Genomic DNA, 229,916 nt, shown 5'->3' with positions numbered 1-229,916 from the left:
ATGTTACATCACTTTTTAATTTGTTTTTTTTTTTATCTGTATTTAATTTTCTACTGTTAGTGTTATCTGTATGCACCAAGGGTCTGAGAGTAACACAATTCTCTGTATGTATGTACTGTACATGTGGAAGAATTGACAATAAAGCAGACTTGACTTGACTTGATAATGCTTTGTTCACAATTTAATCAAAGGAAAAACATAATTTTTGAGGTTCCAGCTTCTTATTATAGTGTATATACACATCAGGGACTGGACAGAGAACATAAACTTCCAAATAAAAGCCAACAATGCTGCTAGAGGGCGCGTATTCAAAACAAACAAATAAACAAAGGCATAATTTGATGACGCAGTGACTTAGTGTGGAATCATGGGAGTTGTGTTCTTCATCCCTACTGCCGATGCAATCCGAAGGGACTCAGGCAGAAATCATGTTCATGGATGAGCTAATGATTAATTAACGTAGTAGAATGAAGCAGGGTGAGGCTGAAAGCCGTCGAAGCGTAACAAAGCCGCTGAACAAATGTGACACAGAGCTCGAAAGAGTTGGAGCAGCTTTTATTATATAACAGTCGACCGCTTTTGCTCCTTCCGGTCATGCGAATTTGGGCAGCGCTGTTTTACCATACTAGATACATTTGAAAGTTCTGTTATAATGCTACGCACAACATATTAAAGTGTCTTTGGTCTTTAAATGTCTAGGGGTTATGACGTCATTGGCAGGGGACACAATGACATATGGACACAGTCCATACCACTAGTTAAAATTGCTTATTTCTCTGGATTTAAACATTCTTCAAAACATTTGGGATAATGTAAGTACACAAATCAGCAAAATATATAACACTGTTCTAGTAGTTTTTGTATATTTTAATTAAAAAAAAGCTTACATATTGTGCCTTTAAGCTATGGAAAGTTCTGAAAGTGACAAAAAAAGCTCACCTCTGTACTGTGTCATACTGTGCCACCCATGTGGCCTTTCTAAAAACATTATCAACACTGATTCCCAGAACGAGATAATGCACGCTTTGATAAAGCAGCAACACAAACCCTTCAGATTCACCAGGGACGCTTCATGGTATAGTCATGGATGTGAATGTGTTTGTGTTATACTCTGCTTTACGTCACAACCAGGCCAGTCAATCAGCCCTAAGGGAGGAAGGTTGATAAAGGAGACCAGTAAGATTGTGACCAGTTCCTGGAAATCCCTCCTCTTAGGGCCTGTTTCCTCTCCATACTGCCATAATTTACCACTCCCATTTTACTCACACTGTACCACTAGGTGTGTTGATTTCTTACATCAGTTAGTATCAGACATGATAATAACTGCTGAAAAGACTCCAAGATACTTTGAATTACATTAAAACACTTGAAAATGTGATAAAAGAATTTCACCACACAACAGATTTTTATATACAAAATTATTATAAAATGAATTCTATAATAATTATATATTTCCCGTGTTTATATCTTTTTTTATTTGTCAATGCAATATCATTTTCAAAATGTGTTAATGTGTGATATCATTTGCATCAGGACATTTCTAGCTTAACTAAACTTTAAAATATACTAAGTATAAAATAATTATGACTAAAATAAATTTGTGATCTTTTAATTAACAATTTTATTTAATTGTTAATTTTGTGGTCTAGTTAAGTTCTAAATTTATACTTTATTTTTTATCTTGTTTAATTACATTTTTAAATACATTAAGTATACAAAACAAGACTAAAATACACTTGTAGTCATGAAATGAAAAGTGAAATGAAATTGGATGAAATTATTTTGTAGTCAAGAAAATCTTTGTTGTTTTTGTAAAGGTACAGTTGTCCAGTTATGTTAACCTTACTTAAATAATTCAATTTACATTTAGTCCTGTTTAATTAACTGCATTTTAAAATATATTAAGTATAAAAAAATGCATGGTCTTTGAATTACATTAAATTTACAGTTAATCTTAGAGTCAAGAAAAGATTTATTACAGATAACTACTCTGGCCACAATGATAGGCCTCAGATGGACATTAGGTCTAATAAATGTTTGTGTCCTTTTTCTATTTATTTTATTTTATTTTATTTTATTTTTTTATTTTATTTTATTTTATTTTATTTTATTTTATTTTATTTTATTTTATTTTATTTTTTTATTTTATTTTATTTTATTTTATTTTATTTTATTTTATTTTATTTTATTTTATTTTATTTTAATGGCAGCAAACACCGGCTGACATAGATTGTGTGTGTGCACAACTAGTGGCTACTTCAGGTATTTGGAGTGAAAAGCCCCCTCATGTGGACAAATGAATATTTCAGTTCTTTACATAAGACAATCCCTCCAAGGGCATTAGATGTCCCCATTTCAGAGACCTGTGTCCTTTGCTCTGGAAGACGGAAGAGTCAGGACGTGTTCCTCTGTGTGACAGTTATACTGCTTGGGTACAACGTGGTGGGAACATTCAGAGCCCAACTCCCTCAGGTCACCCTGCAGTGCAGGTGACAGGTTATCCTTCCATAAAGAGTGCATCCCTGTGACGTATAGTGCCAGCTCCAGCATTGAGCATAGCACAGATTCTGACTGAAAAAATCAAGCCAGCACCTGAAGAAAAACTGAGCTAAGTATCTTTTAGAAAAAGAAATACAAAGGAAATGTTTTATACCATTTAGACTAAGAAAAATACACACATTAATATTCAAAGGTATGGGGTCAGTAAGATTGTTTAATGTCTCTTTTGCTCACAAAGGGATTTATTTGATCAAAAAAAAAAAAAAGTGAAATAATAATACGATTTAAAATAAATGATCACTATTTGAATAAATTTTAAAATATCATTTATTCATGTGATGACAAAGCTGAATTTTCAGCAGTCATTACTCCAGTCTTAAGTGTCACATGATCTTTAAGATGTCATTTATTTATGTTGTTGAATTAATGATTTTTAAGCATATTATATGATATAGTTTGGCAAAATCTGGGTTGAGAACTATACTGACGTAGAATGTGCTATAGCAGAACTAATTCAACATACAACATTTACTATGAAGTTTCATCCACATAAATAGCCTGCATTCCTGTACTTGACATAATTCATACATAATTGTTAGTTCCAGATTTGTCCTGGTTTTGATCTATGATGTAGAGGAGCACAGGTGTGCATATATGCTTGATTCACAGGTTTATGTATCTTCCACGCAACTAGTACTCTGGGGAACTGTCTTCACAAGCCATGAAACGACAAAAAATGCTCTTCATTGTTTTCATATGGCTATGAACATTTTACTCTTAGCCACATAATGGTTATGACTGATCCCTTTAAAGTTATTATTACGATGCATTAGCCTGTCAAAGAGGCTGATGTCTGGCCATCACGGGCAGCAGTCAATACCTCTCATTCATCAATCACAAAGTCTTTTCATCTCCCTCCTGGACTGACAGAACATCAGAGAATGATAAAACAATGTAGACAAAAAAGAAGCTCCTTGAGAAAAGAACTGGGTCAAGGACAAGGAAATGCTTCCCAGTGGTCACATGGCGTATAGTTGCATATAGTTGTGCAGGGCTGGGAAGTGAGAATGGGTAAAAAAAAAAAAAAGGGGGGGGGGGGGGGCTAATGATACAAATGATATGACATTTGATTACGTCAACAATTTAAAAACATGCATTCTTCCATGAATGCAAAGAGAGCACTGAACTAAAATAATAACGTTTCCTGCATTACTCAGCACAGCTACATTATTGGTCAAAAATGTGGAATAATTACGATTTTTTAAACATTTTTGAAAGAAATCTCTTATGGGCACCACGGCTGCATTTATTTGATCAGTAATAAAGTAAAAACAGTAATGTAAAATATTAATTTAAAAATAACTGTATTCTATTTGAATGTCATTTATTCCTGTGATGATAAATCTGAATTTTTAGCTTTATTACTCCAGTCTTCAGTGTCACATGATCCTTCAGAAATCAATATGATGATTTGGTGCTAAAATTTATTCTTATTATTTTTATCTTAGTATTAAAAAAAAAGTACTTGGCTATAATGAGTAGAAACAACTAAATTATTTATTTATTTATTTTTACTTAACTTATTTCCATTATGTTCAGTCCACTTAAATTTGTAAAACTGATTTGAACTTAATCATTTTATGTTGGGACTATGTGAATAATTTTTGTTGATAAAACGAACTAAACAGTGAATGTGTAGTTCCCAGCATGCTTTGCATGAGATCGCATTAAGAAGGAAACATGTTGAAAAAGAAAAAAAAACTAATTTTAAGTGTTTTTAATTAAAGAAAATTACATGTCAGGGTTGTTAATCTAATGGTGAGTTATTTTGGAGATTTAAAAGAGGTTTGGAAGTTAGAAAAAGAAAAAGAGTGGTGCTCATACTTAGGGTGCTGGTGGGTTCATTGACTTAATGATTCACTCAGTGAGCAATAACTGTGCTAATGCCAGTTCTAAGATCAACACTTATGGTATATATTACTATTATAAATGAAATTGTCTTTAACATGCCAAAGAGTTTTTTTTTTCTTCTTCTTCTTAATACTACACCCAAAAAAAAAAAAAAAAAAAAAAAAAATTAAGGAAAACTTTTCTTCAGTTTAATTAAGTCCACCAAACAAGCTATTTATTTGAGTGAATGTTGAAAACAGTTGTGCTGTTTAATTGTTTTATGGAAACAGTGATCGACTAAAATAAAGCAGAAATACTTATATTTAGCAAGGAACCATTAAAATGATAAAATGACAGTATAGACATTTATAATGTTACAAAAGATTTATATTTCAAATAAATGCTGTTTTGAAAATGAATCACAGTTTCCACAAAAAAACCTGTATATAACATTGATAATAAGAACCATTATTAATAACACCAATAATAAATGATAATAATTCATCACCAATAACAATTGAGAATTTATAATTAATATTTCACAATATTACAATATTATGTCATATTTCACAATATTACAACAGTAATATTTCACAATATTACAGTTCCCTTTCAAGGGAACTTCGAACTGCGTCCTCTAGGGGTCGCTATGGGGGACACCTCGTCGTGACCCGTGTCTGAAGCATACATTGAAAAAACACCAACGAGTTGGCCAGCGACAGCCTCTGACGTCACTACCGGCGCAACTATAAACAGGCACCGGGATAACACGTCATTGTCTTCTTCAAAACTGACTGTTTTGTTTGAAGCGTGCATCTGAAAGAACCGGTAAGATCGCTCTTTCTCTGTCTATCATGGCGACTACTAGCAAGCGTTTGGACAATGTGTGCATCCGTGTCGGCATTATTTGACACCCGATGACACACACGATCTCTGCGTCATTTGTTTGGGTAAAGAGCATGCACGCGATGTCTTTGAGGAGGCAATCTGCGTGCATTGCGAGCGTTTTTTCAAGGAAAAAGCTCCGCTCTCATTCGTCTCTCTTTCCGAGAAAAAAAAAAAAAGGCAGCCATCTGCTTCCCGCAGTTCAGCACCCGCCGCTGCTGAGGCACGGAGGAGAATGAGCTCATGAGAATTTCAGGTGGATCTGTCTGAATGGTTTAAACAGGGACTTCATAAAAAATCATAATGGCGGCGGACGAGAGAGAGCCTTGGGAGGATGATGTTATATCTTTAACACTTTCTGATACTGAGGTTAGTGCTCTGCTGGGTTTTTACCCAGGAAAAGCAGGAGATATTTGAGGATGGTGAAGAAGCTGAGGCTGAGCCTTCTCAATTCTCCTGCCCTGCGTATGTAGAGCTGTTGGAGTTTATGGATCGTGCCTCGATGAGCGTTATCTTTCCGACCATAGCCCTCCAGCTCAGGTGAGCCTTCCATTTCTGCCTGATCTCCATACAGAGATCGAAAGGAAACGAATGAGGCCGTTTTCTTCTCGCATCCAACGGTTTCGGCATAAGAGTTTTGCCGACATCGAGGCAATGCGCGAAAACGGCTATGAGAGGATGCCCCCTGTTAGAAAGAGCTTTCATTCTGCGGGGGAGACATCCTCTCTTAAACTCCCTCCTTGCCATCTAAGCCCCTTCAAGAAATACATCTTGCTTAAATGGCAAGGCATACACAGCAGCAGGTCAGGCTGTGGCTTTATTACACACGATGGTGGTGCTTCAAGCATATCAGACTGATCTGCTAAGAGACCTGGATAGAGGCGAAGGCCTTTTTTTCCTGATCAGGTAGCCGAGCTACGCCGCACCACAGGCCTCCTCTGCCAAGCGCAGGACTTTGGCGGCCATGGTGGTGGCGGAGAGACTTCTGTGGATGAACCTGGCAGACATCGGGAAGAAAGAAAAGGCTTTCTTCTCGATGCTCAGGTTTCGCCTTCTGAACTTTTCGGTATTTCCGTTGAGACGGTCATCGAGAAGTTCGGGGAGACGAAGGAGCACTCAGCTGCTTTCAGATCCTTCGTTCCACGAAGGTCCAGGTCTGAGCCCGAACAACATAGGGGTCCTGGCCTGTCTCGATCTGAGGATCAAAGACGGGCACAGAAGGCTAGTGTTGCGACTCGTGCTCCTCCCCCACCTGCGGGCAGAGGTAAGAGGAATTGTGGGTCACAAGGACCTAAGGGATGTGATCCAGACGAGGCAGCGTTCTCGTCTGAGTCAGAGTGATACTGAGGTATCTGCTAGTTCCCTTTAGGGATTTTTAACTTCTGCTTTTATCCTCCCCTTCCTAATTCCCCTGTAACCACCAGATCTCCACCTGATCGGGGTTAGGTGGAAACCTCTAACGCATAACAGTCTCCTATGCTAGACCTATAATGTTTTTGGATGGTTCTATGCTCATAGCAACCACCTTACTGATGGTCCGGACTAAAAGGAGGCGCCCCTTGAGCGGGGCTCCAGCGCAGGAGGGTGGGAGTATAAAAATAACTCTTTCTGTATATACTTATGTGTAAATTGCTGGTGGTTATGTGTCTACTAATAAACTCTGTGAGTTTCCTTTGCAGTGCTCAGTTACAGTGTTTACTAAACACTCGTCAGCACCAGCCATCCGGCTTCATGTTCCGGTATTAGGCGGCTGAGATCACAGGTTTCTGCGGGAGCCTCCTTGATCATCAGGCCTGGCACAGCACTGCAGGGAATTTCATGGATGTCCAGCCAGGTCACCCTGAGGGGTCTCCTGGCCGCTTAGGTGCTGTCGCATTCAGCGGGAAGTGAAGGTCGCAGTTACAGAAGTCTTCTTGTATATGCTGCCTCAGGTGATGCTCCCCTCGCTAGAGGTTTGTAAAATTTGAGCTTGCCTCTCCCGTGTGGTTCAGCGCCTCTGCGATGCTTAGGAACCTTTAGGTACACATGCTAAGCTCTGTGTACTTTCTGAAAACCACATGGTGGTCAGTGTGCACGTGAACACTTTGCGCACTTTCTAAAAATCCACGTATTGGTTAGTGTGTACGCAAGACTCTGCGCACTTTCTGAAATCCTGTATGGTAAGGGTTACGCGCGCCGCCTCGTTCCCTTTCTTGAGATGATTAGACCTTGGTTCCTTGGGCTCCATTCAGCCAGTGTGTATTCCTTTATACACTTCAAGCATCGCTTCCCTCAACATGAGGGGTTATTCGGGCGATTCTCGTGGTAGTTTAGCAGCGCTCCCCTTTTCCAAGAAGGGTCGTCTATGAACGCGCTACTCTGGATTCAGGAGTTCTTCTCTCATATGAGACTGAGTTCACTGTTTTTCCCAGTGTGCTCCAGCATTATTTTCACAGATCGAGTTGATGACTCTCAAACATACTGTTTTGAGATGCACCATTCCATCTATGAGCAGCTCTATCAGAGTGCCACGAGAGCCCTTCCTTAGAACAGTATTTGAAAATCCATGCTATGGTAAGTGTGCACGTGAAGTCTTTGCACACTTTCTGAAATCCACACTGTGGTAAGTTCGCACACTAGTATTCTGCGTTCTTTCTAAAATCCTATATGGTGAGGGCTTCGTGCGGTTGCTTCGTGCCCTTTCTTGAGTTGGTAAAAGGCCTGTTCATCTTGGGCCACCAATCCACCTATGTATCCTCGGATACCTATCTAAACAGGGTGTTGCTACTGGAGATCTGTTGAGACAGCTCCTTCAGCAAGCTTTTGCGGAAGCAAGCGGTATCCCCTGTGTGACAGGCAGGACTTAGTATAAAATGCTAGGTTCCTAGCCGTATCCCTTTAAAGGAATCTTTCCTGATTCCAAGCCTTCAGCTCTACACCGGGCCGAGGCCCTAACAATTAAGTTGGGTATGTAGCTTAGGCCTTTGGCTGTAAGGGGTACTGTCACAGACAGCCGTCTAAACGTCCCAGGGGCAACTCCCATGGAAATAGTAGAGTTGGTACTTAGTGTTCACCATGATTCTGGCCTGCACTCCCCTCAGCATGGTGGCGTGGGTATACTTTTCCCCATAGCGACCCCTAGAGGACGCAGTTCGAAGTTCCCTTGAAAGGGAACGTCTCAGCTTACGAATGTAACCATGGTTCCCTGAGTAGGGAACGAGACACTGCGTCCTCTAGCTCCCTGCCATGCTTCGGATGCAAGCTTCAGATGAAGAAGTGAATGACGTGTTATCCCGGTGCCTGTTTATAGTCGCGCTGGTAGTGAAGTCAGAGGCTGTTGCCGGCCAACTCGTTGGTGTTTTTTCAATGTATGCTTCAGACACGGGTCACGACGAGGTGTCCCCCATAGCGACCCCTAGAGGACGCAGTGTCTCGTTCCCTACTCAGAGAACCATGGTTACATTCGTAACCTGAGACGTTTTGCATTATTGTGATAAAATGATAAAATGACAGTATAGACATTTATAATGTTACAAAAGATTTATATTTCAAATAAATGCTGTTTTGAAAATGAATCACAGTTTCCACAAAAAAACCTGTATATAACATTGATAATAAGAACCATTATAAATAACACCAATTATAAATGATAATAATTCTTCAACAATAACAATTGAGAATTTAAAATTAATATTTCACAATATTACAATATTATGTAATATTTCACAATATTAAAATAGTAATATTTCACAATATTACAGTTTTACATTAGTGTTTATTATATCAAAGAAATGCCGTCTAGGTAAGCATAAGAGACTTCTTTCAAAAACACAAAAAAAAAAAAAAAAAAAAAAAAAAAAGATTTATCAGTTGAAGAATTGAATCATTTGGAATTAATTAATCTGAATCACTGAATTAATCTGAACTACTAATTAAGAAATCGTAATCATTAAGAGAAACTGAATCTTAAACAGAATCATTATAATTGTGATGTTTTCCATATAGGCAAATTTTTAAGCCTGCCAATATAAAACCCAATTGTACATCTAATCCACTCAAGAAGCGATTTGGCATGAAAATTGAGTTTAGCAATGTTGGTCTGCATTTACTGAATCATACTGTTCTGTTTAACTTAGAACAGCAGACTGAGCATGAAGTAATGAGACGCATCACATAACCAAGAGTGAACCAATAAAATGCAGTTACACAAACAAACATTACACACTGATAAAGAGGAGTATAGTTGAAGGGAAAGTGTTATATATATATATATATATATATATATATATATATATATATATATATATATATATATATATATATATATATATATATATATAGGAAAGTGTTTTATATATATATATATATTTCACTTAACTGCTAGGTTCGAATGATTATTTTTTGGAAGCCTGGACCAGCACTTTCTACCAGATCTGAAGCCTTTTCTCTCAGACAATGAACCAAGAGGTGGAGACTGGAGCTGTACAGTAGGAAAACTAGTATCTCTCCCTAACATTGGTGCTTTAGTTATGTATTTATTTGCAGAATGGAAAGTTGACTTTTAAAATCTGAAACCATGTTGTTTTAAAGTTGGGGTCCAGGTAGCTCACACAGAATCCATGAGAACTTAAGTGGGCAGTATTAATGAGGGTCATACTCAAAAGTAACAAACAAGTGGTCCTTTTAGAGAGCAGCACAGACTTTGTCTGTTTCTCCAACCCTAAGAAGAAGGCATGATGGATCTCAGCCAGTTTACACAAAGTCAGTTCCCCCCTGTGGTCTGGAAAGTGTACCTATCGGAAACTGTAAAGACCTTAACCTAAGCCTCCAGCCTGAGTGCAGTGCAGGACAGCTCCTGATTTCTCAAATCAAACAGACCACATAAAAATGAAGGATATACCAGTTCCATATGGAACCCCAGAAATGACATTTAATTCAAATAAACAGTTTCCACTTCGCAGACAGGCAGATCTCAGCTCTGCAGCCTAAACAGTGCAATGTGAGGAAACATTTGTGCCTGCTGAGGGAAGAGATACTGTTACACTCTCACCCCTGCTACTACCTTCACCTTTGAACCCCCTATGTTCCTCCTCCCCTGTTCCTTTTACGTAGTCCTCACAGCTTCAGTCTCTTTTTGTTATGTTTATGACCAGTGATGGGGGTAACGCATTACAAGTAATGCGAGTTACTTAATCAGATTACTTTTTTCAAGTAACTAAAGTAACGCATTACTTTTTAATTTACAAGAAAATATCTGAGTTTCTTTTTTTCAAAAAAGTAATGCCAGTTACTTTTTTCCCATTTATTAACTGACAGTTCTCCTGTCCCAATGTTCAGAGAAATCTGAAGTACAGAGGCATTGTGTGCGCTGAGTGTACATGATGTTACTGTAGTTCTAGACTAAATGTGAATATGCATTAATTCATCCCACTTGCAAAAAAAAAAACAGATTTAGTATTCATCAAAATGAATTAAAACTCAAAATATGATGTAAAACTGCAATAATTAAAAAATGTTAAACAACACAAGTGTACAGTATCTAATCCCATTTTAACTAATGTCTTTGCTGCTGACCTTTGATGATCCAGTTCAACCATACGAATAAGCAAAAATGACTTTAGATAAACTAACAATTGTGCTTCATTATTTTTTTATTGCTGAAGAGTGTTGAACCTTCTTTTCCTGCGTTTTACTGTACAGACGTGATTTAAAAAAAAAAAAAAATAGCACTGTATAAACAAAAGTGAGAGATTCCAGAGATACAAAGGGCACATAAAAGAGACAACAATGACACTAACAGCTGAAGCCATTGCAAAAGACACTGTTGATGGAGACATAAAAAAATATATAACAAAAGTACAAAATGTAACATGTAAGTCCATTAGGCTCCTTCAGCCTGAGGTTTGTTCATTACACTTTTTGGTGTGAAAGGGCTTTTACATTAACTATAAATAAAACTTATTATATTAAAAACAATCAAGCACTGCTCGTATTTAAAAAGTAACTCAAAAGTAATGTAACGCATTACTTTCCATAAAAACCAATTAAGTAATGTAATTAGTTACTTTTTTAGGGAGTAACGCAATATTGTAATGCATTACTTTTAAAAGTAACTTTCCCCAACACTGTTTATTATTGTTTTTAATTTTTTTTTTTAGTATATTTGATTTTACATTTTTTTTAGTGTATTTTTGAGTAAAGGCTTTTATTTCTAGACAGCTCATGTTTTATTTTTATTTATTCACTGATTCTCTAAAGTGACATTGCAAAGGCACCAAATGAATAAAATTTTTAATAAAACTATTATTAGTATTATTAATATTAGTAGTAGTACATTAAAAATAATTTTTATTAATAAAGAGAATATGTTAACATACTTAAAGGGGTCATATGATGCGATTTCAATTTTTCCTTTCTCTTTGGAGTGTTACAAGCTCTTGGTTCATACAGAAGATCTGTGAAGTTGCAAAGACTAAAGTCTTAAATCCAAAGAGATATTCTTTATAAAAGTTAAGAGTCAACCACACCCCCCTAAAACGGCTCATTCTAACACACCCCCACATGTCTACGTCACGATGTGGGAAGATTTGCATAACGCCACCCAAATGTTCACGCAAAGAAGAAGGCGTAACTTTTATTCTCTCTGTTGCCGCCGCCACCATGTTGTGGAGTCGCTGTGTGTTTTGTTGTGAAAGCGAAACTACTTTGTTTGGCCTTCCAAAAGAGGACACGACTAGAAATCAGTGGTTAAGTTGTATTTACAACACTGCTGCAGAACAGTTCAAGCCAAATATTCAGATGTGTGCTGCGCAATTTATGGAGGATGAGGACTGTTTCCTGAACCAGTAGCCTACAATGCGTCTGTGGCACAATGGCTGTTTCTATAAAGTTGGGCAGTTCAAACTTTGCAAGGACAGTCTGGTGCTTCTGACTCACAACCTGTAAGTAAATTTTTTTATATTTAAATAATTTGCCAATGATGATTCAAAAGTGAGTTTTGAGTAGTAGAGTAGGCTTGTTGTTTCTCAGATCACAAATGCAGACATGATTTTATGTTTATGCAGTGCTATACGCAACGCAACGCGTAAAAAGACAGTATGAGTCATTATAATCAGCAATTATTTCCCCACTGGATACAACAAATGCCTCATTTGTAATGGGTTTTATTGGTTTTGTCTCATTTAGTGATGTCCGGATCGCAAACAAATATTTCTATTTAACCGGATCTTCTTAGTGAACCGGTCGAACCAGTTCACCAATTCGAACTGAATCGTTTGAAACAGTTTGCATCTCCAGTACGCACTAATCCACATATTACTTACATTAAGTTATTCGGTTTATATATGTGCCTTACACTTCCTCTGACGCGAAATAAACCAATATCCCGAGTTATTCAGTTACTCCTAACAGTACATTGACTGAACTGCTAAAAGAGAACCGATGATGGGATGTGCACGAGCAATCACAATGCACTGGATAGCTGGCCAATCAGAGCACACCTCGCTTTTTCAGTGACTGAACTGCTAAAAGAGAACCGATGAAATCGACTTGCGTCTTATTTTTCAGAAGGCGGGGCATAGAGGAGAAACAATACTTTACATTATATGGCAAAAATAATGTGGTTTTTGAACCTTCAAACCAAAAAAAAACCGCGTTTTTTAATAAACACATTTCATTACACCGTTAAAATACACGGTGTGAACAAATAATGTTCTTTTTAGCACAAAACACATTTCATTACACCAAATACACAAAATAATGTTCTTTTTAGCAACATCGTATGACCCCTTTATTTATTATTATTATTATGCATTTCACAAACCCTTTACATGACACGTAAGAAGTATATATTCAATTGAGTTTTGAAAGTGGGAAGAGATGAAATTTCACAGAGATACTGCTGGAGAGAATTCCCGTGTCTAGGGGCCACTGAAAGACCTACCACCCATGGAGGACAATCTTGAACCGTTAATAAATTGGCTCTGGAGGAATTAAGTGTCTGAGCAGGAGAGCAGGATGAATAAGATCTGCTAGATACTGCGGTGCAGGACCATGAGGGCTTTAAAAACTGTAGTTAGAATTTTGTACTATACGCGATAAGCCAGAGGAATTGGCAGAGCATCTCTGTTAAAAAGGCCAGCTTGTTTTGGATCTTGGACTCCAGAATAAGACACTGGTTTGGATAAAAAAAAAATAAAAAAAAAACACTGATTAAAAAGCTTGACCAGCAAGTCAGCCATCATCATACTGGTTGAAGACTTTGTTGGTAAACAGCATGGCTATGCTGGTCCACCAGCCAGAACAGAACATAGGCAGCCAGGACTGGGAGTGATTTCCTGACTTTTTTAGTGACTCAGCTTTGTATGTATTGTATTATTTGAAGCAATTTAGTTCAAAAGCCAGTTAGAAGTGAGTCACAGTAATTTATGCATCATATATTGAGTAGAGCTAAGAAGGACAGAATGAACACAATATTGGTTTTCCCATCTAATTGTTCTGATGTAAAGGACGGTTTTAATAAACAGATGTTCTTTGTCTTAAATTTGTGCATTGCATTTCAAGGCAGTGGGGGAGTGAATAGAGATATAAGGAGGATTCATATAGCTGTCTTTCAAACTGATGAAAGAGCTCAATCTGCCAACTGATCAATTGATGAATGAGCTCTAGGGACAGGGTGCTCTTTTACAGCAGCACACAACTAGTGGGCTTGGCCAAATCCAGAGTGAGAGAACAAGCTGCTCTCACTAGTGGGAGGCAACTCATTTGAAAGGCCGAGGGAAAGGTCTCATCGAGAGGAATAAAACAAGTATAATTGTTTGGGTCTTTGACTTAACTTGAGTGAGGCAATTTAAATTCAAAACAACAATTTCAAAACTGTAAAGTGCTAAGAGAAAGGCTACTTTGGTTCTAAATGCTGTAACTTTTGATTACTTCATAATATCACCACAAAATGTATTTCACATACAGCACATACAGTATGTTGGGGAACATCACCAAAATGTTTTCCCTACCCTATTTGTTTCATGAGATATTGAACGTCAAATAAAAATGATATGAAAAATTTACCTTGACCACACAAATTATTCTTACATTTTATCACCTATTTCTCAACATGAGAATATTTAAATGCAAATAGCCCCCCCCCCCCCCCCCAAAAAAAAAAATATAGAATGTTTTATGTTTTATGTTAAATTTTGACTCTCATTTCTACGGTCTTGGAGTTATGAGTCATTATTTTTGTGTATGGCACTCAGAAAACAAAAATGCCTTCAAGAGCTAAACAAAAAGGCCTATTTTGTTGCAAAACTGTAACTTTTGTATACTTTATGCTATCACCACACAATTCGAAACAAATAGCTAACACGCCAGGGAACATCATCAAAAAAGAATTTTCCTTACCATACCTTCCTACCTTATTTTTCTCCTGAGATATTGAATGTCAAATAAGACAGATATGAAAAATTTCTCTTGAACACTCAAATTTTTTAGCAGGAGAATGTCCAAATGAAACATATTTATTTCCCCTAAAAGTATAGAAAGTTTTCTATCAAACGGTACCAACCTTTTGACTCTCCTTTCTACAGTCTTTGAGTTATGAGTCATTATTTTTGTGTATGTCACTCAGAAAAAACATCCACTTCAGTGAGGCAAAAATGCCCTCAGGGCTTAAAGGGTTAACCTATTTCAATGGACAATGATCTGATCAGAGTAATCCTTTGGTGCTCTAGTTGCCTCATCATGTCTGCATCAACAACAAGCTCTGTAAACATGCTCCACATACTGTATGATCTCACAAACAAATATCATAGAAATGACTCAAATCCATTTCAGTTAAAATCACAAGATTATTCTAGGGGAAAATTAAATCTGCTACAATATAAACAGTGGGAGACAATGTCTGACAGATGTGAGTGAGAGGATATAGAGATAATAGCTTATCCACCCTGACAGAGGTCAATCAATGATCTCCCTCGCTCTTCCTGAAGGTATTGTGCATGAGGCTGACAAAGCCAATGGGAAGAGGTTTACATCAGTAAATGAATTCATTTCACCACAAATTACATTTCCCTTATACTCCTCCTGAGTGCTTGTGTATCCCTGCATTATGTTGTGTGTAAGCCAAAGTGTGATACGTCATGCTTGTTTGAATGTCACTGACATTTTCTTGCTAATATTGGTATATTTTGATTGATTATGGGATTATCGGCAGAGTAAGGTCAGATGGCCGCCATTTTCTGTATTTTCCATTTGTTCAGCTTCTTCAGTGTTCTTCACATTTGATGTTCAGGGTATTTAAGGACAGTTGTTAAAGGGACAGTTCACTCAAAAATAAAATTTCTGTCATCTACTCACCCTCATGTTGTTCCAGAAATATATGAATTGTCTCATTGTTTTGGACCCCATTGAAACAGGCATTCTTCAAAATATCTCCTTTTTAGTGTTCTGCAAAAGTTACACTTGTAAAAGATTAGTAAATAATGACAGACTTTTCAGTTATGAGTGAACTATCCCTTTAAAATGGGACATGAATGTCTGGAAAGTTACTCAGTCTTGTGGTGACAGCCCCAAGCCTCCATCTCAACCTCTCTCTAACCTCCCAAGATGCACCAAATCCCCTCCTCCACTCTTCCAGTGACCTCATACATCATAAGTTGACCTTTTCATTTGTCTTTTTGTGCAGCAACTGTTTTCAAATATGGCTTTTCATGAGCAACAGCAACGATTCTCAAACTTTTTTGAGTACTTGACCCACGTCATACATGCTACACGCTTTGGCATAATGTCTTTGTAGTGAACAAATGGAATCAAATATGATTCACTACTAATGTTATTCATCTTCAATGAATAAAATCCTTAATAATATTGTCTATAAATGGTCATTAAAATGGTCATTTTGCTTTATAAAAAAATCATATGTCAAAATAACAGATTTAAAAAGATTCTACAGGATGCCTGCAACAATCACACTGGATGCATCATGTAAACCTTTATCTTTAGGCCCGTTTTTTTTTTAATTTTTTTTATAGTAAATCTTTTATAGTATAGATGGTCATGAATTATAGCAGTCATTATCCTATACGCTTCCTCACATTCAGCTACTGAATTTTGTTGAGTATGGGATGTGACTGAGTAAACATTTTAATGACCATTTATCTCCCCTTAAAGCTTTAGTTTATCAATACCAGCCACTGGAGTGAAGAATGTGTGTTGTTGTCAATGTGGCTCCAGTGCGTATTCCAGCCATTTGTTGTTGTATCCATAGTTACTCCTAGATTGCATCCTAATTTGCAAGGCATTCTTATGAGACCACCCACTTCAAACACTCTCCCCCACCCCATGTGTTTCTTCAGAGTACTGACCCCTGTGCCCCACTCCTCCGTGTTGGCCCCTGTTCTTTCCACACCCCCGTAACCTTCAGCTCAGACATAAGGCTTGACATGGGACGTCTCATTTTCAAATCAATGCTTTTGGCCCTGCCCACCTTGAACATTCAAAACAAACCCATCAAAACAGGGGGTCCCCTCTCCCACACCCTGAAGCCACTGACCAAAATAAACACTTATACACTATAAAGTATTATAGTGCTGACACAGTGCAAATATCAGCAAATTACTTTAGTAAACATTCAACTCTTGGCTTCAAAGCAAAGCTCTGCATGTTATAAGTGTAAATTGTAAAAATTATCATTTGTGAAAACTATTAGCGTAGCAATAATTTTCACTCAGAAATTGCAAGTTAATTTCACATTTACAAAGAAACAGCGAGAAACGCACTGAATGAAACATGGAATTTTGACAAATTTAGAAACACTGATAATATCTTTCCTTTAAAACACAGTCCAATAATCTGTTTTATTTACAATTTCGAAAAATCATTTTTACAGTATGTGTTTGTTTATCAGTTGTAAATTGTTTCCAATGTGATATCTGCAAATAGTTTGTTTTTCCAGTCTTCTTATCTTTCTAATCCCATCAACATCCTTCCAGTTTGGACGTTGTTACCACACCTACTATGTTATTGGTTTCCTGTTCATCAAAAGGGAAAAAAATCTGACAGATGCTGAAATATGAAACTAAATAAACAACAAGACAGGTTTCTTAGAAGCTATATTTCCATGTCCCTGTTAGAACTTGAGAAAATTGCATGTAATGATTAATAGAAAGGACAAAGAACAGATATTAGATCTTAGGATAGAATAACAACTTATAAGACAGAACATAAAAAATATAAAATTACAAAACTAACACATCTGATAGGATGATTGACATCTATATTAATTAGGGTCCTAAAAGCTCTTAGCGTACTAAACTTTCTGGTGAGCTGTCAGCTAAAAAATATGGCTCATCTTTCTGGAATGAGCACTACCTAACTTAGTTAAGCTCACCCATAAATGAAAATTCTATCATCATTTACTCACACTCATGGCATTACAAACCCATAAAACTTTCGTTTATCTTTGAAACACAAATAAAGATATTTTTAATAATACCTGAGAGTTTTCTTTTTCTGTGCCTCCACTGAAAGTCTGTTCCACCAAAACTCTGATGCTTCAAAAGTTCATAAAGAGATCATTAATGTAATCCATATGAATCAGGCAGGGCGATGGCGAGAGCACAGACGAACCACCCCAGTCTGCACAGTACAAGGAGTTTGTGGAGGTAATAATTCACGTGGTGGCCAAGTTAAATCTCAAATGCCCCACCGAGAAGGTGGCTGAACCCTCAAAGAGCAAGTTAGATGAGCATTTTTTGAGGTCTAAGCTGCCACCTCCATGCTGGGGCTTGCCATTTTTCCATGATCTCCACACTGAGGTGTCGAGATCGTCGTCAAGACCATATTCGGCCTGCCTCTTTAATCCCTTTCTGATTGATTACAGTAATGTCACGGGACTAAATGAGTGTGGTTTTAGAGAAATGCCCCGGCTTGAACAGCCACTCCTGGGTTATCTGTCTCCCGGTGTAGCATCGTTTCTTAAAGCCCCGGCACTGCCCACCAAGCCGCTTCACACTATATCAGCATTGGTGGGCAAAGGGTACATGGCAGCAGGTCAGGCTGGTTCTTGCCTTCATACAATGGCAGTTTTGCAAGCTTACCAGGACCTGCTGAAAGAGCTGGATGAGGGCGAGGAAGTAAAATCAGAATCTACTCGCAAACTTCGCAAAACCACTGATTTGTCTCTCTGTGCCACAAAGGAGACCGCCAAAGCAATTGGGCGGTCTATGGCAGCCCTATTGGCCATGGAGAGGCATCTTTGGTTGACCCTTCTGGCCTGTTCGGTGACGCTGTCAATTCTGTCATCAACAGGTTTCAGGAGGCTCGTAAACAAGCAACGGCATTTCAGTGGTTCTTGCCTCACCTCTCTCTAGCTCACGGGGCTGCTGGATGGGAGCAGCCCCAGCCATGTGCCCGCTTCTCGTACAGGGAGGTGCAGAAAGTGAGCGTAGCCACTCGTACTTCCCCACAACAACAGGGATCGCGAAGGGAGCGATGCTCAAGGTCGAAGTCTTTGAAGCCAAAGGCCGATCTGAGGACGTCCTTCTGGCTAAGAAGTCTTCGGCCAAGAAGCCCTGACATTTCTGTCCCAGGGCTTCTAAGGGCAGCCCCCACTGGGGTAGAGCGGTGTACACCTCATTAAAGGGGCCCGTCTCTCCTCAGTGTCCTCAGGAGGCAGAGCTGTTAACCCTGCCACTGGCGGTGCATCAGGGCACAGCAGCCTCCAGCGAGCGCACGTCTCAGTATCCGCCAGAAAACATTGTGGATCTAGGAAGCTTGCTACCTCTGAGGATGTGTCCTTTTACACCGGAGGTCAGTCTTGAGAGACTGATTCCCTTAGTAGATTTTCTGGCAGCGTGGAAGCTTCTGTCAAATATCATAAAATGGGTTCTACAGACTGTAGAGAGAGGTTACGGAATTCACTTTGGTTCTCCTCCACCTCGTTTCAATGGGATCATTTCCACTGTATTGGGTCCCGAGCAGGATCTGATGTTAGAACATGAAGTAAATACTCTGTTGAGGAGGCCATCGAGGTGGTCCCTCCTCTCGAAAGACAATCCAGGTTCTACAGCTGGTACTTCATAGTTCCGAAGAAGGACGGGGGGTTGCATCCATCATGGGACCTGGCCGTGATCCTGGGGGCTCTCTGTAAACCTCCGTTTGAACCAATAGAGGAGGTTTCAGATCGAGTTCTGACACTTAAGACGGTCTTCTTATTAGTCATCTCTTCTCTAAAAAGAGTCTGAGATTTCCAGGCCTTGTCAGTGGCCCCCTCCTTCCTAGATTTTGCGCCAGGCTTGGCCAAAGCTTTTCTGTACCCTAGGCCGGGATACATCCCTAAAGTGCCCTCCTCAGTACCACGGTCCGTCATACTTCAGGCGTTCTGTCCTCCTCCCTTTCGGGAGCCTGACCAGCAGAAGCTAAATTGCATGTGTTGAGCACTGGACACATATGTCCACAGAGCTGCCATGTGGAGGAAATCTGACCAGTTGTTTGTCTATTATGGTCCTTCCAAGAGGGGTCTGCCCGCCACTAAGCAGACCCTCAGTCGGTGGATTGTTGATGCCATTACTATGTCATATAGTAACATCCTCTGGCCTCCGGCCTTCCCTCACCCTTAAGGGTTAAAACGCTGAGTCTCCTGCCATATTTCTGCCATCCCTGTGAATGCCTCCCTCATTCTCCAGAAGCTGCCGCTGTCTCCACCTCATGTACTTTTATAGCTTCTTGATCACACGTCAACCCGGCCGTGACGTCGCGCCCATCGGTCTGATTACACATACGATTCAGAGCATAGTCACGCTGAAAGGCGTTCCCATAAAGCGTTCGATGCAACGTCTCGTTCCCTCTAGGAGCTAGGGTTTCATACATAACCTTGAAACATTTTTCACCAACCATTCTGTTAACTGCTTTTACAACATCACAGTAAGTTAACAATCTAGCACTGCTTGTGTGGGATGTTATGTCATAGAGGATACAACACCCACTAAACTGGAAGTCAACATATGGTTTGTCTTAGGGGGTAAAATAAATACTAAGATCTGTTCTTGATCTCCTGTGAAAATTGATTCACTAAACTATATCCAAATAACCATATTCAGCTGGCATTTGCAGTTGGTGGGATCCCTGATCTAATAAAAAGTGATGAATTACTCCACAAAAAACACTAAAATTCCTGAGTCTACATTGGAGGTGCATAAAACTGCCATATAATCCACGCAAAAAATAAATAAATAATAATAATATAAAAAATAACATACTTTATCATAAAACAAAGCTTGTTTATCCATCATTCCCTGTTCCCTCAAGTGCAGGAGCTCAAGGAAGCAGCTGCACCATCATATCTCGTTTCAGAATGGACTTTGACCACCACCCAAACCTGCTGGAATGGCACAGCAGGCTAGAGCAACCTGTTCCATCCTGGATGGTAACCTAACATATCAATTGTTCTATGAGCAGAGTGCATTGGTGGTGAGCTGGAGGACCGTGTGTACAGAAGCAGAGGAGACACCTGACTGGGGAAGATTTTAATGGACTCTGGCAGGTTCCTGTGGCCATGTCATTGTGCATAAAATCAGGCTGAAGAACTGCTCATCTCCCCACAGGAGCAACACTAGCCTCTGAATCTGACTGACTTCCACCAGCACTCTGTGCTGTCTTCATACACTTGATTCATTATGCTCAATGTGGCTTTTATCAATTGGCTGGTCATAATTCTTTCAGGGTTTGAATATAGCTTCTCAATCATCATTTAATGAGTCTTAGCAATTTCCATATATATGACAGCAGATATATGTGGGTCATGACCAGATTGGTCTGGAAGGAAACTGTAAATCTTAATGGAAAGGCAATGAAAACGTGGTAGTCCAGCCTGACTAAAAATCTTGGTTCAATAATTTTAAATCTGGTGACAAGATGCCTGAACTAATGCAGAAATCATGTGAATATATGATTAGAGACACGTATATACAGAATGGATATTGTCTGCACAATCACAGATGTTATGTAGAGGCAGTGATAGAAATACAGTATTTTGATATTGATGCCCCCTAGTGATATTCTAACAAGTAAGTGTCTGGTATTGACATCTTAGCATCTTTTGAAGATCAACCTTATGTTGTACTTTCCTAGCTATGAGTTCAGCCTGTTATCATACATTCTGTATTCTGCTGTATGTATATATAGTAAGTGTTGGCCCTCTAGTGAGGTCACATGGCATCATCAATTTTAACACCAAATATGTGCATTTTCAAAGTGGTGTTTGCTCTCGTTTGTATCTTGATACTAATTGTCGAATGTGGCTGCAAGTCAGTCCTCACATGGTCATCAGAGAGACTTCGTCCTTCTTACAAGACAGCAAAATCTCTGCAACACACAAGCACAGCACAAACTCCAGCCGATGATGTCATCTCTAACTGACCCATCCCCCATCAGAGAGGAAGATTCAGTGCAGATTTGAGGGCTTGTGCACTGAGATACCTCAATGGTCTTGATTAAGTTATGCTGGGAACATCCTCTCCTCATTTTCTCAGTCAAAGGGACCCAAAAGGCATTTATTTTAAAGACACTAAGGAGGTATTTATGACGTTTATAAACATAGAGGTCTTATAAATGACTTTTGACATTATATTTTGATTATGTCAAATATGCTATATATCATAAATATGCATTTCACATATACTGTATATAAATTTATGATATAATGTCGAAAGACACTTATAAGAGCTACATATTTTAAGGAGAGAAGAAGGTTTTGATTTCTTCCAAGCTTCCTCTCTTATCCTATCTAACCAGCTTTGGAGCAATATGAATTGTATATATAATGTACAAAAGTTTTATTAACATTTATGTTATCTTATGCTCACCATGTCTGTGTTTACTATTACATAATCAAATATATATTATTACAATTTAAAATAACTGTGGAATTTATTCCTGTGATGGCAAAGCTGAATTTTCAGCAGCCATTAGTCCAGTTTTCAGTGTCACATTTTTGACAATCCTTTAGAAATCATTGTAATTCGCTGATTTAGTCCTCAAGAAACATTTCTTTATCAATGTTGAAAACAGTTGTGCTACTTAAAATTTTTGTGAAAACTGTCCACAAAATCTTCATTATTAACTACTGAAACTATAAAACATGTTTTGCTACTTACGGTATTTGCCAATTCTCATTTTCATTTAGTTTAACTATAACTACTAGTTTGTACTATAATAACTAAATAAATTAAAACTAGTAAATAAAAATGTATAAAAACTATATTTAAAAAAACCTAATAAAAATTACAAAAATACAACAAAATTACTTTCGAAATTTAAAAAAATGTTCAAATTAATGTGCAAGCAGAAAACATTAAACTAAAATCCAATTTAAAAATATTAACATAACTGTATGTAGCCTGTAAAGAGAGAAAGAGAGAGAAAGAGACTCGTGCCTCATTCATTTTAGCTATATAATGAGCATGTAATGTATGAGTGAAATAAAATAAAGACTGATGACTAGGAAAGGAGACTCCTTATATTGAAATGCCTTATACCTTATATCTTTTGATGTCTCTTTCCCACTGTAAGCTTCAGAGATCAGTCTTCCTTGGCACTCTTGTTTCTTTGACATTTAGGATGATATTTGCACCATGCTGAATGTAAGCCTATCACCTCATGTCTCTCTGAGGAGAAAGTCTCGCCTTTGAGAGGTCTCAACTAAAGGATCCTTTTGTTATTTCTCGGTGCACCCGTGCACTCCAGACTTAAAGAAAAAAATATACGTCTGGACATCAATGAATAATAAGCTGTTGTTTGAGATAATAAAGATGCTCAAGCTCAGTTTTTAAGGCCAAGCTTCCTTGATCATGTGCCAAAAGTTCTCTCGTGATCAGCTACCCCCAGAATCGACTACAGTTTCACATCCATAGGTTTCTTGTGAACTTAAACTCTACTATCATACGTACTGTACGTCCCAATGTGAAAATATATTTACATGCATGCACAAAAAGAGTCATTAGCTGGGCAGACATTGTCTTTGGATCCAAACTCAACAAAAAGTGTCATCTCTGTCAGTGGTCTTTATGTCCTGAAAGAATGCATAAAAACAACCATGCACGTCTTTAAAATAAAACATACATTTGTCTTTTAAGGATAAAAAGAGACAAAGCTGGTGTGTGACAGATTCACTTTTGGGCCTATATCAAATTCTGATGTTCAAAACCATAACGCAAAGAAAATATATTTCCGAATATATGAACTATCAATATATTAAATGATATAACAGTATATTATAAAATATACAGAATAATATATTGAGAAACAAGATACAATTCTAATTTCAACATTATTTATTCTTCAGACATTGTTCTTTAAATACAGTAAGTATTGGCTGTATAAAATTGACCCACATTTGGTTTTTGACCACTGAAAATGTGTAAGATTTAACAATTTACTCGTGGAGCCATATTGAAATTCTATTATCTCTGGAACTGAATTATATAGGGCCTAAAAAATGAAGATGCCAAAAGGGAGGTTTGTTAAGAACCAACATCTCAGAGGGCATTAAGATATCTTTAATACTTTTTGAGTTATACAGACCTGCAAACTTTGGAGGAAAAACTTGAAAAGTGCTCTTTCCCCATTTTTGAATGGTCACCATTGGCACGTAATTCAACAAAGATTGCTAAAGACAACAGATTTTATAGACAGACCTACAAATCTCTGTGTAAAAATAACAGCATGATGCTGCCATCTTTAAAAAGTCATTTTAACCCCCTCTAATTTGGCACTGAATCTCTGGTGAAAATTGCCATTTTGACCCCCCTCTACAAAATAGTAGATTACTCAGTAAATATTTAACCATGACATTTAATATTTTGGCTTTCATCACTATACGTTTATCTTTCTTCAGAAAAAAATATTAGCACAATCAAGCACTATTTTCCCATATATGGAAATGTATTATGTAATAATAATATTATATTTTGCAGTATATTCCCATATATTTTTGTTATATAAGGGAAATTACATTTTCATCCAAACTATTCAACATATAAGAATCAAACTCTGAGGTTTCGTCTCACACTCAGCAAAATACAATAAATGACTCACAGGATATTTAACATGAGAGATGTGGCATATGAAAATGGAAAAGGACACATGCCTGATAGACGTAATGTGTGTGGTGACAGGAATGAGTATCTGATTGATGTGTGGCACTTTTCCTAGGTTTGTTTGGGATGTAGCAGAGGGGGAAGTACAGATGTGGTGTCAACCAGACTTGCCAGGGCATTACCTGTCACCATAAACAAACTCTCCTCTCATAAACAATGAAATAAAATCCTTCCTTGGACTTACCTGTGGTCCTGTTTTTGTTCTTCTGATTGAGCATAGATGGGGAAAATCCAGTGAGCTTCAAGCTGCCAAAGCTGCAAGCAAAAGAGTGTTGGTAAGCTGCCATCATAACTGCAAACAGATATAAATCGCACGAAAAGCGAATCCCATGGACTCACAAACATTTAAATCTTGGCGAAACTTCTAAGCACCTAAATTGCTCATTTACTGCAGTTATAGATCACAAAGAATGTTGTTATGCAGAGAACAGCGAAAAAATGTCAGATATGGGAAAACCGTGGAGGAGTCCCGCCAAACATAATGTTATGATATGAACGACTTTTGTTTATTTTCACAGCATCGATAATGAGGAAAAGGTGGATTTACAAGAACAAGATGCGTGACAACCACAAAGCAAAAGGGCTCTTTTCTGTGGTTCAAAGCTTTATCGCTTGCTTGATTATGAAAAGGAGAATAATCAATAGCAGAAATAGCCAATATTTTACCGATACTACCTATTCAAAGTTCACAAGTTTGATCTTTTTTAACTTCAAAGAAACTGGTACACTCAAACTTTTGCCTTGCACAAAAGGTTATTTGTAGTGTAAAATTGTTTTGTCAATTAAAATGTTCTTCACACTCTGTAATATCATAAAGTTAAGCAATATCACACAAGCAACAGCAGTTTTTTTTATTTATTTATTTTTTTTTTTGAAACAAAAACATTTACTATGTGATAATTAGTTAGGCTATATAGCCTCCTAAGAACCAGGAATTTTTTTTTTTTTTTTTAAACCAACCAATGTAATGGGAAAAAAAAAAATCACAAAACTTTTTTTTTCTGGTAAATATATATATATATATATATATATATATATATATATATATATATAATCAGTTTTTAGGTTTCAGGCTATTTTAAACTTTGTAAAAATATGATTCTCAACTATGTTATGAAAGATATTATAGAATGATTTGATATACTATTTTACTTTATGCAGTATGTGCTTAAAATTTCCTATAATCTATAACCTATAATGTTGCATCTAATTTGCATATTAATGTGTTCTTGGGGCAAACCATAATGAAAAAGAAGTGTTATAATGAAAAAATTACTTGGCAACATTGTTAAAAGAATATCTCATATCTATAATTTCTTTCCCAATTGACTTGTTGTGTTTCCCCAAAACGCCTAATTAACATGATGTTTGTCCTGGTGTCCTCTAAAGAAGACATGTATGAAAATTATGCTCTGTTTCTTTTCAAAAAGCCATTCCGATTTGAAACCCCATAACATTTTTCTGAAAGGTTTATTTATGACAACCAGATGATTAAATGATAATTACAAAACATAATCATATTTTCCCAAGAGTGCTAAATTCGATCATTCTGTCAATATCAGTCATATTTAAAGACCAAGGAGAGGGAGTGTTTATGATCAATCCTCCAAACATTTGATAAATCTAAAAAGCCCTGAATGTGTTCTGTACAGGACATCCACACTTAAAGCTGTGGCATGCAGGGTCAGAGAGAAATTCACTAAAATATAATGTACTCAGAAGACCAAAGTCTATTCCTGGGTCCAGGAGGATAATACTTACCAACAGAATTAAAGTGATCTTGTTTTTAAACAACACTTAAAAAGATGATATTACCTAACTTGAACAAACATTACCTTTGTCTGTTTTCGGTGCACCGATGAAGACATTTTCAAACAACCCACAGCTGAACCATTGCGCAGCTTCGAGAAACAAACAGCATCAACTTCCCTGAATGAATCAGTGTTTTCGAAGGAATCGGTTGATTGATTCAATGACTCATTCATAAAGGAAGTACCTTGTTGAATGAATCGATGTATGGCTCTTTCATAAAAAAGTTGTCATGATTTAATGATGTAACAGCACTGGGACTGTTCAGTTTTTGTATCACTCCACTTCCCATATTTCTACTGTATGCGCTATATGGAGCCTTGCACATGACATGCGGGGACAAAAATATATAACTATCTTATGATATGAATCGGGGAATTCAGATTAATCAATCACGGGCCACAAATTTTAAGCGCAGTGATACAAAGAGTGAAAAGTAACTTAGTGCTGTTGGACATGATGGTTGCGTCCGAACGAATAACTACTAAATGTACTAAAATGTACTTTCTATATAGTATGAATGTGTGTAGAATGAATGTTATCCAGACAGCACAGGTACATCTCCAGTATGTCTTTTAAAGAGCGCTTTGTCTGGAAAGCATCTGCTGTGTACAAACATCAGATAACGTCTTTAAAGTAAGTTTTAAATAGATTATTAATCATTAACATCCTAAAGACTTTGTCTAAAAGTCTATTTAACATCTGACAAACACATTGCGGATAAGCAAAGCCTCTTAAAAATGCTCTCATGGGATAGTAGTGTCCATGAAATGCAGACTTCAGGAACTAACTGTTTATGGCACTAAAAAAAAACTTAAAGGACATTACTGCCAAAACTCATTTTTTTGTCTTTGCTGGCACCTTTATAAGAGTACATACTGTAGATCATGTTTTCCAATAGCTAAACCAGTACCTTCCTTTTTCTACACACATCTGAGTTTGACATCTCAACAACAAGATTAACAGGGCAAAAAAAAAAAAAAATCAGACGAAACAAAATTTGGATGGATTTTATTTGATGCTTTCCAAAAAATACAGACAAGACATATTTTCTTTCCAGTGTTTTGACAGTTGCCATTTAGAGTTCCAATTTCATTCAGCAATCTTTGCAGCTCCGGCTCACCCAGAGAGGATGTGCTTGATGAAGGACGTGTAGTTAATGCAGCCGTTGGCGTCTTCTTGTCCAGCCATCAGACGATCCACCTCATCTTCTGTCATTTTCTCCCCGAGTGTTGCCAAGACATGACGGAGCTCAGCACCCATCACTGTTCCATTTCCTTCTTTGTCAAAGACTCTCAGACCCTCAACAAAGTCCTCAAATGTCCCCTGGTCCTTGGCTCTTGAGATATGCTGTAGCATAGGCAGGAATGTCTCAAAGTCCAGGTATTTGGTGTTCATATCTTCAGCTTTGGGCTTCCCCAGCACAGTCAGGACATCGCCATTGGTCGGGTTGTAACCCAGGGCCCTCAACACGTCTCCACACTGGGTGTACCTTATCTTCATCTCGCCCGTTGGTGTCTCGTCAAAGAGAGTGAAGGCATCCTTGAACTCTTCGATCTGGTCAGCTGTAAATTCCAGCGCGATACTTTTCAGGTCCAGCTCGGGCTCTTTGGGGGTCTCTGTAACTGGGGCAGGAGCTGGGGCTTCTTCTTTCTTCGGCTCATGTTTTTTAGGCTCTGGTTTCTTGGGTTCAATTTTTTTCGGTGCCATAATGCCGATGCTGAGAGTGCAGCTGGGAAAAGCTGGAAAATGTGTTGTAAGAGCCCCTGTTGGGCTTTTATATTAACTGTGATAAGCCTTATCAGAACTGGAATAGTGGCAGACTATATAAGGAAATGAACTGGAACAGACTTGAGTGCTGCTCATACCATGTTGAAATGCTTCTGTCCAGTAGATAAAACCAGACAGACAACCCTGTTACCTTATTGAAATGAACAAATTCAATACATTTTCTTAAGTAGCCCTTTGTCAGCTTTAAATGAAACCCTGTTACAAAATAGGTTATTCTTTGGCTTTTTATCAACAGGAAAATTATGTTAGCATACAAGCTTAAAATGGAAAATTTGTTTATTTACATATCATATTTATGTTAGAAACAGACCAAGATGTAAGTCATTATTCACTAAATATGTAAATTTCCAGATGATTGATCGATTTGAGTGATTTGAACTTGAGAACCAGATCAGTTTGATTCATTGACAAATCATTCTGTTCAGTTTTGTTGACTACATCAACCTAAAAGATCTAGATTTGTTGAATCAGACAATGATATTTCTCTCATAACCGTGCCAAGGTCAGCAACTGTATATACGTTTCAGGGATTACTAATTTAGAAGCTATCCAACCTTTTTTGAATGACATGAAATTGAGTACATTATAACACAATTTTCATCTGTTGGTGAACTATCCCTTTAAGTCATATAGACCAGTTTATCCAAAAATGAAATAGTCATAATTTTCTCACCCTCATGTCATTCCAAAACCTGTATGGCTTTCTTTCTAACATGGAACACAAAAGAAAATGTTTTGGTTACCATTGACTTCCTTTGTACGTACAAAAATACATTTCTCAAAATATCTTCTATGTTCATCAGAAGAAAGAAAATAATTATTAAGAGGGGAAAAGTTCAAGAACATACAGCAGATTAGAAGAGTAAAAAATTGCACAAAGGTGATATTATTCGGTTTAAGCTCTATAACCATCCAAAAGCAAACTGATTATGTTAGTCCAGAACACGAAAGAGGAGATTTTTCTGAACAACATACGGATTACTGTGCATTTGTCACATGTAGATGCAGTAATTCAATTTATACTTTAAGAAAACCTGAAGCTGTATTTTGTGCAAGTATAGAGGAGTCTCCTATCGTGCCACTAAAAGCTGCTAGTAATTTGCCAGACAGGTGATAAGGGTGGATCTATTCTGAGAGGCAGCACATACCAGAACTCCATCACAGTGTTGCTGTTTATAACACAGTATTTTAAACACACTTAGCACCAAACAAAGATACCGTGGTCTTTTTAGGGTTAATGTTATCTAGTGTAGTTAAAAGCATACTCGGAGCTCACGTTTTTCCAAGCAATTTTTTTAAAGATTTTATTTTTATTAATCTGTTTACATACTCAAAAGTCAAGAATTAAAGAGGCAGAACAGGGTATAATTGTGGACATCTGTGAGTTAACGCTTTCAAATCAGTGAGGGTATTGAACAAATTATTGTTAAGGAATAAAAGCCTGCCATCTAGTGGCCCAATTGTGAATTTTTGTCCAGAAAATGCACAAGCAATGTGAGGGTAGAAAAACATGAAATAGATACTGATGTTTAATAAACTTTTACTACTTGTTTTTCCACTAATTTCTGTGTATCATCTTTCAGTAGGTGTGTTTACATTTCAGGACTCCTCAGTATTTAAAGAAGCAATATTTTGGCACTTGAGTGAACGGTCAAGGACAAGGTCTGTCAGCAAGGGCAGAGAGTCTGTGTTCACTGATGTCTCACTGTGAAAAATTGGCACAGCTGGAATGAATATTTATTAATGAGAACACAGCCCGAGGACACTTTTGTAGCACCTCTCTCTCTCCCCCTTTATTTATTTATTTTATTATTATTTTAGTCTCTCTCCAGTGTGCTTATATTGTGGAGTAAGATAAAACCAGAAATGTTGTGTTTATAAGTAAATGAGTTATTTATCAGTAATCATTTAATCCTTTTAATGTTTTTGCAGGAATAGGTGAGTCAATTTGTTTGAAAACATTTGATTTTGTTATTGTGTTATTGCATTATAATTTTTATGCGTTTTTAGCAACTCACATTATTTCTGGCTTGAGCTCCAAATATACATTAATAATATCAAGTCAAAACAACATTAAAATTAAGAAACAAAATGTTGGGAAAAAAAATAGGTTCTGCTCTAAAAAGTCATTCTTATTCAATTACTGCAAAAAAGAAGATTCACAGTGAAGTACAAATAGAGGCAACAACAAGTGTAAATTCTACAGTATATTATATTACTTCCTTGACCCTTTTCCCTGATCCTCGACTCTGACCCATAAGTTTATTGGTGGAAAATGATGGTCAAATAAAATGTTTGGCAGGCTGCTTTTGACATTTTGGATTTAATGGCAGCAGCTGTTTGGATGTTTAGACGTCCCTCTAAAGATCTTCAGCACTGCTCTGCAGGGAGAAAAATAATGTTTATGAAGTATGCATATGCATTTAAAACACAAATTGTGGCTTATAGTGTAACTTTTATACAAAACCTACTGCATTTGTGTCACTAGGGAACAATCTCTCCTTTACAATGGTACAAATGTCTGTGAAAATGTCATCTTCTTCTCGATCAGCATCGACCTGACCAAGCACAGTGAGACAGAATTGTGTTTCACAGCATAAAACTAGACAATTTTTTAAACAAAGGCTGTAACTGTAATCATCAACAGAACAGCCCATTCTGTTAAAACCAGCTGAATTCAACAGTTAATATAAAAATAAGCAAGGAACAGCTTACCCTTACAATAAGTCCTCTCTCCTGGTAGTACTTGGCTATGAGTGTGATATTGTGTTTGAAAGTATCTAGTCTCTTCTCAATAGCGTGAGTGTTGTCGTCGGGACGGCCCTGCTGGGAAGCTCTTTTCTCTAGACGCTGCCGGAGTTGCTGATTGGAGCAGGCAAGCAAAATCACCAAGTCTGGGGAGCCAATCTGTAGGAATATGAGTGTCATTCACATTGATAGACGCTGCCATAATGTACAAAAACATATTTTCCTGTCAATAATATACTGTATAGACCATCAGAAAGCTGAATATCTGACCTGCTCCTCAAAGGTGAAAGTCTGGGAGATCTCTCTGGGGAATCCATCCACAATGAATCCTTTAGCATCCTGCTTTTTGATAAACTGATGTTTCAGCTCTTCAATAGTCGTCTCCTAAAGAGACAAGTCTAGGGTGACTAAACTTACTAAGGACTACAGTACACTACTCAGATGTTTGGAGCATTTATTTGTTAAAAAAATACAGTAAAAACAGTAATATTCTGAAATATTCTTTTCTATTATATTTTAAAATGTAATTTTTTCCTGTGATGGCAAAGCTGGATTTTCAGCAGCCATTACTCCAGTCTTCATTGATCTTTCAGAAATCATTCTAATATGTTGATTTCATGTTCAAGAAACATTTAGTATCATCAATGTTGAAAACAGTTGTGCTACGTGAAGAAATGGTTCTCATGAAAATGAACATTTACTGAAAATGTACTTGCTTTCATGCAATCCACGATGTAGATAAGTTTGTTTCTTTATCGGAACAGATTTGGAGAGCTATAGCATTACGTTACTTGCTCATCAATGGATCCTCTGCAGTGAATGGGTGCCGTCAGAATGAAAGCCACAAGTAAACCACACGACTCCAGTCCATTAATTAATGCCGTTAATGCCAAAAATAAAAATTACCCCATGATTTACTTACCCTCAAGCCATTCAATGTGTATATGACTTTCTTCTTTCAGACAAATACAATCGGGGTTATATTTATATACTGTATGTCCTGGCTCTTCCAAGCTTTATAATGGCAGTGAATGGGTGATATTCAATAGTCCAATACAAGTCCAGTAAACTGCATCCATTCATCATAAAAGTGTCCCACATGGCTCTGGTGGGTGAAGAAAGGCCTCCTGAAGAGAATCGATGCAATTTTATAAGAAAAATATTAATATTTAAAACTTTATTAACTGTAATCTCTAGCTTCTGCAAACTGGTACGCATGTACACGAGAGAGTGCGTTCCAGCAGATGACGTAGGATGTAAATGTAGCGTAAGCTCCAGTGAGAATATGCTAGTCTCACAAGAACCAAGGTTTCTTTACAAGAGCAAAGGAAGCAAAGTTTCCTTTGTTTAGCAAAGGAAAACCATTCTCCTCTTGGCTTACTATATATCAAAATCCTCCAACATTTTTCTTTACAAATCCTCATTTTGTACTTCCAATTCATGTCTTTTGCTCTCTCCACTGTGCTTCGGCGTTCGTCACTTCTCACCGGAGCTTGAAAGTGCGTGGAACCACTAATCTATAATAGAGAACTGGATTGCTCATTACATCATAAAAGTTATCATATAAGTGATTATATAGATCAGTGGCTGGATCGCACTCTTTCATGTACGCGTGTACAACAGTTAGTGGAAGCTAGAGATTACGTTTTATAAAGTTTTAAATAAGGATATTTTTCTTACACAAACGCATCGATTTGCTGTGTGCGTGTGGGGCACTTTTTATGATGGATGGACGCAGTTTATTGGACTTCTATTGGACTACTGAATATTACCACCCACTCATTGCTTTTATAAGGCTTGGAAAGAGCCGAGACAATTTTTAATATAACTCTGACTGTATTCATCTGAAAGAAGAAAGTCATATACACTCACTGTAGGATGCTTTGAAGGTGAGTAAATCATGGGGTAATTTTCATGTTTAGGTGAACTATCCCTTTAACTTCAATCCATTGCTTCTGGCTAAACTACGAGTCCTCTATCCATAATATTGCTATATTCACTGCAGAGGATCCATTGGTCAGCAAGTGATGTAATGCTAAATTTCTCAAAATCTGCTACAATGAATGTTTCCGATAATGTTTCCGATAAGGAAACAAACTCATATTAGTTTTTGGTTTGATATGCTTTTATGTGTGTGTGTGTGTGTGTGTGTGTGTGTGTGTGTGTGTATCCGAAACCATGATCATTTTTTTAATTAATTTCTTACAACAAAAAAACTTTTAAATGGTAGTTTATGTTAGTTTGGTAATTAAGCAGTTGTAAATACACCATATCTGAGAAATCCACACAGTTGGTGGTCAAACTGCCAAACCTGAGGTGCCAGTTCTCCGTTGGCTATGATCTGAGCAATCAACTCCCATTTCCTGTCACTGGGGGCATGATGCAACAGCTGGTTCCTTAAAATTTCCCCCACAGACACATGCTCGTAATCATAGTGATGTGCAAGTTTAGCTGTCTGAGTGCCCTTCCCACTGCCCGGTCCACCTGGAAAATATTTTAGCAAATGCCATTTTACATCACAGAAACAGCACAATGGAAATGCTAATTTCAAATTAATTAAGGCCTACTGAATTTAATTTCATCCAGCTCAAAGAGTTGGAATTTAGAGCAAGATGAATTCAGAAAAAGATCAAATGACTGAAACAGACTGAAAATGACCAGCTGACAGTGATGACCACTCACCTATAATGAATATAATGTGTGGTCGTGGTTTTGATGGGTCAAAGACATCATATTCCTGTATGAGCCCTGAGGACTCTGTCATGTCTGAGTCACTGTCTATGGAGAACTGGGCCTGGATTGGTGGCAACCTGTCATATCGACGGTAAGGTCCAGGGCCTGGACCAGGACCACTGTCTGTGAAAAGGAAACAGATTACATTTATTGCTTCTATATGACCTCAGATGCACTCTTAATTCACACATTTAATTGAAACCCACAAAAATCTATGTATGTGGTTAGATGTTCATTTATTGAGATATCCGGGTCATTTTCAAACACTTGAACCATGTTTAACCTTTCTAAATTTCTTTTCAATGCTCTTTAGTTTTCATTTCACAGCTGTCCTTCAGATTCACACTCTAATGGTTCCTTCGCTGCTGGCTTTTTATTTAGAAAATGTGGTTTTAGTGATTTAAAGAAAGAGAGGTCAATATAAAAACACTCGAATAATTCATTTTGAGTTTTAATGCTTTCATTAAGCATAAAAATTTAAATTATCACACACACAAAATATATATATATATATATATTGTTTAATGTATGATTCAGTACAATCCTTTCCCAGTGGATCCAGAGGTCTACATGTTGGGTACCTTTCCAATCCAACCTTAAGAGTAGCCGTGCCATAAAGCTCATGGAAGAACTATTGCTGATTGTGTATTCTTTTAAAGTGAAAAATCAGAGCTTACCATCTCAATTCAGATGAGGTTTATGGAAATTAATAATTGCATTCCCCTAGAGAACTTAACATTGGTAAATTAAAACATTTAATACAATTTGGAATGATATGAAACGATTAAAAACCTCTCACTTGTTGACTTTTTCTTGTTTTTCTTGTTAATTGTTTCTTTACTTTTTCATTCATATTGTTCATTTTCAGTCCTTTTTTTCCTTTGTCATGCGAATTGTGTATCTTTTTCAATTTTTTTTTTGTTTTTGTTTTCTGTGCTGTTTGACGTTACGTCATTAAAATATTAAATAAAATGAAAATGAAATAAAAAGTCAATGCAACTAAACTGTAAAGTAGAATTTTAATGTATTTCCATCATGTACAACTAGCTATTTTTTTCCCCAGACATTTTATTGCTTGCTTATATAATGTGCCTCTAAATTACCGAGTTTGCAGGGGGTTTTCTTTCCCTGTGCTGGGGTGATTGGTGGTAGAGGTTTTCGATCAGGTGTAATGAAAGTGTCCCAGGCCACACATTCAGGACCCCCGAGGTCTCGTGTTTTCTGCAGGCAACTCTCCAAGAATGCCAAAGGGTCCTCGGGCCTGTGGTACATCAGCCCTGTTAACATGCTCTGTGAGATACACACAGAGTTTGAACAATTTTGTTATGTATATGATGCTTTTATCCAAGGCGACTTACAAATGAGGACAACAGAAGCAATCAAAATCAACAAAAGTGCAATATAATGTAAATGCTGTGACAAGTCTCAGTTAGCCTAACGCAGTAGGCCTACATATTGAAAGGTTTATATATATATAATAAATAAAAAGAATACAAGAAGATAGAACAGAAAAAGAATAGAGAATGCTAGTGTTGACCTTGACCTTAATGCTAGGCTCGTTTCTTTTTTTTAAAGAAAACAAGTTGTAAGAATAGAAATAGAATAGAAAGTGCAAGTGTTAGATGGTTGAGTGTTGTATTTTTTATTTTTTTTTAGAATTAGAATAGAGTACTAGAGTTAGAGGGTCAAATGAAGATGGAAGAGATGTGTTTTAGTAATTTCTTGAAGATGGCTAAGGATTGAGTTGGGCAGGTCATTCCACCAGGAGCGAACAGTTAATGTAAAAGTCTGTGAAAGTGATTTTTTGCCTCTTTGGGATGACGCTGTAATGCACCGTTCACTTGCAGAACATAATGCTTCTAGAGGGCACATAATGAAATGCTTAGTTGAGTGTTTCAGAAATGCAACTCTGTATTTCTGAGTGTAGAATTCCAGTGCATCGATTTGTGTAAACAACGTCTTTCACCATATCTTCATCATAATTTTGTACATCACTGACATGTGGCAAAAGTACTTTCTTGCTTATTTACCTCAAAGCAAGGAGCATTAGAACATGTTTTGTTTTTTACCCATACGGAGCTAAATGATTTCTGAATGATAAGACAAAGAGAGAACAAAAATGAATAACATCCAGGGAGAGAAAATAATACTTGCAAATTGTTTTTCTATTCATCCCACACGTGTTAGCAGTTCATACTCCGGGCCATTCAGAGAAACATGGAATGGAAAATCTGAGCTCTAAATAATCAGCTGTTTGCTTCTTTTGATGCAAATAAAACTGGTTGAGAATTTACATCTCAATCCTCACGGGTATCAAACAGCTAAAGACACATTCACCCACTGAATAAAGGAACAGTGTCCAAACAGAAACAAAAGCCTGAATTTGCTAGAGGTATCAGTTTAATAACAGACCACAGCATTTTTAAGGACTAATGCAGTATCAGTATGGAGAAAAATAAAAAAACAAACTAAGCTTGAACTGGAAAAATTAGTAACCTGCTATTGTTACCTTAGGGTGCTATTTATATTTGATGAAAAAAAAGGTTGTGGTACATGTCTTTTGCTGTGAAATCTTTTCTGATTTTTATAATTTTTAGTACATGAAAATAACTTTTACAGTATATTGTTAGTAATATTTCAAGATGAAACTGAAGCAGCTTTCAGTCATCATAGTATTGCATTGCATTATGTTTTGCACCCAAAATAAAAACTACAGAGCTTTACTAAATGTACATTTTATTGGTGTATACAGTGATAAATGATATCTATATACATTTTAAGTGGTCTACTATGCTATTATAAAGATTTTATTGATTTACATTATAAATTAACAGAATTTCATCTGATTTCCTGGCCATATAAACATCAGCAACTGCGCCAAAATAGCATATTTCTTCTCAGTTTGGACCTCTGAATGAAACAGAGGTGTTTTTTCCTCCATTTTCTCCTATATTATGATTTATGAGATAACTGAGATACTTACTATGATATCAGTTTAAATAATATTTTTGAACTGAAATGATACACTTTCTTAATCTTCCTTATATACTGTATCTTTACATGCTGTCTCAGACAGAGGAGTTTCAGAGATGTATATCTAGAGGTATGCACATGAACCGGCTTGTTTGCATTCCTCAGCGAATTACGTGTTTGGGCACATGCAAGAATTTGACTGTTTGACTCCTTCTCTCCCCCTCGCTCTCTATTGCCCACATTTCCTAAGATGAGTCACGTAAAGTAAATATAAAGTGCATAACATGTTGCCTTGGAGACTTTTAAAGTGTTGATGTGCTGCAACTCGTGTTTAAAACCTTCACCAATTGTGTCCTGCCTGAACAGATGTCATACACGTGGTGATGACCTACAATATTGAGCTTCCTTATATACAGGATCAATTTGGAGATGGAAAGCCTGTCAGAAGTGTGTTCTATGATCCTCCATGGACATAGTATTTTGTATGCAACTACATATCTCCCACAAAAGCACAAGCACTTGTTGACACTGCCGGAGGAGAATCTTCCCTCTTGCTGACAGGCTTGAGACCCTCCACTTTGCCATTACAGCACCCTACTTGAGAATCACCATAGAGACACCTTGAAGTATCTAATTTACCATGTAATTGTGCATGCTAAATAGAAACAGACTTTTGATTAATTCATGCTATCAGCTCACATCAGCGCTAGTAAGCTTTCCCCCCTATAGATTTTTCATATGACAGGTTGACAGTAGAAATAGCTATCATTACCAATCTATAATTTATCATTAACTCTGAAGAACTCTGAGAAGAAGAACTAGAAGGTGAATAATATGAAGGCATATATATATATTTATATATATATATGCTCACCTTGAAAACAGACTACATAAGTGGCAGTTGTGTTTTGATGCATTGTTCTCTAATTGACGTTAATATTAATATACTTGAAAGAGCTTCTCCTGGAGGTGATTCTTACCTCAAAAAGGTGTGGGATCTGTCGTTTGGAGAGGTATTCCTTCGCGTCGTTTGTGTTCATTCTTTTCAGTTATCCAGAGCTGCGTTCGTAAGTCGGTATAGAGCAGCAGCTGTGTCTATCTGCTCATCTGTTGCGTTTCACCGTCGGAGCAGCTGTGCTGTCTTGCATCATCGCATTGGGTTGTTCTCCTCTGCTTTGACGCCGATGACCTCCGGGCGATGTTTCTATTCATCAGTTGTTATAGTCACGCTCATGAATGCTGAGTTCAAAGTGACCCTTAGCGTGTTGTCGCGAGCAATAGTCTAATCGTTCAGTATCGAGTATCCTTGGTATCAATACCGCAGTAAATATTAATATTATTAATAATAATAATAATAATAATAATAATAATAATAATAATAATAATAATAATAATAATAATCAGATAGGTTAGAGATTTTTTGTTGTTGTTGTTGTTTGACAGAAATGTATAAGCTTTCTATCTGATAAAACATAGCCTAACCATCTAGCACATTTAGCTAGAGATCTTATTTTATTTTATTGTAAACAAAACACTTATGTTTTTGTGATGTAAATGTGATGTAAATGCTTTAAGTTTAATCGAGTGAAAAAAATAATAAGCTTTTTTTTTGTCATTATACAGAGCTTAATATTTGCATGAATAAATGAGTAAATTAATAAACAAATAAGGAGCCACGCACATGCCAAAAAACAAACAAACAAACAAAAAAGGCCACAAATAAAGATTTTGTTCACATGACATCTTTCACAATGCTGGGTTACTTACAAATTGTAGTTCATTGCTGATTACAAATTACATAATTGTAGTTAGTAATGCAATCACTTTGATTACACATAACTGTATCCTGACTGTTGTAAGAAAGATTTGTAAGTTGTAAGAAAATATTTTCCAGTGTTTATTATCAACATCATAGTGCATTAAACATTAGCTATTATGCCAAAGTTGCCCAAATTGGGGATCCTGATGTGATGAAAAGCTAATAATTAAATAAATCATTAAAAAAATTCAAATTAAAATAATTGTGTGGGCTATCCATTTTCCATGTAATTAATCGCATGTGCAGGTACATAAACCTGGAAGACTTTATGAAAGTATATAAGCAGTAGGAATTTATTTATTTATTTATTTATTTGAAATCTTTGAAAGATTTTATGAGCACTTTACAATGTAGTATATAATTACAAGCACTTAATTTTTGGAATATGATTACTTATCAAGATTACATCTTGTTAGTTACTACCCAGCACTAATCATTCATGACTTCCTTTATTCCCTAATTTTAATTAAATTGTGGCCAAAATGTACTAGGCTGCTTTGTTTCCTCATTTTAGTTAAATCGTTGCCATAATTTAGACATAGTAAATTAAACAGGGGGAAAGAATTAGTACAATGTCGCCACAAATTAAGAAATCGCAAGAACAATTTAAATAAAACAAGGGTAACAAATTAATAAAACGTGGCCACAAATTAATAAGTCAAAATCAATTTTTTTTTCTGCATGTCATGTGGCTCTGTGCAAAAACAAACAATAGCCTTAAACAAAAATAGTCCCACCTCAAATTGTTTGAACCAATTTTGTTTTGTCACAGGTTTGGAAAAACTTGACTAAGGTGCCAAAAACAAGGTACTAAAAGTTTCATTTTTAGGGTACACTATCCCTATATATATATATATCACCTCAAATTGTTTGAACCAATTTATATATATATATATATATATATATATATATATATATATATATATATTTTTTTTTTTTTTTTTTTCACTGTTTGAATGAAATCCCATATTCATAACATTTTGCAAAAAAAAAAAACTTAAAATTACATTTAGCAAAAATTCTGCTACCATCCCCACTGAAAATAATATTAAAGACATACTAAAATCATACTAAAACATCACTTTTATTCCAATGAAAAAAAAAAAAAAAAACATCATGTTAAACAGTGCACCTCAAAATCAGTCTATCCACTTTTCACAGACTAACGATATGCACTTTTTAATTCTAAAGATGGATTCAGCTTTTCTTAAATCTTCTGAAAGATGTTACTATTGGTATTACTTATATTACTTATCAGCAGAATTAGACAACCTAATGAACTGATCCATGAGCCATGTAACTTCAGTGTCATGCCAAACAATTGCTCCCATCTGTTGGGAATCAGTTAATTTATATTCATTGTGAGCTGTCACACTGATCTATACTGTGTTGTGTGACATTAGTTAGTAATATTATCCTCAGAAAGCATCATGTTAATCATTTTCCATGGTGTTACCTTGCTTGAAATTTGCACAAACACTTTTGTAAAAGAACAATTGTTGGAACATACAAACAGGTGATTGTTTCCATTCCCTCTGAATCACATCTGTTGGGTTTGGATTCACCTCAGGGTAACTTGTCTGTAAAAATATAAAACAATTCAACATGATATAATCCTACTAATTAAAATAAACCTATATTACTCCTCCCTAACCCCAGCCTCGGAAGATCAAAATGTGCAGCCAGAGGGTCAGAGTTTGCAGAAAAAATTGTGGAAGTCGTATCAGAAGTGCCACAGTCTCTAGCTTGAGCCCTCAGAGGTTTTGGACTTAGAATTTAAGTCTGTTTCATCATTTTCATCAGAAGGAAAGGAAACCCGTTGTTCATCCATACGTTTGGATTGCACTCTCTGAATTAGGCTGAAGAAGTCTTCATCTGGGTCTGGTGCTGGTGGCAAAGAGCACCTCTGATCATTGATTCTGGAGGACTAGAGGGGGACAGAGGTGAGAAAGTTCACAACAAGCAAACAGAGGAACTCTGAGGAAGTCTAAAGTCTAAAGCACATTTGTACAATTCACATCTGATATTGAATTTCAGTTGCTATTTTGTTACCTGATACTTTATGAGCATGTTGAAAAACTCGTCACTAGGTTCCCATGGACTACATGACTCGCACAAGTGTCCCACATTGTTCTGTGCTATCCTGATGCCCAGACGGTCCCCTATACTGGCTCTTTGGTCATCCAGTCTGCGGCTCTGGGAACTGGCTATCAGGTCAAAGAACTCCTCTGTCTGGGTAAGGGAGATGAGGGAAGAGGCTCCAGACAGTAAAGGGGACTGGGGCATGGAGGACTGAGGCCCAGACGAGGCCTCTTGGGGCTGGGCATTGGGCTGTTGAGAGTGCTGGCAGCGCCGGTTCTCCATGCCGCTGCTTCTGGGGTCTCTGAGCACAGTGAAAGGGCAGACCTCATTAGAGGTGACTTACCCTTAAAAAAGAATACAGAGCAGAAGATTAAACACTCTTGCAACAATTAATGAAATTACTTATGATCCTTGATTTTGAAGCACATGTTGAAAACAGAATGTCAGCAACAATTTCAGTAAGTGTCAAGTATAACATAGACAGTGCTTTCTTGTTCCCAGAATGATGCAGACATGAACTAAAAACTATTTTTAGATTATTAAACACATTTAAACTTTTCAAAGTTTTTAAAGCAGACTTGCTTTTGTAAGCCTGAAAAGTTATTCACTTATGTGTGAAATATATCTGGGGTAATAACTTATTTTAGAGTTACCATGACCAATAAACTGCAGACCAGCAAAGTTTGAATTAGTTAACAATTTTAATTAAATTTGAAATTTGGTGTTAGAAGTAGCACAAAGGAAAAAGTAAGTAAGTAAGTAATGTTTATTTATATAGCACCTTTCAAGAGCAAGTGTCACAAAGTGCTTTACATCAAAATTGTAAACAAAAAGATTAAAAACAGAAATGACAATTAAAAGAACAGATTAGACAAAAGCAAGCAGAACATTATAAAACAAAACAGCTTTTAATAAATAAAATATGTAACCTCACATAAAACATATTTTACTACCTCACATAAGATATTTTACTAGAAATGCAATATATAAGTATGACATATTTAACAAAGTTTTAAAATGACTTACAGTTTTATCCTTTTTTAAAAAACAGTAAAGTTCACAAAGGCGCTCTTTACAGGGACTTCATCTGAGAACAGCCATACACCAACTGCCACAGCCTCTGGCACTAAATGATTTTCTTGGCAGACATGACAAGCAGACCTTTCTCTCCAAAGATTGAAACGTCCATGTTACTAAACAGCTTGCAAATCTTAAAAACATAAGAAAAAAATAAATACAAGAAAAATGCCTTATATTCCAGCAAAAATGAGGATGACTTTCCTATCTTCCACACCCAGGTTTCCTGTGTGCTGGGCTGTCTGTTTTTTGAGGGGAGAGGGAGAGAAAGGGAGAGTGAGAGGGGAGAGATAGAGAGAAATGGGGCGCTGTTGCCCCTCTCCGCTTACATCATGGTTGCTATAGGAACTGGAAATCGGCTTCCAAATCTCGCTCCCGTTGTTCACTCAAACACAGGCATGTGCACACCAACAAAAACACACACTGTCTGGTGTACACACACACACACACACACACACGGGCTTGCATTCCTGCAATGTTGAGTTCCATTCATTGCCTCCTGGGGGATCAGTTGCCTCTCCCTTTCCACAGTCAGGAAAACTAGAGCACATTTATACCAGGATACAGTGGCCAAGATTACAGATGTGTCTGTCATTTTCATTTCTTTGTTTCAAGTGATGCTGAGCCACTGTCGACAGAACACGAGGTGGAGGGGGTTGCTTGGAAGCTACCATAAGAAGGAGGCAATAACTAATGATTCCAGGATAAACCAAAGCAACATAATGTTGCCTGGGGCCCTTCGTCTGAAATGAATGGATGAATGCCACTCCATTTAGAATTCCCCAGGGGGAATAGAGCAGTCTTTCTTGGGATTCCCTCCAGTCCAGCTCCATGTGCCAGCCAGCGGGCAGCTACGAGAGCAGGTCCAGTTCATCAGTGCTCCCCACTACTTCAGTTCACTACATTTCATATGCAGTAGCAGGCTGTTCATTGACAGAGTGTGTATATATATATATATACACACACACACACACAGTTGTGCTCATAAGTTTTCGTATCCCTTGCAGATTATGGAAAATGTTAATAATTGAGATGAGGGATCATGAAAATTGCATGTTATTTTTTTTATTGAATACTGTCCTGGAAAAGCTATTTCACATAACAGATGTTTATATCTTCTCCACAAGACAAAATAAAAACTGAATTTATAAAATGACCCTGTTCAAAAGTTGAATCTTAATACTGTGTGTTATTTCCTGGATGATCCATGACTGTTTTATATTTTGTGATAGTTGTTAATTAATCCCTTGTTGGTCCTGAGCAGCTGCCTGCTGTTCTTCAGAAAAATCCTCCAGCTCCTCCGCATTCTTTGGTTTTCCAGCATTTTCTGCATATTTGAACCCTTTGCAGTGACTGTATGAATTTGAGATCCATCTTTTCACATAAAGGACGATTGGGGGAATCATACATAACTAGTATATAAGGTGAAAACATGTAATGATACTCAAGAAGGCAAAACAATGCATTAGGAGAGCTGTGGGTGTAAACTTTTTGAATTGGATGATCAGTGTAAATTGTACTTATTTTGTCTTCTGGAAAACATTTAAGTATTTATGTAGCTTCTTAAGTGCGGTACCAAATGAAAAACATATTATCTTTAAAAAATAAGAAACATTTACACATCATCATCCTGTTCAAATGTTTACACCCCCCAGCTCTTAATGCATTTATGTTGCCTTCTTGAGCATCAGTAAATGTCTCCACCTTTTGTAATAGCTGTTAATGAGTCCCTCAACTGCCCTCAGTGTGAAAAGATGGATCTCAAAATCATACAGTCACTGCTGGAAAAGGTTAGAATATGCAGAAGAGGCTGGAAAACCAAAGAATTTGCAGGAGCTGGAGGATTTTTCTGAAGAACAGCAGGCAGTTCATCTGCTCAGGGCCAACAAGGGACTCATGAACAACTATCACAAAATATAAAAACAGTTGTGGATCATCCAGGAAACGACACACAGTATTACAGTTTTTCTCAGTCGCTTTGGTGCATTTCTCACATCACTATTTACATTTGCACAACAGTTAGTTCAACCTCCACAACATTTAGTAATTTGTGCACATCATAGTAGCAGTTTCTCATTCCTTCGAACAAAATTGCAAATGCTTTTGGACATGCATCAATTGCTTTCGTACAACTCTCTGCTGTTTTATAACATTATCATTTGCTTATGTCATGTCAGTCAAAATTAACTATACTTGTGAATGCTGAATAGTCATTCCATATAAAACTAATAGTCCTCATTTCATTGCTTGAGTCATTACATACAAAAATGTTGAACTAGTTGTCAAAATCTGTCAAGCAAATTTGACACATTTTTTTAAAATCTTTTTTTTCCTGAAAATGTCTCTCTCAGGTGAATCTCAACTTTCATTGATGAGAAGTGGCGTTTGAAGCATTAGTTGCAACCAATGATAAGCCACTTCTCTACGATCACTGTCAGAGCTGAATCCCATAAACCAAGCAGGACCAATAGTGTGTACCATTTCTACAATACTGTGACACAGAAATGGAAGGTCAGCCTCGTGGAAGAGGGGTGAGGGTGGGGGGAGGAAGGGGAAGGGGACAAAATAGGGGAAGAGGAAGAAGAGGCCAAGTACACAGGCGGATCCCTGATGAAATCAGGGCTACAATTGTGGATCATGTTGTCAATCACGGCCTCACAATGGGTGAGCCTGGTCGAAGGGTGCAGCCAAATGTTGGGAGAACCACTGTAAATTCAATTATTCAAACATTTCGTCGGGAGAGCATGTGTGTATAAATGGACAGTAATTCAGCACTAAACAATCTGCACTGCACTACTGTCATTGTGTCATACATGAAGCTTGCAGTGGGACAAGAACTTGTCACTGTACATTTTACATTTAGACATACAGCTTTACTGCATCACACATTTAGTGTATTGTAGTGTACAGTAGTGTTACAGTAAAGATTTGCCATATTTACTGTAATTTTACTCTGCACCACACAGGATTGCAAGACAACCTTGCAGAGGTGGAAGAGGGCCCCTTTTTACTCCGCAACAAGAGGAAGCCATTTGTGCAATGGTGATTGCAAACAATGCCATAAGGTTGAGAGAGATACAAAGTGCTGTTATAGAGGATGACAACATCTTTGGGAATATTGAATCTGTTTCAGTCACTACAATTGACAGACTGCTCAGGAGGAATGAAATGCACATGAAACAATTGTACAATGTGCCATTTGAACGGAACAGAGACAGAGTGAAGGAGCTCCGTCACCAGTATGTACAAGTTACAGTTTTTTACAGACGCTAGGACACATTTCTCAGTACTTAGGTCACTTTTGCTAAACTCTTCACACAGTGAGCACAACAGAAGTCTATGTGGGCTAAACTGAGGATCAATTATCATTGCTTTGGCACAAAATGCATTTAATGACTACATCTCTCAAATTTCATGAATTCTTTTCTCACTCAGACACAACAACTGCCAAAACTCTTTGTACGTACAGACCAATTTGCACATGCTTACATACTGTTTTCAAAACTGTTAAACTGATGTTTTAAACAATAACATAATACAAAACTGAATAAGACAGCAATTTTCTACATTTCTACAGTAATATTTTAATGAAATATATTTTAAATCTTAAAATTAAATGCTATAAAAACAATTATAAATATGGCCATCCACATGATCAAATGTCCCTCCTGGACGCAATGAATGCTGGATGCCTGGACATATCAGCAGAAGATAGCCAGGGATGGATCAGGCATGCCAGAAGATTCTTTCCTAGGTGTATTGCCCTAAGATGTGATGTGGATGAGAACCTGTGGCCAAATGGAGAAGACCAAGTATATTAGCATTACTATTGTATCTGTATCAGTGGATGGTGTGTATACAAATTCTTGTATGTTGGAATTACTCAGTGCAAAAAAAAATTAAAAATAATAAAATTAATAAACGACATAAAATATTGACGAATTCTGAATCATGTCTGATTCATTCCAGTAACATATTTTGCAGTGAATTATATACAGAGGTGTGTCCTTGTTTTACACAAGAAAACACTGTATAATGCTACATGTTGTTAGTGTATTTTAGGTCATTGTTTTGTGGGTGACAAAGTGGTTTGTCGGCTGTCAACCTTTGCTAGTGTTCTGGAAGAATGAGTTTGATTTGAGACCTGAATAAAGTGTTTTGGTAGTTGTAGTGCATTTTTGAATGTGAAATGAACTGCTTTGCCAAGCTGAAAGTTGGTTAAGAGAACTGTGTGAAGAGTTTTGCAAATGTGAACTAAGTATTGAGAAATGTGTCCTAGCGTCTGTAAAAAACTGTACCAGTATGTATAAGTTATGCATATTCTAATGTTCAGTGCTGTAAACTGTTTACTTTGTGTAGTGTCATGCACTACACTTACATGGCAGTTCTGTGAATGTGTATTCACAGTGCATACTGTACATTTTGTTGTCCAAAATGCATTATGTTACACAGGAAAAGTTGTTATAGTTTTTCTCACTCCCTCTTCTGTAATAAAGCATGTACTGGAGCTGGGGGGCAGGAAACCGCTGCACTCAATAATATACCTTGATGAGGCGGGTTTCAATCTGGCAAAAGGTAGAAGACGTGGAAGGAATCGCATTGGACAGAGAGCAACCATTGATGTCCCAGCTGGCCAATGGGAGGGAATATTATTATGTGTGCAGCCATCTCAGAAAACTGCGTCCTCACCCATATCCCGTCTTGGTCCATACAACACACAACATCTGCTGACTTTTTTAGATACTCTTTGCAGGGACATAATCCCTGAGAATGAAAGGGGTCTAACTGGAGACCATCTGAGCAAGCATGTTGTTGGTTTGGGTAATGTCCGTTTTCACCACTCAGTTGTCATCAGACAGTGGTTTGCAGCACATGACTTACAGTTACATTTACATTTAATCATTTAGGATTTAATCACATGACAGGATGCTGGTGGCATATCTCCCTCCCTACTCACCATCAAATCCAGTAGAGGAGTTTTTCTCTTCCTGGAGGTGGAAGGTATATGACCGGCATCCACATACACAAATGGCCCTGCTAGCGGCCATGGATGCGGCATGTGATGACATCACAGCAGAGTCCTGCAGAGGGTGGATTCGCCACTCGAGGAGATATTTTCCTCGCTGCATTGCAAGAGATGCTATTCGCTGTGATGTGGATGAAATTATGTGGTCAGACAGAGAGGAACGTCTGGATGTGCATGAATGATTACAGTACTATGTATGTTGTATGTTCAGTTCCAATATGTACTGCAATATTGTTTACAGTTGTGCACAGCTCTTCCCAAAGGGAGTTTATGTTTGTTGTAAATAAGGGTGTATTTTTTCTTTTGCACAATGCTGTGAACAAATTAGAATTGCAAAGAGCATATGCAGTAAAAATGTGAAACATACATATTCAGTGTCTTGTACTCAGTTACCTCACTAAATACAGTAATGTGTAACTTTACTGTATTATTCAAATGCCTGTGCAGATAGTATATACATAGTGCTGTCTTGAGGATTTTCAGGTAGTGTCAGCAAGATCTGACTTTTTTTGCATTGGAAAACTTTGACAGAGTAAACTGTCATAATGAAAACATGGCAAAGCCATTTGACTATCTTGTTCATAAACAATGGTGTCAGGAGGACTTTTCATCTTGATGACACTGACACTTTCATTGACATGAATACTTGCTTTTGAGGAATGACCTATCCATTTTGAGCAAGTGACACACTTTTGCAGGTTATCAACTAGGTTTTGCAGTTTGTAGTAATTGTTTTGAGAACTGCATTAACTGTTGTGCAAATGTAAATAGTGATGTGAGAAATGCACCAAAGGGACTGAGAAAAACTGTAAGATTCAAGGGAATGTACTTCTGAATGGGGTCATTTTTATACATTTAGTTATTATTTTGTCTTGTGGAGTATATGTAAACATCGGTTATGTGAAATAGCTTATTCGGGACAGTATTAAATAAAAAATTACATGCAATTTTCATTATGCCTATTATTTTATTTCAATGATTAACATTTTGAACATTCTGCAAGGGGTTTGTGAACTCAAACTGGATAGATAGATAGATAGATAGATAGATAGATAGATAGATAGATAGATAGATAGATAGATGTTAATAAAGCACATCTTACATGTTCAAAGCAGTGTGTCTGTTTATCTATAGACACTAACAAATCCATACAGGAGTATCACCAGTGTGCATTGCACATGTAGTCAGCCAAGATCAAATACAGACAAAGTGCAGGGAATTGGGAGTTTTTTTCATCGTCCTGCAAGATGTTAGCAGTGTCTCAAATTTCAGTGGATGGAACAAAGGAATCAGTGTGGACCTCATCAAAAGTTGTTAAATACAGCTAAATCAGCCAGGACTTCTATCTAGACACATACTGGATAAGAACATCTTGCTGCCAGATCCTACAAAAAATACAAGTTCAAGATGCACCGAATCCAGTTAAATTGCATTTATTATTAGCATAGTCTATGAAAGGTACATGAAGTAGTCACTATACTTAAGGAAATTTATTGTAGTATAAAATTTAATTTTTACCTAGTCTAGTCTGTTACTCTGTTTATTATATTTAGCACCCTAAATAGGTTCTGTGGAGTTAATTACACTGTTTCACTTGAACCTGGGTAAACTGAGTGCCAGTCACAGAGCTGGTCACAATTAACTAAGCTTACTGGTGATTTAAAACGTTATCATCCAACGTAATGGCAAATAGGCTTTTCATTTAATGTAAATCAATATTTGCATGAATGTATTTCTCTCCGTGTGTCCTTCATTGTTCTGAAAAATCACATACACTGACACTGTCATATCCATTAATGTGTTTAAAAAAAAAAAAAAAAAAAAAAAAAAAAAAATGTTTTTGTGGGAGTGGTGAGTGCTGAAAAATGGTGTTCTTGTTGTTTTTTTGTTCTCATAAAATATATATTTGTGACACCTCATGTCGCTATTAAGCCAACAAGGTCTTTGCGGTCTTTAGACGCACCGCTGGAGTGAGAGCAAACATCACCTGTCTTTTTAAATGCACTGCCAGAAGGAAGCTTTTCAACCCTCCATTACATAAGTGCTCTGCCAAATAGGAAATCCATCAGCTTTTGTGAATAAAGCCATTGAGCCATACCTGTCCATTCAGCTATCACTCTCCATTCTTACACAAAAGCGTCATAGATAGATTCAAACTTTCCTCTTTTCAAAGTATTCACAATATATGATACAGCATACAAACCCAATTCCCAAAAAGTTGGGACACTGTACAAATTGTGAATAAAAACAGAATGCAATGATGTGGAAGTTTCAAATTTCAATATTTTATTCAGAATACAACATAGATGACATATCAAATGTTTAAACTGAGAAAATGTATCATTTTAAGGGAAAAATAAGTTGATTTTACGTTTACATTTACATTAGCGACTTACAAATGAGAACAATAGAAGCAATCAGATCAACGAGAGAACAACAACAGTATACAAGTGCCATGACAAGTCTCAGTTAGTCTAGCACAGAACTCATAGCAAGGTTCTTTTTTTTTTCCTTCCCAAGAATAGGATAGACAAGAAAATAAAATAAAAGGTAAGTGCTACTATTAGTTGGTCTAGTGCTGGCGAAAAAGATGAGTCTTTAGATGTTTTTTGAAAATGAGTAAAGACTCAAGAATTGAGATTGGGAGGTCATTCCACCAGCCGGGCACAGTCCAGGAAAAGGTCCATGAGAGTGATTTTGAACCTCTTTGGGATGGCACCACAAGGCGCCGTTTACTTGCAGAACGCAAGCTTCTGGAGGCCGCATAAGTTTGAACTAATGAGTTTAGGTACTGTATATTGGTGCCGTGCCAGTGGTCGTCTTGTAGGCAAGCATCAGTACCTTGAATATGATGCGAGCGGCTACTGGTAGCCAGTGTAACCTGATGAGGAGAGGAGTAACGTGAGCTTTTTTTGGCTCATTGAAGACAACCCTTGCTGCTGCATTCTGGATCAGTTGTAGAGGCTTGATAGTACATGCAGGAAGGCCCGCTAGGAGAGCATTACAATAGTCCACTCTGGAGAGAACAAGAGTTTGGACAAGTAGTTGGGTGGCTTGCTCTGACAGGAAGGGTCTAATCTTCCTAATGTTGTACAGGGCAAATCTGCAGGACCGGGTCGTTGTAGCAATATGGTCTGTGAAGCTTAACTGATGATCCATCACAACTCCTAGGTTTCTGGCTGTCCTGGAAGGAGTTATGGTTGACGAACCCAGCTGTATAGAGTAGTTGTGATTTAACGACAGGTTAGCTGGAACCACCAGCAGTTCTGACTTAGTAAGGTTGAGCTGAAGGTGATGGTCATTCATCCAGCTTGAAATGTCACTCAGACAGGCTGCAATGTGAGCAGCTACCGTCGGACCATCTGGTTGGAATGAGAAGTAGAGTTGAGTGTCATCAGCATAGCAGTGATAGGAGAAGCCATGCTTCTGAATGACAGATCCTAATGACGTCATGTAGATGGAGAAGAGAAGTGGTCCAAGCACTGAGCCTTGAGGAACCCCAGTAGCAAGAAATTGTGACTTAGAAACTTCACCCCTCCAAGACACCCTGAAGGATCTATCTGAGAGGTAGGACTTGAACCACAGGAGTGCGGTTCCAGAGATGCCCATCTTTCTGAGGGTGGACAGTAGAATCTGGTGATTAACTGTGTCAAAGGCAGCAGATAGATCCAGCAAGATGAGTACTGAGGATTTGGAAGCTGCTCTTGCCAGTCGCAGGGCTTCAGTAACCGAGAGCAGGGCAGTCTCATTTGAGTGGCCGCTTTTGAAGACAGATTGGTTGCTGTCCAGGAGGTTGTTCTGTACAAGAAACATAGAGAGTTGGTTGAACATGACTCGCTCAAGTGTCTTTGCAATGAATGAAAGAAGAGATACTGGTCTGTAGTTTTCTAGAAGTGCTGGATTTAAAGATGGTTTCTTAAGCAGTGGGCTTACCCGAGCCTGCTTAAACACTGAGGGAACTGTACTAGTGTGAAGAGAGGTGTTGATAATGTGAGTAAGTGAAGGTATTACTGAAGAAGAAATCGCTTGAAGGAGGTGAGTAGGAATAGGATCAAGTGGACAAGTAGTAGGATGACTGGACAGGATAAGTTTGGAAACGTCCATCTCTGAGAGTGGAGAGAAATTTTAAATTTCATGGCATCAACACATCTCAAAAAAGTTGGGACAAGGCCATGTTTACCATTGTGTAGCATCCCCTCTTCTTTTTATAACAGTCTGCAAACGTCTGGGGACTGAGGAGACAAGTTAGTTTAGGAATAGGAATGTTGTCCCATTCTTGTCTAATACAGGCTTCTAGTTGCTCAACTGTCTTAGGTCTTCTTTGTCACATCTTTCTCTTTATGATGCGCCAAATGTTTTCTATGGGTGAAAGATCTGGACTGCAGGCTGGCCATTTCGGTACCCGGATCCTTCTTCTATGCAGCCATGATGTTGTAATTGATGCAGTATGTGGTCTGGCATTGTCATCTTGGAAAATGCAAGGTCTTCCCCGAAAGAGACGATGTCTGGATGGGAGCATATGTTGTTCTAGAACTTGGATATACCTTTCAGCACTGATGGTGCCTTTTCAGATGTGTAAGCTGCCCATGCCACACGCACTTATGCAACCCCATACCATCAGAGATGCAGGCTTCTGAACTGAGCGCTGATAACAACTTGGGTTGTCCTTGTCCTCTTTAGTCCGGATGACATGGCGTCCCAGTTTTCCAAAAAGACATTCAAATTTTGATTCATCTGACCACAGAACAGTTTTCCACTTTGCCACAGTCCATTTTAAATGAGGCCTTGGCCCAGAGAAAACGCCTGCGCTTCTGGATCATGTTTAGATATGGCTTCTTTTTTGACCTATTGAGTTTTAGCCGGCAACGGCGAATGGCACGGTGGATTGTGTTCACCGACAATGTTTTCTGGAAGTATTCCTGAGCCCATGTTGTGATTTCCATTACAGTAGCATTCCTGTATGTGATGCAGTGCCGTCTAAGGGCCCGAAGGTCACAGGCATCCAGTATGGTTATGCACAGAGATTGTTCCAGATTCTCTGAATCTTTGTATGATATTATGCACTGTAGATGATGATAACGTCAAACCTTTGCAATTTTTCTCTGAGAAACTCCTTTCTGATATTGCTCCACTATTTTTCGCCTCAGCATTGGGGGAATTGGTGATCCTCTGCCCATCTTGACTTCTGAGAGGCTCTTTTTATACCCAATCATGTTGCCAACTGACCTAATAAGTTGCAAATTGGTCCTCCTGCTGTTCCTTACATGTACATTTAACTTTTGCGGCCTCTCATTGCTACCTGTCCCAGCTTTTTTGGAATGTGTAGCTCTCATGAAATCCAAAATGAGCCAATATTTGGCATGACATTTCAAAATGTCTCACTTTCAACATTTGATATATTATCTATATTCTATTGTGAATAAAATATAAGTTTATGAGTTTTGTAAATTATTCCTTTTTTACAGTGTCCCAACTTTTTTGGAATCGGGTTTGTATGTTACAACATTGAAAATAGATTCTGTGCTAACAATGAACTAACACACGTTTGTTGAAGCACCCAGCATGACTGCAAGTAGGATGCCTGCACTTGTGCACCTGGATTCCCTCTAATCAGATGTTTTGTTTTAAAGTAATGTTTTGTATTTTCATTTTACATCCTGTCAGACAAATCATGCATTTGTAAAAATTGTTTTATGTCATCTCAAGCTTAATTAATTAGCTGTTAGTTGGTTGTAAATTATATTCAGAGTTATATTATGATGATAATATTCTGATTTTATTATCCCTTTTTTATTGCTACTTTCCTGCCACTACTCCATTATCCTATAGCAAAAAGCCGCCAAAATTCTGCTGAGTTTAACTCCAACCCTGATCAAACTCACCTACCTGTGATTTTCTAATGATCCTGAAGACATTGATTAGCATGCTCAGGTATGTTTGATTAGGGTTAGAACTAAATTCTGCAGGAAAGTGGATCTTGTGGGCCAGATATGAGAATCCCTTCACTCAGTTCAAGACTTTTTAAGCATATCACATGGACTAAAATCTAAAAAGAGCCCAGAAAATATATATTTTAACTAAATTGTTTTCATGAAACTCGCCATATTTGCATATTTGGACATAAAAGTAAAATATGGATTTTGGATTTTGTTTATTATTTTATATATGGGCTATTTTTATTGTACACATACGTGGGACACGATGGCTTCAGAATGTTACATAAAGAATATCCTTATCTCGCTGTTTATTTAGCAAACATTTAAATATTTTACATATTAAAAGTTGGCCACAATGTGTGGAATAGCTACATAGGGGAATATGAGCTACATTCTTGGCTAAGAATGTGCTCAAGGCGAGGATTCTGTGTTCAAACCTTTAACAAAGGGAGATTGACAATGACCTTGAATACGCTATAGAACTTTATCTCCATTTAGAAGAAAAAAAAAATACTTATAACACGAGTCTGGCAGAAGCCTGCTCTTGGTTGTTGTGTAATTGTGGCGCTCTATTTAGCGTCAGCGTCCATTTATCGAGCTGTTACCAGGAGCTTTAATGTAAACAAAGTCAATGACTGCACATGATATGCTCAAATAACCGTGATCCTGCTAATTTAAGGGTAGGATGGCTTTATGTTGTTAAATATAGTTGATGATATAACCTATTAGTCTTATTTTTCTGTTTCTAGCAGGTATTTTCGGGGCTTTTGGGTTGAACTAATATATTTTAACGTAGGCTATTTAATAGTAAGTAAATATAAAATCAGCCACTAGGGCAATGTTAGACATAAAATAGACATAACTATCTCGCTATTTGAATGTGACTGATTTGAACAGATTATTTTAAATCAACTACATATGATTTGCTACTGTATCTGAATTATAGATATGCTACTCAAACTATGAGGTTGGTAAAAGAAACGATGATTTCGTATGATTAGTTATTGAGTGCACAGTCTGATGCCATAGAGAAAGTGCTTTGCTTGATGTCATGGTTGTAATAGCTCTAATTTTCAAATAAATAAATAAATGTAGCTAATGGAAATAACAGGCATTTGTCTTCCTTAAATGTTTACTTTAAATTAAACTTTTTTAATCTTTTTTTTCCCCTTTTCTTTTCTGTAATGGTTAGGCTACATTCTGATTCTGTTAGGCTATATATGTTAGACTTTATTTAATTAATTGAACATTTTCTTGCTTTTCAGAAACACTGCATGCAAAGACACTTGAGTGCACAAAAAACATCTTGAAACAAACATGGATGCATCAAGTACATTCTGTTACAGGTGAATATTTTATCTTTTATTATACTTTGATTAATGTTTAAGGAATTGTTCTATCCATGAAGGTTTTTTTTTTTTTTTTTTTTTTTTTTTTTTTTGTATGAAGTGTTAAAATCTAATTTTCAGTCCACTTAGGATCACGTCAGAGTGTGACTCATCCACTGTGCCAAATTCAAGATGTACTTTCCTCCTGGACTCTAATAAATCTGTGCAGAAAAGAATTTGCAAAGAGCATTTATCAAACAAATCCAAAACGACCGCGTCAAAGGCACCTGAAGTTCTGCAGACTGTGAGTCATTCCCAAAAGTTTCCACAAGATGACACTCTTTCTTCAAAATTAGACTCATTAACTTGTGCGGCGCTTTTGAAGAAAAATTTACCTACATCCGAAGCCTTACACAGTCTACGAATGAAGATCCAGCAACAGAAACTGAGGAGAGAGATTCAAACTCCAGCACCTGGGAAGAAAGGCTGGCAACATCTTACCAGAAAAATGTGCAGGGTGACAAACAAATGTCTGCATTGTCACTTAACTTTATGGTATATGCAATTACAGAGCATATACATGTACTAAAAAAAAAAGATATAGAGGTAACAGATGTCAATTAGATGACATATAACTGTGAAAGTCTGTATAAAATTAAGTTACTATGTAATTTGATGTAATCTCTTTTGCTAGAAGCAAAAGCATCACCGGGTACAGGTGAAGTAATCAGATTGGCTGTAAGGAAAAACGCTGTAAGCTGTTTTTCACCCAATTCCCACCAAAGATCTGATCTCCGAGGTAAGACTTGTGAGGACACTATTTAATATAATGCTTCCTGACCCAGAATATAAAATAAAAATATCTCAGAGCTTTCAAGGTACCTTGGCCTACTAAATGTCTTACGTAAGAGAATAGAACAATTCAATTAAGCATTAAAACTACACTCTCAGAAGAAAATTGTACAAAAACTGTACCATACAGGGATATAACAGCTTGTTACTTAAAAGGACATCTTTGTACCTTATTTACCACTAAAAGGTTCAGATGAGTACATTTATGGTATAGATTACTACATTAACCTTTGTGAAAAAGAAGTACACTAAAACATACTTAAAAATACACTTAATTGCATTTTAATTACAATTAAATGAAAATTGCTTAAATTTAAATTAAATGCACTTAGTTGTGCCTTTGTGTTTTTTTGACCCACTTCAGTACATCTTTAAATGTAATATCATAATTCTATTGTCTTTGACATAAGGTTAAAGTGTACGGTTACAATTTAGTACGATTTGAAATTGTATTCGAAATTATATTAACTTTAAATGTAATTCCAAGTAACACAAGGCAGTTAAAATCATAATAATGTACTTTACATGTGCTTTATAGTATGCATGACACGATTATTTAAACATAATGATTTAAATGTTATGTACAAGTAAAGTTTCTTTAGGTTTTGCAAGTATAATTTTTAGGATTTGAAGTACGCTACAAGTGCAAAAGTGTAAAAAAAAAAAAAAAAAGGCCATCCAAGATGTAGATTACCTTGTTTCTTCATTGGAACAGATTTGGAGAAATCTTTGGATAAGTATTTGTGAGAAACAAATCCACCATTAAGGCATTTTAACTTGTAATTTTAACTTCACAAGAAGTTAATTGATGGACTAGAGTCCTGTGGATTATTGTGATGTTTTATCAGCTGTTTGAACTCTCATTCTGAGGATACACTGGTGAACAAGAGATATAATGCTCAATTTCTCCAAACCTGTTCTGATGAAGAAACTATTATTTACATCTTGGATGGCCTGCAGGGTGAGTAAATATTTTACCAAATGTTCATTTTTGGGTGAACTATTTTTTTAAAGGTACTGCGTCAGTAACAAGCTATTGTACCCCTACAAAAGGTACAGTTTTTCCACTTCTTTTTTTACCTTTTCCTTTCTAACCGTGCAGCAGAGCATTCTGTACATATCCGCCTGGAGGAATGCCCAAGGCCTTGTGAAACTAATTTTGAACTCACCTTGCACTGCAGTTTCACAGGCTGAAAGAGTCAGCATTAAGGGTAGGCTGTATTCAATTGCATTGAGTGGGCACACAGAATCAGACTCAGCATCTTATGCATGCTTATAGCATCTTTGCATTCTTTTAAATTTGCACACTTCTCATGCATGCATTTTCTTTACAGATCAGAGCAAGTGGTCAAACAAGAAGGCTCCTCAACAATGTGTTGTTTTGAATGCTCAGACAAATGGAGACCTAAGTTCAAACCAAATAAAAAAGAATGAGAATTCATCTAAGGAGCATCCCAGCCCCTTGAGATCTCAAGCTCAAGTCTTATATTCTCCAGCATCTGGAAAGACATCCCTAAGCCGTGCAGCTTCTTCATACCCGGTCAAAGCAGTTCCGTTGCCACACAGAAATCATTACTCACAAAATTCCACCTGTAAAGTGTTTGCTAAAAGCTATGACATTACAAAGACAACAAAACCACTAGTAGCAGGTGAAGAAAATGAAGGTCAAACTAAATCAAACAGGCAACCTAGAAATAACCAAGATGTGCGTGAATATATGCATCACCAGGCCGTTGAGAGAAGGAGAAAGGTGCTACAAATGAGGAAAGAAGCACAGCGAGAGGACGAGAGGAAGCAAAGGAATATGCATGAAGTAGTTAAGAAACAAAGGCAAGTGCTCTACAGGGCCAAGAGAGAACAGCAACAGGAGTACCAGGTATGTAAATGAATGTTGTCTGGAAAAAGCAAATGTTCTTACAGAGAAAAATCAAGAATTAGGGATTACCACCTTCATGTTGTTGCAATAATGAGATATAAATGTGCACTTACACAGAACAGAGGCAGTTCCGAGGAGAAGAAGAGATGTGCTCATGTAGCTGACACAACTGAATTGTCTGTCTTTCCTAGACAGAACCAAAGTGTGACACTGTGAGTCCACTGCAGAACCCACTCTACCTTTTCTCAACCTCAAGAGGGCAGCATTGAGTCAGCAAGTATTTATATCACAGAAATAGACACAATACGTGACCAAATGTACAGAATGTGGACCTGAAACACCACACCCAAATGTCCTTGTGGAACATTTCATTTTAAAACTACAGGATTATTAGTGAATAAAAATGGAACGGAATTTTTAGATGGCAAACATGATTAATAATTGAGACTAAAGTTGAATTAAAATGAATTGAAATGTAAAGAAATTCCTCTAACTCTAATTTTAGATAGAAAAGCTAATTTTCTCAAGACAGAAATACAGATTGATTGATCCTTTATGATCATTATCATTCTTATATGCTGAATAGGTGCTCAAGAATTATTATCAACGGTAAAAAAGAAAAAAAAAGAAAATAAATAATAGTTTTAATAAATAAATAATAAATGATAGGTTTTTATGGAAACCATGATACACTGTCATTCAAAATTTTGGATATTTAAAAACAGAAATGAATTGATCAATAATTGTATTGACCTCAAGTAAAAGTAAAGACATTTGTAATGTTTTATTAAATAAACTGAATAACCCTGAAAAAATACATAATTGTTTCTTGTTTAATATTGAAATGTTAAACTGCTTTTTAAAATTGATATGTTTTTAAAATTGATAATAATAATTTTTTTTTTTTTTTTTTTTTTTTACAGCAAAACTCACACACACAGAGTGGAGACTCTCAGGAAGACAATCAGTGCTCTAGATACACACATGGACGATGAGGCAGAGGCAGGCTGGCCCCAAATCACAGACCACAAAGGGGCTCTGAGCCAGTCACAACCTGCTGGAGAGGGCATCTGTGAAGCCGAATCAAGGGAAACTTTGTCTGATTGTGGATCTCTGGATACAGATACAGAGAGAGAGCACGGACAAAAAAGAGTATCCATTAAAAAAGAGTTTACAGATGAAAAAGATGAAGTGGGTATGTGCTCTGTAGAGTTTATTACTCTCAAAGAATATGAAACAATTCTGCATTTAGGCATTTAAAATCTTTGAAAGAAATATAGCATTTTTATATAATTTTAATATATTTAAATATTATTTTAGATATGGGACTGTGTGCTGCAGATTTTAGACCACAGATTGACCAGACAGAAAAAGGACAAGAGGCGCAAAGTGACAGCAGTGAGAGCACTGACTCCACAAGCAAGGTGATCAATTAAATAACACCAGATTAAGAAACTGTTTTTAATATCATCTCAACATATTTAACGAATGGCTGTGCTTCTCCTAAGTTTTCTCTTCATTTGAATGTCAACATTTGTGACATTTAGTCAATCAAAACTATTTTGAGGTTAATTGATGCCATTTTTGTCTTTAGAAACAGTGATCTGTGACATTGTGTTAAGTAGAATATTAAACTTTTTTGTCTATTTAAGGGATGTCAAAACGATTAATCGTGATTTATCGCATTCAAAATAAAAGTTTGTGTTTACATAATACTGTCTATATACACATGTATATATTTAAGAAATATTTATGTGTGTATATATATTTAACATATATTTTTTTCTTGAATAAATACAGATGTGTGTTTATATATATAATATACATATAAATATACACAGTACACACATATATTATGTAAACACAGACTTTTATTTTGGATGTGATTAATCGCGATTAATCACATCCGAAATAAAAGTTTGTGTTTACATAATATATGTGTATACTGTGTATATTTAGATGTTTATTAATTAATATTCATTAATTCCATGAGTTAGACATACATTTTTGCTATTCATTAAAACCTTTAGGCTAATTGAGTGAAATCATTCCATTTTAATTCATAGCCTTGTCTTTATAGTATATCTGAAATTAATATATGGGGTATTAAATATGTATATATTCATATGCCTGTATTATATTATTCAACTAAATTGAATAAAGCATAAAAATTGATTTAGTATTTTATATTAATAACACTTAGAAAAAAAAACTGTGTGTTTCTATTTACTTCCATTAATAAAATAATGTCTGATGCATCATCATCCCTCTAAATATGTTACAGTTAGAAAGTAAATGCACATAGTTCTTAAGGGGAGCTTCTTACACTATCTTACCCTACCTTGGCGATGACATGCTTTGTTATAGTACCATGGTATTCTTCGAAAAACCTTGGAGTACCATGCAAAATGAATTTGGTAATTATTTAGTATGATGTTTATTATATAACTAATTAATAAATTACTATACAATACCATTACTGTACCATTGCAGTTTCGATAGGATAGACTCTGTCTGTAGCAGAATCACAAATTGCAAATGTGCACTAAAAGCTGTGTAAGGCAAGTGTATGTCAAAGTATTGAATGCACATTTATGTCTGGCTCCTCTATTAATGCAATTTGTAGTGGAGTGAGCTGAGTGAGTTGTATAGCCAGCGGCTCCACAGTCACCTTTCCCTGGCCCAGAGCCAACAGTTCCTGAGGGAAGAGGAGCTGAGGGCACGCCAGTACAGCGCCCTCTTTAGGCTCAGAGAGAAAGCGCTCTGGGAGAAGACCCAAGCTGAGCTTGACTGGTTGGACCATTCCATGAGGTCAGTAACAGAAAACTTGTAATGATGTTACATGATCCAAATGTTACAGAATTAAAAAAACTCCTTTACAGTTACATTATAAAAGGATATAATCGGATTACTGATGCATCTAGTGGGTAATTGGTATCACTAGCAGGGTATAAAGAAAGGATAACTATACTCAGGATGTATAAGAAAAGCAGTAATGTGTTAGCAGTGACAGAGCCATATTATCACATCAGGCTGCTGATTATTTTAGTAAATAATTAGACATTTGTAAAATAATCATTTTTTTTAAGTAATCCTCCTATTACTGGATGAGCAATACTGCATTTTACTCTGTATCATCATAGCTGTTATAATTTCATGACTAATGCAATTAGTTTATTTTAGTTTATTATTATATATTTTTTTATCATTTATTCATATGGGCAAATATTTGGTGTTGGAATATTTAAGTCATATATAAGTTTGCTGTTATTGTTGCAGTCATAGCATGTAACCTGTCCATACTGTCATATAACATCTATTTTCATCAGTCGTGAAAAAGCACAAGATGATATACTTGCTTTGACTGAACTCAAGCAGAAGCAGGAGGAAGTAATTCACAGATTCCGACAAAACCAGGTAAGTTTGGGTCAGTAAAATTATTTTATTTATTTATTTATTTATTTATTTATTTATTTATCTATCTATTTATTTATTTAAAGATATTATTCATTTTATTTAGCAAGGATGGATTAAATTGATCGGTATATTGGCAGTATATTGTTGCAATCAAAATTACTTTCTATTCATCATAAAAAAGTATGGTTTCCACAAAAGTATTAATCAGCACAACTGTTTTCAACACTGATAATATTAAGAAATGTTTCTTGAGGACCAAAATCAGCATATGAATTCTGAAGAATCATATGAAGACTGGGGTAAAGCTGAAAATTCAGTTTTGCCATCACAGGAATAAATTAAATTTTAATATGTAATAAAACATAAAAAAAAAATTTAAACTGTAATAATATGTCAATATTACTATTATTATTGTATTTATGATCATGTAAATGTAGCCTTGGTGAGCATAAGACAATACAGACTTTACAGAAAATAACAGATGTATTTTATCTGTCCTGATTTGCTTGTGTTAGGCAGAGATCCACCACTGGCGAAACATGTACAGATCAGGCCGGCAGCAGAGACGGTTGCTTCACCACCATCAAAGAGACATTCTTGATATCAAACAGTCAGCTCTTCACTTCAGACAAGTGCTGCAAATGCAGACTCTGCCAAAGAGAAATGGAATCACCAAGCCGGAGAACACTGCCAGTACTATGGTATTCCACAAATCAGAAATTAATTTCCTTTTGAATTAGGTTAAATTTTTTTGACAGATATGGTTCTTATTTTAAACAAAAACTTACTTTATTTTGCTATATTTATTAGAAAACAGTACTTAATATCTTAGGCCATTTTGCTTCTCAAGGTTAAAAATAATAAATAAACGAACTGAAATAAAATAAAATAAAATATTATAATTATTTTATTTCAACTCATTGCCAGGGCAACATTTCTAATTTTCATTTGACTTGATCTACTAAAATAACTCAAATTAATTCTGAGATTAAAAAAAAAGCTTATTTAAAAACAAAACTAAAAATGACAAACACAATTTTTTATTATTATTATTTTAATGTTATTGTTTATTTTATTTATTAGTTTTACTTGAAGGGATACTCCACCCCAAAATGAACATTTTGACATTAATCACTTACCCCCATGTTGTTCCAAACCCGTTCGTTCATCTTCGGAACACAATTTAAGATATTTTGGATGAAAACCGGGAGGCCTGTGACTGTCCCATAGACTGCCAAGTAAGTTACACTGTCAAGCTCCAGAAAAGTATGAAAAACTTCATTGAGAATAGCGATGAGAATACTTTTTGTAAGAGAAGAAAACAAAAATAACGACTTTATTCAACAATTCCTTTGTCAACAGTCTCCTCTGTGCCTCTCCATATCACCGTATGCTGCGTATGCTCTTCTGTATCAGCCGTGTCACAAAAATGCACTGTTCCTACGTGTATTTAGCTTTGATTTGAAAGAAAACAGCGCATCCTTGTGACGCAGCTGATACAGAAGAGCATACGCAGCATACGGTGATATGGAGAGGGACAGAGGAGACTGTTCACAAAGGAATTGTTGTATAAAGTCGTTATTTTTGTTTTCTTCTCTTACAAAAAGTATTCTCGTCACTATTCTCGATTAAGTTTTTCATACTTTTATGGACCTTGACAGTGTAACTTGGCAGTCTATGGGATAGTCACTGGCCTCCCGGTTTTTTCATCCAAAATATCTTAAATCGTGTTCCGAAGACGAACAAAGCTTTTACGAGTTTGGAATGACTTGGGGGTAACTGATTAATGACAAAATTTTAATTTTTTATATATGTTTTAGCAAAAAACTAAATAGGGAGAATTTTGATTTCATGTTGACTTTAGCAAAGTCAAAAATGCAACAGTTCTCAGTGTTGTCACTGCAATAATGTTTATGAACTGAACAAGGGTGCAAAACCATGTGATAATTACCCATAATGCTCTGATGCCACATTTAGCAGTACTGATTTTTATGCTGATGTTTTGCAGGAGGAAGAGGGTGTTATGCAGCTTGGGATTAAGCCAGATGCTAGAAGCACAGATAAAGCACCAAAAGAGGAAGGGAGGCAAGTGTGATCACTATTATTCCATCATTTATTATCATACACTTACAAAGAGGAGTATTGGGATATTTAGTTCCCATATACAGTAAGCAGAGGCAGTGCCAACACGTTTATGTAGTGTAACACCTCAAGAGGAAATACTGCAGTGCACCACTTACTGTCTGGCAAATCATGCATGACACACAGCAGAGGAGGAGACATGGCAGAAGTGTGTGCATATCATGAGCTTGTTATCTACAGCATTTACTCTCTTTCTTGTTACAATGCACCACTCAGAGTAATTACCCTTAGAGAAAGAGAAACGGAAGGAAGTCAGTGAGATAAAGTGGAGATTGATAGATTGAGTGAGTGAGAAAGAGGAGGGAGAGGCTGGATGGGAGGAGAGAGTTATTGGATGAGAGAGAGAGAGAGAGAGAGAGAGAAGCAAGAAGGAGGAAGTTAAAGATAATAAAAAGAGGGCATAGCTGTAGACAGAGATGCAGGATAACTGCTCTCTCAGCCACCGGCTTGACTGCAACTGCGAGTTGACACAATATTTGGGGAGTGGCAGCAGCGTCTCACAGGGGACCTGAAGGAGGACTTCTGTTCCTCTAGCTGGTTGCTTGCGACTGAGTCCCTTTGTGATGGCAGTATGCCAGTCATGAACAGGTCAGGGTAGGTGGACGGTATTTCTCTCTCTCTCTATCTCTCTCCCTCTCTCTCTCTGATTTTTGCTCTTTCACTCTCTCTCTCTCTCTAATTGCATGAGTAGGCATTCATTCTTTGTTAGTTAATATATATTATAACATTTAATATATAAAATTTAAGCAGAAGTTCACTCAAAAATGAACATCCTGTAAAGTACTTACTTAAGTACATTATTTACTATTTCCGAGTAATTACAATGAATGGAGTCGGGGGCTTCTATTCGAAGCTGAAAGCCTCAGTCCATGCTTAATGTAATTGCACAAAATAAAATAAAAAAAATAAAAAATGTTTTATTAGATCTCATATTTCACAAGATGTCTTTTCTTTCATATGGGATAAAGATGCCATTGTTAGCTGAAAAAAGCTGATATAATTATAAGGGGAAGACTTTACTAAGTTCAACATTATTAGTTCATTATATCACAAACCAATCAATTAATAAAACTTCTACAACATTTATTAATCTAGCTTAACAATTATGTTTACATACACTCTTAAAAATAAAGGTTCTTTATTAGCATTGATTGAATGTTTAACATTATGGAACTTTTCCACTGCAGGATTTGCTTTGAAACAATTTTCACTCAGAAACAGTAAATTTAACAGTTTTAACAAATACAGCAAGTAACACACTGAATTACACATGCCATTTTGAAGTAGTAATTGCTAAAAATGCATATAACATACTTTAATAATTCCAATTTATTACAACTTTGAAAAATCATATTTTAAAGAGTGGAAAAAAAATTTCTTTTGATTAGAAAAAATATTCTTTACACTAAGAGAAAAAAAAATGTTTGTAGTTTTCTTGGGGAACCCAATATGGTTCTTCTACTCCACTTTTGGAACTGTTATTTTTTAAGACTATTTACTAATACATATTTAATTTTTAAAGTTGTACAAATTAACATTAGTCAATCTATTATGAACAACATGATTTACTAATGAATATTAGTATTTAATATATATATATATATATATATATATATATATATATATATATATATATACATATATATATATATATATATATATATATATTATACATAGATATATATATATATATATATATTATATATATATATCTATATATATTATATATATATATATATATACATATATATATAATGTTTCCAAAAAGTTTTGGAAAATTACTATTTTTTAATGTTTTGAAAGAAGTCTCTTCTGCTCATCAAGCCTGCATTTATTTGATCAAAAATACAGAAAAAAAACAGTAATATTCTGAAATATAATTACAACTTAAAATAATAGTTTTCTATTTGAATATACTTTAAAAAAATTATTTATTTCCTGAGATGCAAAGCTGATTTTCAGCATCATTGCTCCAGCCTTCAGTGTCACATGTAACATCCAGTCTATCACATGATCATTTAGAAAGATAACTATTCTGATTTATTATGATTGTTGGAAACAGTTCTGCTGTCTAATATATTTGATGAATAAAAGGTTAAAAAAGAACTGCATTTATTAAAAAAAAATCTAATAATATATATTCTAATAATATATTTTCTTTACTATCACTTTTTATCAAGTTAACACATCCTTGCTGAATAAAAGTATAATTTTATTTAAAAAAAAAAAAGAAGAAAAAAATACTCACCACAAATTACTGACCAGTAGTGTATATTGTTATTACAAAATATTTATATTTTAAAAACATAGCTTCTTTTTTTTTTTTTTTTTTACTTTTTATTCATCAAAGTATCCTAAAAAAGTATCACATGTTCTGAAAAAATATTAAGCAGCAGAACTGTTTCCAACTTTGATAATGAATCATCATATTAGAATGATTTCTAAAGGATCATGTGATAATGATCCTAAAAATTCAGCTTTGCATTACAGAAATAAATGATAATTTAAAGTATAATAAATTTAAAAACAATTATTTTTAAATTGTAATAATATATCACAAATATTATATTTTTTTCTGTATTTTTGATCAAATAAATGCAGGCTAGATGAGCAGAAGAAACTTCTTTCAAAAACATTAAAAAAGTAATGTTTCCAAACTTTTACCTGTACTTGTATATATATATATATATATATATATATATATATGATGCCTCAAATGTGAATTCAAACCTTGCTCTTTTTCCTTCAGCTTGTTGAGTAAGGCTGGTTTGAGGAGGCTGTTATCATCAGATGAAATGTGGACTTTAGGAAGGAAGAGGAACCAAGTTGAATTTGTCCCGGCCAAGCAGGATATTCTGCAAGTCGCAGAATCAAATAATCCTCCATCCAGTCCCTCTCACAGGTACAGCCGACAGAACCAGGCTTCCCTTCACCTTATCAGCCCAGAAAGAATCGGCAAGACTGAAGGTGGAAGCACTTCATGTCAGTGTGACTCTGTGAAGGCTGTGAAATCAGGACCTGAAGTTAATGGTGGGTACAAGGTTCTGTGTTTTTTTGGCTTTCTAAGCTTTCCATAACACAATGTGTATGTTAATAGAACAGTTAATTATCAGGCATCGTCTTCGTTTCAGACGGTAAAAGAAAGCAGTCAGACATCATACAGTCTGATTTAACTTTTTTCACAGTCTTTCTCTTTGATAGATGTCTGTCTGTTGTTATTTAGTGGACTGCAATTCATTGTGAGTGCTGATTTACATTGTGTCTAGTTTCTGCTGACTCATGCTGTGAGAGAAATGACTCAATGCCCATACTGATTTAGTGTGGCATTTATAGCATATGACTGCACATAAACAATGCAAAACTGGAAAACAGTTACACTGTCAAAAAAGTGTAAAAAAAATCAAAACTAATCCTAAAAGAGAGCTTCTCTTAGAATCAAATTAGATCGGACTAGATCAACTAATTTTTTTCCCCTGGTTACTGTTGCTAACTCAGCTTTACAGAACATCCTATAAGAATATGATTTCATAAGCCTCATTTGAAAATGAAAACATTTCTATAAATTGTGGCGTGCACTGGAGGGGGGGTGGGGGGTTGGGGGCATATTAGAATGATTTCTGAAGGATCATGTGACATTGTAGACTGAAGAAAATAAAGAAAAGGAGTAATAGTTGATGAAAATTCAGCTTTTTATCACAGGAATAAATATATATTTTGAATTATATTAAAATAGAAAAAAGTTGTTTTAACTTGTAATAATATTTTACAATATAGATTTATAATAATGCAGTATGTTGGTTGTAACTGGATGTACTTATTAAACTGATGTTACATCAGCCATGTTTCATAACATTAAAGGATCTCAGAATAAGTATAGATATTCTTACTAAACTACAAGTTCATTCGTGAGCGAGGGTGGCAGTTTAATCCATTAACTTCTCCTGATTTGGAAAATGAAAAAAATAACATTTTCATGTTTTCTTGGTTCTATAAAAGTGTTCCAGCATAAATGTTTGATTTTTATTAAATTGCTTTTAAAACTATCCAAACATGTAGATAGACTCTATAGATTTACAAAAGCACATCAGTGAACTTCAAGAGTGGTTGCTAAGTATGATTGGTTAGTAATGGTTTAAGACTGGGGCTTAACAAAGGTTTAGCTGAGAGTGGTTCCAAATGATGTTATAAATTCCATTAACATTCCTTTAGGATTTTTGACAATAGAGAATATTTTATAACACTTTCAGAACATTGCTTTCAGAACAAGACACTCAGAAGAAGGTTCAAGGTCTTTATGAGGACACATGCACACTCAAGAAAGAAATACCACAACATCCAACTAAAGTGCCAATGAAGCCGGTATTAAATATCCAGCATTTCACACTCAACCATGAACCTCATTCAGATTCACTCAGAGCCCCAATAGTATCCAGTTTGTCATCTGACAAAAAAGATGATCTCCAATTGGACTCTAAAAATAGCCATCTTAAACCCAAGGAGCAAGAGGACATAAAGACGACAACACTAGATACCACTGCTCTATATGTACAGAACAATCAGAGACTTCACAGTGTGCTGACCCTGAACAATAACCACAATATCTGTGACCAGAATGCCGGGGGGCAATGGAAATCATCTCTTTTATACACCAAAACTGATAAAACCAATGAATTTCCAGAACAAAAATCCCAGGCGTGTAGAAATGAGACTGCCACAGACAATATACTTATTGAAAACTTAATTCTGGAAGCAGTAAGTGTGGAAATAAGAAAGGCTGAGGATAGTCCATCTTGTGATGTCAGTCTGTCAGAGATAGATGAGAAGTCAGAGGCAATTTCATTTAGTGAAGCACTAACTTGGTCTGAAGAAGAAAGGGATTGTCTCGATGAGGAGAAGATTGAAGCAGCTCAAGCAAGTAGTTGCTCTTTAGTTTTTGCAGAAGAGTACACTGTTGTACCAGATGATATTCAGCCTTATTTAAACAATAAACAGGAAGAACGTTGTACACCGCCATGTTACGAAAGACAACCGACTTTAGAGTCGACCCTATCAGAAATTCTCTCTCCTGTAGATGAGGTTTTGTCTTACGGAAGTGCAGAACTCCATCCGTTCGTTAAAGGAGGAGTCACATCAGGTCTTGACAGCTACGGTTGTCCTCCTCCTCCTGCCTTTGAAATTATTACCTGGACAAGTGAGGAGGAACTTCCAGCTCCACCTGATTCTGTGGAAGATCTCTCAATTAACAATGAGAACCTCCCTCCTCTCCCTGTGGACATTTATCTGAAAAGAAATGAGTCTCAAAGTCTAGACTCTAACAATCTGAGGGAAAAGGAGGTAAATGATGATACTTATGGAGCTCTGTGTAAGGACGCGGAGGAAAATGACTGTTCGGAGTACGCTTGCTCACTTCCTGAAGATGTGAGAAATGAAATCTCAGATCCATTGTCCTTCTCTCAAATTGGAGACAGAGTTCTTGTGTGTAACTCCAGACCGGGTGTGCTGAAATATAAAGGTCTCGTTGCATTTGCGAATGGGTTTTGGGCTGGTGTTGCTTTGGATGCCCCTAACGGAAACCACAATGGAACTTTTAGAGGTGTGAAGTACTTTAGTTGTGACAAAAGCCACGGTGTCCTGGTCAGAGCTGAGGACATTGCACACATACACAGAGAACATAGCAGTGATGTAGAGATGGGGGTGGATGAAGATCCCTTCTCAGTTGAGGAGCCGCCTAGGGTAAAGAGAGATAAACAACAGAAGGACACATCATTGGCAGATGGACGAAGAGGACATAGAGATGAGACCATACCTACAAACACTACACGCGCACGACAAAAAGAACCTCAGGAAGACACATCAGATGGAGCAAGAAACATTTCACATCCCTCTGAAATGCCCTCACCAAAAGTAAGCAACATCAAGCACTTAAAGGAATAGTTCCTCAAAAATGAAAATTCTTGAACCATTTAATCACCATCATGCCATTCCCAACCTGTTTGACTTTCTTTCTTCTTTGGAGCGCAAAGGATCTTAAGATAAATGTAGCTTTTGCATATAGTGGAAGCATGTACTCTACCATTCAAAAATTTTAGGTCAGTATGATTTTTTTGACAGTTCATAAATGCTGTTTTGAACTTTCTATTCATCAAAAAACAATGTACACAGATTCCACAAAATTATTAAGCAGCACAACTGATTTCACCAATGATGATAATAAGAAATGCTTCTTGAGCAGCGAATCAGAATATTACAATGATTTCTGAGGGATCATGTGACTCTAAGGCTTTTGGACTGCTAAAAATTCAGCTCTGCCATCACAAGGAAAAAAAAAACTTTTAAATTGACGTTTTGCAATATTACTGTTGACTTTTGATCAAATAAATGCAGACTTCTTTCAAAAAATAAAAAAATCTTACTGACCCCAAACTTTTGAACAGTATCGTGTACAGTACATTGACCAAAGGCTCTAAAGCTTCAAAAAATCTACATAAAGTACCACAAAACTGACGCATCATGATACTGCCAGTTTACGAGACACACAAGAATTGTGTTTTATTAACATCCAACCTGGTACTATACTGGTACTATACTATAATGTATAAGTATCTTAACCCCTGACCTACTGTTGCCTCTTATCTTTGGGGCTTTACTGTCATTTATTTATTTTTGAGTGTTTACTGTTTACATTCTTTTTCATTGTTCTCTTCTTTTATTCCATTCTGTTACTGTATATACTGTAAATGGCTCGAATGATAGTAAACTAAACTTGGGATGTCTGTTCCTCACACAAAGCTACGTGCAACTTAATAGAAAACTTCAGAAAACTTGGAATATAGCATAAGACTAATGTACTGATTTGACAGTGCGTTTAAGGTGCTTTTTGTCCTCACTGGAGCTGGACAGCCTCTGTTCACACTGTGATTTCATTGTATAGAAAAGAGCGGCATTAACATTCTTGCAAACATAGTCACACATGCATTGAATAACATGAGAATGATTAAATGAAGACAGAATTTTCATTTTTGGGTAAATATTGCTTTCACAAGCTATGTGTAACATATGGGAATTCTATCTATCACTAAGCACCTATATTTTAAAGACAGACTTTGAGCTCCATCATAATGAGCTCCATCAAAACAGGCATCGTGCAGAAGAGCTGGATAAAGATGGAGTTCACTGTGCTCAGGATAACAGAAAGAATTTAGAAAGAATTAAATCATTGCATGACAATCAGTCTTCGGATACTGTAAGTTGCCAAAACAACTGCAGAATTTGCTTTAGTGAAGAATAAAAAACTATCTGAGTAAAATAGTATCTGTTCATGAAATTACTGCACTTTTCTCTCTTTGATATTCAGGATGTCAGAAAAAGTGAAGATGGTCATTTTATGCCATGTGTCTTGGAGCAGTGGCATCAGGCCCAGCCGGACATTCCACCAAAGATAAAGGTGCCGCCCCATGAAGACAGCATCGTATACAGATTAGTGGATGCTGCAGTGGAGATTCTGTGTGGCCAAGCAGACGAAGACAATCTTGACCTTTATGAAACACCAAGCTATTTAATAGATGATGACAGTCGCAAGCATAATCGGCAGGTTAGTCTATGGGAATGTGTACATAACAAATGACTATAAAAATGCTAAATGAATGAGAGAACCAAAACTCTAATCTAAACCTTGTTCATCTTACACTGTAGGTGATCTTTCAGTTAACATCTGATGTCCTTCATGAGATTTGGGGTGATCTGTTAAGGACAAAACAATCTTCCCAGAATATAGATGATCAATCTGCGATCACAGCCCTGCATTCCAGTCAAATTTCAGTCACATTTTTAAAGGTATTTCATTATTATTATTTTATTTATTTATTTATTTATTTATTATGAAAGTAATTTTAAAAACATTTACAATTTGTTAATCTAATGTTATTTGCAGGCTGCCGTGAGAAAAGAGATACAGAAAATTCTGAATTTAGAGCGAAGTGAGCAACAGATGACAGAGATGCTCCAAAAACTGTGCAAATACTGGTATGCCAAGAGAGACAAAGTGGACTTTATTCTGGTGTGTGTAGAGGCACTCCTATAATTGCTTATGAAATTAGTGGTCTTGGTGTAACTTTAGCTCAAATATTATTTAAGACTGCAGTAAATGGTAGGACTGAAAATGTCTCATTTTGTCTTTTTTATCTACTTCTAGATTCAGGAACTTCATAATGAGGAGAGAACTTGGCTAGATTACAGAGCTGAGCAGTACACTGTGAAGATGCATCTGACTGAGGAGATTTTCAGCCTTCTCTTGGATGACACAATATTAGCACTAAATCATATGCACTTTTCAACCTAAAATACAAGTTTCAGAATCTTGACATTTTCATACATCTTTGATATGTTGTTATTTTTTAGAATTTTTTTTTTTTTTTTGGCTAGGCTCAAAAATCCTGTCAAGAAAATGTTTGTTATATTTCACATATTTCATAAATTATATTTTGTTAAATAATATAAATGTATAAACCCATAAACCTGTTTTAGGACCATGAAGTTTTCTTGCATAATGAAATTATTTTCATGACAATTAAGCAGATTTTCACCTAATTTCCACTTTTACAATTAGTGTAGGCTAATTAAAAATAAACAAACAAACAAAAAAAAATCTCTATATATATACTCAGTACTGAAATTCTAGAGAAATTATATATTATTTAAATGATAAAGTATTTATATGTTAGTATTGGTTGTACTGCTTTTAATATCTTCTGATTTAAATAGAAAGTAATTTAATTTGTTTGTAATGAATTAAATATAATACTGTATTACAATAATGATAACCTGCAAATCATCATGTAGAATAATGGGAATTAGAAAAAAAAAAAAAAAAAAGTAAATGCACTGATATATTAGGCCTACATTTATGAGAATTTGAGGACGAAATGTGCTTGGTGGTCATACAATGCGACAAAATGTACATGTTTAAAAAAAAATCTGTATGCAAAATCTATATATTTTTCTTTTGATTTGGGGGGGGGGTATGTTACATTAAACTGTTTTTATGTGAGGTTTACTCTTTGTTTTTAATCATGAATCTTTTAATCATTATTTTTTTTTTTTTTTTTTTTAAATCCATTCAAAATCAAAATCTATTTGTTTGTATTAAAGTACAATCAAGCTGAAATATATTTAATTCGTAGCAACACGTGTGGTGTTTTTTTTCCCCCAAGTAATGATACAAATAATATAAAGAGCTTAAGTTTGCTTATTTTAGAGTACCATACACCGAAGAATTATTATTCAGTAACAGCACTACACACGATATGCGTCGCACATACGCAGATAGGATAGGAGATAAGCGTCTGCGTCCTCGTAGCGCAGTGACGATGCTCCAGAAGGCTCACGTCCCCACTAAATGTAGTCATCCATAGGAGCGAGCAGAATCACTGTGCGTTCACACCGCCGCCGTCAAGAGCGTCAAAATCGCTCTGGACGCGCTGCCAACAAACGCTGTAGAAAGATTCGTGTGAGCGCTCTGACGCTCTCTGACAGTAGTTCGAATGATTATCTTGTATTTAAAGGGGCCGCAAAGCAAACAAGCTTGTTGATCTTATATGATTGACCACACCAGGTGGGTAACCTTATAAAGTTAACCTCATTAAATATTTTAAATGTAAAAGTAAGAAATTGATAGGCGGAAATTTATTGTAGTGTACATGTTTGCTAACGAAATAAAAACAATTAAAAGCCATTTGTGTGGTGTGGCTTTTGTATTCTGGCAGTCTAAGTTCAACATTATAGGAGACATTTACTAGCCTTGGTCTTTATTTAACTTTACCATTAATCTGTGTGCAACCTACATTTCAAACTCTCCTGGTTGAAGTGTAGCTTTAATGCAGGTGGTCAATCGGTGTTATTTTGAGCAAAATGAATTGCATTCCAGCTGAAAATCAAGCGTTTCTAGCGGGAAAATGTTTGCCTATAAATAGTGTGTGCGTGGCATGCACCACCGACGCTGCCTTAGCGGAGAAGACGTCGGAGATCGGTGTGAGTGCATGACATTCTCCAAGCCCGTGAGCTTGGAGAATATCACCGGCTGGTGCAGGAGCTGCGGCTGGACGACGGCAGGTTCCAGCGATATTTCAGTAATATCCTATGGAACTGTTATATATATAATGTAGATCTGTTTGTAAAATGATGCTTAAACGTCTCTCATCCTTTTTTTTGTGTGTGTTCTAGTTCTTTTTTTTTGTTGAGGCATGGAAAATATTACTTTGTTATACATTTGTATACATGATATGGCCACTGTACATGCTACCTGTTTGTTTGTCAATAAAGCATTATAAAAAAAAAATCAATCTCCTCCTCCCCATTTGTTTTTGCTTGGGAACTAATGTGGTCGGAACCAAAGTTTACAGGACTGCGTTCTCTGGAATCCTCTCAAGCGGGTGGAACTTCTCTACGTTCTGATTGTGAGGGGCTTCAAAATTTAAGTGAGGGGCTTCAAATTGTATGGCGTTTCTTCCATCACCTCCAATGGCAGTTTCGTTTCGCCTTAAGATCGCTATTCTGCTGGGGCTGCTGTTCGGACAGGCTCAGTCAGCTCGATTATACACTGAAGAGGATCCAGTGGTTATACTGAGCAGCGACAGCCTGAAGCAGACCGTGTTCAACTCCTCCAGCGCCTGGCTGCTTCAGTTCTACTCGTCGTGGTGCGGCCACTGCATCCAGTACTCGCCTACATGGAAAGCCCTGGCCGGCGACGTGAAGGGTAGGTGGATTTATGATCATCTTCCTGTTTATTCACTCGTCTTGGGGAAGGACAGTATCAGTTCCTTAAACGTTTAAATGCTTTCACTTCAGGCACACAAGTCTTTCCAGAGGTTATTTAGGGATGGTCATCCTTACTATGGAGATGACAATACCATGCAATATCAATATATTTCATGGCACTAAGTAATTAACATATGTTCACGAATACTATCATGGTAATGTCCATAGACTTGATATTGCTATAGTTCAAGTCCAAAAACATGGTATTGTCTTTATTTGTAATGACTTGTTAGTGCTTTTTCTGTTAAGCATTTCTACAGCTGATTTTCGTTTTCTTTTTAAATGGTGTAAATCTGTTGCCTTGTACATGATCACATGGGCATTGCTTAATGAGGCTTACAGTGTTTTTTTGCATTTGGACTTAAGTACACAGGAGGACATGCATGGGAAGTCGATAAGCCCTGGTTTGTTGATACACCTGCATGTAAATCCACGGTTGTTGCTGTTTTCTCTATTTTTGACATTGCGCTCAAGGCCTTTATGTTCACCCACCACACACACACTATCAGAAAAATGTCTCCAGGCACTACTGTACAGTGTTTTTACATCTTTTAATATTTTTTAACATTTAAAGGTATAGTGGACCCCTAACTAAATATTGTGTCATTATTTACTCACTCTCACGTTGATTTAAACATGTGTGACTTTGTTTGTTCTGTGGAATATTATTCAGGCCACACTTTTTAATATAATTGTATGACAGCGTTTAAGTGCCACGCAAAAAAAAAAAATCTAAGATTACAAAATTAAAGTCATAATATTTTGAGAATAAAAGTCATAATTATAAGAATAAAGTCATACCAATATGATAATAAAGTCAAAATATTTAGCCAAAGTAAAAATTACAAGAATAAAGTCGAAATATTTTGAGAATAAAATCAAAATTACAAGAATGAAGTTGAAATATTTTGAGAATAAAGTGGAAATATTTTGAGAATAAAGTGGAAATATTTTGAGAATGAAGTTGAAATATTTTGGGAATGAAGTGGAAATATTTTGAGAATGAAGTGGAAATATTTTGGGAAAGAAGTCGAAATATTTTGGGAATAAAGTCGAAATATTTTGGAAATAAAGTCAAAATTACAAGAATGAATTCAAACTATTTTGAGAATAAAATCAATATTACAAGAATGAAGTCAAACTATTTTGAGAATAAAATCAATATTACAAGAATGAAGTCGAAATATTTTGAGAATAAAGTAAAAATTACAAGAATGAAGTTGAAATATTTTGAGAATAAAATCAAATTTACAATAATGAAGTTGAAATATTTTGAGAATAAAATCAAATTTACAATAATGAAGTCAAAATATTTTGAGAATGAAGTCAAAATTACAAGAATGAAGTCGAAATTACAAGAATGAAGTTGAAATTACAAGAATGAAGTCGAAATTACAAGAATGAAGTTGAAATATTTTGAGAATAAAATCTAATTTACAATAATGAAGTCAAAATATTTTGAGAATGAAGTCGAAATTACAAGAATGAAGTCGAAATTACAAGAATGAAGTCGAAATTACAAGAATGAAGTTGAAATATTTTGAGAATAAAATCAAATTTACAATAATGAAGTCGAAATATTTTGAGAATAAAGTCGAAATATTTTGAGAATGAAGTCGAAATTACAAGAATGAAGTCAAAATATTTTGAGAATGAAGTCGAAATTACAAGAATGAAGTTGAAATATTTTGAGAATAAAATCAAATTTACAATAATGAAGTCAAAATATTTTGAGAATGAAGTGGATGTTGTAGGAATTAAGTGAAAATTACAAGAATGAAGTCGAAATTACAAAAATAAAATCAAAATTACAAGATTGAAGTTGAAATATTTTGAGAATGAAGTCAAAATATTTTGAGAATAAACTCAAAATTACGAGAATTAAATCGTAGCAATTATGGGATTAAAGTTATAATATTTTGAGAGTATAATGCACATGCAAATAGCCCCGATTGTGAGCACTGAGAGAAATTCCAGTGGCCTGGCAACTGATTTGAATATATGTGTGGGATTATTAGCAGAAATCATACCATGTGTCATATACTTGCAGGGACAGTATGCTTGGAAATAATATTTCATGTCTTCGAATGCATTCATTATATTCCAAATCCATTTTCCAAAATATATTCAAAATTACAATTTAATTCTTGTCATTTTGACTTCATTCTCAAAATATTTCAACTTTATTCTGGTATTGCTACGACTTTATTCTCGTAATTTTGACTTTATTCTCAAAATATTTCGACTTTATTCTGGTATTGCTATGACTTTATTCTCAAAAATTTGACTTTATTCTCAAAATTTTAAAACTTTAATCTCGTAATCCTAGATTTTTATTTTTTTTAACATGGCACTAAAACGCTGTGGTATAACTGAGCTGTCAAGCTTCAAATATAACACAACAGCACCATAAAGTAAGCATTCTTGGGTATTTGAAAGGCGCTAAATATATAAATAAACATATTATAAATCCATAGAAGCCATTCATGTGACTTGTGCACTATATTCATAGATTTGTGTGACAAAAGGTCAGAATTTAAGTAATTTTTTGACAAGTTCATGAGAGCAGGTGCAGTGTTCGAACTGTGAATGATTCTGTTGTTGTTGTTTTTCTGAGTCCGATCTTTTCAGTAAATCAGTTGAGCTAGTTCATAAAACTAGTCTGTACATCCAGTTCTCAAGTTTAGCTAACTGACTTAATGATCTGTCACAGCAGTGAATAGCCAACTGGAAGGGAAGATTCTCAGAGAATAACAACTCAAATTTTGGTCTGTTTGTTGCACAAAGCTATTATATGGCATCAGACGATTCAGAATATATTGTATGTATTCCTATGATAGATTTGTTTGACAAAAGGCCGGAATTTAAGTCGTTATTCAATACAAGCTCATGACAGAAGGTGTGATGTCCAAACGTTGACTGAATCTTTGTTTTAAGTCAGGTCTTTCTAACAAATCAGTTTGGTCCAGACTGCAAGAAAAAAGAGCTACAAGTACTTGTTCAGAATTTTGTCTTTTATGTTAGACGGAAGACAGAATGTATTTACAGGTTTGTTATTAGCTAGAGTTAGTAAGCAGTTTTCAGTTTTGTGTGAACTAATCCTTTAAATAGTCCTACAGTGCAACACATGTATTTTAAAAGTATAAATACTCTCTATTATTAGGGTCATACAACTAAATGTATGATAATTATACTAGAATTAAATATAATCATACAAAATTTGGATTTAAAATAGTTTTAGATTAACTATATGTCCAACCACAACATTTGTTTGTGAAGGAGCTGCAGGTGATTCATAAGTTTATGAAAAGCTAATAAAAAATGCCTACTAAAAATATTAAATAGTTAATTTTGTTTACCTGCATATCATGTGACAAATCATTGAAAATACCCTGCTGTGGGAAAGAGATGCGTCTTCCCTTTTAAATCCAGGCATGACAAGTTGTGTACACAAGGTGTCGTATAGGCCATACTAGACTGACTCAAGGGCATTTACTGAAGAGTGAAGAAGCACCAAAATGGCAATACTGTAAAACTAACTTGTCTTTAAAAGAAATGTTTCAGGGCAAAATTTGAAGGGCATATATATATATATATATATATATATAAATGGACCCCAAATTTTTTTTTTTTTATTATTATTTTATTTTTTATCACAAGTATATTTAAAGAATCTTTTATAGAGTTGTATTACAAAATGTTTTTTTTTTCTAAGTTGAATTTCATACAATATTTGTATTTATTATATTAAATTGTATTATATTGGTGAGTGTTGAATCTGTATCTGCTATGTTATAGACTGTGCAGCTGATATGGCAATAAATTCAGATACAACCAACCATATTGTGTGACCATTAGCTGACATCAAATTTTGTGAAAATTATTGAAACGTTCACTTAACATTGCAGGAACTTCAAGTGTAAAATGTCAACAACACTGATACACAAATAGCATTTAGTGGTTTTTAAGTTATTTTTTATGACCCAAAAACAGGAACTCAACATATGAAATCTTACCAAAAATTATCCTGTACTGTATGTGCTGATGAATTTGATTTTAGAGGTTTAGACCTGACGGACTCAAATATTTCCTCATTTTCTGTTTGTTGGTCTTAGATGAGTGCTTTCTGTAAGAAGCTGTGGTTGGATGGGGAAAGCCCACCTCTGATCAAAATTGTTGCTCCCAAAGCTTCTCTGAATAAATAATGGGATTAACAGTCACTCTCTCTTCAGACTGTTTTAGAGCTACAAGACTGGCCTAATTGCTAATAAAAATGCTTAGACAGCAGTGCTACGTGTCTGCAATGCTCTGAGCAAAAGGACTGATGGTATTCTGGAAGAAGCCACTTGTGTTGGGTGAGGTAAGGGGTGACGCGATGAAAAGGTCACTGTAGGCTGACACATTTAATTTAAATGAGGGCAAATGTGTTTAACACCTTGGTGCAAAGATGCTAAAATTAGTAGAGCTTTATTGAAATTAGGTAGGGTCCATTTTGGACCATCAGTGTGACAGTTTCAGAGTTCTTTCTCACTGGTGTTCGCTGCTTTACGACCCTTACAAGACCGTACTGTGACAGTGATTTTGACATATGAGTAATGAATTTTCTTTTTTTCTTCATTTTTTTGGTGTTCTAAATTAGATTCAAAGGAAGTTTAAATGTGAATCTTAAAGGGATAGTTCACCCCAAAATGAATGTTCTCTCATTAGTTATTTTGTTCCAAACCTGTGTGTGTGTGTAAGTATTCTATATATATATATATATATATATATATATATATATATATATATATATATATATATATATATATATATATATATCTTTTTTTTTTTTTTTTTTTTTTCATTTTTAAATAACTTTCACAAAAAAATAAAAAAAAATTATTATATATATTATATATATATATATATATATATATATATATATATATATATATATATATCTATATATATATATATATATATATATATTATTAATTTATTTTTTATTTTTTTGTGAAAGTTATTCTAAAGAATGTTTGTGACCAAATAGTTTTGGTGACTGTTGACTTCCATGTATGGACAAAAAACACTGCATTTTTAATAACTTCTTTTTATGCATGTTTTGCAGAAGAAAGTAAGTTAGGAATAATATATGGGTAAGTAAACGATTACCGAATTCATTTCAGGGCGTAAATGTTTTTTTTTTTTTTTTTTTTTTTTTTTAATCCTCAAAGCTTCTTTTTTCTAGGTATAAACTGAATCCTAAATCCCAGCTTTTCAGTGAGCAGGCAGACTTTTAGCTATGGTAATCAATGATTACCATGTTCTTATGCTGAAGTATTTTCTTAAAAAGACCAGAATTCGGTCGACTCAAAGCATGTGTCATTATCATATTGTAGGGTACAGTGTATATGTTCTGGAATGCCATGCCTTGCTTTCCCTCTTCATTGGACTGGGAAGGAGGGGATAATTGTGGCCTTTGGATGACTAACGCTGTGAGGACAAGTCTTCTTTTGAATGCTTTCAGTCTGCCTTTGTTGGCACAAGCTGTCGGCTGGGTGGCTTGTGAGTGGCCGCCTACCAGCTGTTACCTTCACAATGAGGGTCAGATGGGCCTATTGTGAGGACACGACCCCACTGTGCATTCCCCCACACATCCCAAAACCCACAGAGTCCTACCCTCAGGTGAAGAATAGAGGGCTAAAATGCTGCCGGCTGTCCCTCCTCTCTCTCATCCAAGCATTTTTATATCAGCTGCCTTCTTCACACCCCATCTGCTTCATTTTTTTGACATGGATTTTACAGCTGTTCAGTTTATGAGTTTGTGTTGAAAACAAACCACCTGGCTTGTAGAACCTCTCTATACAATGTGTGAAATCATGCTTTGAGGCAGTAAGACTATATTTCATCTCACAAAGCTTTATGTGAGAGACATATCACAGTATCTACGTTTCCGATGTCAGAGCTCAAAACCATGTAATGCATCAAATGATTTTAGGCTTCCTGCCAGAGTTCCTTTTACCTGTCCACTTAGGCTATCTGGCATCTGTTCTGAGTGTCGGTACAGATAAAGCATTTAGTGGGGACGTCAGCTTGTGTTTTAGAACACAAATGAAGAAATATTACTGGGCACAAGTCTCTACAAATGTTCTTTTACCTCTATGCTGTATGCTTGTGAAATGTCTAAAAGGTGTGTTATTAAACAGAATACAAGTGTTGACATAATTTGACACTTCATTCACTTGATTTAATTTTGGGTTTGTTCACCCAAAAATGAAAATTCTGTCATCACTTGATATTTTTAATGACGTGAGAGGTTTATGTTTCTCCATTGAAAGTCCATTATGTCAAAACATTGATGGTAAGTTCAGAAATAGATTGTAAAAGTAATCCATATGAATTGAGTGTTGATCCATCAACCCTCTACATTGCGAGTAAATCACTCGCATATGCAACCAAATCTTCACTCTGGTGACTAAATGATGTCTAATATTAGCCAATAGCTAATAAATTCTCAGATTTTACTTGCCAGTGTGTGAGTTGGAGGCTAAGTTTAGCACAGATATAAGTGATCTGTGCAGCAGGTGTTTTCCAAAATGGCCCTACAATTACTAAAGTTCTATCATTAATAATTCTTGATTATCCAGATATCATATTATAATGCTTGACTGACTGCATTTAAACAGGTGACATGTATTTAAAAAGCTGTGCCATTTTAAAAACATATACAGTACATGATATAATATGTATGTGTGTATGTGTGTGTGTGTGTGTGTGTGTGTGTGTGTGTGTGTGTGTGTGTGTGTGTGTGTGTGTGTGTGTTTTTAATAAAAGATAAAAAATTTAAATTAAATCTGTTCTTCATATAAAACAATTCTGTGTCTTTAGAAGACTTGGATTAAATGACTCGATTAATATGGATTTGATCTCTTTATGAATGTTTTGAAGTTTAGTGAAGTTTTGGTGGAATGGACTTTCACTGGAGGGATAGAAATCTCTCAGGTTTCCTAAATATATTCCCTAAATATTTTCATTTGTCATTCAATGATGAATAAAAGTCTTAGGGGTTTGGAACAATGTAAGAGTGAGTGCTTGATGACAGAATTTCTATTCAGTTTTAGATTTGTATATTTTTTTGCATTCTTGAAATGTGTGATGTGTTTCTCTACTTTCATAGACTGGGAACAGGCCATTCGTGTAGGAGTTCTGGATTGTGCTCATGAGAAGAACTTTGACATCTGTAAGGAGTTTGGGATCCACTTCTACCCCACCTTCAGGGTATGTTTGTGCAAATGATTTTATTTATTCTTTCAGAAGATTAAACCTATACAGTAAATCCTAACTTATATTGTGCGATATTGACAAAATCATTAGATGCAATTAAAAAATATGACACTTTAAATATGAACCTAAAACTGTCATTAAGTTTTGGCAAGTCACTGTCTTAATGAGTGAGTCAATGAGTGATTCATTCAGTCGTTCAATTCAAACAGCTGATTCATTAATTAATTAAAAAGAAATGGTCTTTATGAATGGTTCATTGAATTATTGAACAATTTGTTTAAAAATACAGATACATTCAGTAAAATCTCCAGTTACTGGAGATGCACAACAGTTCAGCTGTAGATTTGTTTGGAACCACTTTTTTTGGCAAATAGAGCAAAAACAGACAATAATGATAAAATGTGTCTAAAATGTAACTCAAAAAAAGCAAAAATTAATATTAAATTTTTTTTAAATTTAAACTTAAATAATTAAATTTTTTTATTATTTTATAAAAATAAATTTTGTTTTTCCAAACTCCTGCTCTACAATGCTCTAAGGATGATTTACAATAGTCACAAAGTCATCTAGTTGTCTGTTAACAGACTAGCCGATTAGAAAGGCTGACTGGATTATTTGGATTTATTTATTTATTTATTTATTTATTTATTTATTTATATTTATTTTCATTTAATTAGCATGCTGACAGCCTTCTGTGTTTGCACAGTATAAAACTTTTTTGCAAATGTTGCATCTTTGAATTCATGCATTAAATGCATCATGCTTCCTATGCTGTTTATTGAAATTTTTATGATGCTATAGCAAGTTAAATTAAAACTCTGCCTTCTGTTCTGTTTTGTTGTGCTCCTTTCTAGCTGTTTTTGTTTTATCTTTGTCTGATCGCGGTCAGGTAAACCTGAAACCAGAGTAATTATACAATAGACAAATGTATTATTACACCCTTATCAAATTTCTTGTTGCCAGAAACATGCCTATTTAGGACACTGTAAAAACTGACATATAGAACATGTTGTTATATTGTTCTAAAGATTTCATTTGGGAATCATTTATTTTTCCTTTTCTTTTTTTTAGTATTTTAAGGCACATGACAACACTAATGATTATGGGAAGACATATCATGGTAGGTTTAATAATTTTAGCTCTGATTAGAATTTAAATTTTGTGAGTTATTATTGTTGCAGTGGTTGTTATTATTATGGAACTAACTTGAATTTCTGATTTTGTTATATTTGTGTACTGAATAGGGGCTGACAGAGAGCTTCAGACAGTGAGGCAGTTGATGGTGAACTTTCTCCAAAACCACACAAAGCAAGACTGGCCTGTGGGCTGCCCTCCCCTTGACCCTGCCAGGTGCCCAAATCTACAATATTACTACCCATTTTTTTTAATCTTCTTTACATGCACATTCAATTCCAGACATTTTTTTAATGTTTTAACATGTTCTGTCTCCAGCTTCTGAAGGGAAATTAGGGATGTTTGTTTAGGGCTTCATTTCTAGACATAAATGGAATACATCTCTGTTTTTTAATAAAAAACATTGAATTCGTCATCTGTTGCAGGCCTGAGGACATCCTGTCCTTAATGGGGAAGAAAACGGAGTTCTATACTGCAGTTATAGTTGAGGACAAAGACTCTTATATAGGAAGAGAGGTAATGGTTGTCAATTTTCCATACATGCAAAAAAATTCATTAATCTGTGTAAGCAGTGTAAGGTCAGATGTCATAGATTACTCACCCATATGTCTTTTCAAACTGATCTGATTATTATTGGCCAATTATTTTTTAAGCTGATCAATTTTCAGTTCAGTTCATTTATATATAATTAAAGCAGGCACAAATTCACACATGCAGTTTATAGCATGGTGAGTGACGCAGCGCTCCTTCCCTTATCTCAGGGACCGAGGTTACGTCAGTAACCAAAGCGTTCACTATCAAAGGGTCTCTTCCATCGCGTTTAATGCAAAATGGGGAATGCATCCAGTCATGCCGTGCTATGAGCAGATACAGAGCGACCTGCTCTGTGAGCCCAGTCTTGGAGCACTTAAGTTAAGGACTCCTAAAGAACATGAGCAAAACTGAGTCCCAAACTAATTGACTGAGGACTACAGACATAACCATTTCCACCTCCAGGGAGAAATAGGTAAATTAAGCTGACAAGATCCGTGTCTGCACGGCAGGGAATTCTAAATTATAGAATCTGGCAAATGTGGACCGTGAAGACCAACTGGCGGCCACACAAATCTCAGCAGGACTATTGATAAGGACTATTGATAAGTCCCAGGTCAGCATAGTCTGAGGATAAAGAGGATTCAATCTCTGGGCGCCCTTCAAGAACTTAATGATAAGATCAGCAACTCCTGTAAAAAAGTAAGCACATGGGATAGATCATAAGAGACTGGATCCAGGCTTCATGCAGAACACCAGTCACAATAGACTGTCCATTTAAGGGCATAAAGGCATCTTGTGGATGGTGCTCTAACCTCTAGAATGGTGTTGCTCACTCTTGCTGACCCAACTGATGACCTGAGGAATTGTTCTGTGCTCAAAATAGGAGGCACCAAGCCTTTCTGTAAAGGGAACGTGACCTGAGAACGCCTTGGTGATTGATGGCAACCACTGTCATGTTGTCTGACCAGACCAGGATATGGTGCCCTTTTAAGGTCGTGTTGAAGCAGGGCCAGGAAAACCCCAAGCCGATGCCCTTAAATACCCCAAAACGCGTATACGCGTTAATCGACTCCAGAGGGCATTTATAGGTAGTTGATATGCAGACATTGCTCTGGGGATGACCAGGAGACGGACGCCAGATTGCCCTCTAACAGAGCACCCTAATTCGAGTTGGTGGCATCTGTCTTAACAGCCTTCCTCTTGGAGGTCAGTCCCAACTGCACACCTGGTTGGAACAGGCGAGTTGCTGAATAGTCAGGGACCGTTCCGGCGTAATCCATGCCCGCATCTAGTCTTTAGTCATCCCCAGAAAGATAGCTCGCTGTGGATTCCCATCTGTCTCAGAGTGGAAAGAGCCGCTTCTGTGCACTTCGTAAAAGTGTGTGGGGCATGGGACAGTCCAAATGGAAGGACTGTATATTAATAGGCCACTCCCTTGAATGCAAATCTCAAGAACAGTCTGTGACGGGGGCAATATGGATGTGAATGTAAGCGTCTTTCATATCCACAGTCAGAAACCAGTCCTCTGGGAATATTTGCACGAGGTTCTGCTTCAGAGTTGACATCTTGAACGACCGTCTCATTAGTGAAGGATTCAGATGTCTAGAATAGGTCTGAGCCCGCCATCTTTCTTGGGAACGAGGAAGCAGCATCTGAAGAACCCTCGCTGTTCCTTAGAGGTACCCTTTCCACAGCAGCTTTTGCAAGCAGTGTTTGTACTTTTGACTGAAGATCATGCGCCTTGTTGTTGCGAACAAAAGTTTGAATAACACCTCTGAAGCGAGGAGGCCTGTAAGCAAACTGAAGCAAGTAACCTCATTTTACTGTATTTAGAACCCAACTTGAAACACCCGGGAAGGGTGCATGGGGTATTCTGGCGACTTGCAGCTGCAGAGCCAGAATGCTTAGGCAGGAATTGATGCAGTGTCTGCGACATCTTCTGTGCCTCAGAGAAGCACTCCACAGACTTGTCCACGGTGGGGCCAAATAGTCCCTTTGGCGAGACTGGTGAGTTGAGGAAGGCCATTTTCTCAGCGTCCCAGATCTCAGTAAGGATAAGTCAGAGGTGGCAATCCAGCACCACCAGGTTGGCCATGGTCTTGCCGATTTCCTGAGCCATAGCTTTCGTTGCAAGCAGATCCAGTTCAGTTGCTGTGTGCAGCTCCTTGAAAGCATCATGATCCTGGCCAGACTCATCCATGCTGCGGAGAAGTTTGGCCTGAAACACTTGTAGGACCACCATGGAATGGAGAGCTGATCCTGATTGACCGGATGCTGCATAAGCCCTGTTGGCCAAGGCCGACGTAGCCCCGAAGGGTTTGGAAGGGTGCGCTGCATGGACTTTCAAACTGAGGGCAGATGGTGGGCACAAGTAGGCAGCGACCATCTCTTCCAGAGTGGGTAGCTTGCTGTAGCCTCTGTCCTCAGCGCCGTCAACGGTGGTGAGAGCAGCTGAATCGGGGCTGGATAGGGGGGCGCTACACCATGGTAAGTTTTTCATGAACTGCAGGCAAGAATGGACCAGGCTGCTGGCGACGGGGCTGATGGCATCCCTGGAGGAGCCATTCATCCAAAAGGCCGTAGGCGGGCTCTACTTGAGCAAACCACTCTAAGCCGAGATCCTCTACTGCGTTAGAGAGCACTCTGATTAGCTCGCTGTCCGGTCCCGGCCGTGCTGGCAGTGAAGCACGAGGGGCTTCGGGCTCATAGCCGGAACATCCCCACTCTTCAGCATCTGATGCAGAAGGAAATTAAGCTGCTTGCAGTAGGGGAGGGGCACAGATCCTCCTGTGTGAAGCACACCAGCGAGACAAGATGATGTGGGGAAGGAAAGAAAGGAAACAGGGAAACGGAGCAGGGAGGATCACATTCATTGAAGAAGGCGACCTGTAAGCAGAGACAGGAAAGGCTCATGCTCTCACAGTGAAAGAATGAAGCCTCAGTGAGAGCAGCACTTGCTGTGCACTCACGGTGAGACATTTGAAACAACAGCCCACTGGGAATTTGCTCAGAAGTTTGCTCTTTTTCGAGCGGCTATCCTCTGCCGTGGGCTCTTTGACGGCGGTGAGCAAAGCTGAGATTCTTTCCTTCTTCTATCTTTGGCTTCTTGATTGCAGAGTCAGCGAAGATATGATCTTCGATAATGAAGGAGATGATTTTAATGAAATAGCGCTCTGAGCCAACTTATATAGAGGTCAGCTCCGCCCCTTGTAGGGGGCTAAAGCAACATTGGTTTGTGCCGCTACACAAGCATGAACAAATCAGACTTCAGTAACAGAGTAAACAGGAGTTTCCCATTCTGCATTAAAGGCAACAGGACTGACCGTTCGATAGGGAACTAAACTCTGCTGTTTGAAAGAGTTTTCCTCAGTGCAGTAAGCATGACATTGCGTCATCGGTAGGCAATTTGTTGTTGTAAGCAACAAGAAGTAAACTTCTGAGACATACCTTAATTCAGATATGTATGCCATTTTGTTCTATTGATATTAAATGAATTATGTGTCCATTCAAGGGTAACTTTAGTCATTCTGCTGAATCGCTGTACAGGGGAGAAAAACGGGGGGGGGGGGGCGGCTGCAAATGCATGTAAAAATTAATTAATGGCAAGGGACTTCTGTGCACCACTTTCGAATTAGTATGTCTTTCTTCCATTGAACACAAAAGCAGAAGGAAAAAAACACAAAAAAGGATCATTTTTACAGAATGTCCAGGCTGCTCTTTGCCATAACACAAAAGTAGATAGACACTGTAAAGCTCCAAAAATATAAGTATTATATTATAAAAGTATATTCAGTATAATTCCTGTAAAGCTGTACAATAGCTTTATGAGAAACAGATTTAAATTTTAAGTATTTTTTATTTAATCAGTATAATTCCTGTAAAGCTGTACAATAGCTTTATGAGAAACAAGGATGGTAGAGGATAATAATATATATATCCGGGTATATGTTATATATATGTATGTGTATATATAGGTATTTTTTGGTGCTTGATGGTTGAGTCTATTTTTGCTGTCACCAAATCTGTAATTTTATTATATTAAATAAATTATAATTAAAATGGTGAAAACACTATAGATTAAGATATACAACATTAAACAACATTATTAAACAACAACAGATATACAACATTTCTTTTTTTTTTTTTTTTTCTACGGAAGTGCAGTTTAGAACAGCCTTTGAATATTGTCTTTTAGGGGACTTTTAGGGTAAGACGTGGCCTAGTGGTTAGAGAGTTTGACTCCTAACCCTAAGGTTGTGGGTTCGAGTCTCAGGCAATACCACGACTGAGGTGCCCTTGTGCAAGGCACCGAAACCCCAGCTGCTCCCCGGGTGCCGCAGCATAAATGGCTGCCCACTGCTCCGGGTGTGTGTTCATGGTGTGTGTGTGTTCACTGCTGTGTGTGTGCACTTTTGGTTGGTTTATGTGGAGAGCGAGTTTTATGTATTGTTGGTCAATATTGTGAAAGTTTTGAGAAACTGTGTTTTAGAATATAATATAAAAATCTTCTGTGACAGTGATTTTATAAACAATAAACTTTTGTGTTCCATGGAAAAAAGGAAAATTACATAGGTTTCAAATGACGAGTGGGTGAATAGATGATGATCTAAATGATCCCTTTAGGCATAATTAGTGATGTAGCTAGAATTGTAATGCTCTAATTTAATGTTTTGTGCTCTTTTTAACTAGGTAATTTTGGACCTAATGCCATATGAGGGTTTGGCAGTGAAGAGAACGCTGAGCTCAGACAAACTTCTAATGGAGGAACTGGGGATTACTTCGGTTCCCTCAGTGTACCTCTTCCATCCTAATGGCACACACACTATCATGAATGTGTAAGTTAACTGCTGAATAAATTTGGTCTAACCATCAATCAGAAGCCCTGTTAATGTGCATTTGGTACATTTTTGTTTGTATTAACAGTCAGAAGAGGCTACGCTTTTTCTTCTCCTCCTTCCTAAAACTCCTCCCTGGAGTTCACAGGAAACAGTCCACCTCGTCCCTGCAGCGTCCTCAGCCTGGGAAGAATGGACTGGGAACCCAGGTGGAGTGGAAAGTGTTTGAAAAGTGAGTTTTATATATATAAATATATATGCACTACTGTTCAAAAGTTTGGAGTCAGCAAAGACAGATTAAATCGAAAAGTTCCTATTAATCAAAGAATCTTGAAAAATATATCTCAGTTTCCACAAAAATATTAACCAGCACTACAGTTTTCAACATTGATAATAATAATATTCCTGTAAAATGTGAAGTAGTCCAATTGTCTGCAGATGAACACCTATAGGTTTTTTTTGCTTTTGCTGTGAATTTAACTTTTAAGATGAGGTAACCAACATCAATGTTTCTTCAGGTCTAAGGTTTACATGGCAGATCTGGAATCTGGCTTACATTATCTATTGAGGGTTGAACTGGCCACCCACAAGACCTTAGAAGGAGAAGAACTAAAAACTTTCAAGGACTTTGTAACAGTTGTCGCCAAGGTAGTGTTGTAACACAAACACAACTTTTTCTTTGCTCTTGAGCTGTCTTCTCGCACTAGAATTGTTTTCATTAGAGCGTTGAAATTTACAGGGTTGAATCTTACTTGGCCCCTTTGACTGTAGCTATTTCCAGGTCGCCAATCTGTGGTGAAACTTCTTGAGACGTTGCTGGAATGGCTAGTCAGTTTACCTTTGGAGAAGATCCCCTACGATGCAATCCTGGACTTAGTTAACAACAAGATGAGGGTAAGACCGTCGCCCACTAAACAACTTATTCATTGTCAAAACACTGATGCCCCTGTTATTAAAAGCACTGTGCATCGCATAGTGTCTTTGCCTAATGACATGTAAGTTTTTAGTCGTTTTCCGTGCATGTGACAGAAGCGTAAATCAGTATGTTGGTGGTTTTAAAGGACACTGTTTATATTATTCTCAGATCTCAGGGCTGTACCTGAGTGAGCAAGTGCAGTGGGTTGGATGCCAGGGTAGTAGTGTGGCACTAAGAGGATATCCCTGCTCCCTCTGGACTCTGTTTCACGTTCTGACTGTGCAAGCTGCCAACAGACCTGATGCTCTAGCCAACACTGGTATGAGCAGGGAAATCCCTTTCTCTTATTAATCAACCTGAAGCATGTTTGAGATGATCTCAGCAGTTGATATTGTAATTGTAGATTAGAAAATTGAGACTAAAAATTCATTATAAATAATTCTGTAATGTAATATGTTTGGTCTGTAGCAAGCAGAGCATTCATTTGGTAGGTGTTTTCTATTAGTTCCTGTTCTTCATTGCTACAATTAATTTAAACCCACCTTCTTCCTCTCAGGGTTTGAGGATGATCCCTTGGCAGTGCTTCAAACCATGCGTCACTACATTGGGACCTTCTTTGGCTGCCAGGAGTGTGGGAAGCATTTTGAGGAAATGGCTCAGGAATCTCTGAACCAGATCAAGACTGTTGATGAGGCTGTGCTGTGGCTTTGGAGAAAACACAACCAGGTTAACGCAAGACTGGCAGGTAAAAAAAAAATGACTGCACATATATGCATTTAGATACTCGTGAATGACAAACTATATACATTAACGGTCAAAGGTCAGTGTGTTTTTTTTTTTTTTTTTATGAAAATATTTATCTTAAGCAAGGACATATTAAATTGATCATTAACAGTAGATACATTTATAATGTTACAAAAGATTATTTCAATTCAATTCTGTTCTTTTAAACTTTCTATTCATCAAAGAATCCTGAAAAATGTTTCACAGTTTTCACAAAAATACTAAGCAACCATTTTCAACACTGATGATAATAAGTGCAATAACAGTTATTTTAAAATGTAATAATATTTCACAATATTCATGTTTTTACTGTATTTTTTGATCAAATAAATGCAGCCTTTATGAGCAGCAATAGACTTTTCAATATATACAAAATATATTAAATATTTATATACAATATAAAACTTTTTCAAGTTTCAAACTTCAAACTTTTTGACTGCAGTATGGTGTAGGAAGAAAGTAAGTTCAAACTTGGTAAAGGAAGGGGAAAAAAAAAGTAAGAATTGAAAAGGAAACAAAAAAAAAAAAAATGGTGTAGGAAGAAAGTAAGGGGGAAAAAAAGGAAAACTGGAGGTTGTTAGAGGGATGGGGAATGAAACAGACAGGACAGAAAGAAAGGAAGAAAGAAAGAAAGGAAGAAAGAAAGAAAGAAAAGAAAAAAATAAGAAGAAAAGAAGAAAGAAAAAAAGAAAGAAAGAGAAAAATAAAGAAAGGAAGAAAGAAAGAAAGAAAGAAAGAAAGAAAGAAAGAAAGAACTATATTTTCATGTCCACACCTTAAATGTAAATTTCTCATACGCATGCTAGCAGATGTTACCCTCATTGCTGATTGCACTTGTTATGCAGGTTCAATGAGCGAGGACCCCATGTTTCCTAAGACGCAGTGGCCGACTCCTGATCTCTGTCCCACATGCCATGAGGAGCAAGAAGGCCTTCATGTCTGGAACGAACAGATGGTGCTCGCTTTCCTCAAACAACACTACAGTGCTTCAAACATTTCCCCAAAATACTCCAGCAACAGCCAACCAGACCCAGGCCCTCCTGCTCCTGACAAACCCAAAGCCATAACCAAACCTAACAACAATGGTCACCTCAACCAGAACCTAAAGCCATCTCCTGACAACATTCCAAAACATCAGAAGAGGACTGACATAAGTGGTGCGGGAGAGAAGCACATCGGTGTCCAGATAGAAGCCAGGCCAGGGATGGGATTCTCCAGCCTGGACATGAGTCTCTGTGTGCTGCTCTACGCCTTCTCCTGTGTCTTCCTCATGTTCATGTTTTTCTTCTTCCGCTTTCGTTCAAAGAGATGGAAAGCCAGAAACTACCGGCCTTACGTATAGCAGCGGAATGCTGAGATGGAAAACTTTGGATAAGGTGAATGTATTATATGAAGCCCCTGCCAAGTGTTGAAGGAGACTTTTTTAATTTATTTGATTACTTTTATTCGTTTTGGTTTTTGTTGTTGTTGATATTTTTGTGAAGTGCTTTGTAATGAAGAACTTTTTGTCTAATGGCCGAGGAAAGTCCACTCGTGTATCAGGCATAGTTGTGTGAACAAGCACATGTTAGCGAGTATTTCTCAATCCTAAACAAACAGAGAGGATGATTTAACTGGAGAAACTATTTTATTATAGTAAAAGTAACAACCTAGGTCAAAGTATATTTTTATGAATATTCTACATTATTTATAGAGATTTTTATTGAAATAATATATCCTAAGTTTCTCACAGGGTATTACTCTCTATGAAAGTCTCACTTTCCTCATATTTCTGTTTGATGGTCCAAAAAACACTTGGGAATATGATTTATTCTGTCACTCAATGTCGCTAGCGCAGAAGCCAGTGACACGTAATACACTGCCTGTCAATGACCAGATGTGGAAAAACCCTTGGTTTTGTTAATCTCATGGTCCATTGAAATATGCTATATGATTTTTTTTTTTTTTATTGGTTTTAGTAAAGTCACAAAAAGAGCTACTGTGGTACATAAAGTTAATTTTAAGTGTAAATTCTATTTTTTTAACCGTTTAAATCCTGTTGAAATGCTTCATAATTGTTTGTATTGGTGCAACTCAGCAGTAAGGGATTTATAATGACTACAATAATCTCTATTAAAAAATAAAATGTCAGATTTTCAAACTTTTTGGTACTTTGTTTTACTGACCACACTTAGTGAGTAAACCTTTATTCATAATCTTTTTTTTCTCTCTCTCTCTCTCTCTTTAGATTATAGAGACTCTTTTGAACTGGAACATATTTCAGTAATTATTTTATAATTTTACTATACTGTAATTGTACTCAGGATTCCTGATCACAGACCATTTATTGTTCAACATCTATATTACTACAGCAGTATTTTGATTCAAAGTTTAGAATTAAAATGTGTTGATACTGTAAAACTTTCAATATCATTCTCAGCAACTGGTTTGTCGACTGATTTGTAATGTGTTCAGCTTGTGATATTTATTTTATGAAGCATTGTTAATGTGGACCTGAGGCTAAATATTTATAAAGTGTTCTTAATAAAATACAGCTTCTGTGTTGTGACAGTATGTGCACATAATGGTGGCCTTCTAAGCTGCTCCAAATGAAAGGCTGTACATTTCATTGCATTTAATTATTATTTCCAGTGTTTTAAGAATTATATTTTTATGTATGATGTATGATGATTTTGGGGGGTAGGTTTTTCTGTATATGTGTTGTTTGTCCTTTTAGGGAAGTGATTGCATTTTGTATAAAGAACAAAAAGCTGTCTTTCAAATAAAAAATGTATAATTCCCATCATTTTCTAGTTCATAACAACCAACAATACACATACATATACATTTTTGATGTTTTTTAGCCATCAATGTTATCTATAGCACCATTATAATATACTGTTACATGGGGTATAATGTAAATATGTTTATTTTGAGATTGGTTTTCTGAAGAGCAGTTCTTAAATGATCACTTATCAGGAGAACAGTTGGATGTACCATCCTGAGAACACAGTGTTACTGCAACTTCAAGTCTAAGCACATTGGGAGGTCATTTAAGTTTTCTATTGCTTGTAAGTCTGTGTCTGCCCTCTAGTAGGCAGTATGGAGTATCCCTTTCCCCACCAGCACAGACTGCAGTCTGTTCTCCCCATGGACAACACACATGTGACCATACTAACGCTGTTTATTACTAGAGCTCCAGCTGTCAACTTAACAGATGTCTGCACAGGCACTCTTGTTTCCAAATGTAAAATAACTTGCTATGTTCATCTCTTCAGACTGGAAGAGGACACTTTCCTCAATGAAAATATGCATTTTGCACTGTAAATAAAGTTTGAGGGCAGTTTCTTCAAGAGACAGATTAATGTGTCACATTTAGCTTTTTCAAAGCTTTTAAAGAGACCAGACAGACAGCTGGAAGCAAGTTTTGCAGCATTCGCAGGGCGTGTGTCTGCTACACTTTATTGATTTATTATAATTTTTTGCTGTTGATATTAGACAGAAGACTGGAACACGGCAGTTTATCTCTAATAGCGCTGACTCACGCCGTAGCCTGTTGGCATCTCAGCATTAAAAGCCAGCGAGTCAGAGACTGAAGCATAGCACCGCCTTCTTCACATTGCTGAGAGACGCTGCTTTACTGCCCCACTGCTCTGTACTCAACTCTTACTTGCACACTACAGTCTTTCAGTCATCTGTCTAATACTTGCTGCCTTAAAATGCTTCTCTGTTTGTTTGATGTACTTATCTGACATTCAGGGCAGCTTTGAGGCTGAGTCTCTCTCTTTTCTTTCTCTTATCAGTTGAGTATCTGTCTGATGCCGTGTTGGCACATCTGATTGGGTATGCAGACTCTGTACTGAGCATGCCAGCCTGTGACAAGGACTGCAATGCAGAGCTGCTCTCCTGGCACACACCATTTGTCTGCCCTTAATGTAAATAATCCTGAGCACGGAGATGATCATGGCAGAGATGGCTTCTGATGGATTATCTGTCTGCACGCGTTTTGGGTTGGTGCATGCAGGGTGCACGCTCCCGTTCTTGTCTTTTCTTCTTGTGGTGATGCTCAAATAAAAGTGAGCCATTGCACTCTCTCTCTCTTTCTGTCTTGCCTGTCTTTTGTCTCCATTGCACATGAACACGTTTACTCTCTGCAGGGCAGTTATCCGCATCAGGCTCTCTCCCTTTCTCTGTCTCTCTTTCTCTGTCTCTCTCACTCGATCTCTCTCTCTCTCTCTCTCTCTCTCTCATTCTGTGTCCTTAAATGACTTTCCTTCAGTCTCACTCCCTCCCCCTCTCTCCCTAGTCTCTGTGTCTGTGCCTATAGCCTCTCTCCCCCTTTCTGTGACATACAGTAGATGGTGCATCGATTGCACATAGACGCTTGCTTTCCCTCTCGCTGGCTCAGTCCTGTGCAGGGAGGAAGAGGACGGATTGAGACGTATCTCTCTGCTTCTCAAGCTACCTTTCCTCATGCTGAGCTGCTGTGAGGAGCCTGACTGCATTCTCTCTCTCATCTCGGAAGATTCTGCTATAGAGGTCAGGTAGTGGCGGGGTGGAGAGGGAGGGTAGGTGGGTGGGTTTGTCGGTCACTTTTCAGCTTCTTTTGAATACTCCAGGCAAGCTTATGCTGAGTTGCCAAACATGCAGACTCTAGTAATGTTGGGGTGAAGAGAGCTGTTTACCAAGGGAGTTGCTGTGCAGCATTTCTGTCGCATTTTTCTGCTGTGTCTGCACCAGATAAACATTGTGTGACTTTTGAATCTAGTCATTTTCTGTTTGTTACCTCATCAAGCCGGTCCACCTTCATTTTGACTTTCTGCTGTCTTAGATGTCTGGTGAGAACATCCTGTCTTCTCCAGAGATCTGAAACGGGCATTATGTCTCAACTCTTGCACATGGAGATTCCAAACTTCGGCAGCACTGTTCTGGACAGCCTGAATGAACAGCGGCTGCTGGGCCAGCACTGCGATGTGGCCATCATGGTCAACGGACAGGCCTTCAAGGCCCACCGTGCTGTTTTGGCGGCCAGCAGCCTCTACTTCCGTGATCTTTTCAGCGGTAGTGCTCAGACGCTCTTTGAGCTGCCCTCGTCTGTGGCCCCATCCTGCTTTCAGCAGATTCTGTCATTCTGCTACACGGGCCGGATGACGGTGAGTGCCAGTGATCAGCTGATGGTCATGTACACCGCAGGCTACCTTCAGATCCAGAACATTGTAGAGCGAGGAATGGACCTCATGTTCAAGGCCAGTGCTCCATACTGCGACTCGCAGACATCTGCCACAGACGATCCTCCGAGTCCAAACAACAACAACTCCTCCCTGTTGCTAGGCGACCAGCCCACAACTGTCTGCAAGATCAAGGAAGAGAAGCTGGAGACCCTGGTGTGTGCTCAGAATGGGGAGCTGAAGCACTCTGAGGAGGACAGGAGACCAAGGGGCAGATCTTCAAGGAATGGCACTCTTTTCTACACAAGTGGAGGCGTAAACGGGGTCATACCTGTGATGCATGCTTACGAGCTCTCGACCCGAGATCATGCCAGTCCCGGTGCCTCTAGCCTCCCAACCACAGACAGTCCAACTTCACACCAAAACGAGGAGGAGGATTTTGAAGACGACTCGTATGAGAGCTTGACAAATGGGAAGATCTTTGGGGGCTCGTCCGGGATCTTTGGCAGTAAATGTCTTTTAATTTTCTTTGCTCCATTGCAGCTCAAAACACTATGGATTCATCCCTTTGAGTGTGATCTGTTTTATTTTTTCCCAGTGCAAGAGAAGATGGAGGTGTCCTCCCTTCCTCTGTCCTTGGAGAACCGTTTCTGTGTGCTGTTAGGAGGAGACAGAGAGGCTCTGCCTGCTGGACTCATCAGCCAGATCGGCTATCGTTGCCACCCTGCTCTCTACACAGAGGGCGACCCTGGAGAGAGACTGGAGCTGATTGCAGGTGAGGCCTGAATAATAGCAGCCTGTCTGAAACTCCATGTCCATCTGAATTATTTATCAGTTCAGACTGAGTCATTTGAGTCACTGATTCAGAGCTAAGGTCTCCTTGTTTCTCTGTTGGTGCTGTGGCAGGATCTGGTGTCTTCATGACTCGTGGGCAGCTGATGAACTGTCACCTCTGCGCTGGAGTCAAACACAAAGTCCTGCTGAGACGCCTCCTAGCTGCTTTTTTTGACAGGTCTAAAACATTACAGATTTGTAACAAGCATGCATGTGTTTCTGTAGAATGTCTGAAATACTAAGAGCTCAGTTCTACAGTAAAAGTAGCCAAGCAGAGATGGAGTCAGTGTTCTAACATTCAAATGTTTCAGTATATTGTGTTTGATAACTATAAGGACTGCATGATGTTTTGGAAAAATATTGTGTGTGTGCCCTCCAGTGGTTGACTATGGTATTTTGACTGCAGGAACACACTGGCTGACAGCTGTGGGACTGGAATACGTTCCTCCAACTGTGATCCGAATCGCAAACCACTGGACAGTCGTATACTCAACACAGTGAAACGTGAGTGACCCTTTGCTATGCTGTTACAACAAGCAAAATTTACTCTGTTTATGTTCCTGGTCTTAGTGTGCACGATTCCTTTGTTTACTTTTTTAATACTGGTATTGGTATCGGGCCGATACTGAGCTCTTGTACTCGTACTCGTTAAAATGCCCCGATACCAAACGCCGATACCACACAGCATGTAAAAGGCTAAGTGCCATATTCAGACAACGAAACACTGACAACAGAACAACAGACAGCAGAATGAAGTTATTAGATATTAAGGATGTCTACGAAGTGTATGTATGCAATAAATATTTTGTTAAACATTCAGTATTAATGCCTGTAGGCCTATAGCTGACGTGCGCGAGCTGCGCGAGTGGATTGAAGTTATAAAGCACGCTGAGCGAAGCACGCTGAGTGGATTGGTCGAATGTATATACTTTTCATCACTGGAATGTTTGTAGTTCGGTCGGCCATGTCAAAAACAAGTAAGTAAAACAATGCAAAAGGTACTTAACGGTAGGGGGTGGGGGGGGGAGGGAGGGAGGGAGAGAGAGGCAGTTCTTTTGTTTTGTGTTTGTTTGATTTTCACTCACTTAGCACAACGGTAGGGAGGGAAACTATTCTAAGCATCAAAAAAAAATCCTACAGGACACAGTAAAAATCCCATTAAAATCAATCAGAAAATCCAGTAGGATTCTAAGAATCAAATAAAATCCAATAGGACAAAGTGAAATTCCATTAAAATCAATCAGAATGTCCAATAGGATTCTAAGAATCCAGTAAAATCCAAAAGGATAAACTGAAATTACAATAGGATTTTTTGACAGGGTATAGCACACGCATCATTTGGATTAAAACTAAATAGTAAAAATACCACCATTTATAGGGGGATTCAATATAAACATAATTTATTTTAAACCTTAGGCATACACGACTTTCAGGCAAAAGTTAATCTAGCAGACTGTGTGTAATGCGCTCGTCTGTGCTACTTGTCTCTCTCATTCTGCACCAGTATAAATACATGCACGCGTTGCGCGTTTAGCTTGCTTGCGTGTTTCTGTATTATATGAGTGGCTTTGGAATATACATCGCAGCACGTTTCAGATAAAAAAAAAATAAAATAACAAATAAAATAAAAAAAACACCTTCTATTTGTGAAAATATCACAGGTGGGAGATTTATAACGAGTGGTTCCCTGCATTATTACAGCAATGAAGCAGCTCTAATGCTATTAAATTAAAGATGATGAACCATAGAGCCAAAAAAAATAATAAATAAATAAAATCACAAAGAAAGTAACAAAAACTTGTAAAATACATTTTAATTGGCATAATTTAGTGTGAAAATAAACGAAGGATGTAAAGTCAAACCAAAAAGACCAGATATAATTTCTGATCCTTAAGGCTAAGGGTTGCCTGACTAAGTGTTGATAGTTTAAATACTGTCATACTAATAGCTGTCCTGTCTGAATTTTTTTTTTGTTTGTTTGTTTGATTGTAATCCATTACATACCTTTCTATCAAGGTTATCTAACATTATCAAGCTAAATTTGTTCTGACACAGTTTAACTCTGAGTTCTTGTCATATTATATTACCATCTTCTAAACTATAGAGAATAAACTGATAATGTGAGAAAGGTTGAAGGTGTCTGAAGAAATTTAGGTTTGACTGTATCTATTTATTAAATGAAGTTAACCAGCTAACATTATGCATACTCTTTTGGTTTCTGTACCCAATATTTAAAAAAAATTTACAAATGCAATAAAAATATCGGTATCGGTACTGGGTATCGACAAGTACCAAAAATAAAAGTATCGGTATCGGGCGAGTACTGGAAAAAGTGGTACTGGTGCATCCCTACTTTTTTTTTTTAAAGTTTGGCTTCAAAATCTTTCATTAAAACTTTCCTTGCCTCCAATTTTCACTTTTCATGATCCAATCAGTTCCACCTTACCAACTTGTCTCCTGTTTAATTTGGAAATATGTTACAATATGGAAGTGAAATAGGTTAAATGTTGACTTGAAGCATTAATATTCCTATTTTTCTCTCTGTTTATCATTAGTCTACTGTCAGAACTTTGCTCCTAACTTCAAAGAAAGTGAGATGAATGTGATCGCCGCAGACATGTGCACCAATGCCCGGAGAGTTCGCAAGCGCTGGCTCCCCAAGATCAAGTCCATGCTTCCAGAGGCAATCGAGGTGTACAGGGGGACTGCGGTCCTGAGCCAGGTGGAAGGAGCTACCCAGCTAGGCAATGGCTTTCCTTTTGAGTCAGAGTTCAAACACCTGGCAGCGTCAAATCTGACTCTGGAGCAGCATCTCTATGGAGACTGCAGAGAGACACTGAGGAATGGCTCACACTTCAATATAGAAGAGAGGTCCCAAAAAGGTGAAGAACTCAAGACTGAGCCAAGCCGAGCCAAAGAGTCAGACAACCTGCAGGAAGTTGAAAAGCTTCCGGAAAGTCCCGAGAGGGTGGCCGGTGTGCTTGCCCTAAACCCTGCCAGCAAGAAAGGGGAAAAAGAGCGTGCAACCAGCAGCCCCAGATCACATAGAGAGGAACAGAACAGACAGAGACCACCAAAAGAAAATCAGTGACTTCCTCCATTTCATCATTTCATACTATTAAAAACTGGTCTGCAGCTTATCACACCAAAAAGGATTAATATCATTAAAGGCATATCTTCCATGCCACTGAACATCATATTAAAGCTGCATGACCATGGGAACTGGACATTTAACATTTTTTCCAGGATAGACTGAAAAACGTCTGCATTAAATTCAGTTGTGATTACAAGTTTACCCACCCCTTGCAGAATCTACAATTTAAAAAAAAAAACAAAAAAAAAAAAACAAATAAGAATAGATCATAATCTCATTTTAGTTAATTACCTTATGAAGCTATTTGAGAGATATTTACATTTATTCTACGAGACAAAATAATTGCATTTATACAATTGATCCTTTTCAAAAGTTTACATACCCTTGGATTTTAATATCATATAATGCCTCCTCAAGCATCAGTGACTGTTTGTAGGTCTTTTGTGATAGTTGTGCATGAGTTTCTGGTTTGTTCTGAGTACTGAAGCTGTTTTTGACAAAGCCTCCAGGTCCTGTAAGTTATTTGGTTTCCCAGCATGCTCTGCACATTTGAGTTCTTCCCTACAGTGGCTATATAATGCTGATATCCAGTTTTGCTGCTCTGGATAATTGAGGGACTCGTACAAAACAATGATGCTTGAGGCAACTCACAATATTAAGAATCAAAGGTACATAAACGTCTGATTAGGATTTTTTTTCTCTCTTATGAAATATACACAAATGTCTGTTTTGTTGCTTCTTCAGGGCAGTACTGAATTACTAAAAAACTATTTCATTATCTTATTTTTTAAAAATACTAAATGTCTTACTGATTCCTCAAGGGGTATGCAAACATCTGAGCATGACTGTCTAAGAAATTGTAAGGATCTTTAATGAAGCCATTTAGCATACGTAAATACAGGCACATATACAAGCCCATATAAGGCATTCTAAAGTGCGTTTTTTTTATGAATGCATGTGATGCATAAGCTCTGGCATTTCTGACTAAATACCCTAGCCAATTACAGAAACAAATGGATCATGGACTTTTGCATGGCAAAAACAAGTGAAGGACAAAGGCTCTCCCTAATATAATACAACATGCTTCAGAAATCAAGTATACTGCTTTGACTCCAGCAGGACAGTGGGGTTGCTATGTACAAAGCTGACTGTGGGACTGCAGAGTTCAGTACAGTATGGGAAGCTGAACAGAGAACAACAGTTCCCTAGAGAGCAGCCTGGACTCTCAGTTTTCCCTCTCAAGCTTTTTAATCTTATTCTTGTTCTCAAGCTGCTGTATAGTAAATGCTTGGCATTTTTTTTTTTTTTTTTTTTTGCATATCAGCTGGTCTGGACATTTGAAATGTGATTGTACGATTGTTTTTGGAAGCGAAATAAAGGAAAGGATTATTTTGAGGGATAATTAGGTCATGCCTATTATTGTTTGTTAAAAATGACTTCTGCTTGATTACAATGAAATTGATTTAACATGGATGAAACATGAAAACACAGTTTTACTTGAACACAGAAACAGTACATGTGAAATGTCTCAATAAGGTCTAGATGATCAGAGATAGAACAGAGATCATTTTTTTATCTAACATCTCATTTGCCTACCAGTATTACTCAAATATCTCAAACTGAATTTTGTTCAAGTCATACAGAAAGATTTTCTTCTTTAAATACATGGATGAATCTCTGCATCTGTTTCCCCAATCTGTCTCCTTTACCCTGCAAAAGAACAACATTGTCCATGTTCCAGATATCATTAATTATTTTCTTTGAATTATTAAACACTTCTTTTTAAAACTACTAAGATGGAACAGATTCAAAAGCTGACCAGAAAGTAACCTGTGATTTGGGCGAGGTAAACAGCATACTGTGGCATGTGTGGTGATTTTGTGATGGTCTTTAGATAGCACATCCTGATCCTTTTCCAGATGCCTCCAGATGTTGCAGAAATAATGAACAGAACAATATTGCTCACAGTTTTCCAATTGCTCATTCGCCAACCATAAGAGATTCCAAATAAAACTTTTGGTTGAACAGAAAGAAATGATAAGTGAATACATCAAATAATAAATTATCTAAAAAGATGTTTCCTACACAGAAAACAATTTTCACTTTGTAATTGATTGTAAAATTTGCTAGCAATTTCTATTATCTTTACAGTTTTAAAACAGGTTGTTCAAAGTACAATCTAATCCTGAATATTTCTTCTATGAGTCACCGGCTCTCTAAAATCAAATTATAGCAAAATGTAATTTGCACTGATCATCCTGGATTACAAGTTTACATACCTGCTGTCTTGCTGCTTAGAGTGTGTGACTGAAATCTAACCTGAGGACTTCCAGTGGTGCCAGCAGGGCACTTGCTGTGGCAGCTGCAGCTGAATCCTTCATCTGAGCCAGGAGGATATTTATAGCCCAGGAGTGAAGTATAAGCTGAGGAGTTAGAGTGGTTGCATAGTTGTACGATTGAAAGAGCACATCTCTCAATATTAAAAATGTTGATGTTGCTGGTCCGTTTGACCCCTTATCGCTTCTAACATGATTAATTTAATGCCAATGCCATTGAAAAATGCTTTCACTGTCACGGTCACCACTCAGACTAAATTACAAACAACAAATTGTGTCTTTTGAGCTGTGATTTATGTATGGTCAAGTTACCAAATAATACCTATACTGGATCTTAAATGTTGACAGCACAAAATGTTTTAGTACACTGGTATCTCTACTACTAAAAGTTTTTCTATCCCAGGTTGTGGGCTGATATTGCCTGTTGCATGAATACATTTTTACTTTCGAGAATTCAAATCCAATTTCTGTACAATTTGGGTCACATAGACACGTGTGGGTATATGCATAGATGTTCACCCAAAATGTGTAAAAGGTCAATTTTACTAACTCAATAAAAAAAAAAAAAAAAAAAAAAAAAAAAAAAATCCTTTATTTCTTTTGTGTGAAAAAAAGTGCATTTTTAAATGATATCCTGGTTAAGAGGGTTGCCAAATCTGTGTAACAAAACAGACCAAATGAGCAATTAAACTAGCCCAGAAACTATCCTAAATAGCAAAATTCCAAATATATCTCTCTTATAGCTAAAGTATATATTTTACTGTCACTTTTATACCTGAAAATCACTGTATAGTAGCAATCATAAACAGACTGTTTCCATAAATAAATACCATCTTGGGAGAGTTGATCCTTTGTGTTTTATCTACTTGAAAATTAATACAGTTCACAATATAAAATTAACATTTCAAGATAGGTTTAAGATAAGACAGAAAATGCTTCCATAGAAAACATGATTTTATTTTTTATTTTTATACAAGCAATAAATGCTAGTTTGTTACCATGGAAATGAAAACAGCTGCACACAGGTTCCTTCTCAATGCTGCTCCCTCACAAAATTCTCCTCACTCTTTCTCATCATCTAGCACAGTTCTATTATTGTTACAATATGAAATTGAAAGAGTAAAATATTTTAAAACAAGCGTTTCTGTTAAATAAAATTTATGCAATATGTCAAACCTTTAACCACAGACTTGGAAACCTTGACTGTAAAGCTGTAAAATGAATAAATAAATAAATAAATAAATAAACTATACTCCAAGTATTCTGAAGCTATACTATAGTTTTGTGTGAGGATAAGACCAAAAGTTTTAGGTGAACCATTCCTTTAATATAGCCTACCATATTGTAACGGAGTGAACAGATTAAGAGACGTACGGATCCATTTGCAGGCATTTATTCAAACAAAGTCTTGGTCATTAACAGGCACGGGTCAAAATACAGCATACAAATATGAGCAGGGCAAGACAAGAGAATGTTCCAAAGACAGGCGAGAGTCAGCACAGCTGCGTACAGTATCCAGACAGCTAGGCAAGAGAATAATCCAAACACTGGCTAGAGTCGGCAAACAATATCCAGAAAGACAAGACAAGAGGGTAATCCAAATACGGGTGCTAATCGAGACACAGGAAGACAAAGACAGACCTACGCTAGACTAGAGACAAAAGTAATCAAAAACAGGAGCCATAAAGCTGCTATCAACAAACAGTGATACGTGCTAACAATACTTGGCAGTGAGAGAGGAAGTCCATGGTTTATGTAGGGTGTGTGATTGGCTGCAGCCGTGTTTGTAATCAGAGTGAAATGAATTGTGGGAACTGAAGTCCAGGGTGAGTGTGACAGGCTGTGTAGTGTCCAAGTGGTGGATAATGACCTCTTGTGGTGAACAAACAGAAGTCCATAGACCGGATTTATGACACATATCATGTTAACAAAGACAATCTCCAGATCAACCAAAAATCTTTTAATAAAAACTATAAAAAGATAGTATTACAAGTGTATACTTAATTTACCTCTTGGGAAAACACCAACTCGTCTTTTAGCAGGCCATTTCCCTGAAATAATCCCCAGACCATCCTTAAATCCCAGCTCACTGTAACTAGAACACCTAGAACAGGTAGCCATGGCCCATATATACAGGTATATTTTCCCTTCTACAAGCTGGGCAGATCTCTCTATCACACACAGTAAGTGATTTGTTTGAAATATCACAACATACAAATAAAGGTGCCCTCAGTCGTTTCATGCTCTTGTTTGTCTTCCTAAACAACCAATATAATCAGTATAGATAACAGATTATAATAAGTGCAAAACTTTCTCTGTAAATAATGTTTAAAATATTGTGCTCAAACAGCTACTATCTACAATCTCAGATTTTTTTTTGTCACTACATGCTGCATTAAAATTGACAGTTAAAATTGCATAATTTCATACAAATACATTTGTTGAAAATATTTATCTGGTTGTGTACCTGTGGCCATATTGTAGAGGCCAGCGAATGTAACCATAAGAAACACAGTGAAGTATTTTCCTGCATTCAGGAGATGTAGTGTGCGGCTAGTGTCCCAGAAGCACCTCGGGCATTGTGCAAATCTCAGCCATGGTGTAAAACACCGGATCAGACAGGTTACAGCCATACTATAACATCCACAGTCCAGACTCACTGTAACAAACAGAAGAAAATCTTAACTAAAACACAACCGTTATTGTAAAGAGGTTTCTTGAAACATAGTTCTGTCCTAAAACCTAATTTTACTTCAACACTTTGATCTATGTCCCATTGTCAGTATAATATAAAATAATATAATATAATATAATAATACAGAGGCACAAATATAGATGTTTACCTGCAGATGGAGAGCTGTCAGACCACATATCTCTCCGGTTGATCTGATATGTATAGAAGCACAGAATATCCCTCAAGCTAAGGAAGAAAGGGCTAAGACTGTTGAATTGATCAGCTAGCCAGCATTCTGCAAAGCCCACAGGCTGGAAGGGGGCTGTTAAGAACTTACTCTGTAATATGGACATTTTAATGCATAAATGAGGTTGCTGCATAATGATGATGCATTCTCTTGAGAGCACTGCTGATGTGAAATGTATACTTTTGGTAAAACTTTGTACATATATATACCCTGGTTATTAATACAGACAAACTTTCAACATAAACATGAAAGTGTCTGCCAAGGTTAACTACAGAGAAGGAGTAAAAGAAACTGTGAAACATAGCTCTTTGTACCCGGAACATTCTGAAATATAATTTATATGTATAAAAATACTGTAAATGTATTTAAAAATATATGCTTGAAGAAATATCACACAAATGTTATCAGGATTCAACACAGCATTGATAGTCACCGCCACTCTTTGTAATCACAGCCCTGCTTATATTCAGACCAGCAGCAAGCTTGCAAGTGTGAGATTGCTTTTATATAAGATTTTAATAAACAAGGTATTAAACGAAGATATTCTCTGCCAACAAAAAGTGTCCAAATTAAATCAAAGGAAAATCAGTCGTAGGGTGTCCCTGGAACAAAGCACTTGCGGTATGGGCCACTTGAGAACGTGTGTCAGAAAAGAGAGAGTGAGAGGTTAGAAAAATGGCAAAGATCAGTTCCCTTACTGAACACTAAATGATTCAATAATTCAATGACTCACTGATAAAGACATTTGTGGCCACATACAGTACACTCTCGGCAAAAAAAAGGTACAAAGTTGTGACTGGGGCGGTACCCTAAGGTTCAAACACTGAAGAGTACATCTTCGTACATTATTTACCCGAAAATGGCACATATTAGTACCTTAAAGGTACATAAAGGTAGTACTTTAAAAGTATATTATAATATATAGTATACATACAATGACAGATTTTTACCTGTTTTGTACTGAGATTATCAATGTAACCTGCAGAGAGAGCCGCTGAAAAATTCCTACCACTAATACACAGACTACCAGTCTGTCTGGGATGCAAAAAAAAAAAAAAAAAAAAAAAATCTTGAATCGATTTTGCTTGACAATCCACATAAGGCTGCGGTTCTCTCGGTTGGTTGTGCATCTTTTTCTTCCACACTTTTTCCTTCCACTCAACTCTCTGTTAACATGCTTGGATACAGCACTCTGTGAACAGCCAGCTTCTTTGGCAATGAATGTTTGTGGCTTACCCTCCTTGTAATGAACTGAAATGAACTTTTCCACGACATTCTAATTTATTGAGATACAGAGGGATGTGTCGTACATACCATTCTATCATAATTATATTTTTCCATGCATGTATATGGGTTATTAAAAGGGAGTAGCCAACCTGATAAATATTATATGCCACTGTTATAATTTGTTTACAGTTGTCTAAGGTGAAATGGAGGAAATGAAATACTTTACTAACCTCTGAAAGCTCTATATTTCTTAACTGCACCGGCAAAATATTTGAATATTCTTCATCATCAGTTAGGAACCTAGGTGTGTTATTTGATAGCAATCTATCCTTTAAAAGCCACGTTTCTAGCATTTGTAAAACCACATTTTTCCATCTAAATATATATCTAAATTACATCCTATGCTCTCAATGTCAAATGCAGAAATGTTAATTCATGCGTTCATGACCTCAAGGTTAGATTATTGTAATGCTTTATTGGGTGGTTGTCCTGCATGCCTATTAAAAAAAACTCCAGTTGGTTCAAAATGCAGCAGCTTGAGTTCTTACTAGAACCAGGAAGTATGACCATATTAGCCTGGTTCTGTCAACACTGCACTGGCTCCCTATTAAACATCGTATAGATTTTAAAATCTTGCTTATTACTTATAAAGCCCTGAGTGGTTTAGCACCTCAGTATTTGAACGAGCTCTTATTGCATTATAGTCCTCAACATCTGCTGTGTTTTCAAAACTCTGGCAATTTGATAATGCCTAGAATTTCAAAATCAACTACGGGCGGCAGATCTTTTTGCTATTTAGCGCCCAAACTCTGTAATAACCTACCTAACATTGTTCGGGAGGCAGACACACTCTGTCAGTGTAAATCTAGATTAAAGATCCATCTCTTTAACCTGGCTTACACATAACCCACTACCACCTTTCTAATATTCAAATCCGTTAAAGCATTATTAGGACAACCAGAAATGGGAACAATTACCATAACACCCAATGTACTTGCTACATCATTAGAAGAATGGCATCTACGCTAATATTAGTCTGTTTCTTTCTTATTCCGAGTTCACCGTAGCCACCAGATCCAGTCTATATCCAGATCATATGGTCACTGCAGTCACCCGGATCCAGTATGTATCCAGCCCAGATGGTGGATCAGCACCTAGAGATGACCTCTACAGCCCTGAATGTCAGCAGAGACCAGGGCAACTAGATGAGCCCCAGAGACAGATTCCCAGTGAAGACCTTGTCTCTTAGACAGCCATCGGGACAAGACCACAGGAACCTATTGAGTCCTCTGCACAATGTGACTTTGCTGCAGCCTGGAATTGAACTGCTGGTTTCGTCTGGTCAGAGGAGAACTTGCCCCCCGACTGAGCCTGGTTTCTCCCAAGGTTTTTTCTCCATTCTGTCACCGATGGAGTTTTGGTTCCTTGCCTCTGTCGCCTCTGGCTTGCTTAGTTGGGGACACTTTATTTCCAGCGATATCGTTTACTTGATTGCACAGATACTATATAAACTGAACTGAGCTGGATGATGAATCACTGAATTCAATGATGAACAGCCTTTAACTTTAACTGAAAATTGAGTGTTTACTATTGTCATTTGGCATTATTGACACTATTTACCTATTTAATACTGTAAAGTTGCTTTGACTATCTGTATTGTTAAAAGCGCTATATAAATAAAGGTGACTTGACTGTAAGTAAAGCAATGATGAGGCCGCAAGCAAAGCTAATCTGAAACACTATCCACACTTCAACTTTTTTGAACAGAATAAAGAAGATTATAATGTAGCTTCAAATATGAAGTGAATTAATAAATGTATCTTTTTCCATACAATTCTTATTAAACTGGCTTCAGTGGTCATACAGGACTTCAACATCATGATGGATGATGTAGATTATTTTATGCCTACTAGTATTAACTAGTATTATATATTATTAACTAGTTTTATACAATAAAGGCAAGTGAATAATATCTAGACAATACAAGTTTGTAAAACATGTAAAATAATAATTAAATATTATCAAATTATCTGATTTACAATAAGAGAACTTTAGTGCATTTTAATACTTTTTTACTTTAGCGTGTTTTATTTTTGAATATGTTTTGTTTGTTTACTTGCAGCAAATATTGTGCCTATTGCCTACATGCTAAGTACAGACTAATAATACGGTGCAGAGTGGTCAATCAATCAATCAATCAATCAATCAATCAATCGAGACTCCATTTAGCCACAGAGACTTAACATGCTCAAAAAAGGGTAGACAAATTCTTAAAAATTTAACCATGGGACCTCGAAGGCTGTATTTAATTCTTTCCAATTTAACAAAGAATAAGACATCTTTTATCACGTATAAAATAAATCTTTCTGAACCCAAACAATTTCCAATTTAGAATAAATGCTTCAAAATATTCTATTCATAAAAGAACTCTTAAAAATACAGTTTCCACAAGAAGAAGAAGAAAAAACCCCCAGCTGTTTTCAATAATAATAAATGCAAAGATTTATATGTTAAAAACTCCTCTGTTGTAGACCTTTGACTGTTTCCTATGTTTAATTATTACTGATGGATGAACGAAAATAATGGTATACTCCCTGCATACAGCCATTCACATCTCAATCCTTTCCCTTATTAAGCATTCAACTTTGCAAAGTTATCAATGATTCATTTAATCTGCTTCACCTTTGATATTGTGAGGATACCTGTCATAGAAAGTCGAAATCTATCATAAATTTCATTTCAAAGTTAATAATTTATGAGATTGCACTGCTGTATATGACAGTCATCAATATGCCTTGGCAGCATTCATTTTTAACTCATTTTAACAAGTGTAAAAATCATGCAAATACACAAATGACTAAGAATCATTATTTTATAGTGGAATACTCCCACATAACTAGAATTCAGCAGTGAAAACAACCCAACATGTTTATGGTCTTACCATAACAAATGAGATTTAGCCTATCTTCCTTGTTCAGCAGAGATTTCAGGATCTGAAAAACAACATGCTGTCCTTTAGTTAAGTAATCATGTTGTTGCATGTACAACTAAGCATCTATAAAAGCCTAAAAGGTTAAAAGGATAAAGAACGTATCCAAAAACAAGAACTCAAACTCAACTCATAGCTTATATATTGCTTTTTCCATTCAGGAATCATTTGTAAAGCTGGCTGGTCAGAACAAGTCATTTGGACTACCTGCTCACCAGCACTGAGTGATCTCCAGTGTTTCTCGGGTGTGTTCGCGCCCGCGCCTGTGTGTGTGTGTGTGTGTGTGTGTGTGTGTGTGTGTGTGTGTGTGTGTGTGTGTGTGTTTGTCTCATAACAATAGAAGGTATGAGACGTGGAAGGAGGGGCAGTCACAGTGCAAGAGCGCAAAGAATCACTAAATTTATGGATAATTCAGAGGTTCATGTAAGCAGTTAAACACACTTCTAATACAGTTCTATATTATGATTATTCAAAGCATCTTATTAAAAACATATCTTTGTTTTGTATTGTGAACACTTGGGTTCTAAAACAAAAATTAAAACAGACAAAAAAATGTCTGGGATCTTAACTGGAAATAAACCTGTTTTAGGATTTTGAAAAATGTATAACAAAAAATTATGAAGGCTCTTCGTAAAGATGGTCAGATGTTTTTCCCCTGCACCTCAAAATGCTCTTCAGATCATCTCAAATTATGCTGGAGAATATGCTCGTCAGATTTTACACATACTTAAGGAGTCCATGCAGCATCATTGATGCTGTTATTAAAGCAAAACATGCTGAAATTTCAATTTGTAATTAACTGTAATTAAATTAGTAAATGCATAGAATCATTTTCAACAGTGGTTTTAGACTTTCAGACCCAGCTGCAAATGAACGTCCCATTGCAATCTATAATTATCAGAAAATGTACTGTAAAATGATGAGGTAAGGCATTTTAATTTTTTGAAGGCAGTAACTTGATAAAAAGTTCTCATTCAGATATTTACATCAAAATGAAAACTTGATTTCTAACAAGTATATATACACTGATACACTAAGTGTCTTTTGTGGTTCCTGTAAGAAGTTATCAGTACAGATATTGGGGGAATTTCTTAATGTTGGAATGAAATGAAAAATCACTCTATCCATTTTCTACTTTTGTAAATTAAACAGACAGATGTCTAGTCACTGATTCATTTTTATTTACAGTAAAATTAGTGAACGATGTGATAAATAAGGGTGTCCAGGGAGTCTCTGCAGATACAAGACTTTTGAGATTTAAATGAATTCATAGGAGTACAAAATAGGACAACTTGAAGTATTTTAGAATCAGGTCATATGGTCCCTCTTGAGAGGACGCTCTCCAACAGCTAATAAAGTTTGTGTGATTTAGATACAATTATTGGTCATAGTTATCAGATACTTCAGTTCAAATGCTGTTATGAATCAATTTTACTTGTATGATAATTTTAAATCTTATTTAAATGACAGTCAGTATTAAGCTGTCTGCTCTTTAGTAAAGCTTTATTTATTTTTTTATTTTTTTTAATTGTGATAACACAACAACAACAGTAAAGTCTATTTATTTTTACACACTGATTTTATTGTATAGTTTCCACCTTATCTTTCACCTAAAGGTTTTCCATGTGTAAAAAAAGAGATACCTGAAACACCACTTGAAAAGCTGCCTCTTAAAACATGAGAAGACAACTAAATTATTCACAGTTCTAGACCAGGAAACATCCTGTAAGATGCCACGGACACAAGTGACGTTTGCAAACGTGTTTCCTGTAACTGCACAAAATAAAAGGCAACATTTGTTTGTAAAACATTGGCCACACCACAGTAAAAATAAATATACCTCCATTATACATTTAATAATCAGCTCATGCGGCGTGAACAAACGATTTCAGTTTAGTTTAGAATAATAAGTTTCATAAGGCCAAATTTCAGTTCATAGTCAAGTATGCAAAGACCACACAGTCTTACAAATTATAAATATTCAAATATTACAAATATTTAAAAACAAAACAGTACACAATATGATAATTGTGTGCCCTTAAAGGGACAGTCCACCCCAAAATGAAATTTCTGTCATCATTTATTTCCTCAAGTCATTCCAAACCTGTATGATTTTCTTTCTTCTGTGGAACACAAAGAAGATATTTAGAAGAATGTTGCGAACCAATGGATTTCAGGTTCCACCAACTTTATCCACAGTATGGATAAAAAATAAAATAAAATAAAAAATACTATGGAAGTCAATGGGACTCAAAACTGGGTGGTTACGAACATTCTTCAAAATATGTTCTTCTGTCCGCAGAAGAAAAGCATACAGGTTTGGAATGACTTGAGGTTGAGTAAATGAATTTTTAGGTGGACTATCCTTTCAAACAGCCTATAAATACGCAAATTATACATTTGTTCTTTTTTAAAACTTTAAATCAGTAACCCTGTTGACTATAATTCTCATACTCACACGCCATTCTTCATTTAACTGAGCATTATTGAATCATTTTACTTCAAGCTGGAAGTAAATATCCTTCATTGGAACAATATTTTGGGGGTATGACCACAATGGGCTCCCCATTTCTAGGCCGCCAGATTAGAACCTGGGCATCGTTGGCATTAGGCTTAAGCAAGGCATTTGTCGGGATAGGTTCATTTCTGACCAGGACTTGAGGCTGTTCCTGGATCAGTGGCTCCACAACTGTGGCTCTTTGACCCAGGGGCTTCATTGGATCCACTTTAATGCAGAGCTGCATCCTCCAGCGGATGGTTCGGAGTAGCACCATCTCAGCTGTGGTTTCGTTCATGGCCACGAGCCATGTGGTGAAGCACTGGTCCCTCTGGATGGAGCTCAGGAGAGGGGGACTGTTGGTGGTGCCCACTGGGACACTCCACGTCACACTTGGGCAGAAGTTGTCATTCATGCTGACGGTGAGTTTGGTGCTCTTCTTGGTGGGACCCACTATCGTGTACATCTCAGTGGTGCAACCATACCAGGGGTAATTCACACCATCTGAATCACTAATGGCCTGGATCTGCCCACATTTCATCTCTGGGAGCTCCCAGCTGGATCTAAAGAGGAAAGATGAAACTTACTTCTCAGATGTTGTTCTTATAATTAAGAGTCAATACACTCTTGGATCAGAGATGTACCCTAAATATTGATGCTAATTTCTGCTTTTCACCCAATTTATGGTATTTGTTATATTTAAAGAAATTTAGTCTGACATCACTTGCTCTCCAACGGATCCTCTGCAGTGAATGGGTGCCATCAGAATGATAGCTGAATTAAAGCACCTCAATAATCCACAAGTAATTCACACCACTCCAGTACATCAATTAACATCTTGTAAAGGAAAAAAAAATGCATGTTTGTAAAAAAAAATAAAAAAACAAACAAAAAACTTCAACACATTTTTAATTCTATTCTGTTGAGTCCTCTGTCTATAATATTGCTTTCTCCAGTGATGCTTTTATCAGCTGTGTTCTGACGGCACCCATTCACTGCAGAGGATCCATTGGAGAGCAAATGACGTAATGCTAAATTTCTCCAAATCTGTTCCAATAAAGAAACAAACTCATTTACATCCTGGATTACCTGGGTGAGTAACATTTCATTTTTGGGTGAACTATTCCTTTAACAGTAAAATAGTAAAGAAATTTGTGTGTTAATGTTTCAAATCAAAAAAACGTTATAAGGACAACATTAGATCATCTTGATTAACTACCCTGTAATTTCCTAGAGCATGAATGTTGATGTCATATAAAATGTGTATAGATAATCTTGGTAGAAACAAAGAGCTAGTTTTCTCAGGACTGACGCTGTTAAAGGATAAGCCTTTTGTCCTGTTAGGGGTGTGTTCAACTTTTCTGCTTTTAAGGAAACAATCTCAGGAAATTGCACGATAAACATCACTAACATCCTGAAATTTGTTTTACATAGTCCCTCAGCACCATCATGCCACCTAAACTACACAGAAGAAAGCAGCTGAGTATGTTTAGTTAATTTTTACAATATTTCAATGGTATTTTACTGCCCTGTGAACCAAATGATAGACGGTAACTAGTGGGGTGAAAGGTGGGAATGATTTTAGTAAACTTATATCTTTTTTCTCAGAACGGCTATGCAGAACTGTTTTATTGTTTTATTATTATTTATTTTATGCTAAACAGATTTGCAGCTTACATAGGCACAAATTTATTCTAATTTTTGTTTTGATTTTTAAGCTACACTTTTGAATGAGTGGTTGTTACTTATTAGTTAATTTTTAAATAACAGTTGAGTAATTATCCAAACAAAACATTAAATAACATATTTTACCAATGAATATTGTTCTTTAGAGACCCATAATGTGTGCCATTTATGGGTTCACTTACAAATAAATCTTCCTAAAGAGGGCTTTATAGCAATGCAATAAAAGGACCATTTTGGGTTCCACAGAGGAAGCTTTCTGTGAATTTTATTGTGAAGAATATTAAAATAATAACATGAAGAACACTTTTTCACTATAAAGAAACTTTTGTGCAGTCAAAGGTTCAATGGATGCTAAAGGTTCTTCATGGAAACATAAATGCCAATAATAAACCTTTATTTTAAAAAGTGTTAATGGTAATCTGAGCATCAGTCTCTAGATTCTCGGGGCCCATAACAATTTCCACATGTTATTTTTAAAAAGGTAGGGGCTCGAAACAATAAAGTATTCAGTATTTAGATGTATCTATTCATACAATGAACACACTTACACTCCTTCATTCCCATATATATTGAAGAAATCCATTTGATTGCAAGCCTGGATCCAGCCAACGGTCCAGATATCTTTGCAAAGCATGGGTGGCACCTGCACCTGAGCTGATGCCCTGAAGTAAGGCGTACGGTATCGCAGAACCACATTAGATGACTCATCGATGACAGTTGGACTAGGATCAATGGAGGCTTGCAGTTCCAGGACTGTGATGTTCTCATGAAAACGTGGCTTGAGTTTTAAACTCTGTACACATCCCATGGTGGAGGCTCTTTAGACTTGCAGCACAAACACCCATCAGAATCCAAATGAAGCAGTAATATTCATAATGAGAGAAAAAGGGCCCAAATCTGTGGCCACAGTGCTATGACATGATTCCTGGCATGTCAGCATAATGAATCATTCCACACGTCTTGTAATCTCTTAATACACCATTAATAAATCCCAGGTCTTTCCCCTCCTTCAGGCAAGCTAAAATAACAATAACCTTACATATTCATTCTTATATTATAATGCATATGATAATAATATAGCCATATCGTGTTCGTTGCCTCAAAATTCTGTATATGTCAGCTCATATGTCCCTTTGATTTAAAATCAGAAATGTCTAAGTAGCACCTGTTCGGTATCGTCCAATAGTGTGGCATTACAACCTGTTATATATACGCTGCGCTTCAGTCAACAGTCTTATGCTGTTGAGACGCTCCATAATTCAAAAGGTCCCTCGGGATGACCAGAAGAACATGCAGCATTACTTTAAGCTTAAATCCAAACTCCCGTTACAGTTCGAGCTCCACGCTGCGTCTTCTGGTATAACTTGAGAACAAAATTTCTGGTGTCAAATCAAATATCAGTGCTCTTAATTTCCGCGTCATATCTGAGAGATTTAAAGAGCGTGACCAGTCGGGTTACTTTGTGTCGCCCTTGTCCTATTAAAGGGTAGTCAGGTTCCTCTGGTGTAATACAATACTTCAGCTGTTGGCTTTTTTTTTTTATCCAAGCGGCTTAGAATTAGACTTCCCTTCTTGGCGACGTTTTGCATCCTGGGTAGTGTAGTTTTGAGTCAGAGAAGTTCAACAGTCGTTTACTAGCAGTTTTCTTGTTTACAATTTTCAATTGAAAATATCACGAAAGCAACAATAAAACAGCAAATAAATGGGGTGAGGTATGCATGGTGCAAATAGAGTTTTTGGCATATTTGTTATGATTGTGTTTGGGTGAGTGTAGATGAGATAGAAGTAGTTATATCAAAATAGGTAAGATGATGTATTAATGCTGACTGCGCCACCCCTTTAAAGTGAGGGGAACTAACCACTTAACAGATTTTAGACACGCAGGTTCGTTACCAGGAAGGGCAGAGACAAAAAGGTAATAATGTACACAAATGTTTATTAGGTTTACAATAATCAGAACACTTAAGACCAAAAATATAGCTCAGTTGAGCTAAACAACCACGACTTAATACAACACGAAACAAAATGACTAAAACTTACCAGTGGCCAGGCAGGCTAGATGTAAAGTGATTATTCTTAAAACCACACACACACACACACACACGATCACAAGCGCCAATCCAATCTCAGTGCTCCAAACACCACCACCAAGGTTCTAGTACAGCCAGCCTCCTGACACAGGGGCCTAACACACACAAAACAACAATTTTATAAAACATGCACAATGCTTAAAATCAACAAGACAATTGTCACATAATAGCAAGCAAAACAAAGCAACAAAACAGCAGCGTCATCTTAATCCCGCTCCATGTAGGAAAGGGTCATCCCAACCCCCACAAGATGGAGCACTCCCAACAAAAATTGTTCGTCCTGCTAAAAACAAACTATTAAATTTACTTCATCGAATCACTTATTTGTAAAAGAAATGAATCATACATACCGACAACTGGTCAGCAAGACAAGTTGTATGGTTGATCACAGAATGAATCTTAGCAGTTTACTCAATGACTTCACTGAATTATATTCAGATGAATAAACCAGATGGAGGATAATGACAGCCTACACACCATCGCACGGTCACGAACAAGATCCAATTCCAGCTACAATAAGTAAATAATATCAATTGATATGCGCGAGTTCACGGTCACATTAGCCAAACAGCTAGAAACATACCTTTTAGGCGGAAGCCCACACACCCCAAGGGGCGGAGCTAGCAATGATGCATCCCAGGTGGCCTACTCGCAGCCTTTATATTACACATATCTGGTTCTGATTGGCTGTCATTTTAAATGCAGGGGAGGGAACTTACCCAATCTGCCACATAAAGGCTTTTAACCTTATCAAAAAAAGGGCCTTTTTTGTGTAAATGTAATTTCTATGATAATAATAGCCTAGTTTAGGCACTGTTAAAGGGTTACTCCATCCCAAAATAACAATTTTGTCATTAATCACTTACACCCATGTCGTTCCAAACCCGTAAAAGCTTCAATCGTCTTCGGAACACAATTTAAGATATTTTGGATGAAAACAGGAGGCTTGAATTCCTATAGACTGCCAAATAAATAGCAGTGTCAAGGTCCATGAAAGTATGAAAAGCATCATCAGAATAGTCCATCTGCCATCCGTGGTTCAACCATAACGTTATGAAGCGATGAGAACACATTTTGTACATGAAGAAAACAAAAATAACGACTTTTCTTCAACAATTCCTCTCCTCTGGGTCTCTCCAAATCAGCGTAGCGCCATTTTGGCAATTCTGAGCAGTACGCAGATGGTGTACGCTCTTCTGTGTCAGCTGCGCTGCGTCGATGCGCTGTTTGCTTTCAAACCAAAGCGGAAATACACGTAAAAAACATATCCTTGTGGTGCGGCTAACACAGAAGAGCGTAAGCCGCTTGCGTACTAGTCAGATTTGTCAAAATGGTGCTACGCTGATTTGGAGAGACACAGAGGAGAGGAATTGTTTAATTAAAGTCGTTATTTTTGTTTTCTTCATGTACAAAAAAGTATTCTCGTCACCTCATAACGTTATGGTTGAACCACTGATGGCAGATGAACTATTCTGACAATGCTTTTTATAATTTCATGGAGCTTGACAGTGTTATTTATTTGGCATTATGGGACAGTCACAAGCCTCCCTGTTTTCATCCAAACTATCTTAAATTGTGTTCCGAAGACGAACAAAGCTTTTACGGGTTTGGAACGACATGGGGGTAAGTGAATAATGACAAAATTTTCATTTTGGGATGGAGTATCCCTTTAAGTCACTGCATTGGTCGAGTGGCATTGTAATTTAAAGTTAAAGGAACATTATTATAGTTAGAATTTATTAGGCTATGTTTTTTTTCAGCTTACACTTGTGGGCTAAAAATAAATAAATGAACTGCCAATTTTATTTATCATTTCAAAGCGAATTATAGCGCAGTGCAGCTACAGTGCAATGGAAAAAAAAAAATCAATACAATCATTTTGTATAGGCCTATGTGTTATTTACTTGATTTTTTGAATGCAATGACAAGGTGATTATCTTAGCAGAGTGTCATTTGTTTATCTAGATTTTCGGCAGCATGTGGATGCGTCTCATGTATCCAGGCGGCTGGAATGTCTATTTATAGTACAACTGGAATACTAGAAGTCGCAACGCTTAGAGCAAGACATTATCTGGGAATGGACATGGTAGACCGTTTACTGTCTCTCTGTATGAAGAACGGGACAGTAAAACACATTTAAGATGGAAGGTCCGCAGAAAATCAAAATGCCTGCGAACCAGACTCGACCCAGGGCAAGGGAGCGAAACAATGCGCTGAACAGACCCGAGCAGCTGAAGAGCAGTAGCGCTGAAGCTCGCGGCACTGCGCGGAGGCCGTCGCAGAGAAACCAGCAAAGTCAAAACCAGCCGGGCACAAATGCGCAGAACGAGTCGCCCGAGAACAATAAGGAGAGGAAGGAATTACCAGAAGAAGACTGCATACAGCTAAACCCGTCATTCAAAGGCATCGCAATGAACTCTCTTCTGGCCATTGATATCTGCATGTCTAAACGGCTCGGCGTGTGCGCGCACACCACGTCGTCTTGGGGAAGCGTGCGCTCTATGGTCAAGCTGCTCGCTCTCACTGGCCATGGCATCCCGTGGATCTTCGGCACAATTGTGTGTCTTACAAGAAGCAACACGTTGGCTGGTCAAGAGGTTTTGGTCAATTTGCTGCTAGGTGAGCTTTAACGCATTTCTGACAAGGAGTGAAATACTGGCTCTCTGGAGAGCGTCCGAATGTTATCAGAGTCTGTGGCTATATAAAAATCGCTATTTTGGTTACACGTAGGCTATGCTTACCATGATTGAGAAATATCTCCTTGTCAACCACCATAGACAGAGTGTCTGACAGAAGCAGTACGTTCTCGTTTTATATACTGATTTCAGGATAATTTAGGACAATTTAAATAAATATAATTCCAGGATAATTTCAGTGTTCGGTAGCCTACATGTAATAATCGTTTTTTTTTTTTTTTTTTGTTTTTTTTTGTATTTGTATTTGTAAAGCTCTATCTGAAAGTTGTACAAGGATTTAAATGTGATATACATGTGTCCCACTGTTTATATATGAATTATTTAATTTAAATGACGTTAAAATCAATGCAATGTACATAACTGAGAATTAAAATATGAAAACGACTTTGAGTAAGATTGTAATTGTGATCAGGTAAAGCACAGATGGTTTTGATATCAATTTGAAATCACATTTCTCAGGGTTTTAGTAGCTTGTGAGGATGCTGTTGGGTTTGTAGGTCAGTGGATGAGGGAATACAGGGATATGTGTTCTGACTGACGGCCGCATGTGACTACTTCATTACATTCAGAAAAGCGTTTTATTTATACTTTAGAAATTATCTTTACTACTTTCTTATTACAAAACTGAATTGAAACAAACCCGAAAATGATTATTCTCTCATCATTTACTCACCCTCATGCCATCCCAGATGTATACGACTTTATTTGTTCTGCAGTACACATATGAAGATTTGAAGTCAAATATTTCATCACAATAGCTCCATACAGTGCATGTGTATGGTGACCAAAACTTTGAAGCTCCAAAAAGCTCATGCCTGTAATCTAAAAGTAATCCATTGGTTTAATGCATGTCTCTGAAGTGTTTGTGTATGTTTTTGTTGTAAATCTTTATTTAGTATTTAATATTAGTCTCTTAATAGTAATCGTGGCATTCACGATTTCAAGCATGATTACATTTTTTTACTGCAATCTTGCACTCTGCAAATGTGTCAAAAATAAAGCTTGAAATATCAGTCTTGCCAGAGATGTTCCGATTATTATGGAATTATTTCAACCTCTTGAGCTCTGCCATTGGGGAAACCTTAAAGTGGAGACACATTGGACACAGCTTTTGAACTAGCAACAACAGATTTGAATTGGTGACATAAGAAAGTAGAGGGTCTTTGGAGCATTCCTTGATTTTCCTTACTTATTTACATGCTTATCCTTTTAACTGTTATATAAAAGCAATATTACACTCACAAGAGAGCTGGATATCATGACAGGTGTGATGACTTGTGGCCAAATCACAGCCATAAACATTCTTGTGAATCTGATTTTGCTTTAATAACGTAAATGTAAATGTCATTGCTTTACAGCACTCTTACTGGATGTGATGACTGTAGCAGGCATGCAGAAGTTGGTGAAGCGCAAAGGGCCGTGGGAAATGGCGCCCAGTTTCCTTGACTACCTGGCCATGGACATCTATTCTTTCCCAGCAGCCCATGCAAGCCGAGCAGTCATGGTATCTAAATTCCTGTTGGCACATTTGGTGCTTGCAGTACCTCTGCGTATTTTGCTTGTGTTATGGGCAGTCCTAGTTGGCATGTCCCGTGTGTTGCTGGGACGTCACCATCTGACAGATGTCGGATGTGGCTTTGCCTTGGGATTCCTTCATTACAGTTTAGTGGAGATGGTGTGGCTGTCCTCCAACACTTGTCAGACTCTAATATCCATTGGAACATTCAACTGGAGCCCCCTCTACTGATCAGGGAGTGTCTTTTGAAGGATTTCAAAAGTCGCTGTGTGTTTTAATTTTTTTGTCAATTCATGTCAATTGCCCTACATCTATTCTAAAAAGTGTGTGACAGAAACATGTACTTTTCTAAAACATTACCCTAAGCAGCACATAATCCTGATCTGACCATTTCTTTTCTGTTTGGAGAAGCGCTTTGGAAAAGCACCAGGTGCACAGTTTTTCCTTTCGCTTAAAAAGAAAGGATGTTGATACAAGTATTTTTTTTTTTATTGCTAACAGTGATAAAGGCCAAATTAGTATTTGTGATTTATATCAATTGGCTGATGGATTTTATTAATCACAGTAAGTGAGCGAAACATTTGCTCAGGGACTTTATCAAGCAGCATAATGAGTCATTTCAGATTTCTATTTTCTTGGAATTGTATGTAATTTGAGAAAATGCTGTAAATGAAAACACCATGGATAATTTGAGACTTTTTGGACTGTTTAAATTCAGGTGTACAGATATTTCATAATACTCTGAATAAGCATTCAGACTGAACATTTCAAGCACATTTTTCACTTTTACCAAAAATTGCAACATTGTTTATATGAAATTGTATGTTGTTTTAATTCCAATCGCTGCAAGCCTCAGATGTGCCAAAGTCTTATGTATGGTATAGGCCTTTCGGAAATAAGTCAATCGCTTCAATGAATTTGATACATGATCGTTGTAAACAGAACATCTTATAATGCTGTACAGATTGAAAAAAAAGCATAAATGATACATAAATCAAATAAGTTGTATATCTGTTATCATCTATTATCAACAGGGTTTATTAATTTTGAGTAAACTTAAAATATACTGTGAATATGTGTATATGCTAGTATGTTATAATTTGACTTTTTTGGGGGATTCTTCATGCCTAAAAATACAGAGATTAATACTTACAACTGTAGGAGTATCTATAATCATATGATGATGCAATATGAATTAAACAGCTTATGGAACATGATGCCAACTTTGTACATTATAATATTACAAAATGTCAAGAAATTATTAAGATTATCTCAAAAGCTGTTATGAGTAAACATCCACAGATGGAAAATGAGAGACAGAGAGATGATGAAAGTCTTATTACTTTATTGAAAGTTGATGTGATTAAAATACTACAAACACACATTATTTATAGTGCTTGTTTTCCATAAATGTGCTACAGAAGCTTTTATTGAAAGCATTGCTTAATATCTCAGCAGCTGCTGATGTCAGTCTCCCCACCCTCTTTTGCTTATAGCAGTGATCTGCCAGTGCCTGACCCTGACTCAGCAGTCTATAAATACCAGCAGGGGTCAGACCATGCCCATGCCACTGACTATAAGAAACCCAGCAATGGTCCTGTGACCTACATACATTAACACATGTAAACACTGCTCACTATTGACATAGAGTCAAATGTTGTTTAATAAGCTTCATACACTATTATAAAATCACATGAAGTGTAATGAAAATATATAATTATAATTTTATAATGGAAGATGAAAGCGCTTGTTTCTCTACAGATCCTGGTCATTTACAGTGCTTCTTCAAGCAAAATTCCATTGCAGATTGAGCAGATTGAGGTATTAAAGTAATATTGAGTAGAACAAAAATACAATTGTTCATTAAGATTACAAGAACAGTTACACAAAACACCTCATAACACATAATGAAAAACTGATCATTTGTTACCAAAAAGCACACATGAAAATAAACAAATACATACATAAAAATAAATTAAAATCAATCAGTAATACATTCATACATACAAACTAGGGCTGCACGATTTTGACAAAAATCATAATTGATGATTAGTCCCTTGAAATTGTAATTGCGATTATTAATTACGATTATCACAATTTACATTGAATGATGTTTATACCATTGTTTGATGCAACTACATGCCATATTTTTAATGAAACATGCTGAACAAGCTGAAAACACTCTAACTGAAAAACTTAGTGCTAGTATTAAGCCTCAAATGTCAACTATACATCAGATTGGTTTCTTCTTTAAATGATAAAAAAGTAAAAAAAAATATGAATGGTAATTATAATTTTATATACTAAAATTAAAATAATGGGAAAAACCCTTAAGATAACATAAGTGGACTTTGAACGATTAATTGTTGCTTTAAACGATTACGTAATTGTGGCATCCATAATTGTAATCGCGATTAAAAATTTGATTAATTGTGCAGCCCTAATACAAACATACATGCTATTTATACTTTTACACTGGCCTGCAGTTTTAGAACATACTGTTTGTTTTCTTTATCTAGTTTCATGTTTAGTCAATAAATAAAGATAAAACGATTCAATTAAACTGTAAATTTGTAGGTTGAGGCAATTTTTACATTAACAAAGTAATAATAATAAAAGTAAAAAAAGAAGAAGAAGAAGAAAAAGATGTTAAATACAACTCCATTAATTAATACATTAATATAATTTATTTATTTTATTATTAGGCTTTATTGTAACTGATTATTTACATAGAGGACATGGGCCAAAATCAAACCCCACGACTGAAGATTGCATTAAGTTTAACTCTTCCTATTAATTGGCAAGTATTAAAATAATTATTACTAATTTTATTGGACCTTTATCTAAATTAAAAATTTGACGGAACTTACAAATTTACAATTTAATTAAATCCGTTTATCTTACAGTCCAAAAATATATTTATTGACTAAACATTAAACTAGACAAAGAACATATTGTTACCTGAAAAGTTTTAGGAGCATTAAATAAATAATAAATAAATAATAAGATGCTCTTAGAAAATTTGATATATATGTATAAGATGTTCTTTGGAACACTCTCGAATAGATAAATACTTTGTCATTCCATGTTGTTGTTGCGTCAGATGCAATGCAGGGCAAATTAAAAGTTTTGATAATTCACAACGCAGTTTAATATAATATAAGACAGATTAAAACACAATTGTATGCTTTCTCTGCACCTTTTTAAATACACATACACACAATACAATTCTCGTAAATTCACGTTGTTGTCTGGCTTGCTGACGCGTGCCTCATACCCTGACGTATATCCGGTTTAGTTCACTAGCAAGAGCAGGGGACGTGCGCGAGAAGTTGAACGGTCCGTTGTTGTCTAAAAATCAAACACTTCAGCAAATAATTGTCGACGATATGGCAGAGTGTGACTGGGATACAGTGACAGTTTTGAGGAAGAAGGGATCGGCTGCGCAGTCAAAGTCTAAGCAGGTATTTCACAACCTTCTGCTACATAGTTTTCTGACGTTATTAGTCCACGTTTGACAAACAGATTGTTTCTGTGACCTGCTTTCAAATAGTTCGCCTCAAATAACGCGCAAAATGGCTTTAATTTGGCATAAAGTTTCATACGTCGCTCTGAGGATAAATACAGCAGTAATAATATCGTATAATTGGTCGAATTAGCCAGAGCACGAAACGTGGTGGAAGCACTGAACGAGAACGGGATGGCTCGTGACGTCATAAAAGTGAAGCCGCAGCTACGCCATATTGGTATTCCCTAGATTGAATACACACACATTCTGATAATTAATATGAAATCATACCATTTCAATGATAAAACATCACCTAACACAGCAGCTTTTTATATCTGAAGTACCACTGTACATTCTTACAATGCAAAGTCCTAATGTCGGGAATTTCCCCTACGTATTAAAAAGTTACGTTCTTATTACAGTAGCGAATATCAGATGAACGTCAGACGAACGATTGTAAATGCATACCTTAAAGAGGCCATGAACTGATAAATCAAATTTCCCTTGATCTTTTGACATACAACAGGTCAATGTAGTATAAAACATTAGGCAAGTTTCAAAACTCAAAACTTTCTCAGTTTAAAAGCAACTTTTATTGAAACCAAGCTCAAAAAACGACTAGTTTTGGAGTGTGGCACTTTATGATGAAATAGTGTAGCTAAGCACCGCCTCCACAGGAGAAGATCAACGCCTGCTTCTACGGCACTGCCTCTTTAGCCCCGCCCACTGATACGCTTGGAAATACTAGACACAAACACAACCATGCAGATGACATTACAAGATTACAAGACACTGTTGTGTAAGTTGTGAAAAATAGTCTTTGAATTTCCTTGTGATCCTAACACTGCATCTAAATTGGACATGAGTGCTGTTGTGTCATGTGGTGAATCAGTTACTTTTTTAGGTCAGAATAGGGCTGGGCGATATATCTAACGATATAATCATGCGCATCTAGTCAGTAAAGCCGGTTCCCTGATTAGCGCTAAATCGCCATCACCTGCTTTTCAAATGGAGCGGCATTTAATAGACAGAGCCGTAGATCACTGACAAGCTACGCAATATCGCGTTCATTATCGAAGGCGATACATCTGCGATAATGAACCCGATATAGCGTAGCTTGTCAGTGATCTACGGCTCTGTCTATTAAATGCCGCTCCATTTGAAAGCAGGTGATGGCGATTTAGCGCTAATCAGGGAACCGGCTTTACTGACTAGATGCGCATGATCATATCGTTAGATATATCACCCAGCCCTAGGTCAGAAGAATGCTTGTATGTCTGAAATAGAGCGGGACAGCAGTTTACTGTCTGAGATTTGTTGTGTCAATCCGTGCCACATCCAGTGTAGACAGAATCGCCAATTATAATGGGTTCTGTTGTCTATAGTCGCGTCCAGTGAAAACACGGGGGGAAATTAGCAAAGAGCTCCAGATCGCGTCAGTGAAACACTGTTTGTTTGTTTGCTCTACTTTACATTTTTAAACAAGACAGTGTGGTGCAGGTTTTTCAGAGAGACTGGAAGTAAATGATGATGCAGCGCTGAGTCTGACTAGAGTGGATCTAACAGTAAAGGCCCCAATATACTTCAAACGAAATTGAAGAACGAACTGATATGACGTAATTTCTAGGGGTGCGCCGATAAAGATCGGCCTATCATTAATGCGCATCTCGTCAGTAAAGCCGGTTCTCTAATCAGCGGTAAACTACACAGAACCATTGTTAACTGACAAGCTGCGCAAATAAACGCTGATAATGAATGTGGATTTGCGCTGCTTGTCAGTTAACAACGGCTCCGTGTAGTAACAGCTGCTCTATGTGAATTCACGCACCTGATGGAATTTATTGCTGATTAGAGAACCGGCTTTACTGACGAGATGAGCATTAATGATCGGCCGATCTTTATCGTGCAACCCTAGTAATTTCGAACAAAATCAGGCCGAGATGAAGTTCGTTTTGAGTTCGTTTCTGTAGTTCGAAACAACTGACTAAAGCGAACTTTCTGGAGGAGTTTGTTTCGGCTCCTAAACACCTTTGAGTTTCTACTGGTCCGAGGTAGTTACGCAATCAGTGGGTGTGTTCTGAAACTCCACCTTCTTAGACGTGACGTTTCTCATTCAACGGAGGTCAGGCAAGAGAGCAATATCTCCGGCCTAGTCACTAGCAACATGAATACACTGGAGTGTTGAATAGCTGAGCTGGCATAAATATATCCGCATCTGTACGATCGCTCGCGGAGAGACTTTAAAGATTCAGAGAAAGCTTTAATTCCTAGAAAGTAATTGCAACGAAGCTTGGTGTCGACGACCCCAGGTTATGCAAAAAGCGACGCGGCAAAACATCCAAGACCAGTTTTCCAAAGCCATGAAAAGAAAATCACACTAACATTATAAGTGAACCTCAGAGAACATTATAAAATTATAAAAGATGCAGTTCATGTCCTTTTAATTCACCTTGTACAGTTATTCACAGTTTATGTAATTTTGTTAGTGTTTTTATTGTACAGTAGGCTAACTGCAAATGTTTCAACAATAATTTCTAAACCAGCATTCATTTTGAAGCAGTTAATGATTTAAACACTTGTTAAATTAATAATTAATCAAACATACACTTGACATTTTACTCCTATGGAAATGGTAATGCTATTAAAATGCCATAGAATTTGCACAATCTTTAAAAGTCTCAAATAGATGTAGCTCAATCAGGACATTAAAAAAATACACATCATAACGTATTCAGAGAAATAACACTGAGTACATTCTGTGGCTTAAAGACATGAAGCTTTATTTCCAAGATTTGAATTTCAATACAGCATAGAGCAATATAGTAACAGAGGCTTGTGTTGTGTATTCAAATCAGTTTCTGATACTAAAACCATGTATATGTTCATGTTTAAGATAGACATCATGATTTCTGTCTCACGCACAGCTTTCAAAGTATACTCAACCACGGATGGACAAGCTCGACACATGCCTTGTTGTATGCGGACCGTCCGTGTGCTCACAAAAATTTGGGCTGCACGTGGACGGTGTGCGCGGACACTCGTCCATCGCGGTGTTTCACTGTAGACATCGTCCAGTGCCAATTTGGACATTGCCCAACCCTAATTTCCTAAAAAATTACATAAATATATTTTGTGATGGATCAGTTCTGTTGTCAGTACGCAGCAGACACACAGACTAAACAGTTTCAATATATTGCTTATCCTGGCCATAAAGACCGTAAACATTGCAGATAACAAATGAAGTAAAAATTAATTTACATATATCTTAAAAACTAATCCTGTGTGACTGATACGCGTCAAATCGGGTGTTTTTAGGTCAAGGTTTTGGCTGTCAGTCAGTGATGCTCTCTGTTGGTCAGGAATAGTAGGATGGCCGCTCAGACACGTCCGGTGGATTCACTGCCTGACACGGTTTAGAATGCAATGAGCAATCCAGTCATTTTAAAGATCAGTGGGTGGAAGTCATAATAAAAACAGTTCACAGATGTTTGTGGAGTTTTGCTTTACATAACAATAACAGTACTTTTGTTTCAGGCCATTATATCTGCTCAGAGGAAGGGAGATGCCGTCGAAACATCTAAGAAATGTATGAACATAAAAACCTTTTCTTACATAATCAATGTGTCTTTTTTTTTTACTGGAATTAAATGAATTTATTTTTTTGAAGGGGCTGCTGGACAGAACAAACAGCATCTTGTGACCAAGAACACAGCCAAGCTGGACAGAGAGACAGAGGAGCTCAGCCACCAGAGAGTGCCTCTGGAAGTAGGGAAGGTGATCCAGCAGGGCCGCCAGAATAAAGGCCTCACCCAGAAAGATCTGGCTACTGTGAGTATTTGCCAGACTTACTGTATGGTTCATCTTTGATTTCACCGTTCATGCTTAGTTATTTAAATATAACATTGTGTTTCTTGCAGAAAATCAATGAGAAGCCACAGATCATTGCAGAGTATGAATGTGGGAAGGCCATCCCCAATAATCAAGTCATGGGGAAGATTGAGAGAGCCATTGGTAGGATTTTGATTTTGCTGATCCATAAATCACTGTCTCATAAGGCTGGGACACACCAACAAGCATCTGTTGGGCTAGTATTCTTTGTTGTGTTCCACACGTCCGATCTCTTCAGGCTCAAGCGGGCGGCAGTTTGCGTGAGTGAGAACTCTGATTGGATGCTCAGACAGAAGGCAGATTTAATATTACATGATCTTAACCCAAGCAATCCAGTATGCAAATATTTTCTTCATAACATGGGCTGCTTAAAATGAAGAAAGTTATCAACAAAACTGATATTCAGAATGGTCAGCAAGCGCTGCTTTGTTCACATATCTGCGTATATCTCGTATATATCCTTGTCTCAGTTTCTCCTTTTAATGACAAATATACTATTGATAGCTGCTGATATAGACAGTTAAATCCTCTGTGTTAGTGTTTGCAGTCGGCTGTTGTCTGAGCGGTGTGTTCAAGCGCAGCTTTTCGGTCCAGATGCCGCCGACACGAGGTGACAACACTGGCTTTGAAATTGGTTTGATGTGTCCCGGCCTATGAACTGTGTCTCATATTTTTAAATACCAGGGTCATTGTAGAATTGCCCTATTTTGCGTGATATATATTAGAGCGTAAAAAAAAATTTCCTAGAGACAGTAGTATTGGTATCATCATAAAAAAAGATGTGATTTAAACAAATATAAAAATATACTGTCTATATATATTGTTTCTACATTCATTTGAAGATTGAACTTGAAATTATTGCGAGATAAAAGTATATGTAAAAACCTTAATGTTAGGTGGGATTAATCGTGATTAATTTCAAAAAAAAAATGTGATGTATTATTTTTCATCGATTTACAGCACTATAATAAACATAAAATACTGCATTCCTTTTGAGTAGAACAAATGACATTTTAATTCATTTCGTAGCCTTTGTTTTTACTCATTGTTTAAATATTTTCTGTTTCTCTTTTAGGCCTTAAGTTGCGTGGAAAGGAAATTGGGATGCCTCTTGATTCTGCCCCTAAGACGAAATGAGAACAAAATCCTCGAAAGGTCCACCATTCACTGAAACCTTTCAGTACTTGTATGGTCTTCACAGTTAATCTATATTAATTGCTGCATTACATCATATTTTCTCAATTCAATTGGTGGACCAGGCATGCTCATATTGCCACCTACACAAAAGGCTTTCTATCTAACGTTTTATGTCAGATGATGAAAACTTGGATTATTATTAATTTTTTTTTTTCAGCTTGCTCACTGCTTTAAAATAAAAACATATTTCTAATGTCTGATTAAATGGTTCTGCACATTGTTTCCAGATAAAGCAATTCAATAATTCATCATTTGGAGTACTGAGAACCTGATTTGTTAAACGCACAGTTTAATGTTAAATATTTGGCTATAATATCAAACTTTGTTGTACTATGCACATGAGCTTACACTCGGAACTATTAAACGTTTCAGGTTTGCAGTCGGACGTGCATTCAGGCGGACGTTGTTGCCATAGGCAGCCGCTGGCGTCGGAGTTTAACTAGCCGCTGTTTTTTGTCGAATTACTACACGAAACCGTGAACTGTTGATCAAATGTGAATACTACAGAAGAGCAGGTTCTCATAACACTATCTTGATCAGATAATTCAACTTGTATGAGCGGGTTGTTCATTTTCAACTGCATGGAACATCGCCAGACAACAAAATGCAGAGGACTAGCATCAAAGCCTAGTTCTGATTACGCGCAACTGATTGAAGGGGCTGTTCTCACTTCATCAAACCTGCTGCTCCGAGACATCTTATTGACGGCATGATCTAAGCCGAGACGACATACGAGATGTTCACCCTCCTGAGAGATTTAACAAGGCGTCTGCCCGCACTTCAGCGTTACTCGCGATGACGGAGCGCTGTGCTTTAGCCGAGAAGGCGATGTCGGAGGGCTACGCGCGGCTCCGCTTCAAGGACACGTCGCTGCTGATTTGGCAGCAGCAGCAGCTGGAGAAAGCGCCTCCGACCAGTTACCTGAGCCGCAGTCAGAGCTCGTGGTACAGCCAGTATGGCAACCAGGCAGTTGTGGTACGGGACAAAACGAGACTGAAAGACTCCGATAGCACTGGACGATCCCGGATTTGCGCTGTTATGTGATCGTGGTATTCTTCTCGTGACTGATAATTCGCTTTACAAACATTTGTCAAGTCAGCAGAACTGTGATCTATCCACTTGTCATTATTTAGAAAGTCGGGTGCTCATGCTTACACTGAGATTCATGAACAATGCATCAAACAGTATTTTGAACATGCATACAGTGCCACAGCAATGTAGATGGTGGAACATTACCTGTTTATTATAGTCACTAACGAGTACCAAAGCTACCAAAACCAAATTTTACTGGATATCCCAGTTGAACAAACTACTTTTTTTTTTTTTTTTTTTAATTAGTGAAAACATGTTTATCACTGGTTGCAGTGTTTTTCCGTGGCAAAAGATAAAGTATCTATCTGACACTGCATTATGTCCACGAGTGGCCCAGAGATTTATAGTTATATATATGTATTAACCGCTGCGATTTTGTAATGTGAATGACACTTTTTTTCTAGTCAAAATGGTGACCACAGACTTATTTATATGAAAGAACAATCTTAATACAGTAATACACTAATAATAGACCCTTTAAGTATTATGTTGTAGGCTATCGATTTTTCACGTTTACTTTTATGGAGCGGTGATGCCTCCAAAAAATGTTTGTTAAATCGAGATTTAGGTGGCACATTTTGACAGCTTGACATTACACTGCTCAAGAAGGTATTTTTCATCTTAATCTTGCGTTTTAACGTCTTCTAAAAATACAAAATAGATAAAAACATTAAGTGCACTCAAATAAATATATCTACATAGTAAAAAGACACTCCTATGGGTTTTTGTGATTTATTTACGAAAAACGAGGGGCTCAGTGTCCAAATCTCAGATTAGCTTATACATCAGATATTATCATGTAAGTCTGTGCCAAAACATACTTGTCAACTTGCTGAACTTAACATATGCAGCGCTACCGATTTTAAAACTTCACTCGAAAGAATGACATTTACATGTTATAAACTGCTCAAAAAGTTTAAGAAATATACTGTAAATTGGCATGCAATACACAAACGTTCTCTCTCATAAAAAAAGAACTAAAATACTTAGACCCCAAGACAGAGTTGACGAATAAGTAGTGAATATACATTTATATCTGTAATTATATATCCTATGTATATTTATATCTCTGTCTGCATCATGAAGCTCAGTTGCATTTACTGGACTCTGCTGGAGGAATTGAGGAACAGGAGCTGTAACAGAAATCATCTAAGAGACAAGGTATGTTATAGTCTACAAGGAACATGTAATGCAATACAGTGGTATAATGAATAAAATCAAAACATAATTAAAAGCATCCTACATGTAAGAAAACCAATGAAGTCACTTTACATCATAATTTTTTTTATGTATTTTCATGATTAACAAAAAAAAAAAAAAAAAAATTTTACACATGGGCTTCAACTTGATCAGTTATACCGGAACCATTTTACTTTATCTTAGTGTGCCGACTAAACTTAAGGCAACAAGATCACATCCAATGATTCTGAGGGGTTCAGAGTTAAATTCAAGGCTGTTAAATGAAATAAAACAGTGCCAATGCCACAAACCCAGTGAATGAGTGGCATTACTGCAGCCACAAGAAGAAAGAGAGAAAATAACCTCTAATACATTCATATATATATATATATTTTATATAAAGATTATCAGTCATGGTTCATTTCCAAAATATTCTGGATACATGGCAAGAAGTGTCTAGGTACCATTGAAAGTATTCAATACACCATTTGAGAAAAACTAAAGTAAAATAAAGTTATTAAAATTGAGAACATACATTAGTTGTAATACTTTCAACTAAAAATAACTAGTGTCAAACATACATCCTTCTGAAATTAAATCTAGCACTGCAACTTAATATCTTCTCAAAGGGAAATGTCCAATTTTATCTTTTTTTAACAAAAATCTCCTTTAAGTGGCTATTTGTCCAAGAGAGCTAGTCTTCACTTGGTTTTCCCCATTGAAGGATTTAATTGAGGCCGATTCATTCCAATCTGCAGCCTTGTGGGTGTTTTTAATGCCCATTCTTTTTGAAACCCCCATTTCATACATATCAGATAAAAAGTAGGAAATGAGTGTCAGGGCACCTACATATTAATAGTGAAAAAAAATAAAATAAAGACGACAATCCGAATAAAACAAACAAACGAATGAGCATATGATATAGATTAAAAAACAAACAAACAAAAAAAATTCAGACATAATTCTACATCAAATACTGAGCTAATAGAAACGGAAAGTGAAAATTTACAGTTGAAATAGCCAAAAATGATTGCGAAGCCTCTGAAAACGGTTTAATAATGATACTGACCATTTCCAGATGAACTCTAGAGTACTAGTGAGCTATGCTGAGCCGAATTTCTTACATTTAAACTGGTCAACTGGAAACATTTCTGTTGAAAACACACATCATTTTGTGCCTTTTTGGATTAAAAAAAAATAAATAGACTCTCTTAAAAATAGTAACAATGAAGAGTAGTATCATAGTCAGCAAAATAAATGTGGAATGAGTTGAAAAGTCATGCCAACATGAGAGAACCGATAATTCATTGTTCCTTCAGATTTTGAGACTTTGTGTAGCTACTCGATCAGTAAAATGCAGCCAGGCATTTGTCAGTTTTTTGCACTAATGCATGTTTTCAGTATGGATCTAACAAGCAGCAACCTAAAAAAGAAAGAAAGACCAAAAAACAGACACACACAACCGTTTCACCTCCACAACTGACAGATTTTCAAAAAATATCTTTTTTTTTCTCCTCTGGTGATACCAGACGTTTCCCTTTGAGGGCCAGCGAGAACCTTAAAACTGCTTGAACTATTCCAACTCTCCTCTTGGTTTGAGCCAAGAGCATCCTACAAACTATTTTAAAATATCCTCTGCCATCTGCAGTGCGTCTAGCTCTTTAGAAAACGGGCCTTCAGAGAGATACTATCATGACAACACACACTACTCGTTAGAAAATAGAGGAGGTTGAAGTATGTGACGCGCCGATTGGAGTTCAGTCTGAGTCACTGCTCTCGGAGCTGGAGCCGCTGGAGCTGCTGCTGCCCGAATCTGAAGAACTGCTGCTGCCACTCAGCCGAGATGGCCCGCCCCCCTGCGCTGACCCCGCCTTCTCTGCTGGGAACAGGAAAGACAAGTGATTGTGACCTTCAATATGTGTGAGAAAAACAAACACTGAAGGTGCATATTTTATGCAACTCGTTTCTGTTAAGAGCTTTGTCTCTATATGGTTATCTTAAATGCCTTTACCAACACCTGCAGCTGTGTAATATGATAAAGCAGAGACATGCATAAAGAAAGCAAAGAACTGGTCTCGAAAGGACAGAATATATAACGTGCCCAACAAAGCAGCTGATATCAAGTGAAGTCAGTTAGTTACAGCACAAACAACAACATTCATCAGTTATTAGCCTCTTTAGCAGGTTTAACCAAAGTTGATGCTTTGTCCGAAACAAGGCTCAACAGCAAGGATTAAAAAAAAAAAAAAAATATTATGCCAGTAGTTCAGATTTCCCATGTTGGCCCCAACACACAAAAAAATAAAAAAAATAAAAATATTGATTTTTTTATTAAAATAAATATTAAATGTATAATTTAATATTTACTTGTATTAATTTGAAAATCTAATTTGACATTTTTATTTAATAAAGTACAAAAATATCTATATACACTACTGTTTCAAATATTTTTTAATCTTTCTGAAAGATGTCTCGTCCTCACCAAGGCTGCATTTATGTGATCAAAAAGTATGGTAAAAACAGTAATATTGAGAAACATTATTACAATTGAAAAAAATCTATTTTAACATATTTTAAAATAAATTTTATTCCTGTGATGGCAAAGCTGAATTTTCAGCTTCATTTCTCCAGTCTTCAGTGTCACGTGATCCTTTAGAAATCATTCTAATATGATGATTTGGTGTTTAAGAAACATTATCAATGTTGAAAACAGCTGTGTTGTGTAATACATAAATTTTCATTAAAATGCTATTAAAATTTAAATAAAAGATTTAATCTAGCTAGCATGTAACAAGCAGAATTTGCTAGCAAATGTTTAAAGAAATAGCAAAATATAGTGATGACCCAATCGGGCAAGAGAGAGTCCCATCAAGAGGTTTGAAACTGGTGCCAGCAGTCCATCCTTGTTGTTGAGCCCTGCAAACCCTTTGCAGTATGAATGAATGCAGGTGAATAGCATTACATATGAAGGTCTGACCGAAGCCCTTTGATTAAATTAGTGAAGCGAAAAGCCTATCCTTATCTCTGTTGTCTTGTCCTACCCTCCTAAATCTAACCCAGTTTGGTCACCTGTCTGCTCACATCTGCACACTACCACACAGGTACCTTTTTTGGGTGGTTTCTTGTTGTTGTTCAGTTGTCCGCTCACGTCTTGTAGCCTCTTTTCTAACTCTTTCTTCTTTTCCTGAACCAGTTCCTCTTTAGACTTGGCACTCTTTTTCCCAGTGCCCGCTGCAGGAGACACACAGCGGTGACCAGTGAGTAACGGGTTGCCCTCGTAGCCCACCGCCGTGGCAACAAGCAGCAAAAAGCACTCTACTACACTGGTTTTTAACAAATTTAAGCTAAAGGAATCTATCAGGTTCGATGCAAGTTAAGGCCAAATGGCAGCATTTGTATATAACCAGAAAAAATTATTTAGACCGTTTTTTTTTTTTTTTTAAATATCTAGGTTCCATTAAGGCACTAACAAAGGAAGTGAATGGAGCTACTTTTTGTAAGATTTAAAAAAAATATAAGATTATTTTATTAAACAATTACATAACTTTTTCTGTTAAAACTTTTATATTTGAGTTTATTTAATGGTTTATGGTGTTGTGAAAAAAAACCTTTAACAGAAAAGGTTAGTAAGCACTTTCTTGCACATACTGTATATTGTTTACAACTTGTTCATTTTCTCTATTGAGGAATTGATTTTTAACGATAACTTATAAACCTTTAAAAAGAACTACTGAGAACTATGAGGTTGTTAGTGGATGACATATGCTCTTGTTGAAGCCATCAGCCAGCATTATTTCAAATAATTTTTGAAGTAACAATGTGTGTAACAGTGGAATTCCTGATGAAAAACTACATTACCCATGATTCTGCAAAGAAATCTCCACCAATCAGAGAATTGAGACCAGCAGTATTTAGCTTCCAACCACTGAGAATGACCTTTGTCTTTTTTTCTGATTTTCAAATACTTGTTGCTTCAAATCAATGTTTGTAATGTTGTGATTGGTGTTTGGCTCATGGTTTAGAACTCTTTTTGGCTTCGAACAGACTTTTTTAAAAACCTTATGGGAAAAATGAATGGGAATGAACCATTGTGTGCAGCACTATTGCACTCCACTGAAACAGCAGTGTGTATTTTAACATTGATCTTTTTGCAATAATCAGCATTAGGCCACAAATGCTGTCAATTGAGCTCAACTATTAATGAACCCAGAATATTCCTTTATGAAGTATGAGTAGCGCAGTGTGCACATTAATTACATATACACTGCATTCAATTTGGAAATTCATGGTCTGATCCAACGTTCTCTATTTTATACTGATGTACTCTTTAAACCCTTGAAGCTTCACTTGGAGGTATTAATAGGGAAAGCACATGTAAGATAATCCACCAAAAGTCATGCAACACATTGGAGAAGGTGAGTGCTCCCAGCTCAAAGGAGGAAATAGCACAGCCCATTATAGAGCTTTTAGAGCAGACGGACCAGGCAAGAAAAGAGAGCTGCTTGTCTCTAAAATACTGTAGTAGCAACACATCTGCAGAGAAGGAAAAGGAAGGCACTTACGTAAAGGCTTGCGCTGCTTTTTCTGTAAACAGGACTTGACGTATCGTTCGAGCTCACGCAGCGTGGAAGGCTTGAGCGTTTCGAAGTCGATCTCGATCTCGTCTGGGTTGGAGTCTCGCAGCGACGGCTCACGCGACTGGATGATGTGGACAACACGGCCCAGTTTCTCACCCGGCAAACGATTGATATCCAGGCTGAGCTGCCGTTTCTCGTCGTAAGACATGGGGAAAGACTCCTCCTCGTCAGACTCGTAGTTTGCAGAGCCAGGTTTGCCCCCCTTTTTGGGTTGCCTGTGGATTGCACAAAGGCTTCGTGACCTTGACTCTACACATAAGACTGAACTGGCATGCTGAGACTGAGATAGTGACAGTTTGCTCACATCACCACTACTACCAATAAATGGAACATTGGGTGTTATTACATTGCTTTGACTTACACTGATGTCATATCTCTATACTGTAACTTGAACCAACATACAGAAGGCAGGCCTAATAATCAGCTGATATTTTCAGTTGGTTATTGGTTAATAATTGTGCCTGCTTGGCCTGTTAGCAAGTGTGTGCTTTGTTGTTTTCCTTTCTGTGGAGCTTCAGTTTTCTATGGAAGCCTGTTTCCATAGAGTGAGAAATAAACTTTAAAACAAGAAACCTCACAGAGATATAAGCTGCAATAATGAAAAGATAGCCACCATTATATATGAAGTTATGGCAAGAGAAATAACATCAGAAAGATTTTTTTTAAACAGTAATGGAGCATTAGTAATGGATCAAAAGTGAAATTAAATACATTTATAAATGATACAAAAGATTTCAGTTTCAAATAAATGCTATTGTTTTGTACCACAGTTTCCACAAAAATATTAAGAGCACAACTGTTTTCAACACTGATAATTATAGGAAGTTTCTTGAGCAGCAAATCAGCATATTAGAATGATTTCTGAAGGATCGTGTGACACTGAAGACTGGAGTAATGATGCTGAAAACTCAGCTTTGCATCACAGGAATATTTTAATGGGGTCATATGATGTTGCTAAATAGAACATTATTTGGTGTAATGCAATGTGTTTATGCAGTTTAAGGCTCAAAAAACACTATTTTCCACATAATGTACATTATTGTTGCTCCTCTATGCCCCGCCTTTCTAAAATGTATCGATTTTTACAAAGCTCATCGTTCTGAAAAGCAAGGTGTGCTCTGATTGGACAGCTATCCAGTGCGTTGTGATTGGCTGAATACCTCAAGCATGTGATGGAAATGTTATGCCCCTTAACATACTGTGATGCCGTGTGTCCTGGTGTGATGACACAAAACCAATAAAACCCATTACAAACAAGGCATTAGTTGCATCCAGTGGGGACATAATTACGGATTATAATGACTTATACTGTCTTTTTACGCATTGCATTGCGCCGTGTAAACATAAAACCATGTCTGGATTTGAACCACTGATTTCTAGTTGTGTCCTCACTTGGAAGGCCAAACGAAGTAATTTCGCTTTCACAATGAAACACACAGCGTCTCCACAACATGGTGGCAGCAGCAACAATACTACAGTGAGAATCAAAGTTACGCCTTCTTTTTTTGCGTGAACATTTAGGCAGTGTTATACAAATCTTCCCACACAGTGATGTAGACATGTGGGGGCGTGTTAGAACGAGGTGTTTTAGGAGGGCGTGGACGAGTGTTAACTTTTATAAAGTATCTCTCTTTGGGTTTGAGACTTTAGTCTTTGCAACTTTACAGATCTTATCTATTCACAAACAGTTTGTAATACCAAAGAGAAAGGAAAATTTGATAATTTGTAAATCATATGACCCCTTTAAATTATAACAGTATTTCGCAATATTGCAGTTTTGACTGTATTTTTGATCAAATAAATGCAACCGTGCTGAGCATAAGAAACTTCTAAGAACGGTAAAGTCCTAATTATGAGAAATAAAGTTGCAATTTAATAAATGTATTCATTTTAAATTTATTAACATATTTTATTTATTATTTTTAATCAGCAGTGGAAACAGGTTTCCATAGATTTCAGATATTTTAGAGGGAATTTGAATAAAAATTATGTCAAATGTGCACATCCCATTGCCTAGTAAAACCTACATAATAAAATATAAAATGTCTAATATTGCCCTATATTACAATTATATGGCTAATTATTTGAAATTACAACATACAGGTATATAAGCATTATATTTAACAACCGGTCACCATTCTTTCTAGATATCACACAAAATCCATAATCACTATAAATGGGATCAAAAATGTATCATACAGTTAGTTGTAAATATCTCAACTGTGGAAAACAAGCTAACCTCGTGGTGGATGTGCTGTTGGGTTTCCGCGCAGAGGTCTTCTTCTGCTGAGTTTGCTTATTCGTTTGTGAGGACTTGGCCTTTTTGTCATCTTCCACCTTGACCTTGTTTTTGTCTTTGTCCTTCTCTTTGTCTTTTTTCTTCTTCTCTTTTTCTTTCTTCTCTTTCTTTTTCTTTGGTTTGCTCACAGGACCCTGTGACAGAGCGGCTAGCTGTTCATGAACAGCCTTCAGCTGAGGAGGAAGGTGGAGGGAAAGGTTAGCAAGCAGGGGCATGGGGGCATGCTGCATCGAGGCTAATGTAAAAGACTAGGATCTTAGCTGTGCAGGGACAGATGATGGGACTGGTGATGAAAGGAAGAGTTTGAAGGATAATGAATGACATTTGTCACCTACATATCTCCCATTTTCATGGAAATGCTCTCCCCAGAGAAGAGGACCCTTATTTTGAAACATTTGCCAAGCCCAGCAAAAATTGTGTTCACTTATGAATTCTTAGCAAGTAAAATTCCAAATATTCAAATGTCACAGCACATTAATCAAACAGTTCTACAAAGACAATATATTTGTCCAGTATTTCTGAAAAACCCACATGTAAGCAGTTTAAAGTAGGCATGAACTGAAAATTAACCCTAGGGCTGGGCGATAAAAATTATTTAATTGCAATAACATTTTTGTTCATAACGATGATAAAGTAAACTCTGGAAATTTCTACTCAATATGGATTAATCTAACAGCTTGTCACAAAGCAGAAATAAATGAGGCAATGGCCAAGTCAGTGCATGTCACTAATAAGTGATTTCAGTGTGTGTGTGTGTGTGTGTGTGTGTGTGTGTGTATGAATGGCATAGTTTTGTCTACTACACAAGCTCAAAAATGTGTGATGCTCACTGTGTTTTCAGAGTCTGCCTTCTCGATATATGAGAGCATGAACTTCATCTCCAGAGCTGCTCTGAGAGTCACTACACCAACTTCTCATTATTTAATTTGAGAAAAACTACAGTCAAATACACAATGAAAATCATAAAACAGAATTTAAAAAAATAATTAAAATGTTGCTAGCATTTCCTTCCCCATTAATGGTAACTAAATATTGTGATAAATGTCAACATTTTTGACCATATTGGCCATCCGTAATTCACCCTATTTTCTAAATGCAAATTACTGATTGTATTGTGAAGGATTAATCCATGCAAGTTTCATTTTTTTTTTTTTTTTTTTTTTTTTTTTACTCATTCTTTATTCTCCAAACATTTTATCCACTTAAACCCCACCACATTTTTTATAACCAAATGCATGCTCATATTCAAATCTGCCTCTATTCAAATCAACAACCAATGGACAGGATCAAATCCCTACACTAAACTTTTTTTTTTTTTTTTTTTGATAATCCATTCTACTTCTGTTTCATGGCAACATTAAACCTCCTTTAAAGAATGAAAAAGACTTTACCATGATGATTTGGAAGCACTGGAGACCACATCCCGGCAAAGAATTTGGATTCTCACTGACAAACATGCCAGTCAATGTCATTCACAGAGCAAAGAGGGAAACAGAGCCAAAAGACTAGCTGAGTGACAAAGCAAGCTCACTTGAGGGAGATACCCAGCTCAAATACACCCCATAAAGCACCACCTTAACCCTCTACCGCTCAAATAAGAAGAATGAAGGAGTTAGTGGGGTGGGGGACCGGGAAGTACAAAATATCATTCACCTGAAAATGTTTGGCACACCCGTTTTTTGTCCCCGCCCTGTTACCATTGGGGTGCTCCACAGCGAATTGCTGGGAAAAAAGCCAAAGTGAAATCAACGGACAAAATAGTCATTCTCAAAAATGTATTTTAACAACAGACTTTGTAATGATGAGAGCAGAGTAACTACAATTGACATCAATATGTTTGACACTGAGAGATAGCAAAATTAAAAATTGTCATCTGAAATTTGACAGCATGCAAGCCAATGTATACCAAGATGCCAACACAAACTGCAGAGGCGGTAGAGGGTTAAACCTTCAGTCCAGGGTGAAGATGGGCGGTCGTTTCCAAAACATTACGAAAACAAGAGACATTAAGGAAAAACCAAAAAATTCCAAATGATTCTGACACAAGAAGTCAGACTGAGGAGGTGGTGGTGAATGTGAGGGGGAGTGGGTGTGGCCTCTGCCTTCTCTCCACCCTTGGTTTGGATCTTGGTCCTCAAGTGGTGACACCCACCTGTCTGCCACTCACCTGTTCCTGCAGCTCAGCCAGCCGAGTGGCCCGTTCCTCTTCCGAGTCGGAGCTGGAGCTGGAAGAGTCCACACTGCTCTCGCTGCTGCCAGTGCTTTTGCTCACCACTGCCGTGGCCGACACCGCACTGGGTGAGGACGGCTCTGCGGGTTCATCCGGCATCTTAGCGAATTTCATCTCAAACACATCCTGCAGGACATGGACAAATATGATTGGTGAGATCTGAAAGCACATGATATGGCACAATGGCTCAGTGTCAACCATCGCACCTGCAGTTTTCTTGCCATGGCAACGACCTCGTGATCGGGTGGGTTGTATTTGTAACAATTTGAGAACATTAACCGAATATCTGCTGCGAAACTTTGGGCGTCTTGGTATTCTCGACTGTCCATCTTTTTCTGCAAAAGAGACATTTTATGAGACACGGTTAAGCGTTAAAAATTAAAGAAAAAAAATTAAAAACTGAAGTATCATACAAAAATCTTGGATTTAACAATTCAAAGAAAAGTTTATTATATAAATATAATAACTAATGTATATATGATGATTTCAGAATAATTGGGATATCTTTAACAGTCATCTTAATTGCAAAGTGTGTATATATATATATATATATATATATATATATATATATATATATATATATATATATATATATATATATATATATATATATATATATGTATATATGTATATATATACACACACACACACACACACACACACACATATATACACACATATAGTTTTCTTTATAGAAATAAATTATCTTTAGAAATAAAAAACGTTTACCATATAAATATAATACATATATAAATATACAAGACACACACACTCTCACTTAATAGTTTATTTATTTTTGTGTGTTTGCGTGTGCGTGTAATTAAGTGAAAGAAAAGTTAATTAGAATATAAGAAATTATAAGTAATAAATGTTAGTTTATTTATATCAATAAATTTCTTTTAAGATATTTACTATACAGACATATGTAATGAATGAAATTATAACAAAAAGTTATAATATAAACTACTGTGTGTGTATATATATATAAAATTATATATATATATATATATATATATATATATATATATATATATATATATATATATATATATATATATATATAAAATTCAAAATAAAGTTTATTACATAATATAGAAACATATATAATACAGAAAAAATAACTATAAATGTAATAGTAATAGTTTGTATATAAATAATTTAGTTATATATTGTTTATATAATAATTTTTTATTTTTACTACTTTTTCTTTTTTGTGTAACAACATTTATATAAATTAATACTTTAAATTCTTGAGAATATTTACTACTATATACTTAAACAACTGAAGTAATTTCTGACTTTTCAAGGTGAAATTGCGTGCCATACTTTGACAGTGCTGAGGTCCATTGGTTGCTTGATGATTTCATGATAGTCATGCAGCTCGAGCGCCTCTGCATCCACGGGCTTGTAGAAGGGCCAGGCATAGGCCGCATGCTTCTTGGAAAGCATCTCTTTAAGGATAGTATCACAGTATTTGAGATGATCGTTGAGTTTGCTTTTCTTGTTGCCTTGCTGCTGGACATCTCCATCCTCCAGGTCCTTTTTGGGAGGTTTGATGGGTCGACCTGTGCTCTCTCGTCTTGAAATGATTTTACTGTGTTTGGATTCCAACATCGCTGTGGGCGACTCACTTCTGCTGGCAGTGATCGCGCAGGTTGTGGGTGTGGTAGTGTCTGCTTTTCGCTTCACCCCTTTCTTCTGAGGAAAAGTAGATTGGCATGTGTGTTAGTACACGAAGGAAATGGGGATGTGCAAAAAAAAATTATAATAATAATAATAAAAACAAAAAGACTGATCAGTGGGGTGTCTGACAGACTACTCTTAAGGAAGCATTTTATAAGTGGTCTGGTTTAGGTTCAAATAAACAGTCTACAAATCATTTAATTGCACAAACTATCATAGTCCTCACAAAAAAAAAACTGATTATGCATAATAATGGGAACATTGCTCACAGTAGGCAATGAGAAATGCATTGCTGATGGCAGTGAATCTGTTACAAAAGCTGTTTTGATGGCTGAAACAGAGGTGCTTTATGAGATGAATTTAGAGACGAGACATCTCAGAAAAGGTTTTAGTGTGCTGACAAACCTAAAGCTACTTTTAGACTGTTAACACACTAAAGCACAGCATGCTGTCAGAAAACTAAAGACCTCTCGAAGAAGTTGCATCTCTAAATTCATCCCCTTTATAGCCTAGCTGCTAAAAATATTTAAAGCTAAAAAATACAAAAAAAAAAAATTAAATCTAAATTTAAGAAAAAATTATATTAATATTTTTGAAAAATGAACAAATAAAAATAGTCAATTGCTGTATATAATAATGCAAAAATGTATTACATTTATACAAAAAAGTAACATGTTTTTACTCTTTGGGTATTTATTATAATGAAGCAAATAAATCTTATATAAATATAATACTTATCAAATTTCATATATATATATATATAGAGAGAGAGAGAGAGAGAGACGATAGATAGATAGATAGATAGATAGATAGATAGATAGATAGATAGATAGATAGATAGATAGATGGATAGATAGATAGATAGACAGACTGTCTGTCACCATCTGTCACCATCAAATTTAACTGAACTTGAGCAGTTCTGCAAAGAAGAGTAGGCAAATATTGCAAAGTCTAGATGTGCAAAATTAGTAGAGACAGAGACATATCCCAACAGACTGAAGGCGGTAATTAAAGTAAAAGGTGGTTCAACAAAATACTGACACAAGGGGGCGATCCTTTTTCCAACTCAGTGAGATTCTGGTCTTAATTTATTTATTTATTTATTTATTTTTTTTATATTTTGGTGTTATATTTTTTACTTGGATGTTATAAGTTGCTCTGAGTAAATACAGCTGGATAAAACAAAAACTGTGCATCTTCATTTCAGGCTGTGAAGCAATACAATGTGATTATTTTAAATGATTCTTTTCTATAAAACACTGTAGGTTTAAGTAGGGCTGGGCAAAAAAATAGATTGCGATTTTCATGCGCATCTCATCAGTAAAGCCACACCTGTGATAAGTAGTTAATCTCCAGCACGTGCGTTCAGATCAGAGTATGTGAGCGGAGTGGAGCGGCAACAATTTCCCCTCTGCGCTCTAAGCATTTAATAATCACTCCGCTCCCAGTAAACGTAAATGCCGCTTGATGCATGTGCCCACTGTGCACCATTTTCATGATGCCACTGAGGCCCGTCATCGCCGCTTGCAGCTATATTTATAATTATTTAAAACAAATATTTATCTATAAATTATAAGAAATTACTGTATTTACTTAAAGGGTTAGTTCAGCCAAAAATGAAAATTATGTCATTAATGACTCACCCTCATGTTTTTCAGCTATATTTATAATTCCGTTCATCTTCGGAACACATTTTAAGATATTTTAGATTTAGTCCAAGAGCTTTCAGTCCCTCCATTGAAAATGTATGTACGGTTATACTGTCCAATGTGTCCATGTCCAGAAAGGTAATAAAAACATCATCAAAGTAGTCCATGTGACATCAGAGGGTCCGTTGGAATTTATTGAAGCATCGAAAATACATTTTCGTCCAAAGATAACAAAAATTACGACTTTATTCATCTTTTTCTTCTCTTCCGGGTCTGTTGCAAGCGCGTTCACAACACTGCAGTGACGGCGCTGACGTACGACGCTGCTGACGTATTTTCTTTGTTATTGGGCGCACCAGAGAACACGTCAGCAGCGTCGTACGTCAACAGTCACAGCAGTTGCGTTCACAACAGACCCGGAAGAGAAGACAATCCTGAATAAAGTCGTTATTTTTGGAGCAAAATGTATTTTCGATGCTTCAATAAATTCTAACGGACTCTCTGATGTCACATGGACTACTTTGATGAACGGAGGTCTTACGGGTTTGGAACGACATGAGGGTGAGTCATTAATGACATAATTTTAATATTTGGGTGAACTAACGCTTTAAACCTAGGGCTGGTTTGAGTGAAGTAATGATGTAAGTTATTTTTTTATTGTGATTAGCAGTTAATGAATGTAACTACTACTTTTTTACTTTTACTTTAGAGATTTGCGATCACAAGTACATGGAGAAGCACTCAGCAGTACTTACTTTTACCAGAAATTTTACAAGATTAGATGTTTGTCAGTGCTGCTCAGGATCTGCAAATCATTCGCCATCAACCTATCAGTCATCTCCCCTTACTCTGTTTATGTGGTAAGTGAAATGTTATGTACTGTAATGTAACAGGCTACCGCTAGCAAGCGGCTAACCATGTCCCTTTAGTGGCTCCGTAGCATGCGTTATTTGTTTTCCGCACCTTTCTGACCTCGGATTCACCTCTAACCCAGTCGGGGGTGTATGTGGTCTGCACAGAACTCTTATTTGACATCGTCCCAAGTTACTGTAACCGTTATATGCTACCCAAGTTGTGGTCTGCACAGAACACTTATCTTTGAGCCACCGAGGTACTTACTTCTTGTTACTGTAACCGTTATATGCTACCCAAGTCTATTTTTTATGCCACGCAAGTCTACGGTGTGTGTGTGAGACAATGTGTTCTTCTGTTGTCTTTGACAGCTTTTAGGTGTTATTGGCAGCGCATCAGCACGGAAAACAGGGGGAAATTTTTTGGGAAATTTTTTGAGAAAATTATTTGATATTCTATTTTTTATTCTATTATTAGATTATTTAAAAAATCATGACCCATCCCTACTTACTATTACAGCATTCATCCCAGCTGAAATGTCTGATAGTTTTTAATTTACTGTTAGCACTCAGAGCATTATAAATTTATAAATCTAAGCATGTTTCCTCAGAATGACTTGTAAAACATTTCGAGGAGTTTCCTTTTTTACCGTTACTTTAATAAATTGCCATAGCAACCCCATTCAAGATAACCAAAATCTGTTCACAATTTAGCATCTTCCATATCTTGGCATCATGTTGTGAAAGTTAAGGGAGAATTGCATGAATTCCCTAGGAGGAGTATGGTATAATGCACATCCTAATTTAAAAAAAAAATCAGCATTCAAACCAAAATAGCCAACTTCCTGTTGGTCATAGTGAATGACTGCAAATTAGAAAGTTGTCCAGCTTGATGAGGACAATATATTTACAGATTTTGATGACTAAGCAATTCTTAGCATGTTAAGTGCCTCAAAACCACCCAAGAAAAATATTAAAGGGGTGCTATTATTCTTTTTCACTGAGTCTGTAATGTTGCTGTTTGAGCATAAAAGAGACCTGCAAACTTACAAAGCTCAAAGTCCACTTCAAAAGGAGATATATATATTGCTATTATTATTTTTCACTTAGTATGTATATATATTTTTTTATATATATTTATATATATATATATATATACTTTTCAAAGCTCAAAGTCCACTTAAGTAGTATTTTTATGTATTTTTTTTTTAATTTTATAAAGTAAATATTATATTTGTTCATGCCAGACTGGGGAGAGAGGTGTTGTAATTATGGAAAATATGTGAAAAATGTGTTTTTCAAACAAGCTAGTATTGTAACCTGCTGTAGTACACTCCCAAAACAAAATCAAGACTTTGTATAAGAGCATAATAGGACCCCTTCAAAGTTTGACATGTTGCCATGCCAACACTGTTGAAGATATCAGATATCCATTCACAGACTGACATTGGGCGTGTTTTGACATTATTCTGATGACGTTTGAAGCAAACTGGGTGAAAGATGTCGATTTCAAAACGTTTTTAAAAGTGCCACACTTCCTGCTGCCAGTTGGTGGCTCTATAACTTTTACTCATAATAGTCACATCTATGTGATCTGCTTCATACAATGAACAAACTGCTGAAGTTTGATCAAAATCAGTTATTGTTTGCAATTGTTTGTTATTTAATTGTTGTTTATTATAAACCTTTCAAGATATCAAAAATTCCTTCGCAATTTAGCTTCCCAAATGTCTTCAGATCATGTTGAGTGAGTCTGTTGCCATTTGGATGAAAACCCTAGGACAAGTATAAAAATAGAGAGCATGAGTTTTTCACAAAACCCTGAATAGCCGACTTCCTGTGGGGCGGAGCGCTGAATGTGAGCACAAAAGTTATTCGGGCTGTTCATATCTATATGTGTATGAATTTAGGTGACTATGTGAAATGATGTGCACTACAGAGCCCCTAGAAATTGGCCATTTTAAAAGCTGTGCCATGGGCCCCCTGGTGACCCCCTTTGTGAAACTCTGCCCGGCCCCGATGGCCGCAGATTCCAACACATGTGCCAATTTGCATGTTTTTGAGCATGTCAAGGGCCCCAAAAGCCCCTGAACCCTTGAAAAAAAAAGTAGTTAAAAATAATAATAATCCTTAAAAAACAAGCCCCTATTGGCTTGGGCCCTAAATAAAATAGTCATACTGATCCATCCCTAAAACAAAAAAAAATGTCTTCCCCCTGCTAACAAGTGACCTCAAAATGTACTCTGCTATGACAGGAACAATGAAAAGGACAGACCAAATAAAACCTGCTACTTCCACATAATTTTAACTGTTCTTACTTTGACAACAGGCTGTGCGGTTGGGATCATGGACGTGGCAGGGGGCACAGCTTGGACATTGGAGGTGATGGTCGAAACTGGAGTCGCAGCTATTACAGGAGTCTGAGCCAGCTGAGGAGGGGAGCTCGGACATGACGAGGATGGAGAACCAGTAGTCAGTGCTATCGATTGTTGGTTTTCTGTTAGGATGTGATAATGACAAGGTCAGCTGGATACTCTCCTTCAAGCAGCATGTCACTGGTAACTTCAAACATTTATTATTTGTGACATCCAGTCAGTTACCTGAAGTAGGTGGTGGTCCAGGTTTCCTTGCTTTACCCTTTGGTGGTGGGGGTAAAAGTTCCACCTCCTCCTGGGGCATCTGAGCTACCTTTTGGAGGAAAATCTTTTCCAAGGCTTGAGCCATGAGAACAATGTCATCTGTGGGCTAGGACAATTTTTCAAGGGAATTTAATTTAAATCACACATTATAAAACAGAGCGGGAATGAAAGAAAGCATATAATAAAAAAAAAAAAAAAGTTTACAAAATTAATTGAGCATTAAGGACTTAAATCTACCTTGTTATAGATGTAACAGTTTGTGAACATAGTGTTAAAGTCCTGCATGCATTCGCCCGCAGTCCAATAGTAATTATTCTCAAGTCTCTTCTTTATGGTTCCCATGTCCATTGGATTCTTGATAATTTTATGGTAGTCCTATATAACACAGACCAATAAATTAGACCAGCTCTTGTGCATTAGGTGAAAGAAAACAAACATTTAGAGGTGATTTATAATTTTTGGGATGTCTATAATTAAGTAATTTATATTTTATTCCCTAAAAATAACACTAGACATTTCAGGCTGTCTACAGATATGAACTATTTAAATGTAAGACTTTTTAAGACCTTTTTAATACCACCTTATGTGAAATTTAAGAGCAAACCTGCAATGGAAATACACATTATATTACATGTGTTTAATATAGAAAGAAAACAAAATATCATCGCTGTCAAAAAAAGCTACTTATTACTACAATATACAATGACCTTTTCATATACCCCATACAAAATATCCCCACAAAAGCATAGCATCACCGAGATTTTTGGTGGTGTAAACGATTTATTCAGAAATATTTTCATTAGTGTTCTATCAGTTTTTACATACTTAAATCTGCATGTTTTTCATATTTACCCCAGGACATTATTTACCTTTATAAAGTCTTAATATTTTTTTTTTACATTATTAAATGTATGCGTCATCTTTCATGTCAAATTCTTAAAATTGATCAAGCAATTCAATATACACTATAGGCCTGTTACCAATCAAACTGATTCACGCAACACCTAGTGTTGCCCAGAGAATGTGCAATACTTCTGTTCTGATCTTTGTTTGGAACTATTTTCATTGGTGAAACAGAACAAAACAGTCAATGCTGTGTCTAATATACTTAACTTGTTTGTTAAACTAAAAACAATGTAACATTTGCAATCGTGAAAATACTCAGCAAAATATCCCCCTTGTCATGGCATGTTACTTAACTACATCGTGTTATAAATAAACTAAACATTTTAAATTTTTACCTCAGTATGTTTGTTTTGTGAGTTTCTTTATGTATGCCATTACACTCATTTGATTTGATTTCTTCATGAGTCTCTCAGACACAGGCAGTGCGTGCGACGCTAGAAATACACTATCCTTTATCAATCACAGTTTAAGCTGAATGTAATCAAATCAGAAGAATTATTCTCGCGTTTCGATGTGTCACTAGTTATTTTTTGGTCACTCTCTGATAACGCAGTAACTACAGCGGGGGAAAATATCTTCAGTCTGTCCAATGATTGTAAACAGTCACTGGGTCCGTAAGACTGGAGAAATTTTTGCAGTAATGTGACCAAAAATTTTAGGACTCTCTGAATCTGAATTTTAAATCTTTAAATTTAAGGCTTTTTAAGATTTTTTTTTAAGGAAAACTTTATCTAAGACTTTTTAAGGACCCGCGGCCACCCTGCATTTATTTATTTAGTTAATCCCAATATAACAGCAAAAATAAATAAATAAATAAATAAATCCCAACTCAAAATCACTGACGCAATCAGCTGCATGAGTTTGAGGCGGGACTATCTGCTTGCTCGACCAATAGCAGATGAGGGACACCTTTAAAAACAGTGATTATTTTTGCAATTCCATTTGGTAACACTAGAGGTGTACCTTTAAGTCCCCTTCAAGTCAAATCTTATCACTCTTACATGTCTTTGAAAAATATCTCTTATGCTCACCAAGGTTGGCTTTTTAAAATGAACAAATTCAGTATAAACAGCAATATTGTGAAATATTATTACAATTTAAAATAACTGTTTTCTATTTAACAATGTCATTTATTCCTGTGATGACAAAGCTGATCATTATCAATGTTGAAAACAGTTTCTGCTTAATATTTTCATGGAAACTGTGATACATTTTTTCAGGATTCACTGATGAATAGAAAGTTCAAAAGAACAGCATTTATTAGAATATTTTGTATTATTATAAATGTGATCAATTTAATGTGTCCTTGCTGAATAAATGTACTGTTTTTGTTTTTGTTTTTTAAATCTGAACCCAAACTTTTGAATGTTAGTATATCATGATTTATGTTAGTGTTAATATATTACTAACAATGTAATAACAATGTTAGTAATATAATGATTATTTTAAAAAATATGAAGCAGCACAAATGTTTTCAACATTGGAAATAGTAATAAATGTTTCTTGAGCAGCAAATCAGCATATTAGAATGATTTCTGAAGAGTCATGTGACACTGAAAACTGGAGTAATGATGCTGAAAATTCAGCTTTGCCATCACAGGAATAAATTACATTTTAAGATATAATAAAATAGGAAACTTTTTTTTAAAATTGCAATAATATTTCAATAATAATATTACTGTTTTACTGTATCTTATCAAATACATTCAGACTTTGTCTGCATTAAATAATAATAATAATAATAATAAAATAATAATAATAATAATAATAATATATGAAATAAAAGCCAAAAACATTTTACTCACTGGCAGATTCAATTTGATGGCATCCACAGGTGTGTAAAAGGGCCACGCAAACTGATGCTTCCATAGAGTCTTCACAACCACATTCTGCATGTATTGTAGCTGGTTCGTTTTTCGGCCAGGCTTACCAGGATTCGTGACCTCAGGAGGGGAAGGGTTCACAATAGGTGGAGGCACCTGGGTAGGGGATGTGACTATCGACATACTGCTCAGTTAAGGGGAAGAAGTTGCCTGAATGACGTCTGTACGTCTCTGAACTCAGTTACAATGATCCTCTTGCTGCTCCTTAGTCCCACCTCGACACACACATCCCATCTCAGGACCTGAGTGTCAGCACGCTGCCGGTAAACATAGAGAAATATCTTATTAAATACACATGAAGATAAAAGTGTGTGTGTCTCTCTCTCACACACACACACCCACATTATCTCTCTCAATGGAAATGTAACTGCAGAAAGAAAATAAAGTGTCTCACACACAAACATACATATATATCTATCTAGCTATACATATCAAAGAAAATGTTACTGCAGATATGATACCAATTAACACAATTTAATCTGTCATCTATCTATCAATTTTAATCTAATTTAAAACTTTATCAAGACCACCATCATGCAGGACGTTGACGTGCATGTGAAAAACAGTATTTGTATTCATTAATATTTATAACCATTCATGTACAGCAAATTAATTTAAAAATCATTTTCATTTTATATGTGGTACATTTTACAGCTAAATGCGATATGATGCATCTTCACAAGTAAATCAGTTAAAAGTCTGAACTGCAATATCGGGGGGTTCACGTGAAAAAAATTACTGAAAAATTCTATGAACTTGAGCGTTTGGTTCTAACTACTTTCAATAGTAGCACCAACAAAACGAACATAATTTCGCTCGCCTATGAGAGGCCATGAAAAATTGCAGGTTTAGTCGGAATTAAACCAAAACATCAGCTAGCGAACTGCGCCCCTGCGCGCCCTCAAACGGAGCTCTCTAACTGTAAATTTAACTGGAAACACATTTGCAATCGCGCGTGAAAGTAACTGCATCAGGCGCGTGTATATAAGTTGTTGAAAAGATGGCGGGCACGGGAGAGACAAGGCATCGAGTGAGGAATGCCGAGGATCGAGCCCCACCATGTCTTTAACAACCATTGTGTGTGCATGCCGTTCAGCCAGCTAGCTACTCAGCGGGTTCATTTAAAAGCAGCCCACAATGCATCCTCCAGCTCGGTTTTTACACTTGATACAATGAGAACAACAGCGCAAACAATTACAGCGAGCTCTACGTTCACGGATAGAAAGGGCTGCGCGTGAAAAAAGGTTTTGCTACATTGTTGCAAAGCGCCGCTCATCAGCTCCACTCTGTCAGAGGAGATCCTGCTAGCCACATTCAGCTGTGTTTCCCCCCTAAAAGACCAATATACATCAGCCAAACTGAATATAAACTTCGATCGGAACGCGCTAAACGTAAATATGTATGTTATATTTTATTACTTTCACTCCAAGCGGCTCCGGTAGCGTTTTCCTCGCAGATTTTCGGGTAGCTTTTATTGCGAAGAAGCATAATAGATGGCTGGGGTCGACACTGGTTGGGTAGTGTTGTGCGCATGCGCGCTGCGTCGCACGGTATTGTGGTTGTTGTTGTGTGAATGAATAACTGTCGCTCTCCGCGCCGCTCAGCCTTTAACGTTCTCATTCCAAACCACAGGTATACACATAAAGTTTATTACAAATATAGAATTGACACTGCAATACAAAGTAGGCAGATCATGTGTATAGCCTTGAATAGGTTTGTGGTGGGTTGATGAACAGCTGACAATACGGCATATAACAGTTACTTACAAAATAAATAAATGCATAGAAATATTTGTGCTTTTATTAGTTTACTTCTATCTATCTATCTATCTATCTATCTATCTATCTATCTATCTATCTATCTATCTATCTATCTATCTATCTATCTATCTATCTATCTATCTATCTATCTATCTGTCTGTATGTCTATCTGTCTATTATAAACCCCAAAATTGCTATGTAATTTTATTAGTAAGTACTGAATAATAATGAACAACTGTTCATTATTATTCAGTAAAATTACATAGTGGAAAAAGCGCCAATGTAGCCTATAGATAGATAGATAGATAGATATATAGATAGATAGATAGATAGATAGATAGATAGATAGATAGATAGATAGAGATTCGAACAGAATTACTTCCAAAATATTTAAATAAAAAATGATGACTTTGTTCACAGTTCATTCAGAGAAACCAAAGCTATGCTAAATTTATTTTCGTCAAATAAAGTAAAGAAACAGTTTAGAATCACCATCATCATAAGAATCTCAAGCTGTCCTTACATACCGCACATGCGCGGTGGCGCGCGCGTTAATTCTCTTTGGCTCAGCAAAGTGTGCCGAAGCGCCTTTTCCACCAGTTTGTAAACATAGTAGTGTGGAGCGACTCGTTTGAAACCGAAATTCGCGTTAGAACCCCCCAGTAAGTTTCTATTTGTTTGTTCGTGTTTTGTCGCTTATGTGATAAGGAAACCTGAGCTGAATGCAAATACTGGGTTTGCTGTTAGCCGGGCTATGTGTGTGACAGCCGTGTGTTCGTGATAGGGCGCCAACTACATAGATGTTTGCTGTTGTAACTGATTTATATGTGTTTGACTGTCAAAATATACGCCACACAATTCGCAGTTCTGGATAAACATTTGACTTAGTAAGAGGAAGCAACGGGTTTGGCTGTCATGCTATTCTTGCTAGCCTTTTTTTTCTTGGCCATGGGCATTTTGTACAAAGCTGTCAAGTGCACAAGTTTGTTTGGATGCTGGACAACTGAAATAAATAGCATTTGTTTGAATCTTGTACATCTTTTCACTCTATTCAAACATTTTATGATCTCCAGTTGTTCTTCTCTTATTTAGAGCCCCTGTATTTGACCCACATGAGGAGGACCCATCAGAGGAGAAGAATCTGGACACAGAAACACATAAGACACATTCAGCATCATCATCCTCTAATGTAGAAAACCTGCCTTTTGGTTGCTTTGCCTTTTAAATGCAGAGCTTCAGCCAGAAGTTAAAGGGATAGTTCACCCAAAAATGAAAATCTGATGTTTATCTGCTTACCCCCAGGGCATCCAAGATGTAGGTCACTTTGTTTCTTCAGTAGAACACAAACAAAGATTTTTAACTCAAACCGTTACAGTTTTTCAGTCTTCTAATGGCAGTAAATGGGAATCACGGCTTTGAGAGTCCAAAAAACATACACAAACAAAACCAAATTAAACCCTGTTGCTCGTGATGATACATGAATGTGTAAAGACATGAAACGATTGGTCTGTGCAAGAAACTGAACAGTATTTATATCGTTTTTTACCTCTGATTTTTAGATGTGGCCTGGTCTTCAGACTCCAATCTTTTGGTGTCTGCATCAGATGACAAAACACTGAAGATCTGGGATATGAATTCAGGAAAACTTGTCAGATAATTTTATCTAAAGCTTTACGTGTCATCCATACAAGTTTCAGAGTATTGTATCCTAATTCTCTGTTATGCTTTTGAAGGGAAAATGTGGGAAGACACTGAAAGGCCACAGCAATTACGTCTTCTCTTGTAACTTTAACCCACAGTCGAATCTTGTCCTTTCTGGATCTGTAAGTAAACAAACAGATGAATTATTTTTTAAATGAATGAAAATAAATATGAGACCGTGTTTATCATCGTATGTCATTTAGGGATTGAGTGTTGTGGTGCATGTTGACAGTTTGATGAGAGCATATGGATTTGGGATGTCAAAACTGGGAAGTGTCTGAAAGGGATTCTCCACCCCAAAATGAAAATTTTGTCTTTAATCACTTACCCCCATGTTGTTCCAAACCCGTAAAAGCTCTGTTCGTCTTCAGAACACAATTTAAGATATTTTGGATGAAACCCGGGAGGCCTGTGATTGTTCCATAGACTGCTAAGTAAATAGCAGTGTCAAGGTCCATAAAAGGTATAAAAGTCATCTTCAGAATACTCCATCTGCCATCAGACGTGCAATCTGGGTGTTATATGAAGCAACGGGAACACTTTTTGTAAGCTAAGAAAACAAGAATAATGACTTTATTCAACAATTCCTTTGTCAACAGTCTCCTCTGTGTCTCTCCATATCACCGCATGCTGTGTATGCTCTTCTGAAAAAAATCTTTTTCCTTGTTTCTCAAGGTCACAGGAGGGAGCAATGAGCATAATAATGCAGCTTAGTGTTGTCAAAAGACCCGGTACTTCGGTACCAAGTCGGTACTAAAAAAATGAAAATGTCACGGTACCAGGTTTCTTTAAGTACCGGTAGTACCGAGTACCCGGTCAACCCGGTTCTTGACGCATACAGCGCTATGATTTCCACGAAGCAGAAAACACGGACGGAATCTCAAAATCCAGTCATGAAAATGAAACTTACATTTTAAGATGGACAGTCACGGAATTTGTCAACTGTTAACATAAAATCAAATCAAATCTCCATATGGACCAGTATCTCTAAAATGTTTTATATGCAGATGGTAAAATAGGTAAAATGGCAGAGAGTGCTGGTTTTGTTTACTACATAGACTGAAGCGCGTGAGCGTGCAGTAATTTCAGCATCTGCGTCTCAATGAGGACATAAATACATAAACAACATCACCAAAACTGTTCTGAGTCACTTCACAAGCATTTTAAATTTCATCTGAATAAAAACCAGGTGTCAATTTAAAGGTATTCATGGCAACCCAGGGTTTTCCCACACACTGATTTATTACAATATTAAAAAACTGACCGCCACAAATAGATTTTCCAAAAGGCTTTGACTTCATTGAATAAACATGAGCACTGCACGTTTCAAAATCAAAAACCGATGCGGGTGTTTTTATGTCTCTGTATTTCAGAAGTAAACCGACTGTATTTAGAAAATGTTCGATTTCATTTTCATTTCATTTTGCATGTAATGCTTGATAAGGCAGCGTTTGTGAGCTCAGCGCTGCTTTGCCGCCGTTACCGGAGAATCCTGTATCTCTCCCGCTCTTTAAGCGCCTCCTGCTGGCAGAAAATGAATTTGCATATATATGTATATTATGGGGGCGGGGGAGTGTAAGGCTGCGGGAAACACTGCAAGCCCGTCAAAATAAAAGTTCATTTTTTACTAAAGGCATTGTGCTAGAAATATTACTACTTTTTAGTAGAATGTTGTGATACTGCTACTACTGTTGAAAAAATTAATAAAAACTTTCTTTTAAAGAAATGATCACACAATATTTTTTTCAGTTTTAATTTTAATAGCAAAATCCCCTTTATTTAAAAAATAAAATGTGTGTTGAATTTCATTAATTAAAAGTTCTGTGTGAAACTTGTTACAACTTGTTTTTTACTGTTTTTCAGAAAAACTTTAAACACAATTGTAAATAAGTATAAAGAATGGCATTGGTTTTATTTTTAGTGATAAAAAGTTCTTTTTGAGCTACTATATTTCTCTAATATTTTTAATGAATAACACAGCAGCTGCACATCTCGTGGGCTACACTAACAAAACATTAAACTATAACGTCACTTACGTCATCATCACTGCATCCCGCTACACTGATGACGCTCCCTGATGCACTCCTAACATTTGATTGTATTATTTTTGCATTCATATGCAAATGTTAATTTTAAATTCGACTAATATTCATTTTTTTTTATTCACAATCTCCTCATCACAGGCAGGTACAGCACTCATGTTTGTGTGTGTATTGGTATGTATCATTATGTCACTCATAGCGCACTATCGAACATTTTTTTATAGTGTTATCGAAGAAGGTGTACCGTCGATAAATATTGATACCGTTTTATTGCCCAGGCCAATTGCCCAGATTGTACAAAATGTTCTCACTATTTAAAAAAGTCCTTTGCAGACCAAAGGGCACACAGGTATATGACGTTTGCTACACCTCCCAGACTCAAACACATGGTTTGAGTTTGTTAACATAAATATGATGTATTTTTGTGCTTAGACGTAGTGATCTCGACAGCCTGTCACCCCACAGAGAACATCATTGACTCTGCATCCCTGGAAAATGACAAGACCATCAAACTGTGGAAAAGTGATGGTTAAATTAAAGCACTGCACTTCAAAGGCTTTAGTAGAAATCTTCAGACTGATGACTTCCAATAGTGTCTGTCTTTTACAATGATAGCACCTAGTGCAGGGTTATTATCTGAGAGATGGGCAGGTCCTGTCTGCTCAGAATAGTGACAATCTCACTCATCAGCCTGTTCTCCCATTAAAATACTGTAATAATCTACTGTAATGTTTTCAGTTCATTTTAATTTATTATCAGGAGCAATTGTTTTCTATCAAACCATAAATTCTATTGTTTTATTGATCTGGTTGGGTGAAGATGGATGCACTTATGGTAGACATACCGAAAATGGATAATTAAATGTTTTTGTCAATTTGTCTTCAGTTTTATTTTCATGGTTTTGGGTTTGAACCGTTAGAGCAGTAGGTACATTTCCATGAAATTTTCTGTACTGTACAAACTATATAAATGTTATTGCAGCATTTTTTTTGTCTCTGTATGAAACTGTTAATCCTATTTAATTTTTTGGCTTATATACAAACACACACACACATACATATATATACACAGACATATATATATATATATATATATATATATATATATATATATATATATATATATATACATACATACTGTATATGTGTGTGTGATATCTTGTATATCATCATTTATTAATAACTATCAAATAATTCTGATGTTTTCTAACATAAGACAACATAAGTTTTTTTTTTTCTTTTTTTTTTTACAATCTGAAATTTAATAGTCCTTTGAACAGACATAACAGGATAATACACAATACACCCTCCGTTTGTCTTGTAAAAAAGAATGAGTGAGCCGTCCTCAGCTCTCAGGTGAGGGTACCATGAAAACAAATGGCAGAGGAACAGAGAGTCTATGCACATAACCTTTCCCTCAGTCCAGGTTTGAGGGCACAGCTCCACTTAAAAATGAATATTTATGCCAACAATGTGTACAATATAGAACAGACAAAATGATACAGAGAGAAAAAAAATTACACGTCGTACAAAAATAGATAATTATCTTAAAATGCATCTCTTTTGTGTTTTGCTGACATGTCCTGTGATGAATTGGAGTCTCACAGGAAAATACAGATGTCTGATGGCGGCACATCAGGATTGTAGCCGTTATCGGGTAAGATGTGGCTGGCTCTTGATAGTCTAACGAACCCAGTTTGACTAGTCCAACAGTGTAAACCCAAGAGCGCTTTACATTGTCTGTGTTTTGTCTATACCTCAGCAAGGGGTCTTTAGTTCCTGTATGCACATTCTAAATATGCTTGTTTTGGAGTAATGAAAGGCCAAAGATGTCCAATGACAGAACAAACAAAAGTCTGCTAATCTTCCCTGATGGCCTATTCAAATTTCTCCCTGACTACTAGAACTTTAGGTTCTATAATAATAATTACATAGACAGTTTATGTGCATATTAGACTGAATACTCATGTTGCTGTGAGGCATGGCATTATCTTTTGGCATAATGTTTTGTCTAAATCAGTAGGTCTTTTGCACTGCTAATGTAACTGCTGCTACACATACTTCCCCAATTCAAATGATAGTTATTAAAATTAATTGTCATCATGAAAACACTGGTTCAGATTGGCTCAATCTGCAATTGAGGTTTGATGCGTTAATACAAATGTTATGAAATCTATCATTACACTTTCTTCCTTATGACACAGATAAGACTGCACAACAGAACCAAAAATTGCATTTGTATCAACCTGAGGCTTAGAAATGTTATTTTGCAATGTTTGCCAAGCATTCTGTAAAAACCCAACTCTTAAACTGTAACAAATTCATGTAATAGCAAATGAGTGCAGCTGCAATGTAACAACTTTTCCAATAGGGGACAGGCATGGCACTTCCCAAACCTCGCCATTCCCTGAGGCCAGACTATCATCTGCATTCCTTTAACTCCTTGCATATTTTCAAATCACAAACACCCACCTGCTGGGAATTATCAGATGATACATTATTGGAAGTCTTTGGAAATACTTAATACATATTTATGCTGAATTATAGAGGTAAAACATCATGAAAAAGCCTAAGTATTTTTTACACAATTCTAACAATGAATCATTGTATTTTCATCCAGCGTGAGTTCAGCCAGGAGTACACCTGCTTTTCATTCTTTTTAGACCATTCTGTTATTCATAGGCCCATTTATCTTCCAAAAAGTAATTAAAGCCAAACTGCATGCAGTTTCTTCCTCATGAAGATGGACTTTCAGAATCCTGACGTATTACAATACCGCTTAAAAGAAGCAATTTCTAAGTGCTTGGGGAGGAAAAATGTTACTATGGTTCCGTTAACTGCACAGTTTGAGCAAAAACTTCCAATGGCAGATACAGTGATGTGTTTTTTAAGGACAGCTGCATGAAGAAGTGCATCTGAGGTATTTTGTTTCCTCTTATGAAATCTGAAAATTCACAGCAAAATGATTGTGAGCTCAGAGATGAGGCGGTTTGGCTGTGTACTCAAAGGAAAGCAGAGGTAGACCTCTGTAAGGCAGAAGAAATGAGAAACCAAAAACTCCAGAATCTGTGAGACTTCCCAAACGTGCATGCAAACCAGGAAAAAACTCACTTAATCCATCCTGCGTGGTATTCCGTAATGGACCATAACACAGTATTTTGTGGATTGCACAATGTTTCTGATGAAACGCCAAGGTAGAATTACTCTGAGTTCAGTCCTCTCCTGTGAGATCAGAGATCCTGTGACATTCCCTTATGTCATTTGGTGTGGCGCTTCGAGCATTTCCATTAGGAAAGTGTCGATGGGTGTGTCTCCGATTAACTTGAAAAAGAAGAGATGTTCAAGACACTTTAGGCCGATGGAGCGCAGGGCAGGCAGACGCAGTAACAGCTTGGCAAATCTGTCAGTGAAACAGTGGATGTCAGTGTTCGGATGAGCACAGTGTCATACTTCAGCTGTTTTCTTATTTTTATTTTTTTTTAACAACAAACTATTGAAAAAGTTTGGGGTCAGTAAGGTTTTTTTTTTTTTTTTGGCCTTGTATTCAGCAAGGTTGCATGAAATTGAACAATCACAATTACTCATATGTAGCTGTAGCTTACAAAAGATTTCTGGTTTTTTTTCTGCTAATCAAGGAATCCTGGAAAAAGATATCAAAGTTTCCATAAAATGTTTTTTGAGCAGCAAATCCACATATCAAAATGATTTCTGAAGAATCGTGTAACACTGAATACTAAAGTAATGGCTGCTGAAAATTAAGCTTTGCAATACAATGATAAATTATATTTAAAAATACATTCAGTTATCTTAAATCTATCTTAACAGTATTTTTTCTTCTGTATTTAAATCAAATAAATGCAGCTTTAATGAGCACTTTTTTTTTCAAAAACAAACCCTTCTGAATGGTAGTGTAAAAGAGATTTAATAATAATAAAAAAAAAAATTAAGTAAAATTGATTTTATATGCAAGAAAATGGATTTTAAATGTTGCTAACATTAACTGAAAGTGAAAAATAGCTCATGTTCACTCTGAATCCAGTCCCATTGTTAAATCTTTGTAGCATTCTTTTTGTTTCGTGCCATTACTTTCATTTTTATATACAAGAGAAATAATGAAGCATACATAAACTTGAGGTGTGTGTGTGTGTGTGTGTGTGTGTGTGTGTGTGTGTGTACCTCCCAGGCTGATCGGGGTATCTGTGTTTACAGTAGGCCTCTAGAGATGCATACACTCTTTCCCTTAATGCCTCCACCTCTGATGAATTAGACAGTCCTTTTGAATCTAAGAGTTGATAAAAACACAAAATCACAATTTATTGTGAACTACTCAAGATAAAGTGGTATTTACATACTCAGCATTATGAATAAGTTTCTTAAAAATCTGTAAGTAAATCCTTATATACACACTTGGTCTGATACACAACAAAAATTGTCATTTTGGGCCACTTTATTTGATGCTGCACTACAATTCCAAAGTTTGGGGTCAGTAAAATGTATATATATATCATAAGAACCTTGAAAATCATATCATTGTTAATCATGGTTTACTGTTCTCAACAGGAATATATTAAGAATTGTTTCTTGAGCACCAATTCACCATAGACCATTTACAATATTACAGCCTTTAATGCATACTTGGTGAGCATAAAAGCCTTTTCAAAAACATTGATAAATCGAATCCCAAACTTTTGAACAGTAGTGTACATTTGTGTGCCATGCAAACATATCTTGTCTCATGGTTGATGGGTTTTGCTAGTTTACTCAACTTCATTTAATAACTTCAAGGCTGAATCAATAACTTTAGGCTGTGGATAAAGCTATTTCAGAAATCCAAAATAAAGTGTAAGGCTATCTAAGAATGTTCTTCTCAAACTGTACAGAGGATGCTGGGCATAGTATATTTGGCAAAGTCCACAGCATTTGATTTTTTGTATATTTTTTTACTTTCTTAGACTCATTATTTCACTCGATTATTTTTCTTGTTTGGGGATGAACATAGAGGTCACATGACAACAATGTTGTCACAACATTGCATTACTTACTGTTTTGTTTTGTTTAGAAAAGTATGCACTACACAGTATATACTGCTTGCTATAAGCTTGCTAAAGGTTTATAATCACAGGAATCTCATTTAGTCTTTCTGGCTTTATTCCAACACATTTTTTTAGGAATTTGCCACAACAAATAGCAAGGTAAGTTGATGAAACTGAAGTGGTATTTGAAATGCACTTGTATAAGAGTGCTGTGTGCACATGTGTTTGTCTAAGTATACATTACTGTACCTGGATTGAACAGAACAATGGCCCGCAGGCATCCAAGTTCAGTCTTGTCCATTTGCATGTCTCTCATCTTTGACACAAGCTCTGTCAACACTCTGTAAAAAAAGGACAAAAATCTTAATTAATTTTCTCCTATGTACCCCTAAAAATGCTGGGAAATGTTCTGTAACATATTAAACAGGCCATTAAACAGTGAGTCATCACTCCATCTTATATATTTAGTTTTCATATCGTCTTGAAAATCAAAGTCATCATGTCTTATAAGACACATTAATCTCTACTGCTGATAGCATATATTTCATTAGTGAGGACACCAGCATATCTCACGCTGCCAGTGAAACATTATCACAGCGCAACATAAAACTGCCATACGGCTTAATGTAAAAACGGCATCAATCAAGAGTAAGATGTGGAGGACACTTTCATGATGCAGCGTCTTATATCATTACAGAGGTTATTTTCAAAAATTCATGTGTGCATGACCTACAGCTGTCACAAATCTTCCACAGGGTGTGCCATGAGGACACTGAAGGGTCTCTTAAGAAGATCACAAGACCATGCCCTCCATAAACTGAATGCTGTCATTGAATTTAAAGGTGTAGTTCACCCAAAATTAAAACTTGGTCATCATTTACTCACTCTCATGTCGTTCCGAACCTGTATGACTTTTTACTTTTCCATGGAACATAAAAGTAGATTAGGGGAATGTTGTGGCCGCTCTTTTCCATATAATTAAAGTGAATGGGAACTGGAGTTATCAAACTCCAAAAATGACAAAGAAGTAGCATCAAGAAGTTGTTTATATCAATCTTAAGAAGCCCTATGATAGTTTTGTGTGTGGAAAAGAGAGTAAGTTAGATTCAGTCCAATGGCACCATATCTGATTTGAGTTTTTCAGTGAATATAGGCTTTAATTTTGGTCTGTCCCTCACACAAAACTATCATACGGCTTCAGATGATTTGAAATATAGAGTGCAACAGAGACCACTTTGCAACGGTACTTTTCCTATAAATTTTTCCCATAAGATTTTTTAAAAAGGCTTTGATAAAGAGTTAGAAGGCATGAACCAAACCAACCAGCCAAGAGGTAAATCACAACATTAGAAATGTTGATTCAAAGCAAAAATAATTATCAAATCAAAAGAACAAAGGTACAAGACCCTACTTAACGGCTTTAATGTGGGAAAGAAATACAATCCCAGGAAACATTGAAAATGGCAATAAAATTATTGATTGGCTCTATTATGTCATATGCAGTGCTTCAAGATAAAATTTTTGAGATGCTATTTTTATTTCAAAATATACATAGGAAGATTGACTCTATTATGTCATATGCAGTGCTTCTTGTGGGTTTGTATGCGATATAGTGGTAGTTGTATAGTTTTACAACTGGAATTCTGCTGTTAAACATAATTATTTAAAAGATACATTGAAATAAAACCAGCATATTGCTTCAAGAAAAGCATATGCTATCGATTAACAATCTCGTAGCTCACATATAGTCTGTCTTTAACAGTTTATAAGATATTGTTAAAAATATGCTATCGATTAACAATCTCGTAGCTCACATACAGTCTGTCTTTATTTATATTTATATATATATATATTTTTTTTTTTACTTCAGATTTGTACTTAGGCGCATAAGCCAACTACTTTTTTTTTCCATTTGTAACATTGACAGTCCCTCTGCCTATTTACTCTCATTATAGTAAAAAGAACAGCCAAGGCATTCTTCAGAAATTCACCTTTTGTGTTCCTCAGAAGAAAGAAAATTGTATAGGCACGGGCTTTTTCTCTGAAACCTCAGGCGTTTACTAACCTGTCAAAGATGGCTCCCACACCGGCGGTATGTGCGCTGTTTCTGTGGACGTGAAGGCCTGTAGCTAATAATATCCCATCTTTCACAGCTATGGAACGATGCGAAAAAGAGGCAATCAGGAGTTCATTCCACCCTAGCAACAGAGGACAGGAGCACAAAAGCACATTAATAAGCAAACAAACAAAGGTAACAGGAAAGGGAGCAACACGGCTATTTCTATCTGTTTGTGTACATGTGGCAGCTTTGTCTGTTGTATGTGTTTACTCTTACAGCTCAATATCAACTTAAGTTGCATGTTCTTAAAGAAAACTGAGTTTTAATGAGGACATTTCAAGTTGTTTAATACATCGTCACAGTTTCATACGTGTGCAATCCCATTTCTGAGGCTCTAAATAAAACACACTAAATAGAGTTCGACTGTCCTCAAGCAACCTACAGCCTAATGAAATAAATGCAACATGTGAACGGCGAGAACAATCCAGCCTCTTATTCTCCCTCCGTCTATGTTGGAGCCATCATCCTTAACAGAATGAAGGACTCTCACTCCAAGACGAGATGGAATTCCTTCTTTAATCGATGTTATGGCCAAAGGCTGGATCAAATGTATCTCTGAATCCATATAAATGCTTCTGGAATAGACTGTAATGTCACATAACTGTAAACATACTAATTTCATTAGCTGATGCTGTTTTCAGCTGTAACTCCATAGCTGGAAGACTAAATGTACAGCACATGGGTCACGTCAGGTCAATGTCTGCATGACTCAAACAAAAGTGGTCTGTGTTTATTTACTGACGCACCTGCTCGCAGGAGGATGACTTGATCATCCAGTGGGAGATCAGAAAAGTGAGGTATCCGCTTGGCCCACTCCACTAAGGTAAAGAGCTGCTTGTCAGCTGCTTGGCAGATGTTTGTTACAGGGTCGTTAGGCTGGAGAGAGAGAGAGAGAGAGAGAGAGAGAGAGAGAGAGAGAGAAAGGTGAACTCTGTGGCAGTATAGCTTACTTGGATACACACAGAAAGAAAAAAAAACACAAACAAGTTCTCTTTTGTCTTTTCTCCTAGACAACAATGGGGAGCAAACTTTTGCTTGTGTCCTTGGAAAAAAAAAACCTTGTAATCTTGTAGCTTCAGAAAGGATCCCAGCAATATCTCAAAGGGCCAAGATACCAGCAAAACTCAAATTTCTCATCAAGTTGGACTAAATGATGCTATCCATATTAATTTCATTCATAGCTCTATACATGCGTCTTCATTTCTATTTTAATTTCTCCTTTGGAATTTTAGGAGAAAATTCTTAGACAAAGGTGATACTTTTTATGTTTTACTGAACACACTAAATAAATTAAAAGTAATTCTTTGTAATTTTCAGTAAAATGTAGCAACTTGTGTGGATGGGAAAGATGTTGTATGGATTAACATACTATATTAGCATTTATATAATAGCATTAAAAAGTTTGGTATCAGAAAGGTGTTTTTTATTATTTATTTTATTAATACTTTTATTAATCAAGGATGCATTAAATTGATCAACACTGACAGCAATACAATATACATTGAGACAGACAAACAGATAATGTTATAAACTATTTCTATTTTAATAAATGCTGTTCTTTTGAACTATTTAACAAATATCTATCTATCTATCTATCTATCTATCTATCTATCTATCTATCTATCTATCTATCTATCTATCTATCTAAAACGTTTCCACAAAATTATTAAGGAGCACAAATAAATAAATAAAAAAAGGATTGTGTGACACTGAAGACTGGAGTAATGGTTGCTGAATATTCAACTTTGACATCACAGGAACAAAATTAATTGATAAAAAAAGTTATTTTGAATTGTAACAATAGTTCACAATATTAATGTTTTTACAGTTTTTAAATCAAATAAATGCAGCCTTGATTAGCATAAGAGACTTCTTTCAAAAACATTAAAAATCTTTCCAACCACAGACTTTCGAACATGGCGTATTTCTACACAAATATATGCTTTTGGACATATAAAAGTTTTAATGAGACCACAATTACAGACAGTGCTGGAATAAGGACAAAATGTATTTGTAAACTCTGGTTTTGAGTTGTATTATTGATTTCACGTTACTTTATGTTATTTGCATTCAGCATAGATATATCACCAAGAGAAACGCAGCTGTCAAACTCAGTGATGTGAGTGGAAAATGAACAGATATCTTGTGGAAATCATTCCTGTCAATTGCCCCCAGAGGAATATTTTAATTTTCAGTTTAACTCCTGCTCTCTAAAAGCCTTTCCTTCTACTCAAGTAACCCAAACTCTCCAGCCCAGAATCAATCAGAACAATGAACCATCAGCCTGGCATGTCAGAGCACTCTGTGCGTGTTCTGCTGTTGTCATGGAGCAAATTCTGTCCCAGTAGGATCCCGAAATCACATCATCACTGAAACATCATCACCATCCACCCAGTGCAAAAAGCTTTTTCATTTTAGTGGTAACATACCCTTGTGAAAAATAGACTTCATCACTCTTTTACAAAGAGCATGTATAACAGTAATAATATACTTCAAAACAATATAATTAAGTGTGAAACGCATGTAATGCTTTTGAACACTTAAGTGCTTATTAATTGCAATTAAATGAAAAAGTATTATAATTCAAATGTATATTTGGAGTGCTTTTTTGACCCACTTAGGTAGGAGTTACATGTAATTTCAAAATTACTTATTGTGGTAACACTTTAGAATACTGTTCCGTCATTAATGAATAACTACACAAGAACACATATGTAACACAATATTAGCACTCTAGTTACTACTAGTAACTAAAAAGGAAGTAATAGTGAATTAGTAAGTAATAGTGCTTAACCTAATGTGGTAGTTCACTATTAGTTAATCAGGAACTGCTATTTTTTCCATACCTCCCTAAGAAGCACTAAGAACTACTGTAAACAGTATAATAATTAAAATGAATAATGTATAATTAATTCTAAAGTGAAGGTTGTGGTAACCCACTAGTGACTCAAGTATTGCCAAATTCTCCAGAAGGAATTACTTATTTGGATTCTAAAGTGAATAACATGATAACTCACTAGTAATTACTGAAATCATTGTAAACATTGTTTTGTATTTTTGAGTGAACTATCTCTTTAAGCAAACATTTTTTTTTTTTTTTAATTAAGTGTATCTATGAGTTCATATCACCCCCAGACTGAAATATAATAATAACAATCTGGCTTCAAATTCTTATAATCTACACAGCTTTCAGTTCAGATCATCATGTCTTAACAGTTTTTCAATCAACCCAAGAGGAACTCAAATCATTAGAATCTTATTCATGTAAGATGACCTTCCCCAGGGCTCAAGGACGGCCATTACAATACAACTGTGGGGGAAACAAACAATCTGAAAATACAAAGTAGGGAAGACAAAGCATATGCCTCTTTCTCCCTGACCTCTACCTGATTTAGAGCTTACAGCTGCACAAAACAAATGTGGACAAATGTGCACAAGGCATAAATATACACACAGCACTAGCCTCTGTGTATCTTACTGACATAATGGCTAAAGCTCTTATCTAGTAACATGACAATGTGCTTCTTCTGCAGTATGTGTCCTCTCGAGGGGTCTGTATGAAGGCCTTCAATACCAAAGTGCATTGCTATGTAGCCGAATCCATCCACTGGGAGTGGGATCGTTAAAATAGCACTTCTTATTCACAAACAGAAATACTCTAATCTGCATCGGACTCTTTCTTGGACAGCTGTGAAACTCTTAAAACACTTTTTTTATATCTGTAGGCAGGTTGGAACCTTTTTTTTTGACTTGACATTCAGAAAATGATAAAGCCTGGTCCGTTCACTGAGGAGCAATTGTGAAGTGTAACTTTGAAATGGCACATTTCAGATGAGCAGCCCAAATGTTCTCCATAAGTTGAATGTCACTGAGTGTGATTTAGAGGAAGAGATTGGCTTACAGAATTGGCAGGCGCACTCAGGTTGGCCTCCACGTAGGTCTCCGTCTTTGGTTCCACTGCCAGTTCGGCTTCCAGAATCTTCTCCACGGGCATGTCCTCATTGGCACAGCTGCTGAACTCATCCTCACTCCGCTCCTTCGCCCGCTGCCGCTCCTCCTGAACGGCTGCACACATGCAGGAACAAAATTAGAATGGCTCGCATGTGCGACATGTACAGTTACATACACAAACAAAACCGTGACCTTGTGCTCAATAACACGCAGCTGCTTTTGGTTTGCTCTTAATCTACACAATTCCACAAAAACAGCTCAGGCTATTTTTCATTCGAGCTGCATATGCATCCAGACCATTATTCACCAACTTCAGCGGGCTGAAAGTTGAGGAGGTCAGCCTATGTTTTGTAGTGACGTTAGTAATATGCATTCGGCTCTTTAAAATATGTATATTTTATTTGGGTACGATCCAGTGCAAACACGATTCTGTGCTTCTATCCAGTCTACGGACAAAGTCATGGGCCATAAAACCATCCCTCGGTCAAATGATCGGTTCTGCAGCTTGACAATGTATTGGTGTGTGTGTGTGCATGAATATGCGCAAGCTGTGTACAGAGCATATACTGTATGCATGTTTGGCCTGGTTCAGAGGGGGAGCCAGATCTAAACCACACAGTCGGTCTACTGTGGTCTGGACCTGGTGGAAATGAGCCCCGTCTGCCTCGCCGTCTGGCTGTGGAACATTTCAGCTTTCGCTTCTGTCTGTAAAAGCCCTGTTTTATGACTCTCTTTCTGTTCGACAGAAACCACTAGCAGATCATGAGGGGAATTCTTGAGTGGGAGCCGTGGAGGTCAGCTGAAGGATAAAGCTTTACTCCGGGAGGCACTGAGAGGTGAGGAGAGAGGCACAAGGAAATTATTTTAGCTTTACTGTCCTCAGAAACAGAAAGACAGAGAGAGTGGCTTGTGGGGGAGAAGTGTGTTAGAGGCCTCAGTATGGGGGGTCCAGCCTTGTGCTCTAGACCACTTAATAGCTTGAAAAATAGACCTAACATATTTGTATCAGGTTTATTCTTCATGACTTTTTCTACTCTTTTGAGAACAGAATATAAACTAAATTGATAGGATGATGTGTCTACATAAAAAATGTCACAATAATGCAACTTATGTCAGATACTGTATAAAACAATGAATAAATGCAAGCAATTTCCACATGCTAAACTTGTTTTACTGGTCTACACACTGTAATTGTAAACAGCTGCTGGTTCTTTACTCTGATTTCTCAGTCTGCGCAGTATGCACCTAATATTTACGTGTATTTGCATCGCTTTGACTGTTCTCTGTTGGACTCTGTTCCACATTCTCACGCGCCATGATTGGTCGATTATGTACAATGCCTGCATGTTATTCGACAAACTACTTTTCAACCATTACCTTCAGCAAGTATGAAAACAATGCCAAATCCTGGATATTTTACACAATATAGAAATCCTGGCCAGTACGTGTCAGGGAAAAAGAGCACGTATGGTCACTCTAATTCCGCATTTGTATGTTGCTTTGGATAAAAGTGTCTGCTAAATAAATAAATGTAAATGTCATCATCATATTTAGTAACATTTAGTTACATTTGCATAATTAATAAATACATGGATTCTAAATTCTATTAATTACAAATAATTAATTAAATAAATAAGTAGTTTACATGCTTCCCAGCTACAGAAATATTCTCATTCATGTCATGTTCTGAATAAATTAAGACATGTACATTCTTTTCCCAGTATTCTCTGGTGGAAATAGTAGAAATAATATCTCTTGCCATTTAATGAAATTACTTTTAGATGATTCTAGACTTAAAATGTGTGATTTAATCCTTCATTTTCTTGACAAAAGCACACAGGAGTGCAACGAACTGCAAACGGTAGGTCATTAGCACTTTCAACCATCTATTCTGTGAACTGATTAATGTTTATTTCTTTTAAAGTCTTTCAAAACAATCTGTCGCCTCTAAAAATGTGTTACTTTTCAAAACTGCCTGTGTCTCATAGCATTCACGATTACTTTCATTTGGAAATAAGCAGATAAAAATGACCATTAGATATTCAGAATAAGATGATTTCAAGAAACTGGAAAGTTTGCTCTATTTGGTTATTCCAGTCAGGTTAATGAGTTTATGACCAATCCATAATCAGAATAAGACCAAATTCTGATATTATTTGGAATTGTCATGTGCATGTAAATGTGCTCAAACACTTAAAGAAAGAAGCAACGCACCTTCTCTCTTCATTCCCATGGCTAAGCACTTCTGATAGCGGCAGTACTGGCAGCGGTTGCGTTGGCGTTTGTCAATTAAACAGTCCTTGTTGTCTCGGCAAGTGTACGTCAAATCCTTTCTCACCGTTCTCTTGAAGAAGCCCTTACAGCCCTCACAGCTGTACACCCCGTAGTGTTTACCTGCCAGCAGACACATGCTTTAGTATTCCTCCCAGCAGGGTTATCTTTAATTGGCGTTTAATATAAATAATTTAACAACACCACATCTGTTTTTGTCACACACTACTCTGAAAGACAAAACATACTGTATAGACCAATTTCATGACTGCAGCAAGTACAAGTACAATAAAGTATATTATTAAACAGCTCTCTGGAATACTTGATTCTGATTGGTCAGTTTGAGCATTCCGTGGTTATACAATGTTGTATAATGACTATTAAACTGTATATGTTGTCCCTGGCAACTAGCCATGCTAGACTCTTATATCAGTCAGTGTATGGGTGTTTCTTCTCAAAATAATAAATAATATTTTCAATCAAATTAATATTTTGTGCGCATTTGTTATTCATTTGTAAGTAGATGGGAAATATCATGATTTTTTTAAATATTTATTTATATACAATTAATATAAATTTGCTGCTTATAGGTTATTGTGATAATTTTTTTTATTATTATTATTATTTTTAAATCATCTAGGTGTGTGTGTTCTGATGTGTGTGTCTGTGTTTCACCTGATGAACGGTCTCCGCAAATGGCACATATGTGTTTAGTGAGGGAGAGGGATGTGCCTGTGGGCTGTGCCGGGACCTTCATCACCCCGTTCAGACCCAGAGGGGGTTTAACATCCTCCGAACTACTGACTGCATTCATGGGTGAAGTGAGCTAAAAACAAAAACAAACAAACAACAACACAGATATCAAACCATTACGATGTTGCTAATAACTGAATTAATGGACTGTTAGAGATGGGAGTAAATCTCATGTTCTCTTTGATCATTAATGCCTATAAGCAAACACACTGTAATTGTGAAACTCTCAGTATTTATATATGCATAAAGAGAAAAAATCATGTTTTTTTTGCATAAGCTACCATTCAGAAGTTTTGGGGCTGGTTTGAATTTTTAATGTTTTTAAGAAGTCATCTGTAATACTCATCAAGGCTGCATTTATTCGATCTAAAATATATTGTAATACTGTGAAATATTTTTTTATTTAAAATTTTTAAATGATTTTTGTGTGTTATTTTTTTATGTTGTGGTTTATTTATGTTTTTGAGAATCTTTTTTTTAGTAATCATTTTTACAGTAATCAGTGTCACATGATCCTTCAGAAATCATTCTAATATGCTGATTTGTTTTTTAAGAAACATTTCTTATTATTATACATGTTGAAAGCAGCTCCTTAGTATTTTTGTGGTGATCATTTCTTTCAAGATGTTTTGATGAATAGAAACTAAAGACCAGCACTTATCTGAAACAGAAAGAAAGGAAAAAACAAAACGAACTTTCCGATGCCAAACTTGAACGTAGTTTATGATTCCACATTAACATGTCTTTTGGAACAGAATCAGTTACACATTGCATTTATTCTTAATTACCCAGAACTGAAGGCACTAAAAGTGTGATGACAGATGAATGGATCTGTGAAAGACATGACAGGCACACCTACAGGAAACATTACGATAAAAGAATGTTCACTATGTTTTTCTTTGTGAATTCTTGAGAGGTAGATAAATGAACAAAAAAACGATTCAACAACGATCAATCAATCATTCACCAAGTGCAAATAATTTACCCCAAACTAAATATATAATAATTAAAGATTTTGTCCAAAAAAAAAAAAGTGCACGACATATGAGTCAAGCGTTCAAATATCTAACCATGTTGAAATTTCAAAACATTTAGAGACATACAGCAGGACGCTTTGTTTCAGGGAGAATTGAAGACTATTGTGTTCATTTGAACAAAAACCCTGTGCTGGCATTTCCACACCTTAAATTGTGTCAGTGTTATTTTGTTTGCACTATCAAAGAAAATCTGACTCATAACAAATATTTCTTGTTTATGACACATGCCCAATCCTGTGGTCAGCACTACTGGTGTACGATACTGTATCTAACTCCCTCATACAGACTCTTAAAGACTGATATTCATTTAGAATCACACAATGCGATGCATTAGCATTCTTACTCCAACAGGTAGGAATAACATATAAATGTGACCTAAATTTGTTTCATGAGATCCTTAAGCTAAACTGTTAAAAACAACTAATCTAAATGCAAATACAGCCCAATGTACATGACAAAGTCTACCATGTACAGTACATACATACATACTGAAAACAAAAGAACCACTAATGCAATTATGATAGTAAAGGAGTATCAGGAAAACAGATACATACCAAAATGCACACACCTGCACGTATGTTTACAGTCACATGCACCTGCACATAAATGCACACAAACAGACAAACAGATCTACCTGCTGCCATCTGCTTCGTTTTGCATGCAGGCATGGCCCTTTTGACATGTCCTGTTCGGAGGCATAATCTATCTTAAAGTGGCTCTTGTCAAATCCTGGTGGGGCACTTGAGTGCACACACACACACACACACACACACACACACACACACACACACACACACACACACACACACACACACACACACACACACACACCCCACCCCACTATTTTTGGGTAAAATGTAATTCAATATGTTCCTGGATTCTCTGTGTGCCAGTGTCGCGGCATAGTAGCCTCTAGATTTAGACCAGAGACAGGGAGCAGATTAACAGTTTTAACTTTCAGCGAGAGAGTCTCAGATACATTCATGCATTTCAGGATCAGTAATCATGAACCATCCCTAAAAATGCACAAAAAAAAAGCTACCAGCCGAATAAAACATGACGAATCGATACAAATAAAAAGTAGAGCACGGTTCTAACAATACCAAGGCTAACAATACCAATATACAGATTGGATCATAAGTTTGGATAAAAGCCACACAATTATTATGTTTAAATTGAGGTGAACCCAGTGGAATTCCTCACATGGTGGCTGCAGCAAAACAAGATATAACCAATAAAGAAAGTAGAACAAAACACATGAGACAAAAACTAAAAAAAAAGTCAAAAATTGACTTTTTTTTCTCAGTGAACTGAACTTCACAGAAAAGATTGTATGAAAAATAGCAGCTTTGACATTTTTATAATAACTCCCTTTTGTGTTATGTGAAAAATGTGGGCATGATGCTTTTGGTAGAAATAATTAGGAAGAAGCAAGATTTTCCATACAACGCATGCCAAATCAGGCTGGGAAAGTACAGTCTCTTATAGTCCTATGGAAAGAGTGAATGACTTACATTTTCATAACCATGAGAACCATCTATGACGTCCAAATGAAAATAAGTACTAATGTCTAGAGAGTGGGGAAGGACATAATGAACTGGGAGAAAATCAGTTTTATTATTGCATCTTGCACTGTAGAGCCCAGAGGAGCTGTTACAAGGCAGATCACGTGTGTCATGTGACCATCTCATGTTTGCTTCTTTGAGTGCAGAGCTTTTAGAATGGTGAAATCTGTTCATTAATTGGTGTTGCTGCATTGCACAGTCATGAGATGCACATCAGTCTCTGACATAAACATCCCTAAACTATCATCTGTGCTCTGAATTATGCTACAAACCTTTCTCTGATGCATGAATATTTGTCTTAAGTAATTATGGGGGATTTAACACAAATGCTTTGGAGGTGACATGAAAAAATTATATATATATACATACATACATATATATATATATATATATATATATATATATATATATATATATATATATATATATATACTATATATATATATATATATATATATATATATATATATTACACCACCGTTCAATAGTTTGGAATCAGTATGTTTTTTTTTTTTTAAGAAATTAATATTCAGCAAGGATGCACTGAATTGATCCAAAATGTAAGTAAAGAAATATGTAATGTTACAAAATAATTTTAAATAAATGCAGTTCTTTTGAACTTTTTAATCCTGACAAAATCCTGTATCAGTTTTGACCAAAATAATAAGCAGCACAACTGTTTTCAACACTGATAATAAGAAGAAATGTTGCTTGAGCATCAAATCATCATATAAGCATGATTTCTGAAGGATCACATTGATCAAGGATCAATAAATTACATTACAAAGTTATTTTAAACTGTAATAATATTTCACAATATTACTGTTTTACTAATATATTTGATGAAATAAATGCAGCCTTGGTGAACATATGAGACATTTAAAATATCTTATAATTTAATAGAAATCTGATACTTAAAAAAAATAGTATCAAATAAATGCAGCATTGCCACTGGTGAAATATATATACATTTTACTTATCGGAAACTTTTGAACAGTAGTGTACATGGACAAAAGTAGAGACTAACTGTATCTGTCTGTGTGTGTGAGGAGAAAGAACTGGCTGGGTGTTAAAAGAGTTTCATTCTGACACACACCACATGGCTAAGCTGCAGAATTTAACAAGCCAGCTCATTTCCCGTGTGATTGGGTCCTGACCAGGCCCCAACCGGCCTCTTCTGAACCCATTTAGCATGCCAATAAAATGCAGAAAGCCCATGTGGCACACTAAGGCCGTGTTTGACACCATGCGGTCAGAGATCAAGCACTCTGACGGGGCTAATGAGGATGAATGGGGGCCAGGGCACCTCCAAGACGCCTCTCCTTAAACCCTTACGCCATTACTTAAGGCAACAACATTAATGTGACCCCCACCCCCTCCATTTAGTAGCCAAATTAAAGCTGTCTGACATGAGACCTAGGTGGGGGAAAGAAAAAATTGAAGTCCACTGTGTTTATGCCAACCCAAACTTGCTTTTAATGGGAACTTGTTTCCATTTCGGGGTACAACAGTAACGACTGAACACTTTACTACTGGTAGCGGGAGGGAGGTGATTTGAGGGAAAAAAAAATGTTCAGACAAAAACCCTTCACAATAACGTGTTCATAATGAATACAGCTTGTGGTTTATCTTAAACTGTATTGCAGGGATTTTAGTTCTCATTTACCAGCTGGAGTCTGATAAAACCCCACGGTCTTCAAATTAATTTACAAAAGGCTATTATTTGATATGACTTGAGTTACACTAAATGGTTTTTACTGATTCTCAAATGACTCTGGCAGTTCACTGTGCCAAAGTCTGACTCAAATCCATCTTGCTTCTCTCTTCAGATTTAAAGTTATACATTAAATATTACATTTGTAATTCAACAAAGTGTTTCCAAGACTCCAGTGCATTTGTTCAATCAATTATGTTATTGTTGCTTTAAGACATGCCATGATGTTCCTCACTTTACACTGCTACAATACTGTCATCAAATAACAACTGGATATTATGAAAAGTATTTCATTTAATTTCTTGTCTTTAATCTAAAAGATGAGCAACAAAAAAATATGATGTAATATCATATGAATATCATATGATGCGACATATTCTATAAAAAAAAAATACAACAGGAAATAGTTATGCTAAAAGAAAAAAAATACATACTGTATATGCCAAAACAATCTTTCTAATTACTTTAAGATTCGTTGACTTTTTTTCTTAAATAATTTCTTTCCTACAATCACTTTTAATGATATGTTTCATGCTTAAAAATGAGATTTAACTGAAAACTGCATTAGTAACTGACAGTTTGTGAACATTTGTAATAAAACCACCAGAGTAAAATATTAAAAAAGTCAAGAGTTTGAAGCAAGTGCATAGTTTTCTTTAATGTTGCTTATGTTAAATATAATATATATGTCACTGATTTAATCTTCTGTGAGAAATTTGAGAATTCAATTCATTTTATTTTAGGGTTCACAATACCCTTGAAAACACCAATCAATACATTTAAATGTAATCATCTTTATGTCCATATTCTTACTAAAACCCAGCATTAAGTTAATTCTAAACTAGTAAGAAATAACACAGATGTAGCTAATTGTCACAAATAACAACATCAGAAAGAGTTCCACCTGCATTCACTCTAATAATTTTTCATTTTACACTGAAGCATACACAATAAATAACATGTTCTATTCTAAATACTTGAGTACAAATTCCTACTTTAAGTGTATCTTTTTATTTCTACTCTATGTACCCTAGAAAAGTTAAAAATAAATAAATAATAATAATAATAATAAATAAACCTTGAGCCATATATACTTAAATATAAAAGATTAAACCAAGCTAGTTTCCTGGAAACCAAATGTAGACAATAATAATACAAGAGGGGAATTACATCACTTGGAATATTTCTAATGTAATATTTATTGTATGATGTCTCATAAAACCTAGCTCATATTGAGACGAATTTAACAGAAATCCAATAACACCACAAAATTTTAAAAGTATTTTCCACCAACGAAACGCTGCTTCAGCAGAGCCTTTTAAGCTTTGTGTTATTAAATAAAACCCAATCATAAAGCTGATAGTGCTGATGCTGGATTGATTAGATTTTCTGTGAATAAGCAGAAGCCTCAGCGTGCAAGAGAAAAGCTCATTTGAGGTGATTTTTCAAAACACCACTAAACTCTGACTGCTAAAATTAATGAGGTAAACACTGTGCACGCATGTGCCTGCCATATGGAAAATGCAATGAAACTATTTATGCATTTCGGAAGACCCTGAATGTCCAAACTTTATAATTACTAGCATTTTTCACAGCTGAGAAATTTTAGCAGAGCTTTTTGAGCCCTGAGTTATGCAGACAGCCTTTGCCACTATTGCCAAATCAATTAGATTTGCTATGAACAAGCTGATGATTATGTCTCATTGTAGCAACAAAAGCCCACTAAAAGCAATTTTTCAAAACCGTACTAAATTGTCTTATTGATTAAATAATGAAGGTAATGATTCGAATAATGTTTGTGTCCTTTTGTGTGATTTTGTGCATCATGTACTCATGCAATCAAACCCATCTGAGCAATCAGACTCTTTAAAATAGATCTTTAATTTCCAACAGAGTTCAGGTCAAGTTTAGCCAATTCAGCAGGAAAATTCAGTTCAAGTTTAGCCTGTGGGCACACATTGAAAAATATATTGATCAGCTGCAAGCCTCTGAAAGAATCTGCAATAGCACTCTGTGCTGCAGCCCACAGCAATTCATGCTGAAGTTGTAAAATAAGTCCTCAGTAAATGCAGTGATGTCTTACCTGTGGGCTCAGGCTGGGTCTGAAGGTCATGCTGGTGGAGGACGGGCCGCTCATGGAAGGATGGCCCATGGGCGAGCTGATGATGGGGTATGGCGAGTGGAGGCCGTTGATGGGCAAGCTGAGGGTGCTGATGGGCGAATGCAGCTGACCCGGGCTGGAGCTCATGGCGGATGGGTTGTGCAAGGGCGGGTGGAGAGGATGGTTACTGATGCATCGGTGACCCATTGAGGAGCTCAGAGGAGACGACGAGAGCTGGCCGGAGGAGTCTGCAGGACGACGAGAGGAAAAAAAAAAGAGTCAGCCCACACAGGAAATTTCAGGAATAATTTGCTTTGTGAGGTAAACAATGGCACTGTGTTTTTGTTCAGTGTTTTTAAAGAGCCGCTGAATGGATGAATAATGTGTGAACAAATACCTGTTCATTTTAAAAGCTCTTATCACGAACGGACAAATTTTCCTTAAACTTTTGAAATAAAAGGGTTTAATGTACATTGTAAACATTTCTTCCACTCTGCAAACTTCCACTCTAGTTCAAAAAGACCACATATTGAAACTAAACGGCAAAAATGGTTTGTTCTTAAACTGTGCAGCAAGAAAAACTTAAATTTAAGGGGACGGAGAAAAAAAAACAGACAAATAACATAGTTGAATGATATTATATTAAACTATATTATAAAATAATTAATTTAGAAAATGATATAATAAAGCAGTATAATACTTGAATTATATTACAGTTTAGGTCATGGAAAAAATGATAAAACATTATATTATACTGATAATATTATACTGCATTGTATATTACCTTTCAAAATGGTATTAAACTGATCAAAGGTGACAGTAAAAGCTTTTGCATTGTTACAAAACAATTCTATTTCAAATAAATGCTGTTCGTTTAAACTCTCTATTCATCACAAAATAAGTCTCAAGGTTTTTTACAAAAATATTAAGCAGCACAACGGTTTTCAACACTGATAAAAATAATAAAAAAAATCTTTAGTCATAGAATATTAGAATTTCTGAAGGATCATGTAACAGAAGACTGGAGAAATGACTGCTGAAAATTTACAGGAATAAATTACTTTTTAAAATATATGAAAATAGTAATTATTACATAGTACTGAAGTACAAGGTAAAATCATGGTAATCATGTATGAGGACTCACAGTTACTCTTTATGCTCTTTGTGTGTGTGTGTGTGTGTGTGTGTGTGTGTGTGTGTGTGTGTGTGTGTGTGTGTGTGTGTGTGTCTGTGTGTGTTTGCTCTTCCATATGCACATACTGTATATATGGTACAGTCGGTTGTTTTGTTGACACTGTCTGCTCTGATAACACAGTCGACTTCAGCCACAACTTGCCTTTTTTTTACAGAGACAGTAAACACATGCTGAGAAAACACAGAGGGCTTAATTACTCATCCTTGTCTTCCCCCCACAGCTACAAGACCTTGAGTGAAATGAAAACAATATCAGTCGTCCTATACATGCAGCAACAGGAAAAGGTCAATGTTCAAGTGTCATAGCAAATATTGTATTGAAACATCAGCTTCACATCGGCTTATTTTCTGACTCTCTCTTTTGTGAAACTTTCTGAAGGCCATTAGTCACTCAGCATGTTTCTCTGGAAAAAGAAAGTCTGTAATATAAATTTAATGTCATTAAAACGCATGAACACAATCAAATTATTCTATTGAAATCAGCCAGGTTCATTTATATCACGTCCTAACAAGTCTATAGAACAGTAATATATTTCCACTAAAATAGAAACTATTGTGTGACAAAACACAATCACTGCTCAGAACATTATGTGGGTGGAGCTACATGTTAAATGGAACAAAAACTTGAAAAATACATTTAGAGGCTATTTATATAGAGGCTATTTACACTAAGTATGAAACCTACCTATATTCAAGTGTTGTTTAAAAAAAGAATGCTTTAAGCTAGAATAAAACTGATTTTTTTTTTTGTTTGTTTAAACCTAGAGGCTCTGGGGTCTCATTTCTAAAACTCTCAGCAGATTTCATCCTAAAAGTGTACGTAGGCACAAAAGCTAGATCCTGCGCAAACATCCCTTTATAAATCCCAGTCAGGGAAAGATCTCCACCTCGTATCCTCCCCGAAATAACCATATATGGAGCTTACAACGCCTTGTTTTACTATGCGTAACCTCATCTGCATATCATTTCCATGCATATTCTCATGCACGTGACACCAAGTTTAACACCGAGACATTAAGGAAATATGAGATGGGGACTATAATGCCATTTGTGCCATACACATTAATTTTTATTGCTTAAAATTATCCAGTATCCTGTTATGTTTTATAATAAATATATGAAAATATCCATAAAAACAAAATGGTTTAAAGTTGTTCTCAGATATTTATTCCAGTGTAAATAAAATTGTCTGATTCGGCTCGTCATTGACAAAGTTTTTTAAAAAGAAAACGTGCAAATCTTTCCGTTTTCTCCTAGTTATATCCTTCAAATACAGTGGTATTTTTCATTATGCGGTTGAGATGCCTTCACACGACATCAACACCTCCGTGCAGCTGAGGTTGTAATCTTATCATTGGTCATTGGTCCTATACCGGACAATGGACAGTTCAACCACTGAATCCAGCAGTGTCCACCATAATATCGAAAGTAAGTGCGCATCATTGATCATTGTTCTCGCTAAAATATTTCTTATAACATGCGATCTGTAGTTTAGTTTAAAGATGAATTATTGTGCACCTACAGGTGCTGGTCATATTATTAAAATATCATCAAAAAGTTGATTTATTTCACTAATTCCATTCAAAAAGTGAAACCTTTATATTATATTCATTCATTACACATAGACTGATATATTTCAAATGTTTATTTCTTTTAATTTTGATGATTATAACTGACAACTATGGAAAATCCCAAATTCAGTATCTCAGAAAATTTGAATATTGTGAAAAGGTTCAATATTGAAGACACCTGGTGCCACACTCTAATCAGCTAATTAACTCAAAACACCTGCAAAGGCCTTTAAATGGTCTCTCAGTCTAGTTCTTTAGGCTTCACAATCACGGGGAAGACTGCTAACTTGACAGTTGTCCAAAAGACGACCATTGACACCTTGCACAAGGAGGGCAAGACACAAAAGGTCATTGCAAAAGAGGCTGGCTGTTCACAGAGCTCTGTGTCCAAGCACATTAATAGAGAGGTGAAGGGAAGGAAAAGATGTGGTAGAAAAAGAGTGTACAAGCAATAGAGATAACTGCATCCTGGAGAGGATTGTGAAACAAAACCCATTCAAAAATGTGGGGGAGATTCACAAAGAGTGGACTGCAGCTGGAGTCAGTGCTTCAAGAACCACTACGCACAGATGTATGCAAGACATGGGTTTCAGCTGTCACATTCCTTGTGTCAAGCCACTCTTGAACAACAGACTGCATCAGACGCATCTTGCCTGGGCTAAAGACAAAAAGGACTGGACTGCTGCTGAGTGGTCCAAAGTTATTTTCTCTGATGAAAGTAAATTTTGCATTTCCTTTGGAAGTCAGGGTCCCAGAGTCTGGAGGAAGAGAGGAGAGACACACAATCCACATTGAGGTCCAGGTGTAAAGCACAATCCACATTGAAAGTTTCCACAGTGAGTGATGGTTTGGGGTGCCATGTCATCTGCTGGTGTTGGTCCACTGTGTTTTCAGAGGTCCAAGGTCAACGCAGCCGTATACCATGAAGTTTTAGAGCACTTCATGCTTCCTGCTGCTGACCAACTTTATGGAGATGCAGATTTCATTTTCCAACAGGACTTGGCACCTGCACACAATGCCAAAGCTACCAGTACCTGGTTTAAGAACCATGGTATCCCTGTTCTTAATACGCCAGCAAAACTCGCCTGACCTTAATCCCATAGAAAATCTATGGGGTATTGTGAAGAGGAAGATGCGATATGCCAGACCCAAGAATGCAGAAGAGCTAAAGGCCACTATCAGAGCAACCCGGGCTTTCATAACACCTGAGCAGTGCCACAGACTGATCGACTCCATGCCGCGCCGCATTGCTGCAGTAATTCAGGCAAAAGGAGCCACAACTAAGTATTGAGTGCTGTACATGCTCATACTTTTCATGTTCATGCTTTTCAATTGGCCAAGATTTCTAAAAATCCTTTCTTTGTATTGGTCTTAAGTAATATTCTAATTTTCTGAGATACTGAATTTGGTATTTTCCTTAGTTGTCAGTTATGATCATCAAAATTAAAAGAAATAAACATTTGAAATAGATCAGTCTGTGTGTAATAAATGAATATAATATACAAGTTTGACTTTTTAAATGGAATTAGTGAAATAAATCAACTTTTTGATGATATTCTAATTATATGACCAGCACCTGTATAGCACTCCTCGCTGTCATTAAAACATAGCATACCACAGGAAAATTATTTAGCCTATTTTTAATAAAATTATGTAATTATGTTTTTTTGTAAAATTATGTCATTTCAGTGTTTATCTCCATTAATGCAAGTGGAGTATTTAATGTAAATGTGTATATCGACATGAAAACAGAGTTTAAAATCGCTGTTTACTTAATTACTTTTCTCACTCCATGAAAAAGAGTTTGCATGCATGGTCTAGAATGTCCGTACGGTGCGTACATATTTACGCCAAGTTTATATTTTTTTATAAATCACGATATGTGCATGGAAATTTGCGTACGCATGTTTCTATTCCCATTTTGTGCATATGCAACATTTATAAATGAGACCCCTGATCTTTATTTTGGTGTTTTGCATATTCAGATATTCATACAACAAAATATACTGGAGGCCATCAAATTTTAGTGAAAATCATCAAAATCGCTGGTGGTGGCTGGCAACTTTTTTCAAAAATGCTGACGGGGAAAGAGTTAAAATAGCAGGGTATTCTGCTAATTACTTATTGCAAATAGTGGCAATTATCTGCACCTCAGCACTGTAATACATTATAAAACAGTATGCAATAATAACTTATTGAGTGTAAATTTTAATTCAAATTATCAAATGGATGCCACCTTATTGGGACAAAAGCCCTCCCTACACCTACCCTACCCGATACTTTATTTTCAACTTTTTGATTATTTCCTTCATTTTTATTAAAAATAAATACTTTTCTGATGTGATTTGAAATTTGAAAAGGGAGAAAAAAACATTTGCCAAAAGGCAGATTGGAACCCGGGTCAATCGTGTCAAAAGGAGTATGACACGCTTTACCATCTACTCCACTGAATGTGGTGATTGTTGTCCATCTTTTGTAATGTTGACTAGCCCAGTTACACGTTGGTGGATGGAGTTAGTGTAAATAGCTTCTGCCAACAAGGCAGGCTTTTTGCAATTAGTGTAAATTAGTGTAAATAGACACTAGATAGATTTTTTTTATTATTCCAAACAGTTAAACAGTTGCCCACAGAAAAAACAGGGCATGTTGCAGCACCCTCAGCACCCCCACTTCCCACGCCTAGGTGATTGGAGTTATATTAAAAAATGTCCTGGCTCTTCCAAGCTTTATAATGGCAGTGAATTGGTGGTTTATTCAGTAGTCCAATAAATTGTGTCCATCCATCATAAAAAGTGTCCCACATGGATCCTGAGGCCTAATAAAGGCCTCCCGAAGCGAATCAATGTGTCTCTGTAAGAAAAATATCCATATTTAAAACTTTATAAACTCTAGTATCTCTTTTTATGATGGATGGATGGATGCACTTTAATAGACTTCTTTTGGACGATTGAAAAATAACACCCATTCACTGTCATTATGAAGCTTGGAAGAGCCAGGACATTTTTTAATATAACTCTGATTGGATTTGTCTGAAAGAAGAAAGTCATATACACCTAGGATGGCTTGAGGGTGAGTAAATCATGGGGAAGTTTTCATTTTTGGGTGAACTATCTCTTTAACAGAGCGGAAAGCTCACGCGCAATCATGTTTCCTTTCAAATTTCTTTCTGAAAGCCCTTGCTGGACAGATCAATGGGTTTTGATATTGTTTCCCCACTTCATCTACATGACTATGACATGAGTATGAGTATACATGACATAAGTATGAGTCTGCAACAAATGACGGCCGGCAATTAGTGTCCCTGATGACACACACCACACAATTGAACACACACGCTCCCCTGCTAACATATAACATCCCACAGCATTACACAACTTGTGGGCACAGGTACATACGGACATGTACATTCACAGACTATGAACATCAACACACACCTATACACACATTCCCAGAGCACTGGAAGAACATTTCAGATCATAAACAAGGTGTGTAAGAAGATCATTAGACGGCTCAAAGTGTATCCCCCCACCCCTCTCCCCTCTTGCACACACACACACACACACACACACACACACAAACCACAAAACTAATTCTGAATGAGAATTTATGCTATTCTGAGGTACAGAAAATTGTGTTTGCTGCTGACAGCAAGTTTTGCAACTCAAATTCTTCCTCTAAGAACTACATTGAACTGAGCATTAAGTATGACTTATAAAATCTGGTCTACAAAATTTGGTGAAAGATTTATTTTGAAATAATTTTCATTCTGAAACTGCTATTAAATTTCACAATCAATAACAATGAAACAGCAAATAACACACTGAATTAAACATAAAAATTGAAGCAGAAAGACTGAAATATTGCTGTCTTGAAAAACAAACTGTAATAATCTTCAAAAATTATATATTTTTTAACAGTGTACTGCAAGACAGAAATCCCCTATTTCACACACAAATACATGTCCAGTTTCAAAGATAAACCCAGGTAATACACTGATAATTTAATTACTATCTCAACACTGAGTTTTGGCCTTGTTTTATTTTAATATAGACAATCAGTAGAGTCTCTGTGTCTGTTAAGAAAATGGTCTTATCACGTAAACACAACAATCTTTACTGGACTGCTGTATAAATACTGCACACAAAATGTTTACTCAATCGCCACATACACCTACTCACCGAAAAGTAAATCAAGGGAGGGAGATAAACAGACTAGGGGATAAGGATATATACCGCCAGCCTAAGCAAAATGTATTTGAGCAAAACATCGTTACAGTTCACTAATGAGGCAGCGAGAAGCGGAGCACAGGCCTGATTAGTCAGAGGATGAGGGATTATGTGAAGGCAGAGCAGAGGGTTGACTTCATCACAACATAACACACTGCTGAGCTGCATGGACACACAAATGACAAGATCAGAACTCACAATGCTACTGCATTTTATTCAAGCACAGAAAACAGTGACAATCTTTTTTGGCAGTTTAATCTTCTAATTTTATTTTTATTTTATTTTATGTTTATTTTACAAATCCAGACTAAAAATCACATTTAGTTTTGTGTTTACTGACTTAGTTGTTATTTAAGTGACTTTATTGTTCCTACTTATGAGACTAATTAATATAAAAAGCATGGTGATGAGTAATTATTGACTCAGCATTGCTGAGGAGGTCAATCCTCGGTAACTCCAAAGGTGATTACGGACTAATCTCTTTAAACAGGTACAAAACAAGGCACTTTAGCTAAAAGTGGGGTGAATCAGTCATGAACAACCCAGATGAGTCTGTTTTCAATTCACTCTGTGCTTGGCAGTGCTGCGGAATCATTTGAATATAGAGGAAGAGAGTGGTTTTGTAGCTTCCTACATTCAATCAGCACAGAGTGTTTAAATCAAACCCTTGCTAATGTGTTTAGTCTGATGCTTCCTGAGCACCTTATTTCTCTTCTCTGTTTCGTCTTCCTTCACAGATCTACTCAAACACAGACTTGTACTACAAAGTGCGTGTGGACATCAGGTCCAGCCAGGACATTTAGTTGACATACAGTACATGCTCACTCACACACTGTCTCTCACCATTTCCCACTCTCACATACATATACACACTCATATATGCTTTCATATATTTTATGCGCGCACATATATACATACGCTGCAGACAAATCACCTGTTGAGAATTAATTACACTGCTCATTTGGTAACATAGTGTAGCATACTGGACTAAAGATTCTTCCGGCCATTTCAAAAACCCCAGATATTCAGCACTAAAGAAAATATGCAGGTGTTCGTGATGGTGAGTAATGCAAAATAAGCATTTTGGTGAATAACAGAAAGCATAACTAATCTATATGATTCATGTCCGGCTGAAAACCTTGAACAAAGACAGGATAAATATTTTGAAACTAAACATCCGTGATTTCCCTTACAGGTTTAATCCCAGCTGAGACACAAAATCTTTTGAATTCATTCTTCGCGGCAAATTATTTCCTGACAAATTACAAAAATGTGATGACTTGCTCTGAAATTAAAAACAGAGAAACAGGACCCGTGATTTAAAATACTACTCACCCTGTTCAGAGAAGAAAATTAAAAATGATCAGATGATCTCTAAGCATCAGCATTTGCTTTTTTGTCTGGTGATATAAACCACAGGCAGCCACTGAGATATCTGAAACATTCATGATCCTCATTCCCCCTTTGGGTTTTCTTTTGAAATGACTGCCATAATGTTTCAATCTCAGTTCCAGAGAGAATTCATTTTAAACAAGCTTTTATCTAGAACTGACAGACAGAGGGCTGTACATCAGGTATAAGACAAAGTGGTCATCCTAAGAATGTTTTCTGAACAAGTTCAACTGGATGCTTGATATAAATTCTACTGCTTTTATCTGATTTAGTTTCATTGAGAAATTTTATATAAGGACTAATAACAATCAGCATCTCAAAAGATGCCAAGTTCCCACGCTGATAGTTTTTTTGGCAAATATTATGACTTAAGTCTGGGACTCCCACTTGATTTATGTCCAAAAATTCATTGTAGACTTGATGGGACTCCCACTTGATTTATGTCCAAAAATTCATTGTAGACTTGACGAGACTTCACTGTAGACATAAAAAGTTTTACAAGAAAAATATTTTCAGTCTTTACAGAAAGAAAAAAAAAATTCTTAGATGATAGTAAAGATTAAAATGTCTACTAATTACAGGAAAATGTCTTAGGGGTGGGCGATATACCAGTAGACACGATTAACTGGTGGGAATTTGTCAACCGGTAGAGATTTTGGGCTGTCATGGTTACATGCTCACGTGGCGTTGCTGTGCTATGCTGTGTTTTAAGCATTACAGTTTAATCAGCAGCGAAAGAGAACTCATTTCGCTATATGCGCGCAATATCTGAGACTGTTTCTGAGCACTGTCAGAGAGAGGCTTGTTTTCTGTTTAGTTTTATTTTTTTTTTTTTTGGTTTTGTTTTTTATGATTTAAGCTAATATTAGTTATTTGTGATTCACTGACTGCTTACTTGTATTTGGTGGTGCGGGCGGGTATAGACACTCAAAATGATTCACAGGACTCCCGCAAAATAGAAATATCTAAACATAAACTATCTAAAACAAATAAATTGTTATTCATCTATTGCACAAAAGCAACGTGAACTAATATAAAATATAAACGATTAACAGGTGCAGGCGTATGCAGTTTCTATTTAGGCTATAACGCGTGTTTACAGCGTTGAGCAATGCAGTGCTGAAATTTGCGTGCTCACGAATCCTCTCATTATAACACACGAATTGTAGACATTATGAAAGATTCATTATGCATATATTTATTGTGTTATAACAGAGATTTGTGAGATTGCGATTAACTGAGATGTCTTTTAGAGATTATAAATGCAGTGCTCTTTGCTGGAATTCTGCCAAACCATGCACACAGCAGCCGCTTGCTTTAGTTAAAAATAACAGTGTTATGTGAATGCTGATGCTTTAATAATTTAATAATATTTAAGATTTTAATAATATTTATTGGGGACATGTATGCTGGGATTTCATAAATTTTATGGAGAAAAGTAACATAATGTAACTAATTACTAATTACTTTTGAAATAAAGTAATCAGAACAGTAGTGTTTACTTTTAAAAGGAGTAATCAGTAATCCGTAATTTGATACATTTTCAGAGTAACTTGCCCAACACTGATCATGATATATATCATTATCGTGAATTGAAATTAATTTATCGTGATTTAATAGTTTGGTCATATCGCCTACCCCTACGTCACATACTTTCTTTACAATGACTTTTCTTTTCAATCTGTAATGACTTAATTGATGCAATCTCTATTGTATAAAGAGCTTTATAAATAAAGGTGACTTGACTTGACTTAAAGGGATTGTTCACCCAAAAATGAAAATTCTGCCACCAAAACTGTTTGGTTCCCCATGTTCTTTAAAGTATCTTTAGCAGAAGAAATAAAGTCATACAGGTTTGGAACAACATGAGGGTGAGTAAATGATGACTGAAATGACTGAATTTTCATTTTTGGGTGATCCCTTTAAATTATCAAGGGAATGCCAACAGATGGCATATTTTAATATATGTTTGACATGTTAAATTATTCTTATTTTATTTTATATATATATATATATATATAAACAGATGGCATATTTATATATATACGTATATATATATATATATTACATATATATATATATATATATATATATATATATACACACACATATTATCTGCCTTGATACTTAACATGGTCTCTGCATTAGAGGCATATAAATGTCTTTTTGATGGTCCTTGAACAAGATTTTGGTCAAACAAACAGTAACACATTTTTTGTTCATAGTTTTTCAAAGTAAATTAGTTTTTTTTTTTTTTATGCCAGTAAATCTTATTTAATCAAACTGAATTTATTTATTTATTTATTTCTGAAGTAAATGTGAGTGGTGCGAAACGCGATAATGCTTGCATGTTCTGTGTGGTTGCTAGGCAGCTGCTAATCTGTTCTGAATTTTGATATGGAATTTTTATTGTTTAATGGGTGAAAAGCATGCAGTAAGTCTAGCTGCTTAAGTCCAAACCTAACCCTAAAATTTGACTGACTGAAAGGAATACTTTCCTGGTACCACCAAGGATGTTGATCCAGGAAGCTGCCGCACATTTAGAAGTTGGAGCAGTTTGTTTTAGTTCAGCTAATATAAGCAGCAGAGCCCAAGGTGATGCACCTGTTTAAAGCTCTTGCTGACTGTGTCAGATATCAGGCCAAGCACCTGCTGTCCTTGTGTTGTTGGCATGTTAAACAAAACATTTTCTTTATATTATTTGCAGACACATGTGCTTCTGCTAACCATACTAATCGAAAGGCTACAGGCATAGCATAGCTCCAATGTCTTGTCCAATGATTTCAGGGCATGGGAAGCTGGTCCCTGAAACTCAAATGTTATCAGTTTCCACTACAAGACTAGAGTGAATGAGACAATCAGATAAGCGTCTCTGTAGCACAGGGAGAAAGCTCGCTCTCTATAAGCCACCTGTGAGATTGAACTAGCGCTATCTGACACACTCGGCTACACGTGTTTGCACAGAGATGGACAGATATGAACTGCTGGTACAGAGAGAACTGCTTGCAGGAGTCCAGGACCAGGGGCCACACAGTGAATATACAGTGGCAACGTGTCTGAATAGAATACAGACCTGATATGCTTTGAACTCAATGCATTAATGATTGGTTCATGAATGGCTGATTTTAAATATGGCCTGGTATGACTGATTGAAATTTAAAAATTCTGTAAAATTGAAATTTTTCCAGAATGGATATTTGGGAATATTAAAATTTTGCTTTGTTAAATTAAATTACTAGATTAAAATGACCAATCATGATAAATGTATTCAAATAAATACATTTATTACATTACATTACATTAAATTAAAATAAAAAAAAAATTATATATATATATATATATATATATATATATATATATATATATATATATATATATATATATATATATATATATATATATATATATATATATAAAAAAACTATTTAATAAAAAAACTATTTTATTTCTAATAAAAACTGATTTTTTTTAAGTTAAATGCAATATAAGTAAAGTCTGTTTTATTTTTTTTTTGTTTTATATTTGTGTAACTAAAAACAAAAACTTAATAAAAACTATACAGACATAAAAAAAAAACAATGATGGAAACAATGACACAACAAAATGACTAAAATGAAAACATAAAAATAAAAATTAAATTAAATCTAAAATATAATATCAATGATACTAAAATAACACTCATGTATGCAAAATTATTTAAATGACATTTTAAACTATATTTACTATTACATTTTAACTCTAAAAGACTGAAATTGTATTAACTCAAAGTATTTACAGTACTTATAGTGGTGTTTGCAGTACATCAAACTAATCCCTAATAAACAGAAGAAAAAATGAAGAATATAAAAAAAGGCTAAGGTTTCAGTATAATGAATGACTTCCATCAGCAACAAATAAAAGATTCATGTCTGCTGATTTGAAGTGTGCTGTAGATTATAAGCGTCTCCCTCTATGCCTGACAATAGACCATCATCTCTACAGACCTCTTTATTCTCTTTCTGCTTTAAATCGGGACAGGAGATATCATTCTCTTTCAGTGTATCCCTGCAGCAAGATTGCAGGCTGCCCCACTTTTAGGTTTCAAACACACAGAGATGCGCGCACACACACACTATTGCACAATCACCGGTGGGAATGGATGTCTGGCCTGATGCCCTGAGAACTGGAGCTTATACTGTGTGTCTGCCAATCTGAGCCCAACAAGCTGTTTTGGGGGGAAGTATGTGCATTTCATTTCATTCTCACAGACCATCAATGTCCTGTGAAAAGGCCAATATAAACCTCAGTCACTAAAGAGTCTTCTGAAAAACGCCTTTGTCCCTTTGCTCTTTTTAAAAGATCAAGAGTAACTATTCTCAGATTCTCAAAGCAAAAAATGCAAGAATATTGTACACAATGAAAAACGTTTTGATACTGATGAGTGATTTGTATTGCAGATAATGTTAATTTTCTCTACATCTTCCTTTTGACTGAAGTTTAAAAAAAAAATTGATAGGTGAAGTTTAACAGTGGGAAGTCAGGAATGAGATAATATTTCATTGTGACTGTACCAGAGAGATAAAGAGCTCAATGAGACCTCAGGAACTGATTAAAGCCGATACAGCTCCAGGACTGATAGCTTCCCTCCAGCTTCTGTGTCATTAGCTGCTCCTCTGAATGCCATGTGTGCACCACATCCACAGTCAGAATTATGGAATTAGATTGGATATTGAGATTTGCACTAAACAGAAACTTCTGATTTTGAGTAGATTCATGTATTTCTTCTGTTTCTTCTAACTAGGGGCACTTTTATGATTTAAAAAAAAAAAAAAAACAGATTTTCGTTGTCTTCATTTTTCCCCCCAAACTATCATAATTTAATTTTGCTACTTTTCAAATTTGTTTTATGTATTCATTTTAGTGTTCTTGTTTTTCAATCACTTTCCAACGTTACATTATTACTTATTTTATACTATGGCAATCTAAAATTAGAGTGAAACAAACATATCATTTATCATTTCAGTACAAATACATATCACTTCAATACAAATTATGCCTGTGCCTCAGAAAGGGTTATTATCTATAACTAGTGTTATAACTAAAGTGTTTCAACAGACTTCATTTCCTAAAAGTTCACAAGCACAAAAGTGCCCATAGCTGAAGAAACACCCAATTATAAATTATCAACGCTGTGTTGAACTATTTTCATTTTCAATTTCATGTCAAAGAGTGCCGCTTAGTTAATCTTCAACAAGTTTTTTTTTTTCAGTAAATCTCAAATGCCAGCAAAATATTTAGTTTTCCCTCCCAAGCATCTGTCCTTTGAATCATCCAACACATTACACATGTGATGTTAGCTCAGCCCGCTGCGGCACCTCCGTCTGCTTTATGGAGATGACTGCCTCGATCATCAGGAAGAAATTAGCTGAAGCACTAAGCTGCACCATCTGATTGGCTGATGGGCCCGTCCGCTCCATTTGAGGTCAGCCCAGACATTCCAATGGATAATCTTTTCCATCCCTCCACTCTCTTGTCTTTCTCCCTCTCACACTCGGGCTGTTTTCCTCAAAGAGCAGCTACAGCACAAGGCTGGCTTTGTGTAGCCTCTTCACTAGTGTTTTCTTGCTCAGTCATTGTGTTTTAAGTGAACCGTACGGAGCTGAAATACATATCGGCCTTCATTCCCAGCTCTCCCTGCACCTTCCAGTAAAGATGATTTCTACAGCACGCATGAAGCCTTCGAATTAGGGCCATCACCACATCACAAACTTCTGGAGAGTAGCTGAGCTATGTTTGCTTCTGGAGCTTCGCCCACTTTTCCCAGCATCCCGTTCTTTGTTCTGCACGCTCTCTCTGAACTTGCAACAAAAGGCTGTAATTATGGCGGGCACAAACCAGAGAGAAAGAGCCATATTATAGCATTCCCTCACACTTCAAATACAGCCGCTCGCTAGGAGCTACAGGAACCTGGTTAGATTTATGCCAACTGTGGAAATGACAGCTGCTGTGAACTTCTGGGATGCTCGTTTTGATGCAACCCACACATTTCATGCATTTTGAACCACAATATTTACACAAGTCCTCATGTTAAATGCCTGAGATACACAATCTCGCCTAAACATGTCGTTGAGCTATCAACTAGCTTTAGTATGCTACATATTAACTGGTAACACTTTACAATAAGGTTCCATTTCTTAACATTAGTGAACTACAATATGTCACATAAACAATGAAAAATAGCTTATTAATCTTAGTTACTGTTAATTTTAAGACCCACTGTGGTAAAAATTCAGGTTTTTAATGTTGTCTATCCAGTGTTTTTAATTGTGCTTAAAGACAAAACATGTGCAAATTCATCAGTCAACACCATTGCTGAGACTTTTCAGTCTCAAAAATGTGGTCACAAACATGTAACCAATCCTGTCAACTGGGGCTTTTCATATCATTAGTAAAGCGTTTCCACCTAAGGATGTTGATTTTTTGATGGTAGCTGTTTGAGATGGCGAACGGGAATATAGCTTGTGTAACATAACATTATTCTGCTTCAAACATATATTAATTCAGTATTGCCACATACCATTGTGTAGCATTTGCTACTTCAGTAAACCTAGTGAAAGTGAAACAAGTAGTCCAAGCTGGTGTGATTGAGTTGAGGCGTGGACTAATTTGCATATTCAAAATTAGTGCATGCAGGGCTTTTAACATTTACTACTATATTAACAAAATCAAAAGTTGCATCTGTTACTATTATTTAATGGACCTGAGCTGACATGAACTGACAAAGATAAGTTATATTTTTATTAACTAATGCTAACAAGGAATAAAATAAATAGTGTAACAAATGTAATATTTATTAAATATAGGTAATGTTAAAGTTAAATATATATATATAAATGTTATCTTTATATATTATCTCTGAAAATGACAAATGACATTGAAAAACCAACAAACCTGGGGAATGGTGAAAAATAAAAAAGAAATGAAGTATGTGATTTGATTGTGTTGTGTTGTCACATGCAGGAATAAGACCAGTGAAACGTGTCCATTAACGCAGGGGCCAGGGGAGATGCTCTCTATATGGGCTTTGTTGTAACATGTTTGAACCAGAAACTATTTCTCAACCAGAAACTGTATTTTGAGTTCAGTTTGGGAATGACAGGACAAGACATCCTACACTTGGAATGAAGGCTGATTTTGTCCTACAGCGTTGAATCGCTGACGTTACTCGTGGATGATCCAGTGCTGTAGGGCAAAACTGCACTAACAGAAACCAGATGGCTTACCTCTGAATTAAAATAGCGATCAAATGTGTCTATGTGGCAAGCGCAGGTGCTCTGATGTGTTTGTGCATGTGAATGTGTGTTTTATACCTGTGGATATCCTGCGCTGTTGTAGCGGGTATGTACCCATGAAGCTGGAGCAGCCATTGGGCGAACTGCCAGCGTCGCCCGGCCAGCTCCGCAAACACGGCGGTGCTACTGAGCAGGGGTTTTTCAGGAGCCCTGTGTGTGTGACACAAGAGAAGTGGGTGAGAGTCACTCACTTCCACTGCAATCTGGTGAGGATTTCACACCAATATGTGAAAGGACACACTAAACTTTACTCAAAAATGTTATGGATGGATCTCAGTTGAGTCTTCAGTTTTATTTACAACATCAAAAAATCATTTTTACAGTTTAGATATCAGTCAACATCTCAGATGTTTCTCCTAAGAAAATAAGAAACAATTTTGCACGAAATTGATGAGAAATGTATTAGTTCACACTGACTGTTATTTGTAGTCTTGAGTAATCTAGCAAATCTGCACAGAGTTTATGACATAATTATTGAGATCTCTTATGAAACTAGACACATATGAGATTAAAAGAGAGTCTGATTTCCATTTGCTCTCCATTTAATCTTGTTGTCTAGGATAAAAAGAATGGCATAATGAAGAGATCTCATATGGGATTTTTCTTTCCTGAGGGAGTGTCTTGAGTATGGAAGCCTATTTTCCCCTCAGAGAAAATGGACTTTCATGGGAAGAACAAAAATCTCTCAAGCTTCCTTTAAAATATCTTCAGTTGTGTTTCAAAGATGATTGAAACAAATGAATTAAACAGCATGAGGGTAAGTAAATGATGACAGAGTGAATGAATGTTTGTGACCGAACGTGTGTGGCCCATGCTACAGTACATATCTCTGATTAATATGGAAATATCTTGACCTCAAGATGTTTTATTTGTTCACTAGTAAAATTGCAAGTGCCTCATTTTCTTCCATCTCTGAATATGAACTTTGAGACCACCCAATACTCTCAACTCACTTTGACCTTGAGTAACAAAGGACACCTAGACACACACACACACGGACTAAAGGCAAAATCTGCAGGCTCTCTTTATGAGACCCGGGATATTTTCTCCTTTCAAAGCCCTCATTTACGAGACCTTGATGAGAGGCTGTGCCACACAGAGCAGATTCCTTTTTCAAGGTTTCCATCTCATCTCTAAGACAATCAAGCTCAAGGTCAAAGATCAAACCTGCAATTCAATTCATCATGAATGTCATAAAAATCTCTCTTTCAAGGGTTCTTGATTAGCTCTTTAGAAAGGGGCTTGAGGGATGGACCACAGTATAGGCAGAAGATTTTTTTGCCTTAGATATGTGATCATTAGACAACCTTCAAGTGCCTTTTAGTAGCCTTGAAATCTGCATTAGAGAAGCACAGAGGTCAAGGGGTTTCAGTTTAACATCTCTTGATCTTATCTGTGATTGATTAGAATGTGTGATTTGACAACAGCATTTGCAATGAGCTCTGAATACTAAGATGTTTGCGCTAAAGATCAATGGCTGGATTTGAATATTGCCACATATGTGCTATTATATATTTTTTAAAGACTCTAACACTGGGATAAAATGTAGTAATGACAACCTAAGGCAGTTTTTAGATTGTGCTGTGTCATATCCTGTCAAAACGAGGATAACTTATTTGGCAATGCAGTTGAAATAGTCAAGATAGTATGCTGGAACAAAAGGTCTGATCCATAACCTTTCATGAGATGCTGCCAGGAAGAGACACGGAGATGTTGCGATGGATGGAGAGTGAAGCAGTCTGAACTAAGAAAGGCTTTTAAAATAGCTGCAGAATTCCAGCCATCCTCCTTATAGCTGCACACATAAACATAGACACAATCTTTATGAGACACAGACAGGAAAAGCAGACCCATAACAAAATGGGTCAATGACAAAATAATGTCCATGAAACACATGTGGCAACTTCTTAGAAATGTTTTCATATTTGTGACTGCGCTCTGGACAGCGTCAAAAGTTACTATTTACAATGTGTTTTTGCATTCGCATATTTATGCTGGGTTCACTCTCGAAATAGCAACAGTGATAACCATAGCAATGGACGGACGGGACAAAAATTCCTCCGTGATTTAGACTGATCCAGACAAGATCCAGTTCACGGACCAAAAACATGTGTAAACATTATTGAGTTTTATATAAACCAGTAACCAATTCATTTTTAGTAATGGATGATAGAAAGTTCAGAAATGGTATGTGATTTATGAATGGCTTGGATTTAGTCCCACAACTAATTGGTTATTTATATAATTTTTGCATTTCAAGTGACTGGATTTGGCAACTGAAAAAAAAATGAAGACTTAAAAATGAAAGGCTTTTAAAAAATAAACACTTTAAATGGGAAGCATCGCTATCCAAATCAGCAGCAAGAGTCAAATCTAGTCCACAGTTTAGTAAACGCTGGCAACCTCTTTAAGTTATTCTTGACTGTGCTGTATTGACAGCTTTGATGTGGTCCAATATGGTAGGACATTATTTTGAAAGCTACATAACTGCTTTTAAGACTCAGGAAATCAAAATTTAGAACTTCATATTATTTGCTTTATTCAAGAGAAGCTCGAGCTAATGTCATTAGTATATCTCAGTTAAGATAGTCATGGTAAAAATCCTTTGATAAAAACAGACATGCAATAGTTATTATCATAAAGGCTTCATCTTCTGCAAAAACATTCAAAAATATTAAAGGGATAGGTCATCGAAAAATTAACAATCTGCCATCATTTACTCACCTTCCACTTGTTCCAACCCTATGAGTTTCTTTCTTCTGCTGAACACAAAATAATATATTTTGATTCTTTTAGTGAAATCATGTTACACTACACAGATTTTTGTGCTATCAAATGCTCCATTAGATCAAGAATGGAATCTAATCTCACCTGCAAGAAATGGTAATGTACAGTAGCAAATCATAGTTCAAGACTGTGAAGTAACTAAAATTAATTAACATAAGGGATGAGTACTTCAATATGCACTTGTCACATGATTTCATGTAAAAGGATTATGGGAAGTCTAGAAATATGTTTTTAAACAATTCCAATTTAGAGTTATTGGTCATAAGAAATTCCCTGAAAATTTGATCACTCAAATCCAATTATGAGAAAGGAAATGGAAAAGGAGGGAGAGAAAGTTAAAGCAATGGCAAAAAACATCCAGCTTATTGAAATCTACTAATATTTCATCAGGCAATTTTTATTTTTTTTCTATGGAAGGAACAGCATGGAGTGTTTATGGCAGTCAGAGCATCCTGTCCATTAATCTCTCTGTAGATACACCAATCTGCTTTTCAACAGTAATGGTTGAATGAAATTATGTGGAAAAATACTAGGGAGAGGCTTTTAAAAATTGACGTCATCAATACAGAACAACAAATTCAGTCTTGAACATCTGATTGCTTGCACTTAAAATAGCCAGCATGCACATGTGTAAACACACGCACACAAGGTTTTCTAGATATACGATGGGTTGGCTACAGGATGCCCTCCTGTTTTTTTTAGGTCTGTCTGCTTCGCTAGTGATGTGTAAAATATGAGGTCCATATATCCCTGGTGTATGACAGATGGGGGCCTGTGAGTTGAGTTCATTTGGAAAGTATTATGGCTATACCAAGAATAAATTTTAGAAAATATTTGGCTCACTTGCAATCATAACATTAATTATGTAGTGGGGAAGAATTATTTAGGGCAATTTGGAATACTGGAAGTGTCCAGAGGATTGAAAGAGAGAAACACTTAAGGTTTTGGAAACCACGGATTGGAAATAATCGGATGAGTTCCTCAGAAGATGTTATAATTATTATTTACATGAAATAGATGTGCATTTTATATAGATCATCAGAGCAGAACTGACAGGGAGAATGAAGAAGTTAGTGTGGCGGTGAAGCTGTTCGACTCTGCCTGTAAATTCATACCAAATCTCTCTCTAAATCTTCAAATTAAATTAAAATTCTCAGAGATCGATCTTTCAAAGCTCAGGAGACTTTTTGGCATATGAAAACATATGAAAACGGACACTATTTAATGTAAATAATCATAAACACGCACAAGCCCTGTTTATTCTATAGCAAATAGCTGTTTGACATGAAAGCAGACAAACGTTGTGCATTAGTTAGTGTGCGTTTACGGGTGTTCTCTTCTCAGGAGCTGATTAGAACTGTGTCTCCAGCAGGTAAATGGCCCCCCTTCCAGGCACACACATACACACAGACGCATCGCTCTGACATCCTGTTCCTCGTCTCCTCATTGTTCTCTTATGACTTCCTGCTGTACCAAATCATACACTCACCAATGTAAACAACTCTGAGAGAAAATAACTGTGAGAGAAAAAAAGTGTAAAAATAAGACGGCAAACGCTTCATGTTCTGTCTTGCAAATCACTCAGAAAGGCCTAACAGATAAAAATACAGTGAAAAGAATGACAGATTATCATATCATTCCATCAACATTATGTCATGATACTGTATCACGTTACAAAACAATTAAATCAGACGGGTCAGATGGCTTGGAAAATCATCTGACCGGATGAGGGCATAGGGTGAAAGGTTAATTCATTCCTAAACATTCTTTAAAGTGCAACTCTAGAGCAACTTCACCCCAGAGACATCTAAATCAGTCTGGAAGGAATCGTACAAGCATAAAGGAGCCGAAAGAAATGTATAGCACAATTTAGTCTTATCTCTCACGCCCAAGGAAAAAGAAAAACCTATATGCAATCTACAATGATGTCATGCACAAAACATACTCCAACCACATATAAGTTGTGTTTTAAAGCAAAGAGAAGGAGGACAAATCATCTCTCTTTCTGTGTACAAATACAATAAAAAAGCAATGACATGATTTGATTTGAAAGACGCAATGCTGTGAGGACATGGCAAGACATATCAACCATGTTGGAAATCACACATCCTAATCACACTCTAAAAACAGATTGTACTGAATGCATAATGTAAAAATGTCTTTAATGACCTCTTGGAGAAAAGATGGACAGTTCGCAGTGCCCTTCAGGATCTGCTGTAATGAGTTTACTTGGCCAGGCTAATTAATTAGGCAAACCAGAAAGTGTTTGGACTGAATGTGAATTTGGGATGCTCTCAAGGCCTCGAGGTACCAGAGCTGGAATGCAATCTGGTCAGTTATGCACCTCCAGTTTTCTTCCAAAGAAAGAGTGTCAGCCTTGGGGTGAACACATAGTACATACAAATGAACGTACTTTACACGTACACAAGAATGTGTCATATGTCAAAGCTGTACATCAATTTAAAGTGAAGTGACATACAGCTGCCATTGTTTAGAATGCATTGGAAGTGCCATTCCATTTCTCATTAAAAACTTATATTAGCCCATAATCATATGAAGAAAAAAATATCAATTTTATAATAATAACTATATATGCAACCATACATGAAAACTTTAAGCATGAAATGGGTCTATATTTGAGGTATTTGTATAGACATGAAGGGAATGTGCCACATACTGAGCTTTCAAAGTGGTTTGAACACAGCCTTCAACATTCTTTTAATGTCAGAAAAAGTGTTATTGCAAACATGTGGTGGCAGACGCTTATTACTATGACCGTAATAAAGCTAAAGACACATAGTACAAGTGTGTCTCCTGTCAACATGCAAAGAGCATGAAGAGGGACAGAAGCTCTAGCATGGACATAACAATCTGCACTCATAAAAATACTCCCAACATGCCTGGCTGGAATGATAATTTGTGAGACACCTGTGTTGCCATAACTAATCTACTTTTCACTTTTTACCTTTAGCCTGTGGAAAAGCAGTTTTGCTGTAATTTAAAGAGACCGTTCACCCAAAATGGAAAACTTTGTTAACAGCTGTCATCAACAACTGAGACATACTTCAGAATATCTTAATTTATGTTCCACAGAAGAAAGAAAGTCATAGAGGTTTGAAAACAACATGAGGGTGAGTAAGTGATGAGATCATTTTTTATTTTTGGGTGAACTGTCCCTTTAAATTAAACCAAAAGTGTATTCAAGAACCCTTAAATACCATTTTTACATCATAAAGGTCATAAAGTCTCTTTTCTAAAAATAAGTAGCAATGATTCAACTAATTATCAAAAATAAATAAAACGGAATCGCACTACAGGCGATTCTAAAACAAGCCAGTGACTCAGAGGAACTGAACTTCCTTTCAAATTGCTGTCTTCTCCAGGGTGCAAATTGGATCCGTCTGTCCCGTAGGGTGTAAGTGCAGCAAATAACACCTGTCTGAGTATCACATGAACAGTAGTTTGGGGGCCCCGTTGCTGTTTAATGGAATTTTTTGGTGTGTATAATTTGCTGCTCTCATGGGAGAAGAAATGCAAGATCCATATCTCCATCAGATCTTATCTGAATTGCTGACTGTTCTGCATTCAGCCTGTAACATATCCTTCAAAAGAGCTGGAGTGTGTACAGGACGAGGAGACGAAAAGAGCAGTGAAAGGCAAAAAGGGAGGAAAGGATACCTTAAGCAGACATAGTAGCTTTTTATAGACAGTATTTACAGTCAGTAGAGGTTTAAGTTACGATATGTTCTGACTTGCACTTTGTAGAAATGTGCTGCCTGGAACAAAACCCATAAACCAGATGAAAGCATTAAACCATATGCACAAGGGTAAGATTTATATAATATTGTGGAATATACAGTGCTGCTTGAAAGTTTGTGTACCCTTTAGAATTTTCTATTTTTTTGCATAAATATGATTCAAAATGTCATCAGATGTCCTGAAAGTTGACAACTCAATCAAACAAAATGAGACAAAAAATATATATAGCCTAGTTTGTTTTTTGAGAAAAATTATTCAGTGTTACATATCTGTGAGAGGCAAAAGTGCGTAAATCTTTGCTTTCAGTATGTGGTGTGATCCCTTTTGCAGCAATAACTGCAGCTAAACGTTTCTTGTAACTGCTGATCAGTCCATCCTGATGTTGGTGGATTTCCTCCATTGAACTGCTTGTTTCAGGTCCTTCCACAACATTTCAGTTGGATTAATGTCTGGACTTCGACTTGGCCATTCCAAAACATTAACAAAACATTTAGCCATTCTTTAGTAGAACGGTTTGTGTGCTTGGGGTCGTTGTCTTGCTGCATGACCCATTTTCTCTAGAGATTCAGTTCTCCGACATTTTCTTTTAGAATTTGCTGGTATAATTCTGAATTCATTGTTCCATCAATGATGGCAAGCCGTCCTGGCCCAGATGCAGCAAAACAAGCCACCATGTTTCACAGATGGGATAAGGTTCTTATGCTGGAATGCAGTGTTTTCCTTACTTCAAGCATAACGCTACTCATTTAAACCAAAAAGTTCTATTTTGGTCCCATCTGTCCATTAAACCTTTCCCAAGTAGTCCTCTGCTGCCCATCTGCAGTTTGCTAAAGATCACGTGGGGAGCCAATGTTCTTTTTGGAAAGCTTTAGCTTTCTCCTTGCAACTCTGCCATACACACATGGTTGGTCAGTGTTCTCCTGATGGTGGACTCATGAACATTAACTTTAGCCAATGTGAGTAAGGCCTTTAGTTGCTTAGAGGTCTTTGCAACCTCATGGACATGTCTTGCTATTGGAGTGATCTTTGTTGGTCGACCACTCCTGGGGAAGGTAACAATGGTCTTGAATTTCCTCCATTTGTACACAATCTGTCTGACTGTGGATTTGTGGAGTCCAAACTTTTTTTTTTAAGTTTTGTAACTTTTCCCGCCTGATAAGCATCATAACTCTTTTTCTGAGGTCCTCAGAGATCTCCTTTGCTTGTGCCATGATTCAATTCCACAAACATGATCAGACTTTGATAGATCCCTGTTCTTTAAATAAAACAGGGCATGCACTTACACCTGATAGTCATCCCATTGACTGACTCTAGTTTCACCTTCAAATGAACTGTTTATCCTAGAGATTCACATACTTTTGCCACTCACTGATATGTCATTGTTGAAAACTGTTATTTCTGTGGAATCTGGGATTTTTTTTTTTTTAATCAAAATTCTTTGATGAAGAGAAAGTTAGAAATAACAACATATATTTGAAGTAGAAATCATTTGTAACTATGTCCGTGCTGAATAAAAGTATCAATTTGAAAATAATAAATTCTAACCTAACTTCTCAATGGTAGTGTGTAACAATAGAGCAAATAATGGACTGAATACAGTTAATGTAATTTTGAGACAACATGAAAGCTTGTTGTGTAACTGGTGCTTTGCTTACATACTGTTTGTGTGTGTAGCCTGAAACAAGCCTTATACTCAGGTCAGCCACAGACAGGGGACATTGTAAATATCGGTGTCATGTGCAGTGAAGTTGACCTGAAAAGTTTGCCTGGTAATTAGACAGCTGGACCTCTCGTTAACTTGTCTGTTGCAGCATGCAAAAACAAAGACAGACACAGACTTAAACATATTAGATAATTACACTAGTGGTGCCTCTAGACAATGTGCAGCATTAAAGTCAGAGGAGTCTACAGTCTGTCTACACACACACACACACACACACACACACACACACACACACAAACACACACACACACACACACACACACACACACACACAAACACACACACACTTCACACTCTAAATGACACGGTACTTATGCTGCCATAAAGATGGAAAGTGGGGATGGGAGAGGTATTGTACATTCTTTAGATTCTCAAAATCCATTAACTTAAACTGAATTACCTTGCAAGAGGTCAAGAGTAATCCCATTAACACCCATCCCGCACCAGAGAAAAAAACTTGACTGGTCTAAAACCCTCTCTTAAAGAAGTTGTTAATGCCTGCTTATTTCAGTTTGACTGACATTTGGTGTTGATGACAATCTACCTTCATAAACCTTTCATAAATAAAATACACACAGACACACAAACATATACAGTCCAAAAGTCTCCCAAACATATAAAGTCCACTACTGAAAATACTTTTATTTTAATTTATGAATCAGCCCATACAAAAATTAAGTGAAATGCTGAATTGAGAAAAGGAAAAATGTTCAAGTCTGTTTTAGTAACTGGTTTGTCCTTCTTCTGTTTTAATGACAGCAGCACTCAGGCTGAACTTCAGGAGGACTTACATATTCAATGCCACAAATGTACTTAGATTTGATTAGTGACCCATTGAAAATATTTAATATTCTCTGGAAGCTTGTTTCCGTCATAGTTTTTTTTTTAGCTTTAAAGTTCATTTTGACTTTTATCTCAAATTAGATATTTTCTAGAATTGCAAGATATAAACTTATAATTCAGAGACATAAACTCGTAATTCTGAGAAGGATAGTCTGAATTGTATAAATATTATTCTGTGGCAGAAAAAAGTTGAATAATATTTATACGTTTCTTTGTTTCAAAACTTTGTTTCAAAACTTTCAGTTTATTTTCAAGTTGAAAAAAAAAAGTCCCTGATGTGGTCTCAGACTTTTGGTGCCCACATGTATGCAACCAAAAAGGTCCACAGTACAAGGTGCAGAGTTGCCTTTATCAAGGAGTCATGCACACACTGCATAGAGCAAATGATTAACAAGGCAGCTTTTTGAGCCGATCAAATATACCCCCTCTGCCATCACTCATCACTTTCAAAAGGCTTTAAGAACTGATGCTTAAATTGCAACAGTTTGTACAACAGTGAAACAAGAGACGATCCAAACACACACTCCTCCTGCAATGTGTGTGTATCACCTGACACTTCAGACAGACTTTCTCAAGTGCAGTTTGGCCTTCTCTGTAGTCCTGTCTAGAAACAGCCTGCACTGCTTTGATTTGGACAGACAGTGGCTGGAGGGTGTCTGAGAGATGCTGTCACTTTAAGCAATTAACTTTCCCTTTTAAAGCCACTCTTATAAAACTGACAGCTGCAGACATTCACAAAGGACCAATCACCTCTTCAGAAACACAAAACTGCTCTGCCGTAAAACCAAACTGGTTCTCTTTTATTGGGGTGGTCCAGCATCCCATATACACCCCCCTCACTACCACAGACGGGCCTTCTTACAATGGGACCCTCTATTTCTTAATAACGCTCATGGACTTGGGACGCTCCAGGGAAAGGTTGTGGCCCCCAGAGACCAATAGAGAGCAAACTTTTAAAATGCCAGTAAAGTTGCACACATAGAGCCTCAAAACTTGCTGTTTACACTGGGATTCCAACATGCAAGAGGAATGTATAAATAGGTGGCTTGTAAATTGAATATTGCTGCAAAACAATTTCAGTTCAAGTTTATACAACATCCTGTGTACCATCACATATATCATGAGTTATTAATTTCTAAATCTCAATGGCTACAGCCAAATTTGAATTTTCCAGTTAAGCATTTGAGAAACAGAGAGATGACAGAGGCTGACGTGGTGTAAGAGGAGCTCAGGTAAGAACAGACTTTTGCACTCTATCCTGACCGCAGGATATAATTACCAAGCAAACCAAAGAAAAGAAAGACCTTGATAAACCCGAGATCTATTAAAGTCTTCAAATCTCAGCTGGACTCAGAGCTTGGTGTACCGCCCCTTTGAAGTGGTTGAGATAACTACTGGAGTGTGCAGACATCATTTGTTGATCTTTCATGGCAAGCCAATTTAACATTTATTCCTTTAAATTGACTACTTTATAATACTTAACATTTATATTACTGATAGTGTAAATATACTAATAAGTACTGAGTATTGTAATAGTGATTAACAACCTGTACTCACTATAAAATTATGGTTAGGGTTTGGTTTTTATGGTAAGTTGCTTATTGATGCATAATTTACTGTTGTTACTTGTAAATACATGTAAGTAAAGTGTTTGGCAAGTATTTTAATGAGGCTGTGAGAGACAGAAGTACAATTTTTTTAGTGTACTGTATTGTTTAACAATATACTGATGTTTCAGTCAATGATACGTCTTTCCAAAAAAAAAAAAAAAAAGTAGACAAAAACTCCATAAAAGTTTTGAAAGTTGTGAGTAGTTAAAATTATGACATTTATACAGTAAGTGTCATTGTAAAGACTCAAAGTCTATCTCTCACAGGCTAGTTTACAGGCTAGTTTTCAGCCATGTTAAATTCAATATGGAGTCTAACCTGATTAAGGTCAGTAGTACTTTTTCGTTTGCTAGTCCTTTGTTACTAGTCACTACTCCAGTAGATCCAAACAACTACTCTGTTGCCAGTTTGCCACTGAATTTTAAGGGGATCTTTGGTTGAGATATCAACAATTCACTTCTGACCAGTAGCCTAATTAATTACATTATATAAGTATTTTTTTAATAGCACCTATCTATTTTAGCTTTTCTATTAATTATTTATTAGATGCTAGAACTTCTTAACGAAACACTAGTATTTATGCCAGTTGCTAAGCATTTATCCCACTAGTTGCTTACTTACTACGTATATGTGAAGACTGGTCGAAATTGTTGCTTTGTAGTCGCGTTATAGTAAGATTCAAATACTAGTTAAATTGCAATAGCTAGGTCTACCAGTCACAACTGGAATACACACTAGTCTAAAGTGAGTATTTTAAATTTGAACCACAGATCCCCATTGAATTCAACAACGAAACAATTTTATTTATTACCAGTAACAATGGAATAGTTACTAGTTGTCACTGTTAGCATATAGCGACGACAAGTAAATAATTAAATGCATAAAAAAGTACTAGAGACGTAAAAATAAATGCTCGTTAGTTTACAGAAATAATTGTTAAAACAGCTTGCCATAAGAGTTTAGTGGTAAATGTGACAGCGCACAACTGAAGAACGAGCGCGCTTCAATAAACTATTAACATTAACTGTTTGAAGTCATCGAGTATGCACTTCATAAATTATTAGCCACACACCTTAATTGATCGAGTAACACCCATTTATCTTATTATTATAGCATACTGATGATAACAATACATCATAGATATAAACTCATTATAGTAGTAACAATCTCGCTCATCATCGTTTTGTTACCTGTAGTAGCTCGCTTGCGTATTACTTCTATTTCATTCCCTTTACCTGCCCACAGAATTATGAAATGTTACTATTTTATGGAAAACAGGTTTAAAACACTCATACATATGAACGTAAACATGCAGAATAGTTTTGTTTCGTTCAGCACTTCTGAGCAGAAACTGGTAGATGTCTTTACCTCTGCATGACATAAGCCTTAACATAATAGCAACCATATTTCCCTAGAGTCAAACTCACCTAGAGACAAGAATGGTTTGGTTTCCATATTAGCGCATGCCAGCTATGTTTCTTGCAAATAATGATTTATTTTCCCCAGTGGGCACGCTATAAGATCCAGTGGGAAACGTCGTCAGACTGAAGCCAGAGATCCGCTGTCAAAATCCACTTAATATAACTAAAGTATGTACTTCAGTTGGCTCCATCCAGTTTGTAACTCCGCGAGGGCGCTCGCTCACTCACTCTCAGTATTCCTTCAGCGATCAAGCACTGCCTCACCACAGGGACCCTACCGAGGGGGACTCCGACCACCAGCGCTTTTACAGCGACAAGCCTGTTCTACTTTTAATATTGTGGTACTGTTACTGTTGCAAATACCCCCCTCAGACTGTAAGATAATTACATCAAAATGTGTACTTAACAATATTTATACTGGTATGACTATAGACCTTATTCGTTTAAGACGCCATATTGAGTTAAATGAAAACGAGGCTATATGTATTAATATTAGAGCAATTGCGGCCATTTGTAAATTGCATGTGCAAAAATTCCAGTGTCATTCAGTTCCAGTTGTATTAGCTGTACAAAAACAGCCCCCTTTACTGCTTGATATTGCAAACTGGTATTTCTTATCAAAGGCTATTATCTTTATTTATTATCATATTACACACTGGTTTTTAGTGTAAATAAAACTGCACTTTCTAAGTTATTGTTATTTACCTATGAAAAAACTTACTTATGCATTGCAAAATAAGGTGGACAAATGTCCTAGCTCATATTATTTTCACCAACTCTAAAGTTTTTGTCTCCTGAAGTTTGGTTTATCTTTGATGAGAAATTAAAACTATCCTGTTTTTCACCCTGCATTAATAAAATTTATCTGGACAACTTTCTTTTTCCTGTTTGAACAGGACGGACATCCTCAGGTTGTCTGTCTATAGGAAAACTAAATGTGTTGTGTGTCTCAATGTTGTATCCTCAAGGGAATTCATCATTAATTAATGTACATGGCACATTAAAGATCAAAACCATTAATTAGCATTATGAAACAAGTATTTAAATGGATATGCATAGATTAATAGATTGAGGGTTTTACTCAATGCCAAGGGGGAATTAACCTTTTCAGCGGTGAGTTTAAAATATTCCAGCGGTCCCCCCAGAGTGAGTTTATTTTAGACGACCGTTATTTTAGAACGTTCCCCTTACTGTTTCCATGGCGACGCGTCAGGCTTGTCACGTGACCCACCGCGGCCGCACTAACATGGTGTGACTGATGGATCGCTTTTATTTCATATTTCCTTTTTTATTTAAAATATTCACAGACATGCATACCATGTCATGAACAATCTGATATTCCGATTCACAAATAAGTGTAAATAAGTGTGTTTTGTCATTTTAAAACCTTTCTAAATGATCTTGATCATGATCTGTAATGTGAGACGGGCACCGCCATGTTTTTTCGCGCTGCAGTTCAGAGAGTCCTCTCAGTCGGATTTACAGCACGTGAATTCATAAATTTCTCCCGAAATACAGGTAATAAGTGGCCGGTGAACTGGGTGAAGAATAGAGTGAACTTTATAGTTACTTACACTTTGTGTATCTGATATGAATAAAAACGTCTGCAAATTAAATTTGAATGGATTATTATTGTTGCTTCCATAGACATATGCATGTATTTTTTCAAACTCTAAATGTATTGTTTTACTAGTATTTATGTGTATTTAAATGTCTGAAAACCTAAAATATGCATTATGTGGTTAAGAACACTGCATAGCTGTGATAATATGACAAGAGCAGTGCACGTCTGTCTCTGGCTCAGCGCCAGCCAACGCGCGGAAAACGCAGTTTGAATTTGGCAGTTATGCGACGTCACCGAACGTTCTAAATCCCATATGTGGGACCATACTCTCAGGGGCACGGAAATAAGAATCCCATATGTGGGACCGTACCGCTCAAAAGGTTAATTATAATGTGAGGTGGAGATACTAATAGCTATATAATTGTAATATAAATTTCATGGCATAGTTTATTCAAAACAGACATAAATGTACAGTTGGCTATAAAGAGAAATATAAAGAAAGAGTAGTTGCAAAGTGAGAGACAATATCTTTCAATGTTCTGCCATAAAAATGAACCTATATAAATGCCTCCACATATAGGCATATATGTAAATACTTATGAACTTATGTTCAGTAAGTCCATTTTTTACCTGAACAGAGCAACTGATCTTTGAAACTGTGATTAAAATGTTGCTAATACTTATGTTATCACTTCAAACAGGTCATGAGCTTTCCTTTGTTGAAGATGTCAGTGAGCTAATCTTGACACTGAGAAAAGGTTTTGATAGTTTGGCGTTCTATAGACAGATTAGAAGCTGTAATTAGCTGTGTGTTCAGATTTGATGTTTGTTTAAATGCCTTGAAATTTCTATCCTGTTGGTCCACATTATACTGCACTACTTCAATGCAAACTTGACACCTCTCCAATAGTGCTTGTCTGAGCAAAGAAAATGCTGTCTCAGATCTAATTAAATTGTAAATTTAGAGGTCAAATAGCTTTTCAAAGCAAATGGCACAGTTCAGCTTCTGAGCTCTAGTTATACTGCAGTTCATAGCTGTAAAAACGGATGAGGAGAGAGTCATAGGTTACAATAACAGCTGGTGAGATTGAGAGACCATACTCACTTTTCAAACAGCATCTTACTCTGAGGAGAGCAAAATGGCTTTTCAAGAATGACTGCAATTATTCCTCAGTTCAAGCACCATTATAGAGAGAATGTATAATACATCTAAATGTGGTTCATTTTAAATACGATATCTGTACCAATAGAAAAATGCAATAAGGATCAGTTCAGTTCAGAATGCAATCCCTTTTTATTTTAATGCATCACTGAAAAAAATGGGATAGTCCACCCAAAAAAATATTTTTTTTATCATCATTTGCTCACCTTAAGTTGTTCCAAACTTGTTTGAGTTTCTTTCTTCTGTTAAACACAAAAATATATATTTTGACTAATGTAGGTAACCATGTAGGTAATGGAAAAAAATACTATGGAAGTCAGTGGCTACCAAGTCAATGGATACAGGCTACTATCAAATGTTTCTTCTTCTTCTTTCTTCTTTTCGACAGAAGAAAGAAACCCATGGAACTCTTGGAAGGTGAGTAAATGATGACAGAATTAAAATTTTTGGGTGAACGATTCCTTTAAACATTTATTTAATTAATTCAATTAAATAATTGTAATCTGCGCTGAACAATTTAAACTGAACACGTTCTTCCATTCTGGTTATTTTAAGAATTTTAAATTGTTTAAATACCTTGTTTAAACTACAATAATGTCAACCAGTTTTGGGAAAAAAGGAGGCAAGCACAGTGTTTTCTTATTCCTGTGTATGACAGTAGAACTGAGTTTGGTCAGTGGAGGTCTTAGGTTCACATTCCTCACTATCGACCAGGAGTTAGAAACAGCCCTGAGGTCAGTCTGTCGTGTAAACTTCAATAATCATGCAGGAAAAGTCTAAAAAAGAAAGAAAGAAATATATATGTATGTATGTATATATATATATATATATAACCCTGAAAATTAAATGTTCAATGATTGTTGCCTAACACACACACACACACACAACACATATACAGTATATACAGTATATACGGTATATATATATATATATATATATATATATATATATATCCCTAGCCTCTTTATCACTTGGCTGTTACAGGTTTTGTAATTACTCTTAGGAACTATGCTTTAGAGATGCTATAGAGATTTACTAACTGTGATGGTGCAGGCCAACAAGCAGCACAGCTGAAATGAGCACACCATACCTCTCAAAACAGGAGCAACTCCATCAAACAGTGGTATTATCAAGCGTTAATGACAGAAAACCAAAATCCTTGTGCAGTGTGACTTTCTCAGGGAGACAAATTGAGATGTGTCTCACTGACTGATCTCTTAAGGATCAACGCCAAGTGCAGGGGCTCAGTGGCAGGAGTGATTTAATGAGCCTCACTCTCTCTGCCGGTCAGCCACTGTGGAGGAAAGAGAGGGACAATCAGCCTCATCATAAATCTCTTCACTTCCTCCCACCATCAACAGTTCTAGAGAAATACCCCCCAACCCCCTCGTACACAGCCCATTAAACCTGTTTGCCCCCGGACACACACACACACACACACACACACACACACACACACACACACACACACACACACACACACACACACACACACACTCAGACAATCTGCCTAGGTCCAACACAGCAGTAAGTAATCAGTCATTTCAAAGCATGTATCATGAGAGTTCTGGGGGGAAAAAATGTCATGAACTAAATATAAGAATGTTTGGACTGCTGAATGTATGGAAACATTATAGGCAAGGCCACAATTAAAGGAACAGCTCATGGAAAAAGAAACATTCTGGAATTATTTATTTACCCTCATGTCATTTCAAACCCATATGATGTTAGTTTTTCCACTGAACACAAAAGTAGCATTTCAAGAAGACTTGGGATGTAACTTAACTCACAGATCTATCTATCTATCTATCTATCTATCTATCTATCTATCTATCTATCTATCTATCTATCTATCTATCTATCTATCTATCTATCTATCTATTCATTCATTCATTCATTCATGTTTTTGGTGATTCACAGTTCATGTCATATGGAAAGGAGAAGTGTACATTTCTTAATTTTTTTTTTTTGTTGTTGTTGAAAATATAAAAATAAAAACTGATTTTATTTAAGTTTAACTACTAAAAGAATTAAAAGAAAAATTACAATATATCTAAAATATGTTGATTTTGTACTCAAGAAACATTTCTTATCAGTGTTAAAAACAGTTGTTCTGCTTAATATTTGTGGAGACCTATATATGACATTTCTTCAGGATTCTTTGATTAATAGAAAGTTAAAAAGAACAGCATTTATTAAAATATTTTACATTACATTATACATGTCTTTATTGTCAGTTTTAATCAATTTAATGCATCCTTGATAAATAATAGTGCTAATATATATATATATATATATATATTTAAAAATCACATTGCATTTACATTTATTACTAATTTAAATTTCTACATGTAATTTTAAATATTTCTGGGTCAAGTATTCCTTAAACTTTGGTCTTAAAGTTATGTTACATCTCTCAGTAACATTATCAGATCTCTTTTTCAGCAAACGTTATGTTTTTCATGTTTTATTTATAAGTCACGTTATGAGTTTTTGTTTGATTGGTTTTTGTGATATGAGATTAATGTTTTATGAAATGAAAATACACAGCACTGAAATACATTGTTCAAAGCGCTGAGGCCCAGTTCCGCTTATGAGCTTCACTATGAGTCGAAAGATTTACTGCTGTGAATAATTAGTAAGTGAAGTGTGGCTGACTTCTCCATAGCCCTAGATACTTGGCACACTCTCTCCCTGTTTGCATCTCCACCAGTGTATCCAGATGGTCAACTCACTATGAACTCCCTGGGCTAGCTACACCATGCAGCCTGCATATTATTTATCAATAACTGCTGTCCTATCAGGTGCTGGGACACCAAGAACACTCAGCGGTTAGAAGACAGTAGGGGGGCAAACATGTAAACACACACACATATGCACACAGACAAGTGTCCATGAGTGTGGACCTACACACACACACATACACAACCACAGGCTCCGACACTGACCCAACATCTGCTTTTTATTAGTATCCAGCACACACACGCTCTCTCTCTGTCTCCCGCTCTCTCACTCGCTCTATATACATTCACAACAACAGCCTGATGTTGCTCAAAGAGCTGTCAACAGTTAGGACTTTCTCAAGATGTAAAAGACAGAAAGAGAGTGAGAGGAAGAGAGGCAGAGGGATGGAGGCAAACAAAAGGGCACCATATGGAGAGGGTGCTTAGAAAACCACCTGGCTCTATGATATGAGTGCCAAGCCTGTAATGTGAACGACCTGTCCTTAAATACTTAAGGTACAGATGCGACCAGTGGGTGAGACTCACCCTAAACTCTCTTAACCAAACGTAAAGAGCCTGCAATAATAATAAATGTAAAAAGTTGTGACAAACAGTGGGCTCTAATAAGTATTTGGACACACTTAAAATTGAATGAAATTCTATGAATTATAAAACTAAATATAAGCCATGTGATATTTTACAGAAATACAAATAAACACTTTTCAAGCAAAACTTTGCACACACACACACACACACACACACACACACACACACACACACACACACACACACACACACACACACAAATGTTAGATTTGAAATGATGAAACAATAGATATAGCTCAAAATTAAGATAAAAATATATTGTGACACTTCTTATTGTCAGTTTTTTGTGGATCATATTCATAGTTAGTGTGATGAGTGACATCTGTGTGAACTAATTTTATATGTTCACTAAAAAATTATGGGTCCTGTTGGTTTAATGTTTTGGAAATAGAATTATTATAGTTCACTAAAACTAAAACCATGAAATGTGTTCTGTGACTTGAAATAAAATTAATGTTAACTTATTTGCGAAGGCAGCATTCTCATTTTCATTTAGTTCCACTTGATGTACTAAAATACCGTATTTTTCGGACTATAAGTCGCACCTGAGTATAAGTCGCATCAGTCCAAAAATACGTCATGACGAGGAAAAAAACATATATAAGTCGCACCGGACTATAAGTCGCATTTATTTAGAACCAAGAAACAAGAGAAAACATTACCGTCTACAGCCACGAGAGGGCGCTCTATGCTGCTCAGTGCTCCTGTAGTCTACCACTGAAAACAACTACAACTGCACTGTTGACAAGCCTCTCCCGGCAGCGCGTTGTTCAAGCACCAATCTGTGGACTCGTTCCTCCAGCTCTGGCCATCTTGCTTTCAGCCCGCGGTTAGCTTTTTTTTGTTTTCTTCATTTGAGTTAGAGTAACCTCTGTTTTACGCCAGTCCCTCACAAGTTTCTCACTCACTCCAAACTTTCTTTCTGCTGCTCGATTACCGTTTTCGGCTGCATATTTTACTATCTGCAGTTTGTAATCTGCAGAATAGGATTTTCTTTTTGGGGGCATTTTATTTGCATTCAGTCTTTCTCAGTTGTCTTTAAGTTAATATTTCAGTTAAAAGTTTTCAGTTGTTTTCAGTGGTAGACTACAGGAGCACTGAGCAGCATAGAGCGCCCTCTCGCGGCTGGAGACGGTAATGTTTTCTATTGGTTCATTTCTCTCAGTTCATGTCAAATAAATTGATAAATAAGTCGCACCTGACTATAAGTCGCAGGACCAGCCAAACTATGAAAAAAAGTGCGACTTATAGTCCGGAAAATACGGTAACTAAAACTGAAAAACTGAATAAAAAAAATAGACATATTAAAAAAAAACTAATAAAAAGGACAAAAATAATATTACCAAAACTTCAACTAAAATGAAAATGGATAAATGAAACTAATTAAAATAATAACACAAATATAATAGTATCTCAATTGAACTAAAATAACACTGATGGCAAAAATAGGTTTGATATTTGTCTAATGTCTAATACAGTAAAATTTATGTGCCCCTTGTTCACATTTAGGTGTCTGAATGTTTTGGTGCTGCTGTATTTACAGTATTTGTTGACATATATTTACTCATATATTTTGTTGTTTTTTCTTCATTTTTAATTTATGGAAGAGAATTTGAATTAAAAAGAAACAACAAAGCATTTTTTGTCCTTGTTTACCACGGTCTCACATTCATAATTTAAACTTTCTCAGCTGTTGATTTACAACTGCTTACAGTACGTTGGCCATCACAGTCTCCCCTAAATGGCCCCTTACACTGAGATTCTGCCATTTTGTAATGGTGTGGAGAGGCAACAGTCAGGCGAACTTCACTAGAGAGTGGGTCAGAGTCAGGTCACTATACCATCATCAGGCCAAGAGTCTGGTGTAACCCCTCACCCTGACATGCCCCCTCCAATGAACATGATCATTAGACTGAATTGGAGCCATTTGGAGCTTAACAGTGGGCAGTCTGCTGCTTAAGTGATGGTGTTACACCAAGTACAATGAGATTAAAAGAAAAGTTTATATGTGATGGGTGCAGTTTTGACTAATTTTCTCTTTCTGTTATATACAGAAGGGAAACTGTTTGTTCTGACGGTGAATTGCTGCTTTTTTAACTGTCTGGATCGATATTGACTGAACCTGAAGGCATGTCAATTGCAATTTGTTACATCATATTTAAATTTAGTGGTGATGGATGCTATTGTTTTTCAATAATGTGTTCTGTAAATATTTTGTGATGTTTCTTAACTGTTGAAATGTCTCCTTAATCTCCCTGATTTCTTTCTTTAATATTTGCTTTAAAGGAATAGTTCATCCAAAAATGAAAATTTGCTGAAAATATACTCACCTTCCGCCCATCTAAGATGTTTCTTCATTGGACCAGATTTGGAGAAATTTAACATTACATCACTTGCTCACCAATGGATCCTATGCAGTGAATGGGTGCCGTCAAAATGAGAGTCCAAACAGCAGACGTTATTTACTTTAGTTGTGTGGATTACTTGTCCATTCTCATTCTGACGGCACCCATTCACTGCAAAGGATCCATTGGTGAACAAGTGACATAATGTTACATTTCTTTGCCAGATATCTCTATGGGATGCACAATTTAAAAGTCATCCAACAAAATCTGGAAATCACAGACTTTCAGCTGTACCCACTTCACACCTCTGGCAAACCGCATGTATGTATGTATTATTCAATCAATCAATCAATCAATCAATCAATCAATCAATCAATCAATCATTCAATCAATCAATCAATCAATCAATCAATCATTCATTCATTCATTCATTCATTCATTCTTGTTTCTCATTTAAAGTTAAAGGCTCTTGCAGAAAGAACATTTACTTCAAAAAACCTTTTAAGCACACATTTTTAAAATATGCGTCTTTGTTTACTGATGTGAAAAAAATTTTTTTAAAAGCTATTTAATATAAGGCTACACACACAGACACATATATAGGCCTACCATACACAATTTAGCCTCTCAAATTAATATGTACAGATTTTTTTTTTTTTTTTTTTTTCTGAAATATGACTGATCTAATTCTTTACCAAAAATATAAATAAAGCCCAGTCCTTTTATTAACCAAGCAAGCACAGCAGTCAAATATAGTAAATTTTTCACAATTTCTGAAATTTGGGAGGTGCAAAAATGCTCAGTGAGAAATGAAGTCAAATTTGGCTCCTTGTGATTATTGGCAAATCACACATCCTTAGTATGTGAGGAAGAGTGACTGCTTTGTAACAGAGTGATCATCCTTATGTGAGAGACACAGATGTCATAATGCGAGTATGACTGTCACCGCAGCACTGCTGCTGCTAAGGATGACACTTCTGCTTCCCTTTTACACCCCATACACATCACTGCTCACCCAGCTCCTGACGTCAAAGCAGCTCAGAATAGCACAAATCATGATGTCATCACTCTAATCACATGACTTTTGTGTCTATCTGGCATTTGGGACTCAAATGCTTTGGAAAAATGAAACCTGATGAAAAGAATCAGACATCATAACATAATATGATCAAGGAAAAGCACATGTGCCTTGAAACAATCAGCAAAAGCATATATTGCATAGGATATAATCAATATACCAACATCATTTACCAAAACGTATGTCAGACCATAAGTAATTCAGTGTATCATATAATTATAAGTAATTCACAAGTGTTCATAAGTGTATCAGACAGAGCTAAAATAAATATTCTGGGCTCAGACAAGTTTCACTCATTTGACAGTATTTGTGGCATAATGTTGATTAGCACAAAATAATTAATCTAAATATTATATTATATGAAATTATATTATATTTACATGTAATAAAATATAAATGAATTTTAATTAATTAGTAGAAAAAAAAAGTGAGGCATGCATGGGGCCAATTTATAAATGTTAAAATAATCATTGTTTTAATATAATCACAACAAAAAGTAACCATTATATGTGTTTATGTGATTTTAGTGTGGGAAAAAAGACCTAACTAACCTTTTGCCATGACAATAATACATCACAAACACTACAAGAAAATCAAAAATTATTTATAGTTTTACAGCTCAAATAATATAAACACGTTTTAAGAATTCATGTAAAATATTTTATAAAATGATAAACAAAATTGTAAATGTCTCACCGTTACCTTGATTTTTACTTTTATGAAAATGAGGTGATTGGAAATTATTAACATTTATTAATAATGATAAAAACTGTGTTTTCAGTGTGTCCCTGGTGAAGTGCTGACCAGACATTGTTATTTGATCTTAATTCCACCCTGCAACACAATCCACTAAATTACAACGACACAAGCCATTAGCCAGCACCTACAATCTTCCAGTCTCTTCTCCCATTTCTTTCTTGCCTTTTTTTTTTCTTTCACAGCTCATGTTACTGACTCAAAGGGAATGTCTGAACAGTCTTGATTGTCCTAGAGGACAACTGAAAGAGAGGAACTGGAAAACTGGTTGTGTTAAAAATGGGTTTTAAATCTTGTCATTTTTAACATGCAATTTAAAACAAACAAATTGTAAACCTGGTAAGCTGCAAATGTCGCAAAAGAAGTTGTTTACTTAAAGCATATAGTCTTCTGCTGAGAATTGGCCATCAAGTCCTTCTAAAGCTGTCTTGGTGGAGTCTAAAAGGGTATATTAGTAACTCTTTTCATCTGAGCTGAAGGCATACTGTCAAGACGCAGTGTGTGCACAGCTCTTTTAAATGCCATCGGCTGTATATCATTCTGAACATTACAGAGTAGTTTTCTCTCAGAAATGTGTACATTACAGAGACCAGACATTACCAATGATCCTACTGAGCTCCTTTGTTAATTACTTCCTGCATCAACAGCCTCAGGCTCAGCTAAAATTAATAGTCATATATATAATATCGGTAACACTTTACAATAAGGTTCATTAATTAACTACTTTAGTTAACATGAACTAAGCATGAACAATATTTCTATGTACAGCATTTGTTAATCTTAGTTAATGTTAATTTCAACATTTACTAATGCATTATTAAAATCAAAAGTTGTGCTTGTTAACATTAGTTAATGCACTTTGAATTACCATGAACTAACAATGAACGACTGTATTTTCATAAATCAACATTAACAAAGATTAATAAATGCCCCAAACTTTCCAACAGTATAGTGTATATAAAATCTCAAAAAAAGACTAGTGATAGAGTAATGTCTGAGTAAGAAAAAAGGGTTATAATAATCTATAAATGACATCATGAAATATTAATAAAAGGCTATACTTTTCATGCTATACCATGCATGCATGTATCATGCTTTTGTGTATACTTCCCGGCACGCAGTCGGTATTGGAGCTGTAATAGGCATGTGGTGTGCCGGCCGCTCTCAGCTGTACAGAGGCCTACAGTATTGCATAATGCTCAGTGAACCTATTATGAACCCTACAGAAATTACCTCAGCACACACATGCCTGACTTTGTCATGATCCTTCATGTTTACAGTCTCTTTAATGCAGCAGAAACTCTACACTGGTGTACTTACAGTCGTGTGGTATTATCCAGCATCATGCCCTGGAGACAATGCCCACAGAGTGACATACAGAAATACAGAAACACTTCTTCAACTATTCCCACACTTCTCTATTTTAATAACATCAAACAACCTTGTTTTCTATGGCCTCTTAACCATACAACAGAGCACTCATGTAGTAATGACAACGATAAACAGTCTCAGTATAAACTCAGCCTGCTGTTTGGGTCTTTGCAAACTGAAAAATTGGAAGCAATCAGTAGAATGCCATGCTGTGCTCTCATGTAAAGATGAATGCTCTGTTGTTCCACACTGTATAAAACCATATGCGGCAATTAGCGGTTGAGCACATTAAAGCACTGCCAGATCTGTGGTGGACAAGAGAGGAAGAGTAGAGAAAATTACCCATTATGGTTGAAATGCCGCTCTGAATCTGTTTAATTGAACCAAGTCATGATGTACAATGAAACAATTGTTGTGTCCAGCATATGTTTCATAAGACAACGTAATTGTTAACAGCAGTATAAGGTTCTTGTGTTTGCTTATTGATATAAAGATTTCAAGAAAAGCAAATGCCTCTGCATCAGTTGAGAGCTAACTGATACTTTCTAGTGTTGAATATTCAGTACACATAATAACTCTTAATTCTTTTGTGATATAAGGTATAAACCATGCCATTTATTCTGACAGCTTTGTTTATTGAATTTTCCTGTTTTTAAAGTGCTTTAACTGGACCATCAAAAAAAAAAAAAAGCTGTGTGATTAGTGATTACAAGAATCGTTTAAGGGAGGAAATAGGAGAGAAGAGAGAGAGAGAGAGAGAGAGAGAGAGAGAGAGAGAGAGAGAGAGAGAGAGAGAGAGAGAAAGTAAAACATTACAGTTCTCTCATCTTTTCATGCTTTTTCATTCATGTCTCGTCAATTATGCATGCTGACTTTACTATTAAAAAACAACAGAGTGGATCAAAAGAAATGGGCAAGTGGAGAAGGTATGATTTTTTTCACTGAAAAATTACAGATGATTGTCATTAATTAAAAAAAAAAATACATGTCATTAACGTTAGTTTCTTTTAGAGTGGAATAATAAAATAGAGAGCAAATTAAGGCCTGGTTTCATAGACAGGGCTTAGCCTAAACCAGGATTAGGCCATAGTACAATTAGGACATTTAAGTAATTTTTATAAACATGCTTTAGAAAAAAAGCATTACTGGTGTGCATCTTAAGACAAAACAAAGGCACTGACATGTTTTAAGATCAGTCAGTGCAAGTTTCTTTCGGTTGAAACAGCTCAGATTTACATTTTAGTCTAGGACTAGGCTTAAGCCTTGTCTGTGAAACTGGGGGTAAGAGTTTTACATATCCCTCCTATATTCTTTCTTTGAATAAAATACTGTTCATCTCACATATGTCTCCTCTAGAGTGTCAGATGAGATCCCAGAAATGTCACACACTCATTCGCCAAGACATTGAAATCTTTCCTAGACCAAATTATCTGAGCAATACAATTCCCATTAAAGTTCTATCTATATCCTTATTGTATATATCTGTTTTGGTGATGACAGAAAAAAAAAAGATTAACTTGAGGAGCAGATGCTTCTTTCAAATGCTTACTAATTATGTAAAACTGACAGTCTGTGTGTGGTGTTAGGAAGACTATATATATGTATGTGTGTGTGATTGCTGTTTGTTGATTTGGTTTGCTGCTGCAGCCTAGTTTGTCACAATGCAGAACAACAGATCTTTAGCTACTTCAGTTTCATTGCAACTTGCCCAGGTTATTCACAGAGTTGCCATAGTGAGAGTACACACTGAATCCATGGTATATGAGACTGTGTTATGGGTTGACACATTAATCCATAAAAAACAAATTACAAGATAAGTGTACTCCTGCTCCACATTAAAAGCTGTGATATCTCCCAGAACTGCCAATAGTTCACCTATCAGTTGGATAAAATTTGTGTAGTCTTGGCTGCTCTATACGTTGGATTGCCTTGTCATCTTAAAAAAGGTATTCTGGAAAAATAAATGAATGAAAATATCTAACATAAACCATCATGGGCTTGCCTCATCTAGGTTGTCACAAAATTTCAGTCTGCCCTAATTTGCCATTAATCTGTAGTGTCTGCTTTCTGCCAGCTCCTACTGCTTCTGTGTGTGATAGATTCATATGCAATAACAAATGAGGTAAAGCTCAGTGCATTAAGACTGACAGGATCATTCTTTACAGCATAAATACTTGTTCATAAACTGAGAGTGAGATACTCAAAACTCATACAAAGCAATAAAGCAAAACTCATACAAAGACTGGACTCTAGGACTATCGGATGGGGTCTTGTGACTAAAGAGGTAGTCATAGACAAAATTATTGTCGTTTCAAATCCATTTGATTTTTGTTCATCTTTGAAACAAAACTCAAGATATTTTTAATAAAACCTGAATGATTTCTGTCCCTCCATTGACAGTCCATTTCAACAAAACATTGAGACTTCAAAAAGTTCATAAAGACATTGTAAAAGAAATACATATTTAACATTTTAATGCCTTCTGAAGAGACACAATCTTTTTATGTTTAAGCTTCCATTTACCATTTTTGATGTGCTCTATAAGTGTGTTAATTATGCAAATAAAAGCCTAAAATTGCAATAAATCTGTTCATCATATAAAACAATTATATTCCAGAAGACTTGGATTAAACAACTAAATTCATTTGGATTCCTTTTATGATGTTTATAAATATTTGGAAGCATCAACATTTTGATAGAATAGTCTTTGTTTGGAAGAATAGAAATGTTTCAGTTTCATTAAAAATATCTTTATTTCATTTTGAAGATGAATGAAAGTGTTATGGTTTGGAATGACACTAGAGTTTGTAATTAAAAACCCAAGTTTCTTTTTTAGGTGACATTTATCATTATTTGTCATATATGTTGAATAGTGACAGAGTGTCATACCACGTTTGTTGCAGTGACCAAAGAATTTATCATGCTTAGAGTCTAGTATGACCATAGCTTTAGGCCAGTTAAAAAAAAAATAAAAAAAAATCACCTAGAACACCCTAACCCTAGTCATACAGAGTGAAATGTGCGTGCAGATTGGCAAAGCATTTTGCTTTTTAAATGGGACAAACACTGACAAATGACAAGCGATTGAATTGCATAACATGATGTATGCCTTGCTTCAGCTGTGTCATTGACAAATAATGAACAAACCAAAACAAATCCACTCAAAAGCACTAAATGGATTCTAGATTCTCACCAAATTCAGTGCAATCAACAGACCATTTTTCAAAATGTCTGTGAAAGCAGTCCTTTCAGTGTCAAGAGGCATGTGACAGCAGAAGTTAAAGACAGGAGAGAGTTCAGGGTGCTGCACAGTGAGTGCAGCTTGTGCATCAGCACTCATTAGCTCGGAGGCAGCGCACAGTTTTGAGAGCCTGGCAGGAGTGTACATGACTGCCTTATTTCATACTCCAGCCCTCAAACCTGTCTCCGCAGTCTCTCTCTGCTAATTTCTGGATGACTCATGAGGAGAGTTAAAAGATGAAACGCTTCTTCCTCCACTCTGTGAGAGATGGCTCTCACTGTCTGTGTTTTCTCAAAGGCTGGATTAAACAAATCCAAACAAGCCATGAGACTCTGTGGATCTCTTCTTATTTTCATAAGAGCTTTCATCATAAGGCCATTGCTCTTAAAATGTTCTCTGTATCTGTCACCTCTTCAAAGGACCCACATGAAGAATTGCTGTACACATATTATAAACATGATTTCTAGCAAATAATTAATCCCAATAAAATACTGCAGAAGTCAGGCATGTTTCAAGGCTCTAATTACGACGAACACAGTGGACTGAGCACCACATCTCTGCTGTGTCAGAGATTCTGTCAGGTTGAACATTCATGCCTGTGTCAAGAGATTGTGAAACACTGCCATCTCCTGTATTATTTATTGATAGATTTTCACTTCTCAAGAACTCATAAGGAACCGCAATTATACAGTGTAGGCTACTATCATTGGACTAGCTACAAAACTGTGAAATGGATATAACTGACTCTAGCTGGAACAAATAGCTGAAAGAAACCTTGTGTTTATGATTATGAAAAAAGTTGAAATTGGAGAATACCAAAATGATTCAGTATTGGCTGCTTGATCTTACTGGAAATTACATGATATTAAATCTTAGGCATCTTTTCTGGAAAGTAATCACCACAAATTTTCGATTCTTGTTTAAATGGATGAATGTCACTGCATTGGATAAGAAAAATAGTTGATATTTATAAACATTTTATATATTGTATGTTGAAGATAGCACACTTTTCGCAAGGTACACTTTTCAATATTCATATAATTTAGGAATAGCATTTTTTTCCTAGAAGCCAGTGTTTCGGCACTGCTCATGGAGATAGACTTGTTGCATAATTCCAAATAATAGATTATGATCCACAAATAAATGTAAAGAGATTAACAAAAATTAAACATATTGACAAATAAATAGAATGGGAATACACAAATAAATCTTTCACAAACATAACTTCAGTTCAATTCAATTCAAGTTTATTTGTATAAAGCTTTTCATGATACAAATCGTTGCAAAGCAACTTTACAGAAAATTAAGTTTCTACAATATATTTAGTAGCTTATCAGTGGGGACTTTCAGTTAATGTACATATGGCAGAAATGTATGCAAAAATCAATTAAAGACTATGAATATGACTATGAACACTATTAACAGCAATTATTATATGTTGCAGTCAAACTTATAGCAAAATTTGGTAGTTATGTAGCCTATGTTGTTTCAAGGTTGGCATCATCTAAGGTTCTCTGAGGGGTTGGCATCATCTCTTCTCAGGTGTTCTGGATCCAGACTGATAGCAAAATTTGGTAGTTATGTCTAAAGTAAGATAATGTGCATTTGATAAAGACCAGACTGAAGTTTTTATTCAGAGAAACAAATAGAGACATAATTAGTGTAGCTTCTGTTCCAACCAAGCAAAACTGATTTGTTTAACCCAAGCTAAATAATGATAATGTGCATTTGATAAAACTGCAGTTATGAAGTTATGAAGATTATGAGATGCATTATTTGAATGCTTGGCAAAAGGGATGTGTCTTTAATCTATTTAAACAGAGAAAATGTGTCTGAACCCCGAAAGTTATCAGGAAGGCTATTCCAGAGTTTGGGAGCCAAATGCGAAAAAGTTCTACCTCCTTTAGTGGACTTTGCTATCCTAGGTACTACCAAAAGTCCAGAGTTTTGCGACCTTAGGGAGCGTGATGGATTGTAGCGTGGTAGAAAAAATAGTTAGGTACGCAGGAGCAAACCCATTAAGGGCCTTATAGGTAAGTAATAATATTTTGTAACTGATACGGAACTTAATAGGTAGCCAGTGAAGAGACTGTAAAATTGGGGTAATATGATCATATTTTCTTGAGCTGGTAAGGACTCTAGCCGCTGCATTTTGGACTACCTATAGCTTGTTTATTGAGGATGCAGGACAACCACCTAGAAGTGCATTACAATAGTCCAGTCTAGAGGGTCAAGAATGCATGAACTAGCTTTTCCTGCATTCAGAAACAGGTAACATGCTTTCATAGCTTGGCAATGTTTCTGAAGATGAAACCCTAAGAATGCTTGAACCAGTAGCAGGCCTTGTTCCCATGCATTTAATGCGCTATACTTTTCTCCACAACAAACTGTATAATTGCAGCTGCGCTCATTTATCTAGCACGTTATCTAACATTTACAATGAGTAATACATTTGTTACAGTGTTTTATTAATCTTTGTTAACATTAGCTCAGGTACAAATGTTTCAATAATGGCACATAAATTATAATGACATGCACTGCCACCCACTTAAACATTTCTGGCTACGCTAGTGGTGGATTTTCTTGATCGGACAAGTCTAATGGTCAATAGTCCAACAAAAGATACAGTCTAATGGTCAAATCTTTTACTGTACTAATTTTTATGGCCCTTATATTTCCTATTTGAGCCAATGCAGATGAATGAGGGTATTTCAGGACGAGACCGCCCTGAATGTAAAGTAAAACGTGATTGGTTATAGCGAGAACGTGCTACGATTGGTCAGCGAAGTGTGGCTATTATCTGTTTGGCTTGAGTAGACGGTGGGTGGAGTCCACACATTTGTGGATTGTCAGTGTCTTCACCATAGACTGTAAAAAAGATGGACGACAGCAGGTCTCCACTTCCTTCCACTATAGAAAAGTGAAGCCAAAACATTCACAGTATGGCTGCTGTCCTTTCATGAAAATGATGTTATTTGGAGCCAGAGTCTGTGCAGTAGTAATCACGAGGTGGAGCCGCGGAATTAAAGTCCCACCCAAAGTCCTGCAGACCCAATCGCAAGCTCACAATCATGACACACCACACCTCAGTTTTATAGCATCAATTTCAAATAACTAGTTAAAAGCAAACTTATTAGAAAAACGAACACTTGAACATACAGTATGTCAGCATGCCAAGAACTACCTAAAATGACAGAAAATGTCTTTGGAAAAAATATATATTTGAAGTGTAATTTGATTGTCCAGTTTTGGCTCAGGTCCTATTAAATTAGATGGAGAGGGCAGGGTTTATGACCTATACTGCATCCAGTCACCTGTGTGCGATTGAGACGATTTGGCTTCACTTTTCATGACTTGTGCAGCACACTTGGTCTTGATGCTACAAATGTTTCAAAATCCACAAATGCACACAGGGATTCACAAATGAATGCCAGGCAAAGTTCTGTTTGTGACAAAAAATATATTTGTGAATGTTTTTTAATTTGCAAATTTATTTTTATTAATTCATGTATGCTAAACTCTAAGATTTATTAATGGATCTTAATCTGTTTATTTGTCAATATGTTAATATTTTGTTTATACAAAAATTATGTTTATTTGTGGATCATAATAATATTATTTATTTGGAATTATGCAACAATTCTATCTCCATACTCTTCTGATGGTAGAACTTCTAATAATCCCTAAATTTGAAAAAAAAAAAAAAAAGCAGGTTTCATATCTGCCACAGTGTTTCAGATCATGCCTGGCACTAGTCTCAGTTTAAGATGTCATGCCCACGGACCGTTGGCTGAACATCTGATGCATACAGCACACAAAAGTGGAAACACTTCAGGAGTTTCAATGTCATCATCAGATTGGTTGAATTATACAGGATTTCCAGGAGACGTGTGTGTCACGTTCTTTAACATTCATTAACACCTGGAAGCAAAGATGCCATGGCGCCAAACCCCCTCATCAAAGAAGAAAGCCGTCGTGTTTACTACTGTGACGACGAGCGCTTATCAGGATCAACTAAATGCTGGATTATCAAAAATATGTCAAATATTTTAAGTTCGCCACACAGAATCTTTAAAATATGTCAGAGAGTTTTACACACCGGTCTGTTAATGTGGCAACATTTTCACGCCCCGAAACGTGCCGCTGAACAAAACGAACTGTGATTGGTTGTTTGACATGTCAGTCAAATGGCTTCATGGGTGGGCCTTGGCCAAAGTAAGCTGCCATGGATTCCAGACCTTCAGCGGTCAGTGTGAAGGTCTGGCTACATGAGATAATGATTTCTCTGATAGAACACTGTGAACTTAGTGGAATTGACTTAATACAGTAGGTACATCAGTTTGAGGCCAGTTGGTTAAAAGAAATTACAAAAATATCTAACAAAATATCTAAGCTTTGAAAAGGTCAGCATTTTTTTTTTTTTGTATTTTTTACTTAATGCAACAACATGGCCATAAAAAAGTCCCTGTGAGGCTTACAGTGAATTTATTTTATTTATTTATTTATTTTTGGATGATGATTTAATGATTTAAAAATGATCCAAAGATAACTTTAAACTGAAGATCAGATGTGATACGTGAAGGTTTGGTTTATCCACACATAATTCTCCAGGGTCTGTTTACATCTTTTATAGTTATATTTTCAAGTTCCCTCCTGTATGTATGTCTCGAATCGGAAGCGTAGCTGCCGTGATTTTGTGGTGAAGGTCAAAGTTATTTCGTCCACAGGAGCAACCTTTGAAACAACAGATTAAACGTCAATGAGCAAACAGGCAGCAGTGTGGATGTCCGCCAGCGGGTGGCGCTGTTGCACAGATCAGAGTCGCAGCAGTGGATGTTGACTCCCGGCAGCTCCTCCGTGTGGCAGTGTCGGGCTGTCGCGCAGCCACTAGTCAGCATGACTCCCAGCGCAACTGTAGCAACACAAATAAAACAGTGTTTTTGAGAAACCTCATGCTGGGTTACATAGAATTACCTTCAGGGGGATTTCATCTGAAGGCACGATTCTAATGCATGTCGCAATAGAACTACTGAGTTGGTAGTTCTAAAACCTGGAGGAGAAAAAGCATTTCTGAGCCATCGGTTCATGGGTTAAGAATTACCTGTGGGTTTTTAGAATGATGGTTTTGGATTTATGAGTAGAATTTAATGTCCGTGGTTAACTTTGCATGAAGAGGCTTATGTTTTTTTCTACAACATAACCCAAAGTCAGAATTATGAAACAATAATTATGAAACAATAATTCCTAGGTCTGGAAGAACTGCAGCTAACAAAAGTGAGTACACATGCTTGATAAACTTTTTGACAACAAGTCTTATATGTCAATTATTTAGTAACTTATATTAAAAAAATAAAATAAAAAATAAAAAACTGTGTAACTTAACATGACTGTGTGTAATTTATGTTATAGAACAAAACATGAAATAATGTTAACCACTAACATTATTTTACTCAATCAAAATTAGTGAGTATTTCTGGTGTGGTAAAATATAATAATTATTGGTTAAAAAAAGAAGGAAAAGTATTGTCTAAAGCCCAACGTGCACTCACAGGCCAATTTTTCTATCTTTGTCTAATCTGTACCCTTTTTTTGCACTAAATATTGTGTCCTCAAGGTGGACAAGTTTTTTTCTTTTCTTTTTTTCAGTCATAACTTGTGGAGAAAAATAGCACAGACACTACTATATACTAGATTTTTCTACTAATATATGTTGCATGACATACTACATCTCAGACTAAAATAAACATGCACTTCGGCTGCACCTCCTCTCTCCGCTTGTCCAACTGTAGGGCCAACATATAAAGTTTAGCTCCAGACAGCTCCAACTCACTTGCCTTGAAGTTTCTAGAGCTGTGTTCAAAATTGTCCCCTCAAACAGGCTCCCCAGACCCTGGTCCATAGCCTTTCAAAGTATTCTTCATTTGATAGCATTTGAACACAGGCACTCAACGTACGCAAACAATGCTTATGCAAGGGAGATTATGAAGAGAAACTGGCAACTCTAGTTTAAACAAATACTTACACATTTTTATGAGTCATAACTCCTGGAGAGAAATAATGCAGAAACTGGACAATTGGAGACTGTCCCAGTCTTTAGATGAACACAAATGAAGGTTTTTAGAAAAAATAATCTCTATGAGTCCATATAATGCAAGCGGAAAGACCACTGATTTACAGATTTGTATTTGCATTTCTATATACATTTCTTCTTTCACACCTTCTTTTTCACCTCATCTTCACTATCAATCCTCACACTCCTGCGTGCACTGAGACCCACAAAAAAGGAAACCTGGTCTTCATATAGTAAATCTTGCTCACTTTTTGAGAGAAACGTCAGCATGTTATGATTAATCTCACACAAGAAGTGACGTACTCTGTGCTTCCATGACACTTCTCACAAGAGATTCACAGCGCGATTGCATCATGCTTCACAACATGCTGACATTTACACCACATGAGCTGATGTATGACAGTTGACATACACCAAATCAGTGGTTTACAGGGATGGATTTTTGATTCTGAAAATTTATGTTTGTGTTCATCTGAATCAAGTAAGTCTTTTTATTTTAGCATTTTTAGATCTTCGAGTAACTCCTGCCAAGTGGAGAATTCCACTAAGGGACTGTTTACATAGAAACAGATCTACCCACAGGAATTATGGCAGTAACAAAACTATAAGTTAGTCCACCTACAGTACGGTCCCACTGGTAAAAGGATAATTAAGACATCTTCATATCCTGAATAACACATTTTTAATTAAATTAGAGTAATCAGTAAAAGTGCTACAACAAAAATACAAGCACACTCTATAGTGCTCCATAGACGTCCATTGAAAGTGCACTACGGTAAACAAAGTTTTGTTTGTTTTCATCACAGAGAGAGGTATCAACAACATGTCACAAATACTGTAATATTAATAGCAATAGCTTATTTTGAACCCATAATACACCTTCAACTAAAACGAGAAGATCTAGCCATACAGTAAAACAAACGGCATGAACACTTGCTCAGGGTTGAGTCATGTGACAGGTCTGTGATGCATGCTGAGCCGTGGAGGCAGGCAGAGCTGGCTCGACTTGTGAAAGTGGATAACTGGAGGATTATGGCTGGCTGATGATCCAACAGAGAGAGAAAGAGAAATCCCTGATGATCGCTGTCTAAATGCTCTTATCAGCCTTATCAATTCAACTCTGTCTGCCTGTCACCTATCTGGAGGACTGTCTCTTTGAGAGTGGCTGTGTTCTGTCCTTTGGGTCATAAATGTGGTCAGGTTTTCAGGTTACAAAGAATTCACCTTATGCAGTGATATCAGGAAAAGATGTGCTGAAAACATTAAGTATAATAATTTACAGACAATCTATGAACTTTCAAAACACTGCTTCATGAAGCTTTGGAACATTTACGAATCGTTTGTTTCGAATCAGTGGAGCTTGAATCAAACCCATGAGTAACGTGATTTCATCAAATGAGGCTTCATCACATCATACTGATTCAAACCTTGGTTTTGAAAGATTTTGAAATTCCAAGAGTTTGCCAGTACATGACGTTAATCTAGTGAACCCATGAACGAATGTTGGGTCAGTTAATAATGGTTTATTTTTAATTAATTTAAAGGGAACATAACACAGTTTCTGCCAATCCCATGTTAATCTTGAGAACCTAAAGAGTACTACTGCATCCTTCATATCTCCAAAGTCTTTAGTTTTATCAGATTTATAAAAGACAGGTAAAGCTTTATGCTTCGAAAACAGTCAAGCTCCTGGAGGTGTGCTATGGTCGGAACTACAGAGTCAAGAGCATGCGCAGCTGTTGCGTAGCAATCATCTGCAAGCTTACCCTTACGAAAAAGAAGTTTATTCAAGTGTGCTATTAGTATACATTATGGAATAAAATGTTGACCGATAAAGAGGTAATAATCACAGTGTTGATCGACTCCATCTACGTTTTGATTATCATTCTGAATTCAATTCATAGTCTTTTTCCAGCTTTTTCTTTATTTTTTATGAAACTTACCCACATTAAAGTGTTTAAAAAAGAATGCATGAAGCTAGAAAAAAATTTTTTTGTTCACAAGCAGATACCCTGTTCTTTCTTTGTATGTTTTGTATGTTCAGATATTCATATAACAAAATATATATAAATTAAAACCTAAATAGGGACATAGCAGTATACATAAAGTATGATGCAAAGTTCACTTTAAGTTCACTTTAAACTTATGAGTATCCTTGCAGTATAAAACTACTAAACTAGTAGTTTACTGAGACTATACTTCAAAGTGTACAAAGTATTTAATTAGTAAACTATCAGGATACCTGTAAGTTCACTTTTAGTATAATTGCAGTACAACCTACAAACACAGAGGTAAACTAGTTGTGTACTCAAAGTTTGCTACTGTTATACTTAAAGTATACTTAAAAGTATACTTTTATATACTAGAAAGTGGGCCAATTTAATCCCAAGGAGTACTGAAACAGTACACTTACAAGTATACTACTAGAACACTGATATCTGTATACTTGCTACATAAAGTATACTTAAAATATACTTGAACTTTACTTAAGTATACTTAATAAAATAAACTTGAAGTATACTACTTTTTGGTAAGGGTATACCAAACTTATCTGAACCCTGAAGGAGTGTATTTGGCACAGAAATACTCTGTCATATATCCAACTCGTTTTTTTAAACTTTGGCCATGTTTAGCATGAGAGTCCACCTCTATAACAGTATAAATATGTCAGAATGCATGAAATAGCATTAGACCTCCACTTTAATTAATTTTAATAGGCTATAGAAGCATGTATAATACAAAAAGGGAAATTCTATTTAAAACGTTCAAAAGCTGTCACTGGGGTGGTACTGTACCTTTTCAAAAGGTACCATATTTATTGAAAAGAGTACATATTAGTACTTAAATGGTATATTTTAGAACCCTAATGGTGTGATGCACAGCTTTTGGACCTTAAAACACCCAAAACAAGGACTATAAATTAATAAAACACAAATTTTATAGAACATTTTATTTTAATTATTTGTATTATATTATATTTATTACCCATTATTTGTAATCTAAAAAATAAATAAATAAAAAAGTTGTCCTTATACCTGCTTGGGCTGAGTTTTTTGCTGCATTTACACCGTTTTGACCAGCAGGTGATGTTTTCAATTGCTTCATTTAATGAAGCAATTTGTTGATTCAGAGCTTCCAGGAACATATCTGCGAACCACTGTGTTTACACAGTTGAATTAACGCTCCTCTGTGCATACTCAAAATGCAGCAATAATCCAGACTAAATTATGCCTGCTCAGACCCACCTACCCTAGTATCATTGTGTACAGTGGGGATTGCTGTGTAAATACAATGCCACTCTGAGCATCATTAAACAGTCTGTCTAAAAACACCTGAATGCCACTTCAGAAGCATTTCTGTGCCACCTTTGCAGTGTAAATTTGGCATTAATGTATTACATAATGTCAAAAACCAAGTAGGATTTATAGCAATCTGTGATTCATAAAACTTTCAGACAATCTTATGCAGGAGGTGTTGGTTTTTATGGCTGATTAGGAGATTGGTGTTGGTGTTGGAAGTACGGGTTAAAGCAGGTTAATTAGGCGGGGGGCAGGGAACGTTGTGATCTCTTAACTTCAGTCTGTCTTTTCTCTGTAGAGATCATCCACCTCTAATGCTACTTACAAGTGTGATGATATTTACACTCAAGGAGTCTCATTAAGAGGATTAAGGTGTTAACCCTGGAGTTCTTTTGCTCAAAGAATTTTAGAATTCCTCAGGAGTAAATTTGATAAACCAATCATTATGCATTATTCTCTACAGTTATAAATGCTCATGTAATGACTTTCTCAGCCACAGGAAGCCAAACAGCCATTTCTGATAGTTGATATATTAGTGGGTGCTGGTGGGTGGTTGTAGTTGAGGGCATTCTTACCACTTTCTGTTCTGATGCAGAAGCGATGCTTAAAGCCCTTGTGGGAGTGGGAGCAGGTGATGACTTCTGGGTTGGAACAGCCTACGTCCACATACCTCTGGTTATGCACAATGTTACAGGCATAACATTGCAGCCCGTCAGCTATAAAGCAGAAAGCAAATCTTTGTTTGCATCTGAGTTATGGAGAATACCGAAAAGCAGGAACAAAAAGTGGCCAACAGTATCTTCTTTTATCATCAGTTTCTCCATGATTTAATTCGCTGTGGCTGCAGATCAAGCAGGGATGAGGCTGTAGCGACTGAGACTGAAATTAGCCCTGAGGTTTTAAGTCACTCAGTCATGTGCTCAGAACCCTGCTGTTGATACACATGGGTTTAGCTGCACGGTGCCTCTAGCTACACTTTGACAGGTGGTTGTTAGGCTAATGTACTGCTCCTCTTTGGTAATGTTGTGCGTGAAGACCAGTACATACCATATTATTAATGAAACACCTCAAAAAGCATAAATCATTTACATCAACAAGGAAAAGCATTCACTTGCATGCATTATTGATGTCTCACTACTCTTCTGAATGATTTGCACTGACATGCAATCTGTATCTGGCATCGTGCTTTGAAACTATCCAGTAGAAATCTGCCTGATATGTGTACAGTTTCTGACAGGCTATTGGCTTTTTCTCATGTATGGTAATTTATCATTTCTGGTAATGTGATCTCCATGTCCTTTTTAAAAGGCAAAGTTTATCTGGTGGCATGGTTCACTTTATATAACCCCCTCACTGGAATCTGTTCAGACAGAAATATTGTATTTGCATTTAAGATTAGATCTAAATGAGGCTAGTTAGCTTTAAGAGGCAACACTGCAAGCAAACAAAGATATTTGAATTCATTACTGTCATATAGCTCACATGCATTTAGCATGAAGAATTATATCTCAAAGTGTCAAATACAAAATGTGTGTTTGTTAGACGTTTGTTAAGAGTATTACAGTGATGAATGTTGCATGGAGGTCACAGAGCAAGTTCAGTGTCAGGTGGATCGTTGACAAAAACAAGTGCATTTAAACCTTTGCTTTATAACAAAAATTTTATAGACATACAATTTTAGCATAAATTCGAGAAAATAAAAGAGAAATACATAGAGAAAATACAAACACTATTCAGAGTCTACACTGCAAAAAAAGAAAAAGGAAAAGAAAATCAGTATGTTTGCCTTGTTTCCTAGTAAAATTATAAAAAAAATCCTGATAATGGGATACATTTACCTGAGATGTAAAATTGCACAGAATATTATGACTTGCTTTCAAAGAATATGTCTTGAATTCAGCTTATTTTTCTTACCAAAAGTACTTTAAGCATATATCTAACAAATTGTAAAATTAATATAAAAATGTAATAATAATAATAAAATTAATGGGTAAGTAAAAGTTCAAGATATATTTAAGAAATATTAAAATTTGTTTATATATATATATATATATATATATATATATATATATATATATATATATATATATATATATATATATATATATAATATATATATATATATATATATGATATATTTTCTATATTAGTAATGTATAAGAAAATGTATTTTTAAAGAATGTTTTATAGTTATATAAATATATTATGCATAATTTATAAAAAGTTTATATATATATATATAATATATATATATATATATATATATATATAATATATATATATTATATAGTAATATATATATATATATATATATATATATTATTAGTATTATTATTACAAAATTGTACTATATGAAGTTACATCCGTATTTTGTTTTGTCTTCTTCAATGTGACTGACACCAGTCAATACAAACACACATACACACACACCTACCTTGTGTCATAAGAAGTGCCAACAATGCCAAGAAATAATAAAATCCAAATCCATTCAGCAGGTATTTATGGAGAGTCATGGGTGCAGCTGGTGGAAAAGTCACCCAGGCAGAGCAATGAAGGGCTGAAGGAGCAATGAATCCTCCTGGGAGTAGCTCTCTGCCTCTTTTAGCATGAGCCACCACTCTCAAACAAAACACTCTCACACTGATACTCCAAAGGAAAAGGGGAGGGGCCTCATATCAAAAAGAAGTATCAATAATGAGCCGTTAAGAAAAGACTACATGCGTTACATCAAAATAAAGTGCAGTCATTTGTCCCTGGTTTCTCCCATCCTTCCTAAGCCCTAGAGGGAGTCTTCAGTCCCTGGCAGACGCACACAGTCTGCCTGAGACCCTCTGCTGGATCAGAGGTAATTTGCTCATTGATAATCCCAAAGCCCCAGATAAACACTTTCACGCCCAGTTTCTGACTGTGACAGAGTCAGTCTCGATGCTCTTATGTGTGTGGTATTAGTGTGTCTGAGTGAGTCCTCAGGCCATATTGCATTTAATGAAAATTTAAGAAGCAAATCCTCACTCGAGAAGTGATGTTTAATGAAGGAGTGGGTGGGTTTTTGGAACTAACACAGACATGAATCAAAAGCACTTGCTGTGCTTTGAAGGGTCCAATCAGTTTCAGAAGTGATTAGATGGTGACCCGAAACGCTTTCATATACACTCATTAATGTTAGATGTATCTCCCTCTTCTTCTGCCACTCTTTCTGTCTTTCTCTTAATAGAGCTTCTGTTCGTAACACTGGCTGTCAGGATCAAGAGAGTAGAGGTGTCTGGCATGTGTGATGTGTAGCGGGTCTAATTGGAGAAGTGGTAAGGATGTCATCAAGATTCATATGATTTAACACATTGCAGTTAAAGGAGATGTATGGGTGCACATTTTATTCATTTACTCTTTTCTAACCCACAATAACATAGTAAAGCTAGCTTTTTTTTCATGTTCTAAAAAAAAAAATGTGATTGTTTGCCCATGCAAATTAACCACAGTTAGCCACTGGTCCGATACCGATACTTTAATTTTTTATATTTTTTTACTGGCTGATACCGATACCTGTATTTTCACAGCATTTTATTTTTTATTTTTTATTTTTTTTAATATTGGGTACAGAAACAAAATAATAATAATAATAGTGATAATAATAAGAATCATGTTAGTTTGCTTCATTTAGCGAACAGATATTTCCTTCAGTTATTTACACACTTAAAGGGTTAGTTCACCCAAAAATAAAAATTAGCTTTTGTTTTACTCACCCTTGAGGCATCCTAGGAGTATATGACTTTCTTCTTTCAGACGAATCCAATCGGAGTGATATTAAAAATTGTCCTGGCTATTCCAGGCTCTATCATTGCTGTCAGCGGGTGTTGCATTTGAACAGTCCTCAAGTCGACAAATAAAACGTGCGCATTCATAATAAACATGCCTCCTGGGGGTGAATAAAGGCCTCCTGTAGCAAATCCATGCATTTTTGTAAGAAAAATATCCTTATTTCAAATGTAATAAACACTTTTTTCTCATTTCCGTTATCTGTCTTTTTTTTTTTTTAATCCTAAAACCTTCTTTTTCCAGGCTGAAAATTGATTTTGAAAGATAGATCATACAGTTGCACCCTGCTGTAAATATGTTGCTTAGAATAAAAATAATGTTTTATTGATTTGTTTTAATGTTAATTGTATTATATATTTAAAAGCCATAATATTATTTTAATTAATTCGTGCCACAATAGGGTAGTTGCAGGGTGTTTATATGTATTTGCTTTGGTAGGGTGTTTGGGAGGTTTCTATATATTGTTTGTAATTTTACTTTCTGCTAGTCACAAACCATTAATCCAATTACTTTTAAAAGTTAACAAGCCACTCAATTACAGCTATCATTCATGTAGCACAAATGACGCAGGATGAGTTAGCATTGTCACAAATTTGATCATTTGATTAATGATCCAGAAAAAGTGACTTAAAAACCATTAATATTATGTATTTATTGTTATAGTGCTTGTTTATTTCATTCAAAAAAAGAGAAAAAGAAAGAAAGAAAAGAAAACGTTAATTTCCAGGTTTACTGTACAATAGATTATTAATCCCAGATTTTCAGTGTGTGTTGTTTAAAATGGAAATATTCTTCATTGTTATTTATATTCTAATATTAATTAAAAGCAAAAACTAAGACTGAATTGTATTTCAAAGCAAAAACTAAAACTGTTCTGATGAAATTTAGTAAGAAAATACTATTTGCTGCCTGGAATAGAAAGTGTGAGTGGAGACTGTTAAAGTCTACTTCTTCACTCCTGCTCTGTTTGGCATGATCCAGAAATGCAGAGATTAACCCTGCAGATGAGGAGCAGCTTCCC

The 229,916-nt window shown here is 36.3% G+C and overlaps 15 protein-coding genes across 27 annotated transcripts; 8 read left to right on the top strand and 7 right to left on the bottom strand.

Moving 5' to 3' along the window:
- Nucleotides 1-27,208: 27,208 nt before the first annotated feature.
- LOC109080042 (myosin light chain 4-like) lies at nt 27,209-27,976 on the bottom strand. Its single transcript, XM_042756799.1, has one exon. It carries the CDS (start codon nt 27,921-27,923, stop codon nt 27,333-27,335), a length of 591 nt encoding a protein of 196 aa, XP_042612733.1. The 5' UTR covers nt 27,924-27,976; the 3' UTR covers nt 27,209-27,332.
- An 821-nt stretch (nt 27,977-28,797) lies between these two features.
- Nucleotides 28,798-37,655, bottom strand: LOC109080043 (adenylate kinase isoenzyme 5-like). The gene is made up of 8 exons (XM_042756798.1): nt 37,439-37,655; nt 34,589-34,775; nt 33,435-33,608; nt 33,064-33,236; nt 31,023-31,136; nt 30,720-30,911; nt 30,476-30,562; nt 28,798-30,385 (listed from the first exon to the last, which is right to left on the bottom strand). Exons 1-8 carry the CDS (start codon nt 37,496-37,498, stop codon nt 30,365-30,367), a joined length of 1,008 nt encoding a protein of 335 aa, XP_042612732.1. The 5' UTR covers nt 37,499-37,655; the 3' UTR covers nt 28,798-30,364.
- Nucleotides 37,656-39,359: 1,704 nt separating this feature from the next.
- LOC109080044 (G-protein-signaling modulator 1-like) lies at nt 39,360-56,672 on the bottom strand. Of its 4 annotated transcripts, none has more exons than XM_042756796.1 (3): nt 56,568-56,672; nt 40,330-40,660; nt 39,360-40,204 (listed from the first exon to the last, which is right to left on the bottom strand). In XM_042756796.1, the coding sequence occupies exons 2-3, from the start codon at nt 40,639-40,641 to the stop codon at nt 40,019-40,021; spliced, it is 498 nt and encodes a 165-aa protein (XP_042612730.1). In that variant the 5' UTR covers nt 40,642-40,660; nt 56,568-56,672; the 3' UTR covers nt 39,360-40,018. The 4 variants fall into 4 exon arrangements, with proteins under 4 accessions (XP_042612730.1, XP_042612728.1, XP_042612729.1 ...); XM_042756794.1 differs by having other exon boundaries at nt 40,330-40,703; nt 56,568-56,645; XM_042756795.1 differs by lacking the exon at nt 56,568-56,672 and adding an exon at nt 41,386-42,027.
- LOC122145176 lies at nt 43,941-57,714 on the top strand. The gene is made up of 6 exons (XM_042757407.1): nt 43,941-44,100; nt 44,403-44,478; nt 55,593-55,789; nt 55,913-56,454; nt 56,572-56,666; nt 57,378-57,714. Exons 1-6 carry the CDS (start codon nt 43,941-43,943, stop codon nt 57,712-57,714), a joined length of 1,407 nt encoding a protein of 468 aa, XP_042613341.1.
- Nucleotides 57,715-59,781: 2,067 nt separating this feature from the next.
- On the top strand, nt 59,782-68,113 carry LOC109070647 (centrosome-associated protein 350-like). Its single transcript, XM_042750557.1, has 5 exons — nt 59,782-59,871; nt 60,387-60,572; nt 61,880-62,607; nt 64,763-65,043; nt 66,275-68,113. The coding sequence occupies exons 3-5, from the start codon at nt 62,585-62,587 to the stop codon at nt 67,945-67,947; spliced, it is 1,977 nt and encodes a 658-aa protein (XP_042606491.1). The 5' UTR covers nt 59,782-59,871; nt 60,387-60,572; nt 61,880-62,584; the 3' UTR covers nt 67,948-68,113.
- A 329-nt stretch (nt 68,114-68,442) lies between these two features.
- Nucleotides 68,443-70,889, top strand: LOC109070648 (centrosome-associated protein 350-like). The gene is made up of 5 exons (XM_042750546.1): nt 68,443-69,256; nt 69,368-69,604; nt 69,706-69,846; nt 69,944-70,069; nt 70,205-70,889. Exons 1-5 carry the CDS (start codon nt 69,059-69,061, stop codon nt 70,349-70,351), a joined length of 849 nt encoding a protein of 282 aa, XP_042606480.1. The 5' UTR covers nt 68,443-69,058; the 3' UTR covers nt 70,352-70,889.
- Nucleotides 70,890-72,473: 1,584 nt separating this feature from the next.
- Nucleotides 72,474-91,075, top strand: LOC109079407 (sulfhydryl oxidase 2-like). Its single transcript, XM_042756792.1, has 12 exons — nt 72,474-72,763; nt 79,982-80,082; nt 81,160-81,208; nt 81,333-81,438; nt 81,648-81,738; nt 86,446-86,591; nt 86,680-86,823; nt 87,110-87,239; nt 87,363-87,485; nt 87,676-87,826; nt 88,064-88,252; nt 89,136-91,075. The coding sequence occupies exons 1-12, from the start codon at nt 72,505-72,507 to the stop codon at nt 89,630-89,632; spliced, it is 1,986 nt and encodes a 661-aa protein (XP_042612726.1). The 5' UTR covers nt 72,474-72,504; the 3' UTR covers nt 89,633-91,075.
- Nucleotides 91,076-92,481: 1,406 nt separating this feature from the next.
- Nucleotides 92,482-99,015, top strand: LOC109079408 (nucleus accumbens-associated protein 2-like). Its single transcript, XM_042756793.1, has 6 exons — nt 92,482-92,808; nt 93,101-93,945; nt 94,036-94,212; nt 94,344-94,449; nt 94,678-94,775; nt 96,827-99,015. Exons 2-6 carry the CDS (start codon nt 93,150-93,152, stop codon nt 97,360-97,362), a joined length of 1,713 nt encoding a protein of 570 aa, XP_042612727.1. The 5' UTR covers nt 92,482-92,808; nt 93,101-93,149; the 3' UTR covers nt 97,363-99,015.
- An 8,051-nt stretch (nt 99,016-107,066) lies between these two features.
- On the bottom strand, nt 107,067-111,841 carry LOC109085996 (protein FAM78A-like). The gene is made up of 2 exons (XM_042756791.1): nt 111,570-111,841; nt 107,067-109,898 (listed from the first exon to the last, which is right to left on the bottom strand). The coding sequence occupies exons 1-2, from the start codon at nt 111,827-111,829 to the stop codon at nt 109,340-109,342; spliced, it is 819 nt and encodes a 272-aa protein (XP_042612725.1). The 5' UTR covers nt 111,830-111,841; the 3' UTR covers nt 107,067-109,339.
- Nucleotides 111,842-115,116: 3,275 nt separating this feature from the next.
- Nucleotides 115,117-118,707, top strand: LOC109085995 (inactive phospholipid phosphatase 7-like). Its single transcript, XM_019100484.2, has 2 exons — nt 115,117-115,730; nt 117,166-118,707. The coding sequence occupies exons 1-2, from the start codon at nt 115,253-115,255 to the stop codon at nt 117,552-117,554; spliced, it is 867 nt and encodes a 288-aa protein (XP_018956029.1). The 5' UTR covers nt 115,117-115,252; the 3' UTR covers nt 117,555-118,707.
- A 1,893-nt stretch (nt 118,708-120,600) lies between these two features.
- On the top strand, nt 120,601-126,116 carry edf1 (endothelial differentiation-related factor 1). Its single transcript, XM_019100485.2, has 5 exons — nt 120,601-120,787; nt 124,366-124,417; nt 124,499-124,659; nt 124,749-124,842; nt 125,795-126,116. Exons 1-5 carry the CDS (start codon nt 120,713-120,715, stop codon nt 125,854-125,856), a joined length of 444 nt encoding a protein of 147 aa, XP_018956030.1. The 5' UTR covers nt 120,601-120,712; the 3' UTR covers nt 125,857-126,116.
- A 148-nt stretch (nt 126,117-126,264) lies between these two features.
- LOC122145079 (putative uncharacterized protein BRD3OS) lies at nt 126,265-127,344 on the top strand. The gene has a single exon (XM_042756790.1). The coding sequence runs from the start codon at nt 126,712-126,714 to the stop codon at nt 126,958-126,960; it is 249 nt and encodes an 82-aa protein (XP_042612724.1). The 5' UTR covers nt 126,265-126,711; the 3' UTR covers nt 126,961-127,344.
- A 382-nt stretch (nt 127,345-127,726) lies between these two features.
- Nucleotides 127,727-148,535, bottom strand: LOC109096634 (bromodomain-containing protein 3-like). 8 transcript variants are annotated; one of them, XM_042756780.1, is made up of 13 exons: nt 148,383-148,535; nt 146,887-147,221; nt 144,413-144,550; nt 144,137-144,281; nt 143,855-144,033; nt 138,680-139,051; nt 137,560-137,688; nt 137,291-137,479; nt 136,777-136,845; nt 135,064-135,296; nt 132,750-133,039; nt 131,293-131,418; nt 127,727-130,066 (listed from the first exon to the last, which is right to left on the bottom strand). In XM_042756780.1, the coding sequence occupies exons 2-13, from the start codon at nt 147,085-147,087 to the stop codon at nt 129,945-129,947; spliced, it is 2,193 nt and encodes a 730-aa protein (XP_042612714.1). In that variant the 5' UTR covers nt 147,088-147,221; nt 148,383-148,535; the 3' UTR covers nt 127,727-129,944. The 8 variants fall into 8 exon arrangements, with proteins under 8 accessions (XP_042612714.1, XP_042612717.1, XP_042612715.1 ...); XM_042756783.1 differs by having other exon boundaries at nt 127,727-130,063; XM_042756781.1 differs by having other exon boundaries at nt 138,680-139,048.
- A 5,098-nt stretch (nt 148,536-153,633) lies between these two features.
- On the bottom strand, nt 153,634-201,119 carry LOC109096268 (retinoic acid receptor RXR-alpha-B). Of its 3 annotated transcripts, XM_042756778.1 has the most exons (12): nt 200,874-201,119; nt 190,401-190,519; nt 188,743-188,874; nt 172,993-173,258; nt 166,516-166,666; nt 165,784-165,963; nt 163,520-163,683; nt 160,365-160,494; nt 159,565-159,697; nt 157,749-157,840; nt 156,643-156,748; nt 153,634-155,866 (listed from the first exon to the last, which is right to left on the bottom strand). In XM_042756778.1, exons 2-12 carry the CDS (start codon nt 190,405-190,407, stop codon nt 155,719-155,721), a joined length of 1,509 nt encoding a protein of 502 aa, XP_042612712.1. In that variant the 5' UTR covers nt 190,408-190,519; nt 200,874-201,119; the 3' UTR covers nt 153,634-155,718. The 3 variants fall into 3 exon arrangements, with proteins under 3 accessions (XP_042612712.1, XP_042612713.1, XP_042612711.1); XM_042756777.1 differs by lacking the exon at nt 190,401-190,519 and having other exon boundaries at nt 153,635-155,866; XM_042756779.1 differs by lacking the exons at nt 188,743-188,874; nt 190,401-190,519.
- A 17,277-nt stretch (nt 201,120-218,396) lies between these two features.
- LOC122145078 (prostate stem cell antigen-like) lies at nt 218,397-228,096 on the bottom strand. Its single transcript, XM_042756776.1, has 3 exons — nt 227,517-228,096; nt 225,658-225,798; nt 218,397-220,625 (listed from the first exon to the last, which is right to left on the bottom strand). The coding sequence occupies exons 1-3, from the start codon at nt 227,593-227,595 to the stop codon at nt 220,426-220,428; spliced, it is 420 nt and encodes a 139-aa protein (XP_042612710.1). The 5' UTR covers nt 227,596-228,096; the 3' UTR covers nt 218,397-220,425.
- Between the last annotated feature and the right edge of the window lie 1,820 nt (nt 228,097-229,916).

This window comes from Cyprinus carpio, chromosome A5 (assembly GCF_018340385.1).
Source record: "Cyprinus carpio isolate SPL01 chromosome A5, ASM1834038v1, whole genome shotgun sequence".
In the NCBI taxonomy this organism is placed as follows: Eukaryota; Metazoa; Chordata; class Actinopteri; order Cypriniformes; family Cyprinidae; genus Cyprinus; species Cyprinus carpio.
This window is presented reverse-complemented; position numbering and strand designations above follow the sequence as displayed.

Coding starts and splice junctions, on each gene's coding strand:
- LOC109080042 (XM_042756799.1), bottom strand. CDS start 27,923: ATGGCACCGAAAAAAATTGAACCCAAGAAACCAGAGCCTAAAAAACAT.
- LOC109080043 (XM_042756798.1), bottom strand. CDS start 37,498: ATGAACACAAACGACGCGAAGGAATACCTCTCCAAACGACAGATCCCA. Junction 31,137..33,063: donor ACGGAGAACTGGCACCTCAG/GTTTGGCAGTTT, acceptor TTGTCTCTTTAG/GAGACGACTATTGAAGAGCT. Junction 30,912..31,022: donor CTTTCACCTTTGAGGAGCAG/GTCAGATATTCA, acceptor ATATTCCTACAG/ATTGGCTCCCCAGACTTGGT.
- LOC109080044 (XM_042756796.1), bottom strand. CDS start 40,641: ATGGAGAACCGGCGCTGCCAGCACTCTCAACAGCCCAATGCCCAGCCC. Junction 40,205..40,329: donor ACATGCTCATAAAGTATCAG/GTAACAAAATAG, acceptor GTCCCCCTCTAG/TCCTCCAGAATCAATGATCA.
- LOC122145176 (XM_042757407.1), top strand. CDS start 43,941: ATGGAAGGTCAGCCTCGTGGAAGAGGGGTGAGGGTGGGGGGAGGAAGG. Junction 44,101..44,402: donor CAATCACGGCCTCACAATGG/GTGAGCCTGGTC, acceptor TGCACCACACAG/GATTGCAAGACAACCTTGCA. Junction 56,667..57,377: donor CAGAACCAAAGTGTGACACT/GTGAGTCCACTG, acceptor TTTTTTTTACAG/CAAAACTCACACACACAGAG.
- LOC109070647 (XM_042750557.1), top strand. CDS start 62,585: ATGCCAGTCATGAACAGGTCAGG. Junction 62,608..64,762: donor CCAGTCATGAACAGGTCAGG/GTAGGTGGACGG, acceptor TTTTTCCTTCAG/CTTGTTGAGTAAGGCTGGTT. Junction 65,044..66,274: donor ATCAGGACCTGAAGTTAATG/GTGGGTACAAGG, acceptor CATTGCTTTCAG/AACAAGACACTCAGAAGAAG.
- LOC109070648 (XM_042750546.1), top strand. CDS start 69,059: ATGTGTAACATATGGGAATTCTATCTATCACTAAGCACCTATATTTTA. Junction 69,847..69,943: donor TTTCAGTCACATTTTTAAAG/GTATTTCATTAT, acceptor TGTTATTTGCAG/GCTGCCGTGAGAAAAGAGAT. Junction 70,070..70,204: donor ACAAAGTGGACTTTATTCTG/GTGTGTGTAGAG, acceptor ATCTACTTCTAG/ATTCAGGAACTTCATAATGA.
- LOC109079407 (XM_042756792.1), top strand. CDS start 72,505: ATGGCGTTTCTTCCATCACCTCCAATGGCAGTTTCGTTTCGCCTTAAG. Junction 86,824..87,109: donor GAGTGGAAAGTGTTTGAAAA/GTGAGTTTTATA, acceptor ATGTTTCTTCAG/GTCTAAGGTTTACATGGCAG. Junction 87,486..87,675: donor TAGTTAACAACAAGATGAGG/GTAAGACCGTCG, acceptor TATTATTCTCAG/ATCTCAGGGCTGTACCTGAG.
- LOC109079408 (XM_042756793.1), top strand. CDS start 93,150: ATGTCTCAACTCTTGCACATGGAGATTCCAAACTTCGGCAGCACTGTT. Junction 94,213..94,343: donor GAGACTGGAGCTGATTGCAG/GTGAGGCCTGAA, acceptor GTGCTGTGGCAG/GATCTGGTGTCTTCATGACT. Junction 94,776..96,826: donor TATACTCAACACAGTGAAAC/GTGAGTGACCCT, acceptor GTTTATCATTAG/TCTACTGTCAGAACTTTGCT.
- LOC109085996 (XM_042756791.1), bottom strand. CDS start 111,829: ATGGGATGTGTACAGAGTTTAAAACTCAAGCCACGTTTTCATGAGAAC. Junction 109,899..111,569: donor ATATATGGGAATGAAGGAGT/GTAAGTGTGTTC, acceptor TTTCCTCTTTAG/ATCCAGCTGGGAGCTCCCAG.
- LOC109085995 (XM_019100484.2), top strand. CDS start 115,253: ATGGAAGGTCCGCAGAAAATCAAAATGCCTGCGAACCAGACTCGACCC. Junction 115,731..117,165: donor TTTGGTCAATTTGCTGCTAG/GTGAGCTTTAAC, acceptor ATTGCTTTACAG/CACTCTTACTGGATGTGATG.
- edf1 (XM_019100485.2), top strand. CDS start 120,713: ATGGCAGAGTGTGACTGGGATACAGTGACAGTTTTGAGGAAGAAGGGA. Junction 120,788..124,365: donor CGCAGTCAAAGTCTAAGCAG/GTATTTCACAAC, acceptor CTTTTGTTTCAG/GCCATTATATCTGCTCAGAG. Junction 124,660..124,748: donor CCCAGAAAGATCTGGCTACT/GTGAGTATTTGC, acceptor TGTTTCTTGCAG/AAAATCAATGAGAAGCCACA.
- LOC122145079 (XM_042756790.1), top strand. CDS start 126,712: ATGACGGAGCGCTGTGCTTTAGCCGAGAAGGCGATGTCGGAGGGCTAC.
- LOC109096634 (XM_042756780.1), bottom strand. CDS start 147,087: ATGTCGATAGTCACATCCCCTACCCAGGTGCCTCCACCTATTGTGAAC. Junction 136,846..137,290: donor TGGCTGAGCTGCAGGAACAG/GTGAGTGGCAGA, acceptor CTTTTTTCCCAG/CAATTCGCTGTGGAGCACCC. Junction 133,040..135,063: donor AACAGCACATCCACCACGAG/GTTAGCTTGTTT, acceptor TGCAATCCACAG/GCAACCCAAAAAGGGGGGCA.
- LOC109096268 (XM_042756777.1), bottom strand. CDS start 200,901: ATGGAAACCAAACCATTCTTGTCTCTAG. Junction 173,259..188,742: donor ACAGCGCAGGATATCCACAG/GTATAAAACACA, acceptor GTCGTCCTGCAG/ACTCCTCCGGCCAGCTCTCG. Junction 155,867..156,642: donor TACCCCGATCAGCCTGGGAG/GTACACACACAC, acceptor TTTCACTGACAG/ATTTGCCAAGCTGTTACTGC.
- LOC122145078 (XM_042756776.1), bottom strand. CDS start 227,595: ATGACTCTCCATAAATACCTGCTGAATGGATTTGGATTTTATTATTTC. Junction 225,799..227,516: donor GGCACTTCTTATGACACAAG/GTAGGTGTGTGT, acceptor TCTGCTTTATAG/CTGACGGGCTGCAATGTTAT. Junction 220,626..225,657: donor CTGCATCAGAACAGAAAGTG/GTAAGAATGCCC, acceptor GTGTTGCTACAG/TTGCGCTGGGAGTCATGCTG.